Consider the following 280,860-nt stretch of genomic DNA (forward strand, 5'->3'; position numbering starts at 1 on the left):
CTCTTAAACGCCCCGAAGTGTATTGGAAGTCACCGTAAGGTAAACCTCTCCTTCTCGGGGATGTGGCTGTAAAGCAGAGGTAACTGAGATTTGAAATCAAAGTGGGATTCTTTTGAGTTCTGAAGCATTTCTACTGTCATACAGTGAGTGTTTTTGCCTGTGGTGAGTCACTGTCACAGTCTACACAGACCATCACACAACCAGGTGCAGCCAGTTCATCCACTTGTAGCCTCTTCAAAGACCCTCCAACCGGCTGGAGAAAAGCATATGAACCTCTGTCCTCCTGTAGGCCCTGAGGCCGTTCTCATCCCTGATGTATTTCCAGACTAGAGGAGGGCACTCCTTTCCCGCACTGTGAGAGATAGGCTTTGACGGCAACCAGCATGTGCACATCTTTTCTCTGACCGCCAACAACGACAGGTATCTTGTAGGAAGTATCTAAGAGGCTTCTGCTTCCATTTCTATGGTCAGAAGTCTCCTTGCTTCTGCATAGTCAGAGGAAAGTGAAAGGTGACCCAAACTTTCCTTATGAAAAGGCCAACATTGCAGGTAAGCAGATCTCACCTTTATGGGCAGGGTTGTATGTAAGGGCTGGAGGACACTTAGCAGCTAAGGTCTGTTCATTTCTTTGGTAAGAAGATCACTGACTGAGTTTGCCAGAATTTACCTTTGCATGGGCACCAAACACGCAGACGGATGAGCACGGATGAGTTTGTGGACAAGATAATGACAATCTTTTTTTTTTTTTTTCTTTTTTTTTGGCGGTATGCGGGCCTCTCACTGTTGTGGCCTCTCCCGTGGTGGAGCACAGGCTCCGGACGCGCAGGCCCAGAGGCCATGGCTCACGGGCCCAGCCGCTCCGCGGCATGTGGGATCTTCGCGGACCGGGGCACGGACCCGTGTCCCCTGCCTCGGCAGGCGGACTCTCGACCACTGCGCCACCAGGGAAGCCCAACAATCTTTGTTTTATGTATTCTGCAGTCTCATGAAACTCTTCAGAGACATCAAGAAGACGAGTTGAAACTCCTTTCTTCCAATCCAAGCAGCTAAGAGCTGGAAGAACAGTGTTTTGTTGCCGGGATCGCATGGGTCTCGCTGGGGTGAGACCTGAAGGGTCAGCTCTACTCTGTCAGGGCAGGAGACACACCCCCTAGCAAAATCTTAGTTCCAGTCTCAGAATGCGGACATGTCACTTTACTCAGCTCCACAGGGCGTGAAGGGACAATGCGTCCCCAAGCTCTTGCAGCGGCCACTGACCATCTGTGGCTTTGGAGACACGAAAACGCTGTGGCTGCTTTCCAACCACCGTCTTGTCACATCAGGCACTCGGGGTCAGTCCCCACCTGTGCCTTCACCCCCTCCATTTGAAACTCCATATCCAGATCCGTGCAACCCCGCAGCCTGAGGCTTTAGCCACTGTGCAAACTGCCACACTCATAACCACAGGTTAGAAAACGTAAGAAAGTATTGAAAAAAAAATTTAAACCCATAGATGACTTTAATCCCATCACCCAGAGGTAACTTCTGTAAACATTTTCATGTCTGTCCTGTCACTTTCTGTGCACATATGCGTACATTTTTACAGGAGTGCCCCCTGTATATGCCACTTTGCAGTCTGCTTCTCCACCTAGGATGCTCGTGGACATTCTTCTCCGCCCACAGACAGAAGTCAAGCTCTAAGTGCAGAGAAGAACTGAGCACAGGCAGTTTCTCCTCTTCTCACCTAAGGCTTCCTTGAAAGGATTAGTGGAGAAGCACAGAAAGGAGGTGGGTGGGGATGGGAGAGGTAGGTAGATGAGAGCATTCAGCAAATGTGGGCAAGGAGAAAAGCAGTTAGAAGAGAGGCAGAGGGAACAGCATCCCAGAATAGGCGCGGGGGTGGGGGAGGGGCTGGGCGTGGCCTGGGCAGAGGTGGGGCTTGTCTGTCCTGGTCTCAGAGGCTCAGCTTCGGGGTGGGACTGACACCGGGGATTAACCAGAGTTCTGGGTTGAACAGCTGTTCCCTCCCAAATGCAGGCCACAGAGCAACTGGCAGCTGGCCTGGCTCCCTGGTCCAGAAGCCAGATTTCTCTTCTCCAAACAAATCAAGCAGACTGCTTGGTGCTTTTAGAGTGGGGCTGGGCTCCCCAAGGAATTCCTCTGTCGGTCCGGCACCTGGTAACCCTTACCCTTGGACAGGACACTCCCGTCAACCTTTCTATTTAGGAGAGAGGCCTGTCAAGGAAACTGAGTTAGCTGGAATAACCAAGTAAGATCTGACCACATCGAGTGATGGGAAAGATTCAGAGCGAATGGAACTCTCATACATTTCTGGTGGGACCGTCAAATGTTACAACTACTCTGGGAAACAGATCAGCAGTTTATAATATAGTGAAGCCGACACTTTTTATGCCATCCAGCGATTCCACCCCTCGGCATTTGCCCAGGCAAAATGAAGACGTGTGTCCACGCAGAGACTTGTACACGAACGTTTCTAGCAGCATTATTCAAAACTGAGCTGGAAGCACCCAAACGTCCCTCAACTGATGAGCAGATAAAAAACTGTGATACAACGGAACACGACTCAGCGACGAAAATGGAATGAATAACCGATACATGCAAAAGTGTGGATAAGTCTTAAAAACACTGTGTTGAGCATGACAATATAGAAATGACATTGTAATCTGAAAGGTGACCCAAACTTTCCTTATGAAAAGGCCAACATTGCAGGTAAGCAGATCTCACCTTTATGGGCAGGGTTGTATGTAAGGGCAGAGCAGTGGCTGCCCAGGGCCTGGCTGTGGAGCGGGGTTTGACTGGGAAGGGGACCAGAAAGACTTCTGGGGGTAATGGAAATATTCTATATCTTGATTGCGATGGTAATTGCACAACTGTATATATTTCTCAAAACTCATCAAAATATACACTTAAAATGGGACCATTTCACTGTATGTAAATTAAATCTGAATAACATTCATTTAAAGAAAAAGAGACTTGGGACTTCCCTGGGTGGTGCAGTGGATCAGAATCCGCCTGCCAATGCAGGGGACATGGGGTGGATCCCTGGTCCGGGAAGATCCCATGTGCCGCGGAGCAACTAAGCCCGTGCGCCACAACGAAGAGTAGCCCCCGCTCGCTGCAACTAGAGAAAGCCCGCGCGCAGCAACAAAGACCCAACGCAGCCAAAAACAACAACAACAAAACCCACAGACTTAAAAAGTAAATGGTGAAAATAAAAAGGTCAATAGAATACTTAGAAAATAAAGCCAAATAATTATCTTAGGACATAGAAGAAACGACCCAAAAAGAAAAAGAGGAGGAAGAGGAGAAGAAAAATAGGTGAGAAATGATGGAGTTGTGGAGGATGGTCCAGGATGTTCAACTTCATGTACACAGAAGTTCCAGAATTAGAGAATAGAGAAAACAGAGCAAACAGAGAGAAAGTTCTTAAAAACAAAAAAAGAAACAAACAAAAAATTGTAGAAAATGAAAGGGCCCCTCAAGCACAGATCAGGGTGAATGAAAAAAAAAATCCCCATCTAGACTTGTTCTTGTGAAATTTCAGAGTCTTAGGGATAAAGAGACATCTTAAAAGCATCTGGAGATAAAATTCCAGTGACTCCTCCAGAGCTGTGCCTTCAAAATCCTGAGGAAAAATCTGGAATCTAGAAACCGATGCCAAGTTATAAATGCAAATTAAAGGCCTTTTTAGATATGCAAAGACATCCCTCTCTGAGGATGTGCTTATAATATACTTCAGCATACGAAGCCAGAAACCAAGAACAGGAAAAGCACGGGACCAGTGGGCCATGGGTGATGTCCACAGTGACGGCCGGGCAGCGGGCCTGGACAGAAAAGAGGCCAGGGGCTCTGAGTCAGACAGCTGCAGGGAAAAGGCAGGCTTTGGGGGCTTCTACGATCTACAAGCAAAGCATGAAAAAGCATTTTCAATCTGTTCTAACTGTAAAGGGCAGTCTTGACAACGTACAAGTAAAAGTCTGGGTGATGGGAGCTGGGAGGTGGGTGGAAGGCAGAGAGGCAGAGGGAAGGACAGGACTCCTGTCTTCACTGGGGGAAAGAAGAGCGATGCCGTCCAAAGCTGGTGGGACAAGATACAAAGGTTTAAGGATTGTATATTGTTTAACGCCACATAGGTACTCGAGGAAAACCTACAAGAATAATAGAATTATAATAAATGGAGGTGGGAGGACACGTGAAGGGGTGAGTGGGAATACGTTCCCTACCCTCACCTGCTGTGGCCCTGACGTCTGACTCTTGCCGTCTGTCCAATCTTGCCTCCTACCGTCTTCCCCTGGATCATTCGTAAGCTCCCTGACTTGTCTCCTTGCTGTTTCTTCAACTTGCCGAGTTGGTCCCTGTTCAGGACATTGGTACCTGCCAAGCCAGTAGAGACAGGTTGGGCAGCTGAGATTCCACAGAAGCACATTCATCCCAGCATCTCACCAGCTCGCGCCTTTCTGAGCCACAAGGGTCAGCCCTGATGCTGAAGGTCCCTTGCTCACCTGGTCCAAGAGCGTGGTAAATTCACCCTTGGCCACTTGTATTTTGCAAAAATAGTATACAGACTTCCCATGTACTCTTTGTCTCATTTCCCCCAGTGTTAACATTGTTATGTCTTATACCTTAAAGACTTTAAAAAATTATTTATTTTTTTATTAAGGTAACTAAGAATACTTAAAAATTTTTTATCCATTTATTTGGCTGCTCTGGGTCTCAGTTGCAGCACGCAGGATCTTCGTTGCGGTATGTGGGATCTAGTGCCCTGACCAGGGATCAAACCCGGGCCCACTGCATTGGGAGCATGGAGTCTTAACTGCTGGACCACCTGGGAAGTTCCAATACCTTCATTGCTCGGTTAAGGTGTTTTCGTCAAGCCTCTCCACTGTGAAGTTACTATTAATCCCTTTGTAATTAAAAAATATCTTGGGGCTTCCCTGGGGGTGCAGTGGTTAAGAATCCGCCTGCCAGTGCAGGGGACAAGGGTTCGAGCCCTGGTTCAGGAAGATCCCACATGCCGCGGAGCAACTAAGCCCGTGCACAACTACTGAGCCTGTGCTCTAGAACCGGGAGCCACAACTACTGAGCCCACGTGCCACAACTACTGAAGCCCACGTGCCTAGATCCCGTGGTCTGCCACAAGAGAAGCCACCAGAGTGAGAAGCCCACGCACCGCAATGAAGAGTAGCCCCCGCTCACCGCAACTAGAGAAAGCCCACACGCAGTAACGAAGACCCAACGCAGCCAAAAATAAATAAATTAATTTAAAAAATTATCTTGGGGGAGATATTTTAAGCAATAATCTGTCTCAAAAGTTTTGCCCAGCAATCTTAGAATCCATCAGTAGATCTCGCCTGGGACAATTATTACTGTGGTGTGTTTGCCTAATGCTGATTTTCTATCTCTCTCATTCCTACTATATCTATTGGAATACTTTTGTAAGGAAGGGCTGTCCTTCCTCCCCCACTTATTCATTTTTTTTTTTTTTTTTTCTTTTTGGCCGCACTGCGTGGCTTGTGGGATCTTAGTTCCCCGACCAGGGATTGAACCCAGGCCCTAGGCAGTGAGTGCTAACCCTGGAGCGCCAGGGAATTCCCTATTTATTCCTTCTTTATATCACTATGGACTCGTGGATATTTACATTATTCTGTAACTCGTAAGCAAATAGCATTATTATTAATTTTGCCACGCATATAGTTCCAGCTTTGGCCACTAGGAGCTCCCTCAGGTTGGCTCCGGAGTCCCCATCCTTTTCGGAGCACTTCCTTACTCTCTGGCAATGCAGGACACTCCAGGCGCATCTTGGACTTTCCCTGCCCTAGCCCTGCAATCAGCCACTTAAGCCCATGTATACGTGTTGGTTGACTTGGAGCGCTCTCTACCCCAGGTACGAAGAAAGGAAGAGGGTGTGGTGAGAAGGAAGGGCACCCCTGCCCTCTCCTTCTCCCGCCCCTGGACCCAGAGACAGGTTCTCTCCGGCTCCCTGTTCTTCCCTTCAGGAACTGTGTTGCTGACAGCAGGTGGGGTGGGCTCTTGGTGGGCTGCGCCCCGCTGCCCCCCTGCCAGTACTTCCCAGCTGTGTTTGGGGTGTAGAGCTTGTGCTCAGAGCGTCACCGGAAGAGGATGAGCTAACTGCCAACCGCGAAAGCTACGGTCTGTCAGCATCCCGAGCCCCCACTCACAGGCACCTGGTCCCCTTCCAAATCTCTGGGGGCCGGAGGACAGTGGGAGGGGAGGCCCAACTGGAGGAATGGGAGTCCAATCCCTACCGGCTCGAAGACTTTCTTGCTAAGTCACAAGCATAGTACATGAAAAATTCATTTTTTTCCAGGTCGTTCTGATCAGTATTTATCTCTGTGTTTCAACTCTGACGTTTAATCTTGCAAGTAAGAGAACGTGCTGCTCAAACTGGCTTAAGCCAAACAGGTTTCGGGGACTCAACTGAAAAGACGTGGTTGACGAGGTTTCTGGCTCCATTTCTCATCAAAAAAACAACCGCCACAGCGGCGCGCCCTCACTGGACCACTTGCCACTCAGGAGCGGCGACACCTGCGGGCCGCTCCGGGAACCTGCCGCCTTCCGGCAGGGCTGCACGGGGAGGGGAAACTCGGCGGGGGCCACGTGACCCAGACTCAGCCAATCGGGGCCGCCGCCGCCGCCAGAAGACAAGGACGCGGGCACTTCTGCGTACGTCCGGCCCGAGGCCGCGCCGGCGCCCCGGATTGGCCGAGGCCGGATTACACGGCCGCGCCCTCGCCGCAAGGTCGGTTGCAAGGACGGCTGGCTGGGCCCGTGGCGTCCGTGACTCGCGGCTCCGCGGCGATCTTGGGTGCGGCCGGGCCCGGCGGAGACGTGGAGGCCATTAGGACGCGGGGCGGGAGGAGCGGGGCCCCCTGCTGGCGATGGATGCAGGGCTTGTCAGCGGCCGCGGGGATGGTGGTACTTTCTCTTCAGGCGAGGGCGGCGCGCACCTGCCGGAGGCGCGCAAGGAGACAGGCCGCGGAGCTGCAGGAGGGAGGGGTGGCTGCGCGCCTGTGGGGGGCGGGGCGGGGGGCGGCGACGGCGGGACCGGGGCCGTCAGCTCCGTCAGCTGCATCCGAGCGAGCGTCACCAGCGCCGCGTGCCCCGCGGCCCTGGAGGCCAGGCCGCCGGCGTTTCTGGGCCTCGGGCCGGAGTCGGTGGGAGAAATCCCGTCGCTGAGCTGTTAGAAGATATTTTTTTAGCATCTTTATTGGAGTATAACTGCTTTACAATGGTGTGTTAGTTTCTGCTTTATGACAAAGTGAATCAGCTATACGTATACATACATCCCCACATCTCCTCCCTCTTGCGTCTCCCTCCCACCCTCCCTATCCCACCCCTCTAGGTGGTCACAAAGCACCGAGCCGATCTCCCTGTGCTTTGCGGCTGCTTCCCACTAGCCATCTATTTTACATTTGGTAGTGTATATATGTCCATGTCACTCTCCCACTTCGTCCCAGCTTACCCTTCCCCTCCCCGTGTCCTCAAGTCCATTCTCTACCTCTGCGTCTTTATTCCTGTCCTGACCGTAGGTTCTTCAGAGCCATTTTTTGTTCTTAGATTCCATATATATGTGTCAGCATACGGTATTTGATTTTCTCTTTCTGACTTACTTCACTCTGTAGGACAGACTGTAGGTCCATCCACCTCTCTACAAATAACCCAATTTTGTTTCTTTTTATGGCTGAGTAATATTCCACTGTATACATGTGCCACATCTACTTTATCCATTCATCTGTCGATGGAAGAAGGTACGTTTTTATCTTGTAGGGATTTTGTACACCAAACCGAAATTCCTACTTTTAGTTTTGCCATTAAATGTCATTGAGGCTTTCAAGTTGTATGAGAAATGTTAACAGTAGCTTCTGAAACAGTAATTTTATTTTGTTAATAATGGGAAGAGGTACAGGCTAAAGCACTTCCATGAGAGGTGTTAGTTGCTAAAGCTGTCATCCTGCCATGAAAACCAAGGGCACTTCTCAGGGCAAGTGAAGTCTTAACAGGAGGGTCATTTTCAGCAGGTAAAGAGCTGTAGCCAGGCGAGCAGCAAGACTGATGTGTATGCTTATGTGAAAAAAATACCTCCTGCCTGGACATGCAGCCCCAAATAATTGATCCTGAGGCTGAACATCCCACCTCAAATGCCTGTCCTTGGGACGCTGGACATGGGCCAGTGTTCTGCCCCAAACCCAGTCCCCCTACATTAGTTTAAAGGGCCATTGTTGGGACTTCCCTGGCGGTCCAGTGGCTAAGACTGTGCTCCCAATGCCGGGGGCCCAGGTTTGATCCCCTGCCAGGGAACTAGATCCCACATGCCGCAACTAAGAGTTCGCGTGCTGCAATGAGGATCCACGTGCTGCAACCAAGACCTGGCGCAGCCAAATAAATAAATAAACATTTTTTAAAAATTAAAGAAAAGGCCATTGTTGTCCTCACCTGTACATCTGCCATTTTCACCACTTCTCTTCACTCTCAATCTTAGCCAAAACTGCCAACTCACTTTTTGCAGAATGGAAATAGGAAGGAACTAATGTAAAGTCCTAGAGGGTAAAAGGGCCATCGGTTAGGCCAGGAAGAGAGCACCTAGATCTCTAAACGGATTCTTCTGTCTGCAGTTACCATGTGTTGTCAGCTGACAACGGGCACTGCTTTGCCTCTTCAAATTACACTTTTCCAAAACATTCAGAAAACCCTGCACAAGCACCTAAGAACAACGGAGCAAGTGCTTTTGCCTTTGGGACAGGCTCCAGGCCTGTGTCCCAGCCAGCTCCTGAAGCCATCATTTGCTTATGGGAAGAGTCACAGGAAGGAGGCTTAGACCCCTGGGGGTTCAAGGTCAAAGGAGAGGCTGAGGGGTGATGGAGGCTGCTGCCTCCCTGCTCAGATAGCAGCTGGCAGTGGAGAGGCGAGCCTTTGCTTGGAAAGGGGACACCACGCGTCCCGCCGCTGCCTGGGGAAGGCAGCCTCTGAGAGCACTTAGTCTTCGCTTTGGCCTTCCAAACTCAGCCAATGATTGTTTTTAGTTTTGGTATTTTCAGTTATGAAAAAGCTCACACAAAATCCACACATACACAAGTAGAGAAAAGAGTACAACAGGTCCCTAAACGTGTCACTAGTTCAGTGGTTAAAAAGAACCATGGAGGGCTTCCCTGGTGGCGCAGTGGTTGGGAGTCCGCCTGCCGATGCAGGGGACACGGGTTCGTGCCCCGGTCCGGGAAGACCCCACATGCCGCGGAGCGGCTGGGCCCGTGAGCCATGGCCGCTGAGCCTGCGCGTCCGGAGCCTGTGCTCCGCAACGGGAGAGGCCACAACAGTGAGAGGCCCGCGTACCGCAAAAAAAAAAAAAAAAAAAAAAAAAAGAACCATGGAATAGCTTTGCCTGTTCTAGAAGTCCAGTAAAAGATGCACTCCTTCACATCTGGCTTACTTCAGCCTAATGTCTGTGAGAGCCACCCATGTTGCAGTGTTTAGTTTCTTTTGATTGCAGTATAGTATTCTGTTGTATGGATATACTACAGTTTATCCATTCATAATTGTTGATGGACATTTGGGTGATTTCCAGTTTGGGGCTGGAATAAAGCAGCTATGAACACTTGGGTACAAGTCTTTGCATTTTCATTTCTCAACAAGACAACTTTCTGGTAAACCTTTTGCTTCATCCTGAACATCCTTCCCTGGGACAGGGCTCTGGTTACACAGAAGAAACAGATGTGCTGACTTAGGAGCCAAGACCATCACCCAAGTCAGTCGGGTTTCTGATTTCTGAGTTCGTCTCAGCTGAGTTGTGTTTTTGACTACGGAACACATGCACAAGAAAGTAAATTCAAAGGTACCAAGAGGCATAGACCCAACTTCCACTCCAGTCTCTCAGCCCTACACGTCCCCTTCCCAGAGGCCATGACTCTTACCAGTTTCTTTTGTAACCTTCTAGAAATGTCTTACGCACATAAAACCAAATAGGCAGCTCCTCCTCTCCTTTTACATATGCTGCATTCCATACACAGTGTAGTGTTCCTTGTTTTTTACAATTTTAGAGGTCATTCCATACTGGCACATATAGGGCTGTCTTCGGCTCCTAATAGGTGTTTCATCTTCAACCAAGCAACTCACCCTAGAACAAGGGTCCCCAACCAGGGAACCAGGGAACAAGGGTTCCCTGTTAGGAACCGGGCGCACAGCCGGAGGTGAGTGGTGGGTGAGCCCTGCCTCCTGTCGGACTAGCGGCGGCATTACATGCTCATAGGAGCGCGAACCCTACTGTGAGCCGCGCGTGCGAGGGACCCAGGTTGCGTGTTCCTGTGAGCATCTAGTGCCTGATGATCTGAGGAGGAGCTGAGGCGGTGATGCCGGCGCTGGGGAGCGGCTGCAAATGCAGATCATCAGCAGCAGAGAGGTGTGACTGCACAGAGAACATAATCAATCAATCGCTTGCAGACTCATCAAAACCCTATCGGTGAGTGGCAAGTGAAAACAAGCTCAGGGCTCCCGCTGATTCTGCATTATGGTGAGTTTTATAATTATTTCATTATATATTACAATGTAATGATCATAGAAATAAAGTGCACAGTAAATGTAGTGTGCTTGTATCATCCTGAAACTATCCCCTCCCCCCTCCATGGAAAAACTGTCTTCCACAAAACCGGTCCCTGGTGCCAAAAAGGTTGGGGACCACCGCCCTAGAAGGATGTACTTTCATTTACGTCACAGAAAGGAGATTTTAAAAGGAAGTAAAACTTGTTTTTGAACAACAGCATAGGTAGAGGCAAATAGATAAATTATCTTTATGAAAATAACATTTTGAGCTTCTTAAATTCAGGAAATGAAAAATTTCCTGAATACAGCAAAAATTTCTTCCTAGATACAGCATAAAAAGCACAATCCATAAAAGAACAAATCGATAAATTAAACTTCTTTTGGGAATTCCCTGGCGGTCCAGTGGTTAAGACTTGGCACTTTCATTGCCATGGGCCCGGGATCAATCCCTGGTCAGGGAACTAAGATCCCACAAGCCGTGCGGCGCGGCCATAAAAATCACCTTTCACAGGCTGTTCAGATCGTGTCACGTGTCCTGACTCACTGCAGGGCTGCCTCTGAATAGTTCCCCTAACCAGGCACAGAAACGAAAGCGCACCGCTAAGCTCCCATGGCAGCCACGTGGCAGCTGGGCTGGACGGCAGCTGGGGGGGCACCCGACCCCCCTGCCCTGTGGGAGGTGAGGGGTTGAGCACGTGGTGTCCTCTCAGCCGTGACACTGAACGTCTGACCAAAGGTAGAAGATGGAGCTTCTTGCTGGATGTGAAAATGCGTGGTTCTCAGGGCAGGGGTCCCCATACTTCAGGGACATCAGAATCCCCTGGAGGGCCAGCCGCTGGGCCCCAGCCCACTGTCTCTGATTCAGTAGGTCTGGGCCAAGACCTGATAATATGCATCTCTAACAGGCTCCAGATAGTACTGAGGAAGGACACGCAGAGGATACAGAGGGCAGAGGGCAATCAGGAAGCCGGGGGACAGAAATGGGGTTTGGAGAGAAACTGTGGCTTCAGAGACTCTTAAGGGTCACTGCGGTCAGGAGTTGCGTCACCACGGGGCCGGGGGTGCAGTGGCTCAGGTCTGTGCTGCAGGTTCAGTTCTCAGCCCTTCTCCAAGTCCGACCCCCACCCGGAGGGTGAGCCCTTGGAAGCCTTGCTGACATCCTTGTCTTAACTTGTTTGGAGCTCCTGCCACCTGGTGTCCAGAGAGGGCACTACAATGCGCAGTGGGGACCCCCTCAGTCCAAAGGCCCAGGATTCTCAAGGCTGTGATTGCTGTGAGGTTAAATCTAAAGAAAAAAATGAGTCTGAATTTCAATGATCAAAACACACAAAGACAGGCATACAGAATAGTTATAATAAATATTTTAAGTTATATTTTCAAATACCAAAACATAAGTGTTAGTATTTGATTTTTGGAAAAAACACAGCATTTTTTTCCCCTTGTGTTAACATAAATATTTGGCTTATGGAAATAAAACTCACTTAAAATGAAATCTTTTAGGCACTTGGGGATAGAAAGTGCAGGAAAATATAAAACAACTTTACTGCTACTTACAAGAGAGCAACCAAAATTATATCTGATTCAACATCCTATTTTCAACTGTCAGAATTACTGACCTAAGAAAAAATACTGTGACCAAATATATCCACACAACATTTTAAATTCCAGTGTATTTTAAATGGGAAAGATTTCACTGATAATAGTTCTTAAGATTTCAAATTCTTTTCAGTCTTTCACTGAGACATTAAGTTTCAGTAGACAGAACCCAAAGAAAGAACATTTCTTTTAATCACTTTGTCTTTTTTCTTTTTAAATACTGAAGAACTTTCTTGGTGGGCATTTAAGCAAGAAAGACCCAATAACCCATGAACCTAGCAGTGCACGTAGACTAAAAAAAAGAATGTGCTGATTTGGTATGAGAAGTTGACATTTAATTTGAAGGCGGCTGTCGATTTCTGGCAGATCTCTCAGTGAATTGCATGAGTTAGTCATAAAATACAGAAGCCACTCAGTGAAAGTTATTTATTTCAAAAACTGCTGGGTGTGAAGCACTGTCCCAGGAGAGCACTGGGCACGGTGCTTAGAGAATACATCCTTCTCGCTGTTAAAGGCTTGCTTGTGAGGGTCCTCGGCTGTTGACAGAAAGGTGCCCTGTGACGAGATTTAAAGGCCACGAATCCCAGTCCAGGTGAGGACGCGGCTTGGCTGTTCGCTCCCCCCCAGCTGCTGTGCTGAGGCTCTGCTCCCGGGACTCCAGTCACGGGGCGGGCGGCAGGGCCTGCAGGTGCTGTAGCAGCTGCTCGCAGTGGGTGGGTGAGCGATGCTTATGGAGGACGGCCTCCATCTCTCTCACCAGGAGGTCAGGGAAGAGGACACTGCCTGCTTTGAGGGCCTCTGCAAAACAGGAAAACACCTTTATGATGCCAGGAATAAAAATTAAGCCAAGCTTAGCTTCATATTAAAGTTACAACAGCCATAAACAGAGCAGACTGCAGAGCAAGGGAAGTGATTGGGGGTCAGGAGGGCATTGCATAACGATTAAGGGGTCAGTTCTCAAGAAGACATAACGATCCTTATCACATATGAACCCAGTAACAGAGTGTCAAACAACGTGAGGCAAAACTGATAGCTGCGAGGAGAAACAGATTAATCCACTATTGTGGCTGGAGGCTCCCATGCCCCTCTCTCAGAAACGGACGGATCCAGCAGGCAGGAAATCGGTATGCACACCCAGACGGAACCCAAGAGCACCATCAATCAAGCAAATATCTATAGACTATCTCATCCAACAATAGCAGAGGATACATTCTTCTCAAGCTCCCATGGAGCGTTCACTAAAATAGACCACATTCAGGGCCATAAAACACACCTTCACAAATATAAAAGGACAGAAATCATACAATCTCTGCTCTCAGACAACAGTGGGATTGAACTGGACATCAGTAACAAAGAGATAACTGGAAAATCCCCAGATATCTGGAGATTAAACAACACATTTGTAAATACCACAATGGTCAAAGAAGAAATCTCAAGAAAAATTAAAAAATATTTTGAACTAAATGAAAACGAAAACACAACGTATCGAAATTTGTGGGATGCAGTGAAAAGCAGTGCTTACAGGGAAACTTATACCATTGAATGCACACATTTAAAAAAAAGATCTAAAATCAATAATCTAAATCACCACCTTCGGAAACCAGAAAAAAGAGCAAATTAAATCCAAAGTTAGCGGAAGAAAAGAAGAATCAGAGCATAAATCAGTGAAATCTGAAACAGAAAATCAATAGAGATCATGCACAAAACCAAAAACTGGTTCTCTGAACGACTCTTTGCCCACAAATTTGATAACCTAGGTGAAATGGACCAATTCTCTGAAAGGCATAATCTGCCAAAACTCACATGAGAATAGACAATCTCAGTAGACCTATATCTGTTAAAGAAATTGAATCAATAATTAATAACCTTCCCAAACAGAAAGCACCAGCCCCAGCAGGTGAACCAGATGAGTTCAGTGGCGAATACTACCAAACCTTTAAGGAAGAAATGATACCAATTCTCTGCAATCTCTTCCAGAAGATAGAAGCACAGGGAACACGTCCTAACTCATCCTATGAGACCAGCATTACCCCGATACAAACTCAGAAAAAGATGCCACAGGAAAAGAAAACTACAGACCAATATTTCTCACGAACATAGATGCAAAAATCCTCAACAAAATATTAGCAAATCAAATCCAACAATGTATAAAAAGCATCACACACCAAGACCAAGTGAGATTTATCGCAGGTATGCAAGGCTAGTTCAACATTTCAAAAATCAATTAATGTAATCCATCACATCAACAAGCTAAAAGAGGCATCACATGATCATATCAATAGATGCAGAAAAGCATTTTGGCAAAGTCTAACACCTACTCATGAGTAAAAACATTCAGTAAACTAGGAATAGAGGGTAACTCCCTCAATAATGAATATCTAAGAAAAAACCTACAGTTAACACGATACTTAGGGTAAGAAACTTGAAACTTTCCCAATATAATCAGGAACAAAGCAAGGATGTCCCCTCTCACCACTCTTTTTCAACACCGAACTGGGTGTCCTAGCTAATGTGATAAGATAAGAAAATGAAAGATAATATACACATTGGCAAGGAAGAAATAAAACTGTCTTTGTTTACAGATGACATGACCGTTTATGTAGAAATTGGAAAGAACTGACAAACTCCTGGAACTAATAAGTGATTATAGCAAGGTTGAAGGATACAAGGTTAACATACAAAAGTCAATCACTTGGACTTGCCTGGTGGTGCAGTGGTTAAGAATCCACCTGCCAATGCAGGGGACACGGGTTCGAGCCCTGGTCTGGGAAGACCCCACATGCCACGGAGCAACTAAGCACATGTGCCACAACTATGAGCCTGCGCTCTAGAGTCCGCATGCCACAACTACTGAAGCCCGCACACCTAGAGCCTGTGCTCCGCAACAAGAGAAGCCACCACAATGAGAAGCCCGCGCACACAGCAACAAAGAGTAGCCCCCACTTGCCACAACTAGAGAAAGCCCGCGCACAGCAATGAAGACCCCAACACAGCCAAAAATAAATTAAAAAAAAAAAAGTCAATCACTTTCCTATATACCAGACATGAATGAGTGCAATCTGAAATTAAAACAATTCCATTTACAGTAGTACCTTCCAAAATGAAATACCTTGGTATAAATCTAACAAAATGTATAGAAGATCTATATGAGAAAATTTACAAAACTCTGATGAATGAAATTAAAGAACTAAATAAATGGAGAGATATTTCATGTTCATGGATAGGAAGACTCACTATTATCAAGATATCAGTTTTTCCCAACTTGATCTATATACAGATTCAATGCAATCCCAATTAAAATCCAGCAAATTATTGTGTGGGTATTAACAAACCAACACAATATTGAAGGAGAAGAACAAAGTTGGAGCACTGACACTACCCAACTTCAAGACTTTCTATAAAGCCACAGTAATCAAGACAGTGTGGTACTGGCAAATAGATCAATGGAACAGAACAGAGAGACCAGAAATAGGCCCACATAAATACTGTCAACTGATCTTTGACAAAGAAATAAAGGTGATACAATGGAGCAAAGGCAGTCTTTTCACAAATGGTGATAGAACAAATGGACATCCACATCCAAAAAACAAAAAGCAACAAAAAAATCTAGACACAGGGCTTCCCTGGTGGCGCAGTGGTTGAGAGTCCACCTGCCAATGCAGGGGACACGGGTTCGTGCCCCGGTCCGGGAAGATCCCACATGCCGCGGAGCGGCTGGGCCCGTGAGCCATGGCCGCTGAGCCTGCGTGTCTGGAGCCTGTGCTCCACAATGGGAGAAGCCACAGCAGTGAGAGGCCTGCGTACAGCAAAAAAAAAAAAAAAAAATCTAGACACAGACCTTACCTCTTTCATGACAATTAACTCAAAATTGATGATAAACATAAATATAAAACTCCTAGAATATAACATAGGAGAAAACCTAGGTGACCCTCTGGTATGGCAATAATCTTTTAGATAAACACCAAAAGTATAATCCATGAAAGAAATAATTGATAAGCTGGACTTCATTAAAATTAAAAACTTTTGCCACAGATTGAGAGAAGATATTTGCAGAAGATACATCTGATATATATGGAAACACAAAAGACCCTGAATAGCCAAAGCAATCCTGAGAAAGAAAAACGGAGCTGGAGGAATCAGATGCCCTGACTTCAGACTATACTACAAAGCTACAGTAATCAATACAGTATGGTACTGGCACAAAAACAGAAATATAGATCAATGGAACAGGATAGAAAGCCCAGAGATAAACCCATGCACCTATGGTCAACTAATCTACGACAAATGAGGTAAGAATATACAATGGAGAAAAGACAGTCTCTTCAATAAGTGGTGCTGGGAAAACTGGACAGCTGCATGTAAAAAAATGAAATTAGAACACTTCCTAACACCATACACAAAAATAAACTTGAAATGGATAAAAGACCTAAATGTAAGGCAGGACACTATAAAACTCTTAGAGAAAACATAGGCAAAACACTCTTTGACATAAATCACAGCAAGATCCTTCTTGATCCACCTCTTAGAATAATGAAAATAAAAACAAAAATAGACAAATGAGACCTAATTAAACTTAAAAGCTTCTGCACAGCAAAGGAAACCATAAACAAAACGAAGACAACCCACAGAGTGGGAAAAAATATTTGCAAATGAAGCGACCAACAAAGGACTAATCTCTAAAATATACAAACAGCTCATGCAGCTCTATGTCAAAAGAAACACAACCCAATCCAAAAATGGGCAGAAGATCTCAACAGACATTTCTCCAAAGAAGACATACAGATGGCTAACAGGCACATGAAAAGATGCTCTCAACATTGCTAATTATTAGAGAAATGCAATCAAAACTACAGTGAGGTATCACTTCACACCAGTCAGAATGGCCATCATCAAAAAGTCTACAAACAATAAATGTTGGAGAGGGTGTGGAGAAAATGGAACCCTCCTACACTGTTGGTGGGAATGTAAATTGGTACAACCATTATGGAGAACAGTATGGAGGTTCCTCAAAAAACTAAAAGTAGAACTACCATATGATCCAGCAACCCCACTCCTGGGCATATATCTGGAAAAAACTCCAATTTGAAAAGATACATGCACCCCAATATTCATAGCAGCACTATTTACAATACTCAAGACATGGAAACAACCTAAATGTCCATCGACAGATGAGTGGATAAAGAAGATGTGAGAATATTACTCAGCCATAAAAAAAGAATGAAATAATGCCATTTGAAGTGACATGGATGGACCTAGAGATTGTCATACTAAGTGAAGTAAGTCAAAGAAAGACAAATATCATATGATATTGCTTATATGTGGAATCTCAGATTATACAAATGAACTTGTTTACAAAACAGAAATAGAATCAGAGATGTAGAAAACAAATTATGATTACCAGCGGGGAAAAGAGGGGAGGGATAAATTGGGAGACTGGGATTGACACATACACACTACCATATATAAACTAGATAACTATAGCAAAGGGAGCTCCACTTATTACTCTGTAATGACCTATATGGGGAAAGAATCTCAAAAAGAGTAGATACATGTATATGTAGAACTGATTCACTTTGCTGCACAGCAGAAACTAACACAACATCGTAAATCAACTCTACTCCAATAAAAATTAAAAAAATTAAAAATTAAAGGGAGGGCTTCCCTGGTGGCGCAGTGGTTGAGAGTCCGCCTGCCGATGCAGGGGACACGGGTTCGTGCCCCTATCCCGGAAGATCCCACATGCCGCGTAGCGGCTGGGCCCGCGAGCCATGGCCGCGGAGCCTGTGTGTCCGGAGCCTGTGCTCCGCAACGGGAGAGGCCACAGCAGTGAGAGGCCCGCGTACAGCAAAAAAAAAAAAAAAAAAAAATTAAAGGGAAACAAAAAAATTAACAATAAAGTCTTAAGAAAGACATATCTGATAAAGGACTATTATCTATAATATACAAATCTTAAAACTCAACAATATGAAAACAAACAACCCAATTAAAAAATGGGCCACGGGCTCCCCTGGTGGTGCAGTGGTTGAGAGTCCGCCTGCCGATGCAGGGGACACGGGTTCGTGCCCCGGTCTGGGAGGATCCCACATGCCGCGAAGCGACTGGGCCCATGAGCCATGGCTGCTGAGCCTGCACATCCGGAGCCTGTGCTCCGCAACGGGAGAGGCCACAACAGTGAGAGGCCTGCGTACCACACACACACACACACAAATGGGCCAGGGACTTCCCTTGTGGTGCAGTGGTTAAGAATCTGCCTGCCAATGCAGGGAACACGGGTTTGATCCGTGGTCTGGGAAGATCCTACATGCCACAGAGCAACTAAGCCCGCGTGCCTAGAGCCCTGTTCCACAACAAGAGAAGCCACCACAATGAGAAGCCCGTGCACCACAATGAAGAGTAGCCCCCAAACGCTGCCAAAAAAAAGGCGGAGGGGGGCAAAGACCTTAACAGACACCTCATCAAAGAAGATATACAGCTGTAAAATAAGCCTCTGAAAAGATACTTCACATGATATGTCACCAGAGAAATGCAAATTAAAATGAGATATCACTACACACCTATCAGAATGGCCAGAATCAGAACGCCACATGCTGGCCGAATGGGGAACAACAGGGACTCTCATCATTGCTGGTGGGAATGCAAAATAGTGTGGCCACTTTGGAAGACAGTTCGGTGATTTCTTACAAAAATAAATATACTCTTACGGTATGATCCAGCAATCACATTCCTTGGTATTTATCCAAAGGAGCTGAAAACTTACGTTGGCAAAAAACCTGCACACAGATGTTTAGAGAAGCTTTATTCATAATCGCCAAAATTTGGAAGCAACCAAGATGCTCCTCAGTAGGTGAATGTATAAATAAACTGGTTCATTCAGACAATGAAATATTAATGCTAAAAAAAAAAAAAAGAGCTCTCAAGCCATGAGAAAACATGGAGGAATCTCAAATGCTTATTACTAAGTGAAAGAAGCCAATTTGAAAAGGCTACAGACTATATGATTTTAAGTACATGACGTTCTGGAAAAGGCAAAACTATGGAGACAGTAAAAGATCAGTGGTCGCTAAAGTTTGGGAGGGCGGGAGACAGACAAACAGGTGGACTGCAGAGGATTTTTAGGGCAGTGAAACTATTCTGTACGATACTGTGAATATAACGATGGATACATGTCATTATATACTTGTCCAAACCACACAATGTGCGGCACCCAGAGTGACCCCTGACGTAAACCATGGACTTGGGTGACTGGCGTGTCTGTGAGGCTTACTCACTGGACCAGATGCAGCACCCGGGGGGGCTGCTGATCACGGGGAGGCTGTGCGTGGTGGGGCGCAGGTGTGAGGGAGTCTGTGTACCCCCTGCTCACCGTCTGTACGAACCGTGCGGTCTTTACGAATGGGGAGGGCGACAGCTGGCCAGGAACCCCAGTCGAGCACACGTGCCGACCCCTGGTGCAAAGCCAAGGCAGACAACCTGTCTGTTCTCAGCTGTTGCCGCTGTAAGCAGTTTCCATTGGTCTCGAATTCACAGTTTGTTTCCGTTACCCGGAGAGCAGCAACGCGGTGCCCGCACTCAAAGCACAATGGGGCACCTGAACTTGCGGGTGGCCTGGGCAGGGGCTCTCAAAGGGTGCCCCAGGGTTTCTGGGGGCCCTGAGACCTTTCAGAGGGTGTGAGTCAGAACTCCGTCCACAGTGACACGAAGGGCGTGACCCCCGGCTCATGGGGCGCCCGCCGCACTGAGGGCTCAAGGCCAGGGCGGCACGAGCACTGGCCGGGCTCTGGGGAGTGAGTCACTGCAAGAGTCAGTTGATGTCCTCAAAGAAGCATAAAAATCATCTACTTTAGGAAATCTCAACCCTTGAGCACCCAACTTTTAGTAAACTCATTCCGATGAAGTCTGGATTTTCTAGGGACTGACAGCGTCTGCCCTGCACCGAGCGCCTAGTGCGGGCGGTCACAGATCACTGGCTGGACCTGCTCTCTGTCTGCTTCCTGTTTGTCCCTACTCTGCGTCCTTCTCGTTCTCCTTTCTTGACTTCTTTTGGGTTATTTCAACAGTTTTCAGAACTCCACTCTAAACTGAAGTCTGTTTATGGCCATCTTAGCCATGTGGCTTCGCTCACACGTCGGTGGTGGTTCAGGGGATACGACACGTGTCCTTCCTTTTTAGCTTTTCAACACCCTGGGATGAAACGGGAGGCACACATGTGTGCAGTGGGGTCGTGGGCTGGGCAGCTCCCAGACACCACTTTTACTTGAAAGAATGACCAGTGACAACTGACTCTTGTGATTCAGACTTGGGGACTCAACAGGATGCTTTCTTGTAAGCCAATAAGTGACAGTATTTGTGGCTGATGATAAAATTTAAGCTCTCAAGCAGTAATCAAAATTATAGAAACTTGTTTCTGCTACCAAAAGCCTGACAGCCTCCTGAAGCTGTTCTTCCCAAGACTTTTCTGAGCTTGACGCCAACAGTGACTTTTTTTTTTTTTTTTTACAGTACGCAGGTCTCTCACTGTTGTGGCCTCTCCCGTTGTGGAGCACAGGCTCCGGACACGCAGGCAGCGGCCATGGCTCACGGGCCCAGCCGCTCTGCGGCATGTGGGATCCTCTCAGACCGGGGCACAAACCCGTGTCCCCTGCATCGGCAGGCGGACTCTCAACCATTGCGCCACCAGGGAAGCCCAACAGTGACTTTTTGACACTGAGAACAGAGTGCGTCCACGTTAGCGAGCACGCAGGGCGGAGAAATGGACTTGAGTGGAACAGGTGTGGTTCCACAGTGGCTCCAGAGTCTACACTCCAGGGAACCTTGAGGAGACTACCACCTGTCCAGTCAGGGTGCGATAAGGAAGAGGACCGCTATCAAGATACTCCTCTCTTCCAACTACATCTGTGTGGGCTGTTTGTTTTTCACATACTTTAACCAAACGACACGCATCACAACCAACGCAACGCAGAGATGTGCGTCTGGTTGTTTTCTATCAGCTCGACATTAGAGAGAGTCACAAAAATGTAAAATAATGCCACTGTTCTGGTTATTTTGTTTCACAAAACACATCTTTCAAGACCATGTTATTTATGTTAAAATGTAATGGGTTGTTATTTTAAACAAATTAATCAGTACCTTAACATTTTCTCAAGTTTTAACTTCTACCACGGTGAACACCAGGGGCCGTAAGCCACAGGATACAAGCTCGTTGGGACCCGCAGTAACTCAGAGGACACGGGTTGCAAGACTGCGGGCCCAGGGGAGTCCAGGCGCCCGGCCAGCCACTCCCGTGTGGCTGGCCCGGGCGTGGGCATGAAGCTCTTACCGAGAACGGCATCCCGGATGGCGCTCTCAGGGTCGTCGAGGTACACGAGCAGCTCCCTGTACAGGTGCTGAATGTTGCTCTGGTAACAGCACTTCCCGGCCTCGTTCCCGACACGCTCCAACCAGGTGACCAAGGAGGAGGTGGCCGCCAGCCTCACCTCATTGGAAACGTCATCCAGGCGTTTTAAGAGTTCTGCAAGGAGGGGCCAGACAGGAGTGTGAGCAGAGGTTCCAGGGCAGGCGGCGCCCAGCTAAGCTCCCAGCACTTGTGGAGCACTGGCCCCCGTCCTGGGAAACCCGCAGGCGGGTGCTGGGGAGGGGCTGGTGGCAGCAGGTGTCCCGAGACCCTCGGCCACTCTGGCCCAGGGGTGGACTCCGTGGACCCAGAGTGAAGGTGTGCTTCACAGCCGGCCCGGGCGTCTTCGCCCTCTGACCTGCAAGGCGGCTGGGGTCCCCCCGGCTCCGAGGTGCTCAGACCCAGAGTCACACACAGGCCTCACGCCCCGTCCTCAGACAGCACGGGAGGGGCGTCTGCTGACCCCGCCTTGTGCCCACCGTGGCTCTGGGGACGGAGCTGAGGGCCCGGTGACACGACGGCCACCAGCTACGTCAGCTATGTTTCTGCGGAGCCTCTGGGGCCAGATGTCCCACTGCTGAAAGCGGACGAACAGTCCTTCCCGACCCGCAGAAACGCCTCCTGTGAATGGGCGAGGCTTCCATCCGTGCGTGCTCTTCCCACAGATCTACGCGACGCGCCTGCCCCTACGACTGGCGACTGGCGTCTTTTAGAGACTCAGCCCCGCCCCCATCTTTGCTCCCAGGGTTTCTGTGTTCCTGCTTCCATCTCTGTTTCTCAACTTGATTTTTTACTTTTTACAAAAGTTTATTCTTACACATGCGGATAGGTTCCAAGGTAACACTTCATTCTAGCCGTAGGCAGCAACAGATGTTACAGCAGGGAATCCAGATGTTTACACAGGAGGGGCTAAGGGTCACCACTGCCTCAGGCACGAGGAACCCTTTTTGCCAGATTTGTTAATTCCGTCTGTGGACAGGGGGCCCTTCCCCGGCGCGCGGCCTCTGCTCTCAGCTCCTCGTTTCTTCGGCTCCTGTTTCTGCCGGCACGCCTGGTCTTCCTCGTCCGCCTCCTGGGCTGCTTCAGGGGCTGCTTCTTGCCACCCTTGGGGCCAGACGTGGCCCGTGCCGCAGGAAGTGCTCAACTTGTTTGGAACGGCTGTTACCCTTGTAGATTTCCGCGGATCCCAACCACACGTGGAGAAGATGGCACTGAGGGCTTGTACCTTCCACCTTCCCCCAGTGTGGGCACACCCACCAGCCCCTGAGCTTCTCGGCTGCAGGCCCACCTCCAGCGACGCTGCTCCGCTCGGGGCCGGGGCTGGGTTTCACTTCTGTGGCCGGGACTCATCGGTGCTCTCAGGCTCCAAGAGGCAGTGACACGGGGGACGCGAAGCAGGGCTGGAGCCCTCACACCGAAGGCCACAGGGTGGTACCCCGCCCGCCGTGGGCGTCTATGCTCCCACCCACCCCGCAATTCCGGTCCACAAGACGTCTGTCCTGTTTCTCGTGCTATGTTACTTATTCAGTGACATTCAGTGACATCATACCTGTCACATCCACGTTTAGACTCATAGCACCAACCTGACCAGAAGTCAAAGTAGCATTTTCTATATTTCCTACAAAAGAAACAACAGTCAAACAAACAGAGGCATATGATTTGGAAAAGAAGAATGTCCTACCAGGATATATCTTGATGAATTTGTCTGGATCAATCACACCATCAGAGGTCTTTAAAAATACGTTAATGATTCGGCATGAAATTAATCGAGTCATCTGAGAATCTTCTTCCAGGGTGGTTAGAACCTGAGGCATCAACATTTCCTGCACTTCCTGTATCTGCAATAAAAAAAAACCACACAAGCTGTGGGTCACGGCTGGTGCCTCCCTGGTGACAGAGACTGCTACTCATGCACTGTGTACTTTGTTGCCCGTCACTGAAGAGACTTGTTTTTATTTTTATTTTTATTTTTGCGGTACGTGGGCCTCCCACTGTTGTGGCCTCTCCCGTTGCGGAGCACAGGCTCCGGATGTGCAGGCTCAGCGGCCGTGGCTCACGGGCCCAGCTGCTCCGCGGCATGTGGGATCTTCCCGGACTGGGGCACGAACCCGTGTCCCCTGCATTGGCAGGCGGACTCTCAACCACTGCGCCACCAGGGAAGCCCACCAAGACTTGGTTTTGATGCAAGTATGATTGAGTCTGGAAAGCTACTTTGAAATTTCTATGTAAGAAGCAGACCTGAATCTTGATTTTAAAATCCAGATAATTTGAACATCGGTCAGTTGGTTTTTAAAAAATCTGTTATTCAGAAAGTCTTAGGCACCGATCCTACACAGCCCACTACTTACTAGCAGGACTGGGTATCGTGTCCAGTAAAGTTTGGGGGACATTTCAACTTAAATAACAGTTATTCAGGTACCACAATGTTTTCCCTACTTCTACTGTTTCCTCAATTCCTCATCTAACTGGAAATATGAATACAAACAACGCTCTTGAGTCAGACTCCTGTGATGAAATTCTTTTCTTGTAAACAGTAACAATCACTTCAGAAAACCCCCAGGTGACCCAAGGAAACAACAGGCTTTCCCCCCAGACCTCTGCTCGCCCTCCGGCCCCATAGTCCCGTCCCCTCGGTCTGTCTGGGAGCATCTGCTGCCGCTATCAGGACAGGAGCTCAGGTGAGCGCTCTTCACCTGCGGCAGGTGCGCCAGGCAGGCGCCAGAAGCCCAGGGCACAGCCTGTTCCCCTCTTGGGTCCAGGATGCACGAGCCTACCTGCTCATCTGACAGGACCCCGCTGCTGATGAGCGCCCACAGGCAGGACACAGCCGCTGTACGGATGGCTGCAGCCGTCCTCCCCGCGTGCCACTGCAGATTGGGGACGAAGATGTCCTTGATCAGGGTGTCCAGGTAGCCATGGAACTGTCTGGAGCGGAAGCAGGAGAGAGTGGGTGAGGGGGGCACCCAGACTCCCCGAAGGAAGCGCTTCCGTTTGGGAAACGGACTGGGTGGAGGGAAAAGGCCAAACAGACAAAACAAGTGGAAATCGAACACTGGACGTTGAACGAGAGCCCCCGCTCCCCGAGGTAGTGGCCAGGGAGGGGACGTGGGGCTCTCTCCCACGGCTATGACGGGGCAGGGCTGCACTCGGGCTCCTGCCGCCTCTCCTGGGACTGGACCCTGGGGCTGGGGGTGTATTCCAGCCTCCTCCCACTCTGTGGCCGAGGGGCTTCCCCAACACCCCTCCTGGATCTAAGAAAAGGGTGGCCGCGCTACCCTGAGCACCGATGGGGTGGCAAGTCACTCCCACAGGCGGCAACCTTACAGAGAGGGGCCTCGAGGTCCCTGCGACCACGTGATGTCCCTCTGACCACACCCACTACCTTGGCAAGAGGGCACCCTGGGGCTGCACCTACGGTCTCATGTGTTAAGACACCGGGAGACACGGATGTTCCCGCCAACATAGTCGGGGACCTTCCTCTCGACACGCCGTCAGGACAAACACAGAGCAAAACGAAATCCCAGCCCTGAGCTCCACTGGCTGGCCTGGCCACCCAGCAGCGGAGCCACACGTGAGGCCCTGTCCAAAAGCCCGGGGAAAAGCCTCAGCCCTCCGTACGACTCCTGTACCCCACGGGCCTCTGCTGATGGAGCAAGACGTATTCTGACGAACAAAGGACTCATTGACTTGCTTCCCAGGGTCATTCCGGAGCACGCTTCACAGGGGGCTCCCGCCTCCAGCACCAGCTGCTTCCGGACCTGGACCAGCACCTGGACCAGCGTGAGGGCCTGTGAGCCCACGGCTGCGCCGTGCCCCCAGCAGGGGGCACTCCAGAGCCACCGGCGCCTCCGACAGTGGACCTGGTGCAGGACAACTCACACACATTTCAAGGTTTTCTGCGTGCTTTAGTTTTTTAGCAAGGAGCTGCTGTTCCCTGCAAAGGGATTCACCAGGGGACTCTCTGGAAAGCTCAGTCCCGTGTCCTGGCTGAGGCGGCCCAGGTGACGTGGCCACGAGGGCCTGAGGTCCGAGCGCTGGCCGTGAGGAGGGACAGGCAGCGGGACTCCAGTGATATGCTGGGAGCAGAAAAGGCACTGGACTCCCCAAGAATGAGTACCCTGCGTCCAGAGGATGCACACCTGTTCAAACGCAGCTGGGCCCCGAGACCAGGAAGCCCAGCCCAGGCAGGCCCACGGGCTCCTCCAGAGCCATCAGCATCTGGGCCTCCCCCTGCGGGAGAAGCTCGCACAGGGGACAGCACTGGGTTGGGCGCCCAGAGAGGGGAGCAGGCCTCCTTCACTGGGGGATCGCACTCCAGCCAGGGTGCCCCTGCCCCCGCCATCCTCTGGCTGGGAGCCCTGCACCACCTGGGTGTGCCGGTGCCAGAGGCACTTTCGGGGGTGGGGTGAGGTGGGGTGAGGAGGGGCCGCGGTCCTTTGCTATCTCAGACTCTGCACTTTGTAACCCTGAGGTTCAAAACCAAGCAGGTGTTGCTTTCCAAAATCTTTCCTGCCTGTAAAAACAGTTAATACTTGCATTAGATAATTGTAAATTGAACAACTTTCTTCTCCTGATAGCGGTTTCTTTCCACAAGAAGACTTCAAGAGCAGCTTCTTGAGGGAACTCAGTTCAAGAGTGGGGGCTTCTTTCCTTGTCCTCAGGGGGACGCAGCGGAGCAGGGGCCCCGAGGGGTAGTGACTGATCCGCCGGCTCTTTCCTCACGGGGCAGCTGGCAGACCCGACTCAGTAACCTTTTCATAGTCTCTTCTAACCCTTGAAGTCTTTGCAGACAAGCAGGAAATAAAATTTCCTGCAATACAATGGGCTGGCTAGAGGCCCAAGAGCAGAGATCAGAGTAACATCCAGAGAAGTGAAGTCTGAATAATGACCCGTTATTTCCCCAGGAAAGTCCAGGACAGGCCGAGGACAAAGATTTGCTCCCTCTCAGGGGACGGGTCCCCATAGAGCAAACAGCATCTCACTGCCTGACGCCCCACAGCCCATCCTGCCCGGACGCTGTGTCGCTTTGCAAAGGGAGAGGGCGGGGCCTGCAGACGGCTCTGCTCGGGGCCTCACATCCAGCCTGGGCCACCCGCCTCCTTCCCTTCAGAGCCCCGAGCTGGAGGCCCGGGTGTTTACGCTGCCTCATCCCCCTGGAGGACAGGAGTTTCCTAAGTTCTAACCTTTAACGGTCATTCAATCAATTCTCTGTGAGGCCTGAAAGGTACCAGAAGCCTTTTAAAGCTGAGAACAGCTAATGTATAAACTATTAGTAGTTAACATTCCCTAAAACTTTTTCATTCAACGGAATTTTAACAACCACAAGAACGCGACTGATTTAGTGTCTCTCTATGCGGTGCACTTGCTGCCAGGACTACGCCGTTTCCCTGGGGTGCTGGTTGTGTGGGGAGCCGCCCGACGGCAGGACCCAGAGCTCAGGGTCACCCCAGGTCCCACCTGAGACCTCAGTGCGGGGGCACATGGGGACCACTCAGCCGCAGCACAGCGTGGGGGGCAGCATGGCGGGACTGCGTTGGGGGGCAGCATGGGGGACCGCGTGGGGGGCAGCATGGGGGGACCGCGTGGGGGGCAGCATGGGGGATCGCGTGGGGGGCAGCATGGGGGACCGCGTGGGGGGCAGCATGGGGGGACCGCGTGGGGTCAGCATGGGGGGCAGAATGGGACCGCGTGGGGGGTAGCATGGGGGGAAGCATGGGACCACGTGGGGGAAGCATGGGCGACTGCGTGGGGGGCAGCATGGGGGGCAGCATGGGACTGCGTGGGGGGCAGCATGGGACCGCGTGGGGGCAGCATGGGCGACCGCGTGGGGGGCAGCATGGGGGGACCACGTGGGGGGCAGCATGGGACTGCGTGGGGGGCAGCATGGGACCGCGTGGGGGAAGCATGGGCGACTGCGTGGGGGGCAGCATGGGGGGCAGCATGGGACTGCGTGGGGGGCAGCATGGGACCGCGTGGGGGCAGCATGGGCGACCGCGTGGGGGGCAGCATGGGGGACCGCGTGGGGGACAGCATGGGCGACTGCATGGGGGGCAGCATGAGGGACCGCGTGTGGGGCAGCATGGGGGACCGCGTGTGGGTGGAGCCGACCTACCCCTGAGAGTCCACCGTCTCCCTGGCTCCCAGCAGCAGCTCCGTCAGGGTGGAGAACAGCTTCAGGCGCATGGGTGGGTCCCGGGCTGGCTGGAGGCAGCTCCTGAGGATGGGGACCAGCTGGGGCAAGGCTTCTCCGAGGGCAGGGCCTAGAGCACAGACAGGGGCCTCATTCCTACGTGGCAGGAGGAGGGGAGGACGGGAGCCCCGCAGCCGCTCTGGCCGCGAGTGAAGGCGCATGCTGGGCACGGCCAGCGGACATGCACCCTCAGCTCCGGGAAGGATGCTCTCAGCACAGGACGCCAGGTCCCGCCTCTCCCTTTGACCCTCCCACCCCATGGCTCTAATTGTTCGGTATGTAAACTTTTTTTTTTCCCTACATCTTACCAAATTCTTAAAAAAATTTAAAGTCAAGCAAACTTTTTTTTTAATTTATTTTTAAAATTTATTTATTTTTGGCTGTGTTGGGTCTTTGTTGCGGTGCACGTGTTTCTCATTGTGGTGGCTCCTCTTGCTGTGGAGCATGGGCTCTAGGCATGCGGGCTCAGTAGTTGTGGTGCGCGGGCTCAGTAGTTGTGGCTCGTGGGCTCTACAGCACAGGCTCACCAGCTGTGGCGCATGGGCTTAGTTGCTCCGCGGCATGTGGGATCTTCCCGGACCAGGGCTTGAACCTGTGTCCCCTTCATTGGTAGGCAGATTCTTAACCACTGTGCCACCAGGGAAGTCCCCACGCAATCTTTTAAAGGCCAACCAAAACCCATCATTCAGACCACGTCGGCTGCTTGATGTCTGACCCTGAGCCTGGCAGCCAGCATCCTTCCCCATGCCTGTTACTAGATGAACAAATTGTGCCACTGTCCCCAAGCCTGGAAGGATCCCAGACGCAGTGACGGTGCTCAGGACCTGGACCGTCACGTGATGGGGAGAACACAGTCTCCGGGGTCTAGACGTGAGCCGCAGCTCAGAAGAATCGGGTCACCAGTTGCCCTCCCCACCAGGCCCTGTGCCGACCCAAGACATCGTGTGTCAGAAGTGAAGACGTTACCCTCAGGCCCTCTGGTTTACACCCGGTCTTCTACTTCTGTACTCAGTCAGGACTTCAGTCTTTTCGGAGGCATCACCTCAAAGCCCAGGGTCAAAGCAAAACAAGCGTGACTAGAGGGTCCACTGTAGCCCAAAGCTCTGCTTCTGCCAGGGGGCACTGTGGCCAGGAGCATGGCGTGCAAGACCGTGGGCTCGGAGTCCCGCTGCCCTGCCGGTCCTACCCTAATCCCTGGGGCGGGAGGCCAAGTGGGCATAGAGGGTAGGCAGCACCTGGGGGACGAGCACGGGCCACACAGGACGCCATGCAAAGTACGTTTTCAAGGTTTAACATAGGGACTTCCCTGGTTGCCCAGTGGTTAGGAATCTGCCTTCCCGGGCTTCCCTGGTGGCGCAGTGGTTGAGAGTCCGCCTGCCGATGCAGGGGACATGGGTTCGTGCCCCGGTACAGGAAGATCCCACATGCTGTGGAGCGGCTGGGCCTGTGAGCCATGGCCGTTGAGCCTGAGCGTCCAGAGCCTGTGCTCCGCAAGGGGAGAGGCCACAACAGTGAGGCCCACGTACCGCAAAAAAAAAAAAAAAAAAAAAGAATCTGCCTTCCCATTCAGAGGATGCAAGTTCGATCCCTGGTCCAGGAATGAACATGCTGCAGGGCAACTAAGGTCACGTGCCACAACTACTGTGCTGGCGCGCTCTGCAGCCCATATGCCACAACTACTGAGCCCATGGGCCACAACCAGAGAAGCCTGTGTGCTGCAATGAAGAGCCCACGTGCTACAACGAAAGATTCCGCATGCCGCAACTAAGACCCGACGCAGCCAAATAAATAAACAAAATTAAAAACGTACATTGGTCCTATGTCACACTCTTGAACTAATTCTTCCTCCCCCCCAAAAAAAAAGGTTTAACATAAAAATGTGTGCCTGGGAAGACTTTAAAGACCCACGTTACAGCAAGTCTTCACTATAAAGTTCGCAGCATCTTTTTTTTTTTTTTTTTTTGCAGTACGCGGGCTTCTCACTGTTGTGGCCTCTCCCCTTGCGGAGCACAGGTTCCGGACGCCCAGGCCCAGAGGCCATGGCTCACGGGCCCAGCCGCTCCACGGCATGTGGAATCCTCCCGGACCGGGTCACGAACCCGTGTCCCCTGCATCGGCAGGCGGACTCTCAACCACTGCGCCACCAGGGAAGCCCCGCAGCATCTTTTAAATTAAGGTTTTGTTCCTTAAAACAGCTGTTCTCCACAGGTCGAGAGTGACCGTGAGTGACTCTGAAGAACCAGGCCTTGGCGTGCCGCCTCCCGGGGGGTGCTGAGCAGCTCTGCCAGTCTGTGCCAGGGCTGCTGGGGCCACCACGGGACCAGCGCTCCGAACCCCGCCCGGGGCGCCTGTCTGAGGCTCACCTGAGTGAGCGAGCACCACGTCAAACTGCAGGAGCCCTGTGGAGTGGCTGGTCCAGTCCTGGTGCGAGGCAGCCAGCCACTCCAGGAGGGGGCCCACGTGAGCTCGGAAGAGGTCCTGGCTGCCGTCCACGCTCTCCACCGCAGCCAGCTCAGCCAGTGTCTCCTGAACCTGGGGGAGCAAGTCACAGGCTGGGACAAGCTGATCTTGGGACTCACAGACCCCACTGGAGACCCGTCCTCACCACCTGAGGGAGGGAGAGCCACTCGGGCACACGCCACGTGGCCCGGGGCTCCCACGACGCCCCTCTTGTCTGTATGAGAAATAATGAAATGGACAAACGAGCATCTACAGGCAGTTCAGGCACAGTCCCCCCACCCCCCATGATGCGCCACCTGGGGCAGGGCAGTCCCTGCAGGGCGGGAGGCTCACCCTGGAGTCCCAGCCAGGCTCCATCTGTGGAGAAGGAGGAGCAGGCGGTTTCAGCGACTGCACTGAACAGACTTAAACCACGGGTGCCAAAGATGGGCCCACGTCCTCGCTCTCAGAGTTCTTCACCTGACCAGACTGCCGGCGACAGCGTGTCTGCTGCTCCGCGGGCACAGAGGAGAGGGAGGACCGAACCCTCCTCTCCCTAGGGCTTTAGGAACAGGATGCCCCCAGCACTCTGTGCAGCTGTCCCGGGGCCCCAGTCTGGCCTGCAGACTTACCCGTAACGACAGACTCAGCTTTTCTACTATATACAGCCCTACAGTGACGACCTCCCTGCTCAGACATGTGCCCTCCGGAAAGGGGGTTTTTTAAGAGAGAAAGAAAACACAGTTTAGGAAGGCCCAGGGTAAGGGGAGGGCAGGCGGGGAGCCTCCCGGACACAGTGTGGTTGGAGAGGGGGAGAGAGAACCAGGGGGAGAAGCCGAGTTCTCAGTTTGGGGAGAAGTGGTCGGACAGCCGGGTCTCTGGATGGTCCTCGCAGCCGCAGGGAGCTGGATGTCAGAAGATTTTAAGTTAAATACAGAGCCTGGGGTGGGGGGGCACCTCCCCGGCGGTCCAGTGGTTAAGACACCGTGTTTCCAATGCAGGGGATGCAGGTTCGATCCCTGTTTGGTGAACTAAGATTCCACGTGCCATGTGGTACGGCCCAAACAATAAAGAAGCAAGGAAGTTCAATGGAGAAAAGAATTTGAAAGAAAAAAAAAAAACAGAGCCAGGGGAATGGAAACAATTGTGTAAAGCTGGGCTGCAACTAACTAGGAAAATCATGATATTATTTTCTCTCCTGACCTCCGGTGCACGTGTGTATTCTTAACCTCACTCAAACGCAGATGTAAGACAAGGGAGGCCTCGTTTCTTGCCTGTTTCTCCAAGATTAAGCAGGCGGCCTCACTCTGAGATCCTGAAGCCAATGGGCAGTTGGAGGGAATTTAAAATCCCGTGTGCCCCTGAGGCTGCCTAGAGAACGAATCACCCCGCATGTTCTAGACTCTTTCATCTAAGGTAGCCAGTTCGCTGGGCAAGCCCGAGGCTTGGAGTTTGACAGTAGAGACTGACAGATGGCAGCCTCCCATCCAGGGGCTGAGGCAAAGCAGGAGGGCCCCCTCACCTTGGCACCAAGGCCCGCAGGTCCCCACAGCGCCAGGACGGTCACCAGCACCTCCATGAGCGGCACGCTGGCACCTCGGCAGTCCTCCCGGCTCACGGACACCACGGCTTGCACGCACTGCAGCAGGCGCTCCCCGTACAGGCGCTGTGGAGAGGGCAGGGCACCATCAGCCACCCCTGCACCCGCCCAGCGGCCCAGAGGAGGCCCCACTGACCAGGGCCGTGGAGCCACGGCGACCCCACGAGTGGACTGGGCCAGGATTCTGGCACTTCAGCCATAAGGAGGGTGTCCCTCAGTACAACAGGGAAAACGAATCCCTGTTGAATCCCCGAGAATCAAGGAATTCATGGCAACTTTGTTACGTGCTTAATGGTATTTGAGTTACATTTTTAAAAAGTTTGCATGTGTTAGTGACACACACTGTACAAGTGACAAGTGGAAGGACAGGGAATCTTGGATTTGCTTTGAGTACCCCAGCTCTTCCCACCCCACCCCCAAAGTCAGAGAGAAGCTGGACCGAGGGGGACGTGGCTGGAACCGGGCGGCAGGCACGAGGGGTGCACACTGCTCCCCTCCCCTTCTGTGCACTTCTGAGTGTTTCTATGATACTAAGTTAAGAAAAATAAAATTCTATGATTCAAAGATGCTTCCAGACTGTCGGGGGTCAAGGTGACACCTCGGTTGGGTCGAGCCCATCTCTCACCTCCCGGGCTCCAGCCTCATCCACTGTGAAATGGGGGCCAGGAGTGGGCACGGGGTGGGGGACCCAGAGGAAGAACCGCCTAGAACACCCCTCCCACACGCCTGCTCTGCTGTTTCATAAAGGACAGAGGGAACTGGGGCAAAATGCTTACGGTTTTTTTTTTTTTACTAATGGGGGTGTGAGCTCAAAAGTTTGGTGAAGATTTGGCTAGACAATGGATTGGTTCTGAACTCTGAGTCAGCTCTAAAATCCTACGACTCATTCACAAGTGATATAAATCATGGAAGTTTAAACAAAAAATTCACTGTGGCATGTCCTCAGCCACTTGGGGGTCCTAACTTCCCTGAGAAGCTAAAATTGGTGTTTTATTCAAATACTTACTTTTCCCACAGCCCCATTTCTTTCAGACCTGGATTGACTGACTGATTGATTGATTTTTTTGAGGGCATGATTTTGGCTAATTTCTAAATGACCTACAATACATATTTAAGGAACTACCATTCTTTCAATTAAAATAAACAGGGATTGGGACTTCCCTGGTGGTGCAGTGGTTAAGAATCCGCCTGCCAATGCAGGGGACACAGGTTTGAGCCCTGGTCCGGGAAGATCCCACATGCTGAGGAACAACTAACCCTGTGCGCCACAACTACTGAGCCTGTGCTCTAGAGCCCGCGAGCCACAGCTACTGAGCCTGCGTGCCACAACTACTGAAGCCCACGCGCCACAACTACTGAAGCCCACGCACCTAGAACCCATGCTCCGCAACAAGAGAAGCCACCGCAATGAGAAGCCCACGCACTGCAATGAAGAGTAGCCCCTGCTCGCTGCAACTAGAGAAAGCCTGTGCACGGCAATGAAGATATGACGCAGACAACAATAAATAAATTTTAAAAATTAAAAAAAAAAATAAATAGGGAGTTGCTCTCAGCATTGGCTGAGCCATCTCACGACACCTCCAGATGCTGGAACTAACCAAAGGTCTGTGTCTTTCACAAGCATTGCCCTTCTGCTGTGAACACAGCACCACCTCTGAGGAAACGGGGCCTTAACGTTCACGGATTTCGCGATATTTAACCAGAGGATTTTCAACATCTACCTACCTACCTACCTACCTACCTACGCGCACGCGCACACACACACGCACACACACACACACAGAAAAAGAAAACAAGACACAGAGGGAACTGACACAGAGGGAGATGCCACAACTTCACTGGAGAAAGCGCCAGGCACTCCCATCCCAGACCCCACACCCGATTCCTGAGTAAACAGGAGGAAACAACTTACTTCTGTTTTATCAACCGTTTCTGCATCTCAGTCTGCTGTCAATAAACAGCCAGATTTCAAAGCAGAGGCTCAGGTCCTGTCAGCTGAGCACAGGCCCAGGCAGACGAGCCGAATGTCTCTGGGGCCCTGTTGGCTCAACCCGGGGCTTTTACATTTAGTTTGGTCTTGAAGCATTTGAGACCTGTCCTCACAGTCCCTGGACAACGACTGTAGGAAACACTAGGATGACCCCTCCCTGTGCAGAGGCCGTGCATCCTGGCCCCAGGCGTGCGAGCATGGGAGTGGGTCGCACGACTGGGGTTCACACCAGCTGGTCCCTTGGCCGAAGGCTGGAACGTGTCTAGAGACACGTGTGTGGAAGGGGGCCTTTTGTTTGCAGGACCGAGTAAATCTTTCCTGGAAGGGCTGGAGGAAGAGGAACCAAGCATGCGCTCTCAACTAGATGGATCGAGGGACCAAGGTTTCCTGTAACAACAGTCAGGTGTGAAAAGACGTTTCCTTTGCTGTACAGCTTGCAACACGTGTACTGAAACACCTACACAAACTTTTAAGCTGCACCTTCTAGAACAGAAATGCTTCCGGAATGAAAATCCTCGTTGGAACCAGTTGAGCAAAAACGTGGAACTTTTTTTCTGCATTTTTAGATAATCATAGTTTATCTTAAAAATGGGTTTTGGGAAAAGTTGAAATACGGCTGAAAACACCAGGAGCAGGTGAAAAAGCCCACTAACGTCCCCACTCCAAGACCTCTGCTCCAACCCCCCCATCTGTGTTTCAGAAGCTGCCTTATAGGCTTATTAAGATGGTTCCCACACGACTGTGAACGTATGTCAGAGTCAAGGCCAGATGCAGGCGTGGAAGTGCATCTCCCGGCGGCTGAGCAGTAGCTGGGCACCCCTGTGGTCCAGCTCTGTGGCCATGGCAGCCACTGTCAAGTGTCAGCTGTGCGGGGCCAGCTTCCAGTGGCCCAGGGGGCCTGCAGTGCGTGGGTCAGACGCCTGGCGAGGCAAACCCTCGTTGCTCTACAGAGAGGTGGGAGGGTCACAAAGACTCAGGGTTTAAGCCCATCACAGCCACTCAAAAACAAGGTCATTATTTTTCCTTCAACAGCAAACAATTGTAAATTATTCCAAATGACTAAGCCTAACTACCTACATTGTTTCAGCTTCAGATGTAATGGATTTACTGCTCGATTTAAGACAAAACAAATCTGTAACCACCAAGCAGAGCTCCCAATAACGGCTGCCAAATCAGGTTGCCTGTTGGAAGCCCCGTTACAAGCCAAGTGATGGGGGTAAGAATAAGCTCATCATGGAGACACCGCGTCCGACGTGGACCAACAGACGGGGCGTGTGGACTCACAGGTTCTCTGGGGGTGGGGTGGGGTGCGGGTAGGGGGTCTCCATCCAAGACCACCCACAGCAGTGCCATCCTTAAAGCAGAACTGTCCTCGATGATGGACGTGCTCTATCCTACACCGTCCAGTGCTGCAGCCGCTGGCCACACAGGGCTATTGGGCGCTCAAAACGCGGCCAGCGTGACTGAGGAACTGTCTTTGCACTTTGTTTCATTTTACTTTAAACGGCCACCATGGTGGATGGAGAAGAACGGGCCAGGAGGCACGTGGGTCCAAACAGGAGAACATCAGTGCTGCACCCCAGCTACCACGTCGGTCAGATGTCCCCGAGAGGCCTGTGGGACTGACGACTGCTACGTGTGGGTGGTCCCACAGGGGACTGAGTCACCATGGAGATGGGTGGACTCCACGATCCCCCCAGCCCCACCCTCTCCCGCGCACACTTACATTTTCAGACCCTTGGCAGATGTGAGCGTGGGCCAGCTCCACGGCGAGGACCTTCACGTGTGGCCGGAGCGCCTCCCTCGGGCAGCCTCGGATGATGGACGCAAGGACCAGGAGGCTGGAGGGGGAGGGAGACTTCCTCAGGGGCGACAAGATCAACTTCAGAAACACCTCCGGGCTGACGAAGGTCCCGATCAGCTCCGCGGATCTCGTGCACTGAGGGCAGACGGAGGAGGCCTGAGGCTGCCGCCCCTCTCAGCCCCTCGCTGCTCTGCGCCTGCCGTGCCTGCTTTCACCTGCCAGAAGCAGCCCTGCTGGCCCGTCTCTTCCTAACATGTGCTCAAACGCCCACGAAAACTGGTGAGTCCCCTCCTGAGCTCAGAAGTGCCAGGGGAAGGAGTTCATGCCGTTCGGCGGGGGCAGGGCTGTCTGAGCGTCCTCTCTGAGGCCCGGCTGCCTGAGCTGGACTCATGGGGGCGGCTCTGCACGTCTGTCTGAGCAGTGACCACTGCAGTGGCCTGCGGGTGGAGGACGTGTTTACCTTCACACACAGGGCCGCTCACCTGCACACGCTTAAAGAGAACCATTAAACGCCATTTTTTATGGGCACGCAGGCTGGATGCAGAAGGCCGGGGAAAGCCCGGGGGCCACAGAAACATGTACACTTTCACACAGGGGCGACTGCGTGACTGCTGATATGTGTCCAGGTTCACAGACTGCAGAACTAGGAAGGGTGCATGCAGCCCAAGGACAGCGGAATGCCACTCACGCTGCGGACCACGGCCTTCTCCTCGTCGGCGCAGGCACAGAGCAGGGTGCGCAGGACGGGCTCCAAGTGCTGCGTGGTGTGGCCTTCCGCGTGCAGCAGCAGTACCGCCAGCAGCTGCGCCGACTTCACCCTGGTCCCCACCACCCAGTCGGTGATGTCATGACAGATGGCGGGAAGGATCTTGGAGAGGTTTCTGAAGACCAGCTCCCGGCAGCCCAGCCCTGGGCGGCTCCCTGTGGGTCATAAAGATGGATGGGAACCCGTGAAATTCACAAACAAGATCTCAACAATTCGTGTGCAAAGTCACTTACTACACATCCCTCGTTTAAGGCGCACCTACGGGTTTTATTTTGAGGTCTTAAAAAACTCAAACCAACTCTGAAGACAGAAATGAAGCCACAAAGTGTCATAATTTACTTGAAGTTTCTACAGTGATCCTGAGGTGTGACACCCAGTAAACTACATGCTCGAAGGGCACAACCCTGTAAGTTCTGACAAGTGGACACCATTGTGAACCATCACGGCCATCAAGATAACGCGCACCTGTCACCCAGAAGGTCCCTGTGCTCCTGACGATGCCCCCCGCCCTCCCCTCCCCCGGGGCAGCCCCGGTTGGCTTCCTGTCACTACGGGGAGCCGCAATTTCTAGATTTTCTGTGAGTGCAGCTGCGCAGCACACGCTCCTCTCTGCCTGGCTTCCTCCGCTCCGAGGCCCAGCAAGCGGTGGGGGGCGCTGGCCCCTGCTCACTGCTGAGCAGTGTTCCAGCACACGGACAGACCACAGTCTGTCTGTCCACCTGCTGACGGATGTCTGAGCGGTTCCGCCGTGGGCTGTCGCCGACGAGACTTCTCTCGGGTGGGCGCCCTGGAGTGCCACGGCTAAGCACATGGAAGGCGGGCACTGTACTGATTAAGAAATGGCCGAGCGGTTTTCCAACGCTGCTGCACTGCTGTCTGCCCTCCCCAGCCGTGCACGAGGCCTGAAGCTCCTCCACGTCTGCACCACACCTGGCACGGGCAGTCTCAGGTCAAGCCTCCAGGCAGAGGGGGGGATCCCCTGCGGCTTTAATGTGCATTCTCCTCACGAGCAGCGACCTGAAGCACTGTCTCGTGGGCTTGTTTGACATCTGTGTGTCTTCAGTGAAGTGTCTTTTCAAACTTTTTTTGCCACTAAAACAACTGGATTGTGTTCTTGATATTGAGAGTTCTCTCTGTGCTCTGGACACAAATCCTTACGTCAACAATTTGCAAACATCTCAGTCTGTGCCCTGTCGTTTCATTCTCTTAATGTCTTTTAAAGAGCAGAAGTTTTCATTTTGATGAAAAGCAATTTATCAGTCATTCTTTTGTGGAGTGTATTTAGGTTGTACCCTTAGATCCACGTGGCATATGGGGTTAATTTTCGTTTATCAGGAGGGTTGGATCCAAGCCCACTTTTTTTGCACATCCAGTGATTCCAGCAGCATTGCTGAGACGTCTTTTCTCCCCTGAATTGTCTTTGCAACTTGCCAAAATTCAGAGTCCACACGCCTGTGTCTGTTTCTGGACTCTGCTCTGTCCCACTGGTCTGTCGGTCTGATTTTTTATTTTTTTAATTTATTTTTGGCTGTGTTGGGTCCTTGTTGCTGCGTGCAGGCTTTCTCTAGTTGTGGCGAGTGGGGGCTACTCTTCGTTGCGGTGCATGGGCTTCTCATTGCAGTGGCTTCTCTTGTTGCGGAACATGGGGTCTAGGCACGTGGGATTCAGTAGCTGTGGCTCACGGGCTCCAGAGCGCAGGTTCAGTACTTGTGGCGCACGGGCTTAGCTGCTCCGCGGCATGTGGGATCTTCCTGGACCAGGGATCGAACCGGTGTCCCCTGCACTGGCAGGCAGATTCTTAACCACTGCGCCACCAGGGAAGTCCATGTCGGTCTGTTTTTATGTTCATAACCTCACCATCTTGATTACTGTGTTTTTATGTCTTGAAACCAGAAGTACTCATCTTTCAACCTGGGCCTTCGTCTTCAAAGTTTTGGCTGTGCTAGGTCCTTTACGTTTCTTTGTGAATTTCAGGATAAGTTTCTCAATTTCTATAAAAAAGACTTCGAGGATTTTGATTACAAGATTTTGACCTTAAAGACTCAAAACAACTCTAGAGATAGAAATGAGACCGTGACATGTCAAAGTTTAAAGCGTGTTTTAGTAAAAAGAACAGCTTGTACCATGAGGCCTCACTTTGAATTTCTGTTCGTGTTACTTTTCTCTTTTTATGGTATATGAGAGAATTAGTTCTAAATGTTTCGGATGCTCTTGGCTGTTTAAGTGAGCTTGTTATAATTTTGTAAAAAACAAAAAGCAAAATAAATGCCTTTTTCTTCCTGATGACATGTCCCTTGTGGAAAGTTTGTGGGATGAGGGGACAGGTTAGGACCGTCTGGGGAGTGGTCCACTGACAGGCGGGCACACGGCCTGAGAGGCATTTCCAGAGATGCGCGCCTCGCTCTGAAGATGGCTCTGAAGCCTCCTTTCCTGTACTTGACACGGCAGACATGATAATTTAAAAGATGGTGCACTGGGCTTCCCTGGTGGTGCAGTGGTTGAGAGTCCGCCTGCCGATGCAGGGGACGCGGGTTCGTGCCCCGGTCCGGGAGGATCCCACATGCCGCGGAGCGGCTGGGCCTGGGAGCCATGGCCGCTGAGCCTGCGCGTCTGGAGCCTGTGTTCCGCAACGGGAGAGGCCACAACAGTAAAAGGCCCGCGTACCACAAAAAAAAAAAAAAAAAAAAAAAAAAAAGATGGTGCATTCTCAAACTTTACTAAATCAGAAAAAACCCTGGTGGCAACTAATTTTTGTACCTTTTCCAAAACATGCATGATTTCCCCTTATAGCAGTTGTGCGGCGTGGGAGGTGAAGCTGCATGAATAAACATGTGGACCAAAAAAAAAAAAAACCACAGGCCTCCCAGGTACGGGGGAGGAGCCGCCTCCTGGGCCTCACAGTGAAGAGCAGCGGGTGCACCGAGGCCTGAGCAGCTGTCTTCACGCTGCCCTTAGGGCAAGGCGTCCCCTCCAGGGCGGCCGCCGAGCCTGACTTCACCTGACCAGGGCTGGAGGGGCCTGCGGGCCCCAGGCCCGGTCCCTCCCACGGTGCTGCCCGTTTGACCTGGTGCATGTTTACCAGGCTGTGTTCCTGCCAGCGGCACTCCACCATCGCCCCACTGTAAGACACCTGCAGACAGACTGCAGCGATACAGGCGTCCAATCAAGTTCAGCAGAAAGGACTTTGTTCCTAGACAGAAAGTGTTTCCAGAGCAGAAGAAACTAGACACGTGTGGGGTTGAGGGGCAAGGAGGAGGGCCGCAGCCCAGCGGGCAGGGGGCTTCCTTGGAAACGCAGCCCGGATCTGACTCAAGAGCTAAGGGAACACATGGCATGCCCGCGCACACACACGCGCCCGCGGGTGCTCACGGTCTGGAAGAGACCACGACGAGGGGCAGGACGGGAGGTCCAGCAACGGGAGGCTCTGCTCTGAGGGTAGCATCACCCGGAACACGAGGGCTGCGCCTCACCGGCTCCCTGTGTGTTTGCTTCTTCAGGTGAAGCTCACAAAACAGCTTTGTGAGGTGACAAAGCACCACCTACTTCCAACATTTCCCCATCAGGCTCACGCTCCTCGGCTGGCCGCGCCCTCACGTACCCAGGGAGGCCTGCCCAGGACCGAGAGGGAGGCCCTTCCCACCGTACCTCCGGGACATGCCCTGCCACACCGCTGGCCTGGGCTGGCCGCGCTCACCTGGCGAGGGATGGTGTGCGGGGGGCGGGCCAGCGAAGTCCAGCTTGTCCTTGAGGTCCTCCTCGTTCTCCATCTGCCACTGCAGCCCGACCTGCTCCCAGAGGCCGGCCGCCCCGCACCTGCACACAACACAGACCCGGGTCAGGTGGCACTCTCAGGGAGGAGGCCGGGTCTCTGCCCGAGGGAGCTCACCAGCGAGTCTGCCGTGCCTCCATCACTAACCCGAGCAAAGTGCTAAAGATGCAAAACTGTACTGTCAAAGTCCCATGGCCTCCCAGCACGCAGGATGCGGGGACACGGTGGCTCCCGCAAGACTCTGGACCAAAGGAAACAACCATCGCCGTAAACAACAACTTAGGAAAAGCCAGAGCCTGGTGAGGCGAGCAGGAGGGAGGCGCGCGGCACGGCGGCTCTGGGGCGGGACGTGCTTGCCCTGGCACCCAGAACCTCGGCCCGTCCACCACGCTGCCACTTACGCGATCTCGGGGATCTCGTCGTCGAGGCCGCTCAGCAGAAGCGGGATGAGCCTGTGCAAGAACGAGTAGCGGTCCCGCAGGCGCAGCAGCCAGCCCCCGACCACGCGCACCACCGCCTGGCGCACCTGCAGGCAGAGGACGGTGAGCGGCCTTCACGCGCGTGCGGTCACACAGGGGCCCTGGAGCCCGCTCAGGTGCTCTGGCAGCTCTGCATCCCCATCTCGGGCCTTGAACAAGACGCTAACACTCTAGGTCTCGCTGCTTCGACCCCTGTCCTCCGGGCTCAGGCCGGGCCCTCCACTGGCCACAGCAGGTCCCGCAGCCCCGCCTCAGCCCTGTGGCACGTGTGCGGCCTCCTGTGTGGGAACCTCCTGGCTGGGCTGGGCACCAGCCGCCTATGTCCAAGAAGGTGACGAGCGTGCCTCTACCCACCTCACCCACCGCAGGGAAGAGGTGAGCTTCCTGTCGCATGTGACCCAGGGAGCAGCAACAGGCCTCCGTTTTTATCATGTTCTGATTGGACCCAAGGATTCCGATGCCTGTTCCAGTTTAGTCGGGCAGGATCCCACCCATGGGGGCTCGGGTTACATCACACCCCATGGGCTCCTGAAGTAGCCAGCACTGGACGAGGAACAGCCACCTTGCCTCGGCTTCAGGTTCTCCTCTACGTCACTGGAACTCACCTTCCATCTACCCCCCTCCCCGTGGCCCCCTCTGTCATTCCTGAGCGCCAGTGAGGGGCTGCGGGCCAACCAGACCTTCTCACTCTCCCATTCCACCAGGGTTCTGGCCCAGGGCAGGTGCGCACAAGCGCCCAAGGGCCTGAGCTGATCGCCTGTGGGCGCCAGCAGCGGGGCAGGTGGGGCTGTTCCCAGGCAGGCTCCCAGACAAACACCTATATGGTCACATCCTTGGAGCCTCAACAACAGGGTCAGTGCTTTATCCCAACTACACAAAGCACACAGAACTCCGTCTTCTAGATGAAACACCCACAATCAGAGAAGAGCAATGTGCAGAGGGAGTGCCCGATGGTCAGGGCGAGCCTGGGGCAACCGAGGGCATGTGCCTGTTTATGGGCAGTGGCTCAACCTGAGCTGGGTGCTCTCACCTGGATGGCGCACTCAGGGGGCGGGGCCTCTCTGGGCCTGGAGGAAGCTGCCGTGCTGCACCCGGACACCTCCCCTTCCCACCTCCTTGGACACGTCCTGCAGACCTCAAGTGACCAGGCTCCCGAGGGAAAAGCGAGGCCATCCCTCTGGGTCCCCTGCTGAGGAAGTAGGGGGGGACAGGCCTCTTATCACTTCCTGGGTAAGTGATCAGAGCCTCTAATCTTCCTGTGTAATAGAATAGGCACCTGGAGCCATTCTGGCTGTCTGCACACACACTAGCAAAACTGTCCTGACTCGTGCAAGTTCAATGTTTCATGGTATAAAGTAACTGTGACCAGCACAGAGAAAGGTGCTCAACATCACTAATCACTAATCCTCAGGGAAATGCAACTCAAAACCACAGGGAGATACCAACTCATGGATGCAGAGGAACTGGATCCCTTGTACATTGCTGGTAGGAATGCAAAGCAGTGCAGCCACGTGGAAAACACTTTGGTGACTTCAACAAGCTACACACATGTCACTGTAGGACGGACACAGCAATTCCACTCCTGAGTGCTTACCCGAAAGAAGTGAAGCAGGACTCAAACAGATCCCTGCACACCATCGTCCTCAGCACCTCTAGTCACTACAGCTAAAAGGTGGAAACAACCCAAGAGTCCGTGGATGGATGAACGGAGGAACACAATGTGGTCTGTCCACACGGTGGATATTATTCAGCCTTAAAAGGAGCAAAGCACTGACACCTGCCACAGACGGGTGGACCTCACCAATGTGATGCTGAGTGAGAGAGGCCAGTCACAATAGACCCCATCCTGATTCCACTTACATGAAACAGCTAGAATTGTCAAATCCAGAGAGACAGAAAGATTAGAGGTCATCAGGGGGGTGGGGGGGGACGGGGAGTAATTGCTTAATGGTCAGAGTTTCTGTTCGTGATGATAAAAAAAGTTTTGGATGGTGGTGATGGTTGTACAACACTGTGAATGTACTTAATGCCACTGAACTGTGCACTTAAAAATGGCTAAAATGGCAAATTTTGTTATAAACATTTTACGAGAAATTTTAAAATTAATGATGTAATATATCAAAAACATTGAACACTTTAAGTGAGGGAATTGTATGGTATGTAAATTATGGCTTGATAAAGCTGTTTTAAAAAATGAAACGAATCAAAATAAAGAGTTAATTATAAGGGAGCCCCCATAAGACGATCAGCTGATTTCTCTACAGAAATGTTGCAGGCCAGAAAGGAGTGGCAAGATATATTCAAAGTCCTGAAAGGGAAAAATCTGCAACCTAGGATACTCTACTCAGAAAGATTACCATTTAGAATAGAAGGAGAGAAAAAGAATTTCTCAGACAAGCAAAAACTAGAAGAATACAGCAATACTAAACCTATCCTAAAAGAAATATTGAAAAGTCTTCTCTAGATAGAAAAGAAGCGAGAAGCTATAGGAAAGAGAAAAATCACAATTGGAAAGTAAATCACTTAAATAAACCAGTATACAGGTTAAAAACAAAATGAAAACAATTTTTGTGACAGCAACCATAACCACAATGAATGACAAAAGGATAACCATGAAGATGCAGAAGAGGACATCAAAGTCATGAAGTGGGGGGGAGAAGAGGAAGGAAATGTAGATTGTTGTTTCTTTCAGAATGTGTTTGAGCCCATAATGACTATCAGTCTAAAGCAAGTAGATATAATTATGGGTTAACATACTTGAAAAGCAGGGTAACCACAAATCAAAAACATACAACAGATTCACAAAACCCCAAAAGAAGAGAACACAAGCATAATATAAAAGGAAATCATTAAACCTCTGGCTAGGCTCACCAAGAAGAAAAGAGAGAGGTCCCAAATAAATAAAAGAAGAAATGAAAAAGGAAAAATAACAACCGATACTGCAGAAATACAAAAGACCATAAGAGAATACTATGAACAATTATATGTCAACAAATTTGACAACCTAGAAGAAATGGACAAGTATCTAGAAACATACAGCTCACCAAAATTGAAACAAGAAGAAATAGAAAACTTAAACAGACCAATTACGAGAAGTTAAGTAGAATCTGTAATAAGAAAGCTCCCTGGGCTTCCCTGGTGGCGCAGTGGTTGAGAATCTGCCTGCCAATGCGGGGGACACGGGTTTGAGCCCTGGTCTGGGAAGATCCCACATGCTGTGGAGCAACTGGGCCCGTGAGCCACAATTACTGAGCCTGTGCGTCTGGAGCCTGTGCTCCGCAACAAGAGAGGTCGCGATAGTGAGAGGCCTGCGTACCGCAATGAAGACTGGCCCCTGTCTGCCACAACTAGAGAAAGCCCTCACACAGAAACGAAGACCCAACACAGCCATAAATAAATAAATTAATTTAAAAAAAAAAAAAGCTCTTTGCAGGGAATTCCCTGGCGGTCCAGTGGTTAGGACTTGGCGCTTTCACTGCCAGGGCCCAGGTTCAATCCCTTCTTGGGGAACTAAGATCCCACAAGCTGCATGGTGTGGCAAAAAACAAACAAACAAAAACAAAACAAAAACTCTCTGCAAACAAAAATCCAGGACTGAATGGTTTCACTGAGGAATTCTACCAAGCATACAAAGAACGTACACCTATCCTCCTCAAACTCTTCCAAAAGACTGAAAAGGAGGGAACACTCCCAAAGACATTCTATGAAGCCACCATCACCCTGATACCAGAAACAGACAAAGACACCACCAAAAAAGAAAATTACAGGCCAATATCGTCGATGAATATAGATGCAAAAATTCTCAACCAAACATTAGCAAACCCAATCCAAGAACGCATAAAAAAGATCATACACCACGACCAAGATGTACTCATCCCAGGGTCACAAGGATGGTTCAACATATGCAAATCAATCAATGTGAAACACCACATCAACAAAAGACAAAAACTACATGCTCATCTCAATAGATGCAGAAAAAACATTTGATAAAATTCAACATCCATTCATGATAAAAACTCTTACCAAAGTGGGTATAGAAGTAACATATCTCAACATAATAAAAGCTATTTGTGACAAACCCACAGCCAACACAATACTCAATGGTGAAAAGCTGAAAGTCTTCCTCCTAAAATCTGGAACAAGACAGGGATGCCCACTCTCACCACTTCTATTCAACATATATTGGAAGTGCTAGCCACAGCAATCAAATAAGAAAAAAGAATAAAAGGTATCCAAGTTGGAAGAGAAGAGGTAAAATTCTCACTATATGCAGATGACATGATACTATATTTAGAAAACCATAAAGACTCCACACAAAAACTACTAGAACTGATGAACAAATTCAGCAAAGTAGCAGGATACAAGATTAACATACAGAAATTGGTTGCATTTCTTTACAGTAACAATGAAACATCATAAGGAAATTAAAACAAAAAAATCTTTTAAAAATTGCAACCAAAAAATTAAAATACTTAGGCATAAACCTGACCAAGGAGGTAAAAGACTTATGTGCTGAAAGCTATAAAACATAAAGAAATCTACAGATTTAATGTGATACCTATCAAATTACCCATGACATTTTTCATAGAGTGAGAACAAATAATCCTAAAATTTACATGGAATCATAAAAGATCCAGAATTGCCAAGGCAAACCTGAGGAAAAAGAACAAAGCAGAAGGCATAACCCTCCCAGACTTCAGACAATACTATAAAGCCACAGTAATCAAAAGAGCATGGTAGGGGCTTCCCTGGTGGTGCAGTGGTTAAGAATCCGCCTGCCAATGCAGGGGACACAGGTTCGAGCCCTGGTCTGGGAAGATCCCACATGCCGCAGAGCAACTAAGGCCATGCGCCACAAGAAGCCACCGCAATGAGAAGTCTGTGCACCGCCACAAACAGCAACCCTCGCTTGCCGCAACTAGAGAAAGCCCGTGTGCAGCAACGAAGACCCAACGCAGCCAAAAATAAATAAATCTATTTAAAAAAAAAAAAACAGCATGGTATTGGCACAAAAACAAACATATGGATCAATGGACTAGAGAGCCCAGAAATAAACCCACACAACTATGGACAATTAATCTTTGACAAAGGAGGCAAGAATACACAATGGGGAAAAGACGGTCTCTTCAGCAAGTGGTGTTGGGACAGTTGGACGGGTGCATGTAAATCAATGAAGTTAGAACACACCCTCTCACTATACACAAAAATAAACTCAAAACGGCTTAAAAACTTAAACATAAGACATGACACCATAAAACTCCTAGAAAAGAACATAAGCAAAACATTCTCTGACATAAATCATACCAAGGGTCAGTCTCCAAAGCAATAGAAATAAAAGCAAAAATAAACAAATGGGAGCTAATCAAACTCACAATCTTTTGTACAGCCATGGAAACCATAAACAAAATGAAAAGATGACTTACGGACTGGGAGAAAATATTTGCCAATGATGTGACCGAGGGATTAATTCCCAAAATATACAAATAGCTCATACAACTCAACAACAAAAAAACAACCCAATCGAAAAATGGGCAGAAGACCTAAACAGACATTTCTTTAAAGAAGACATACAGATGGTCAACAGGCACGTGAAAAGATGCTCAACATTGGTAATTATTTGAGAAATGCAAATCAAAACTACAATGAGGTATCACCTCTCACAGGTCAGAATGGCCATCATTAAAAAGTCTACAAATAACCAATGCTGGAGAGTGTGGAGAAAAGGGAACCCTCCTACACTGTTGGTGGGAATGTAAGTTGGTGCAGCCACTATGGAGAACAGTATGGAGGTTCCTCAAAAAACTAAAGCTATAGCTAACATATGATCCAGCAATCCCACTCCTGGGCACATATCCAGAGAAAGCCATAATTCGAAAAGATTCATGCACCCCTATGTTCACAGCAGCACTATTTACTATAGCCAAGACATGGAAACAACCTAAATGTCCATGGACAGATGAATGGATAAAGAAGATGTGGTATATATATATATATATACAGTGGAATATTACTCAGCCATAAAAAAGAATGAAATAATGCCACTTGCAGCAATATAGGTGGACCTAGAGATTGTCATACTAAGTGAAGTAAGTCAGAGAAAGACAAATACCATATGATATCACTTATATGTGGAATCTAAAATACGACACGAACCTATCTATGAAACAGAAATAGACTCATAGACATAGAGAACACTTGTGGTTGCCAAGGCGGAGGAGGGTGGGAGAGGGATGGAGTGGGAGTTTGGGATTAGCAGATGCCAACTAGTATATATAGAATGGGTAAACAACAAGGTCCTACTGTAGAGCACAGGGAACTATATTCAACATCCTGTGATAAACCATAATGGAAAAGAGTCTAAAAGGCAATGTACATATATGTCTTAACTGAATCACTTTGCTGCACAACAGAAATTAACACAACGTTGTAAATCAACTATAGGCCAATAAAAACAAAGAAGAAACAAATCAAGAACCTGTGGTTGGAGGCAGGGTGGGTTGCTGCGAGCAGCCTGGGGCCAGACCCAGGCCTGGAGTGGGAGGCCAGCTCCAGCTGGGGGCCCTGCGTACCTTACACCAGCCCCAAGCCTCGGACGTGGAGGACTTCCGTGGGAAGGAATGAGATGATATTTAATGTATGGATGGACAGGACACGAGGAGGCTGGCACTTCTGCTGTCGGGGCCACAGGGGCCACGTGCCGACCACCCTGCAAGTCCCCCACCGGCAACCACTGCTCCTCCCACCCCAAGGGACCGGAGCCCTTCACCCCATCCTCCCTTTGGGAGAGAGCCTGCCCTCACAGCCTTCACTCTGCTCCCCACGGCTTCAAATCCACGACACGCCCTCTGAGCTGGCTTCTGCCAACAAAAGAGCCGGTTCTCTCACCTCCACCTGCCTGCCTGTCTTGTCTGTCTGTCTCTCTTCAGGCCCCAAAGCCAATGGAAGGAATTACCCCAACACACCAACCCTGGCTCCATCCTCCTCCCAGGCTCGTTCGCCAACCTCTGCAGCTTTTCGATTAAATCACCTTGATGGAGGAGGATGTACAGATGCTTCTGCAAACCGTGGAAATACTCAGTTTAGAGTTTCTTCCTAAAAGGAAGCAGTCCTATTCCCCATTCCTTAGAATTTAGAATAACAAATATATTAAGACAACTCAGGTCTCCCCCAGCTTCTCAAAGACGTGAAACAGGAACACCTGTGACCGTGAATGATGGAAGGACCTTTAACGTCACATGTAGTGTCTTTAAAAAAAGACAAAAGTGAGGGAGTGACAAATAGCACACTGGCACACTTCTGGTGGAGAAAAGGGACTGCCTAGAGGAGAAGCTCTGGTTACCTGGGGGACGCCATCGAAGAGCCGCTGAGCAAAGTGAGGAAGGACGTCGTCCACTGACTTCCCGCTGCCAAACTCGATCACTGTGCCCGTGGCCTCGATGACGGCCACCCGCACCTTCCAGTGCTGGTGGGAGATGGACTGCATCAGGGGGCCGATCAAGGATTCCGACTGCATGTGGAAGTGGTCTGTGGGACGGGGAAACCATCAGTCACCAGGGGAGCCTGTGAGCGTCAACCCTGGCCCGGCTCCCTTGGGCTGGCCACACACAGCTTTGTACCCCCAGCACCAGGAGAGGCGCAGAGTTGGGCGTGTGACCCAAACAACACCTCTCCGACCCAGAGGCTTGGGAGGACCAAAGGGAAAAGGCTGGGGCTGGACCCATCTCAGCTGAACACAAGAGCTGGGAGGGGAGAACCCGAAGCCGCAGATGGCTGCGACAGGCACTCCAGAGTACCCTGAGTGGGGAGACACTGCGCGTCCCCACCTCTGGATGAGCCTGCAGCCAGACACCCAGCACGACCGCAGGAAGCTGGATCAGCACCGCCTCAGGCAAAGCCACCCCACTTCCTAAAGGCCTCACAGGAAGTCACGACCAGGGGTTCTTCGTGACAGCCAAGCGAACCCTCTGGTTTAGCAGTTGTGCCGCTGCTTGAGACCCTTCTGTAAGGTCGCTATTTCAGTGATACTTGGGGCGAGTTCTTTCAGCGCTCGGGTCCTCAGATCAAGGCAGGCTCTGGTCCACTACTGCCCAGTGTGCGGGGAGCCAGAGGAGAGACCCCGCGCGCAGAACTGGGGAGTGGGGGACAGAGGGGACGGCGTTGAGGCGGAGAGATGCTTCACTCGGCAACCGGCGAGCATCCACTGCGGGCAGGCACTGCGCTCCAGGATGCGGGTGCAACAGGGCGCGGACCGGGGCGGGCTTGGGGAGGGGGCGACATGGGAGAAGACAAGGGGAGGGCACCTGGCGTGGCGCGCGCCAGGGCCGCGGCGCACTCGCAGCTCTCTCGGCGCACGGCGGCGAAGGGGTCAAGCAGCGTGCAGCGCAGCACGCGCACCGCGTCGTCCAGGTGGGGCGCGAGCGCAGCGCCTGTCAGGCGTACGGCCAGGTGGAGCAGCTGCACTAGCGCCAGGCGCAGCTCCTCGCAGGCCTCGGGCGGTGGGCGGCGCGCGGGCTCGGGGCCGGACAGGCGCGCGGCGAGAGCGGGCAGCAGGCGCGCGAGGGCGTCACGGGGCCGCGCGGCTCGCCGCAGTCCCAAGTCCAGCAGGTGCACGGCCAGCGCGCGGCAGCCCTCGGCCGGGTCGGCCAGGCAGCGCAGCAGGCGCGGCAGCAGCAGGCGCGCCCACGGGCCCTGGAAGGCGGCGGCTGCGGCGGCGGGGTCGCCGTCGGGCGCCTCGGGCCGCGCCGCCTCCAGGGTGCGCTGCAGCGCCTCCAGCGCGCGCCGCCGGCCCAGCTTGCTGTCGGCCTCCAGACCGGGCAGCATGCGGCTCAGTACGCGGCTTAGCTCCGCCGCCTCGGCCGTCTGGGCGGCTTCCGCCGGGTCCGGGGACGCCGCGGCCTCGGTCGCCACCAGCGCCGCCATCTTCCCCGCGTTGCTAGTCACCACGGGAGACCGGTGCTTTTACGACGGTCGCGGCGCGGATTACGGCGCGTTTTCCGGTCGGCTCCGCGAGTAACTTTATTGGCAGCTCGGAACACTGACAGGACAAGGCCGGGGGGCGGGGCCTGGGCGGGGAGTCGGAGGGCGGAGGGGACGCGGGCCAGGCCGGGGGTCCTGGGCAGGTCTGGAGCCCGATATGATGGCCGCTGCGGACTTGTGTTCATTGAGGCGTGGTGGTCGTGTCCTTTCGTGTTCTCAGGTGGCTACTGTGACCCTCACCTCTCCTGCATGCCCGGGTCGGACCAGTTCCGTCGGATACGGTGACGTGGAGAGGGCACCTGGTCTCTCCGGCTCGGGTCTTGGTCTAGTGGGTGACACGTTAATCAGCGTGCAGTTACCGTGGTCCTGAGGGATGAAGGCCAAGGAACTTGGCGTAGAGTGGAAGACTTCCTGGAGGCGGTGACAGCCCTAGCGTAATATAAGGGGTTAGTAAGAGTTAACTAGGTGAAGGGGGGGTGAAAGCGTTGCAGAGGGAGGGGACAGCATGGACAAAGGCCTATGGTGGGAGTGGGGTGCTCAGTTGTGCCCCCCAAAGTTCACGTAGTGGAGTCCTGACCCCCCCAGGACCTCGAAACATGACCGACCTTAGCAATAGGGCCACTCAGTCTCATCAAGTTAAGAAGGGGCCATTAGGATGGGCCCTAATCCATATGACTGTGTCCTTATAGAAAGGGGAAGCTGGAGACAGACAAGCACACAGGGAGAACGATATGAACATGCATGGCCATCTGCAAGCTTAGGAGAGCAGCCTGGAACAGACTCACTCCCTCAACGGCTCTCGCGGGAAGCAGCCTCTGACACCACGATCTTAGACTTCTGGATTCCAGAACAGTGGGGAGATAAATTTGTGTTGTTTAAGCTGCCAGGTTTATGGTACTTGTTTGGGCAGCCCCAGGAACAAATACGGGGAGGGGGCCTGACACTGTTCCGGGAAATGAAGAAAAGTGTCCTGTGGCTAGAGCCCAGGGGCCCAGGGGGAGCAGGATCCTCTGGGTGGCTCCACTGGGTCCCAGTGGGGGATGCAAGGGAGGATTTAAGGTGGAAGTTTCACGTAAGGTTTGTGTTTTTAGAAAACTGCTTTGGCTGTTGCAGGACAGGCTAGAAGGGAGCCAGGCAGTTGCCACATGAGGCCGTTGCGAAGGCTGTGCTCTGGCTGAGATGAGTGAGTGAACACTTAAGTGGGGGTGGTGGACTTCCCGCCCCAGAAGGTGCTGCAGACGCACTCTCCCGGCTGCTCCCCACGAAGTACACCTAAGTACCTTGCAGCTAGTTCAGCAGACAATGGGGAAAGGCTCTGAGCTGGAAAGGAGGCAGGCTGACTGGGGACTCCAGCACTGGAGGAACAGCCATGGGATGGGTCCCTGGGGTTTCCCTTTTTTGCTTACAGTTTCCTGGTATAGGCGCTAGAGGGGGCTGCAAGCCAGACCTGCCGACAGGCCACTCTCGGGGTACACGATCACTGCCTCGGCATCTGTTCTGTGTGGCCCGCTGCCTGCGGGGCCTTGAACTGACAGGAGCCCTCCCTCGACTGCGTGACCTAGATGACAGCCCGCAGAGTCACCGGTAAACCGAAGTTCCTGATGTGACCCCCCCCCCAACACCCTTGTGATAACCTCTCTCCCTGTGGGGCCCACAGATTAAACCCCTGTGAAGCTCACCAAAACCCTGCTCCCTCTGGTTTGAACTGACCTATCCAGCCTTAGCCCAGGAACACCAAAGCACAGCCCTGTAGACCTAATACAGGTGTGCGCCCCGGGTCCTGACTCCTGGGCACTGTGCCTGTACCTCCTCCAGGACCTGTGAGTCGTAAGCTTCTCTGTTCCACTATTTCTTGAGGTCTTTGTTGAACCACCAGGCAGCCTGGCCACATGCCTTCTGACACTGCAGGCAGCACCCACAGGGATGGAGTGACAGCCGGGGCAGCACCGGGAGAATGGAGCAGACAGGAAGGGCATTGCAAGGGCTGGGGAAATAAAACTATCATTGAGGGCTTCCCTGGTGGCGCAGTGGTTGAGAGTCCGCCTGCTGATGCAGGGGACGCGGGTTCATGCCCCGGTCCGGGAAGATCCCACATGCCGCGGAGCGCCTGGGCCCATGAGCCATGGCCGCTGAGCCTGCGCGTCCGGAGCCTGTGCTCCGCAACAGGAGAGGCCACAACAGTGAGAGGCCCACATACCGCAAAAAACAACAACAACAACAACAACTATCATTGGAACCACAGGCCATAAAAGTAGGCTGGAATTTACACACACTAAACCTAAATGGGACGACTTTCTGCTGATATAGAAGATTAATTTTTTTTTATGTGGACCATTTTTTAAAGTTTTTATTGAATTTGTTACAATGTTGCTTTTTTTTAAAAATATATTTTGGTGTTTTGGCCTCGAGGCATGTGGGATCCTAGATCCCTGGCCAGGGATAGAACCTGCACCCATTGCATTGGAAGGCGAAGTCTTAACCACTGGACTACCAGGGAAGTCCCTGAAATAGAAGATTTGAATAAAATCAGGATTCTTCTAACACAATAACCAAAATATCCAGTATACAGTAAAAAACCACTGGTCATACTGAGAACCAAGGAAAACCATTATTTGAACATGAAAAGAAGTGAACTGACCTGAACACCAAGATAAATCTTGGAATTATCTGACAAGGGTTTTAAAGCAGTCATAAAAATGCTTTTAAAAATATTTATGGGGCTTCCTTGGTGGCGCAGTGGTTGAAAGTCTGCCTGCCAATGCAGGGGACACGGGTTCGTGCCCTGGTCCGGGAAGATCCCACATGCCACGGAGCGGCTGGGCCCGTGAGCCATGGCCTCTGAGCCTGCACGTCCAGAGCCTGTGCTCTGCAATGGGAGGGGCCACAACAGTGAGAGGCCCGTGTACTGCAAAAAAAAAGAAAAAAAGAAAAGTGCACAGAGCCTCAGATCTGCAGGACAATCGTTTTTATCACCAGAGTCCCAGAACAGGAGGAGGGAGAATGTGGGCTGAAAAAGTGTTTGAAGAAATAATGGCTGAAAACTTCCCAAATTTGGTGAAAGACATAAACCCATAGATACAAGAAGCTAAGGAACCCCTATGTAGGATAAGCCTTCTAAAAATCCATACTAAGAAACATCATAATTAAATCTCTGAGGACTAAAGACAGAAAAAAAATGTAAAAACAGCCAGAGAGAAATGATGTGTTTCCTAGAGAGGAACACCAGTGTGAATGACAGGTTTCTCATCTGAAATCACAGTGGCTGGAAGGAAGTGGCATCTTTTTTATATCTGATTGTTGAAGCAAAAACTATAATACTGGGACTTCCCTGGTGGTGCAGTGGTTAAGAATCTGCCTGCCAATGCAGGGGACAAGGGTTCAATCTCTGGTCTGGGAAGATCCCACGTGCTGCAGAGCAACTAAGCCTGTGCGCTATAACTACTGAGCCTGCACTCTAGAGCCTGCGAGCCACAACTACTGAAGCCCAGGTGCCTAGAGCCTGTGCTCCGCAACAAGAGAAGCCACCACAATGAGAAGCCCACACACCACAACAAAGAGTAGACCCTGCTCTCCGCACCTAGAGAAAAGCCAGCACGCAGCAACAAAGACCCAATGCAGCCAAAAATAAATAAATTTATATTAAAAAAATTATAATACCGATGAGCTCTGTGCACGTGGGGGAAATATTTACAATAATTATATTTGAAAAGTGAGGGCGGTAAAGGGAGGTTTCTAGACTGCACTAGATGTGGTGAAACATGGGTACCAGTAAACTGATAATTACATACATGCACGGGAGTGTGTAGAACAGTCACTAAGAAAAGTAAACAGTGATATACTCAATACATTATAAAGTGAAATTCTAAAGGGTATTCAAGTATCCCACAATATGGCACGAGGAAACAAACACATAAGAAAATGGCAAACTTAACCTCTAATTATCAATAGTTCAAATGTAAAGGGGCCAAACACACCAGTTAGAAGACAGATTTGCAGAGGGAATAAAAAACCACGACTCAACTATATGTCATTTACCATATGCTAAAACTCACTTCAAACGTAATGATGTGGGTAGGTTGAAAGAAAAAGGAAAAAGATATCATGTAAACAATTTCCCTTCAGAGTGAGGGAAATTTCTACAGAAAAAGAGGTCCATTGTATAAGAATAAAAGGATCAGTCTACCAGGTAGATACATAGCAATCGCAAATGTTTATGACCCAAACAACAGACCTTCAAGATACATGAAGCAAACACTGGCAGAGCTGAAAGGAGAGAGACCAATCCCCAGTTACAGGTGAGGACCTCAGCACCCACTCTCCACAACTGCTTTAACTACTAGACATTCCACAAGGACACAGAACACCATCAACCAAAGGGATCAGTGGACATTTACAGACCCTCCACCCAACAGAGCAGGATGCCTGTTATTCACAGGTGCTCAGGGACATGCCAGGATAGACTGTATCCATAAAACAGACCTCAGCAAATGTAAAAGAAGGGAAGTCACAGAGAGCATGTTCTCTGACAAAAAATGGAATCAAACTAAAAATCAGTAACAGAAAGACAATCTTCAAACATGGAAATTAACTTGGTTCTACTCAGAAATAAAGAGGAAGGAACTATTGATACATGCAAGAACTTGGATGCATCTCTAGGGGATTTTGCTGAGTAAAAGAAGACAACAATACCGATAGTGTGATTCCATGTGTATAACATGCATGAGATAACATAATTACAGAGATGGGGGACACATGAGTGGTCTCCAGGGATTAGGGATGGGGCTGGGTGTGACTACACGGGTGGCAGAAGGAGCCTTGTACAGTGATGGTGCTGGAGTGTCCTGACTGTGGTGGTGGCTACATGAGTACTTAGGGGGGATCCGACCTCTTGTCCCGTCCCCAGACATTCTTCCAGACTGAATAGAATAAACAGGGGCAGTAGAACAGGGGGACCAAGGAGAGAAAAGTCTTTATCTGAGCAACATGAAACAGGAGCAAGAAGCTACATAAACGAAGCTGCGTAAAAGGTGGATGATGGAAGCAGAAATGCTAATTTCTGGTTAGTAGACGTCCTAGGAAAAGGGATAATCAAAATGGGGCAGAGAAGTCAAAAGGATAACCGAGACAAATTTGCCAGAGTTAAAAGTGAAAGACCTTCAGATTGAAGGAACTACACAGCACCAGTGAGGCACACGTATTGACATGTTGTGAAATTTAGGAATACCAAAGAAAAACAGGAGTTTGTAGGAGACTGCCAGAGAGGGAACAGGGTGCCTTCAAAGGGACAAGAGTCAAATTGATGTCAGATGTTTTTCTTTAGTTCCACAAATACTTTTGTAATTGCTTCCAGTGGCCCGTTTAGGGTAAAAAAAAAAAAAAAAAAAAAAAAAAGTTGATTTGTTTTTCCCCAACAGGAAAATATACGGACAAATCTGAACACAGTAAAGGAAAGGGAATGATAAAGGTTAGAACAGAAATTAATGAAACAGTAAAATGAACATACATACAACAGAGATTATTAAAACCAAGAGTTTATTCTTTTTAAGGGCTAATAAAATTGATAACCCGCCTGTCAGGACTGACAAAGAAAAAAAAGTTCAAAAGCACGAATACCGGGCTTCCCTGGTGGCGCAGTGGTTGAGAGTCTGCCTGCTGATGCTAGGGGACGTGAGTTCGTGTCCCGGTCTGGGAGGGTCCCACATGCCGCGGAGCGGCTGGGCCCGTGAGCTATGGCCGCTGAGCCTGTGCGTCCGGAGCACAGGGAGAGGCCACAGCAGTGAAAGGCCCGCGTACCACAAAAAAAAAAAAAAGAAAAAAAAAAAATTCAAAAGCACGAATACCAACATGAGGATAAAAGAGTTTATCATGAAAGGTTCTAAACATTAAAAAGATACTAAAGTAATAATACTTTATGCCAAAAAAATATATGAAATAGAGGAAATCCTAGGAAAACATAATTTACCAAAACCTCCACTAGAAGAAATAGAAACTCAGAATAGCCTACTACCTATTAAAGAAGTTGAATTTATCATTTCAAAGCTTCCCACAATAAAGGCTATAATCACAGATGGCTTTACCAGCAAACACTTCAGAACACTTAATAAGGAAATAACTCCAACCGCCAAATTGTGTTCTAAAGTGCCTGTACCATTTTGCATTCCCAGACAGTAATGAATGAGAGTTGACTGTTGCTTCACATCCTTGCCAGCAATTGGTATTGTCAGGTTTTTTTGAATGTTAGCTATTCTAGTGGGTCTGTAGTGGCATCTCGTTGTTTTATTTGCAATTCCTTATGGCGTATGATGTTGTGAATCTTTTCATATCCTTATTTTCCATTTTCTATCTTATTTAGTGAGATGTATGTTCAGATCTTTTGTCCATTTTTAATTGTATTTATTGTTGAGTTTTAAGATTTATATATTTTGATACGTCTTACCAGATATATGTTTTACAATTTTCTCTCACTTGGTGGCTTTTCATTTTCTTAACAGTAATTGGCAGAGCAGAAGTTTTAAATTTTAATAAAATTCAACTTAGTTTTTTTTTTTTTAAAAAAAGGAAATAACTCCAATCTGAAAATAGGAAGAAAGAACATCTCCCAACTCATTTTGTGGAGCCGGTGTCACAACCTTGATCCCAAAAAGTGAGAGGGAAATTACGGAAAGGAATATTAGAGATCAGCTTTTTTCAACACAGATGCAAAAATCCTAAACAAAATCTTAATAAATTAAGTCTGGAAATAGGCACTTTAGAACGGATAATACATTGAGACCAGATTGAGTTTATTCCAGGAATGCAAGTTAATTTTTTAACATTAAAAATTAATGTGATTTACCACATTTAAAAAAAATAAATTTATTTATTTATCTTTGGCTGAATTGGGTGTTTGTTGTGTGGCGAGCGGGGGCTACTCTTCATTGTGGTGCACGGGCTTCTCACTGCGATGGCTTCTCTTGTTGCAGAGCACGGGCTCTAGGTGCACAGGCTTCAGTAGTTGTGGCTCGTGGGCTTCAGTAGTGGCTCGTGGGCTCTAGAGCACAGGCTCAGTAGTTGTGGCACACAGGCTTAGTTGCTCTCTGGCGTGTGGGATCTTCTAAGACCAGGGATTGAACCCGTGTCCCCTGCATTGGCAGGCGGATTCTTAACCACTGCGCCACCAGGGAAGTCCAACCACATTTTTAAAAAAGGAGAAAAATTGTGTGATCATCTCAGTAGTTGCAGATAAAGCATTTGATGAAATTTGACGCCCATTTGTCATTTAAAATCTTAGCAAGTTACGACTAGAAGGGAGGTTCTCTAAGGCATGTCTGCCAAAATCCCACAGCCAGAAAACATGTTCAGTGTAGTTGTTTCCACAGTAGCCCATTTTCCCCCAGCTCTGCACACATGGCCAGTCCTCTCCCAGTAAAGTGGAGCCCCAGCTGGCCTGTAACTCGCTGTGGCCGTCAGAGTGTGGCGGAGGAGGGCCCAGCTGCTTGTGCCTGTTGTGAAGGTCTGGCCACCACCTCACCTGTTAGGATGGTTCTTATAAAAAACAAGCAGAAACTGACAGACATTTGGGAGGATGTGGAGGAATTAGGACCCTTGAGCCCCGCTGGCGGGAATGTAAAATAGTGCAGCCACCGTGGAAACAGTGTGGTGGTTCCTGAAAAAATTAAACAGGATTAGCAAGTGATCTGGCAATTCCCCATCGGGATGTATGGGTGAAAGAAGGGGAAGCAAGGACTCAGGTTTGACACCCTCGTTCGCAGCAGCATATTCACAGCAGCTGAAAGGCGGAAGCACCCCACCCGCCCGCAATGGGCGGGTGAATACACAGTACACGAGGCATACATCTGACTCTCAGCCTTAAACAGGAATGCGGAGCTGACACCTGCTACCGTGTGGGTGAACCTCGACCACGTCAAGCACAGTGAGAGAAGCCAGCCACGAAAGGCCACGCGTTGTGTGATCCCGTGTCCGTGAGGCACCTGGCTCCGTGGCCTGGGTCGGGAATTCTAGTTGCTAGAGGCTGTTCCGAGGTCAGGTTTGGGGCAGGTGGATGGTGGAGTAAGAGGGAAAAAGCAAAGCTCCTCTGTCCTTTCCCGGCCCGCCTCCCGCCTCAGCCTCACCAGAGGAAGGGAAAGGCTTTAACTTTAAAGTCAGGCTGGAGTTACGATCATTTCATAGCTCTGGACACTTACAATGACTGAGTTGACCCGGGGTTTATATCTTAACGTGACAGTAGAACGTTGAAATTCTCTACGTTTGAGCCAAAACGTATAGGCAGGAGAAGAGAAGGAAACGCCTTCTCCGAATAGATTTTAAAGACCCAGCCAAGGTAGGAAAAAGCAACTTCAGGTCTGTTCCAGGACCCCCTCGTTCAGTGTCCTGGTTACAAACGTTGTGAAGTGTGTCGTTTCACCAGCATAATAAACTGATGTAAGCAGATGCGCTTGGTTGGTCCATTCATTCGCTATCTCCTCCGGCCGGTTCTCATGGGGTGCTCGGGGTCCCCGGCATCCGCAGCAGCTCCTCCTCCTCACGGAGCCCGTGCTCGGTGCTCGGTGCTCGGGGGTGGGGGGACAGTCAGTCGAAGGACGTCCTGAGCAGGTGCCGGGAGGAACAGAGGGCAGGATGCCTGAGGACAACAGGGATGGGGGAAGACACTCGTCAGGCACAGGCAAAAGCACGGTGGGGCCCTAGGGACGGGCGGCCCTTGCTGCCTGAGGTTGTCACCAGCTTTGTTTTCTGCAGAGGTTGGGGGAGTCACCATAAACTCAGGACCTTACGCCCCCTGATTACCTCAGCGTCTGTGGGTCAGGAGCCCAGGCAGGGCTCAGCTGTGTCCCCTGAAGGTGGCCCCGGGCCCACCCAGAGGGCTGGGTCCTCTGCTGGGAGTGCCTTGGACGCGCCTGGGGGCCACCCGCCACACCCCCGAACCATCCCCGGGAGCAGCGTGTGGATTAGATGCCTCGGACGCGCCTGGGGGCCACCCGCCGCACCCCCGAACCATCCCCGGGAGCAGCGTGTGGATTAGATGCCTCGGACGCGCCTGGGGGCCACCCGCCGCACCCCCGAACCATCCCCGGGAGCAGCGTGTGGATTAGATGCCTCGGACGCGCCTCGGGGCCACCCGCCGCACCCCCGAACCATCCCCGGGAGCAGCGTGTGGATTAGATGCCTCGGACGTGCCTGGGGGCCACCCGCCGCACCCCCGAACCATCCCCGGGAGCAGCGTGTGGATTAGATGCCTCGGACGCGCCTGGGGGCCACCCGCCGCACCCCCGAACCATCCCCGGGAGCAGCGTGTGGATTAGATGCCTCGGACGCGCCTCGGGGCCACCCGCCGCACCCCCGAACCATCCCCGGGAGCAGCGTGTGGATTAGATGCCTCGGACGCGCCTCGGGGCCACCCGCCGCACCCCCGAACCATCCCCGGGAGCAGCGTGTGGATTAGAGGCACCGACTGCTTCCTGCCGCCTCTCCGGGGCCTGCGGCCCTGCCCCAGGCCGTGTCCCTCCCCTTCACCCCGCTCTGAGCCCCCTGCTCTCCTGGCTCCGCCATGCGGGACGTGGCTGGAAGAGCTGTAGTTGGCGGCGTTCGTGGCCACAGCCTTGGCTCCGCCATGCGGGACGTGGCTGGAAGAGCTGTGGTTGGCGGTGCTCGTGGTCACGGCCTTGTCTCCGCCATGCGGGACGTGGCTGGAAAAGCTGTGGTTGGCGGCGTTTGTGGTCACGGGCCTTGGCTCCCCCAGCAGGACGTGGCTGGAAGAGCTGTAGTTGGCGGCGTTCGTGGCCACGGCCTTGGCTCCGCCATGCGGGATGTGGCTGGAAGAGCTGTAGTTGGCGGCGTTCGTGGTCACGGGCCTTGGCTCCCCCAGCGGGACGTGGCTGGAAGAGCTGTAGTTGGCGGCGCTCGTGGCCACGGCCTTGGCTCCGCCATGCGGGACGTGGCTGGAGGAGCTGTAGTTGGCGGCGTTCGTGGTCACGGGCCTTGGCTCCCCCAGCGGGACGTGGCTGGAAGAGCTGTAGTTGGCGGCGCTCGTGGCCACGGCCTTGGCTCCGCCATGCGGGACGTGGCTGGAGGAGCTGTAGTTGGCGGCGTTCGTGGTCACGGGCCTTGGCTCCCCCAGTGGGACGTGGCTGGAAGAGCTGTAGTTGGCGGCGTTCATGGCCACGGCCTTGGCTCCGCCATGCGGGATGTGGCTGGAAGAGCTGTAGTTGGCGGCGCTCGTGGCCACGGCTTTGGCTCCGCCATGCGGGACGTGGCTGGAGGAGCTGTAGCTGGCGGCGTTCGTGGCCACGGGCCTTGGCTCCGCCACGCGGGACGTGGCTGGAAGAGCTGTGGTTGGTGGCGTTCGTGGCCACGGGCCTGACCGTGTGCCTCCTGCTCTGCTCCCACCCCTGGTCCCTTCAGTTCCTGTCAGCTGGGGTGAGAGCCACACCCGCCTCGACGGGGTCGGGGAGGTTCGATGGCTCTTCCAGGTAAAGCCCCTGGCCCGGCCCCACGGCCCCACACTGGTCAGGTGGCAGGGCCCACGTCGGCGCCGGGCGGGCGGGTGAGAACCCTCCTTTCCTCACCCCCAGCGGATATCTGTCTCCTTGCCCTGCAGAGTCTAAACGACAGGACACGGCATCCGTGCTCCCTGGGGCTCTCGGCACAGTGGCGGGGGGATGGGGGGGACGGAAGTTCAGCAAATGGCCTCTGGCACACTTAGAATAGAGCTGCAGCTGTAGGGAGCCCTGGGCGGCACCCCAGGGCCCAACCTGGCCCTCAGGTGTGGGAGCCACAGGGAGGGTTCCCCGCAGAAGCAACGTCCCCGTTGAGTCTTGCTGGGTGAACCGGACTTGGCAGAGCCAGGAGTTTGGGGCGGGGGAGAGGGGTGGTTGGAAAATAATGTGGCTTTGAAGTTGGACCTTTGCAAGACTTGGTGATTCGGGTCCCAGGGACGAGGTGAGGACCTCGGGGCTGGGGCATGTGAAGCCCTTCTGCTGGCTGTGCTGGGGTGGGTCCTTCGCTGTGGGTGGAGGGGACACATGGACCAGCACGACCTGCTGGGACTTCTGAATGATATGATCACCACTGAATGTTTTCAGGACACCCAGTAAACCGGGACTTGTCACCAACCAGCGGTGGTAACATCGACCCAGCTGTGTATGGCATCACTGGTCCACACAGTTTCCTGTCCCTGCTCCGTGAGGGGGATGCCTGCCGTCCTCATGTAAGGCCACTGGCCGCCGATGGTCTAGTCAGCTTCCCTGACGGACCCTGTGCTTGCTGCCCCCCATCACGGAGGGAGAGGGCTGGGGGGCTCGTGTCGTTCAGGGTGGAGCCACTTGGATCAGCTGCAAACAACCGCTGTGCCATCAATGCAGACATTTACTTGTTAACACAGCCTGGCCCAGACACAGGGCGAGGCCAGGCTTGCTCGAGGGTCCCTGGCTCCCCTCCTTGAAGCAGTGAGTGAGCTGGATGTGTTGGAAGCATTTCCCTTCCACTCAGGCGACGCAGGGGGCAGGGGCACCGGAGAGATGGGGGGGGGCTTGTCTGCAGGCTGGGCCACGGGTGGGGGACCTGGCCCCGCACTACTCCTTGAGGAAGGTGGGGAGGGAGTTCTTAGGGAGAGCCTGCTTGTAGCCCCCGAATGGCAGGGCCTCTGAAGTAGCTACCCAAGTGGCCTGGAAGGGTCTGCAGGGGACAGGCTGGTGGGAGCTGCCACCGCGGTGGTGTGAGGATGGGGCTCGTCCAGCCACAGCTGAGAGAGGCGGAGGAACCAAGTTTCTGGTGGGCTTGGTGCACCCAGCCGACCGCCAGGCCCTGAACCTGGAGAGGTCCTTGTCTTGCAAGACGTGGTCCAGGGGGCTCCCTGCCAGGACGAGGCTATGTGTGTGGAGGGGGGGCTCGGGGTTAGAAGGCCATCCTCGGAGAGGGTCTCCCGCTCCCACAGAACCGTGCAGGGGGAAGGTCCCTGCAGAGATCCCTGGAGCACCCCAGGAGAGTCCGAGAACAAAAGCCAGCCCTGGAGCATATGCCCCCGCCCAAGTCCGTCAAGTGAAACCTGGCCCTGATTTTTTGTCATCCTCTTCACCAGGCCACCCTGAGGAGCCAGGAGTAACTGGGGAGGGGGAGGAGGGGCGGCAAGCGGGGAGAGGAGGTCTGAGCAATCGGGCAGGCAGAGTGGAGAAACAGCCAACGGCTTAAATTAGTTGTGGAATAACGTTTTGATGCAGTTGAGACTGGACTTCAGTTCCCAAAAATGACTCTTGCAATAAGCGTGATGGGACAGGCGTGACTGTACCTGAGGTGGGGATGGGCCAGGAGGCACGCCGAGGGCAGGGATGAAGCGGCAGGAAGGAGCTCCTAGTCTGACCACCTGAGCACATCCTCTTCCTTTCTCTTCAAGCCGTCAGGAAGAAGCTGGGTCAGCCTCAGCCCTGCTGGGGTGCGTGCGGGGCAGCCGGCCACCCTGCAATGTGTTTTTGTGGACGGGGCAGTATGGGTGGGAGAGCAGAGGTCTTTCCCTTTAAAGGCCTGAGATCCCTACCCCATCTCCTGGTATTCAGACCGCTCCAGGTAAAGCGTTGGGGCCCCCCAACTGCCCGAGATGACGTTTCCACCACCACCCTGGCAGAATGGGAGCAAAACATGACTTTAGGCAACAGGAAAATAAGGGTGATTCCCTTTCCTGCAGGCCTGGGCTGGTGGATTAGGGGCTGTGCTGGCCTCTGACCTCCTGGAAGCCCATGGGTGGTGGGAAGAATTTAGGATGACCCTGTGATTTCCCCCTGGGGCATCTGGGTGAAGCTGGTGCCCTTAACCAAGAAAAGGAGTAGCCTAGACCTGCCTGGCCACCAATGCAGGTCCTGTGACATGTAGATGTGACACCCCAGGTGTGAAGGTGGGGGAAGCCATCACCCCCAAGGCAGCAGGTGGCTGCCACCAGCCAGGGTGGACAATCTGGGCAATCGTGGGGTCTCCAGTGGAGGGGGTGGAGGTGTGAGGAGGGAGCCTGGGGGGCGGTAGTAGTGGTCCTGGCCCAGCTGCACAGTTTCACATGGATCTGTGGGTCTGTCTGTGCAGCGTGAGGCCTGTCAGCCTGAATGCCGTGGGGGCGGGGGAGGGGCGGGGGGGTGGAGGAAGGGAAGAGGAGGAGAAAGAGAGGGAGGAGGGGGAAAGAGGGAGGGGGACGGGGTAGGCTGCCGGTGAGAGGAAATCTAGCGGGGAGGGGAGAGGTGGGTCCTGGGGATGTGGGAGATAGACGGGGTGGGGGGCGGGAGTGAGATGGGGCGGGGAGGGGGCAAGCGGGGAGTCGGGGGAGGCCGGGAGCGCGGTCGGCGGGAAGGGGGCGGCGGGGCTGGGGGTGGACCGGCGCGGCGCGGGGGCGCGCGGAGGGCGGTGCAGCTGCAGTGCGGGACCCGCTCGCCCGCCGTCCCCGCGCCCGCGCGTCCCCGCGCAGCCGCCTCCGGCCTCCGGTGCCGCGCATCCAGGTACGCGGGGCTGGGGAGGGGTCTGTTCCGGAAACCCCCGCCGGCCGGGAGGCCCCAGGAAGTTTCGGGGAGCCACCGCCCCCTTGGCCGGTCCGGGGCCGAAAGCCGTGATCGGGGGGCTGGGGGGGCCGGGGTCGCCGGCCTGCGTGCGCGGCGCTGGCGGGCTGGCCGGGTTCCGGGCCGTCACTGTGACCAGGCCGAGCGCGGGCCGAACGCGCGGCCCTGCCATTGTTCGCCGGGTTCATCTTCCCAGGAGGCCCGTCCGCGGGGCTTCGTTTGTTTTCGTTTCCCTTTCTTTTCCTGTAAGAGCTCCCGCCGTCCCCCCGCCATCTCCTCGGGAGCTCGCGGAGGGCGCTCCAGGCACACACTGTCCTCCAAAGGGGGAGGGATGGACGCAAGTGAGACCCCATAACCGCCTGGGCTGCACACGCAGGGCCCCGCTTCTCCGTCGTCAGGTTTCTCAGCCGCGCCCGCCCGGAACCTGCCGGACCCCCCCCCCCATCCCCGCGAGCATCTGTTTAGAGTTGAGCTTTGCCCCCCAGGGTGAGGGGGCTTTGACAGCAGCAGAATAAAACGCCTGGCGTGTCACCAGGTCACGTTGGTCACCAGATAAACCTTACGGTGCGTGTAAGACGCGTGTTCACAGGCCGCGGGAGTCCTGCCCCTCCGAGGCCGGCAGGACTCGCGTTTTCCTCCGCAGGAAGCGGGCAGCGGGTCGCCATGGCCTCGCCATCGGCTCAGCAGTTTGAGGAGGACGACGGCCTGAGGAGCTGCGAGCTCTACGTGCAGAAGCACAGCGTCCAGCAGGTGCTCAAGGACTGCATCGTGCAGCTCTGCATCTCCAAGCCCGAGCGCCCCATGAGGTTCCTCCGGGAGCACTTCGAGAAGCTGGAGAAGGTCAGTGGCTCCGGCACCTGGTCCTCCCCCCGCCCACCCCCCAGCCGGTGCAGGTGTATGTGTGTGTGGCTCCGAAGCCCCGTCGGGCCTCCCCTCCGCTACCTGCGTGCTCAGGAGGGGGCGGGGCGCCCGCGGGACGGCCTCCTGCGGCTCTTTGCGGGGAGGTGGGCAGGGAGGCCACGGTGGCTTCATTCCCGCAACAGAAATCCTCTCTTCTTCCAGTGGCTCAGGGTCTCAGGAGGCCTCCTGGAAGGCGGTGCGGACGTTTGGGAACTGCTGGCTGTGACTGTAGCTTGTGGGGTCGCTGGCGGTCCCCAGTCGGGGGACTGGTTAGAGATGCCATTGGCACTGGGGTAAAAGGAAACAGTCCTGATAGAGAATGTGGTGGGGCCGTTGGAGGTCAGATTCCCTTGATCTGCGTCTCTGAGCCTCAGCAGACGCTGGCCTGCCCCTCAGACATGTGGGGGGAGCACGTGCCACACCCGCCCCCTCTCTCCTGAGGAGGGAGACGCCCAGCTCACTCCTGTGTGGATGACAGCTCTCACCCCCTTCCTGGTTCATCCTTGGGGCTCGGGGCTAGGAAGCAGCAGGCTGGGGCAGGAGCGGCTTGTGGTCCCGTCCAGCTTTCCCTCCCCTGCCTCACGCTTCCTGCCTTCCTCCTTGGCCTGGCCACCCAGATTTCTCTCTGGGGTGACCTCAGGTTCCTCCTCATGGTCTTTGTATCACGACCTACCTGTCCCTGGGGACTGAACGGGACCCCAGCTGGGGCCCAGGTCTGTTTTAAGCACCTCTGCGTCCCCGAGCTCAGCGGTGTTTTACTTCTGATGGGCACTCCTGTGGACAGAGATAGCCTTAACGCAAAGAAATGGATTTATTTCTTCCCTTTAAAACAGTCTGTTAAAACACATTTTAAAGTAATACATGCCTTTTAAAGAAAAATTGGAAAGTTCAAAAGTGGAAAGAAGAAGTAGAAATCACCTGGAGTCCTTTCCAGCTGTTCCCCCCCAACCGTGCATTGTGGTTTTGAAACATAGTTGGAATCATGTTACGGATGCAATTTTATATTTTATGTTGTTCATTTGTTATACATTCTTCATGGTCCTCAGTGTAAATGATTGTGTAGTGTGTTGAGAAGATCCAGAAAAGTTTTCTCAATGTTTTCCTCATGATTAGACAGTTGAGTTGTTTCCAGTGTTTTAATATTAAAAATAACACCACCCATTTTTTAATTGGGTTGTTGGATTTTTTGATATTGAGCTCCATGAGCTGTTTGTATGTTTTGGAGATTAATCCTTTGTCTATTGTTTCATTTGCAAATACTTTCTCCCATTCTGAGGGTTGTCTTTTTATCTTGTTTACGGTTTCCTTTGCTGCGCAAAAGATTTTAAGTTTAATTAGGTCCCATTTGTTTATTTATTTATTTATTTTATTTTCGTTACTCTAGGAGGTGGGTCAGAAAAGATCTTGCTGTGGTTTTATGTCAAAGAGTGTTTTTCTCTAAGAGTTTGATAGTTTCTGGTCTTACATTTAGGTCTTTAATCCATTTTGAGTTTATTTTTGTGTATGGTGTTAGGGAGTGTTCTAATTTCATTCTTTTACATGTAGCTGTCCAGTTTTCCCAGCACCATTTATTGAAGAGGCTGTCTTTTCTTCATTGTATGTTCTTGCCTCCTTTGTCGTAAATTAGGTGACCATATGTGAGTGGGTTTAACTCTGGGCTTTCTATCCTGTACCACTGATCTATATTTCTGTTTTTGTGCCAGTACCATACTGTCTTGATTACTGTAGCTTTGTAGTATAGTTTGAAGTCAGGGAGCCTGATTACTCCAGCTCCATTTTTCTTTCTCAAGATTGCTTTGGCTATTTGGGATCTTTTGTGTTTCCATACAATTTTTTGTCCTAATTCTGTGAAGAATGCGATTGGTAGCTTAACAGGGATTGCATTGAATCTGTAGATTGCTTTAGGTAGTATAGTGATTTTCACAATATTCTTCCAATCCAAGAACGTGGTATATTTCTCCATCTGTTTAAATAGACATTTCACCAAAGAAGACATACAGATGGCCAAGAGACACATGAAAAGATGCTCAACATCACTAACTAGTAGAGAAATGCAAATCAAAACTGCAATGAGGTATCACCTCACACTGGTCAGAATGGCCGTTATCAAAAAATCTAGAAACAATAAATGCTGGAGAGGGTGTGGTGAAAAGGGAATCCTCCTGCACTGTTGGTGGGAATGTAAATTGGTACAGCCACTATGGAGAACAGTATGGAGGTTCCTTAAATAACTAAAAATAGACGTACCATATGACCCAGCAATCCCACTGCTGGGCATATACCCTGAGAAAACCATCATTTAAAAAGAGACATGTACCACAATGTTCACTGCAGCACTATTTACAATAGCCAGGACATGGAAACAACCTAAGTGTCCATTGACAGATGAATGGGTAAAGAAGATGTGGCACATATATGCAATGGAATATGACTCAGCCATGAAAAGGAACGAAACTGAGTTATCTGTAGTGAGGTGGATGGACCTAGAGTCTGTCCTACAGAGTGAAGTCAGTCGGAAAGAGAAAAGCAAATACCGTATGCTGACACATATACATGGAATCTAAATACAATGGTACTGATGAACCTGGTGGCAGGGCAGGAATACAGATGCAGACGTAGAGAATGGGCTTGAGGACACGGGAGAGGGAAGGGGAAGCTGGGGTGAGGTGAGAGTAGCAGTGACATATGTACACGACCAAAGGGTAAAGCAGCTGGAGGGAAGCAGCCGCACAGCACAGGGAGATCCGCTCGAGCTTTGTGACCATAGAGGGGTGGGATAGAGAGGCTGGGAGGGAGGGAGAGGCAAGAGGGAGGGGACGTGGGCATGTATGTATGCATATGGCTGATTCACTGTGGTGTACAACAGAAACTAACACAGCTTTGTGAAGTAATTATACCCCAATAAAAATGTATTAAAAAATAATGCCACAGGGACATATTTGTACATAGATTTATTTTTTCTCTGTATGTGGTAGTGTTTAGTACAGCTTTTCAGAGATGGAATTACTGAAATTCCAGGTGGAATTACCAGGTCACAGAAGTCTTGTGGGTGTTGTCAAGGAGCTCTCCAAACGCAGCATTGATTCAGCCCCCCCAGACACTGTGCTTGTAGCCACCCACCCTAGTCAGCTTGGCTGTCGTTTTCTTTTTTCTTTTTTTTTTTTTTTGCGGTACGCGGGCTTCTCACTGTTATGGCCTCTCCCGCTGCGGAGCACAGGCCCCGGACGCGCAGGCTCAGCAGCCATGGCTCACGGGCCCAGCCGCTCCACGGCAGGTGGGATCTTCCCAGACCGGGGCACGAACCCGTGTCCCCTGTATCGGCAGGCGGACTCTCAACCACTGTGCCACCAGGGAAGCCCCGGCTGTTTTAATTTAAAAGCCTGTTTTTCAAGGACTCCCCTGGCGGTCCAGTGGTTAAGACTCCACCCTTCCAACGCAGAGGGCGTGGGTTCGATCCCTGGTTGGGGAACTAAGATCTCACATGCTGCGCAGCCAATAAATAAATAAATAAATAAATGAACCTTAAAAAAATAAATAAAAACCTGTTTTTTAGTTGATAGGTGAACATGGCCACGTGACTTTAATCTTTGGTTACTTTCGAGGTCGCCGTGTAGGGGAGGAGTCCAGTCGCTGGCCTGTGTACGGAGGACAGGGGACTGGAGGGGGGGTGCTTGTTTCCTGCACCTTTGAAGAGGGAGGGTCAGGTGGGTGACGGTACATCCTCATGTAACTCTACTTGTTCACAGATGACCCCAGCCAGGTGACATGTCTCACAGGACGGGACTTCTCAGCCGGACCAAGGCAGGGAGCCCATTAGGAGGCCAGAGGCAGGGTCCAGGCCAGACCTGAGCTGAGGCTGCAGGGTGAAACTAGGGCAGAGGGTCTCAGCGGGGGACCTCTTGCCCCCAGGGGACATTTCAGTAGCCAAGATGCTTTTGGTTGTTAGACTTGGCAGGGGTGAGGGTGCTCCTGTCCCCTGGGGGTGGAGTGAGAGGGCCAGGTGGGCCGTTTTCTTTGGGGGGCCTTTCCGGTCTTGCTGGTGGATTGGGGGTGGGGTGAGGAAAGAGACATGGGCCGTGACTCCTCGGGTTTGGTCCGAGGCCTGAAGTCCTGAGCCAAGAAGGGGCCAGTGGGAAGAGACAGAGACACGGTTGAACAGGAAAAATTAAGAGTAAGGCTTCGGATGTGTTTAAATCGTCACAGGGACTATGAGTTTGGAGCTTGGGGGAGAGGCTGGGGCGAGCGCAGAGGCTGAGGAAGATTCATTGATCGTTCTTGCCTGGAGAGGCAATTTATTACCTGCCTTTGACAGGTGAGGACCGAGGTCTGGAAGAGGTAGGTGACTTGGAAGGCCTAGGCTCCAGGCTTCGGGGCTGATTTGGTGGATTCTCTGAAATCGTGTGCAAGCTTTTATAGGCGGGTGCATTTTACTGGGGAGAATGTCTCCAATGTTTGCAGTGGGTGTTCACATGGACCTGGGATCCCCAAATGTAAAGTGCCTTAAGGAGTCCTGAAACCCCACGGGGGGGGGGTCTCATTTCCTGCTGCGTCTGCTGAGCGGGGTGACCAGGGAGCTGCTTTGGCCTGGGAGCAGGAAAGGCTCTGGCTTTGGGGCCGGGGTGTGCTGGGTCCCGGGCCCCTCTCTCTGCAGGAGGCTGGCCAGGCTGGAAGCCTGGGGAGGAGCAGTTTTCTCCACTTGTGTCGAGAGCAGGAAGTGTGTTTGTGAGGCCTTGATAAGCACAGAGGCTGCAGCTGCCGGCACAGGTTGGTGGGGATGGCCCAGCTCTCGGGGTGCTGCCTTGGCTGGGGTGTGGCACCCAGTACCCAGGTCTTGTTGAGTGAGCCGGTGAGGAGGTGGCCTTATTCCAGGGTGGAGGCTTGAGGGGGGAAGATAGTCCATACCCGCTGGCCAAACACAGCCTTGGAGCTTCTCCAAGATTCAGTCTTGTGGCGGATCGTGTGATGATAAAGTCATCAATCCCTTTAATAATGGATTTTAAATTGTACAGGAAAGATTATTTTATAAAAATGCACCCACGACCCTGCACCTGTGTACCCACCCTACATTTTTCCGAGGACTTTTCTTGCTCCGCAGGACATGCTTACGTAAGGATGTGGATAATTGTATATATGTGCATTTTTTGTTTGCTTTTTTCTTCTTAATAGCATTTTTTATTGTGGTAAATAGAATTTACCATTTTGGCCTTTTTTTAGTGTGCATTTCAGTGGCATTAAGTGCACCCACGTTGCCTTGCATCTGTATTAGTAGCATTTCTGTGGCCTCTTGTGGCTGTAAAGTTTTCCATGACATGGATGCATCATCGTTCCATCGTTTTGTGTTTGATGGCTTTCAGTTTTTTTGTTTTTTTCCGCTCCAGAAAACACCTTTATGCCAAGGAAATGATTTAACAGAAACACTGGGTACCTATGCAGGTATTTCAGGAAGGGCCCTGGGGGCCGCGTGTCTGTGTGTTGGCGGCTCTTGAATCTTGTCGCCCATGTGCTCCCCAAGGACCGGGTGAGCTTGTGGCCTTGCGGCCCTGAGCCCCCCACCCTTTCCCGAGCCCTCGCCGATGCCACTCTGCTCTCTTTTGTGGCCGTAGATGCCTCATCCAGCAGGCTTTCCTTCCTGGTGCAGTGATGGCTTCCCTCTGGTCCGTTGCTCAGACAGCCGGTGACCCAGGCTCACTCTGTGCCTTTAATGAAACAAGCAAGTTACGCTGTGTTTCCCTTGGGGAGAACCCGGCCCGTGGCTTCCGTGGAAGTGAATTCTGTCAGGGCCCACGTGGCCCTTCCTGTGGCTGTGGTCTACACTGGGCATCAGATACATCCGGTGACTGTGTGGAGGATCAGCCTGTGTTTCCTGGTGACCAGCACTGCATGTGTCGTTCTGGTGGCAGACAGAAGCGTCCATTGGCGGGACTGGCATTGAAATCCCGAGGGTCTTGGAGGGGTGGTCCATCCCCCCGGCACGTTGATTGCCCAGGTCTTCCGGTGCTGGGGGGCCACCGGGGAAGCCAGGGTGGAGGGGGTGAGTCCGCGTTCAGCCCGGGGGCCGACAGAAGGCCGTGCCCTGCGGGTGGCAAGGGTCATCGTGGGGCCGTTTTCGGGGAGCACGCTCTCTGGACGAAGGCTTGTCCTCGGGGCGATGGGCTTAGTGGCTAACGCGGCGGGGGCAGCTCGGGCCACCCTGGAGCTGTGGAAGGCTGGAGCTGCGGAGACGGTCGCTGGAGCATTGGGTGGGCCGGAGGCTGGGGCGGGAGGCCGTCTGGAGGTGGCAGGGCGCGGGGACGGTGGTCCAGGCTGTAGTCTGGGTGTGTTCTGGTGGCTGCCCGTTCTGCAGCGTGGAGAGGCCCCGGGGAGGCTGTGCGAGCGAGGGGACGAGAGGCGTGTGCGAAGTCTCTGTGCCTCCCTGTGATGTTTGCTGCGAACCTGTAACTACTTAGGGAAACCAGGTCTTTAAAATTAAAAAGGAAAAGAAAGCGGGTGCCCCCAAACCTTTGGCCCCGATGGTTTCTTCCCTGGTCGTTGCCATGTCTGCTTCACTGAGGGGGGGGCGGGTGTCGGGGAGGCCGAGTGGGTGGGGCGCTGGGAAGGTGGAATGAGGAGGGTTTGCAGAGCAGCTGGGGTGCGGGGGCTGGGGTCCCCAGGGTTCTGAGTGCGGGTGGGAGGGTCCTGGGCGCTCTTAGACCGGGTAGCCGGTGCCAAGGTCTGCTGGAGGGCGGTGGAGGCAGCGAGCTTTGCGGGAGGCTGAGGCTGGGGGTGCAGGGGTGGCTGGAGACACTGGTGGCCAGGGTCCTCCCCAGGCCCAGACGGGCCTCAGAGCACCAAGCAGCGCTTCGAGAGAAGGACAGCCAACACTGATATGCTACTATTGACTAAAGTCCACGGCGCCCCTGAGGGTTCGCTCCTGGTGTACAGTCTGTGGGTTTGGACAAACCTATGACATGTTTCCGTCATCATAGCGTCATGCAGAGTAGCCACTGCCCTAAAAATCCCCTTTGCTCCACCTGTCCGCCCCTCCCCCCACAGCCCCCGGCAACCCCTGATCCTTTCACTGTCTCCATAGTTTCTCCTTTTCCAGCTACAGCGTTTAGCCTTTTCAGACTGGCTTCTCATGACTTAATATCAGCTCATTTATTTATTTATTTATTTTTTTATTTTTTTGCGGTACGCGGGCCTCTCGCTCTTGTGGCCTCTCCCGTTGCGGAGCACAGGCTCCGGACGCGCAGGCTCAGCGGCCATGGCTCACGGGCCCAGCCGCTCCGCAGCATGTGGGATCTTCCCGGACCGGGGCACGAACCCGTGTCCCCTGCATCGGCAGGCGGACTCTCAACCACTGCGCCACCAGGGAAGCTCCTAGCTCATTTATTTTTATTGCTGAATAATATTCCACTGTCTGGATGGACCCCAGTTTACTTATCGATCACCTGCTGAGCGACATCTTGGTTGTTTCCAAGCTTTAGCAATTGTGAATAAAGCTGCTGTACAGGTCCGTGTGTAGGTTTTTATGTGATGTAAGTTTTAACTCATTTTGATAAATACCAGGAGTGCAATTGCTGGGTTGCATGAAGACAGACACCAGATTGTCTTCCAGAGTGGCTGCACCAGGAGTTCCCTGGTCGTCCAGAGGTCCGGACTCCACGGTGTCCCTGCCGAGGGCCTGGGTTCAGTCCTTTGTCGGGGAACTCGGATCCCACGAGCCGTGTGGCGTGGCAAAAAAACAAGACAAAATAAGACAAAAGCACACAAACAAAAAAAAACAAAGCGGCGGTGCCATTCTGCATCCCCACCAGCCACGGATGAGGGTTCCTGCCGCTCCACACCCTCGCCAGCCTTTGGTGTCGTCACCCTCTGGATTTTGGCTGTCCCGATAGGTGTGTAGTGGTGTCTCATTGCTGTTTTAATTCATGTTTCCCTGAAGACATATGAGGTGGAGCATCTTTCCTGTGCTTCTTTGCCATCTGGGAATCTTCCTTGGTGAGGTGTCCAGATCTTTTGCCTGTTTTCCAATGGGGTTGTTTTCTTATTGTTGAGTTTTAAGAGCTTTTTGTACAGTTTGCATACAAGTCCTTTTTCAGACATATGTGTTTCGCAAATATTCTCTCCCAGTTCGTGGCTTTTCTTTTCATTCTCTTGACTATATATAATTTTTTTTGTTTGTTTTTTGGCCACGCCGTGCGGCTTGCAGGATCTTAGTCCCCCGACCAGGGATTAACCCAGGTCCCGGCAATGAAAGCCCAGAGTCCCAACCACTGGACCACCAGGGAATTCCCTGACTATATATAATTTTGAATCCTGCTTTTTAGTGTTTTAAACCAAACTTTATATGATTACTAAATATATTAAAAGTATGATTTAGTGGTGCAGCATATCCTGTTACATAGATGTCTCTAACTTGATTTAAGCAATCTCTTATTGTTGCTTGTTGGATTAAAAATTTTTTTTAAGCACTGCAGGGGCCATTCTGGTACAGATATCTTTTTGATGCCTCTCATTGTTTCCTTAGGATGTATTTTAAGAAATAGAATTATGAAGCTCAGAAGCATCCACTGATAGTTGTGCCAGTTCTCCCAAAAGGTTTCATTCATTCATTCATTCATTCTTTCATTCCACCAATATTTATTGAACACTTGCTCTGTGCCGGACGCTGTTCTGGGTGCTGAGGACGTGGTGGTGAGCTCCCTGGGAAGCACAGCGTTTCCCATCCGAGCTTGTGTGACAGTGGGGCTGCGACTGGGGTGGACACGGCATCTGCCTTGTGTTGATCCGGTTACATCGGAGATCCTGGAAAGGTGTGTGTAAATCAGAACTTCAGAATTTGAGAATGAAGTACCCAGTGCAACATGTTATTTCAGGGGATCCCAGGATGAGTTTAAGTCTTTTTCTCACTCAGAAACCGAATCCTTTGACTACAACCCAATAAAGTTACAAATTATTAATAAAAAGATAGCCAGAAAAAAAGAGAAAGAGCCAGAAGCCGCTCCATACATTTGGAAATCGATAATGAGCTTTTGCATGGTTTATCAGTTAAAGATTGTCATGATAAAAAATTAGGAAATATTTAGGTTGAGTGACAATAAAAGCATTGCATGTCAAAACATGTGGAATGCAGCAAAATTGGTACTTGCAGGAAAATTTATAACTTCATTAGAAGATAAGATGATAAATTAATGAGCTGTGTGTCTTAGTTTCCTAGGGTGCCATAGCAAATTGTCAAAAAATGGTCAGCTTAAAACAGATATTTACAGTTTTGGAAGTCAGAAGCCCAAAATCAAGGCTTTGGCAGGGGTGGTTGCTTCTGGGGGCGGGGTCCGCCCCAGCCCTCCCCAGCTTCTGGGGGCTGCCCTTGACTGGCAGATGCGTCACCAGACTGCCCCTGTGTTCGTCCCTGTGTGTCTGTCCAAACTTCCTCTTTTTATAAGGACACCCATTATGGATTAGGGCCGCTCTAATCCAGGATGACCTTGTCTTAACTTGATTGTATCTGTGAAGAGTTATTTCCAAATAAAGCCACTCTCTGAGGTTCTGGGTGGACATGAATTTTTGAGGGACCCTTTTGTAACCCACTGCCCAGGTGCCACCTGAGAAGCCAGGAATAGAGGAAGAAAGCAAGACAGAAACAAGGAAAAACTATAAGGGTAAAAGCAGAAGTTAATGAAGCAGAAATGGAAGAAATAGCAGACAATAAAATCAGAGTCTGACTCTGAAGAGTTGGATGAAACAAACATTGGAGAGGGCTGCCACGTCATGAAGAGACACACAAACGTAATTTGCCACAGGTTGGGGAGGAGGGGGGCGAGGGGTGAGCTCAGAACTGCCCACGTGCCCTGGTTCAGCTCTTCTCATCTGGGTGGACTCAGGAGGCATCTCCTCCAGGAAGCCCTCTTTGACTTCTCCTTGCTGAGGATGGTCTAAGAGCCTGCCACTGCTGGTGCAGCCCCTTGTACCTGGTCCTTCGGTGGTGCTCACCCGTTGTCTTGCTGTGACCGCCATCTCTGTCCTGTTTGAGCTCTAACAGTAACCTCCTTCATGAAAGAACTATGCCTTTTTCCCTGTTGCATTTTCTGTCTGAGGCCTGGTCTACAGAAGATGCTCAATAAATGATTGAAGCTCTCTGTTTCTCTTCTTGCCTTGCCGCTGGGTGGCTGGGTGCCCTGGACAAGTCCTTTACCCTAGGTATCCCCTACGAGGTACCCCTCACCCTGGGAATCCCCTACGAGGGATGGGGCAGCCGGTGTCCTCGCCCAGCCACGCCGGGAGTGGGGAGCGGAGGGGAGGGATGCCACTGTCCCAGGCATGTGTGCTGTTGTGTGTGGGGGGGTCAGCTCAGTTCTGGAAAATCTCCCTAGACCCCCCTGCGTGTTGTCTCTTCTCAGACTGGAAGGCTGCATTTCACCCCTCACGTAGGAAAATCGTGGTCAGAAGGTGATGAAGCACACCATTCATGGCCCAGGGAGCTCTGGGCCCCGAGGGCAGGACGGGGACGGTCCTTGGAGCTGCCTTACGCATTTTGGGGCAGATTCTGGCCGCGGAGCTTTCTGGAAACGCTGTTCCCACACTCTTGTTATGAAGATTCCCTTGGCCTGGATCGCCTGTCCTGACCCCGTGCCCTCTACCATTCGCAGCCAAGACAACTCAGCAGCGTGAAAACAGGAGACAGGAAGGGGGAGCTCTGAGAATTAGAGGTTTTCCTGGAATCTCCCGGGGGGGGGAGAGGGATGCCATCCAGAAATGACGGTCTTCTGGCGTGGTCGAGGCAGAGCCTGGGGGCGGTCATCCTACTGCGCCCTGGGGGGCCCTGGCTCCCGGCCCGCCGTGTCCTCTCAAAAGCCCCTGAAGTGGCTTCGTGTTTTGAACCACCTGTATCCTGCCTCATTTGACCCTTTGCTGCCAAAGACGGAAAATCATCTCTGTGCCAGGACAGTGCTGCTTACTGGTCCAAGAAAACAAGGCCTGGGCCACGGCTTTCTTGAAGACAAATGGCTTCTGGTGGCTGCACAGGGAGCCTGGGGTCCTCACCGTGACTGTGGACCCTGGGTCAGCCACTGTCTGTAGGGTCTGTGGGCCATTCCCAAGGCCAGGTCGCTCCGTTATCTCGAAGTCAGTGTGTCCAGAACCCAACTCAACGTCGGCCAGATGAAAACCAAACCAGTACACAGAAAGTGGCAAGGGTGTTGGGGGATGGCACTGCTGCTGGGAGTGGCTGGTGGAGACCGCCGGGGGGTCCTTCACTGAGCTGAGCACAAGCCCCCGTGGGACCCAGCATCCCTGCCCCAGGGGTATCCCTGCCCCAGGGGTATTAATGCTCCAGGGGTAACCCCAAGAATTGAACACAGTACCGAGACGCAAACCTGCACACTCACGTCCACGGCAGCGCTACGCACAGCAGCCAAAGGATGGAGCCAGCCCGTGGCCACCAGCTCACTAATGGATCATCGAGATGTGACACAGCGGAGTACGATTTAGCCACCAAAAGGAGGGACGTGCTGACACCTGCCACACACGGATGCTCCTTGAAGACTGTGTGCCGAGTGGGAGAAGTCTGACGCGGGAGGGCACACACCGTATGATTCTGTCCATGGCCATGTCCAGGATGGGCGGATCCATGGACGCAGAAGGTGGGTTAGTGGGTGCTAGGCCTGGGTGGAGGGCATGGAGGGACTGCCAGTGGGGTACCCGGTGTTTTGGAGTGATGAAACGTTTGGATCTAGCTGTTAGAGAGGTTTGCATAACATTGTGAATGTACTAAATGCCACAGGGTTGCACACTTTAAAATGGCTGATTGTTAGTTTTTGTGTTGTGCGAATTTTACCTCAACTTAAGAGAAGTCCCCTCATTTGCTGAGACAAGCGCTTCTCGGCTCCCTCGCTTCTACAGGAAGCCTGGGGTCACTTCCTCCCGACCTCACCTACATCACTGCCCACGCCTCTGCCCCGTGTCACCATCACCTCCGAGCCTGGTCACTCCCACATGGCCTGACCTTCCAGACGTCCTTTGGTGGCCTAGGGCCTCTGCTGGTTCTTCTCTCCTGGGCGCTGGCAGAGCCCCGGTGTCACTATAAACAGTTTACACTGCAGTGCAGGGGCCTTTCCCACTCATGTCTCCCAAATCCCGCTTTAAGACCCCACTGACTCATTTTTGTGTATATTATTGTTCTTTTTTTTTTTTTTTCTAGTCACACGGCTCGTGGGATCTTAGTTCCCCCGACCAGGGATTGAACGCGAGCCCTCGGCAGTGAGAGTGTGGAGTCCTCATTGCTGGACCACCAGGGAATTCCCTTACTGTTCTTATTTTTAATAATTTCTAGGAGCAAAGGCCTAGAGTCTCTCACTTGAGATGCAACTGACATTTCTATTGATAGTGAAAACTCGTGGTTCACAAGAACAGTCAGTGACGTTTGTAATGATTTCCATAAAAGTGGGAGTCTTACCGACAGTCTTAACTTTGAGTAGAATTAACGTACAATGTAAATAACACATTTCCGGCGTGTCACCCAGTAATTCACAAAGGGTGGGAAATAACCCAGTGACTCCTGGCTCCAGGGAGATGTTGGTGCTGGTCTCAGCAAGGATGAGATGACTGTTGTCACGGTAACAGAGGAGTGGCGAGCTGAGTACTTGGAAGGTAGTTCTGGAGCAATCGGTGGTTGCTGGTGTGTCCAGAGCTGACCCTCAGGGAAACCCCTCCTTCCCACCCACAAGGCACCTGGGGCTGTTCCTCAGCCTTGGAAGCGTTGGGTGTTGGACGAAGACCCTGTATATGTTGGCGTGAGTCGGAGCTTCTCTCCTGGCTTTGGCTGTTCTGTAGGGTTGTGTGTAGGTGCAACAGCTTGTAGAAAGGAACCAGCTGGTACCTCCCGCGACCATCCGGGGCCGTGTGCTGGGAAGCCTGGTCCCATCCAGGGACCAGCTGGTCGCCAGGTGGCTCTGGGGACATGGAGCTGGAGGGTCGGCCGTGGGAGACCCCGTCACCCCATGTACCTTTGCACTTTTTGGATTTTGCGCCCTCTGTGTGTAAACAGTTTTTAAAAAGCAGTAATGAAAAGCGCGGGAAGATAACGAGAGGTTTGCTTCCCTGTTATGCGCCCACCTCCTGTTTCCTGCATGTTGGTGAGCAGAGCGGGGGCACTTCCTGCCCTCGGGTGAACTGGTGGGGCTGGGGGGCCTCAGAGGCTCGCCGGGGCCTTGGACGCTGTGGGCTGAGCTCTGGAGTCTGGTAGCAACTTTGACACGTTGCTCAAAGTGGGAAGGAACAGAAAGCCTTCTGGAGCCAGGGCTCTGTGGCCGGCAGGGCTGTGGGCTGGGAGGCGGTGGGCTTGGAGGTAACCTTGAAGTCCAGGGAGGCGGGTCGGGCGGCCCCGGCTGGGATGCGCTGGGTCCCCAGCCTTCCTGGGACCCCATGACCTTCCGGGACGGACTCTGGGGTTCTGCCGAGATGGCCTCTCTTCTCACCCACTCTGCGTTGTCCCCCCTCCAGGAAGAAAACCGACAGATCCTGGCGCAGCAGAAGTCAGCCTCCCAGTCGGACTCGCACGACGAGGAAGTGTCCCCGTCGCCGCCCAACCCGGTGGTGCAAGCCCGGCACCGGCGTGGGGGAGTGAGCGCCGAGGTGTACACAGAGGAGGACGCCGTGTCCTACGTGCGGAAGGTGGGCCTCGACCCCCCCCCCCGCCCTGCACCCCAACCCGCATCCCAGGCGTCGGGGCCTTGGCCTCCCTTCTTCTTCCGGAAGGTCGTCGTGGTCCCCGCTGGCCTGAGCCCGGTGCGTACCTGCCTGAGGCTCTCTTAGGACCCCCCCACCCCCATGGTTCTGTGACCCCAGTAGGCTGGGGGCAGGGCGGGACGGCCAGGTCGTGGGGTGTGGGAGGAGGAGCCCCGTGTCTAGGGCCTCGTGGGTCCTATTCTCCTGGCTTCACCCTCGAGGCTGGACCCCAACCTCAGAGCCGCCCAGGGGTGCCCCCCCCCGCCCTGGACATCATCCTCCCTCTCTCTCCAGCCCTCATGCTGAGCAGGGCACACCTTTGTCAGGGGGCTCCCCGGTGTGAGCGCACTGGTGGCTCCGTGTGCCCCTGAGCCCTGCCTTGGACATGGGCCTGCCATTCCATCTTATGCATTTCTACAGCCAACTTTACTCTTTAAAAAATTTTTTAAATTTTTTGACCTATTACAAAAATTTATTTTAGAATATGGCAAAATGTGCATAGTAGAATTTACCGTCTGTGTCGGCTCAAGTTGCTGTAACAAAAGACTGGCGGCTTAAACAACAGACGTTTACCCTCTCACAGTCTCTAGGCTGGGAGTCCGAGGTCCAGGTGCCGGCAGGGTGGGTCCCTGGTGAGAACCCTCTTCCCTTCCTGGCCCCCAGGTGGCCGCCTTCTCGCCTGTTCTTGCGTGGCGGGCGGGCTGGGGAGAGCGAGATCTCTAGGTCTCAACTTACGAGGGTGCTGATCCTGTCTTGGGGGCCCACCTAAACCCAGCCACCTCCCGAGGCCCCATCACTAAACACCTTACCATGGGGGCTAGGGCTTCCACACGTGAATTTGGGGACAGTTGGGCCACAGCACCTCTTTAACCATGTTTAGCATCCAGGTCACATTCTCACCATTGTGCCGTGGTCACCGCCGTCATCTCCGGAACGTTTTCATCTTGCAAATCTGAACCTCAGTCCCCATGAAGCAACCATGCCCAGCCCCTCCCCAGTACTTAGTACTTTTATAATCAGGGAATAAAACCAGTAAAAGTGCAGCTTTAAAGCCCACCAGGGCACTTCACTTCTGTGGCCTTCCTCCCAAAACCCTGGACCCCTGTCTAGCCTGGAGGAGATCCCCAGACAAACCCAGATGAAGGGACATTCTGCAAAATAACTGCCAGTCCTCCTCTGAGAAACTGTCACAGACCAGAGGGGCTGAAGGGCCATGACGACTGCGTGTGGCCTGGGTGGGATCTGGGTAAAACCAAGGAAACGGGACAGACATGTGGGTTTAGTTGCTAGGATGGTACCCAGCTGGTTCCCCAAGTGTGATGTGTCACCACAGTAACCCAGGGTGTTATAGGAGGGGAGAGGGTGCAGCCTGTAGGGCACTTCCCCCCAAGGCCTGCACGTCCGAGCTGGTACACAGTGGTTGGAGCTGGAGTGGCTCTTCAGGGGGCTCCATCCTGCCCCTCAGGGATCTCTTTGTAAAGGGTTCCATGGTTTTAGATGGGGCGTACCCACATGCAGGGTCCCGACGTCACCACCTGCCCCCAGCCTGGAAGAGATTTAGGGGCAGCTGAGCGTGAGGTGGGGGTCACGTCCCGGTCCAGACAGCCTCCCCTCGGTGTCTTTTAAGGGAGGAATCTTGGCGTTGGAAATGCCAGTGCTGGTCGTCAGCTGGGTGTTGATTCACTGGACACACCTCGAGCTTTCCAGGCTGGTCCCAGCGGGCGTGGGGATGACTTTTTACCCACATTTTGGCCAACGAGGTCCAGGCCCCTACCCAGCCCTTCCATCATGACCTGAAAGGGTGGAGCCAGCCTTGGGTCAAGGTATCTTTTTTTTTTTTTTTCCAGTTTTCAGATATTTCAACAAGTATTTATTACCTACAAAAAGGCCAGTGGAGTAAAGAAATAAAAACAAAAGACATAATAATCCAAGGGCCTGGAGGCCTTGTAGCATCTTTTACAGACTCTGAAGCCCACCGGCGTCTGTCCACCAAGGCCCCGAGTTCTGGATGATAGGCCAACTCTCGGGTCCCTCTGGGCCCCTTGTCTCTTCTTTATTTTTCAAATCTCCAAAAATTGTGACATGCAGGTAGCATTTCCAGATTTCTGTCTACCCTCACTGGTAATAACACCTTGAAGGCTGAGCGGCCCGATTTCTCGGGGTCAAGAAGGGGCGCAGAGGGCTAGCTGGGTCCAGGCCCTGGTCCAGGGTGCCCACAGGTGTGACGCTCCTGGGCTTCCCCGCAGGTCATCCCCAAGGACTACAAGACCATGACGGCACTGGCCAAAGCCATCTCCAGGAACGTGCTCTTCGCTCATCTGGACGACAACGAGAGAAGGTAGGTGCGGGAGTGGGGCTGGTGGGATGTCCAGCTCCAGGGCACACGGGTCAGTTTTGGAAGCACGGGCTCATGGGGCAGGGGTGGCCTCTAGAAATTTAGCGCTGTGTGCACTTGGGCTGCCTCCTCAAATCTGGGTTGGGATCCAAAGTGCCCGCAGGCCGACCTTGTCACAGCAAGACATCTCTTCTGCTTGCAGAGGGCCTGCCGTGCCCGAGCTGAACTCCCTGCCTCGTGGGCTTATGGGTGAAATGCACGTCTGTCTGCGGAGCACGGGGTCCTGTGGGAGGGTGACTGAGCTGGGGTCACACTCAGCACGGGCTGGAAGGGCTTCGGGGGTGGATATGGGGTGGGGGCGAAAGTTATTCCAGGGAGGGGGCCTGGGGGTAGTGAAGGGGCTGGGATGCTTTGCTTGGGAATGCTGAGCATGTAAATAATTGGGAAGATCGGAAAATTTTAAGCCACAAAGCAAAAGTAATCACTGGGAATATGTTGGGGGCTGTCCTTCAGGATTTAATTTATGCACATATCATAACCCTGTATTGTCACAAAACGGAATGACATTCTCCGTAGTCTGTCACACTTGAGAGGTGGTGAGCGTCTCTCTTTGTCAGTAGAGGCTTTCGTGGTCTGTGGTCCCTGTTTCTATAGGGTTGTGTGACGTGACTACTCTCCTGCCGTGGCTGTTGGCATTTTTGATGATAAACAGCGTTTTGATGACACGCCCATACTCGTGTGCTGGTCGGCAGTACTTGTCTGTTTCTTTAAGATAAACTCCCCGACGTGGATCAAAGGGTAAATGATGTTGGAAAAAAATTTTTTTTTTCCGTTCTTGGCAGGCAGTGATTCTTCATTAGAATAACTGAGCACATTTTGGGAACAGTCCATACGAGATGTGCAGATGACATACAGATACATGGAGTGAAGGGAGAGGGCCTCTTTGCGTCCTCCTCCCCACAGCGACCACCAGCCGTGGCCTGGACTGGCCCCTCCAGGCCGTTCTCCACATGCGTATCGTGTGGAAACAGGCGGGACACACGCACCTCCTGTGATGCGGGCCTGGGGGCCTCCCGTGTGACCACTGTGCGCTGGCTGTGGGCATGAAGCTCCATCAAGGGATGGGTCGGTTTGTCCACCGCTCCCCTTGCCAAAGTCACTGTGGACGTTTCTAGTTTCCCATGGTGCGGGGTCTCAGTGAAGAGTGAGGAATGGCGCTTTTGCAGGATAGAGGGGCTGGCATGCCAGTGTGGGTTTTTAGGCTTTTGATACTTGTGTTGGCTGGTCCCAGGAGGGCCGCAGGGACGTCCAGAGGACCTGCAATTGGGGGTGGTCCCTCCTCGCCCGCAGCGTGCTTCCCAGGCGGGGTGGCTGTGATCCAGGCTGAGGTGGAGATGCCCTGTCTGCAGAAGCCTGTGGCACGGGGCAGGGGTGGGGCTGGCTGGTCCTCCGTCTTGGGCCCACCGTCCGTGCCCGCTCCCTGGGGGAGTCAGCCTCACCACGCCCTCTGCTCTCCGGCACTTGCCGGCTCCTGGTGGATCCACGGAAGGTGGACACATGTGATACCTCGCGGTCGCCCTCCCCCATCTCCCTCTGCTGAGTTGGCTTCCCCTGCCCCAGACACACCAGGTACCATCGCCTTATTTCACGTTTGAGGAGAGAGGGTGTCGTTTCTCTGATTACTGGTGACACTTTGCTCGGTTCATGGCCTTGGAAGCTGCTGAGTGGTTCAGTGGCCTGGACTCTTGTGCCCAGAACAGAAGGGTTTGGGCTCAGAATCACAATGCTTTTCAGCAGGTCACACCCTTTCATGGCCCCTTCCAGCTTCCAGGTAGCAGCGGGTTCAGAAAGTCTTAGCTTAGGGCCAACCTGGCCGAGGCAGCTGAGCTGGACTCCCTCTCTGGGCCGTTCTGGGTGTGTGTGTCCAGGAAACGTATGCTGGGGTCCTGTGCCCTCGGCCCTAAGTTTCCAGAGCCGCATGGCTCCCTCTGCCTCAGACTTTACTGCATCCGAAAGCCAGGTGGACGAGAAGTGGAGGAAGCAGATGGTTGGATTAAAATTCCTCTTTTCAAGGCTGGATTGGAAAGAAAGCTTTCACATGGGAAGTGTCTGCTTCAGATCTTTTGTTTTGCACAGAGGAAAACTCACTTTCCAGATCGAAGCCTGCACAGGCTCCCGTTTCTGGCCACGGCCTCTAAAGAGACGGGCTGACAGTTCAGGAAGCAGGTTCCAGAGGCCGTGGGCAGGGAGACGCTGTCCCCTGACCTTCCACGTGACATCTCCCGGTGCAGCATCCAGGGCCTTTGCTTTTCTCAGTTTGCTGGGCGCTGGGCTTCGCAGCTTCGTCTCTGCTCGGCTGCGGTCTGGCGCGTGCCGCCCAGTTCTTTCCAAGTTTGCAGGGCGTCTGGCGAGCCTCGCCGTGGACGCTGCCTGCTGCTCCCTCTGCTTCCCGGCGTGAGTAGAGTAACTAGAATATTCATGTGGGTGAATCCATGCGGGAGAAAACGTGTGCTGCTTTATGATGCCTCCTGCTAAATTCAGGATTAGGACAAGAAACATCCCACGGTCTCGGGCTGGGTGCTTTTGCCCTTGTCAGTGTTTTCAGCTTGCATGGAGCTACATCAGCGGGGAGACAAGGCGAAGACTGTGTTCCAGCCCTTTGCTTTAAGAGAAGGTAATGCAACGTGGCTGAGGCACAGAGCCCCTACCCCAAACTGTCGGGCTTCCTTCTGGATGGGGCGGCATTTCTAGTCGGCATTTCTCGAAGGCTTTCTCTGGGTCTGTGTGGATACTTTGGAGCCTCAGTTTCCACCCCTAAATAAAAAGAGTGTCTCTTGGCCAAACCACAGCACCTGTCAGAGCCTCAGTTTTCTCAAGTGTCAAATGAGGGTAATAAAACCTACTTTGAGGCTTGCAGTGAGGATAGAGTGAGATACTGTCCATGGGCGTATCATCACCATCATTATAATCACCTCCATCACCACCATCACCATCATCATCACCTCCATCGTCACCACCATCACCACCATCATCACCACCATCACCATCATCACCACCATCACCATCACCATCATCATCACCACCATCACCATCACCATCATCATCACCACCATCACCACCATCATCATCACCACCACCATCATCATCACCACCATCATCATCATCACCATCACCATCATCATCATCACCATCATCACCACCATCACCACCATCACCATCATCATCACCTCCATCATCACCACCATCATCATCATCACCATCGTCACCACCTTCATCATCATCACCATCACCATTATCACCATTGTCATCACCATCATCACCATCATCATCATCTTTCTGGCCCTTTGACTTGTGGGTAGGGCTAAGTTAGTGGGCATCTCTCTGGATGCAGCTTTGCCCCTCTGAGGTTGGCTTGGCCATCCAGATGGAGCCCATAGCCAGATCCCTCCGCCCTTCAGTGCTTAGTCTGAGGAAGGGGCTGGTTTGGCCCTGAGACCACTCCACAGTCATTTTCTGCTCCATTCTGGGCCTGAGATAAGTAAATGGGCTATTCTGGGCCTCAGGACACAGCAGAAAAGACTCTGGGAGGCTGGCTTGTCACCCTGTCTCAGTGAACAGTGAGGGGAGGGCCCTTGCCCCTTGCTCCAGGCCAAGCAGCACATGTCCGAGTTGGGGCTGGCGCGGGATGTCCTCGTGCCCTGGGCTGGCCCCTTCAGAGCCCTGCTGAAGAGTTGAGTAGTCCTGGGGAAGGTCCAGGTTGGGGGGCTGGCAGGTGCAGCCTCCTCACTTGGCTTCTGCTCTTGTGAGCAGTGGCAGAGACTTTGTCCTTCCTGGGGACGCAGGGGCCCAAGCAGGCTCAGGAGGAAGCCACAGGATGCTCCAGAGCCCTGGCATGTGCTGTGGATCCCAGCCTGTCCCCCGAGGGTGCACCCAGGCCCCAGGGAGGGAGGTGCGGGCCCTTGGGTTCCATCAGGTCCCTTCCCGGCTTGCCTGCCGACTCAGGGTGCCTGGAGACGGAGCGCCCCTGGAAGCCAGGAGCGTGATGATTAGGAGGCCCTGCGTGTGTGCGTCGGGGGCAGGGTCCAGGCAGCGGCACTGTGTTTCGGGCCCACGGCCCGGGCCTCATTACCGGAGCCGCCAGACAGGCGGGCGGGCAGCAGCAAGGGAATCTCACCCTGGGGCGGCCTTGCTGGCAGCAGGTTGTGCTCCCTGCAGCTCTAATTAAGACAGGCCTCTGGCTGCACCCCTGGCCGCACAGCTGTCTGTCTTCCGCCCACCCGCATGTCTCTGCAGTCTGTTATTCCACAAATTGGCTCGGGCCCCCGGGTGATGAGAAAAGCACATCCGTCTGCTGAATTCACAGTCAGTTCAGGGAGCAGACTCTGTTTCTCCGAGCCACTTCAGCCCCTCTTGCAGCCTGGCTGCAGCTTTGGGGTTTGCTGCCGTCCTTTCATGCGATACTAAAAACCAAGATTAGCATTTGGAAAATGCAGGGCCTCATCGAGGAGATGCTTAATGGGTTGAACTTGCAAAAAGTTTGATTTTCGTTTTGCACAAAGCCAGGCTCACTCTGGGCAGAGGAGACCTCTGGCTTCGGATGTTGCGGGCCGTGTGACCCTGTGGGGTCGGAGCCATGTTAAGTGCGAGGCTGAGACCTGGGACCCTGGAGCCTGCGTCACGGCGAGCTCTGAGCCAGAGCCGATCGCAGGCCTTGTCGGCAGTGTCTCGTTAGAATGGTGCTGGCCTCGTTGTGGCGGCTTGGGGCAGATGAAGCATGGAGGCACACAGAGCTCAAGCGAGCTTCCATGGCCACCCAGCTGGGCCCGGGGGAAGCTGGGATGTGAGCCTCGGAGGGACGGGGCTGCCCTGGGCTGCCCTGCCTCCTGCCGTGATTGCATCACCCAGCTCCTAGTCTCCTGTTAACCTCGCCCACGGTTCTCGCTTATTTGGTGCCATGATGTTTGAAAACTTGTGGAGTTTGGTGGTGAGAGGTCTCCAGGACGCTGCAGACACGTTTTCTCACACCAGCCGGTTCACTGTTGATGTCACCTGACAATCACCCCGTAACGTGATTGGAGATGCCCGCAGGCAATGGGTAACTGAGGCCAGAGAGGCGCAAAGTGGGGCCATTTCTCTAGAAAGGAGGGACCCTCGAGATAGCCCTGCTGGTGAACTGACCCCCAGCCCCTCACAGTGTCGATCCAGCCCCAGGATGGAGGGACACCTGGGGCCCTGGCTTGGCTCCACGCTTGAGCCCTGGTCACTACAAGTAGGAAGTTGCCTGCCAGCCGGGTGTGGGGAATTCACCAGCTGGCCGGGGCCCATCCAGCCTCTCAGCAGACGCAGGTACCCCCCCATGTGTCAGGTGGGGAAACTGAGGCTCAGAGAAGGCAGGTAATGGCCCAAGGTCACGCAGGTTCTGAGGGGCAGCGACCGGTTTTCCTGAGGCAGAGTCCCGCGCTGCTCATGGCTCCGGGGGGTGAGAGCGCTAGTCACACAGGGGTCCCTCCCAGCCATGCAGCGGCCCTGAGAGAGGCACGTGGCCACCCCTCGTCCCGCAGAACAGGGGCCCTGGTTGAAGCGTCGTGCCGTCTCGTCGCTTCGGGACCCTCGACTCAGCCCCCCTCCCGTCGAGAGTCCTCCCTGGGGGGGGACCCGCGTTTAAAAAGTGAGTCGTCCTTTCCTGGGACGTGGGTGGTCCCACGGCGTCTGGTGGATGCTGGGGGTCCACAGAGGAGGGAAGGGTCTCGTGTCCCTTGGGGTCAGGGTGCTTGCTTTGCAGAACCAGTGACCTTTGAACCAGGTCTTCAAGGACAGGCGGGAGAGGGGTGGGGCAGGTGTTCGAGCGGCGGGGGCAGCATGGGCAAAGGACAGCGGGGCGAGAGTAGGCACAGAAAACAAGCTGGGCTGTGGCTGGTGGCGCGAGAGAGTGAGGCCGGTGAGCTGAACCTGGGTTGGGCCACGAGCTCAGTGGAGAGCTGCCGCTTCACTAAACAGAAGTCCAAGAAGAAGCCAGGAAGGCGCGTGGTGTCTTCCCTGTGTGGACAGTTCCTGGGGCGTCTTCCCCGATGTGGTCTCACAGCCCGGCCTGTTCCTCCTGGACCTCGGAGGGGCCGGCTTCACGTTCTGGAAGGTGTGGCAGGGGGGTGACCTTGCCTTCTGCTGGAAGGGTGTGTGTGTGTATGTGTGTGCGTTCGTGGTCTGTGTGTGTGTGTGTGTGCGTGGTCTGTGTGTGTGTATGTGGTGTGTGTGTGGTGTGTGTGTGTGCGTGGTCTGTGTGTGTGGTGCGTGTGTGTTTCTTACTACCAAGGACCTTCTTTTGTCTGGTGTCATGAAAAGCATTTCGGTGATTCTCTGTTAGGTTAAAAATAACCATTGTTCAGCGTCTGGCTGCCGGGGGGGTGCGTCCTTGGCTGCCACAGCAGTGGGAACGGTGTGATGAGCCACGGCTTCAGGACATCAGTTGTGGCCAGTGTGGTTTCTCCCTCCCACCCCCGCCCCCGCCCTGGACCACTGGAGACGAAGCCCAGCCGTCAGCCGGTTCCACCTGTAAATGTTTCAGTGCGAGACGCTCCTTTTTGTTATGGTTTCCTGTCCTCACGTTCACCTCACATCCCGCAGGCGCACGGGGGCGGCTTTCTCGCTGGGTCATGTGCGGGCTGCTGTCTGCGGCTCTGTTTCTGAAATGGGTCCTGCCCGGGGGTCCGCGTTCCCGTCTGCTGGGGTGGATCCCCTTCGTGGCACTTGAGGGCACGGGTGGGAACAGCCAGGACCCCCCCGCCCCCTGATAGTCGGTGTTTTCTCATTTCGCTGAGGATCCAGCCTACCCCACGTTGCATCTTGTGAGACAACAGCTGGTTCACGCGTGTCCTTCAGGAAATGCAACAGTTGCTAAGAGTCGGGCAGACAAAGATGCGCTTTGATTCCGGGAACAGCTGTGGGGAGGACACACCGTCTCTGTCAGCTGCTCCATCCTAATTTTCAGGCCGTCGGAAACGGACCTCTTTAACCCTTTGGCTCCCTAGGCTCTTCCCACCCTGTAACTTCCTAGGTTTCTTGCCCCTTGACTGTGGACACAAGTCCTGGGATGTGGCGAGGCTGAGCCTGGCTGTCGGGGCCTGTGCTGGGGAGCAGGTGGGGAGATGCATGCTGCTCTTCCCTCAGAGGGGACACAGCCCTGGGGACGCTGCCCCTGGGGGCAGGTGGACGTGGCCTCCACGGCCCTCGTGTGCTCACAGGGGACCCTCGTCTCTCAGAGGCACGTGGGCCAGTTCCTGCTGCAGATCCTGCTACTCCTGTCCGCGTGGCCTTTGGCCCTGTGAGCAGCCATTCGCCCCATCTCCTGGCATCCAGTGGACCTGTGAGGTAGGGTTGTTCTCACCCCCCATGCGAGGAGGAGGGACCCTTGCCCAGCGTGGCTCTCGTATGTCCAGAGGTGTCTCTGGACTCTGCGTCATAGGTGGCAGTTGGAGACGTGCCCTGTGGCGGAGGCCGCGCTTAGCCGTGCATCTCATAGGTGTGGCGTCTCCTTCACGGCACATCCTGTTCCAGGGGCCAGAGGTGTGCTGTGAACAGAGGCACCCTCCCCACCGTGCAGCTCCATTCTCGGGGGAGAGATGAAGAGCCGACAGGTAAACAGCTGGAGGACACAGTGCGTGAGGTGGAGGAGGTTCTAGGGAGGAGTGGGGAATGGGGTGGCCTGGGAGGCCTTGTTCGGAAGGAGGTTTGAGGAAGAACTCGAGGGAAAGAGGAAGTAGACCAGGCAGGCAATTGGGGAAAGAGCATTCATGCAGCAGGGGTGCAGGTGCAAAGGCCCTGTGGTCAGGGGCATGCCTGGAATGTTCAAGAATCAGCAAAGAGGTCAGTGAGGCTAGAGCAGAGCCAGGAAAGAGGCCAGGAATAGGCAATGCGGACACAGACACAATGAGGCTAAACACATAGGGCCTTCTGGGTCACTGTGAGGGCTTCAGCTTCTACTTTGAGATGGGAGCCTCTGGAAGGCTTGAGTGTATACCTAGCCTGTCAGGACTTCCATTTGAGTAGGGTCAGTCTAACCCTGTGTTAGAAGTAGAAGGTGTAGGGGACCAAGGAGAAGTAGAAAAACCAGTTGAGAGGTTGTTTTGCTAACCCAGGTGAGGTGATGGTGTCTTGAACCAGGGTGGCACCATTGGAGGTGGTCAGTGTTTGTTAGTTCTGAATGTGTAAAGGAAGGGGCTGGGTCTAGCCTGGGATGGCTCAGTCCTGATGTTTGCCTGCAGTGCTGGGTCCCTGTCTTGGTTATGGGATTCCTTTTAGGCAACAGCAGTGACGATGGTGATATTGATGGTGATGATGATGGTGGTGGTGACAATGGTGATGATGATGAAGGTGGTGATGATGGTGATGATGATGATGGTGGTGGTGGTGAGCACGAATTATAACACCATGTTAGGTGTGTGTAGCTCATTTAACCTTTCAACTGGCCTTCCTAGGAACCACCTGTGACGGGTGCTGTGGACTCTCCGGCACTCCTGCCCCTCCCCAGCTGTGTCACACCACATGGTTTGGGAAGGGATTGAGTCCACTATGGGCCTTAGGAGTGGACCTTGTTTTAACCCAGTCTGACTATGTCTGTTTGTTAAGTCGCTGTGGCTGGACCCTGTAACCCAAGTCTAAGCAGGAGGCTGAGGGCAGTCCAGCCCTGCACCACTGACCAAAGAGCCTGGTTTCGACGTGACCCTGGGACCCTCCCCACTTTACAGGTGGGGTCAGGTGGGCTGCTCCGCCTCCTGGCTTAGCTTCGCTTGGGGTGGGGGCGGGCCAGGGCTGGAACCTCTATGTGGCGGGGAGCTGCCTCCCAAGGGGCTCTCGTGGGTTCTCCCACGGGAGCATTTGTGGGACACGTGAGGCTGCACGACGTGTAGCCTGGGGCCCCGGGAGCCAAGGGCAGTTTTCTTCCAAAAGCGTTTGGTGTCTCAGATCCTTCCAAGGAGGACGTGGCTGGTATTGATTCTGCACCTATTGCAGCTTCATCCACACCGCCCCACAAGCACCTGACATACCTGATTCCATCCGTCTCTCACGGTGACCCCGCAGGTGTGTCTTAATCTCTGTCCGTTTTATAGGTGAGGAGGTGGGGACTCGGGGGTGAAGCAACCTGCGTATGGTCCCTGCTCAGCCAGGCCAGGGTCTAGCCGGTCCTCAGGGCTCTCCCCTGCTCCCCATTTGGGAAAGGTGGCTCCCTCTGCGGACCCCTTATTTGGCTGCGTGCACGTCCAGGCGGGGCACTGTGGGGAGGAGCCCAGGGAAGCTTCTGGAAAGCAGCAGGGCCTACATGCCCCGTGGCCCCGGGCTTCTGAGCTTCTGGCCCTGAGAGGTGGTGATGTTAGGGGCTGCTTTGCTATTAGGAGGAGGCTGAGACCTCCGGAAGCCGGGGTTGGGAGCATGGCTGGCGCTAGATGACCTTGGACTTGTCCTGGCCTTGCTGTTTGCTGGCTGCATGACCTTGGCGAGTGATGTAACCTCTGAGAGCTTCAGGAATGTTCCCTCTGCCCAGGAAGGCAGGAAAGCCACAGTCCCCAGGCAGGAGCCACTCCCGCTCACCTGCCTGCCCAGCAGGTGTCTGGCCCTATCCTAAGGCAGTGAGCAGGTGGGCAGGGGAGGGGGCGTGCGGGAGATGCACCTGAGCAGGGATGGGTGAGGTCTCTGCTGGACAGAGCAGCCAGGGAGCTCCTCTTGGAGGAGGCGGTGTTTCAACCTGAAACCTGGCAAGCATGAGGGGCAGGGGAAGCGAGTTTCTGGCAGAGGGCCAGTCTGAGGGCCGGGAAGAGCCTGGGGGTCAGAACTGGCCGGGCCGGGAGGGCCAGCAGCAGATCCTGCCGCTGCTGAGGGCCATGGCCCCGGGCCGGCCATGGAGACCCTGGCGTGAGCCTCCAGGGGCTGCGCAGACAGGGTGCGAGTCCCAGGTCTCAGCCTCTGGCTTCAAGCTCTGGACTGAGCTGCCAGGGACGGTGTCTGCAGCCGAGGCCAGGCTTTCCCCGTCTTTCTCAAGATCAGCCTTCTCCCATTCAAAGGGGACCCCCAGCTCTCACCCTGGGTCTTCCCTGGGTAGACTGCCCCCAGGTGCCTTGGGCCACCAAACACTGGGACAACCATATTGCTTTCAATACGGTGCTACAAATCAGCATCATATACGTACTCTAAATGATGTGTTTCCAAAACAGGTTTACTTTTTCAATTTAATATTTATTTATCAAAATTTAATGTATTTACTTTTAGTCAGCTCTGTGCCAATAATTTTTTTTTAATTTATTTATTTTTGGCTGCGTTGGGTCTTTGCCGCTGCACGAAGGCTTTCTCTAGTTGCGGCGAGTAGGGGCTACTCTTCGTTGTGGTGCACGGGCTTCTCACTCTGCGGTGGCTTCTCCTGTTGAGGAGCACAGGCTCCAGGCGTGTGGGCTTCAGTAGTTGGGGTGCACGGAGCTTAGTTGCTCCACGGCATGTGGGATCTTCCCGAACCAGGGCTTGAACCCGTGTCCCCTGCATTGGCAGGCAGATTCTTAACCACTACGCCACCAGGGAAGTCCCTGCCAATAATTGTAAAAACTCAATCTTGAAGGAAAATTTTAATACGTATAGTCTTCTAGTCATAGGAAAAAATTGCAAAGATTCACACATCTCTTACAGAGCAGCATGGCAGGGTGATTGATAAAATACTTTTAAGCATAAATGTTTTTACATTAGGATAAGTTCTGTGAGAAAGCAGTAGAAATATCTGTTCAAGGAGAGAAGGAACAATGCAAAGATCCCAGCTAGGAGGGTTTTTTACACCCCCTGTTTCTTGGTTAAAGAGCTGGTGGGTGTCCAGTCCCTGTGGTGAATCAGGGCTTTCCAGAGAAACGGAACCCGGAGGATAGAGACGTGTCTGAGGCCGTTTAACGTAGGGCTGGCTCTTGGGGTCGTGGAGGCCGCGAAGCCCCACCAGGTGCCGCCTGTGAGCCGGATGCCCAGGGCCCAGTGGGGCTGTGCAGCCCGAGTCCAGAGGCTCGAGAACCCGGAGATGGATGCTCAAGGTCGGGGAGGGTGGACGTCCAGCTCAGGTGGAGAGCGGATCTCCTGTCATCTGCGTTTCTGTTCTGTTGGGCCCACGAGGGATGGGGTGGTGCCGCCCACCATGGGGAGGGCCGTCTTCACGTGGTCTGGATTCAAAGGCTGATCTCTTCCCGGACACCAACCCAGACGCACCTAGAAATCACGTCTCACCAGTTAAGTGGGCGTCCCTCGGCCCAGGCGAGATGACACGTAAAGTGAACTGCGACGCTATGGATTTTTATTTCATGGTCTATGTTTAAAAGAGTAATACAAACAATTTCAGCAGCTAAAACGTCAGCATTTACAGTAGCCCAGAAATTCCTCCCTTTTGCAACTGTGTAAACGTTCAATGAAACGTTTTAGATGTTTAAGGACAGAGCGTGTGGCCATATTAAAGGACCCTGGTCATTCGAGGACCAAGTTGGGGACTGGGGATCTAGTTCACATGCATTGGGGCTGCTGGGGTCCCTGATCACGGGGGCCACAGGTGGAGGATGGATGGAGGGCAGGCTGTGGGGCAGGGGGAGCAGTGGACAGACTGGTGACGGTGCCAGGTTGGTAGACTGCCCCAAGTTTGGCTTTGGCTGGTGGACTGGATGGAGGGTGGAGCCTGCAAGCTCGGGGTTGATGCGGCCTGGAGGGCAGAGGTGGCAGGTGGAGAGATGGGATCTGTCTACACAAGCTTGAGCAGCCTGGCCTGCTGGGTGTCCACAGGGAGGTGTCAGGTGGCCGGGGGTGGCCCTTTACCCCCAAGCTCGTTTTCTGCCCTCATGCCGTGGCCCCTCACCTCTGGTCCTCGTTGGCCTTGCCTCTTGGGGAAGCCTGGCCTCCTGGCCCTGCCAGGCCTCTCTACTCCTTTCACTGTGGAGCCGTGAGCTCAGCTCATGCACCTTTTGGAATCGAACCTCTTCCTTTTATGATCGGGCTGATGGCCACTTTAAGCATTTAAATCTCGGTTTTAATTTAGTTTGTTTAACGTGGCTTCTTGTTAATTACCTGCGCTGCAGTGTGGAGCTTGGCTCCCCTTCGAGCAATTTCCTCGTCGTGTGATTTTGTGTGGCTTGTCACGAGTTCAGGGGTCTGGACCCAGAACAGGGCCATTTCCAAGTGATGCTTTCACGGAAGACAAGGCTTAATTGGGTGGAAATAACGATGATTCTGAGAGCAGCTCTGTGAGGAACGGCGTTTTTGCTCTTCTTTTCAGTGATTTAGTAGCTGCCGTTCATTAGCCGGGACCCTGGGAGGAAGAGGCTGCGTCCTCTGTGTCCCCGTCTTGCTACTTGTTGCTCAGAATTGCAGGACCAGAAAAGCTCACAAGTCTAAACTTCCCCACGTCTGTCCAGAAGCGCTGAAATTGTTCCTTAAAAATCCCCGAGGGCTTCTCTGGTGGCGCAGTGGTTAAGAATCCGCCTGCCAATGCAGGGGACATGGGTTCGAGCCCTGGTCTGGGAAGCAACGGAAGTGCACGGAGCAACTAAGCCCGTGTGCCACAACTACTGAGCCTGCGCTCTAGAGCCCGTGAGCCACATCTACTGAGCCCACGTGCCACAACTACTGAAGCCTGCGTGCCTAGAGCCCGTGCTCCACAGCAAGAGAAGCCACCGTAGTGAGAAGCCCGCGCACCACAACGAAGAGTAGCCCCTGCTCGCCACAGCTAGAGAAAGCCCGCGCACAGCAACGAAGACCCAACGCAGCCAAAAATAAATAAATAAATTAATTAATTAAAAAGAAAAAAAATCCCCGAGAGGCTGGGCTTGTGGTGCTGAAGCTCCTTAGAGCTGGGCCTCGGGTCCTAGCCTTGTCCACCCAGTAAGAACCTGGACTTCACTGTCCTGCTTCTGTCCTCTGCCAGACGTGCATCTGCACACAGATGACTTACCTGGCCCGGGGCCCCTCCTTGGGGTGGGGGCGTCAGGAGCCTGGAGCGGGCGATGCAGGCACGATTTAGATGGGTCTTCCTTGACGGTTCAGGGCTGCTCTGGGCATGGGAGCTGTCATCTCCGTCGGGTAGAGCATCTCTGCACCCTGGTCCACCCTCCTGCCTGCCCCTGCTCGGCCCCGTGCACACCCGAGGCTCAGTGCGCTGTGTGGGGTGATGACAACCCCGGGCCTGGCAGAGTCAGGCAGGGGCTCGCGGTGCTGTGAACACGCTTGTACAAGTCTGTGCGTGGACCCACGTTTCCGTTTCTCTTGGGTGGGTTCCTAATGGTGGTATTTCTGGGTTGGAGGCTACCTTTACGTCTAACTTTTTAGAAAACCATCTGTTTTTCAAAGTGGCTGCGCATTTCCAGGCCCACCTGCAGTGATGAGGTTCCTACCTCTCTGATCCCTGCTGAGGTTCCGGGCCGTCTGTCTTCCAAGTATAGGCACTCTGATGGCTGTGGCATCTCGTGGTGGGTTTGATTTGCGTTTCCTTGATGGCTAAGGAGACTGGGTGTCTTTTCCTGTACTTTTCCTATACAACTTCTTTGGCAAAATGTCTCTTCAAATCTTTTGCTCATTTTTTGAGTTCTTGGTCTTCTTACTGTTGAGTTGTAAGAGCACCTTATATATTCTGGATACAAGCCCTTAATGAGATACATGGTTTACAGTTATTTTCTCCCAGTCTGTGTTTCGGTCTTTTCATCTTCTTCACAATGTCTTTTAAAGTTCAGTTTTTTCTTTCAAGAATCATGCTTCTGTTGTTTTATCTAAGAACTCTTTGCCTAACCCACATTAATGAAGACTTTATCATGTTTTCTTCTAGAAGTTTTAGCATTTTAGCTCTTCCATTTAGGTCTGTGTTCCACTTTGAGTCACTTTTGTGTGAGGTGGGGGTCTAAGGCCGTGGTGTTCTTATGTGGACGTCTGGGTGTCCTAGCACCATTTGTTGAAGAGACTGTTACTTCCTCACTGACGTGTCTCGGCATCTCATCAATAATCAACTGATGGTAAATGTGAGAGTTTATTTCTGGGCTTGCGGTTCCGTCCCACTGATCTGTGGGCCTTATCATCACACCAACACCACACAGTCTTGATGGCTGTGCCTTTACAGTGAGTTTGGAAATTAGGTCATGTAAACCCTCTCACTTGGTTCTTCTTTTTCAGAATCATCTGGACTGTTTTAGGGCCTTTGCATTTCCATATGAATTTTAGATAACTTTCTATTTAAAAAGCCTGCACTGAATTTATAGATTGATTTGATACAGAGCTGGCGTCTTGTCAGTATTGAGGCTTCTAAGTGATGAACAGGAATGTCTTTGCATTTATCTAGACCTTTAGTTTCTCAGAAATCCTCTGTCGTTTTCAGTGGACAAGTTCTGCACTTTTTTTGGCAAATGAATCCTGCAATGTTGCATTCTTTTTGATGCTCTCGTGAAGAAGAAAAGGTTCTCAGCAGGGTGGGCTGGCTGTGGAAGCTCTGGGGGGCTCTGGTGGACAGGAGTGGAGGTGGGTGGGCAGCAGGGCGGGAGTGGCGGGGACTGGCGAAGAGGGAGCCTCGTCCCTACACCAGGACACCCCCGAGGCAGAGGGTCCGAGCCCAGAGGGCTCTGGGCTTTGGGGCGGGGGCTTCACCCATCCTGAGCCCCCGGGGGACAACCTGTAGGTCACGACTAAGTGTGTTATCTCCACGTGGGGAGTAGGGTGAGATCTCCAAATGGTTTTTTAATTATGTGAGGCATGTTCTCCAACTTCTGCTGATGGCTCTGGGACTAGTTAGGGGGAAAGTTACTCTGCGGCTAAGCATGCGCGGCACTGTTTATCTGGGCATGGGACTGAAATTTAAATGACAGTGTGCCAGATCGAGGAACTCAGGGTTTTCTGGAGATGCTCGTTCCACAGAATTGATCACGTGCCTGCTGGGTGCCTGCTGGGTGCCACGCGCACTCGGGTGCTGCCACGGTTGCAAGGCTGGCGGATACAAGGTGTTTGCAGTGACCTTCTCCTCCAGGGAGGGCAGCGTGAGACACGTGGAACGTGGGATGAAGACAAGCTGAGGACTCACATCTGAACGGGGACTGGTATCTAGAACATATAAAGATCTCTCACGGTTCAACAATACAAAACCAAGTAGTCCGGTTAGAAACTGGGCAAAGACATGGCAGAGACGCTCGACCAGAGAGGACACTTGGATGGAAAACAAACCCATGAGGAGGTGTTCAACTCCTCAGGCAGCGGGAAATGCAAATCTCTCTACACCCGTCAGGATGGTTGAAATGCGAACCACTGGCGAGGATGAGGCGGAGCCGGACCTCTCGTCTGTTGCCGGTGGGAACGGCAGCTGTTACGGCCTGGAAGACATTTTAGTAGGTTCTTAGAAAACTAAACATATAACTGCCATGTGACCCAGAAATTACACTCTTGGGCATTTATCCCAGAGCAGTGGAAAATTATGTTCACGTGAAAACCTGTATGTTAATTTTGCTCATAGCAGCTTTATTTGTAATAGTCCCAGACTGGAAGCAACCCAGGTATCCTTCAGTGCGTGAGTGGATACCATGGAACAGCGCTCAGCCAAAAAAGGGAACGAATTACTGACACACACGACAGCCTGGGTGAGTCTCTAGGGGAGTGTGCCAAGTGAGGCCAATCCGCAAAGGCTACATCCTGCATGACACCATTTAAATACCATTCTCAGGGTGACAAAGTTATAGAAACGGAGGTTGGATGGGTGGCGAGCAGGGGTTAGGGACTGGGGTGGGGTCCTGGTGCATCTGGACGGCATCAGTGCTGGCACCCTGGGTGCTGTGCTGTGGTCTCCCGAGATGTTACCTCTGGGGAGATGGTGATGGCCACACGGGCTGCCCCCGTGTTATTTCTTACAGCTGGTGGCCATTGGCTGGGAGGTGCTGGCCACCTGGGGTCACTGTGCTCCAGCTGTTGGAGAGGGAGGGGCCGTTCTGGTGGGGCAGGAGGGGCCCTGGGATCAGGCCTCCTTGGCCGGGGCTGGCAGCGGACCCCAGGCCCCTGTTGGAGGAGCCCGGCATCGGGTGAGTATAGTGCCGCGTGGGGGCAGGGACACAGTGGTCGTAGCCGTTGGTGCATGTGCCACGTGCTGGGCGTGGCTCTGATGCTTCCACGGCTCTGTCAGTCGCTCCACTTTGCAGGTGACGGGCTGAGGCCCAGCGGTTGGCCTGCCAGGCCCCAGCTGGTCCGGGAGCTGCAATTTGGACCCTCTTCCTGGCTGCCGAGCCCCTCAGCCTCATGCCTCACCTCGCTGCACCCCAGAAGACCGAGGGTCCCGTCTATCTGCTTGTCCCTCTGTCCACCTGTTCACAGGCCCCCCCGCGGCCTGCACAGGGCGGGGGGAGAGGGCGTTTCTCTGAAGCTGTTTGCAGGATAGGGTCCCAGGGGATCTTGGAGGTGGTTGACACGTCCCCAGCCTTCCGGGCTCCAGGCCTGCATCCCAGTGTCCCAGGGAGCAGCTTGACCTTGTGCACCGCTAGTCAGGTCCTCAGACTCTGTGGCCAGCCCCTCTCGGGTCCCCGTTCTCAGAGGGGAGCGAGGCCTGGGCGTCCGTTTGCTTCGGACCCAGAGTCCAGGACACTCGGGGGCCTGCAGGGAAGCTGACAAGGTGGCGGGGCCTACAGCAAGCAGGACCCCAGCATGGCAGCCTCTGCCCTGGGGAGTGGGCCCGGGTGGCCAGGTACCAGATTTTTCCAGAGGAGCTGGAAGTCCAGATTTTTGTGAAATCTATTTTCTTGCCTTTTGATTAAATTTTAAACTTTTATTTTGAAAATATTTCAAAGAGAAAAGTTTCAAGGAGGATGGGCCCGCCCCGCCCCCTGGACGCGCTGGCTGGCACTTCGGGGCGCGTGCGCGTTTGCTTTGCGCCTCCTGCGTCTGAGCGTTGTTATGGTTCTGACGCTGATGGTTGCTCTCACTGTCCTTGCTTCGTATGGAGTATGTGACCCGTCCCTAAACCCCTCAGCACATCTCAGGGGTGTCAGGGGATGGCTGTCACACTGGGATCTTTCAGGGACACGACATTCCTAGCTAACCCACAGCCCGGGTTCGAAGTCTGTCCCGATTGCTGGCGCGCCCAGAGCAGTGGCTAGAGTTCGGCTGTGGGGTTCGCGCCTCATCACGCCCGACTGTTTCAAAGGTGGGCAAGCGGCTTAAGCATTTGAGGACACGGGGAGACCCAGGCGGGTGGCCCTATTTGTGCCCTCACCCTGGGCTGACCTCGGGCGGCAGGAGGTCGAGCTGGGCCCACGATTCGGGCTCCTGCCTGACCCAGTAAGGAAGCTGCAGAGCCTTCTGGGTTGGGTCTGGAGCGCAGCTCCACCGGGGTCTCGCTGGGAACCTTGGCCAGATACACAGTTCCTCTGAGGATCTGCTTCCATATTTCAGCCTGTCAAGAAGCTAAATGAAAAGTGAGAAACTACACGTCAGATTTGCTAGGATGGTGCTGGGCCCGGAGCGGGGGACCCAGACTCTTGAGGGAGTGCCGTTCCCCCCACCCCTGTCCCTCCTCCCTCCTTCATCCGTCCACCCAGCGTCCTCTGTGCCGAGCCTATCCTGGGGGTGGGATGCAGAGGCCGCTTCTGGGTTGGAGGAGTTCAGGGTTACTGGGGTGGGAGGGAGCGTGGGGAAGGCACCCAGGGAGCAGGGCGTCCGGGCGGGGGGCCGTGTGGGGAGATCCCAGTGCCCCTAGGTACTGCAACCCCTGTGGTTGGGCGCGAGGACGTCAGGAGGGGGTATTTGAAATAGAAGGTGGATGCCAGAGGCAGGCCCACCCTGCACACGCCCACGTTTATGACCTTGGAGGGTGGCCAGGGCATGGGTGGAAATGTCCGGGGCTTTGAATTGGGTGACTCTGGTGTGGGCATCCCCGGAGGGGAGGGAGGGAGAGAGCCAGGGGGCCTGGGAGGGGCGGTCCAGGGCTCAGCTTCCGCACTGGCTGCGGTGTCCTGTCCCTGCCCTGGGGTGCCTGCCTCAGGCTCCCCCCTCGCCTGCAGCCAGCGGGAGGCCACGTGGACTTGTGGACAAAGCCCGCTTAGGAGAACTGGCTCCACAGTGCCAGGGCCCAGCCCACCACGCGGTGTCCATTAGATTAGGAAAGACAGTGAATTTGGGTCTCACAGCAGCTTAGGAAGTGCCATGGAACGTGGACCAAGGAATATAGAACATGGAACCCAGAGCATCTGCAGATCCAGAGCCACGACCAAAAGGGCTGATGCAGGGCAGGTGGGCACCGGACGGGGAGGGGAGATGTGCCAGGCTTCAGGGCTGGGTAAACGTCATACCTCCACCACCCCCCTTACGGACCTTCATTAGTTGTGGTTTTCCTGAGTCCGTGTCCTTCCTGGTCACCATCCCTCCCCAGCCCCTTGACTTCAGTCCACTTTGTTGTTTCATCCACTGCGGTTATTATCCAAGTGACGCCCAGACTGTCCCTCTCTGCCTGGTGGAGCCTCTTCGTGAGGCTCCCGCATCCTCTGACCTGAGCCTCACCTTTTTTGTCATTTTCCCTGCTTTCTGGTATTTCAAGAGGCTGCCGGCTCATCTTGTATGTTTTCTGCCCCAGACCTGGAGTCAGTTTTTTCTCTAAAGAATCTAGGTTCCTTTTGGTGGGAAATTGTATTTAGAGACCATGTTCTGGGCACTGGGGGTGCTCACTGCTTCAATTTGTCATTGTTGCTGGGCTTTTTCTGCACACAGAACTAGGACTTTTTTTTTTTTTTTTTTTTTTTGCGGTATGTGGGCCTCGCACTGTTGTGGCCTCTCCCATTGCGGAGCGCAGGCTCCGGACGCGCAGGCTCAACGGCCATGGCTCACGGGCCCAGCTGCTCCGCGGCACGTGGGATCCTCCTGGACCGGGGCACGAACCCGTGTCCCCTGCATCGGCAGGCGGGCTCTCAACCACTGCGCCACCAGGGAAGCCCTAGGACTTTTTTTTAAGATAAACTATTGCATGAGCTCATATTGATTCTTCCAGCTCCAGTTCAGGGCTACAGGTTGGCTGGCTTGGCTTCCTTCCCTCCTTCCTTTTAATGTAACGTGGTTAATTTGATGTCTTTATCTCTTTTCTCCCACGCTGAAAATGCCAGCTCTAAATGACACCAACAAAAGAATTCTTTGCTTTATTGCACCACACTTGCGAGCACACGCACGCACACACCCGACCTTAGAATAACAAGACTGTTACTAGTGCCACCAATTGATCAGCAAAAACTGTTAAAGATTTTATTCCGGCTTATTTTGCCCCGAAGCATCTGCGTTTTGGGAGGCAATGCTGTCCATTGGATACACATTTCAGTTCATTTGCTGCCTTTTACTTTTGATTTGTAAGTGTCATTTTTCAAATCCCAGTCTTGTTTTTATAACTGTGTAAAATATTAACATGGTTCTAAAGCCATGCCCACCAACAAGGTGTGTCCACCGGATCGTTGATTTACCCCATGTCCCTGCCGGTCACTCAGCTTCCTTCCTAAGGCCTGTGGGGACCCTTTTACTCACAGGATTTGCCTGTGTGTTGAAGTAGCAGATTGGTAAGTAAGAGAGTGAGTCAGCGGATGTTCACAGAGATTCACACCCCCTCCCCGCTTTCTTAAACACACGCCTGTTCCATCTGGCATGCATCCTGGACCTCACGCCTTGGCAGTTTATAGAGGGTTTTGACAGCACTGGGTCTTTGGGGCTGTTCCAGAGCTGGAGCCGTAGGTGATAGGAGGAGATAAATCCCCTCACGTCGTCTCCTTGGTCACATCTGTGCCCGTTTCACGGAGGAGGAAGCTGCTCTCCAGGCCCGCTGGCCAGTGAGCCCCAGGGCAGGACTGGAACAAGGTGTCGATCCCCTGGCAGCGCCAGGCCTACTGCCGTGCCTTGGGGTGGTGCATGGGGTTGAGTTTGGGGTCGGCGGCTCCCAGGCCTGAAAGGGTGGCCGTGGGCCCCTCTAGCTGCCTTGGTTCACAAGGCACCGCCAAGCGTGTCGAGCCACGGCGGCTGGGCCCGGAGAGTCAGCAGAAGAATCCAGCCCCGGCGCTTTCACGGGAGAACCAGCGGCGTGAAGCGGCCGTGCCCTTGGTCGTACTGCCTCAAAGGGGAAAAACAAATACAACCACGTATAATGAGATCCTCACCAGTGAAGAAAGCCCCGGCACGTCCTGAAGCCTGAAGCCTCCGTGGACCGAGGCAGCTTCACCTCGTGTGCCCTGTGACCACCGGCCTCCCTTGCCCTCGGAGCCCAGTGCCGCCACCCAATGGGGGCCCAGGGCTGCTGGCTGGGGGCGGACACGGATGGCTGCGTGGGACCTGAGCCTGGGGCACGGAATGGCCTCCCAAGGCGGGACTGGGTGCGGGCGTGGGGCAGCTGTCGGGCTGGGCAACAGCGGGAGGCATTGTCCCTGAGCCAGTGTGTGCTCTCTGTGTGAGCTGTTGCTGTCCACGTGCGTACAGGGGTCTCAAGCAGCCCCTCGAAGGAAAGGAGCGGGGCGGGCTTTCCAGACGTGGTGCTCCGTGCACGTCTAAAATGATGGTTTTTGGGCTTCCCTGGTGGCACAGTGGTTAAGAATCCACCTGCCAGTGCAGGGGACACCGGTTCGAGCCCTGGTCCAGGAAGATCCCATATGCTGCGGAGCAACTAAGCCCGTGCACCACAACTATTGAGCCTGCGCTGTAGAGCACGTGAGCCACAACTACTGAAGCCTGTATGCCTAGAGCCCGTGCTCCGCAACAGGAGAAGCCACTGCAACGAGAAGCCCACGCACTGCAACGAAGAGTAGCCCCCGCTCGCAGCAGCTAGAGAAAGGCCGTGTGCAGCGATGAAGACCCAACGTAGCCAAAACTAAATAAATTTATTAAAAAAAATAAGTACAGTGATGGTTTTTAATGCAGTCACCGGTGGTGGGGTCTGTGCTGGCCTGGTCGGGGCGGAACAAAGGCTGCTGCCACGTGCAGGCCACCCTGGGGCCCCCTCCTGTCCTGGCTCGTGGGCCCCGTCCTGTCTTGGCTCGTGGGCCCCGTCCTGTCCTGGCTCGTGGGCCCTCGTCGTGTCCTGCACGCCCTGTCTCACACGTGGCGCTCACGTTGCACGTGTCCCTGAGACTGTCCACGTTGGCGGCACGGCCTCCCTGGCCTGTTGGTGACTGTGCTGGGCCCAGGGACGTGTGCAGAGGCCCCCAGCGACGGGCAGGCTGCTTTGTGGCTGTCGCAGGTGGTGCTGTCGCGGGCGTCCTCTGGGGCCGTGGCCAACTGCATTTTCTTCCCTCTCAGCCCTCCAGACCCCCAGCCCGGCAGGCTGCTGGGACTTCTCAGCCGCTCACCTGTGATCGCCAGCATCCCCCTCACCTGGCCGGACCCTGTTTGTGCCCTTCCCCCTCCCAGCCTCGGCCAGGTATCTGGCCCTGGTGGGTGCATCTGCTGCCCCCTCTGCAGGCCTGCGTCCAGCCCTTTGAAGCAGCCTCTGATTGGTTTAGCAGTCGTGGAAAGAACACACATCCCCAGCTCCCCAAGCCCTGGGTGTGGGTGTTTCCAGGGACCTGGCAGACACGCTCTGGCATCTCCCGCCCACGTACTCAGCGGGTCTGGCTGCCCTGATCGCACCGCTGCCTGGACCTTGTGATTGATCCTTGGGCCCACTGGGTTTAAAATAAGCAAGAAGGCTTTTATCCTGGAAAACGTTTCCTATCCTGGGAAGTGATGAGAAGGGAGGGGGGAGCCAGGCTGAGAAGGCCTCTAGGACCCCGTGTTTTCTACTCCTGACCTTGGGCGTGGCCTGCACGGGGTGGAGGCATTGGGGAAGGGGGCTCCCACGCTGTCACCTTTCACATGGGGGTCACACCTGCTCTGTGATGATGGCGGCCTGTAGTGCACGGTGGCCTGGGGTTCCCAAGATGTGGCATCCATGTAGGACTAGCGCTGGTCCCTTAGGGGTCAGCCCGGGCCGGGTCGGGGCACCACCTGCTGTGCAGATGAGCCTGGGAACCAAGGACCCTCACTGGAGGTGATGGACGAGCTGAGGATTTCCTGGAGGTTCGCGCAGGCTGTGCAGCGGGAGAGGTGGGTGGGGACGGGGAGCTCTGGGAGCCCCTGTGCTGGTCGGCGAGGATGCCCTGTTTTACAGCCAGTGAGTCTAGGTCCACAGAGTGGACATGCTTGCTCCTCTCCAGCCAGCCGGGGGGCCACGCTGACCCAGACCTTGTGGGTCTCAGGACCCAGTGCCCTCCTGCGCTGTTCCTCTTACCCGAGCCTGGGAGCCGCTGCTGGTCTGGCTGCCCAGACACCTCCCGGGTGGCCCCGCTGGATGACCGACAGCTGCATCTCTTCTGCCAGGAATGAAATCCTTGAAGAAGGATCCAGAACCCGAGTGTCGTGATGCCCGACATGGCAGGGTAGGCTTTGTGGCCGGTGGTGTTGCATGCGGGGGCTTTTCCCCTCAGCTCCCGGGCCCTGTTTCTGAGCCATCAGTGCAGAGGTGGTGATGAGGTTTCCAGCCCCAAGCTCGGTTACAGCGTGGGATGCGGGGCCCACCTGGGAGCCTTTGGAGCCCATCCTCCGTCAGAACCATTTGCTGCCTCTCTGGTGCTCTGACTGCCGGCCTGGGGCCCTCAGAAGCCATGTCACTGCTGATGGCTGTCCACCAAGTGGCATCGGCCCCTTCTGCAGGGTCTTTGCAAGGTGTCGAGGGAGGGCAGTGGTTTTCTCACTCTTCCTCTGACCACGGCTGTTACCCTGTGACAGGGTGAGGTGGGGAGAGTGGGCTGGCCCAGCATTTATTTAGTTTTGAAATTTTGTTAATCAGTTTGGTAGTTTTCCTCATACAGATCTTGTGCATATTTTGTTAGGTTTACACCTAAGTATTTTATTTTGGGGGGTGCTAACGTAAATGGTATTGTATTTTAAATTTTAAATTCCACTTGTTCATTGCTAACATAGGAAAGTGATTGACTTTTGCATGTTAACCTTGTATCCTGCAGCCTTGCTGTAATCACTTATTAGTTCCAATGGGTTTTGCTTTTGTTGTTGATTCTTCAGGATTTTTTACATAAACAGTCATGTCATCTGCAAACAGTTTTATTTCTTCCTTTGTAGTCTGTATACTTTTTTTTTTGGCCACACCACACGGCTTGCAGGATCTTAGTTCCCCAACCAGGGATCAAACCTGGGCCCCTGGCAGTGGAAGCGTGGAGTCCTAACCACTGGCCCACCAGGGAATTCCCTCCAGTCTGTATACCTTTCATTTCCTTTTCTTGTCTTATTGCAGTAGCTAGGGCTTTTCCAGTATAATTTTGAAAAAGAGTGGTGAGGGGGATATATTTGGCTTGAATCCCCATGTTAGGGGGAAAGCATCTAGTTTTTCACCACTAGGTATGATGTTCACTGTAGGGTTTCCAGAGCTCTTCTTTATCAACTTGAGGAAATTCTCCATATTCTTATTTTTCTGAGAGTTTTTATCATGAATGGGTATTCAGTTTTGTCAAATGCTTCTTACACATCTGTTGATATGATTTTTCTTCTTTAGCCCTTCGATGTGATGCATTATCATTGATTTTTGAATGTTGAACCAGCCTTGCATACCTGGAATGAATTCCACTTATTTGTGGTGTATAAATCTTTTAATACAGAGTCGGATTTGATTTGCCTATATTTTGTTGAGGATTTTTACATCCATGTTCATGAGATAGTGGTCTGTAATTTTCCTTTCTTGTAATATCTTGGTCTGGTTTTGGTGTTAGAGTAATTCTGGCCTCATAGAATGAGTTAGAAAGAGTTCCCTCTGCTTCTAAATACTTCTGGAAGAGATTGTAGAGAATTGGTATGATTTCTAACTTCAGTGTTTGATAGAATTCACTAGTGAACCCATCTGGGCCTCTGCTTTGTTTTGGTAGTTGAATATTTATTGATTCAATTTCTTTAATAGGTTGTATTATCTATTTCTTCTTGTGTGTTTTGGCAGATTGTGTCTTTCAAAGAACTGGTCCCTTTCATCTGAGTTAGCAAGTCTGTGGCACAGAGTTGTTCATGGTCTCCCTTTATTATCCTTTCCATGTCCTTGGGATCTGTAGTGATGTCTTTTCTCTCATTTGTGGCATTCATTATTTGTGTATTCTTTCTCTCTCTCTCAATCTCTCCTCCCCACCCCACCCCTCCCCTTTTTTTGTTACCATGGCTAGGGGTTTATAGGTTTTTATTGATCTTTTCAAAGAACCAGCTTTGGTTTCATTGATTTTTCTCTGTTAATTTCCTATTTTATTTATTTATTTATTTAAATTTCCTATTTTAAATTCTGCTCTAATTTTTATTACTTCTTTTCTTTTTCCTGCTTTAGGTTTAATTTGCTTTTCTTTTTGTAGTTTCCTTAGGTTACTGATTTTAGATCTTTCTCCTTTTCAAATGTATGCTTTCAACGCTGTAAGTTTTCCTCTAAGCATTGCTTTTGCTGCATCCCACAAATTTTGGTAAGTTGATTCTCATTTTCATTTAGTTAAACATATTTTCAATTTCTCTGGAGCCTTCTTCTTCCACCCATGTGTTATTTAGAAGTGTGTTGCTTAATCTCCAAATCCTTTGGGATTTTAAGTTATGTTTCTGTTATTGATTTCTAGTTTAGGGCTTCGCTGGTGGCGCAGCGGTTGAGAGTCCGCCTGCCGATGCAGGGGACACGGGTTCATGCCCCGGTCTGGGAAGATCCCACATGCCGCGGAGCGGCTAGGCCTGTGAGCCATGGCCGCTGAGCCTGCGCATCCGGAGCCTGTGCTCCGCAACGGAAGAGGCCACAACAGTGAAAGGCCTGCGTACCGCAAAAAAAAAAAAAAAAAAAAAAAAGAGATTTCTAGTTTAACTCCATTGTGGTCTGAGGGCCAATGCTGTGTGAATCACATGTATTAATTTGTTCAGGTGTAACACTCAGCTGGCACACCTGGGACCATGGATGTTCTCCCTATGGAACCCCAGGCATTTGTGTGCTTTTTCCCAGTGCCAGGCATCAGGGTTGAGGAACCAGCCACAGACGAGGTGGCTCCGGGTGCCTGAGGCAGAGGCTCCTGGGATTTATAAACATTGCACTCTCGATGCCCCAACAGGGAGTGGGCCGCCCCATGTCCACTGCAGTGAACAGCTATGCTTGAGTTATTGCTGTTTAGAGAGAACTATTTGGAAACTTGAAGTCAGTTTCACCCAAACAGTGGAAAAGCCTAAACATAAGCCAGGCACCCTGTCGGGGCGCTGGCTCCCAGCAGACGAAAGCCCCTCTGTTACCCGGGCTGTGACGTGCAGCAGAAAACAGGGTGTCCCCGTGGTGCTCGGGCACCAGAGCTTTGCCTGCGGGTCCAGGCTGGTTCCTGGAACGTGAGTAACATTGACCATGAGCCCAGGCCAGCAAAGGAAAGAAGTTCTCCCAAGGCAAAGGCAGCGGGCGTAGGACTTTGAGAACTGTTTCCAATGTCAGGTGCACTTTTCCCCTTGGTGGCATCATTTTGAAGTCAGAAAACACACTTGTACGCACTCGAACACGTTTTCTGCATTCAGTGGGGCCTTTTTATTAATGTTGTCCACATCGCTCATTATTCCCTCCTGGACCTTGTCACCACACGCATGCACTCTGTGCAGACCCGCTGCTGGAGCGTCTGCACTATGTTATGAGCTGGTCTTGCGACATCACCAGCCGGGGGTATAAACACGCATCCTGGCTCTGACATCCCCCACTCCCATGCTTCTGAAAGTTTGACGTTTTTCAAAATAAAATGTTTAAAGAAATAAAGACACAGAAATTTTGGAAATGCTAATGCAGTTTTTTCCTTATGACTGGAGGTGTTCCTGTGGTCATTGTCTCAGTGCTTTTGCTTAAAATCACAAGAATTCTGCCCCCATTCCCATATTTACAGAATGCAGAGGGGCAGATTGTTGGAGTCGGGAAGGGGGGGGGGAGTGGCAGGTTTTATGTGCGGCTGGGGTGCGGGGATCCTCACTCCCACCTCGGAAGGGGGGCAGGTGCTTGGGGCAGGCGCAGCTCTGATTGGCTGTGGGCACCTCTCTCCCCGCCCTCTGTCCTCTGCTGCACTTGGGTGGCCTCACTCTGAGAACTGGTCCAACCTGTTTGCTTCTGCAGCTTTCTTTGCAGGGGTTGGGGCAAGGGGTGTTTACCTGTCAGGCCACCTGCAGCAGCAGTGCGGCTATATATTAGAAATGTCAGCCAATAAAAGGGAATAAAAGAGCCATAACTGGATCATGAGACTGGCTGAGCTCAGGGGCGTGGAGTGCTCCTTTGGCATCATTCCCAGGGTTGGGAGAAGGCTCGGAGCTGCTGTGTGCACAGGGTTTGGAGCCAGCAGAAATAATCGCGGTGGCTCCTGATCGGGCGGCTTCCAGGAGCATGGTCCTCTTGGTTAATCTCCCATCGTGCTGTGAACTGTGCCCATTCTACAAGTGGGTTATCTCCTGGGCGACTCAGCCCCTGGGCCCCTCCAGGCAACTTTTGGGGTGGCACCAGGTCTCTGGGTTGCCATCAAGGGAGCGTTTGTCACAGGGATGACCACACCCCTTGTGATGAAGGCCCACATGTACATCTGTCCCCCCCACTGGACAGTGAGCCCCTTAGGCAGGGGCTGTAAAAGGAGGCTGGGGGTCAGGAGTCAGGTGATGTAGGGATCGTGGCAGACAGAGCATGTGCTCCCACCAGGGTGGGAAGGGGGCTGAGTTCTTGCTTCAGGAGAACAAAGGCCCCACGTTACTAGATCTTCCTTTTTTTTCCCAAAGAAAAGCCAAAAATTTGGATATTTATTACTCTCTCAATTTTTAAATGTTGGGGCTAACTTTGAAAATGGGGCCAAAATTGGCCCATGAAGAATCAATAAAGCACTAAAGAAAATTCAGCGGTGACCGAAGACCTTCCCTTCCAAGGAGACCCAGGTCCCAAAGGTTTTATGGGTGAATTCTGTCAAACGTCAACAAACTGTCCATCCTTTTCCGAGTTGCTCCAGAAAATAGAAAACAAGAGAAAGCTGCTCAACATATTGTATGAATTTCATATGAATTTGGAGGGACACACAAATCAGCCCATAACAGACACATAGAGTATGTGCTGTGTGAGTGTAATACCAGGATGGAGCCATTAGTGGGTGTTGTTGGGAAAACTGGCTAACCATCTGGGGAAAAACAAACCAGATCCCCTTCCTCACGGACAAAATGCCAAAATATGAACCCAAAAACTATTTGGCAGAAGGTAATTGCTGTGGACTGAACCGTGTCTCCCAGATTCACTTATTGAAACCCTAAGCCCCAATGTGATGGCATTTGGAGGCAGGCCTTTTAGGGTGGGCCCCCAATGGTGGGATTAGTGCCCTTATAAGAAGACACCAGAGAGCCTTGCATGCTCGCTTTTTGCCACATGAGGGCACAGCGAGAAGGCAATCTGAGTAAAGCCGAGATGTGCTCCTGAAAAAAGGGAAGAAACAGGGTGGGATCTGTAGCACGATGCCGTTTGGGGGTAAATTTAAAGTACGTGCATATAGCTCAAGATTCCATGTTGTGAGAGAAAGCATACAATGAAAAGGAAATCCCTCAAATTTCAGAACAAGCACCATTGCAAGGGGGACGGGGGAAGCAGGTAGAAGGGGGAGAAATTGTCAACAAGAGCAGATCACCAGTGTCATGAACTCAGGGGCACAAATCTGCATCTGAGGTTTAAGATGCTAGTAGGTCCCACTAAATGCTGGTGTGGCCAGATGCAGTTTGTGGTTCCATCGGGAACATTGGGGTCTGCTGCTGAGTGGGTGGCCGAGCGGGAGGCTGATGGGGGATGAGGGAGAGGTCCAGGTCCGTCCCCCTGACATGTGCCCGCTGTTAGAGAAGGGGGCGGAGGTAGGGTGTCCCAGGAGGAGGACGGGGAGAGTGGGAAGGGCTCTGCTTCCCTAGAACCTGGAGCACAGCGGGCCGCCTGGTCTCTCCCACCAGCTCCATCGTCCAGAAGGAGGCTGGTGCTCTCTGGCCGGCTGAGCACTGGGCTGGTCCCAGAACTGGGGTCTACGTCTGTGCGGCCCTGCCACGTGACCGTGGACAGGCCTGCCCATGCTACGTGCTGGAAGGGTCTGCGGCAGCCTCTTGAGCTGCAGAGTCGGTATCTGAGGCTCAGCGTGGAGGGTGGGCCGCCAGGGCTTCACAGCACTTTGGTGAGTGAGTCCTTCCCGGGCGATCTTCTTGGTTGCTTGAGGGCACAGTGGCATTTTGTAAGACACGCCCCCATGGGCAAGCTTCCAGGGCCTTTACCTCAGGACCCTGGGACCCCTGGGGCACCTGCCTCCTGCAGGGGAGAGGGGTAAGGCTGGTGAGTGCAGTGGGACATCGGCACAGCCTGGGTTGGTCTGAGCCACTGCAAGGCCAGTCTGCTGGGCCGTGGGCTTTGGGGCCACACAAGGCTGCCCATCCCACACCGTCCACTGGTACCCAGCCCCTCGCAGTCTAATCTGGGAGGCCACCCGCCCTGAGAGCAGGTTTAAGGTCAGATCACGGAAGCCGGAAGGAGTTGGCTAGTATTTCACCCCAGGAGTGGGTGTTCTCCGACCATCAGAGAACATTCTTCACCCTCATTCTGAAGAGATGGCCTGTGGGAGAAGGCCCGGTTTCCATGGCAATGTGTTCACACCCCCAAGGCCTCAGGGCCAGGATCTGGCTTCTGCCAGGGTGGGGACAGCAGGTGACACCCAGAACCGATCACACCCCCGAAGGTGTTGGGGGGGCCACGTGGCCCTCCCGGGGGGGTGGATGCCACCAGGAGCTGGGAACCAGGCACGCCCAGCGCCCACCCCCAGGGCTCGGGTGCATCTCAGGGTCGAGGGAGGCCCCCCCGGCTGGTGCCTTCCCTTCTTGCCTTAGAACTGTTTTCAGAGGCACTTTGCTGCTTAGCTAAGGTCAGGGTGAAGTGAAGGCTTAGGTGGCCTTGGCTGCTGACTTGACTGTAGCTTCGAAGGTCTTGTTTCCAAGGTCAAAATAAGTAACTTACCAGCAGGATGTGTTCCAAACATTTACTTGCAAGTCAAGAATTAGCTTTATTTTATTTTATATTTTTAAACATCTTTATTGGAGTATAATTGCTTTACAATGGTGTGTTAGTTTCTGCTTTATGACAAAGTGAATCAGCTATACGTATACATACATCCCCACGTCTCCTCCCTCTTGCGTCTCCCTCCCTCCCACCCTCCCTATCCCACTCCTCTAGGTGGTCACAAAGCACCTGGCCGATATCCCTGTGCTATGCTGCTGCTTCCCACTAGCTATCCATTTTACATTTGGTAGTGTATATATGTCCATGCCACTCTCCCACTTCGTCCCAGCTTACCCTTCCCCTCCCCGTGTCCTCAAGTCCATTCTCTACGTCTGCGTCTTTATTCCTGTCCTGCCCCTAGGTTCATTAGAACCTTTTTTTTTTTTTTTTTTTTAGATTCCACATATGTGGGTTAGCATACGGTATCTGTATGACAGACTAGGTCCATCCACCTCACTGCAAATAACTCAATTTCGTTTCTTTTTATTAGCCGTATTTTAAAATGGCACTTGGGCAGTGGGGTTTGGATTTAAAATAAACAAAAACCAAAATGTCTTGTGTTGTTGGAATTAGCTGTGATGAACATTTAAACTACTTTTGGGCTGAAAATAGCAAGCCCAAAATGGAACAGCTCTGTTTGCATGATTTTTTCAGAAATATATCGAGTTGGGATTCATCAGTGGGTTTTTCTTTTTTTTTACTGAGGTGTTGTTGATTAACAGTATTACATGTTTCAGGTGTATGACATAGTGATTCATAATCTTTAACGGTTGTACTCCATTTATAGTTACTACAAAACCCTGGCTATATTCCCTGTATAGTTCAATACGTCCCTGTAACTTATTTATTTTATACACAGTAGTTAGTACCTCTTACTCCCCTACCCTGTCTTGCCCCTCCCCTCTCCCTCTCCCCACTGTAACCACTAGTTTGTTCTCTACATCTGTGAGTCTGCTGCTTTTTTGTTATATTCACTAGTTTGTTGTATTTTTAAGATTTCATATATAAGTGAGATCATATAGTATTTGTCTGTCTGACTCTTTTCACTTAGCATAATATCCTCCAACTACATCCATGTTGCTTCAAATGGCATTCTTTCATTCTTTTTTATGGCTCAGTAATATTCCATTGTATATATGTACCACATCTTCTTTATCCATTCATCTGTTGGTGGGCACTTAGGTTGCTTCCATGTCTTGCCTGTTGTAAACAGTGCTGCTATGAACATTGGGGTGCACATATCTTTTTGAATTAGTGTTTTCATTTTTTTCAGGTATATACTCAGGAGTTGAATTTCTGGATCATATGGCAACTCTATTTTTAGTTTTTTTCAGGAACTTCCATACTGTCCTCCACAGTGGCTGCACCAACAGTGCAGGAGGGTTCCCTTTTCTCCACATCCTTCCCAACATTTGTTATTTGTGTTCTTTTTGCTGATGGCCATTCTGACAGGTGTGAGGTGTCATCTCATCGTGATTTTGATGTGCATTTCCCTTCGTCTGTGGTGTTTTGACCTCAAGGGTCAGACCTCATCTTGAATGTGAATTTGAAAACGTCAGTTCCACGTGGACGATCGGAGGCCAAACCCTGGTGTGAAGGGGAAAGTTCTAGGCTTGGAAGTGGACCCCCACCTTCGGGAGGCCAGGCAGCGGAGGGGCTGCCTGATGGCGGCTGAGGTTCCCCTGTCTGAGGACCCTGGCCCTCGTAGCAAGACCCGGGAGGGTGCTGCTCAGACAGAGGCCTTGGGGCCCAGGCCACGCATCTCAGGACAGACAGACAGCGGCTCGTTTTCCCTCCTGATCAGGAGACCAAGGGATCGGGGCAGCAGGCGGGGCTCAGGTGGGGCTCAGGTGTGCCTGGAGGTGGAAGCGTGACTTAGCCAAGCACAGAAGGACGGCGTCCACATGGATCAGGCCTGAGAGCCGAGCTCTGACCTGACGTGCACCTGCACCCTCTCCCCCCGCCTCCCCACAGCCTCTGGTCACCTGCCAGACCCCTGGCGTGCTGCCCTCCTCCTCCTCCTCCAGAGAGAGAGATGTTTAAATAGAGGGCAAGTAACTGCCTTAAGACTTACTCATGTTTTCTGGGCCCTGGGGGTGGGCGAGCACAGGGCTGTTTGGATCTCTGGTCCTGCTTTTGCTTCCCCAGGGCCCAGCACCTGGGGCTCCTCTGAGGCTCCTCCGCTGACCAGTTTTCAAGAATCCCCTTTTTAAACAGGCAGGTGGGAAGCAAGCAGGCGTCCTGACTGCCAGGGTTCATTTCCTGCCTGAGGGGCCCCAGATTCATGCTTCTCTTTTGGGGAAACGTGTGCCTGGGGGTGGGTCACATCCCCGAGCGTGGTCATTGTATTTTGGGATCCAGACCCTGACCTCTGACCCTGCATCTGGTTGCCATCCCGAGGAGATAAAGGGTCCTGGACCAACGTGCACACCTGCCCTGGGCAATGGGCGTCCCCACCTGCCCGGCAGCCCGCTCCTCCCCATGCCCCCTCGGGTCCTGCCTGTGGGTCTGTCTCACAGTAAACTCGGGCTATGGAACGGCCGGGCTGCCTGGTGGGCACAGCCTGAGCCAGCCTCGTCGGCCTCTGTGCCCCTCGAGTGAGCAGTTACAGAGTCTGGTTTCTTCCCATTTCTGCATCTGGTGTCTCAACACCCTCAGATGCAAAGTGTTCACCTGGGAAGAAGCAGAAAACAGGTCAAGACTGGTTGCCGTGTCCTAGTGGAAACAGTCACCATCTGATTTACGTTTTGTAAGTGGAGTCTGTTGAGTGTGATCCCATTTTTGTGAAACCCCAATACGTGCAGATCAGGAGGTTGTGACCAAGGGACAGCGGGTCCCAGGGGTCGTTGTCTCCCTTGAGAAGGAGCCGTGTGAAGCCCCGTGAGGGGCATGTCGGCTGGTGCCCCTGCAGCACCCCCATGCTGTGCTTTCTTTTCCAGCGACATATTCGATGCCATGTTCCCCGTCATGCACATCGCTGGGGAGACCGTCATACAGCAAGGTACGCGCCCTTCTGCTCCTCCTCGGGGCCAGAGCCCTCTGGGAAAAATGGGTTATTCACTTAAAAAGTGTATTTCGGGCTTCCCTGGTGGCGCAGTGGCTAAGAATCCGCCTGCCAGTGCAGGGGACACGGGTTCGAGCCCTGGTCTGGGAAGATCCCACATGCCGCAGAGCAACTAAGCCCATGTGCCACAACTACTGAGCCTGCGCTCTAGAGCCTGTGCTCTGCAACAAGTGAAGCCATGACAATGAGAAGCCTGCGCACCAAAACGAAGAGTAGCCCCTGCTTGCCTCAACTAGAGAAAGCCCATGCACGGCAATGAAGACCCAACACAGCCAAAACTAAAAACAAACAAATAAACAAATTCATTAAAAAAATGTACATTATACAAAACTCTCATTGTCTGTCTTGAGAAAAGCCACTAATGACACTTCAGAACAGTCCACTTAACAAGGTAATGTGTTAATATGTTTTGGTAACCTCCTTGCTATTAAAAACGTGGCGGGGCTGTGCTGAGTCCTGGCAACGTGCTGGGAATGGATTTCAGACGGCGTTGTCGGGGAGAGGACGCGCCTGGCTGCCGTCACCGTTTCCCTCCGCGTGTGAAATGGGCCATCGTGGTCTGCACCTTCCAGACGTACAGCTTTTTTTTTTTTTTTAGCGGTACGCGGGCCTCTCACTGCTGTGGCCTCTCCCGTTGTGGAGCACAGGCTCCGGACGCGCAGGCTCAGCGGCCATGGCTCATGGGCCCAGCGGCTCCGCGGCATGTGGGATCTTCCCGGACCGGGGCACGAACCCGTGTCCCCTGCATCGGCAGGCGGACTCTCAACCACTGCGCCACCAGGGAAGCCCCATACAGCTTTTATTTAAAGATTTTTTAAAATTGATGAGACCTGGTACTGCTTAGCAGAGGTCCATGAAGCAACGCCGAAAGGTGGATTTTTACAAGAAAAACAAAACTCCGCATTCTTGCATCACGTGTCCTGTTTCCCTTTTCTTGTAGGGGACGAAGGGGATAACTTCTACGTAATCGACCAAGGGGAAGTGGACGTAAGTATCTTGAACTGTTTTTGGAAAATAACTCCTGTCTCTGCGCACAAGCTCAGGGCTAGAACACGTCTTTCTGAGTGATGCGTTTCCAGTTTTTCAATCCAGAAGTGTTAGAGTTCACTTAAAAGATAACGTAAGCATATCTGAGCACAGAGTGAAATAAGGGCGCCTGCCGTCTGCTTCCTGCACAAGCCGACTGCGGTCGCGGGGCCCCGGCTGACCAGCCCTGCCCCAGCCAGGAGCCCACGACCCAGCAGGCTCACTCAGCCACACTGGGTGCTCACGCTTTGTAAATGTCTACAGGCCCCGTGGCTCTGGCTTTACGATGGAATCAGGCTCCGTCCGTCCCAGGGATGTGGTGCTCCCTGATCTCGTTCAGCTTCCTCCCCTTACTTCCTGCCTTCAGGAGTGAGGGACCCAGGCTCCGACTTGGAGGGGGGAGCACCTCCTTCAGTCGCCGGCCCCTGCAGACTGAGCCCACCCTGCTTGGATGGCGGTGTCCTTGCCTGGGGGCCCCGCGTGGGCTTCTCCAAATGCGGGGCTCGGCCTGTGCTGCCCTCCCTGCAACCTCCCCCCCAGCCCCTCCCCCTCCTCCTTCGGCCTCCGTGAGTGTTGTCCTCGCGGCTGGGCGTCAGCAGTGCATCTGCCCCCAAGGTTTCCTCTGTGGCCCTGATTCGGTCCAGCTTGTGCACCTGTTCCCAGGAGCGTCTGGTTAAGGCCGGCCCCCGCGGCAGACTGGCCCCCGCGCCCCGGGCTCAGGACTGAGCCCATCCTGGGGTTCTGGAGTCCACGGTCCCGGCACCGTCAGGGCACATCCGAGGGGCCCCCGAGTCAGCTCCAGGCCCAGGATGCCAGTGTCGGGGACGGGGCAGGGATGGGGCACTGGCGGTCTCCACACGCCACCCCCACAATCCGAGCCCCCGTGAGGTGGGGTTCCCGCTGCTGTCTGGCAGTGCCGCCCCGGTGCACTGACCCAGCCCAGTTCTCAGGGCTCGGCTTCTGGCACTGCCAGGCCATTGTGGAGGGGCTGGGGGGGCATTTGCTCACTTGTGCCGCCAGCAGCATGTCTGCGTCCATGTGGTCGCGTGTTCTGGGAACCGGCGGGCGGCCCTCGGCTTCCGGAGCTGGTGGCACAGGAAGTGACTCACCACAGGGACGTCAGGGCGAGCGGCACACGGAGTCGGGGTTTCTGTCCGTCCTGAGCGCGGGGCCTGGACCAGGCCTCTGGGGGCGGGGGCTGTTCTGTCTCACACCACAGGCGGAAACTGAGGCAGGAGCCGCGGGCCCGGGGCAGCCACGGCCGCAGAGCGGGTGGCAGATGGAGGATGAGTGTGGGCTGCGGCTCCGACCCGGACCCAGGCTGCCAGCAGAGCCACCTCCTGTGGGCTTCGCTTTGGGTTAAAACAACACCAGCCCAGGAAGCAGAGGAGACCGACGAGGCTGCCTCGTCCCGGTGTCTCCAGAGCTGCCCCCTTCAGAAGGGCTGAGGGGTCGGCTGGCTCCAGGCTCAGGTCCAGGTCCTTCCTCGGGCCCTGACCCCTGTGTGGGCTTCTTCTGCACCTCAGTCCCTCTGCTGTCACCATTGTCCATCCTGTCCCCCGTCCTCCGTCCCTTTCTTGTTTTCTTTCTTTCTTTTTTTTTTTTTAATAAATTTATTTATTTAGTTAGTTAGTTAGTTTTGACTGCGTTGCGTCTTCATTGCCGTGTGCAGGCTTTCTTTAGTTGTGGCCAGCGGGGGCTGCTCTTTGTTGCGGTGCGTGGGTTTCTCATTGCGGTGGCTTCTCTTGTTGCGGAGCACGGGCTCTAGGCGCATGGACCTCAGTAGTTGTGGCACGTGGGCTCAGTAGTTATGGCTTGCGGGCTCTAGAGCGCAGGCTCAGTAGTTGTGGTGCACGGGCTTAGTTGCTCCGCGGCATGTGGGATCTTCCCGGACCAGGGCTTGAACCCGTGTGCCCTGCATTGGCAGGTGGATTCTCAACCACTGCGCCACCAGGGAAGTACCCCCTTCCTTGTTTTCTTGCTCAAGTGTCGATTGAGCACTCATGTGCTGGACACTTACAAAGCCCTGAGGATACACCTTTGGGGACGTGGCCCCTGCCTTTGGGGTTCATAGTCGTCGGGGAGGCACCCTGGAAGGACATTCCCGGTGCGCATCTTGCCTCTGAGCCTCTACCTGTCCTCTCCCTCTGTTCTTACTCCTGCTCTGACTTGCAAACTTCTATGCATCCTTCGAGACCCCACCCAGGCAGAGCCACTGGGCTGACGGCCGAGATCGGGGCTCTCCCTCATGCACAGGGTCCCACAAAGATTGGGTCCTGCTTTCTAGCCCCCGGAATGTCCTCCCTCTTCTGCTTTCCTTGGAGTCACAAGACTTCTCTAGTTCAACCCCGAAGATGTTGCCAAAGTGCCGACTCGTGTCATCAGAGCGTGTGGCTGAGAGTTGAAATGACCCTGGGGTTGGCACGTCGGAGCCCGGGTTCTCCCCAGTGAGCAGATGCAGGGACGGCTGACCTTTGGCCCAGAGCCCTGTCCTTGTCTTTCGAGGAGCCTCAAGGGCCCACTGTCGGGGTCCCGTGAGATGTGCCTCCCCAGCTGGTGTGGTCCACGCAGATGTGAGAGCCCAAGGCCTGTGGTTTCCTGGCTGCTGCCTGGACCTGGGCCCTCATGCCCGGAGTGGCAGCATGTCTGTGTTACTCCACGTGTGGGGTAGGGTGGAGGCCCTGTGGGTGCCCCCAGTACGTCTGCCCCGCCCTCTGTCCCCATTAATCTACCTGCCACCACCCTCCTCGGCAGACCCCGTGCGCAGTGGAGGTGCCCTCTCCCTTGCAGGGAGGAATGGCCCCAGGTGCTGGCGGCCACCTCCCCTCTGAAGGTGTGAGCACACAGGAGGGTGTGAGAGGCGGGCACCCCCTGGACCCACCACTGCCTGAGCGGAGATGCTGGAACCGGCCACAGGGCTGAGCGCTGGCAGGAACCCTACCTGATGGGTGGTGGGTCCGGGGTGGGGGGGCTGTCCCTCGAGACAGGCCCCTTGGCCCCAACCACTGAGCCCTGGGCGTCCTTGCCCACTCGCCCCATCCGGACTCAGGACCCCCGTCCCAGCAAACTGTAGAGTGCCAGGTGCTCTCACCTGCTGGCCCGCACCTCCATCTGTGAGTGAGGGGAGGGGCTGGCTTGGCCCACTTGTCTGGGCAGGACCTCTCCCGGCCCCCAGGGATGTCAGTCACCGAGCCAGGTCTCTCCAGGCGGGGGACATGGGGAGGTGACTGTGTGACGGGGAAGTGGGGTCACTTGCTGTAACTGGGGTTACAGGCAGGTCCAGCCCTCCCCGCAGCGGCTCAGGTACGAAGGCAGCTGTGAGATGCCTGAGCCCGGATGTCTGGGCACTGTGGGCGGATGCCACTTTCTGGCTGACTCTCCAATTCGGGACCGTCAGCCCGGATGGGACAAGGCGGTGACTTGGGGGCCGCCCCTCCGTCAGTCTCATCAGAGTTTCCAGCTGCTGGTGGGCGTGGGAGGGCCGGGCGGGGCGAGGGAGCCTGCAGAGGGAGCTCCTGTGATGTGGGCGTGAGCGCAGGATAAACATGCAGGGCCCGAGCCTTGTGGGTGAGGCCACGTTTAAAGGAATCAAAAGATGCTCAGTCAGGAACCTGGGGTGAAAAAGTGGGCTGCTGGCTACCAGCACACATTCTAATAATGACTGTTATCACCGCTCTGGGTACGAAGCTGCAGCTTCTGCCAGGCCTGGTGCCATGTTTTGTTTGCTCCTTTCTGGCTCTGCCTTCAGAGGAGCAGGGGAGTGACCCCTGACCAGGGACTGGCCGCTTGTGAGGGTTCCGAGGGTGGCTTTTAAGGCTTGAGTGAGGCCCGTCTTGTGAGGGCGGGGGGAGTGGAGACTGTGTCCATCACGTCGTTGCCCTGAAGCCCCCAGGACGTGGGCTCCCATCGGAGGCCCCATCCTGGCCTTTAAAACGGGCATGGTTTGGGGGTGGTCATCCAGAGCCCCCCTTCTGCAGGCTGGACACTGCCCTCTGACCAGCGGCGCCCTGGGGTGGTGGGGACGGCCAGGTGACCGGATGCCAAAAACACCAGCTTGGTTTAAATTACGGTTTTCCAGAGAGATGCGGAGAGTGCTGGCTGCAGTGTGTGTGTCACCAAGAGCTATAATCCATTTTCCTAAGTATAAAAATATCTCCCAATTTGTTTTATTCGTGGAACGTAGCATTTCCACTTGAAAGGACACTCCTCGGCTGACCTTACAGGCTCAGGAGCACGGTTCCTCCCCGATCCTTCCAGGCCTTTGGTGCTTTAGGGCCTCCTTGGGGGGATCTACCCCACCCCAGGCTCCAGCCCCCCGCCCAGGGCTCCCCCTGTTTCGCAAGACGTCTGGGAGGAGAGCCATTTCCAGCCTCCAGAGGTGGGAGGGGCCTCCCGGGGACAGGGCACCCCAGGCCGTCAGGCTCCATGGGTCACGGCCCGCCAGTCTGCTTGCCTGGTGTTCTGTTTTTTATTTTTTAATTGGTAAAGTACACATAACATAAAAGTTGTCGTCTTAACCATTTTAAGTGTCCGGTTCAGGGGCATCAAGCACATTCACACTGCTGTGCAGCCATCCCCACCATTGTCTCCAGAACTTTCTCATCTTCCCAAACTGAGGCTCTGCCCCCATTAAACACTAACCCCCAGCCCCCTCCCCCAGCCCCGGGCCCCCACCCTCTCCTTGCCGTCTCTGTGACCCTGACGCCTCCAGGGACCTCAGAAGTGGAACCACACAGTGTCTGTCCTCCTGGATCTGGCTCACCTCCCCGAGCATCACGTCCTCAGGGTCCATCCACATTGCAGCAGTCATCAGAGTTTCCTCCCTTTTTAAGGCTGAGTCACATTCCACTGCATGGATGGCCCATGTCTTGTTTATCCGTTTAAATGTCGTGCCCGCATTCGTGGCTGCCACCCTGAGCCGTGCTGCTGTGGATGACGGGCTGTGCAGGGACCTGGGCGTCCTGCTCTCAGGCGCTGTCTGCTGACCGGCCACTTCCTGGGCGCTGGGTGGCCCTGGCCCCGAGCCGGCTGTGAAGCTTTCCTTCAGCTTCTCACCCACAGGGTGTGTCTGGGGGCCCAGCACCCCTCTTGGTTCCCTGCTGAGGTCCTGGTGGCCCTACTGTGGCCAGAGGCTGCTCTGGAATCACGGACAGGTGACCCAGAGCCCCCTGTGTGGTGGTGGTAATGTGACGACAGCTCGGGGAGGGGACCGGTCCTCGTGCACACCCCACACCGGGCCCTTGACGGGGCGCGTGGTCACCCCGGAAGTAAGTGGCACTTCAGACATGGATTGAGATCCTGATGGGACCCTGCCTTGTGGGACCTCGGAGAGTGTGATGTCTGTGGGGGGAGGGCGGGAGGAGGCCCAGGAGTGTGGCGGGTTCCGAGGAGGGAACCTGGCTGGCGGCTGGCCACCCCTGGGGAGCGACTGCTGACCCCATGGGGCTGGTCCACGTGACCCGGGCACCACAGACAGGGAGCTGGGAGGGAGTCTCTGGGAGGAGTTGCCTCTCAAGCAAAACCAGACAGTTGACTTTGCCCAGGTGTTTTGGGCTAAAGAGGGTTGAGGCTCGGAACCGAGTTTACCTGAGAAGAGCAGCCGACATACCTGGACTCACTTGCACAGACTCACCTGCTTGGATGCCCCGTCTCTTTGTGGCCGGAGCCTGGGAGCTGGGCCATTAGCTTTTTCTCACCATCTGTGAAACCAAAAACAACAGCGGCTGGCACGCCCAACTCGCTTCCTTGCCTGGGCGGCTCCGGGTTGTGTGGGAAGTGGCTGTGGGGTGCAGGGGGGCTGAGGCCGCAGGATCCCCCATCCAGTGTAGGGGATAACTCAGTGACTGATTCTGTCTCCGCTCACCCAACAGTTATTTCAGTTGAATTGCTGTTTTCTGTGGAGTCGAGTGTGGAACCGAATTGTCCCGGGTTTGGGGGCAGGCGGGGAGGCAGCCCCCCCCGGCGTTCCCAGCTGCTGGTCTGTTTTGGCGGGGCCGAGGTCCGCATCTCAAGTCCCCCTTGATGGAAATGCAGTGCTACCTGTGATGCTGCTTCTGGGGTCTCACTAAGCAGATTCTTGTGCCTTCAGCCCAGTCACCGTCTCCACCTCCGTCCAAAGTCGAATCAGAGCTGGTCCATCGTGGGCAGGCATCAGCATCTCCTGCTGAGATCCTGGCCTCTGGGTTGCACCCCTGGGGTTCTGATTCAGTCGGTCATTGTCGGGGGTTGGGCGGGGGGCGTGCACCTGGGTTTCCACAGGTTCCCAGGTGATGCTGTGCACCTGGTCCGCACACCACCTGTTGAGTAACGTGGTCGAAGGCTGTGTTTCTGGGACGCCCCTCACTCCTCCCTGCCCGCCTCCCGCCGCCCCGAGCTGGGCTCCAGCTGCAGCCCGGGGAGCATCCCAGATGTGAACCTGGCCTCAGCCGTGCTGGAACCTTCTGGTCCTGAGACGAACATCTCCCTGTGTGGTCTTGCTGCATCCAGTGCCTTCCGAGTTTAGTCCTGCCTCAGGGCCTTGGCCCGTCCTGTCCCCCCGCCTCAAATCTCTTCCCCCTGGTCTTTCCGGGGGCCCCTCAGGCTGGGCTCGACGTCCCCTCCTCAGACGTCCTCTCTGAACCGTCTGGACTGTGGCCCCGCCTTCCCTTTTCTGCAGGGCCTGCGCTCGTTTTCATGACAGTAACGCTTGTGTGATGGTCACCGACCGGTCGGCCGGTAAGTCCCGGTGGACAGGAATCCGCACTTCACCACTGAAGCCAGCAGCTAGAACGTGCAGGGCACCCAGGGTGCTGGGGGTGACACGGGGGTGACAACGAGTGAACGAATGAACGAAGAACAGCCGGGCGGGAGCTCTGGGTTCAGCCGGAGAAACCGAGGCAGCGGCGGGAGCATAGCCCAGTAGGGCCTCCCAGCACTTTTCTTTTAAAAGAAGGAAAAACAAAAATGAAACAAAGCACGAAGTAGCCCCTTTGCGTGCCAGCTGGGGTGGTGACAGAGGCCAGTGTCCCGAGAAGGAAGGCCCTTTGTGCTCCGCAGGGCGGCCCTGGCCCGTCCTCAGCTCTGCACAATGCTCTTCTCTGACGCCTCTGGGGACGCTGTCGGGACCTCGGTGAGGAAGGGGTCCTCACGGCCCCCTGGTGACGCGCTCCGGCCCAGGTGCCCTTGGTCCTGTGTGCCCTGCGGCGGCAGCTGCCTACGCGTTCTTTGGGGACGCACCCTGGGGAAGTGGAGGTGCAGCTGCTGCTGGTGCCTCTCCTAAGCCACCTGCCCTGTTCCCTGGGGGACCCTGTGCTATTTGGCGGGTGATGGGGGTGGCCTGCCCCCCACAGCCATCCGAGGCGGTGGTTCCTTCTCCCCCTGAGGTGGGAGCAGGGAGGCCGCACACCCTCCCCAGGCTCCGTGTGTCTGGCGAGGCTCCCCACCCGAGATCCGTGGTCCTCTGAGCCCACGTCGCTGTGGTGACCCTGCACCGAGGGAGCAGGCGCGGGCGCCAGGGGAGGGCCGGCTGGTGCAGCCTGGGGAGGCGGCGTTCAGCAGATCGCGCGAGTACCACGTGACGCCGCCAGCGCCACCCCCACCCCCTGCATCACCCACGAGAGTGAGGGCGCTTAGTCACACGCGAGAAGGTTCGAGGCCCCCTTTGGAATCAGAGCTGAAACTAGACGGCACCCATCACCGACAGCCTGGGGAGTGGCGGTGCAGCCGTGAGCACGGACGGACCGGACCCAGCGCTCAGACTCGCCTGGCACAGAAGGACGTGCTGGGGTTCCTTTCAGCCGCACCACGGTTATCTGAAGGCACCTGAGCCCTCGAGGGGCTCCGGGAGTTCCTGGCACCTGGAAACGCCCCGTGCCCTGACCTGAGCGGTGGGGAGACTCACTGCGCTGCGTGCTTAGGGTCGTACAGGTTAAGGTTTGAGAGTTGTATCCACGCTGAGAGGATTTTACAAGCATACAAGCCCCGTGAAGGGAGGACCAGCCGCAAGGGGAGCTGGTGCCAGCCCGGCCGTGCCTGGGCCACCGTGACTGCCCCTCCACAGACTCTGGTCCCCTTTGAGAAAACCACAGGTGGCGGCTCTGGGGATGCTGTCTGTGGGGGAGCATCTCGGGGCAAAGCCGGGCGGGCACACTCCCTGCCTCGTGGGAAGGATGGTCGTCGCCCTGACTCCTCGAGGGCCTTGCTGAGTGGAAGCTGGTGTCTCTTCTCCGCGACACCCGGCAGGGGCGTCGTGCAGGCTCGCTGGGCGGGCAGGGGCTCGCGGGGACAGACGCGCGGGCCCCGGGTCTCTCTCTAACCTGTCAGCTCCACTCCCCTGACACCTTGTGGGCAGGCCGGCCGCTGCTCCCCAGCCTTGCTCGCACTGGACTCCGTTATCACCTGCGTGGTGCCCCGCAGGCTGGCAATTCTGTGCCTCAGTTATTATGAGGATAATGAGTCATTGATTCCATAAGAATTGCTTCCATGATTCATCGCAATCCATTCTTTCCCGACATGCATGCTTTTTGCCAATGGGAACCATTCTTTAAGCTCATTGACATCGAGGGAATGAACAGTGGTTGTGTTAATTTATAGTAAGCAAATCTGCATAATAAACAATCCGGGCCATTCTTGCAGGATGCGGACGTGCGGGTCCCTGGATAGTAGGGTCACTGTGTCGCGGGCACCGCCCTCCCAGGCTGAAAGGGAATCTTGTCCGCCTTCTGGGCTCGGCCCTCGGCGCCAGCCTCTGCTCCCATTGACCGCAGGCCTGGGCGCTTGGGTGCTGCCCGCGGGGAGCGGAGGCCCCGGGGAGGCTCGGGAAGCCTGGCTCCTTCCCGGCCACGGGGCCTGCCGGTGGAGGTGGGCCAGGGGCCGGGCTGCTCCCCGGAGCCTCGGGCAGCAGGAACAGCAGGGAGGGCTGTCTGTGAACGAAGTGGAGGGGCCCGCACGGGTGGGGCGAGAGCGCCACGGCAGGCTTGACTCCCTGGTGTGCAGTCAGGGAGCCCAAGGCCCAGGTGGACAGCCCCGTCTCAGGTCGGTGAGGAGCTGAGTCGCAGGCCGACCTGGGAGGTGGCGGGACTTGCTCTCCTGTGGACTAGGAGCCGGAGCGGTGCATCCGCCTGGGGCCTGGCCAGTCTCGTCGGCACTGACTGCTGAGGGCCTCCGCCTTTGTGCCCGTCCAGCCTTGGCTCTGGGTAGGGCTGGGCGTGAGGCGGGCGCCTTGGCCGATCCTGGGCCTGGGCAGGGCAGTGCCGAGTTCTGCCCGCCTGCAAGGGATCTGGGGGCTGCAGCGGCCTTGTGCCCTCCTGGGGGATGGAACGGAGGGCTCCCCACGCAGGAAGCAGCAGTGTAATCCCAGGTCCCCGTGACGCGGTCCCTCTGTCCCCCGGAGGTGTATGTGGACAGAGGATGGGTGGCCCCAGCCCCCGTGACACTGTCCCCCTGTTCCCCAAAGGTGTATGTGAACGGAGAGTGGGTGACCAGCATCAGTGAAGGCGGCAGCTTCGGGGAGCTGGCCCTCATCTACGGCACCCCCAGGGCGGCGACTGTGAAGGCCAAGACGGACCTCAAGCTCTGGGGCATCGACCGGGACAGCTACCGGCGCATCCTCATGGTGAGTGAGTGGTGCCTGCGTGGAGGCTTCGCCAGGGCTGGGAGGGCAGCCAGCCGAGTCTGATGCCCACCAAGCATCTCGCGGGAACCCTGGTTGTGTCCAGGTGGGGGCCATAAGTAGGGATGCGATGGGTGGCGAGTGTCGGGAGGGGGTTCAGGAAAGTTACCCAAGAGGCAGGCAGACAGCTGGGGAAGCCCCTTTTGCTTTCCTCCCCCATTCTCCTTACAACTGTCTGGAATGTGGTTGTGATGGCTGGAGTTCCAGCTGCCATTCTTGACCATGAGGTGACGTTCCCCAAGGTGGTGGAGCGAATCACTGAAGGACCCTGGCTTCTGGGGGCGCAGTGGGGCCGCAGCACCGGGCAGGCCGCTGGCCTCTAGGATTCCTTACTTGGGGACTGTCATGTTAGGTTTTCTCACATGCAGCCAGCTCCCCTCTTAGTTGGCACAGTGTGGGTGTAGGTGTGCACACCTCTGGAGGCTCACCGTGGGGCTCTCGGGAGCACCGGGGCAGGTGTTCACGGAAGGCTCCGGAGATGAGCCTGTGCGCTGAGAAGGCCCCTCCCAGGCAGAAGAGGCGGGACCTTCCCATGCCCGCTGAGTGTCCGTCCTGCACACGCACTGCCGGGTTCCCAGTGCTGGGACCCGTCAGGGAACTGGGAGGCTGACGTGCTGGTGGAGATGATGGAGTAAACATACACCTCCTGTCGACAGTTTCCACGGAGAATGATAGAGCAGAGAGGGGCAGAGGTGGGGGCGGGGGGCTGATGTTTTAAAGAAAGCCTTGAGGCCCCCCTCCCTGAGACCCCTTTTGTGATGAGGTGGTGTCGAGCAGAGGCCCAGAGCAGGGAGCCCTTGGCTGTCCAGGGGGAGAGTGTTCAGGCAGTAGAAACAGCCAGTGCAAGGGCCCTGGGGTGCAGGCCTGGCTGGCCTGTTCGTGGACCAGTGGGGAGATAGTGAGGCTGCTGGGATCCTGTGGTGGGTGGGGCCGGAGCCTGGACTCAGACTCTGAGTGCACCGGGAGCCCCAGCAGGAGTGTGGGCAGAGAAGTGGCAGGAGCCGCTCTGGACCCGGTGATGCCCGGGCACTTGGGGGCCTTCTGGGTGAGAGTGGAGAGAGTCCCGATTCGGGAGGGGTGGAGGGAGGTCCTGGCTGGCCACTCTGGTCTGGGGGTGGTTCCCTTGTGGCCGCAGGTCTCCGGGCAGAGGCCCCTGGGAGCTGAGTGCCCCGTCCTTGCGGAAGTCACGCTCCTTGGCCATCCGTGCTCACCAGTGGTGACCGCTGGGCCGAGTGTTTTTCTGCTGGTCAGGGGTGGTGCTGGAGGACCTGGGCGGGGGTGGGCTCATTCCTGAGGGCAGCCCCCAGGGGCTGGCGATGGTGTTTGCTCAAAGGCGGCCCCTGTGGGCCTGGAGGGAGGTGACCCAGGTGAGCACATTGCTGGGAGACCCCGGGGCTGGACGTGCCGCTGCCAGGTGCCCTTTGGGCCTTGGTTGTCTCCTGAAGGCCAGCCTGGGCGGTGCAGTTTCTGGGGCGCGGGCTGTGGTTTGGGATGCTCTGGGGGAGGCCTGGGGAAGGTCTGCGATGTTTAGAACAGGCTCTGTGAGCTCAGTCCCAGCTGAGCCTGGAGAGCCGGTCCTGCCCCAGGGGCCCCTCCAAAGGCGAACGAGGGAGAAGGGATTGCCGGCTGCCGTCCTGGCTCCGCTGTAGCTCCTGGTCCTTCGTGGCGCAGGGAGGGGTCAGTTCAGTCCTGGGGGCATCTGTTTCGTGTGGCTCGTCGTCTGTGCACTCGGGGGTCATCCACTGGGGGAGGCCCTGCCCTGCCCTGTGAGGTGGGTCCTCGTGGAATGCGGCTCCCGCTCTTTGGTCCTGAACCTGCCCGTTCCTGTTTTCTCCGGGAGAGCTCACTGTCTGGGGGGAGGCGCCCCGGGCACCCTCCCCCTCCCTGTCTCCTCTGGACGCACCTGGCCCGTCGCATAAGCCGTTGTTTCTCCGCCATCGTCCACGCCGAGTCAGAGCCGTCCTTGGCTGTGGGATTTTTGTGGCTGGAACAGTACATTCAGGGAAGTTCCCAAACCACCGAGGCAGCTGGCGCTTCCTCTGTTTTAATTCTGGATCCCCGGGCACTAAGAATAGCCGCGGCCGCGCTGGGAGCCTGCAGAGCCCCTGTGTCTTGGGGAGAAAATGACAATGTGGCCCACTCGGAAGGGAGTGTCCGGGGACGGCGTCCACTGCTGCATCAGCCCGTGGCTTGGGCGGACTCGGATGTGCCCATCGTGCGACGAGTGGACCCTGAGCTGGACACGCGTGGGGGACGCGGGATGGAGGCTGGTAGTGTCTCTAGGGAGAGGGCCACCCACCTCTGAATCCCAGAACATCGGACCCAAGAGGCTCCACTGCTCCACGTGCTACAGCCAGATGGACGGACGGATGGAGCTTGGCGAGGCCAGCCACGTGCGCCGCCTCTGAGCAGGACAGGGGCTCGACCCCCTCCGGGCCCCTAGGCAGGGGCCAGCGACCCCGGACTTCATTCTTTCAAGCTTCAGTACCTTTCGTTCACCCTGAATCTTACGTGAGACCCCAAGTGGGGATTGATGAGTGCAAAATCCTGTTGTGGAGTCTGGGCTGGGGTCTCCAGAGCCCCACTTGCCTGGGGGGGCCCGAGACCCCCAGAACCAGGTCCTGAGCCGCAGCGCTGAGCTCCCACCCCACCTGCTTGGGCCCCTGGCTCCCATCCATGAAGTGGGGCAGCAGGGGCCTGGGACCCCCTTCTCGTGGGAGCTGGGGCGGTGTGTGTGTGTGTGCACGTGTGCGCTTCATTTCATGGCTGCAGGGCCGGTCAGGATTGAACATGTAAGGGGAAAGGGCGTTCAGAGTGGTCGGTCCAGGTCGAAGGGTCATCATCTCACCCGACGTAGATTCCTCCTCAGCCTGGCGGGTTCGCACCCTCCCCCGAGCTGCAGCCCGGGGGGCAGGCCTGCTGTGAATGCTCTATACCCAGGGGTGTATGTGCTATGGCCAGAGCACTGCTGTCCGCCGGGACCCAGGTCCCCAGCCCATCCTCAGGGCTGGCTCAGTCCACGCAGGTGGGGCCTGGGGGGCGGTGGGCCTGGATTTCACAGACATTTTAGCTTCCAGTCTTAGGACAGAACGCTTCCCCGGGGACAGCGGGGTGCAGTGGAAGGTGCAGCAGAAGGAGCCTCACGTTGGGCATTGGGGTTCCGGGCTGGCTTCACGCCTGCGCCAGTGGGTCGGGGCTGGGGGCGGGGCCGTGTCTCCAGCTACAAGCGGCCCCGAAGTGAGGTTCCGGGCCCCGCTGCTGGCGGTGAGGTGGGAGGTCAGGAAGTGCTGCCTTCCCCTCCCTGCCCTGCCCATGCGTCCCCATCCATCTGTCCCGGGTCAGGTGAGGGCACCGGCTCTACTGCCCTGCCGGGGGGGGGAGGGGCGCGTGAGGAGTGGGCGGCTGGAGGGGCAGGAGGACACGCGAGGCGTGGCTGGTGCTGTGGTGGACGTAGATGGTTTTCCCCTGCGGTCTCTGTTCCTCAAAGTCGGCCCGACGGGACCCCAGCACAGAGATGTGGAGACCGAGGCTGCAGGGACCAGGGAGATGGGCGGAGCTGAGCCGGGCCAGGCCCCGCCCCCCGCAGCCAGCGTGGGTCCTCTGCAAGCATCCACGAGGACGAGGGTTCCAGGCCCCGCTGGCGCCTTCCCTCAGTGTGGCCTTGGGCAGGCCCCGTACCTGTGACGGGAGTTGTACGCAGGGCCAGCCTCACCAGGCACAAAGCCCACCTTGGGGTTGCCGGCAGATGCGCCGCAAAGCCCCCCAAGTGGGGGTCCTGGCAGCCCCCAAGGTGACGGGCCGGCGCCCCGACACCTGCGTGATGCATGAACCGACAGTGGGGGCTCCGGGCCCTGCCTCCCCGTCCATCTCATCCCAGGAGGAAAGCTTCCAACGGGGGGCGCCTTGGTCAGCCTTGGAGGCGGGTCTCCTTGCCCGAGGGTCCCGGGTGGCCACCTCCAGCTGTCATCCTGCGGCGGGAGATGGATGGGCCAGTTGTGCCGAGCTTTAATGTCTAGGGTTCCTGGGCAAACATGCCTGCATTCCAGCGGGTGGGCGTAGCTGCTGGGAGGTCAGCGGGAATATAAATTATCTTTCAAAAGAGACGCCTTTCTCGAGGCCGACGGGGTCTGAGACGGCTCGGCTCGGGCTGGGGGCTGAGCTGAGCTGATCATGCTGCCACCGCAGGCGTCCAGACCCACCGCAAGTGGACACACGGGGCCCCAAGACTCCTAGGTTCTGCCACTGACCACCAGGATGCTGTGTCCCCTCCGTGGCCACCAGCCGGCGGTGCAGGGGCCCCATCTATGCCCTCTTGGTCCAGTTATGATGTGGTCTTGGGTCCCAGCCCTGTGGGGCTCTTTGCCGGATGGAGGGGCCCTGGGGTGTCTCTGTGCTTCTGCGAGGGAGGCAGGGAGAACCTCCAGGATTCCAGATTCGAGACTCGCAGCCTCTTTTAACTCTGGTCTGGCCCTGAGCCACAGAGAGCCAATGGGGAGTCTGAGGCCAGGTCGGGGGGCGGTGCCGAGGTCCTCTTGCCATGTCAGCTGATCCACGTCTGCTCACGTAACTTTCACAGAATCCTGTGGGACAGGAATTAAGATACCCCATCGTCCAGATGAGGAAACTGAGGCTCAGAGAGGGGTAGCTGGCTCGGGGCGTGCGGATACGGAGGGAGGGGTGGGATTTGAACCCGGGGCTTCTGAACCCGCTCGAGGTTCCGGCCTCCTGGCTCCCCCAATCCCGTGGGTCTGGATGAGGCCCAACCTCACATGTGCAGTTAGGACGGAGACCCCGGAGGGGGATGTGCGGGGAGGTCTGGGCTGTGAACGGCGGCCACCACTCAGGCCCTTGCTTGTTCGAGGGGCTTCCGGGGTCTCCTTTTAGGAGTTCAGAGTCACTTGGGGAATTTGGGAATGTGGAAGGGGTCAGGGCGCGAAGTCCTTCTGAACACCTGCTTCTCTGTGTCTCCCCCTCCCACAGGGCAGCACGCTGAGGAAGCGCAGGATGTACGAGGAGTTTCTCAGCAAGGTCTCCATCCTGGGTGCGTGCCCCCGACCTGGCCGCCCGGGGCTGCGGCCCAGCCGTTTCCACATGCTGTGCAAGTTTGGGACACACATGTGTGCTCACACCTGTGCAGTGCACCCACACACACACATGCACACACATACAGATGCATCTTGTATGCAGGCATGTACGTGCCCACGAACAGACACACACACACACACACTGTGCCTGCCCTCCATCCATCCGTGCTTTGCATGTCCGTCTCTCTACCATCAACGCCATCCTCTCTACGTTGGTCCATTTGGAGCTGTGTCGAGCGTCTTTCCTGACCTGTTTGGGTTTTCCTCCATGGGGGTTCTCGTGTGCCCCACGCTTTTCTCGTCCTGGGATCTGAGAGACACGTCGGCTGCATTTCCATTGACTGTCGGGAGTGTCAGCAAGATTCTCTCCAGCAGAAGATTTTCAGCGTTTTGAAGTTGCTTCGACATACACGACAGTGACATATCATTCTGGACCAGCTGCCCAGTAGAACTTTTGGCAGTGATGCAGGTGTTGTGTATCTGTGTGGAACACTTGAGAATTTTAATTTTATGTCATTTTAATCAGTTGGAATATGAATCAGTGTGTGTCTAGCAGCTCCCCTTAAGGACAGGGAGTGGGACCCGCTTGGGAAAGTGAGTGACGTCTAAGTGCTAAGGCCCTGGGAACCGCGGGAAATAACCTTCCAGCAGGAGTTCCTGCGGGAACATCACAGCCTTAAAAACCCCAGGCTGGACTTGTGGGTGCAGGTGGTGAGTGAGGCTTAGCCTCCTTTTCTAAGAAACTTTGGAGTGAGAAGGAGAAGAAGCAGGTGCACTTTCGTGGGTGCAAAGGCGTCAAGGAGACAAGAATATACAATGGAGAAAAGATAGCCTCTTCAATAAGTGATGCTGGGAAAGCTGGAGGGCTGCATGGAAAAGAATGAAGTTAGAACACTCCGTAACGTCACACACAAAAAAACGCTCAAAATGGATTAACGACCTAAATGTAAGACCGGACAGACAGTATAAAACTCCTAGAGGACAACATAGGCAGGACACTCTTTGACAGAAATCACAGCAAGATCTGTTTGGCTCTGTCTCCTAGAGAAATGGAAATAAAAAACAAGAATAAACAAATGGGACCTAATGAAACTTAAAAGCTTTTGCACAGCAAAGGAAACCATCAACAAAACGGAAAGACGACCTACGGACTGGCAGAAAATATTTGGAAGTGATACTACTGACAAGGGATTAATTTCCAAAACATACAAACTGCTTATACAGCTCAATATCAAAAAAACAACCCATTCAAAAAACGGACAGAAGACCTAACTAGACATTTCTCCAACGAAGACATACAGATGGCCAACAGGCACATGGAAAGATGCTCAACATTGCTAATTATTAGAGAAATGCAAATCAAAACTACAATGAGGTACCACCTCACACTGGTCAGGATGGCCATCATCAAAAAGTCTACAAATAACAAATGCTGGACAGGGTGTGGAGAAAAGGGAATCCTACACTGTTGTTGGGAATGTAAGTTGGTGCAGCTACTAGGGAAAACGGTATGGAGGTTCCTCGAAAAACTAAAAATAGAGCTACCATATGATCCAGCAGTCCCACTCCTGGGCACATATCCAGAGAAAGCCATAATTCGAAAAGATTCATGCACCCCTATGTTCACAGCAGCACTATTTACTATAGCCAAGACATGGAAACAACCTAAATGTCCATGGACAGATGAATGGATAAAGAAGATGTGGTGTATATATACAAAGGAATACTACTCAGCCATAAAAAAGAGTGAAATAATGCCATTTGCAGCAACATGGATGGACCTAGAGATTATCCTACTGAGCAAGTAAGTCAGAAAGAAAAATACCATATGTTATCACTTATGTGTGGAATCTAAGAAAAATGATGCAAATGAACTTACTTATGAAACAGAAAGAGACTCACAGACATAGAAAACAAACGTATGGTTACCAAAGGGGGAAGGGGGGTGGATAAATTAGGAGTTTGGGATTAGCAGATACACACCACTGTGTATAAAATAGATAAGCAGCAAGGTCCTACTGTAGAGCACAGGGAACTATATTCAGTATCTCATAATAACCTATAAGGGAAAAGAATCTGAAAAAAGATATATATATATATATATATATATATATATAACTGAATCAATTTGCTATACACCTGAAACTATCATAACTGTACTTCAATTAAAAACATGGGGCTTCCCTGGTGGCACAGTGGTTGAGAGTCCGTCTGCCGATGCAGGGGACGCGGGTTCGTGCCCCTGTCCGGGAAGATCCCACGTTCCACGGAGCGGCTGGGCCCGTGAGCCATGGCCGCTGAGCCTGCGCGTCCGGAGCCTGTGCTCCGCAACGGAAGAGGCCACAACAGTGAGAGGCCCACGTACCGCAAAAAAACAAACAAGCAAAAAAACATGGTTAATAAAAAAAGAGACATGGACATGGATGGTCATTTCAGCAATTCCTACGATGACAAGAAAGTAGAAACAGCCTAAAATCTGTCATCGCAGGAAGGTCCTTGCGCCCGGGTGTTTGTGTTATGCAGGTTTATACTCCAGTAAAGTGTATGGACTAGGTCTCCGCGTGTCAACACGTTTCAACATGGATCTTGGACACAGAAGATGGCGCAGATGAGGGTGCATCCCTGCATAATTTTGGCAACGCTGGGTCATGTTGATGAAGCTGTGTTACAGTAAAGGTGTAAGACCACCTATGGGGTGGAAACTCACCAAACCCTTTAAGATTAAAAAAAAAATCCACCAAATCTGAATAGTCACAGCCTCTGCGGAAGGAGAGAGAACTCAAATTGAGACAGAGGGACTCAGTTTTATCATCAACATGATGTGTCTGTAAGGAATAGCTCTGAAGCAAACATGACCAAGTAGTCCTGTAATTTCATTCAGGACAGATGCTGGTTGTGTTGTTCATTCTACTTTTCTGATTATTTTTTTTCCAAATTGCGAAAAGAAGGACACGACTGCTTGTAGTTGCTGACATGGGGGTGGTGTGGGTGGGGGGAGGTGGGGGGCAGCCGGCAGAAGCGGGCTCAGGTCCCCCGGCAGAGGACACGGCACAGGCCTGGGTGACGGATGTGGAGATGCATTTGCTGCGGGATGGCTGCCCACCCGGCGCGTCCCTCCCGGCCCCCCTGCTCCAGGGAGGTAGTAGAGGCAGCTCAGGGGGCCTGCCCTGACCCTATTTCAAGGGGAAAGGCAGGCTTCAGGCCTCCAGGCAGGAAAAGGGGATCTCCTGGGAGGGGAGCCGGGGTCAGGCCCAGGGCTGGGCGGCAGCGGCCGTGAGGCAGGGCCCGAGGGTCCGCATTCTCCCGAAGCGTCGGCCCCGAGGCCAGTCCCTTCCGGGAGGGTGTGCCTGCCCCTTGGCTGCCGCTGACTGAGGGCTACCTTCTGTGTCTCTTCTGGGGTGTCTGCCACTTTCCCTGGCAGCATTGAGACCCCCCTCCAGAAGGGCAGCGTTGGGAGTGGCCCCACCCGGCCAGTCACCGTTTTCCCACCTGAGCTGACCATCCACACCTGGGACCCAGGGATCTGAATGCAGTGAAAATGCCCCCAAAGCTTCTGCTTCGGAAATCGGGACCAAGGAATCGCCCCGATCTCCGTCTCTTCCAGCAGTTCTCTCCTGGGATTTACGCTGCTGAGGGTGGAAGCTCTGACCCTCCGACCTCGGGACTGGGGTTCCAGGTCTCAAATGCAATAGAAAAACCCACGGCTCAAACAGGAGGAAGAGAACTTCCTAAGCCCAAGGCTGTAAAATCAAACGCCTCTCATCGCCCTGGAGGGAAACCAAGCAGCAGTCACACGTTTACCGGCACCGGCTTCCACCTCGGCACCAACCGTGACCCTTCAAAGTCACCTGCGTCTTCGTCCCGAGGTGGCTGTGCCAGCCTCCTGAGGGTGCCCGGGGTCTGGGTCGCGGGGCAGCTCCCGTCCGGTATGGAGGCTGCTGGACAGCGTGCTGGCAGCGGCTCCAGAATCTGCTCCAGCCCCGGGGTTGGTCAAAAGCGTGTCCTTTTCAGCGTGTGGCCCTGGCAGGAGTTTTCAAGCAGAGAAATCCCCCTCCTAATCGAGATCTAAAATAAATGCTTTGCTTTGTATTTCTAGCGGCTGACCTACATAAGTGCAGCTGATAAGTGTAGGCCAGAAAAGTTTCTTTGGCCAAAAAAGAAACAGTTAATCAGGCAATCATAAATTTCTTATAAAAGGAGCATGCTATTATTTTTTTCTTTCCTGAGGGCTAGGAGTGGATAGTGACGGGGAAGGGAAGGCGTGAGAGAGGGTGGGAAGGTGGACGGAATGTGCAAGAATCGAAGTACACTTGCCGTTGGAATGAAGTGTTTTGACCCAAAATAATGGAAGGTACACTACACCTCTTTCAACATAAATACAGTTGTATGCTCTTTGAATGGCACTGAATGGTGTCTTATGAACAGAGAATTGCTTCGGCCTCTGAATTATTTAAACCCCTCGTGCTGAGCTGTGATTATATTTTTGCAAAAATATAGGCAGCTCTGTTCTTTTGAGGATAACAAAGGCATTTCATCCTGAGTTAACTTGGACTCAACGTCCAGTGCCTGTCATTTATGTTAAACCTGTGATGTAGGTTAGAATCGCTCCCAGTTCTGAAGCCCTGTCCACCTGCTGAGCCGTGTACACCCTGGGCCCAACTCACTTGTGAAAATACCCGGGCCTCCTGCACAGAAATTTGCTTTCTGTTTTGTTCATCCTGTGATGTAGCAAAGCCTCATCACACTGGGGCTGGCCATGTGGGTGTTTTCTTAGATTGTCTGGGGTGGGGAGCTGACCCCCTGACCCTCCCTGGCCCCCGTGACCCCCACCCCCCCGTGTCCCCTGCTGCAGAGTCTCTGGAGAAGTGGGAACGTCTGACTGTGGCTGACGCCCTGGAGCCCGTCCAGTTTGAGGACGGAGAGAAGATCGTGGTCCAGGGGGAGCCTGGGGACGACTTCTTCATCATCACAGAGGTGCGTCCGGCTTGGGCATGGGGAGGGCTCTGCGCGGTCCCCAGCCGAGGTGGGCCGCCCGGGAGTGGGGCACGCCCACTCTGCACCTGCCCCTCCCCTGGGGACCTGCCACCCCTGATCCCAGCGCTCCGTTCCCCCACCGCCTTCATCCTGCGTGCAGACAGGCCCCCCACTGGGTATCCTCGCCCTGGAGAATCGCGGGGTCTCCTCAGGAAGTGGGTCGGGTCCCCGAGCCCACACGTGTGCAGACATTGCACGGACTGAGCACGCCAGGTGTGCAGGTAAACGTGGGGATCCGGACACGGCCGGGGTGTGGGGGGTGCCCTGAGCGGAACCCGGCGTGACAAGTGCATGCTCCTGGGGGACATGCGTGAGTTGAGGGCACGTGGGATCTCTCTGTCCTCCTTCTTACAACTGCGTGCGAATGTCAGTGGTCTCCAGTTAAAAGTTTAATTTGGAAGATTGGCGCCAGATTTCTCCACCTGGACCCGTGTGAGTCACTGTTCCCTCCTCCATCCCCCACCACCGCGACAGCTGGCTCTGGGCCGTAATCCGAGGCCGCCACGCTCAGCCTGTCACTGATGGGGGCGAGCAGCTGCGTGACCGGTGTGTCCCCCCCCGCCTGGGGCTGCGCCTAGGCTATGGTCCCCGGGGCCGCCTCGCCATGGGACCCTCCCCATGACACAGACCCAAAACTATGTGAGTTTGGCTCACTTCCTACTTCCCTGGCCCTCCTGGCCGGAAGAATTTATGTCGCCTGCCCGGGAAAGCACATGCTCCAGCTGCACGTTTTGCCGTCGGAGAACAGGAGACTTCAGCGCGGCAGAGGCTGGGGCGGCTCGAGTCTGAAAGCCCGCTCTGGTCGTGGCTGCGGCCGCAGAGGGGGTCGCTGTGCCATCCAGAGAGAGTGGTGCCAGCCTTGGGGTTGGTGCAGAGAAAGGAAGTGACAAAGGCTCAACCCCTGGTGACATTTGGCCGACATCGCCAGACTTGGAGCCACTTTCTTGGTTTAAAACAACAGAAGCGACTTCCCAGGCTGCTGCTGTTGGCGAGGATGCTCCGGGTCCCGCTGGCTGGCACCTGCCCACCTCTGTGTCTCAGTCCACAAACGAAGTCCCGCCCTGTGACCCGCAAGTCCGTGGGGACTTTATCTGGGCTCCCGCAGCAGCCCCTCCTAGGAGGGCGTGCCTGCGGTTCTTCCCGCCACCTGCCTGCTGATCACGCAGGAAAGATCTGGAAGGCTGTGGGGTCAGCAGGAGAACCACCTCGGGAGGGTCTTGATGGCGCCAGCACGGAGCTTTACAGTGTGCATTTGGGAACCGGGACCTTGGTCACCTCCCGGTCCACACCTCGGACCTGAGCCAGGGGCGGGAGGGCCCTTGGGGTTGCAGCCGAATGATGGGCGTGGTTCCCACCTGAGCCCCAGGGCTGGGGGTGCTTCTGCAGGAGCCCCGCGGGGGGACCCACCCACGGGCAACATTCCTGTCCTGGGGTGGGTGACTCACTCAACAACGTTTCTTGAAAGAAAGGGGAAAAACCACAGACAGAACAAATTATGATTCCTGCCAGCCAGTTCTCCCCTCCGTAGACCTGAGAGGCCACAAACCCTGCGTTTCAGCTCCCGCCCCGGCTGTGACCTCAGAGAGGTCATCCCAGAGGCTCATGCCTGCTCCCCCGAGAAGTGAGCCCTTGGGGTGAAAGTTACGGCTTGACTCAGAACATTTCCGGGGCTTTACTCTCAGGGCTTTGAGGGAACTGTGGTCCCTCGAAGTCTGTGTTTTTAATCTCAGATCCTCCTGCAAAGATAGCCAGTGTCTGGCTCATGGTTTCTGGAAGACGTTCCAGCAGAAAGTTGCTCATGCTCTCCAAATGCAGCTAAGCCTGCCGTCGGACGCAAGGGGTGTTGGGGTTTGCACTGGCTTGCACCGTGTTTATTTTTTTTTTTTAATTTGAATTAATTGTCACTATTTAAAAATCAGGGGACTTCCCTGGTGGCACAGTGGTTAAGAATACGCCTGCCAGGACGCAGACCTACTAGAGAATGGACTTGAGGACGCCGGGAGGGGGAAGGGTAAGCTGGGACGAAGTGAGAGAGTGGCATGGACATATACACACTACCAAACGTAAAACAGATAGCTAGTGGGAAGCAGCTGCAGAGCACAGGGAGATCAGCTCGGTGCTTTGTGAACACCTAGAAGGGTGGGATAGGGAGGGAGGGGATATGGGGATATATGTATACGTATAGCTGATTCACTTTGTCATAAAGCAGAAACTAACACACCATTGTAAAGCAGTTATACTCCAATAAAGATGATAAAAAAAAAAAAAAAAGAATCCACCTGCCAATGCAGGGGACATGGGTTTGAGCTCTAGTCCGGGAAGATCCCACATGCTGCGGAGCAACAAAGCCTGTGCGCCACAACTACTGAGCCTGCGCTTTAGAGCTGGCGAGCCACAACTACTGAAACCCGCGCACCTAAAGCCCGTGCTCCGCAACAAGAGAAGTCACTGCAATGAGAAGCCTGTGCACCGCAACGATGAGTAGCCCCTGCTCACTGCAACTAGAGAAAGCCCGTGCCCAGCAACAAAGACCCAACGCAGCCAAAAAATAAATAAAATAAAATAAAATAAAAATCAGGTATTTTACATGAAAACCTGGATCTCTTCTTCTTGAACATCTGGATCTGGCCACTTTGGATCTGCATCCCTGCCTGGCTGCACCCAAGAGGCAGCTGCCCCGGGTGTGACATGCTCCCACTTTGCCCCAGTCCTCACCCTGCCCCCTTGCCTCACCGGCGGGCTCTGCACACACTTGCAGGCCGTTGAGTTTGCAGCCTCGGTTTTGATGGATTTGAGGCCGAGGGAATGAGCAGCTCTGGCCGACACAGACAGTCGTCCGTTATTCTCTGGGGCCAAGGCCACGGGTAGAAAAACTGTGAAGCCGTGTGAAAGACGGGGGTCAGCAGGGGTTCCTCACAGAGCTCATAGGGACTGTGACAATGGGAGCTTCGAATGTGAGCCCCACAGCTGTGCAGTCTGACCTCACCTGTGAGGTCCTTCCTCAAGGACATGCAGATAGCAGGTAGTGGATCCCAGACGCGCCCGTGTCTTGCCCCTGCATCCCTGCTCTGGACCCGCCCTTTTGCTCTGGGAGTGCTGGGCCCTCGCTGTGGGCGTGAGCGTGCGTGTGCATGTGTGTGAATGTGCACATGTGCACGTGTGTGTCTGAGCACCCCGCACTTCTCTAGAGCAGCGTGAGTGGTGTGCGCACTGCTTCCTCTGTTTCCTGCGTGTCCCTACTTCCTCGCCCTTCCACTGATGCCCTTTGAGCCGGGGGTGTCTGTCTGCGTCGCCTCTGCTGCTCTGGGGCTGGATGTTGCTCTGGCTCATCCATTAAAGGCCGTCAGAGCTGAGTTCCGTGATTGTCTTCGAGGGCGAACCTGGCGCCACGACTGTGTGGTCTGTGTTACGGTCAGCGTGTTCCTTGTAGAATCACCAGGAGATGGTGATGGGTGGGGTGGGGACCCTCTCCAGGGGCTCCTGACGCCTCCTGCCCCAAAAGCTGTCCGAGGAGGGCCTTGGGAGAGCGATTCGGGGACAGGGACACTGCTGGTTCTGTTGAGGGAGTACAGCTTTGTGGCCGAGTGTCCCCCCCACCGCTGACCGAGGGGGTGGCTGTGGGGGCAGAGTCACAGTAACAGCGATGGTACGGCCCGGAGTGTAACCCAGCCCCCTTGGAAGGTACGGTTTTCACAACATCGTAAAATGTATTCAAAGTGGTTTCCTTGGCAACTTGGATTTTTTTTTCCCTTTTCCTCTGTGGTCCACCAAATTGGGTAAGTCATGGTGGTGCCTCAGGGTTCACAGGCATCACACGCTCAGAACTGAAATGCAGCTGCACAGACTTCTGCAGCCTCAAGCCATTGTTTCCCATGGGGCCAGAAGTGGTCACCAGCCGCATCTGAAAGGGGTGTGGTGTCCGCCCCGCAGCCCTGTTCTCTCCCAAGACTACCACGGGATGAGCCGACGTGGCCTTTAGAGGACTTGGCGGGAAGAGCTGAGTAGGTTCCCTCGAACAGGCTGCTCGCACATGTATGTGTTTCAGCACATCGTCCGCCCCGTGTTCTCGTGACACCCACGAAGCCGACAGCTGGACAGGAAAGGACGTCTCCACTGCGGATGTGCCGGGAAGGGGCCCAGGCCCCAGGACCCACTGTGAGGGCTGATTCCATGGGTCAACTTGGCCAGGCCTCAGGACCCAGATGTTTGGTCCAACGTGGGTCTCCAGGTGTTTCTGTGAAGGTGCTTCTCAAATGCGGTTGACACCGATGTCAGTTGACCTTGGGTGGAGCCCCTGACCTCTGTGGTGAGCGTGGGCCTCGTCCAATCAGTTGAAGGCCTCCTTAAGAGGAAGAGGACCGAGGTCCCTCAGGAAGAGGGATTCCCCGCAGCCGGCCTTGGCATTTGGACTGAGTCCCGGCACCCACTCTTCCCTGCCGGCCTGCCTGCAGAGTTTGCACGTCAGCCCCACAGTTGTGTGAGCAGATTCCCTAACATAAGTCTTTCTCCAAGTGCACAGGCCATTGGTCTTCTTTCTCCAGAGAGCCCTGACCAGTACCACTGCCTTCCGACTCCTCTGGAACAGTCAGGCCTCTGCTCGGGTGTAGGGGCCCGGCTGCTCCGAGGCCCCAGAGCTGCAGGGGGCGGGCCCGGGGCTCCTGCCGTGCGTGCTGGCCCTGCGAGTGGAGCGGGGCTGTGGGGCCCTGGCCGGCGTCTTCCTGTGGCCGGCAGGCCTGGTGCTGCCCTTTCTCTTCGTGGAAGCAACACCTGCGGAGGCCATCCTGGCCTTGGGGCCAGGCCCCTGGCTCCCTGCGTGTGGACTGGCCGAGTCCCACTCCTCCCCTGTGGACCTCAGGCTGTGCCAAGGCCTCATCTAGGGGGGTGGGAGTGCGGGCTCCCCCGGGCCCCCACCCTTGGCTGGGCCTCAGCCCACCCCTCTGCTCTCCTGGGTGGACGTGGGTGAGCACAGCCTGGGGCCAGTGACAGACTGCCCTGGGAGCTGTTTCCCCGGGTGTGGAGGCGCTGGCAGAGACCCGCACCTGCACAGACGTGAGAAACGGCTGCTGCAGACGCCCGATGAGTCCTTAACAGCACATGCTGGCCTCTGGGAGCCAGGCGGGGCTGGCAGAGCTGGGCTCACATGACCCCAGGGTCTCCGTGCCAAGCCTCCTGGCAGGGCCTCCTTGTCTCTGAGCTCTGTGTGCTCACACCAGCTGTCTCTGAAGCTGTGGGTGCCACCAGCCCCTCGGACACCTGACCCCCAAAGCCCTTGGAGCATGTTCTCAGCCGACCAGGGCAGACCTGCGGTTGTCAACCTGGGGCCTCACAGATGTGAGAACAGAAAGCACCAGTGTGTCTTCCCAGGGACCCAAGCATCCCTGGCCCCTCAGGACCCGACCCGCAACAGCCCGGGGGGGCCGTAGGTGGCCTGGCTGTTCTCGGGACCTCTTCTAGTTACCGAGGCCTGAAACGCCCAGTAGCCCGAGGAGCTCTCTGTCGCCAGCAGTGGGACCTGCGGGCGTTCCCGGCTGCGTCTGGCAGGACAGACCCTGGTGGGCCTCCCCCAGGAAGAGAGGGCATGTGGGGCTGGCAGGGAGGGGCCAGACGCGTCGAGAACGTGCCAAGTCCTGTGAGGCTTGCAGACTCAGGTTACTCCCTGGACCTCCTCTCCCTCCAGGAAGACCCTGGGAAGAGGACGTGGGCGGGGCCAGGCCAGGGTCTCGGGTCCTCTCTGCTGCAACCCTCCCCGTGGCCAGATTCCATGCCTGGCAGAACCTCTGGGGACTGGGGGCAGCTGGACAAGAGCGGGTTCCCTCCCCGCCGGCTCCCAGGCAGGCTACACAGCTGGAGGCATTGCCATGGAAACGTGAGATTGGATATATCATCTCTCTTTGCACATCACTTCTATGAATGTCCACAATGTTGAAGCAACTGCAAAACAACCCCTTCGACGCTGCTGTTGGCCGGGGACTTTCCTAGCTGATGCTGTTCCCCTCACGTCTCAAGGGTGTTCCGAGTTCGCCGTCGTCTCGGGAACTTTTACAGAGACCGCTGCAGGCCACAGTGCACGGATCCAAGGTCACAGCCATCTGTGACTCAGCCTGTCTGTGCCTCCACTGTGCGCCAGGCCGAGGCTCAGTGTACTGGGGGAGGGGGGTGGGGGACGGTGGCCGCCGCTGGGCAGTTTGCTGTGACTGCAGGGGAGGGAGAGCCTCCAAACCCCTTGCCACAGACTGGCCCTGGGTTCCACATGGAGAAGGGAAGGCCAGGGAGGTGGAGCAGTGACCCCGGGTGGCAGTGGGTTGGGTATTGACGTATGAGTAGGAGTCCTCCAGATGGAGAAGGTCGGGGAAGGGCATCCAGAGGAACACTGGGCACGAGGCCAGGGGCACCAGGTGTGGTGGGAGGCGGGGTGCTGGGGGCTGAGTGGGGGCGGGAGGCGGTGCCAACTTCGGGGCAGCAGGACCACACACACCCTGCGCTCCGGACAAGGAGTTTGGACGTCCACCCTGCGTCCCCCGCAGGTCAGGGACATCTCGTCCAGCTGCCCAAGCTTCCCTGTGAGCCAGACGCCCACAGCCATCCCGCCCTGAGGCTCCGGCTCCCGAGGGGCCTCCCACGGGCCTGGTGGGTTTGCTCCCGTCCTGGGACCCTCCCTCGCTCGAGAACCTGTCTGAGGGGCTCACCATGGCCCTCTGCCCGACGGGCGGCGTCCCTCACGGCTCAGCCTCGGGGGCCCCGCCAGGAGGTGCCAAGTCCGGTCGGCACCCGTGCAGGGTGAGTGCCGTCTCCGTCTCCGTTAGTTGCCGTTGGGTTTCCGTGGTCAGCGCCAGACCCTCCCCGTCCAGGGAGTGAGAGCAGTGCCCCTGGCCACGGTCAGTATCGAAGCACAGCAGTCTTGGTCCAGAAAGTAGCGGGAAGATAACCTTCCCTTCTGGACTGAGCCAGAAGGAACGCTCGTCCGGAAGCCAGGCCGGGCTGGGGGCCACACTGCACCCATGTCCACTGGTCCCGGCCGACTCGGACCCCTGTCCTCCATGCCAGCTGGGTCACCAGTAACGAGGGGTATCCGGACCTCAGAGGAGTTCTTTTTATTTAGAGACTGTATTTTTTAAGGGCAGTTTTGGGTTCATAACAAAGTGGATGGGAAGGTGCCGAGATTTCCCACCAGCCCCTCCCCCGCTCATGGGCACAGCCTCCGCTACTGCCAACACCCCCGCCAGGTGGTGCATCTCGCACGATTGATGAACCTGCACGGACATTTCACAGCCACCCAAGGTCCAGCGTGGCAGGGTTCACTCTGGGTGCTGTACGTTCTGTGGGTTTGGACAAATGCATACGGACAAGTCGGTTGTTACTGTATCACACAGAGTAGTTTCCCTGCTGTAAGAGTCATTTCTGCTCACCTGGTCACCCCCTCCACGCCCCAACGCTCAGTCTTTTCACTGTCTCCCTAGTTTTGCCTTTTCCGGAATGCCATGTAGTTGGAAGCACACAGCCTGAAGCCTTTCCTCGCTGGCGCCTTTCACTCAGTGGCACGCATGTAAGTTTCCTCCGTGGCTTTTCAGGGCTTGACGGCTGATTTCTTTCTAGTGCTGAATAATATTCTACTGTCTGGATGAACCAGTTTATTTATCTATCACCTGCTGAAGGACACCTTGGTTGCTTCCAGGTTTTGACAGCTATGAATAAAGCTGCTGTAAACATCCTCGTGCAGGTTTTCGTGTGGACATGAGCTTTCAACCTGACCCTGTGGGTAAATACCAAGGAGCACAATTGCTGGATCTCAGAGGAGTTGGAGATGCCCCCTGACCTGGTGTCTGCTTGGTGCTCGTCAGCACCTCGTCAGTCCCACCGGGGGGGCTCTCACACCCGGGATCGCCCAGGCCCTGTCTTGGGCGGCTCTGATGTCCACCGAGAGGGTCAGAGGAGTCCAAGGGGCTCCCCGGTCCTGACGCGTCTCCTTCCTCGTCACCTTGTCATCTGGGGGCCGGGGCTGGGGGCCCATCCTCTTGGAGCCCCCCCTTTTGTAGGCCCCAGCCCGTGCACCTCAGTCACCCTTCCCCTGGTGAGGACGGCTCCCAGTGCTGGCCAGGCGGGCACTCCTGGGCTTTGCAATGACCTGACCACATCCCCTGTGGGCGGACACACTGAGCCCACACGCGGTGCCCCCAGGTTGACATGCTGTTGTGTGCCTCGGGCCTCCTCGGTCGTGCGTCCCCAGGAGCACCCTGTATGTGAAGATTCCGGTGAGGCTGCCGAGGTCCGCTTCTGGGTGCCGAGGCCTGGAGCTCAGAGCTTCTGAATTCACGGATGAGAGCCTTTCCTAAAATGAATTTTAAAAGATTATGCACGTAAAATGTCACTTGCTAGAATAAGACCAGTGACACAGAAGCATCTTCAGAAAAGGGTGGCACCGCCTTCTCTGCCCCCATGACCTTTTGTGTGGCTCCCTCTGGCAGTCCTTCTCATTGACTTGGCTTCTTTCTGATTTTTTTTTTTTATTAACATAAGAAACAGTTTTAAAAGTTGGGGATGCGCCCCCAAAAAGTCTAAAAGCACCATCTTCCTCCCTCCCCTCAGCCCCCCTCAGGAGGCTGGAGGAACCCTGAGGGCCTGTGTTTCCCATCCTCAGCCGTTCCCAGCTCTGGTTTCCCTGGTATCCGCACACAGCATGAGGCGTTCCCAGACAGACAGATGTGGAACTCATTTGCTGGATTCCGAGGTCCTGCTTTACCCCGGACGGGATTCCTGGCACTAGGGGAGGAGAGATAAGCAGCGTGCAAAGACCATTGCCATAAAGACGCCTGATTTGTCCATGGAAAGTCCAACAGATGCGCTGTCCTGGACAAATCCCCGTGCGGGGGTGTTGACTCCCTTACCCACCGCCGCCCGCTGGCCCTGGCCGGGAGCTGGGTGGCCCGAGGGCGGCTTCTGGCCCCACCGTGGCCGAGCTGCCGCAGGCCTGAGCACGCTGGTTTCCCAAGTCTGCGGTGGCTGGCGGCGTATCTGTTCTGCAGACAAGGGAACTGAGGCTCGGGCGGTGCCTTGCCTTCCCCTGACTGCGGCCAGCACGTCGTGGAGCCGGGCTTGGACCGCGGGGAGCCGCCCAGAGCGCGGGGCTCAGGCCGCGTCGAGGGCACCTCGGGCGGAGGCTGCTCTCTCCACGCCTCCCTGTACCTGCCTCCTTGTGTGCTTTTTTCCGTTACCCTTCAGCTTACGGGAAGTGATACTGGTTCCTGCTTATGGCTGTGATACTGTTTCTTTTAAGATAGATATTTATTCAAATAAAATAAATAGTGTTTCCTCTCCCTGAACTTGGTATCAGTGGGATCTGAGAGTGACTGCTCACTGCATGGCTGGCCTTCACACTGACACGCACGTGTGTCCCCTGCCCTGCTGGGCCGGACGTGCACGAGCTCCAGTCTCAGCCTGGCGCGGCTGCGGGTCCCTGGCGGGGGGCTCCTCTCTCACCAGGTGCTGTCCCTACTGAGCCCTGACCCTGACGTCCCCCAACCCCACCCCGGGCCGCACCGTGGGCGCGGGGCCAGCGGCCCACAGCCCTGACCTATCTGCTCTGACCCCACCGGGGTGTGGATTCTGGGGGGCGCCTGTGCCTGCCGTCCTCCATTGCACAGGCTTCCCTGCCCTCGAGCGGAGTCTGGCTCACAGGCAGGAAGGGTGGGTGATGGCCTGAAGGCTGGGGGAGAGGGGGGCGGGGCCGTGTCCCTGGGGAGGGCAAGGCCTCCACAGGTGGGGCCGCGGCTCCCAGCTGTGTCATTGCCCGACCCAGTCGGGGGGCTCTAGGCCGGGCTGGAGGGGCTGCTTCAGGGAGTGGGAAGCCCGAGGCCCTGCTTCAGCGAGTGGTTCTCCTCGACCTCGGCTGGTTTCTGTCTCATAAAGGTCACACGTGCCCGTTGTCGAAACCAAAGAGTTGATGTGGGTTTCGACTTTGTAGAAAAATTTTAAAAATGAAAAGCGTTGAAAGGAAAACGGGTCTTTCGTAACCCCTTCTCCCCCAGACTCCAGCAGTGACATTTTTCTCGTGCATCCTCCCTGGCCGATTCCTATGTGACCTGATTTATTTTTAGAGTTGGGTTAGAATCAATGAGAAATTTGGGGAATATGATCTAGAGTTTTGGCAAGTGTGTTTTTCCAGCCCCCAGAATTCCGGCTCTCAACTCCCTGAGGATGTCTATGCTGGCTTCACGGCCGTCTGGGAAACGAGCTTGGACAGGACGGCTATTCCAGGGCTGCGGTGGTTTCGCTGGGATGGGAAGACCCGGGCGTGTGCTGATCACGCCCGTGGCCCGTGTCGTGGGAACGCCGGGCCCTGCTGGTCGGAGGTCCCAGCATCGAGTCTATCTGCCCGTTTCCCTCTCTCCCCGCCCTCGGGCTTGGCGTCTGTGCCTTCCCAGGACAGGAACGTCCTGCCGTTGCGTCAGAACTTGGGGGTGGCGGCCTGTCAGCCTCAGCTGCTGCAGCAGAGAGCCCCCGAACCACTGCGGTAGAGAATAAGGAAGTGTCTTGTGAAGTGGTGACCCCACGGTCATCACGGGCACCCCTGGGGGGCATGGCTCTGTCCCTAGTGGCCCTTGCTCTTGTGGCCCCACTGCCCCTTGGCAGACGTCCCCCCGTGGAGGCTGGGCTGTCAGCAGCAGGAAGAGAGTGTGGTGCAGTGCACATCCCATTGGGGACAACATGGTCCCGTGGCCACGTGCTCCTGCAGCCCTGGGACGTGCGAGGACCGGGCGGAGCGGCCAGCCTGTTCCCTGGCGGTTCTGCTTATTCGGGGCTCCCCCTGAGGACCTTTCATCTTCATGCCGTCCAGCCTGGAGGGTCTGTTATTACATCAGTCTTAACGGGTGCGCGTACATCCTCTGTGTCAAGGTCCCGAGTGGGGAAGCTCCGTGCATCCCAGGGGACACAGATTTCATCTTGTCAACCTGCCGTCGATCGTAAGATGGGCTGGTCCACAAGTGACCAGGAGAGAAATGCTTCAAGTGACCATGGGGGATGCGGTTGGTTCCAGAGGAGGCAGAGGGCAGGGAGGTGTCTGCATGGGGCAGGGGACAAGTGAGAAACAGAACGGTGGCCCACCGAGCCCACCCCTGCTCTTCTGTGCCCACTGAGCCCTAATCCTCACCCCTGTCCCAAGCGGGCAGGGCAGAGCCTGAGGAGTGGCAGCCAATCGCATTGGTTGCATGTGACCTGCTCTGGCCAGTGAGGTGTGAGGGGAGGTTACCGGGAGCTTCCAGAAGGTTTCCCTGCTGATGGCATGGGGGAGGCATTGGGTGACTCCTGGAACTGTGGCAGCCACAGTGCCAGCACAAGGACTCGACTGAGGCCACCAGAGCAGGAGGCAAGGACGAGCCTGGGTCCAGACACGTCTGTGGGCCGCTGAATTAGCCAGCACTGAAAGCCCTGTCTCAGTCTTCTGGTCCTGCGGGAGCACAGTTACCCTTAGGAGCCTTTAGACACCTTGAATTGGGTTTTCTGTTTGGAGCTTGAAGCATCTCATCAGATGCTTTAAGCCTGGAGTTTCACTGAGTAATTCTATCAACTGGAACTTCAGTTCCGTCCCTGGGGTCCCGAAGAGGAAAATGATCCAATTGTAAAATGGAAAATTGTCTAAAATGGGAATGAAAGGCATGTAAGTTATATAAGTGCAAAGGCATGCATGTAAACGACAGTTAGGTCAGTGCAACGTCGTCTCAAGAAAAGTGCCGCAGTGCCGCCCTCCCTGGGCCTGACTGCCCTCCACTCAGGGCAGGTGGGAGCAGGACCCCACTTCTCTCTGTGGGGTCAGCACGGCACCATGTGTCCTGCAGGCCCTGTCCCTTGGCCGGGGTCTGTGGGCGCACGGCCCAGGGAGCACTCCTGGAATGCCCGGGTCGGGTGGAGATGGTCTGCTGCTTCCAGGTCCTGCTCCATCTGTCAGCCAGCTTCATAAGCACCCCAGGCACCTGCAAGCCGAGAGGCCCTGTGGCTGGAGTGGGGGCCGGCGTGGGTCCGCCCAGGGGGTCCGGAGGTCCCAGTCGCGGCGGGCACTGTGGTGGGGTCTTCTGACCGAGTCTCTTGCGGCCCGGGTGGAGGGGGTACCAGTTAACCCGAGCGCGGCCAGGCTAGCGCTTGCGAGGCCGGGTCTGGGTGAGCCAGGGTGAGCTGAGCCCACCTCGAGACAGACCACGCTCCTCTGTGCGTCCAGGGCATTGGCAGCGGCCGGTGAGGCCAGTGGGGCTGGCGGGGTGATTCATAAGGCCTTGCTGCTACTCCTCAGGCGTGTGGGGATGATGCCGGGTTCCGACGAGGCTCCGGCCCCTGGGTGCCCCCAGACGGCAGGCCAGGGGGCTCTGTGCGTGGAAGCCACCGGTGCTGGCTCGTTGCTGCCGAGGCTGTGGCCCCCGAAGGCTGAGTCTCTGGTGTGGAATGCGGCCTCGCCAAGCTGCCTAGGCTGGCGTTAATCATTGAGCCCCAGTGTCACGGACACCCCGCCTGGAGGCCAGGGGGCCACATCGCTTAGCGGGGCGGTGTGACCACAAGGCCATGCGCCTCCCGTCCTTGGAACTTAAGCCAAGGTCAGCTCGGAGCAGCGCTGCCCGTGGAGGCACCTCCAGATTCTGCCCGTGCCCCACCCGCGGCAGACAGCTTGGGGCAGGAGCCGGGCCGGCAAAGGATGGTGGTGCCCGGGAGGTGCCCTCGGCCAGAGCACGGCCGCAGCTCCCAGACCCCATGCCTCACTTTTAGATGGGGGGAGTGGAGCCAGTGGGAGGGGGATGCGGGCGGTGCCCCTCGGGGGTGGCCTTGGGCACCCCCGCCTTTGCCCACCCCGACCCCAGCCGGCCGACCCTCACACGTCCCCTTGGCATTTGCAGGGCACAGCCTCCGTCCTCCAGCGCCGGTCCCCCGGTGAGGAGTATGTGGAGGTGGGGCGCCTCGGGCCCTCCGACTACTTCGGTGAGTTGTGGGGTACACTCCCTCCCGGGGTGGCGGCCGTTTCACGGGGCCCCAGGAGGGCCTGAGATGAGGTCCGCGGGGGCCGTGGGAGGACCTGGCCGAGGCCTGGGCACCCTGACGGCTCGTCCTGGGTACCGGCAGTCCCGGGAGGGCAGGACACGGGTCAGGACCAGGCACGGCACGGTCTGAGTTCCAAGCGTTGGTGTAAGTGTATTCCAGCGCTTTGTGGGCTGCGCTCGCTGCAGACGTTCGCTCAGATGCGGCCTCGTGTCCTGAGGTTTCGCTTTTCCCCTGAATCCGCAGCCCTGACGCTCTCTCTCGCCCCCAGGGGAGATCGCGCTGCTGCTGAACCGGCCCCGGGCGGCCACCGTGGTGGCCCGGGGGCCCCTCAAGTGCGTGAAGCTGGACCGGCCCCGCTTCGAGCGCGTGCTGGGCCCCTGCTCCGAGATCCTCAAGAGGAACATCCAGCGCTACAACAGCTTCATCTCCCTCACCGTCTGAGCCGCCGCTCCTGCTGCTGTGCGCGTGCACGTCCAGTTGAGGCTGGCAGCTGGGCACCGCCCCTCCCTCGGGCTCACCTGGGAGTAAAGGGGTCACCTCCAGAGGTGGCGGCCCCCTCCCCGTCTCCCTTCCCCGTCCCCCACTGGCTCCTCTTAAGGGACCCGCCTTCCTCCCCACGTCTTCTGGGGTGAGGGGCCGGCTCTGGGAGGCTCTCCTCTCCGATCAGGCTGGGTAGCTCCCGGCAGCCGACCCCTGTGATGCGAGGCCACCCGGTCGGTGGCCAGGGTGTGGGGCGATGACATCCCAGGGGGTCCCCACAGGCACTCTTGGGGTTGGAGTGAGAAGCTGAGGCTGAAGAGAGAGAGGGTCCAACCTGTCCCTCAAATGCTCGCCCCTGCTGCCCCACAGAGGGTCCTCCCAAGATGCCAGGGGTGGGGAGGCTCTGGCGGCTTAAGCTAGCTCCGGCCTCAGAGGGGGGTGGCCCCCAGGAGCCCACCGCATGTTTAGGGGAGTGGGCGTGACCCTCCCCTCTCCTGGAAAGCTGGGCACACCGACCAGTTTGCCTGACCGTCAGGGGCAGGGGTCACCCTCACTGGGCTGAGACGCCCAGGAGAGGAAGACACCATGTGAGCCTGGGGCTTTCCGAGGTGCGGCGAGCGCTGCTCTCAGGGCCAGGGGAGGCCCCACTGCCTTCCACGTCTTCGCAAAGCAGCTTCTTGGAGACTTGGGAGGAAGTGGAGGGATTTTCTAAAACACATTCTGGATGAAGTTGTCAGGAACAGAGTCCCCTGTGAGTCGTTCTCCAGCAGACAAGCCTCCCGTTAACCAGGAGTCTCGCCCTGGTGGGAAAGCCTGTTATCCGAGCCTCCCTCTCCCCATGTAGGAAAAACGTGAGTCAAACCAGCCCTGGGCCCACACACCTAAGTCATCCATCAGTCAATTCCCCCTCGGAAGTGTCGTCAGGCCAACTCTCACGTGAGCTGGAGGGGCCTGGGGCCCGTGCCTCATGGAACTCCTGGTGACCTGAAGGACACACAAAATAGTGCATTTACCCCGATTTGCTTCTGCCCGTGCAGCCCGGGGAGGCTGCCTAGTCTGGGGTGACCCCTGCCTTTGCCTGTGGGAGTTTCTGTGGTGTGTAAGCCCTACCCTATTTATCGCGATGTTCTGAATGCTGCATGTGCTATTAAATGTGCAATGAAGTACATCTTCCTGACTCCATGTTTTGGTCTGAAATCTTTAATAGAAGATTTTATTCCTTTTGTTTTGTTTCTGTTGTGATAAAATAGTCATAACATAAAGCTTACCATCTTCACCATTTTTCAGTGTCCGGTTCAGGGGCATCAGGTACATTCACACTGTTGTGTAACCATCCCCACCGTCCGTCTCCAGAACTTTCTCGTCTTCCCAAACTGAGCCTCTGCCCCCGTTACACACTAAGCCCCCTCCCCCTCCCCCAGGCCCTGGCCCCCACCCCCGACTTTCTGTCTCTGTGACCCTGATTCCCCCAGGGACCTCACAAAAGTGGAACCACACAGTGTCTGTCCTTCTGCGTCTGGCTCACTTCACTGTTCTGCCCCCAAGTTTCATGAGCCTGTGTCAGCGTTTCCTTCCGCATTAAGGCTGAATCATATCCCGTTGTGTGGATGGACCACGTCTTCTCTCTCCGTTCACCCATCGATGGTGATGGACCCTTGGGCTTTAAGCCCTCTCTCGTGGTCCTGATGTGACGAGCTGGCCACGGTTCCCAGGGGCCCGGGGGCGGCAGCAGGGCTGAGCTCTGTGTGGCAGGAAGCAGGCCCCGGGCCCACCCCAGGTGACCACGGTCTGATGGCCTCGGGGGGCTGAGTTTCTAAGCAGTGACTCGGGAAGGGGGTGATGCTGGGGAGTGTGTGCCGTCCGACCCTCGTGTCCAGACTTCGGGAGCAGCAGGGCTCGGGGCTGAGCCTCTCCCAGCCTCTCCTAAGAAGGCCGCCTCGAGGCTGCCATCCACCCCAGAGCCAAGCAGGGGCGTGCGTCAGCCGCCCTGTTGCCCAGAGAGCTTTTGGGCCAGTGTCCAGGCTCTGGCCTTTCCGTGGAGGCTGGGAAGGGCCCATGGGAGTTGGGGGGGCAGCCTACCACGCGGCTCCCCCCAGTGGCTGGACAGAGCAGGCTCCTTGGGAAAGCCGACGGGTTCCAGAATAAAGACCGACCTGGAGAGGGGCTTGACCCACAGAAAGTCGCTGCCGCTGGGCTGGGCAGCAGCAGCTCCGGGGTCCACGATGGGTGCGAGCCCTGTGGGCACCTGCCCTGGGCCTTGTCTCATGAGCTGTGAGGGGTGGTCTATGGAGCTGGGGTGGGAGCTGCAGCTCCGCGAGCCCTGGGGGGGCTGTCGTGAGCAGTGTCTGTCCATCACTCTCGGGGCAGGTGGCCCACTGCATGGTGCAGAGATGGCCCTGCATGTCAAGAGCTGGGACTGGGTCCTGCTCCACACTCTCCCAGAAGCGCTCCCAGCGCCCCCGGGCTGGGCAGGCTGTTCTGCTCTGGGGTCCCGCTGTCCCCACGTGCTTCCCGAAAACAGAGAGCAGCCACCTTAAGACCCCCGCTCCTCCCGAGGGCTTGGGCCGTGTGGCCCAGGATGCAGGGCGGGCTGAAGCCACAGGTTTCTTTGCAGCAGGAGAGTCAGGAGGTCAATGCACACGTCCTTCAGTTTTCTTTATAAACTATCTATTTGAATAATCAAAGCGAATCTGCACACTGCACGATATAAATATAAATATAATACAACAGGAGCCACGTGTACAAAATAAAAGTAAAACAAGTGAGATTCATTTTTTTGTGTCCACCAGTTCTAAGCTGCCCATGCCAGGGTGAGGGGCGGCCCAGTGTCATCACGAGGGCCCTAATAGGAAGGAGGTGGGAGGGCCAGGGCCAGAGAGAGGGCGTGGGGAGGAGGGAGAGAAGCTACCGGCTCGGAGCCGGAGGAGGAGACGGACCCTCCCGAACCCCAGCAGGAAGCAGCTCACGGGAGCCTTTGGACTTGTGGCCTCCAGGCTGGAGGGCTAAGTAGCAGTTCGGGCTGTTCTGAGCCGCTGAGTTTGAGGCGTTTTATACAGCAGCCACAGGACACTCATACAGTGGTCCCACTGGGATTGGACCGGAGCTCTGCCAACCTCGAGTGTGGGTTCAACCCCCCCCACCCTGTGCTGCTTGGAACTTGGGGTCCCTCCCAGAAGCCCAGGATCTTCCTGGGCTGGGATGCGGTGGGGCGTGGCAGGCACCCCTCCTTGGAGGGCAGGTCTGGCCCCGGCTGCCTGCTCGGCTGGGGCACAGGGGCCCAGGCTGGAGACTGCAGGAAGCCTCTGCCCGCTGCCCGCTGGGGGCGTGGCCAGAGCAGCATCTTCCCCAGCTGGGCACTGGGCCTGCTCCCTTTGGCGCCAGGCGGCACAGACCCGGTCTTGTGGGCTCGTGAAAGCGTGCTTGTGTCCGCCTGAGACTACAAGCTGGGCAATTGTTCCTGCCCCATTGCGGCCCCCAGGGCGGTGCCAGGGGCGCTGTGTGGAAGGGGATGGCAGGACGGGGGTCCATGCAGACAGTCCCCGGGTGGCTCGCTCCCCTCGGCTGCCCTGGGGGGCCTGACGTGGACACCCCCATCTGATTCCGAGGCAGCTTCTGGGAGGGTCATGACGTGGCCAGTCGAGGCCTGACTGTGAGCCCCAGAGGGCAGGCATGGGTCTTAAACACTCGACCTGTGGGCCCCAGGACCTTGTGGGGCCAGACGCTCAGCTGGCACCAAGAAATATTTGAATAATAAAGAAAAGTGAATAAACTAGGGGTTACTGGAGGGAAATTTGGGGAAATTCAGGCTCTGGCTTCCACAGGCCAAAAAATAAGAAACTTTGATGAAAGTCCCATACCTTCAACAAAAATGAATTCAAAATGGCTCACAGACTTACACATAAAGATAAAATCATGAAACATTTAGAAGAACACACAGGAGAAAAATCCTTGGGCTCTGGGGCCACAGGCACATTGTTCTGAGACTTGACACCCAAAGCACAAGCCATGAGAGGAGAACTGGACGGATTGGAATTCCTGAAAATTAAAAACGTTGCCGGCGAAGGATCCCGTGAGGAAGATGAAAGGGGAGAAAATTATCGTCGATCTGCACTTCTGCCAGAGGCGTCCCGCCTGGGATGTGTGACCAGCTCTGGGAACCCGGCAGTGGACACTCACGTACTTGCGCAGACGGCAGATACGCACAGGAAAGATGGTCGCTCGGCAGCACTGGGGACAAGACGCTCCACGCCCACAGGAAAGGCTGAGGTGAGAAACAGCGACCACACCCGGTGCTGGCGAGGAAGCAGGGGAAGGGGGTCGCTCACACGTGGCTGGTGGGGACACAGAACCGTGCAGCCACTCTGACAAACAGAGGCTTCTGTCAAAAACCGAAAACCAAAGCCCAACATACAGCTACCATAGGACGCAGCCAGGGCAGCTTGGACACTTATCCCAGAGAATCGCAGACCTACTCACACAGAGACCTGCACAGGGAGCCTCATGAGGCCTTGTCCGTGGAAGTGGAAACACCCAGACGTCCTCTGTGAGGCCATCCTGAGGATGAGGTCCTCACACCACGGATGTGACTCAGTGTACAAAGGAACCAACTGTTGGTACAGCAGCCGCCTGGGCAGGTCTCCGGGGAATTATGCTGAGAGGAAATGCCGACCCCCAGGGGTTACCCGCTGTATGATGGCATGTACATGACAGCCTTGAAGTGACAAAATCACAGGAACGGAGCTCAGGTTGAGGTGGGAGGGACACAAGGGTCCTCGCCTTGATGGGACATCCTGCATCTCCACTGGACCTACATCCAGATCCTGGTCGAGGTTTGCCCTGGAGTTCTGCAAGATGTCACCACTGGAGGAGACTGGGCACAGGGCACCCCGATCCCTCTGTGTGTTTCTATTAGAAGGGAAAGAGCCTGCGTGTCTGAGGGAGCGGGAGCATGGGGAAGGTGGGCAGGTGGGATGTGGGGAGGGGTCTGCATTCCGCTAGAAGGGCAGGGAGGAGCCTCTGGAGAGCTTGGGACTCTGGGGCGAGTCTGATTTATGCTGTGGAAGGTCCTGGGTAGTGAGTGGCCAGGGTGATCCTGCAGCTTCCCTAACCTGGTGGCGTTCCCAGGACAGGACAGGCGGGGGCAGAGGGGACACCCAGGCATCAGCAAACCCTTAACACCTGAGGGGCACCCTTCCCTCCCCTACCCCAGCCCCTGTCCCTGCACAGAGCTCTGCCACTTGCTGTGTGGCCTCAGGCAAGTCCCTCGACATCTCTGGGCCCCACCCATCCCTCTCTAAAGCAGCCTAGGAATGCAGCCCACAGTATATCTGGAAGAACGTAGTGGCCCCCAAGTCCCTCCCTGAGCTGAGTGGACTTGGGTGGGGCTCAGGCAGGGCCGGGGCTGGAGCGGGTGCAGCGGCGGGCACTGGGTGGCTCCAGAGCCACAGCCAGTCTGGGTGACTTGGGGATCCTGCGGGCCACAGGGGCTCAGACCAGATGGGTCCCTGGGGTCTGCCTTTTCCCATCCGCGTGTGGCTTGTCCCACATCCTGCCAGGAAGACTGTCCTGATGCCACCAACCGCGCTGACCTCCCTCTCCCCTCTGGACCTCTCTCGCCTCCTGGGTTGTGACCAAGTTAGGGAGCCAGTGACTCACTACTCTGCTCCAGCCCCGTCTCCCGGCGGTTGGACGTCCCCCCTCTCCCAGGGGTCACCTAGTCTGGCTCTAACTTGGGCTCCACGAGCAGGAGGGCCTTCTTCATCTCTTAACCTGGGCCTGGAGACCCAAGACCCATGGTGTGCTTGGGGGCCACCAAGGCCCTCAGAACCTTTTCATGGGTATTGCTTAACAAAGGTAGACCTAACACGTTTACAGTGGATTTTGAAGCCCACATGTGGGACTTTTATTCAGCCATGTAGAAGGTCACTGGGTTCGTCTCTGCTGCTCCCAGCAGGGGACAGAGCCCTGCGGCATTCCACTGGAGAGCTCCCTTCCAGTTTAGACTGGAACCTCACTGGTCAAACATTCCTTTTACTGGTGGTTGGAAAAATAAATCAAGCTGGTGTATTTCAGGAACGCACTGGACACCAGACAGGCAATCCCTGACTCCCTGTGCCGTGACGCATCAGGGCCAGCATACGGTGTGCTGGTCCTATTTTGTATGAGCTCTGTGGTATCAGGGAAGTTCTCTCACTTCCCTGGGCCTCAGCCATCTCGTCTATAAAGTGGGACTAGTAATACTTGTTTCTCGGGATTAGCTGTGCCCGAGAGATGGGATTGTATGTGTAAAGCACTTAGCATGGGGTCTGGTGCCAAGAAAACACGCACAGATTTGGAGCTGCTGTTATGTAGACTATCTAACCATGTCACACACATTCACGGTGATAACCAGGCCCCTGGCTTTACCCAGAAGCGTGGGTCCTCACGCCCTGCATTGGTATCCTCTGGCTCCAGCTGGCTTCCCCTCTCAGGCTGCCTGTGGCCTGGCAGGCTCCTCCGCCCCCACCCTGGCCGTCCTTCAAGACAGCTGCAGTGCCCCCTCCCCGATATGCCAGCCGGTGGTGTGTCCCCCCGATCCTTCCTCCTGCTCCTGGGGCCGGGCTTCGAGGATGAGGGGACCCCAGTTTTGTGGAGGTGACAAACATGTCCCCAGCACATGCTGCTTGCCCTTGGCCCTGTTTGCAATCTCTGTGCTATGTCACCCTGAAGCCTGGAGCATAAGACCCACTCAGGCCTCTGCAGGTGGAGATTTGGGGCCGGGACGGTGAGTCGGGCTCTGCCCAGCTCCCTGGGGCCAGGACCCCGGCTGCGAAGACCCCAATGATGGGGGCGACTCGGTGGCTGACACTCTCCATTCCCTGGATGCATGCTGGGCCCTCGAGCGGAACCCGAGGCACTTGCAGGTGGCTGGGCTTCCGCGTGGTGTGGTGGCCTCAGTGGTCAGACGCCCACACAGCCCTGAAGCCTCCGGGAGCAGCTCCTCCAGCCAAGCAGGAGCCGGCCACCGCCTCCCGGGACATGGTGTCCTGAGTTACGCAGCGTCCCCTCCACCGGCCCCCCTGGACTCAGGGAGGGGACATGGACCCCACCTCTGGATGGGAGAAGCGTCAGAGGATTTGCAGTCTTGTTTTGGACTCTCTGCTTTCTCCTGCCTTCCACAACTCGGTCCTGACCTGAACGGGCTTGGTCAGGGTCAGCCGAGCACTTGGTGCTGTACCTTGTTGTGTCTCTACGTCCTTGGGATGGAGACCCCCTCCTACTGTTCCAGGGTCCCGCCGTGGGGGCAGGCCAGCTCCTCCAGGAGGTGTGTCTCCCACCGTGGTCCTGGTCCGTGCTGTCCCCAGCCCCACGCACACATCAGGCACGCAAACGTCTGTTGAATGAATGTGTGATTACCTCTAAACCCAAACAAAAGCCCTTGCAAGGATCAGAATGAACTGAATTGCTCACTCGGGAGTTCCAGGAACCTTAGACAGGCGGGAATACTGAGGGCCAGAGCCCAGGTTGGAGCACACGTCCTCACCCCCCGCGCCCCCCAGACCCCCATGCAACCCTCCAAGCTGCCCGAGTCAGAAGAAAACTCGTTATTTTGCTTTTGGTAGGATTATCATTGCTTCCAAACACACTTCAGCTGATTTTTCATGCTTCAGAAGGAAAAGCCCCGAGCGAGCGGGCATACATGGGAACTCCTAGGAACTCCTGCTTCGTTTTTTCTGTAGACTAAATAAACCATGACAGGAAAACGTCACTAATTTAGATAATCCCAGTGTAAATGCTCCAAATGAGCCAGTGTCCGTGGAGTTCCCACACCAGCGCTGTCCTTCTTCCTGGAGGGGTGAGGGGGTCCGGATGTTGCCCAAGGCCATGGCCACACCCTGGGGCCTGGGTTTTGGATGCTCCGGAGCCATGAGGCTTTGGCCTGAGGGCTGGTCGGGAGGCGGGCAGTGGCCAGAGCCTGGCCAGCCCCCTCTGAGCTGGAGAGGTCACGCCCTCTGGGCCCACCGCCTCCCACTCGTCCCGGCCCCGGTGGGCCGGCTGCCGCTGCCCCACTTGTCTCCAGCTCCGTGGCCACCCAGGCAAAGGCCAGGCCCTGTGGTCAGCTTGCCGCCGGCCTCCTGCTGGCTCCTGGCTCCCCCTCTCCCTCCACAGAACCCACCCCAGATGCGCCCCAGGGCGCCGGTAGACCCACCCTGCCCCACCCATCCCATTGCATCCACCCTCATCCTGGACCCCCAGCTCCTCCTCAGAGCTCGCTTGTTTCTTCTGCTTGTGCCCCCACCCCTCGCTGCCCCCCACCTGCCCAGGGCCTGGCACACAGCAACCCGGCCAGAGGATGCTGTGCGTGAAAAGAACCAAAGGGGGAGTCTCAGGCCTTCGAGGTGAGTGAGTCCAGGACCACCAGCCTGAGTAGGGGGCAGGTTTCGAGCTTCTGTGGCCCTGATGCCCTAGCCGCCTGGTGGGCAGGAGGGAGCTTCAGGGCTTCAGACTCCAGGACAGAGCTCTGGGAGGCCCAGAACCTTCCGGAATGGAATGCCCCGCCTGTGGGCGTTGACACCTTCCTGTGCGGGACCCTCAGTGCTCAGGACAGAGGCTGTGAACTCCGGGAGCCCCGAAGCATCCTCGGTGCCAGGAGGGGGATGGGGTCACCAGCTCTGGTCCTGGCCAAGGGTGGCCTGGACCACACACTGTCCCCGCGACCTGGGGGGCAGGTGCGAGGGCGGGGGACCCTGTGTCTGGGCCCCCTCCTTTCAGCGAGGAGCAGGAGGGTCTGATCGCCGCCCATGGGGAGCGGGTGCCCTAGCACTGGGGCCCCAGGCCCTTCTGGGACCCCTGGGTGTCTGTGTCTGTTTCTGCGTCCTGGCAGGGGCGCCTTCGGACCCGGGCTGAGGGGCCCAGTGGACCCATCAGGACCCGCCTCACAGGAGGCCACCAGGAGGGGAGGCTGGTGCCTTCACCGCTCGCTTCACTCTCTGATTCACTCACTCAGCCCTCAGTGAGCGCCCCCAGGGCCTGGCCAGGGCTGAGAGGGTTTCCGGGGTGGGCCCTCCCCATTCCCACTGTCCTGCTCTCGCCCCACTGGCGCTGGGGCCCAGTGACAACCCAGAAGTGCCCTTGCTTTCAGGGGGATCCGGCCTCGAGCAGGCAACACCTCGACACAGAGCGGTCACCCGAGCAGAGCAGCTGGGCTGTGCGGAGGACGGGGCTGTGCCTGGCCCCGCTGAGCCGCTCAGGCCCGCCGCCCTGGACCTCCCTAGCAGCCCCGCGGGGCCGCTCCCGGGCGGGGAAATGAGCCCAGAGGAGCGAAGTACGGATGGCCGCCCAGCGGCGAGAGTCAACCTGCTGGGGACCGGCTAGGGGGCCGGGCAAGGCCTGGAGGGGTCAGGCTGGGCTGGGGGCCAGGCTCACGGCCCCTCCGTCTCCGCTGCCGCTGGTCACCAACCCTCCTGTTCTGGTCTGGCCCCCACCCAGGAGAGCCGGCCGGGTCCCTCCTCAGGCGTCCCCTCACCACCATGCGGGGTACGTGCCCAGCCGCGCAGGTGACCTCCTGGGCCCCTGGGCCCTCCTCCCTGCCGTCCTGGTGCTGCGCTGGGAGGCCTGGGTGAACCAGGCCCGTCCTTGTCTGGGCCTCCAGGGCACAGCATGGGCCACGGACCCATCCACTCCCACGTCCAGCCTGAGAATCTGGGAGCGTGTGGGGCCGAGGGGGGCCTGGCACGTTCCGCTGAAAAGACACACAGGTCATTCCCACAACTCCACAAATGCTCGCTGTCGGGGCCAGGGTCCCAGCGGCCAACGGGCAGAGGGGCCCTGCCCTCCGGGGGCCCCGCCCAGAGTTCTGACGGGCACGACGTCCTCTGGCTGGGCTCTGGCCACCCCAGGACAGCTCCTTGGAAGCAGAAACCCAGAACCCACTCTGGGAGCAGCGGGGGAGGGGCGTGGGGAAGGAGGGGGTCCTGGGGAAGCAGGCGGAAGGGCAGGGCTGCATGCAGGGCTGCACGGGGTGGGGCGGGGGGGAGGAAGGAGGCTGGCGCGTGTGGACTCTGTCCTGCTCCCAACGCCTGGGGGCCACACCCCGTCCAGCCCCCTGTTGGGGCCACGGCCAGGGGAGGGAGACCATGGAAGCGGCTGGAGCTGGAGGCCGGAGGGGCCGCCCAGGTGAGGGGTGAGGAGAACCACAGAATGCGGCCCCAGGGAATCCCCACCACAGGCAGTGTCGCCCCTCCTCCAGGGAGGCCACCAGGAAAGCCCTTGCTCAGTCGCTTCCTGACGCTGGAACACCTGCGAAGAGAGAGGACAGGAGGTGCAGGGGAGGTGGGGTCCTCTGCCGGGTTGATGCTGACCCCGTCACTGTCGGACCTGAGCGAGGCGGCCCTGTGCTGGGCCCTGGCTGAGAGGGGTTGCTGGAAGGTCCATGGGGAAACCCCTCCCCTGGCTGAGAAGGTGCCCCCTACCTCCCCGCCCCAGACTCCTGGGTGGCTGGGGGTCTGCAGATTCCCAGACCCAGTCTCTGGGGCCAGGTGTCTACTCCAGCACGGCTGAGGCGGGAGGTGATGGGGGGCGGTGTTGTTGTGGGGAGGGAAAGGGGGGACCGGAGAAGGCAGCGAGGGGGCACGGGGAGTGGAGGGGGAGGCAGGGTGAGGAGAGGAAGCCAGAGGAGAGGCGGGAGGCGGCAGAGGGGGAGGGGGAGGCAGAGGAATTGAAAGTACATTCCAGACGGGTGACACACAGCTCTGCAGTGCAGGGCAGGGAGGAGGGCTTCACAGGAAGGTCCCTGCGATCCAGCTCCCCTGAGAGGGAGATAAGAGGGGTGGGGCCAGGCTGGAAGGAAAATTCCTGGCCTGGGGAGCCCTGCTACTGGCTGCCATCCTTCAAGGCTCTGCTCGAATGCCACCTCCTCCTTGAAGCCTACTTGGATTCATCCCTGGCTCCCAGGATCAAGAGGAGCCACTGGGGAGCCTGGCTTCTTCTCCTCCCGACAGACCTTGGCTGGCCGGGAGCTCCAGGCCGTGTCCAGGCTGGTCCTCACACCGGCTGAGCGTCTAAGGGAGGGCCTGCCTGGGGTGTCCACTCTCGCCCACTGGCCTCTGTGGTTTCCTCGGGGCTGGGCGTTGCTGTCCGGAGCTTGATGAGCACTGGCTATTTTAGTGCCTCCCGTGACCCAGCTCATTTCTGCCACACCCTCTGGTGTCGGTGCTGACACCCCGTCTCCTCCTGCAGGTGGGTTAGCCCTCTACCCACGGGCCGGGCGGCAGGTAGGACAGGTGTGTGGGCTGCTCCTGCTTCAAACCCAGAGGTGGCAACGGGTGACCAGGGGATCAGAGCTGAGTGGGTGGGGGTCTTGGGGGGAACCTTCTGAAGAGCGATCCTGGCTGCCTCGGCCAGGCCCCTGGTCACTGCTTCCCTTGGGTCTGGAAGACGCAGGGCGCCCACTTCTCAGGCCGTGTGGTTTGTAGGCCCCTGAACTGCTCCTGAGAGGCCAAGGGGGTGCCCAGTGCTGCGGTCCCTCCACGTGCCGGTGCCAGTGGGCACCTCTGAGTCAAGGGGGGCCCTGGTGAGCCCCGATTCCAGGTGGAGTAGGGCTGGTCGGAGTCACCAGTGGAGCTTGTGGAAACGACGGCAGGGACTTCCCAGGACAGGCCGTCGGGACGCTGCAGCTCCACCGGCCCTGGCCGCTCGCCCTGGAGGAGGAAGAACTAAGGCCTCCAGCCCGCAGCCACGGAGGAGCCCCCACTTCCCGTCAGGCTGACAGACAGAACCACCAGCCGAGCCGCTCTGAGACCCAGACCTACGGGAGGGCAAGCTCCCCTCCCTGGGCCGTGCTTTCACTCTCTCAGTCTTGGGGTCACTTGCTCCGTGGGAATAGGGAGCTACAGCAGATGTTATCCTCCCGGGAAACTGAGGCCCGGGGGTGACCTGACTTACACACCGAACAGGCTCAGAAGGATCGGGGCCCAGATTCGGGCTGGGTCCCTGGTTGCTGAGTTGCCCTCACACAGGACCCTGCAGCCGCGCTGGAGTTCAAGTGTCCTTGTCAGACACTCGGTGACATCTGGAGGCCTCTCCTTGGCCACATCGGGCCCAGCGGCCTGGTCTCGTGTCCAAAGGCCATGCGGCTCCCCGAGGTGTGTGGAAGAGCTGTGCGGGGTCAGGAGGCCAGGCCACCTTTGGAAAGCAGGTTGTCCTGAGTCCCGGGATCTCTCAGGAGACAGAGTGGGGCTGGGCAGGGACAGACCCCGAGGTCTGCGGATGGAAAGCGTTTCTCGACTCCAAAGGCTGCCTCTCTCCATGGCGTGCATCTGCCTCTGCCCACATCAGCTTTGCCAGAGGGAACCTGGTGGGGAGGACAGACTTATTTATAACCTGTTATCTGTGGCAGAGCCGTGTCCCCATCACCAAGGGCTGGACTCACCCCGGAGCCTGACCCAGCACTTAATTCTGCATGGGGTTGGGCACTGTTTAAGCATCTCCTGGTGGGCTTCTCCGTCCCGGAGCTTATTAGGGTAACTTCGGAGCAGAAATGACCTGGGCGGATTCACGTCTGAAAGGATCACTAATTAGCTATGCAGACTGGGGGCGCTGGAGGAGGTGGGAGGGTGCATAGGATAAAGGGCAGGGGTGGGGCTGGGGCCAGCTCAGTGGCACGGACTTGGGGACTAGTCAGGTTTCAGAGACGTTTTGAGGGCTGAGTCGACAAGGTTTCCTACCAACTCAGACGATCTGTGCGAGAGAGAGCTCCCGATCGGCTCTGAGACTCCTGGTCCCAGCAGCGGGGGGCATGGTACCCCGGGGAACCCAGAGGTGGGTCTGGGGGTTTTTCTTGGTTGGGTCAAGGTTGACTCGTCTGTGGGGCTCCCAAGGGGAGGAGGTGCTGGACTGAAGGGCCCTGGGGTTCAGGAGGGGGCCTCTGGGCTGGAGATCCCGCTGTGGAAGGGTCAGCGTGGAGGCAGCGTGGCAGACCGTGAGGCTGGGGGTGCTGCCCAAGGCGGGGACGCCAGGAAAGGCCTTGGAACTGCCCGTGTGCAAAGGTCAAGACTGGGCCTCTAGGAAGGACACTGCCCCCAGGACCGGCCTGGGGAAGGGGTCTCCCGTCCAGGGTAAGTGGGAGCTGGTGTCCCGGGCACAGAGGGATCCTGCGGGGCTGCCGCTGTCCCCAAACCCAACAGGTGTGGCCCTGCTGCCCGTGGCTGCCCCGCCCAGAGCTCCTGTTGCAGGGCTGTTGGGGCACAGGGGTGGGGGTGCTCTGTGCTGCTCACTGAGCGCCTGCTGTATACCAAGCGTGGCCTGGGTGGATTCACCGCCCAGCATCTATGCAAACAGCACCCTGTGCAACCCTCTCTATCACCGGCGGTGGGACACCGGCTGTGTTCGGCTACACGCCCGGCTCTGTGCTCGACACGTCTCGGGCATCACCTTTAACATCTCGAATCTACTTCTGCTGTATTACCCACTCTGTCTTTGAGGCCAACAAGGCTCAGAGGGTGGAAGCACTTGCCAAATGTCACACAGCCGACAGGGGTGGAGCTGTCCTCGAGCCCAGGACTGGCTCCCCGGACCCTGGGCCTGGGCTCTGTCCTGCCTACGATGTAACTGCCTCCGAGGCCCCACGGCGGGAGGCGCATGGAGGTGTCCAGAGGCTACAGGGCCTCCTCCACACCCCAGGGGTGCCCGCAGGTCACAGCAGGACAAGGATAAGACTATCTGGCGTACTTTGCTCCCTCCTGTTGAGAAAAACAGCCACAGACAGAGAGGCCTCCTCCAGCCGTCACAGGCTGGGCCTCAGCCACCTCCCCTCAAAAGGGCAGCCACGTGTCCAAAGGGAGAAGGAGGCAGTCAGCATCACTCTGAGCAGAGGTGTGAGCCCCAAATTCCAACACCTCCTCCCAGGGTGCCCCAGGGGGCTGGGTTCAGAGGTTGCCCAGCCAGGGCAGGGCAACGCCTCTCAGGGAGGCTGGGGGCAGGGGTGTGTGATCTCATCTACCTGGGGGCTAAGGGCGACCCAAGGAGTCCTGGGTACTTGGTCCAGCCTGGCCAGTGGGAGCATGTGTCCACACCCCTGGCTACAGTCAGCGTCCCAGACGGGGCCAGTGAGATGAAGCCCTGAGAAGTGTGGGGCTGGGAGGGTATCGGTGGGTGCCACCTTCCACTGCGGAGAAAGTGGGAGATGAGCCTCTTGATCCAGCCACACCTGAAACTGCTCGCTCCTGGCCCAGCAGTCACCTTCTCTTTCCTTGGGCATTTTGCGTTGGGTTCTTGTCATAAGAGTTCTGATCTAAAGAATTGGACGGTGGGGGGGGGGGGCGGGGGCGGGGCCGGGCTGTGACTTCTCTTCCTGTCTGGAAACTGTCACATTCCGGGAAATGACAGGGAGTTGGGGGGGCCTCCTGTTGGGCCCCTGACCCAGGACTTCCCTGACAAGGACAAAGGAGGTCTCCCCGCCCACCCCCTCCCTTCTGAGTCGCCAAGCCAGGGTCTGATCGTCCTGTTTGCATGAGTCCGTTTACGGGTCTTGTCTGCGATCCGGAGCCCTACGTGTGCAGGGGAAGCTGTGTGCGGCTGGGTCCCGGTGTGGCAGATGAGAGGGGTGGTATCTTCACGTCCCACACACCACGCACGTGTCCCCTGAGTGGAGGGGTCACAGTCGTGACATCGACTGGCCATCTCTGTCCTGTTCAGGCTGACGCAGGAGCGCCTTGTCGCAGCCACAAATTGTGCACAGGACTTGAGGGGGCTTCCTCCGTTCTCACTGCCCCCTTCCTTGCTACCCTATTTCCCCCTCCCCCTCTCCTTCCTTCTCTCCTGCTGCCCTCCCTGTCCCTCTCTCCCCGTCCCCTCCTCCCCTCCCCCCATGTCTTGGCCTCCCCTCTCCTCCCCAGGCCTCCTGGCCTCAGGGAAGCCGCCTTCCACTCCCCCAGTTGCTTCCCCTGGGGCGTGCCCAGTGGGCCAGGCCTGCGTGTGGAAGCCTCTTTTACAGGAAAGTCCTTTGCCCCAGACCTCATTTGGTCCTGGAGGGCAGGGGTGGGGACATCCCAGCTGCCCCAGCCAGAGGACACCAGCCCCCAGGAAGACTCGTTGAGTCACCCCGGCCCAGACCAGCCCCGTCCCTCCCCCAGAGGCCAGCCCACCAGGCTAAGGGCACTGCCGCCAGGCAGCCCTTCCCTCCCATGCCAGGCTGGTGGGAACACGGCCAGGCTGACGACACGGCCGCAAGAGAAGAGGTCACTATGTTCTCGGGGGTCTTTACGTCACTTCTGCATTTTCTTTCCACAACAGCCCTGGAACCGAAGTATCATCGTCCTGTTTTCCCCGATGGGGAAACTGAGGCTTGGAGCTGTGATATGATTTGCCCCGTCACAGGGTCGGCAAGAGGCTGGAGCCAGGCTCAGCTGGCCCTTGGATGGCTGTCCGGGCTGGCAGTTTGGATGAGGGGAGGGCTTCCTGGAGGAGGAGGGCCACCTGACAATGTTGTCAGTTCAGAGGGAACTCGAGGCCCAGGTAGGGTGGGGACCTGCCAGCTCCCAGCCCAGAGCCATGGCTTCGGACTCCCACACGTCTCTTTTCTAATAGAAGCGACTGAGTTTCTTAGACAGAATATTAATCATCGCAGGCATGGACGTTGGATTAAAAAGATGCCAGACAAGCAGCCCCGCCCCCCACCAGCCTCATGGACCATATGCTGCATCTCTGCTAACGCTTACAAAATCAGGGCGCCAGGAATCCCACTACTGGGCATATACCCTGAGAAGACCATAATTCAAAAGGAGTCATGTACCACAACGTTCATTGCAGCTCTATTTACAATAGCCAGGACATGGAAACAACCTAAGTGTCCATCGATAGATGAGTGGATAAAGAAGATGTGGCACATACATACAATGGAATATTACTCACCCATAAAAAGAAATGAAATTGAGTTATTTTTAGTGAGGCGAATGGACCTAGAGACTGTCGTACAGAGTGAAGTAAGTCAGAAAGAGAACAACAAATACGGTATGCTAACACATATATATGGAATCTAAAAAAACAAAAAAAGTTCTGAAGGACCTAGGGACAGGACAGGAATAAAGACACAGACCTACTAGAGAATGGACTTGAGGATATGGGGAGGGGGAAGGGTAAGCTGGGACGAAGTGGGAGAGTGACATGGACATATATACACTACCAAACGTAAAATAGATGGCTAGTGGGAAGCAGCCGCACAGCACAGGGAGATCAGCTCGGTGCTTTGTGACCACCTAGAGGGGTGGGATAGGGAGGGTGGGAGGGAGACGCCAGAGGGAGGAGATATGGGGATATATATATATATGTATATATATAGCTGATTCACTTTGTTATAAAGCAGAAACTAACACACCATTGTGAAGCAATTATACTCCAATAAAGGTGCTAAAAAGAAGAAAGAAAGAAAGAAAATCAGGGCGCCCAAAACCTGGCAGGAGAAAACAGGGGTGAGAGTGCAGGACACATCACCAGAGCTTCCACGTGGCAGGAAACCGTCCTCACAGCCGCCACCTGAAGGAAGGATGCCGTTTCTAAGCAGAGGGGAAGGGTTAAGAAAACACAGTCTGTTCACACCTGGGGTTTTAGGTTGTTTCCAACTTTTGCTTTTTCAAGTTGCGCTGCCCTGAGCCCTTTAGTCTGTGGCCGTTCTGTATGTGGGTCATTTTCTTAGGCTAGGTGCCCAGACGTGGGATTATGGGGTCAGGGACCATGGCCACTTTCATGGCTCCTGATCCAAGTGGCCGCCAGCTCTGACCGCGGCCAGCACCCACTGGGAAAGCAGCTCCCACGGCTCCTCCCCTCCCTCTCGGTGTCCTCCCCGCCATGGGAAACAGCGGACCCTGGGCTGCGTTTTCATTGTTGGCCGGCAGTAGAGTGTCTCCATGAGTTTGTCCCCATGTGTCACTTTTGTGCATCTTCCCTAGTCTTCTGACGAGGGAACATGAGCAAAGACCCCGGCAGATGATGTGTTTTAAAGATTTGGCTGATACACTTATTCTGTGCAGATGAAAATACACAGGGACAGTGGAAAGATGATTATAACACACAACTGAGGATTCCCTTTGTTCAGGTTTTTATTAATTAATTTATTTATTTATTAATTTATTTATTTATTTTGTGGTATGCGGGCCTCTCACTGTTGTGGCCCCTCCCGTTGCGGAGCACAGGCTCCGGACGCGCAGGCTCAGCGGCCATGGCTCACGGGCCCAGCCGCTCCGCGGCATGTGGGATCTTCCCGGACCGGGGCACGAACCCGCGTCCCCTGCATCGGCAGGCGGACTCTCAACCACTGCGCCACCAGGCAAGCCCTGATCAGGTTTTTAAATTTTTTACCTGTTTTCAACGTCTACACTGTCAAATCCAACAGTCCTTTTTGAACTCTAAAAATGTGACACATAGCAAATGTGATTTGTTCTATGTCTTCTAGAGCTCTGAAAGTTCCCTACCTTCTAGAAGTCTGATCGACTATGGGAAAACTAGAAAATATGAATTAGCATTTTTTTCATAACTTTCATTTTGAAAAATTTCAATCTTACAGAAAAGTGGTAACAATAGTACAGTGAGTGGCTGGGTACCCTTCACCTGCTTTAAGCACCCACTTGCTCTCCCCATCTGGGCTCTGCCATCCATCCACCTGTCATCTCTCTGTCATCTACCACCCGTCTCCCCACTAGGTATCTATGTATCTTCCATGTATGTATGTATATACATATGCATGTATCTCTCCATCCATCCATCCATCCATCCATCCATCCATCATCTGTCCCTTCCACTCCCCACTCCTTGAACCATGTGAAAACAAGCTTCAACATCCTGACGCTTTGCCCCAGGTACCACGGGTCTCCCAAGGACAAGGAGGTCCTCCTGCATTACTGTGACACCATCACCACACCTAGTAGTTTGACTTGGATACAGTAACGTAATATTTCTCTGCTGGACCCAGTTATGTCCTGAGAGCTGCTTGCTGGTCTGGACGGAGGAGCCAGTCCAGGACCGGGCGCCGAGCTGACCGTCCTGCCTTTTCAACCCCCGTCAGCCCCAACAACTCGCTCCCCGTGTTCTCTTCATGACAATGATATTTCTGAAGCATCAGGAGCAGGTGTCTGCTGGACCCTCTCTGAACCTGGGTGTGTCTCCCCCTCCTCAAGGCGACGGTGCTGGTGAGTACTCTGCAGGGGAGGGCGTGGACCTCCACCAAGACACACGTGGTTGAGTTTGTTCCAAAGCGTTTGTTTAACCACTTAATTTCTCAATCCATTGAGATGTATTTAGTGGCGAGGGGAAGTGAGGGTTTAGTCAGGTAGTTTCTCTAAACTGCCCCAGTGGCATTTGATAAATAACCCTTTCAATTCCTCTAGAACTGCCTTTTCTGGGCTCTGTATGTTCCGGCCCTTTGGTCCTGAGAGCCACGCTGTTCTGATTATTCCAGCTCTGTAGTATTGAACCTTCCTTCTCACACTCACAGCCCCTGCTCTTCTTCATTCTAGAAGTTTCTGTGCTCACCCCTCAGCCCCGCCTCTACAGGCCACTTTGATTCCTTGCTCCCTGTGAGCCGAGGTCACCTCTGTGTGGATTCCACCAGCCCTGGTCTGACTTGTGCCTTCTGCTCCAGGGACGTGCTGGCTTCCCCGACGTAGGAAGCCTTTACCATCCAGGGAGCCCGTCTCTCTGGAGGACACCATCTCACCACCTTTCCTCCAGGAGGCCTGGAAAGCCAGTGAGGTGTGTCCCCCACCTTGCCGTGAGCCCCAGGCTCCGATCTCTGCCTGCGGCGGGTGGGGGGGCGAGCCCTGTCAAATCTGAAGGCCAAAGGGGACTGTAGCCCCCTCCACCCCATCCACAGTGAGGACAGAGGGACAGGGCCTGCAGGCAGCCCCCAGGGAAGGAGATGTGGGTTAGCTATGGGTTCAAGCCAGGTGATCAGCCAGACGTGAACCCTTGGAATTGGCCATGAGTCCTGAAGACCCTGGGAGTTGGTGGTGGTGGGGGGGAGCAGTTAGCTGCCTTGGCCTGGCAGGCTGGCAGGTGGCCGGTGGTCAGTAGAGTTTCTGTTTATGTCCCTACATGTTGTGTCCCCGCCCACAGCCTTCCAGTGGCCTCTGTCCCCCTAGAACAAATCCACATCCCTAACTAAGGCCTGTGTGACCTGCCCACTGCCCACCTGTCTGTCCCAGCTCATGCCCTCCTACCGCCCCCTCTTATTGGCCCTCAACAAAGCAAGCTGGTTCCTGCCTCAGGGCCTTTGCACGGATGCTGTGACCTCTGCCTAGAATGCTCCATCCCGATCTTCTCATCACTGGCTCCTTTTCTTTTCTTTTTTTAAAAATGAAATAGCTCTTTTTATTTATTTATTTTTTTAATTAAATAAAGCCCATTGTAGTGTGCGGGCTTCTCATTGCAGTGGCTTCTCTTGTTGCAGAGCATGGGCTCTAGGTGCGTGGGCTTCAGTAGTTGCGGTGTGTGGCCTCAGTAGTTGTGGCATGCAAGCTCTAGGGTGCGTGGGCTTCAGTAGTTGTGGCGCATGGGCTTAGTAGTTGTGGCGCATGGGATTAGTAGTTGTGGCTCGTGGGCTTAGCTGCTCTGGGGCATGTGGGATCTTCCTGGACCAGGGCTTGAACCCATGTCCCCTGCATTGGCAGGCGGATTCTTAACCACTGCGCCACCAGGGAAGCCCCGCACTGGCTCCTTTTCAAACAGGCCTTCCTGACAACCCCAGATTCCTGACTTGGAAGAGCGTACACTTACTTGTCACTTGTTTATTGCTCCCTGAAGAGACTGTGTGTTCCATGAGGGCATCGTGTTAGCGCTGCATCCCCGTGCCGCGCCCAGTGCCTGGCACAGAATATCTGTTGCGTGAACAAGTGAATATTTCCTCAAGTGGCCCTGTGAGTTGGCTGTTACCCAGAGGAGGCAGCTGAGGCTCCGAGATGCTAAAGAGTTTGCTCAAGGTCATATGGCAGATGAGGCAACGGGGTGTGGGTAGAGCAGACCCCCAGCTCTGCTGGTCTCCAGGTCCTTCAGGGTTTTCAGGGCAGGACATGCCCGCCCCCCCCCGCCCCCTACACTCACACTCACATGCTTAGCTCTACCAAATAGATATGAGCTCCGGGTGTCTAGACCAGCCTTGTCCAGTAGAAACGTCATTAAAGCCACATAAGGAATTTAAAATTTTCTAGTAAACTCATTAAACAAAGGAAAAACAAACGGGTGAAATTAATTGCAATCATACAGTTTACTGAACTCAATATGTCAAAATCTTATCATTTCAACAGGTAATTAATGTAAAAATTATTAACGAGAAATTTTACACTCTTCACTTTCATACCAAGTCCTGGAGGCTGTGTGTGTTTTACACGAACAACAGCACATCACAGCTCAGACCGGCCATGTTTCAAATGCCCAATGGCCTTGTGTGGCTAGTGGCTCCTGTCCTGGACAGTCCAGATCTGGCCTCGGTTCCTGAAGCCCCCCCAGTGCCCCTTCCCGTAGGTCTTTATTCACAAAATAGCCACAAAACGATTGCGGGCTCATATGCTATTTAAAACTTCATTGCTGTTTGTGTATTTAAAAAGGAAAATAAAAATATTTAATAGAGGGTTAAAATCAACATTGAGAATGCCCTCCTGGGCTGCTGGCTGGCTCGTCTCCCTTTCTGGGGAGGCTGGACTGGAAAGGCCTGATCCCGAGCCAGGGCCTGGGGCGGCCTGAGACGACGACTTAATCAACACCCGCCGGACACTTTTGATTTTCAAGGAGAGGTGCCCACTCAGCTGAGGCTGCTCCTGGATTAATTGCCCTGAACCAAGAAATCCTTGCCCAGAGATAAAGGGAAATGTGCTGTTTCGTCATTACAAATTGTTCTGAAATCTGCTCTGGCACCGGGCAGAGGCCTGGGTCTGAACGCCCAGCTGGCCCCCACCTGCACCACCCAGATGAAGGCAGCTGGGCGGCTGTGCCCTTGTCTCAGGGCACCAGGCCCTGCACGAGGGCGCAAGGCTTCTGCCTTCCTGGGCAGGAGGCTCAATGGCAGGGGGCAGCCGTGCATGGTAAGGTTATCGGCCCCCACTTTTGAGATGAGAGAACAGACTCAAGGCAGTGCAGGGACAAACCACCCCAAGGCCAAGGTCAAAGGGCAGAGGGCAGCTAGAGCACCTTGGGACTGGGGATCAGGTGGACGTGGACTCCATTCCTGATGCCTTTACTGCCAGGTGGCCACATCATCCTTCACGCCTGTCTGAGAAGTGCAGGACAAGCCGGCCTGAGGGTCCCCTCTGGAGCACTGGGAGAGCTCGTCCAGAGCAGCCAGCTCGCCCAGGGGCGACCGCCTCAGACAGCGTTCTGCGGCTGTGGGCAAATGCTTGACTTCCTGGTATCTGTCACATGGGAGGTGGGGGAGCTCTCCACCCCCAGGGGTCACTCAGGGACCGAGGTGCCCAGTAGATATTAGTCATGACTCCCACTGTGAAAAAAATGATGAGAGCAATAATGGAGCACCGACTGGTGCCAGGTCCCAGGCAGGCAGTGCACAGGGCAGAGCGGGAGTGGGGTGAGGGGGACTGTAGGGTGAAATGCTGGCTGCGCACCACCAAGTGCTGGGCTGGCTGACAGGTCCTTAATGAAGCCCCCCGCCCACTACCTCTGAGGAACGGCCAAGGCCCTTCCCTCTCCTCCCAGGGTGCGGGGGCCATGGGCGGTGCCCGAGGGAACCCAGCGAGGGGCAGACGGCCAGACACTCACCCCAGCTGCGCCGGGAGCCCCGCTCTGCGCCTATTCGAGCACCTGACTCACCTTAATTATAGGTCCGCGGTACTTCGGGGCGCGCCGGGGGACGCCCGAGATAGTCCGGAAGCACCGGCTCCGGGGGCGACCGGACATCCCGGGCAGCCAGGTGCGCCTTCACCGCCCACCATCACCTTCCCCCCCCCGACCCGCGGAGCTCCCCGCAGCGCCCCCTTCTTCCGCCAGGGGCCCTCTGGCTGGCCTGGGGGCGTCCTCAGCCTGCCCGGGTCACGTGTCCCGGGTCTGGGGTCCGAATTGTGTGTGTGTGGCGGGGGTGGGGTGCACGCGGGGCGGGGGACTGGTCGGGGGTCCGAGCCGGCCTCCCGCCCTGGGCAGGGATGCCCCGCGGAGCCTGGAGCGCCGCGCCCACGCGCTCAGCACAGCCGCCCACGCCTCCTCCGACTCCAATGTATATTTAGCCTCTTTATCAAATGTTTGCAGTGAACCGTGTGAACCGCCTAATAGCGGCTGGAAGTGAAACTCGATTCCCGGACAGAAAGGAGCATGTGACCGCGCCTGAGCTGCACGGATCGCCGACGGAGCAGGTGCTGGAGCCCCCACGCGCCCGGCCTCCGGAGTGAGGTCCCCTCTCCCGCCGAGCATCCGAAACCGCCTTCCCACTTAGCCTCCTTCTCCAGAGATGAGGACGCCAGAGTCTGAAACGGGGAGGGGTGTCGGGGAGAGGTGCCAGGGCCGGGGAGTCCACGCGTGCGTGGGTTCTCATCCAAGTTGGTGACCTCTTGGTCAAGACAGTCCAAGGTCTAGGAAACAGCTTCTAGGGATCTATTTCTGCCAGTTTCTTCCGAGGATCCGGGGGGAGGGTGGGGCGGGCTGGGTTGGGGGTCCCTGTCCCACCCCAGGGCAGGCCTTGGTGCGCCAACGCGCGTCGTGCCCCGAGTCTCCCCCCAAAGCGGCTGTCGCGCGGCTGCACAAGTTTGTGCCACCCTCGCGCAGCCGCTGTTGTCGTGGTCGCTATGACGACGCGCCGCGGTTTTATTTTTAATAGCGGCCAGCGATTAGAAGGATGCCTGCGCCGCCCCCCCGCAGATCTCCAGTCCCGGTGGTGGATGCACCCAGGCCTGCCCCTCTCCCCGCCTAGCTTTGGCTGGAGCTCCCGTAGAAGGCGCCCCCGCTTTCCGCGTTCCCAGATCTCCTCTCCTCCGCCCCAAACTCGAACTGAGAGGCCCTGAATTGCCAGGCCGGGATGGGACACAGAGGGAATCAGCCATCGAGGTTTGCTCAAAGGTGGCGGGACACCCAGGAACCAGCGAGCCTCTGTACAGAGGTTAGAGCCGGAAGGACCCCTGCCCCCACCTCCCCTGCAATACAAGGTGACCTTTCCTCTTTCATTCCCACACCCACTATCAAACCGAGTCCTTTCACCCCAAAGAAGTGTCCTCGGGTCCCCTCTGCCTGCGAGGAATCCAAGGCTCAACCAGACGTGATACAGTCAGCAGTCAGGATGAGTGAGCCACGGAGGGCTCTGCTCGGGGTGCAGCCTGAGTCCCGGCAGTGTGCTTTTGGCGGCCTTCCAGAAACCGTCCAGTGGTCTCCCTCCGAAGCAATGGAGGTCCACCTGGGTGGACAAGGGCTGGGTCTAACGTGCTTTTAAACGGTTCCAAGGTTTCCCTAGTGCTGCCTCGGTCATCCTTCATCCTGACCCCTGAAAGCGCGCTTGAGGGGGGAGGTCGCAGGTGGGGCTACGGTAGACGAGGTAGGTGCGTTGGGGGGCTGCAGGTGTGTGGAGGCCAGTGGAAGAGCGCTGGTAGCCCCGGCCCACTGGGAATCGAAGGAGGGGCCCACCCCTCCCCCCAGGAATTTGGGGGAAGGCGAGCGCCCCCCAAGCGCCCACTGGACTCCGTCTTTGAAATGCCAGAGCCGGCCGAGCCGAGGATGAAAGGCCGCCTGCGGGGCTGCGCCCTTACTACCTTTGGCGGGAGGGCGGCCGCCGCGGGCAAGGGCCTAATCCACAGGATGGGGGCGTGGGGCTGGAGAGCTAGGGCAGGCGGAATTCTCCTTCGGCCGCCCACCGCTCGGCAGTCTCCTCGCCTCTAACGGCCTCGCCGTCTAGGTTCGGGGTCGCTTGGCCCGTCACCCCTCTCGCCCTGATACCGGGGCTCGCCCGCCCCCTCGAGGTACCCGCCGCCGGGGTGCGATCCCGCCAGGTCTAGGCAGGCGGAATGTACCCAGCCCGGCGCATCGCCCTTTGGTGGCGGGGGAGCCGTCCGGCCCAGTTCAGGCCTCGGCCTCCCTCGCGTCTCTCCCCCGCATCGCTCTGTGCGGCGCCGCGGCCGGAGGTGGCGCTCTGTGCGCCCAGCGGATTCCGGCGCGGGAGGCTCAGACTCCCGGGTGCCTCATGAGCGGCTCTTTTCTTTTCCTTGCCTTCCAACCCCTCGAGTTCCCGGCTCAGGCCGCCGTCCGGCTTTCCACGAGGCATCGGGGACTTGGAGGATGAGGGGTCCTAGGGTGGGGACGAGGCACGCTGCAGCCCCCTCCTCCGACCTGGGCGCTCTCCCCTCGTGGACTGTGGGTGGAGGTTCCTCAGTCAGACGCCCCAGTCATCGGATTCTGGGCGGGGGCGCGTGGCAGCCGCCAGGTGAGTGCCCCAGACGCGCCCCTAAACCCGCCCCACCTCTCACCAGAGACTCACTCCCCCTCCTTTTATGGAGAGGGGGAGGCAGGGGCCCATGATCCAAACCGTGGAAAGAGGCCGGAGCGCCGGGGCGGGGGCCGGCTCGCTTTTGCCCTTTTTGGCGTAGCAGTTCTGGGCGCTGCCCTCTGCCGCCGCTGGGGCCCGAGAGAGGCGAGCCGGCGACGGCGGCACTTCTGCGGCGGCCTCCTCCCCTCCCCGTCCGGTGCTGCAGGATTGCAGCTGGCACTGGAGGGTGGGCAAGCTCGAGGGAGGGGCGCGCGGGGAGCCCCGGCGGCTGTGCTCGGGGCCGGGAGCGGGGCCTTGATGGATTTTACTGCCTGCGTGAGCGCGTGTGTGTGCTCACTGCGGCGGCGGCGGCGGCGGCAGCGGCGGCCGGGCCCTGCCCGGCCCGTGCGGCCCCCGCACGCTTCCGAGGTGCGGGTCCTGGGCCCGGAATCCGGGGGAGGCGAGGGGGAGGGGGCGGGGGAGGGGCGCGGCGGCGGCGGCGCTATAACCCCCTCCCCGCCGCCGGCCGGCTCCACACGCGCGCCCTGCGGAGCCCGCACAACTCCGGCGAGCCGGGCCTGCCCGCGCCTCCTCCTCCTCTCCTGCCGGCGGCGGCGGCGGCGCCGGCGCCGGCTCGGCCCTGCGCCCGCCCTCAGGCCCGCGCGGCGAGGCCCCGGGCGGGCGGCGGCTGCCAGGCGGAGCGGCCGCGGGCTCTGCCCGGCTCGGGCCGGCGGAGGGCGGAGCGCGGCGCCGGAGCCGAGGGCGCGCCGCGGAGGGGCGCACGCAGGCCGCCGGGCCGCGCCGTGCTGGGCCGCGCCGTGCCCGGCCGGGCGGCGGCGACCAGAGGAGGCCGGAGGCGAGCGCGGGGCCGGCGGCGGGCGCGCAGGGCCGCCCGCAGCCCGCAGGGAGAGCGCGAGCCCGCGCCGGGCCTGGCCGGGTGTCCAGACAGGTGATGGGTGGTGCGGCGGCAGCGGCTCCAGCCTCGCTCCGGGGTCCCTTTCGGGGCTGACGCCCGCAAATATGCAGAATTACCGGCCTGGTCGCTCCTAGAGCCAGCGCTGGGGAGCGAGCGCGGCGGCGGCCAGCACCGGGAACGCACCAAGGAAGAGGCCCAGCCCCCGCCCTCCGCCCCTTCCGTCCCCACCCCCTACCCGGCGGCCCAGGAGGCTCCCGGCGCGGCGGGCGCGGCGAGCGCGCACTCCCTGCTCCTCCTCCTCGGTGGCGCTGCCTGCCTCTCCGCACTCGCTGCTCGCGCCTGGCGCGCTCCGTCGGCTCCCTGCTCTCCGCGCCACCCTCCTCCGGGCCGCGCTCCCTGAGGGATGGTACTGAATCTCGCCGCCACAGGAGCCCGGCTGGAGCGCCCGCCCCGCGGCCTCGCCACCCCGCCGAGCCGCCAGCGCCTCGGGACGCGATGAGGACCTGGGCTTGTTTGCTGCTCCTCGGCTGCGGATACCTCGCCAGTGCCCTGGCCGAGGTGGGTGCCACCCCCGCGCCCCGTCCTCTCTCCGACTCCCCCTGCGCACGCCCCCTGCGGCCGCTCGCGGGCCGAGGATCCCGGGCTCTGGGGCTCTGCAGAGCGCATTTTGATTTCTGCTAGCGTGGTCGATTTTTAAATTTTCCCAACTGGGTTCTATTTTCTGCCATGCCTAAGTGTGTCTGGTGAGTTTCCAGCGTGTGCGTCGCTGTGCCGTGGAGGGACGGAGTGGCGGCTGGGTGGACGAGTGGGGAGAAACTTCGGGGGGCGCGGGCTCCTTTCCGAGGAGGGAAACCCGGGGCGCGGCGGACAATGCAGCATCGGGGTGCGGGGAGCGCGGAAGGGGGTGTGTGTGTGAGCCAGCGGAGTCAGGGAAGGTAGAAGGGCCGCCGACAAACAGGTAGGGGCGGTTGCGGCGGGAGCCCCCGGCAGGCAGGGTGGGCAGCGCGGAGCTGCAGACCCAGGTTCCCGGTCCCCATGCCCGGAGGGGCGGCTGGGCCAGCGCAGTCCCGCCCGCCCGGGGCCTGCTTACAGGTGGCTGAGCGAGGCGAGCCGGGGCCGGGCCAGGCGCCCTCACCCTCCCACCGCCCGCGTCCCCACCCCCAGCCCCCAATCTCGAATTCCGAATCCCCGGGAGCTCTGCTGTGATGAATGACTTTCTACACCCCGTCGTGGGAACTTAGTGCTTGAGACCCCCCAGCTACCCCCGACTCCCTTTAAAAATCAGGAAGGAGCGGGGTTGGCGGGGGGGTGGGGTGGGGGTGGAGGCCGAGCGGTGGGGGTGGTCTGGGCTGGGACCCGGAGCTGTGAGAGGTAGATATTTAACCCTTAAGTTCCCTGGCAGCCCCTCCCAGCCGCGGCTGGATTTGGGGCGTCTTAGTCGGCGCTAGGGCCGCGGCTGGGCCGGAGCCCGGGGTGGGGCGAGTGTGTGAGTGTGTGTGCGTGCGCGTGTTTGCAGACGACAGACCCTCTCCCCCGCAGGTTCGGCCCGGGATTCTGGGTGTGAAATTTAAGCCCCAGGGTAGATTAAAGTGTTAGGGCTGCCGTGACTTTCGTTGCCCATCCGTGACGCATTTCAACTTGATCTTCCTAGATGTTGATTTCACTGTTAGATCAGCAACTCCCTGGGCCCCTCTCTGCCCCAGACCTCTTGTAACAGACACCCCGGGGCGGAGGGGCCGAGTGGTGTTTTTTTTTTTTTTTTAAATGGTGGGGAGCGCTTTCTTTTTGCAAAGGGCAGACGTGGCTGGGGACGGAGAAATGGGGGTCTCACCCAGCCCCACCCCGGCCTCAGGCTCCAGGGCCCGGGCTGGGGGTCGGGCGGCCTGCGTGCGAGGCGCCCGCGCGCGCTGGGGCGGGGCAACCTCGGGCCGGGGACCAGGCGCTCTGGGCGGCCCGGGGCGCTGACCGTGTTCCTCTGCTTGCAGGAAGCCGAGATCCCCCGCGAGGTCATTGAGAGGCTGGCGCACAGTCAGATACACAGCATCCGGGACCTCCAGCGACTCCTGGAGATAGACTCCGTAGGTAAATCGCGCCCCTTCCCTCGGCGCGCTGGGAGGGCGCGGGCGGCGGGCAGGCGGGCAGGCGGTATGTGCGCCCCGCGCCGCCTCCCGCATTCGGGCCGGGCCGGGCGCCGAGCAGGAGCGCACCGAAAGGTCAGAATCCAATCCCGGGCCATAAAAGCCCAGGCGGATGAGTCAGGAGTTTCTCTTCCAATCACCACTTTCTCTCCCGGCGGCGGCCGAGGGCTGCTCGCTCGCCCAGGGATTGTTTTTGCACTTAAGGAAAATGCCCAGTGTGTCACAGAAAGTTCAGCCGCATAGAGGGCGCCGGCGCCCCGGCCAGGTGTGCGGCCCGGGGCCTGCCCGAGGGCCGGGAGGAGCACCGGGACCGGCCCAGGCCCTGGGCGCCGGTCGGGCAGGCGTGCACCGGTGTCCCCCGGCTGGGCCCCTTTGTCATCGCTGCGAACTTGCCCCGCTCCCGACGTGGGGCTGGGCCTTTGTGGTTGTAGGAGGCCCGTGTCTTTCTGTTTTCATGAGCCAATAAAAAGGCGCGCCTTGGACACATCTGCTGTTTGGGGACTATTTTGGGGCTCCCCCTCAGGCTCTGGAGCTGAGCCACTCTAGGAAAACAGTTTCTTCGACAAGAGGACCCTGAAGCTCTTTGGAGTGTCAGTGGCAGGGTTGGAATGGCCCCAGGTGGGCAAAGGTGGTGAGGGACCCGGGTTGGCTGGGCTTGGAGCCTGATGATATTGGGTGACTGCGCTTGGGTGTGGACCAGAGGAAGGGCCTTCCTAGAGGATGAGGATTCTGGCCCACATTTTTGTGGCAGGGACTCCAGTGTGAGTTAGCTAGGGAGATACTCAAATCGGAAAACTTACTGTTGACTGGATAAAAAGAGTTCCCAAATGAACTTGTCAGATGGAGCAACTGAAGTCAGTAGGAGTTGGTTGGAAGAATTTTACGTGAAATGAAGATTTTTCTCTCACTGCAAACTACTCTGAAAAAGGGGGGCGGCGGGGGAATTAAGTAAAATCACATGGTCTAGTCATTTGGAAATTTGTACCTAATTATGGTGGTGGAGAGGCCTGAACTATTTTCATTTCATGCCAAAATCATTTTCTAGCAAGGGCGATGGTTTCTGTAGTTTCTTGACCCAGGAAATCCTTTGGCTGATCCTTATCAGGAAGAGGGTAGAATTTCACTTGGAGATCAGAGTTGGGCCAGGGGGGGATTTTGATCTGGTTCCTTGATGTGTAACCCTGGGGGGAAGGATTTGGCTTTGGTTAGCCGAGGAAAACACTTGCCTGCATTCTGCTGCTCCCTGATGGATTTGGGAAAGTGGGGAGACTGGCTCCCAGAGGTTTTTTTCTGGCTGGCAGAAGAGAGGCCTGGGAAAGGCTGGGCCTCCTTGCAGGACCAGCTTTGGGTTGCCATTGGGAAATGGGCCATTCACTTTCTGCTGGGACCATTCTTATTCCGGTCTCCGCAGCCCCGCCTCTCCCCCACCCCCCACCCATGAATGCTTTTAGCATTGCAGCTGTGGGGTCATGCTGATAGCATTCCTGACCTGGGGGCTTCTGGGTCCACCGCCTCCTTGGAGGGTCCAAACATAAAAAGTAAGGGTGCACCAGCCGGTTCTCCGGGCTGGTTTCAAATTGCCCCTTTTATAAAAGCCCCCGGGAGCCCGGCTCCCTCCTGCCCCGGGGGGGTGGAGAGAATGGATCGCCTCCCCCCCCACGCCCCATCAGAAGATCTGGGGTCTGAGAGTGGCACTCCGAGTGCCTGGGAAACTTTGGGGTGAGAACATTGGAGGGGCCCCAGGGTCTCCCTTGCTCAGCAGCCATGCCCCTCTGGGACCCTTTGTGATACAAACCCCAAAGTGGGTCTCCTTCATCCTGGTCAGTCCCCCTTTCACAGCCCCCCTTTCACCTGAGCTGTTTGCTTCTATAGCTTGTTTTGCGGGGTTGGGGGGGGGTGTCTTTTCCCCGACTTCTGTTTCCGTCCAACGTGAAGAGTAGAAACGGAGCTAGCTGCTAGGAAAGGCTGCAAACAGCTGTGGGGTCATTTCTTGGAGGATTAAGCTGCCTTCCAGGCCCAGGACTCCCCAGCAGGTCCAGTCAGAGGCTGGTCTGGGGTCAGTGAGGAGGGGGCTGGGTGCGGAGGAGACCCGTTGTTCTGGGTGTCCTTACTCTTCTTTGTAACTCTAAAGGGGGCTCTTCCAGGCTGATGCCCAGGAAGCAGGAAAGAGGCTCCTTTAACAGTGGCTCCTCCCAAGTGGGCAGGGCTGTGTGATTGGCAGGTGGGGCGTGGCCTCCTCCCAGTAGCCGGACCTTGTTCCCATTTTACAGGTGAGGACCTCCGCTGGAGGCCCCGAGGCGGTGGATTCCTGTGCCAGCGCCTGGCCTGCGAGTTGCAAGCGTGCACGAGGACCGGGCAGTTGGTTTTTCACGTGTGGCCTTTGGGTGGAGAGACCAGCATGTGGTCTTCTAATGGCCAGTAGCGTGAAGTTTGTGGCCTGTGTGTCGGGCGTGCTGAGAGCAGACCATTCAGCAGAGCTGTGGCGGGAGCCGGGAGCTTTGTTCCCTGAGCAGCCTGGCCCGGCGCCCGTGGTCACTGAGTAACCGATACATAAATATCCCATCTCGGCCATTAACGCTCCTCCAGGGCTGATGGCTGGAGGATGGCTCCCCATCCTTTGGACGTGTGTGCATAACAGACAAAAGGGAAAACCGTTGACTAACTGTCCTGAGAGCAGTTTTAGGGCATGATTCACGCGTGGCCTTCTATTGGGAGTCCCCACTTGTTGCATCTCGACCTGCGTAAATCAGAGGGCTGCCTCCGCGTCGGCGGGTCCGAGCTGGGCTTTCAGACCACCCATCTCGATGGGGCAGTGGCTGAGCTTGTCTGACCGGGAGCTCTTTCTACTCCTGACTGAGATCGAGTCCCTGGTTCAGGTTTCAGGACAGTTGATGGACTGGGAGGAGGCTGTGTCCTGGGAGGAGGCTATGTCTTCTCTGCTCATTCGGGGGCGAGTGGCCTGGGCGGAAGGCAGTCTGGGTGTGGCCACGGGCCCCCGAGGTCTCCTGCCGGCCGCTGGCCTCGCTTGTCTTCCACGTCTCAGGCCTCAGTTTCCTCCGAGGTGAAGGAGTGGCAGCACCTACTGCACACAGGGTGCCGAGCCGTCCCAGGAGGTGGCTGTTGCCTGGCTAGAGTGAGGCGCGGGGGTGCAGCCCGGGTTGCTGCCGTTCCGTTTTCTCTTAGAAGCTCAGGATGGACCAGCTGCTTCTGGGTTTGGCGAAGGCAAGATGGCCACCACCAGGACGTGACTCATAAAGTCACTTTTTCATGAAAAAATGTCTCTTGTAACAGTTGGTTGATGGGAAATTCTTACTGCATGAGTAGTTCTGTTCTGATCTTATTTTGGGTCTCAAAAAAAATTAGTGGCAGTGGAACATTGAGTCATTTTGAGGGAAGAGCTGGGTTCTCCTGGACGCCGGCATTCAAGGCAGGCACGTCTTCTGCATTCCCACCGCGTTTGCCCCGTTTGTGCTCCGTTTCCGACGAGTGCAGGTTCCAGACTTGTGGGTGTGTGGACAGTCACCAAGGCCTAGGTGGACCGGGCACCGAGGAGGGGGCCTCTGGTCTGAGCTGGTGGCCAGGATACCACTGGAGCTTCTTGGGGTGGGGGGGTGGCAAGAGGGGGCATCTTTGTGCAGCTGCTGACTATTGGGGCGTGCCTTCTCGGGACCTGTTGCCCCTGGGTATCTATGGGGGAGGCAGTGACAGAGAGGAGAAGTGGGAAGATCCCCCAGTGGGTCTGGAGGCCAGGGTGGGGAGGCCAAGTGTGACCCACTTCATCCAGGTGCAGGCGCTGTCCTTGGGCTGGGTCAGGCCAGATGGCAGGTGGCAGAACTGTGTCCCTTGCACCCCCTTTCTGGGGGCCCTGGGGACAGAGAGGGTGGTGGTATGCGTTCCGAGGGGACTGTAGCCAGTCCGGGGGACTAGGCCCAGCTGTGACCTTGGCTCTGAGGCCGCTGCTCTGCAGGTCTTAGATACTTGGATGGCAAAGCACTTTCCTTCCTAAAAGCTGTGTCCCCCCGACAGGCACCCAGACCCCTGACTCCCTGCTCCCGGTTCTCGTGTCCTCTTCCTCGCAGTGGGCTAAGTTCAGGGACCAGTGGGGTCTGGCTGAGGCCCAGTCTGGCCTTGCTTCCGACGCCCCTCAAAGGCCAGGATGCTCATCGAGTGTTGGTTTAAGTGATGCGTGCAGCGCACAGGTCGCAGCAGCAGCCTTTGCTGCTCCTCGGTCCAGTCCGCTGTCCAGCCCGCTGTCCAAGGTCCCCTGTCCAGCTGGGAGCAGCAGGCCTGTTAGCTCTGGTCTCCTGGGCAGGGAGGGCTGGCCTCGGGTGCCCCCTCAGCTGGTTCAGCCCTCACCCGCGCTTCCTTGAGGAGGAGCCATGGGCAGGCTGGCTGCAGCCCCTTCCCCATGGGCCTGCGGCTTCGGCTTTGGCTTCGTGGTGACGTGCAGCGGGGCAGCGTGTGTCGGGGACTCGTGTCAGCTGTGCAGGGCTGGGTGGGACGTTGCTGGCAGCTGGGAGTCTCCTGTGCACGTCTCGAAGCCCCCCCTTGTGGGTGTGGAGGGACCCCGTCCGGTCTGGGGAGGGACGTGCTGCTGGACAGACCCTGGGTGCCCAGGTGTGGGCGGCCGGTCGCTATCTCCTGTGTCTACCTGCAGGGGCCGAGGAGCCTTTGGAGACCAGCCTGAGAGCCCACGGGGGCCATGGCGCCAAGCATGCGCCGGAGAAGCGGCCTGTGCCCATTCGGAGGAAAAGAAGCATCGGTGAGCCCCAGGACTGCTGGGCCGGTGGGGGGCTGTGGGAGGGGCTCTGGGGCCTGCCCTCTCCCCCATTCCCCCAACCGTGGCCTCGGGGGATCCATCCCTTCTCTTCTCTGTAAAACAAAGGCACAGCCTGCTCAGGGTCCCGTGTGCGCGTCCCTCCTCCCTGCCCCAGCCGCCTGCTCATTGCTGCAGGCCTGGCCTGGGCCGAGAGTTTCCAGGAGGGGGGAGCCGTCATAAATTCCTGAAGTGCCCGGTCTTGTTGGGGCCTGCGCTGGAGACAGCCTCGCTGGAAGACGGGTCGTGTTTCATTTCCAGTTCGTAACGTGGAGCACACTGTGCTCCCAGCTGCGCTGCAGAGCAGTGGGTACAGCCGTGCTGGACCTGGTGGGCCCTTCCCAGGGCCCCCAGCCCACTCAGGCCCGGCCCCCCGGCCCCCATGCAGGGTTTGTTCCCTCTCGCAGAGCATCCCCGGGTCTGCCTGGTCCCTTTAGGAGTGACTAGCTGGTGGGGATCTCCTGGGGCCCCAGGCTCAGCCTTGAGGGAAGATCTTGCCCCAGGGGCGCAGCTGGGGGGGGGTGTGACCGCCCACTCCCTTGCCACCTGGGGGTCCCGACTGCTGCCTATCCCCCGTGTGACCTTGGGCATGTCACTCCCTCTGTCCGAGCTTTATTTCCTCCAAGAATATGGATTTTATAGCTTCTGCCTTTGGGCGTGGTGTGTGGGTAAATGATCCCTGGCTGAGGCCAGCGGGCCTTCCCCAGATGACGTTTGCCGCTGTGAACGTATATTCCCGTCTCCAAGGCCAGGTTCCCTGGTAGGGCTGCAGGATCCTCGGTGGAGGCCTGTTCTGCGCCAGATGAAAGGGGTGCCTGTGAGCAGAGCTAGGGCTGGAGTGAAGGTCCCTGTCCCTGGCTCCACCTCTGGCCCTGCCTGGCTGGACTCCCCAGGCCCCTCTAGCTGGTGGGCGCTGTGAGTGGAGCCCCTTCCCCCACTGGGTCGGCCAGACCCCCAGCACCCAGCCCTCTTGATTTGGTGGCTTGTCCCTAGAGGCCACTGAGGATTCACATGCAGGAGGAGGGGGCCCTCAGGAGGCGGGGGCATCTGAGAGACCACCCCCCTGCCCCCTGGCACTGGGGTGAAGGCCGTCATCCCTGCTCCGTGCTGGCTGCAGGGGTTGTGTGAGCCCCCGGGGTGTTGGGGGATTTTCAGCCTTCTGCCCCCAGGGTGGGCTCCCCGCAGCCCCCTTCCCCGGGGTCTCCCCTCCTGGCCCTCAAGCCCCTGCTCATCTTTGGGCCAGTCAGGTGCACCCGTTGGGGGCTAGGGTCTTTCTGCCTCTGCTGGACCGGGGGCTGTGTGACACGTCCTGTTGGAGGAAGCTGTGGCCCATGGGGATGCTCCTGCCTGGGCCCCTGGGAGCTGCTGCAGCCCTGGGGCTTCCAGAACATTCACTGGGCTCTTATCTCTTCAGAGGAAGCCATCCCCGCAGTCTGCAAGACCAGGACGGTCATTTATGAGATACCTCGGAGCCAGGTGGACCCCACGTCTGCCAACTTTCTGATCTGGCCCCCGTGCGTGGAGGTGAAGCGCTGTACCGGCTGCTGCAACACCAGCAGTGTCAAGTGCCAGCCGTCCCGCGTCCACCACCGGAGTGTCAAGGTGAGCCCGGCGTGTCCTCCGGCCCCTGGGGCAGCCCCACCCAGCTGGGCAGCCAGGCCTGCTGGTGAGCTGGAGGATGCTCCCGTTTCTCTGACAGGCACACCGAGGCCGGGGGGTGGAGCCGGGGCCTGGGTCCTGGTCGGTCATGCGAAACAAGTTTGGATCTTGTGACGCAGTTGTTTGCCTCACTAACGGGTCTTGCGAGGTGTCCAGCCACTTAGCTGGGAGCTGCCTGACGTCTCCTCCAGGCCCTGGAGAGGTCTCACGGGCACTTTAGTGGGGACTGTGGTGCATGGCAAGGGGCTGGTGGTCCCCTCAGGGCCTCACCCTGCTGGAGACAGGAAGGGAGCGCTGGGGTGGGACCTGGTGTCGGGGGAGGCTGACTTCCTCCGCGGCTCAGGCCGAGGGGCCAGGCGCTCTGCCTGCCATGCTGGACCTCCGTCCCCATCTGAAATCTGGGAGGGTGCCCCCGTTCCACTGGACATGCGTGTCAATGGAGTGCTAGCCAGAAGGGTCCTTCTGGGGGTGCTGAGGTCCTGGGGGCCAGGCCCCACCCCTGTTGCGGGTAGGTATGTTCTTGCTCGGAGACCCACAGGCTGCATGGCTCGGGTTGGATGTCTTTGCCGCCCTCCTGGGGCCCCTGGGAGCCAGCACATGGCCAGTGCTTGCCATGAAGCCCTCTCTCAGGCAGGGGGGCTGGCCGTGATGACCTCTAAGGGCAGCACCGGGGGCATGCACAAAGGTCAGGCTCACGTGACACGTCCAGGAGCTCCTCCGCTGAGTCCTGGGGGGAAATTCTGCTTCCTCGGGTCACTGGGCAGCCAGATTGGGGTCTGGCTTTTGGCCCGATGGCTGGAAGCCTTTCTCGGCCTTGCCTTGCTCCCCTCTGGCTGCACTTGCCTCTTCTGTGGAATGGGTCTGAGGTACTGGGACTGTGGAACTCCCACAGGGGCAGCTGGCCTTGCTATTTGGAGGCAAGTTTCCCTGCTTCTGGGTGTCAGTCTTTCTGTTTTCAAAAGGGCAGGGTTGGAGGGAGGCTTCTAGGCTGTCTCCTGGCTTCTCCGAAGTGTGGCTGAGGCTGGAGAATTCTGGGGGGGGGTCCCTGTCTAGAGGAGGGGCTGCCCCCCCACCCCCGGAAGCTGGCTCTGGGTGGGTCATGATCCCATGTGACCCTGGGGGCGTGGACTTGGCACCTTCCACGTGGAGCAGCCCCGCCCCCTCTCAGCTGGGCCTACAGTGCCAGGGGGGTCCATTTTTCCCGGAATGAGGCCTTCGGTTGTGGGGTGCTATAGAATTCATCTCTCCGCTAGGAATTATCTCAGATGCCCTGTGAGTCAGTGAGTCTAGGCCTGTCAAGTCGGCCGCTGGCCCCCGAGTGAGGTGCGGGGTTAAGGACCCTGTATCTGGCGCGTGAGAAGCACTTTAGACTTGTAACTGGGACTTCCCTTGACCTTGGGGACTTGGTCCTCGGCGTGCTTTGGGTGTTGAGTAAGCACATTCCACGGCCTGCCGCCCTGTGGTCTCCGGCAGACGCTCCCCTTGGGGCCGAGTTGCCCCTGGAGTGCTTGCCTGGGGCGCTGGCTTCCGCCTCAGGGCTCCAGACTCAGGCGGTGGGGCCCCCAGCCCAGCACTGCATCCCCGCTTCCCCCGCCGCTGCCTCTTCCTCAGTTAAAGGAGGAAACTGAGGTCTAACCGCCCTGCCTGTGGGCTCAGCTACCAGCCCGGCCAGCCTGCCTCTGCTTCCTTGGGTCTGGGGGTCCTCGCTTGTTGCGTGTTGGAGGGGTCTTAGGAGCCCCAAGAAGCTGGGTAACTGAGGTCTTTCTCTGTTGGGCATGGGGGTGGGGTGCCCAAGATTAGATTGTCCTGCAGGTGGGCTCTGGGGCCTGTCCTTAAGGCATGAGACGGGCTTGGAGGCACAGGGGAGCGGGAACGGAGTGGGGGTCTCTGCTCGTGGGCTTCAGCCTTTGGAGATCCTCCACTGCTCCCACTCTGGCTTCCTGCGGTGTGAGGACCGGGGCGTGTCCGGTCCTGGGATGGACATTAACCCCGCCTCTCTGCCCTGGTCCACCCTGAGGGCGGGGTGGGTGTGCAGAGCTCCTCGGGGATCCTAGCGGCACAGTGGGTGAGGATGGGTGGTCCATCTCTGCTTGGGCACAGGCCCGACTGGCTCGGGGTGGGTGGGGCAGCCAGCCCGGGGCTTCCCCGTGGGCCTCCGTCTGCCCAGAGAGCTCAGTCCTGCAGCCAGGGGCCAGGCAGCCTGGCTCCACGTCGGGGGCCCTGCCCCCCTCAGACCCGGTCCCCTTCCTCTGTCTCCCTCTTCAGGGAAGGCATCCCCTCCCTGCCCACCCATCCAAAGGTTGGCAGGAAAACATCTGACCCCAGACACGGGGGGTTCTGGCAGAGAGGAGACAGAGGTCAGTGGGAACAGGAGGCCCATTGTGGAAGCTGGCCTGGCCCCCCAGCCTGTCCAGGAGCCGTTTCTGTTCCATTCGGGGTTGAGGCCGAGCAGGGAGGGGGCCCCTGGGAACCCCAGGCTGGGTGCGGTGTGATGGCTGCTGGGGGTCGGTAGGGACGGCGCACTCCTGGTCGTGCACGGTCAGAGGCGCCCCTTATTGAAGGGAGATAACCGTGAGGCCGGGAGGGGTTGCCCTCCTGAGGCCCAGGTGGCCGAACCGTGCAAGGTGTCCTCGGCTGAAGGCAGCCCCCGGGCCCTGGGTCAGGACATGCTGGGGTCGATGGCCCGCCACCCAGCTCCCCACCGTGACCTCCATGAGGCTTTTTGTGCCCACAGCTCACTGGCGGCCTTGGACCTCCAGGGCCTGCCCTCGGGGTGGCATCTGGAGCGGGCCCTGGCACCCCTGCAGACCCTCCAGCGTTGCCAGGTGGGCAGGGGTCCCGGGGGCCGCCTTCCCTGCCCTCTGCTCGACATGGTGAGCGCTTGGTGTCTTCCCCACAGTGCGGACCCCGGGATGGGCTGGCAGCTGGTCAGGGTGAAGGAGCAGCTCTGAATAGCCATGTCCCCACCTACGGGCGAGCCTCCAGACTCTCACACATTGGAAGTTTGGGGCTGCATTTGGTTTCAGGGCAGCCCATGGGCCAGACCTCCAGAAGCTTGGACCCAGCTCTGTGGTCATGTCCAGGGTGGTTGTCTGCAGCTCTGCTTTGCTAGACTTCAGGCTTCTGGAAGGTGGGTCTGGCATGTCCACCTGGGATGTTCAGTAATGGGCCTCTGCACCCAATATTGGACTGGGGGGTTGCTTTGGGTGGGAGGTCCCAGCTGGGGCCCCATTAGCCATTGCTGTTTGGGGAGCTGGTTTGGGGCTTTGGGGGGAAAACAGTGGCAGTGGCAGTGAGTCTCAGGTAAAGGGCCCCTGAGTCCCTCCCCTCTGGTGGGTAGGGATGCCCTACCCTTGCCCGGGGGGGAGCCCTAGCAGGTCAGGGAGGCCAGTACCTCGGAAGGTGGACATGCCTCTGGGGCCCTGCCCATCGGCCTCAGGCCCTGGAGCTGGGTCGCTTTCTCTGTGCCACTGTGGCCCCTAAGCCAGGCCTTGAGAAGGACCACCTGCCTGTGAGCCAGGTCGAGGTCTGTCGGCCATGACCCCAGGAGTCGGCCGTGGAGTCCCGGAGCCCTCACCCGATAGACTCAGGGTGTCCCCCGGCTAAGCGGTGAGCTCAGGACCTCTGCCGGTTCCAAGTCCAGGCCACCTTCCAGCGAAACAAGCCCTGTTCGTGCTGCCTCAGTTTCCCCGTCTGTAAAACGAGCCGCTGCTGTGCCCTCTCAGGGTAGCTGTGAGTGTTGTAGGCCTGGCATGTGGGGTTCAGCAGATGCTGGTGTTTATTCTGGATGGCACTCTGATAATCTGGGGGGTCCCCTGCAGGGCGTGGCTCTCCCTGGCCCTCCTGGGGGCGTCCCGCGTCATAGCAGCCCAGCCGGGGGGGCGGGCAGTGAGTGGCAGGAACTCAAGGCCCTGCTTGGAAGGGTGACGGCATTGTTGGATGGCGTCTCCGGTGGGTCTGCTCTGGGAACACGCGGGTGGGGTGTTCATGACCCAGCAGCTCCGTGGCGGGGAATCTGAATGTCAGGTTTTTCAGGTGCAGCCCAGGCTCCCAAGACAAACAGTGGGAAGGAGGGGAGAGATGTGGGGCCCCAATAGGCTCCAGTATGGGTCTGGGGGCCGAGGCAATGGGATGGGGTCCCAAGGGTGTCAGCGTCTTGATCTGTGGCCTTGGCTATTGTGCAGGACGCTTTTGAGAATTTAATACTCACAGTGTGTTCTTGGGGAAAAAAATGTAGCCATTTCCTGGCCAGACAGAGGTGCCAGACCGGCCTGGAATCCTTGCATACCCAGAAGCAGGTGCCACCATAAATTCCTGTTTGTTTTTCTTTGATAAGAAAAATAAGATTTTTCTCTAAAGACTTGAGCAGCTGGTGTCGTGTGCCCTTCACCAAGGGGCCCACGGGGGGCAGCGCTGCCGGACTGTGCACTGGTCCCATGGCCGGTCTGTCTGGTGGGTGGCAAGCCCGCCCCCGTGCCTGGGGGCCTGGGTCCTCGTACCTGCCCCGCAGAGGAAACCAGGGGAGGTGCCCGGAAGGTGCAGCCACGTGGCCATGCCGGGCCTGGACGGGGGTCCCCCATCTTCTGGCCTCCAGGCCCTTTGTGAAGGACTGTCCCTGGGCTGGGGGCTTCTGCTCGTGGCCTGGGGTCCCGTTCACGTTGGCCAGCTCTGGACCACGAGCCAGGCCTCCCCGGGGCCTCCACGCGCCCAGGGTGAACGCTGGGTGGGCTCTGCTCCCTTTCTGCCTGTCTCCCCGGGAGAACAGCTAGGGGTGGGTGGAGTGGGTGTCCCTGAGGGCCATCCCGGGACCTGGGGCCCGGGCGAGGCTGCGGGGCTGGGCCCGGCCCCGTGTCAGGTGGCCGAGGGGCTTTCGTCTGGAGTCTATGACAGGCCAGAATCTGCCTCCAGACCGACAGCCTCCCTGTGAGCCCTCAGGGCTGCGTGCTCCTCCTCGGGCCTCAGGGGGTGGACAGGAGGGAGGGTGACACCTGAGCCGCAGACCGTGAGCAGTAGCCCTGTTCCTCAGCTGCTGATAGTCAAGTACACGTTGTCCCAGATGCCCCTAAAACGTGGGTGCAAACTCCTTCCTTCACCCAGAGCTCCCACCTTGAGTGCATCCCTTCGGGCCTTCTCCCGGCGTGTGTAAGCCCTTTAGGTTTATTTTAAGTTAAAATAGGACCAGGGACTTCCCTGGTGGTCTAGTAGCTAAGACTCTATGCTCCCAATGCAGGGGGCCTGGGTTCGATCCCTGGTCAGGGAACTAGATCCCACCTGCCACAACTACGAGTTCACATGCTGCAACTAAAAGATCCTGCATGCCGCGGCTGAGACGCGGGCGCAGCCAAATAAATAAATAAATATTAAACAAAAAATAGGACCAGGGGCTTCCCTGGTGGCGCAGTGGTTGAGAGTCCGCCTGCCGATGCAGGGGACACGGGTTCGTGCCCCGGTCCGGGAAGATCCCACATGCCGCTGAGCGGCTGGGCCCGTGAGCCATGGCCGCTGAGCCTCCGCGTCCGGAGCCTGTGCTCCGCAACGGGAGAGGCCACAACAGTGAGAGGCCCGTGTACCGCAAAAAAAAAAAAAAAAAAAAATAGGACCAAACCGCAGATGCTGCGCCGAAGCTTATTGTTTTCTCCCCGATAGCCCTGCTTTTCCCACCGGGAGGAGGTCAGAGGTCAGAGGTCAGAGGTCGGGCTGCTCGCACCCCGGGTGGGGCCCAGCACATCCCCACTCCCAGGGCCGCGTGCCGCTTGTCCATAGCGGGCCGCTGTCTCGGCAGGTGGCCAAGGTGGAGTACGTCAGAAAGAAGCCAAAGTTAAAAGAGGTGCAGGTGCGGCTGGAGGAGCACCTGGAATGCACGTGCGCAAGCGCCAGCCCGAGCCCCGACCACCGGGAAGAGGAGGCGGGTAAGGGGCGCCGTCCTGGTGGTGCGGTGGAGGGTCCGGAGCCTGGCTTCTGCAGCCACGTGCGGTGGGCTCGGTGGGTGGGTAGGGCGGGGGAGGTGGGATCGGGGGCTGTAGCCAAGGCCTGTTTGCTAAGCTGCCCTCGTGGCCTGGGACCTGCTGGGGAGGGAGAGAGGTCTGGCCGCTGTGCGGGTCCAGTCACCTGCCCAGCTGGTGGGGGGAGCGGGTGAGATGTGGCCGAGGAAGGGCCCTGTCCCCGGGGGGTGGTGGGCGCTGGCCGCGGCGTTGCCAGTCAGGGTCCTGGCCTCCCCTGGGGCAGAGTTTGCCCAGAGCAGCCCGGCGTCGTGACCGCCGTGTTGGGCCAGCTTGAGGGGACCAGGAAGTGTCTCCGTGCCAGCGCCATCGAGTTGTTTTACAGAAAGACAAACACCCCAGGTATTTACGGCTTCAGTTTCCACCCCACAGCCCTCCCTTAGGCCCTCTCACCCTCCCTGCCCTTCTGTCAACAGGAAGGCGTAGGGAGTCAGGTAAAAAACGGAAAAGAAAAAGGTTAAAACCCATCTAACGCGGTCCACCAGGTAGGAGCCGGCCGCCGGCCATGCCGCAGTCCTGGGGTGGGAGGCGCAGCGACTGATCACTCAGCGAATCACCCCGAAGGCGAGGACGCGCCCTGATTGGCCTTGATCCGTCTGCGAGCTTCTGCTGTCTGGCTGGGCTGCGGGTCTCCGCATTCCCTTCCCCAACCCCTCCCCTCCCGCTGCTCGGGACACCTGGCCCATGGCTCCCTCCTGCTCCGGGGCCCCTGCTCTGGCTTTGGTCCTTGTTGATTGGGGAGGCAAAGGCATCACACAAGCGGAGTGATCTGGGTTCCCTGAGCAGCAGTGGGGTAGCTCTGACGTTTACTCACTGGGATCACCTCGGACAGGTTACCCACCTCCTTTACAGATGAAAAAACTGAGGCTTAGAGGGATCACAGGTGAAGATTGTTGAAGGCTGAGTAGATCCTGTCTGAAAATGCTTTGTAAACGTACAGGGCTATTGGCTACTGTGTTGGCAGTTGTGTTTGGCTGCTAATAACATGCCAGAAACAAGGGTTGAGATAAGGTAGGGAGATCAGAGCATGTATGGCAGTCTCAGGGTATCGTCAGGGACCCACTTCTTTCCAGGACTAGTGGTGTCCATCCTCAGAGTTGCCTCATGGCCCGAGATGGCTGCCAAAGCTCCAGAAATCACGTTACACTCCAGGTCTGGAAGAAAGATTATGGTGGGGACTGGGGACAATGGTGAAAGGACCCAGTGACTTTTGCTTTGATCTCATTGGCCACCCCTCTGCTGTAAGGGGGCCTGGGAATGGTGGTCTTTCAGAGGGGCTTCCCAGGAGAAAGTGGTTGTGGGCAACCATGGAGGAGGCAGTTTTAAGCCTTCCTGGTCCTTCGTGTTGGCCTGTCGGGCTCTGCAGAGCCTGGTCCTTGCTTCTGGGCATGTGGGAGCCCATGGCATCCAAAACAAATAGTTGTGAGAGGAATTCTTGGAGACAGGTGCCCGGGAGCCCAGGCTCCAGCTGAGCGATGTGTGACTGTGGAACGCTGCCAGGTCAGGAGCTTCTGAGGCCCGCAGGTCACGTCCGTTCAGGAGGATCCTCTGGGGAGGAAAGGTCCACGCGGACAGATCTTGAAGCAGCCCCAAAACGACTGCTCAGCCTTGGCTTTTGGGTCCCCGGGGTGTGGTGCAGGGGCTGGTTTTATAGCTGCCTGTGCTGCCAAGTTTATGACCACTGGGCTTAGCCTCCGTGGGCTAGCTGATGACTGATACCCCAAAGGGAGGGACAGGCGTCCCTGCCTCCCTGCTAGCATTCAGGCTGTGGGCATGTGGTGGTACAAGTATTGGGATGAGCAACAGACAGGCGACGTAGGGTGGGAAAGAGCTGCTCTTAGCTCAGTTCAGTGTAGCTCTGCCTGGTCACAGAGACCTCTCTGTCTTGCTGGTGGCATCCATCCTCAGGGTTGCCTCATGGCCCAAGATGGCTGCAGGATCTCCAGAAATCACATCAAGCTGTAGGCTGGAAGAAAGAAGAAGGTGAGGAGACAGGCATAAGAACCTTTCTGGGCCTCAGTTTTCCCTATCTGTACAGCGGGAGAATGGGGTTTGCTATGAAGCTGTGTTCTGTGAGATCCCAAGAGCCTAGTCCCAATTCTGGTCAGGATGTTACAGAAAGGGTAATGAGGCATATTTGATTTGAAAAATTTAATAGAAGCTCTGAATCCTACGACTTGCCACGAGGCGTGTGTGTGTGTGCGCACACGCACGCGCACGCACACGTGTGCCTGCGTGCACACCCCTGATGGGCTTAAATGTTTCACACAGTCGACGTCACTCAGCGTTGTGTGTGCTCGTGGCCTCTCAGCATCTGTCTCTCCCCTCTGCCTGCAGATGTGAGGTGAGGAGCAGCCATCAGCCCTTTTCCGGGACACGGATGTACATGGCGTGTTACATTCCTGAACCTACTATGTACGGTGCTTATTGCCAGCGTGGTCTTTGTTCTCCTCTGTGAAAACTGTCTCCATGCACACTCTGGAGAACAAAGAGACAGTATACGTTGTTTATGTGACATCAAAGCAAGTATTGTAGCACTCGGTGAAACAATAAGAAGCTTCCTTGTCAAAAAAAGAGAGCAAACAAAACCACGAAACATGACAAACAAAACTCACTCACAAAAATATCTAAACATTTGCCGGAATGGAGGGACGCCCCGAGGGATGGAAGTGACAAACGTCTCGGCAGACTGGATCTCTTTCCAGGGTGGTCACAGGTGCTTTGGCCAAGGACACAGAGCCTGCTTTCTGAAGGCTGCGATCGGATGCCGCCGGGCTCTGCAGGGGCACGCAGGAGCCAGGAATGTCTCGGAAACCACATCTCCTTGCTGTAGTGTTTAAGTCTATACAGAAACCTTCCTGAGAGCCTTAAGTGGATTTTTTTTTACACCATAAAGTGATTATTAAGCTTTCCTTTCTACTCTTTGCCTAGCTTTTTTTTTTCCTTTTTTTTTTTTTTTTTTTAATTATCTCTTGAATGACATTTACACCGATAACACCAGGCTGCAGTAACAGTCAGGACGGTGGGACGGTACCTTTCCTAGCAGGATGCAAACAAATGAGATGTATTAAAATAAACATGGTATACCCACCTATGCATCATTTCCTAAATGTTTCTGGCTTTACGTGTTTCTTCCTTGCCCCATTTTACTCACTTTTTAATTTAAGCCATTTCGAGAGAACTGCGTGAACCAATCACATGCCGTCCCCCAGCCTCTTGCCCTGAGTCCCTCCCACCTGCTGCGGCCAGGCCTGGGGATGTGGCTTTCCGGAGTGGCTGCCCAGGGTTGCTCCCTGCTGCTGCCGCTGGTGTTTGGACAGAACCTAAACTCTGTATTTTTGGTAAGATGTTACGCTTTACGTGTGTTCAACAGAAATTATGTGTGTGTGTTGTTTTTTTGATTTTGTTTTTCTGTAAAGGTGAAGTTTGTATTTTTGTCTAATATGACCAGTTTCATATACCTGAGAGCCTGCCATGTTTTTTTTTTGAACCAAAAGGAAAAAAACAAACGCACCAACCAAATGCATACATGTGAAAAGCATTTGTGGCCACGTTTTTCTAGTTGCGTAGCCGAGTCCATGCCCTGTGTGGCCCGTGGCCCGTGGCCCGTGGCCCGTGGCCCGGGTGCTGGAGCTCCCGGGTGATGGCTGGGAGATGACAGTGTCCTGGGCTGGCCGGTGACCCCAGGCCTGCCCTCGGGATTCCAGAACCTACGGGAACCGGCCGAAGGAGCTGTCCTGCTGGCGCATGTGGCCTCGCGGAGACGGAGCGGTGCATCCCCTCAGACGCCAAGTGGACCAGGAAGAATTGACCCCACAGAGCGCGTCCAGTGGACACGGTCAGCCTTACGTCGGCCACGGCCTGCTGCTGTCCTCATCGCCTCAGGGCTCCTGAGACCGTCAGGATCCCTTTGTTGCCATGGGATCATCTCTGGTGATAGTGAGTGTCTCCGGGGTTCACCTGTTCAAGGAGATTCTGTAAAGGAGCATCTTCAGTGCGTCTGCAGGGTGTGGTCTTCGCTGCAGCGTGATGCCTTTCAGCCAGAGTGCGTGGGGCTGGGGGTGGGCGCAGGTGGCATGGCCCCTGGCCCCCCATAGGGGAGCGCCCCCTGTGCAGGTGCCGTGAGGGGTGCCCGCTGCCTCCGGCCCCGTGGCTGGCGTCCTCGGGCTGCGCCGTGCTCGACGCTGTGCTGCGGATACGTGTCTGATGCTAGATGTATAAACATGTGATCTGTGTATTTACGTCCCGTGAGATGCTGAGAACACTGTGCAGTTCTTCTTTGTGCAAAGCCATCTGATGAACGGTCTGTCCATTAAAGCGATGGCGCAGAAAGGCCTGGTGTGCTTTTGGGGAGGAGGAATGTCCCAGAAGGGGAGGAGGGCCTTGGCGGTGGTGCCGGAGGATGTCGGTGGGGGCTGTCACCGGGTCACACAGAACGGGGGGTCTCGGGCCACCTCCCCGTTCCCAGGTGATGGCAGAAGGCCCTGCGGCCTCGGCTCTGGTGTCTACCCGGCGCCTGTCCAGTCCGAGGACTCCTGAGGGCCCCAGGCGAGCCTACCTGCCCCCCGTCAACCACTGAGGGGTTCAGGGGGCCCCCTTGGCTGGTTCGGCTCCCTAGTCCCATGTCTGTGTGGGTGGAATTCCACTGGGAGCACTAGAGAGTGGGGAGGAGAGGCTCCTCTAAGGAATCGGGGCACCGCTCAAAGATGTGGCTCTACAGTGGGGTGCTGGGTGGAGCGTTAACCTGGGCCCCCAAAGCAGAACCCAAGAAGGGCTGGGGGGCAGAAAGCTTATTGGAGGGGGAATCCAGGGGTGAAATTGTGCAGCAGGGAGATGGGCTTCATCTGGGGGGTCTGTCAGAGCCGTCTGCCCAGGTTGTGCACACGATGCATGGAGCCTCCTGCAAGGTCCCTCCTGTGGCCTCGCCGGAGGTGGGCAGGAAGTCAGGGGATGCCTGCGTGGGGCTGAGTTGGAGAGCTGGGAGGATGCTGTGGACACAGGGCTGTCTGTGGCAGCCCCAACAAAACCACAAGTGCAGGGCTGTGCCCGCAACTCGGGGACGTGTCCCAGACCCTCCAAGGCCACCTGTCAACCCGCACTTTCTAGCGCGCCCACCTCTGTGCCACCCCAGCCCCCTGCCCTCCAAAGAAGTGACATCCCGTCCTTCCCCACCCCCGTCCTCTCTGAGAATGAAGTATGAAACCTGGGGTGGGCCTTGGGCCCTGCCTGGCTGGGAAGTACCCCCAGCCTCTCCATCGTGCTCTCTGCAGGCCTCATGACCCCCCACCCAGGCCTCGCCAACTCTGTTCATACCATGGGGTACAAATTGCAGCTGAGTCTTGGGGCCCAGACTGGGCGGGGCGGCCCCGGTGAAGGAGCCAGCGTTTCTGGGGCTCGGTGGACAGCCATCGTCCCATGGGGCCCCTGGCCTGGGAAGCAGAGTGAATGCCCTGAGCACCCCCAGGCTGGGGAGGGCTATTTATCAAGAGGTCTGTCTTCAGACCCTTCCCGGGCACTGGTGGGGGGCAGCTGGAGGTGGAGTGTGGGAACAGGCTCTGCTGGGCTCTTCCCTGCCTGGGACCACCTGGCAGTGTGACCCTCGGTGTCTCACCATGTGATCTCGGGCAACCTTGCCGTGTGACCTTGGATGCTTCACCATGTGACCTTGGGCTTCTCACCATGGGACCTTGGGCAACCTTGCCATGTGACCTTGGCAGGTCACTTCCCCACTTTTGGCTGGACGGCTGTGCTGGTCTCTGTGGTGAAGGGAAGGGCTTGGCCCGGAGCAGACCCTCCAGAAGGAGCTGTGGAGCCCTCTACACAGAGGAGGAGCTGGTCCTCAGGCCAGGGGAGCAGCCCACCGTGCCCCCTCCTGGTCCTTCCCTAACGGGAGGGGCTGAGAGCCTCCTTCCTCGCCCACCTGCTGCGAGGCCGTGAGACCGAGCTGCTCCTGAGCGGAGCCTGCAGCGCAGATGACAGGCCAGGATGCTTCCCTACGGCCCTGCAAGGCTGAGCCCCCCTCCAGGCCTCGGGCCACCTGCTCTGCTCACGGCTCCTTCCTGGGTCTTTCTCCTCACCAGCCTGGGACCCTGGGAGGCAGGGCTGGGGTCTGAGTCTTTTCTGGGCCCCTGAGCGCCCCTAAAGTGGGCAGCAGGCTATTTGCTCAGAGCCCTTCCCTATGTCCCTGGGGCCCTGGACCTCAGGTCGGTCATGGCTACACTGAGCGGGGAGCCCTGGGTCACCCCTGGGGTGGAGGCCAGGGTCCAGCCTGGCCTTGGGGGTGTCAGCAGTGGGCAGGAGCTGGCCGTCACCCCGCAGACCCCACACTCCCATGGCCGGCTGGAATCCACCCCCAGCCCCTTTGGGGCCCGGGGATGCAAAGCCTGTGGAATAAAGCAGCGACTGTTCCGACCGGGCCCTTCAGCTGCCAAAAATGTGGAGTGTTCACTGTCTGGCCTCCGGCCTCCCGATCGGGGGGCAGCCGTCCTGGGAGGACTGTGCACCAGACACCGTCCCTGTGTGCGCCGGCCGAGGGCCCTGCCTGACACACTCTGGTGGTGAAGCACCCCCAGCCCGCCCCTCTGGCCCCGCGGCCCTCGCTGGCACCTGTCTCTGCCGGGCCAGCCACCTTGGGGCTCCACCAGGCGCTGCCCTGCCTGGAAGTCCCCTTGTGGCTCTGGTGTGTAGGGCGTAAGGACAGATGGAAACTCTTCTCCAGGCGGGGGACACACTGCAGGGCCCAGGCTTGGCGGGGGAGCCGCTGCCAGATAGCTCTCCCAAGGGGCCTGGCCCCCATCACCCTCACCTGGGGACCCTGGGCCCTCATCCTGCCCGTCTGGGGACGAGGAACCCAGAGCGTGCAGCGGGCAGGCCCCCGCCGAGCCCCCGCCTGGCGGTCAGCCCTCCTCCTCAGCACTTCCAGGCTCCAGGTGGCCATGCCCTCCGCAGGCTGTGGAGGCCCAGCAGGGGGCCTGGCGGACAGGCTGCCTCAGAGCACCCTCCCGGCTCTTCTTGCTGCGCCTCTGGGATTGCTGGGCTCACGAGCCGTGCGCGGTCCTGGTGGGTGTCATCCTGGGGCAGCTCGGGGTGCCTGGCGCCTTCCCTGGGTGTCTTGAGTGGGGGGCCTCTCTCGGGGCTGGCTGGGCACAGGTGCTGGGACCCTTGCCCTTTCTGTCTTGCTGCCCCCAGGTCCTGCCCAGTCCGTGTTCCGGCCTGCAGGCCCTCAGGGAGGGTGGGTGGGTATCCCCGTCACAGCCCCTGGACCCCGCCAGACCCCAGGTGTCCTTGGATGCTCATGGAGCGGTTGTGGGCCTTCCCTACAGCTGCGTTTCCGGAGGGAGAGGCCGCTGCGGGCTTGCCAGGACCTGTGTCCCCAGAGGGGCGCCGCCACCTGGAGCGGGAGGCCTGCCGCTTCAACACGGAGGCTCAGCTCAGCACCACAGCCCGCCTGCGAACTCTCCCTGACCCCAGAGCCACTGTCCCTTCCTCTGCCAGTCCGTGGCCCCGGGCCCTGTCGCCCCGCCCCCCGGCACAGCTGGAATCAGGAGCCCGGGTCACCCACCCAGACTTCCTCCGGGGTGGATGGGTGGAAAAACCAAACCCCGAGTTTTAGATGCCAAGGGCAGTGGCTGTGGCTGCTGGGTCTCTAGAGGTTCCTTTGTTCGTTCGTTTGTTCATTCTCTCATTCATTCATGTCTGTCCCAGCAGAGTGTTCACCAGGGCAGCCCCCTGAGGTGTCAGAGAGGGAGGTCAGTGACCTCACACAGGCCCCCTCTTTTTTTGGCACTGTTGTCAGTGGAGTTGTTTTCTTAACTTAATTTTTGGATTGTTCATTGCTGGTGAGTATTGATCAATATGCAGTTGGTTTTTTTTTTGTGTGTGGTACGCGGGCCTCTCACTGTTGTGGCCTCTCCCGTCGCGGAGCACAGGGTCCGGACGCGCAGGCTCAGCGGCCATGGCTCACGGGTCCAGCCGCTCCGCGACATGTGGGATCTTCCCGGACCGGGGCACGAACCCGTGTCCCCTCCATCGGCAGGCGGACTCCCAACCACTGCGCCACCAGGGAAGCCCATGCAGTTGGTTTTTATGTGTCAATCCTGCAGCCTTGCTGCTCTGTTTTTAGCCCTAATGTTTGTGTGGGTCTTGGCATTTTCTATGTACAAGATCGTGTCACCTTCAAATAGGGGTAGCTGACTGCTTTCTTCTTAATCTGGCTGTGGTTTATTTCTTTTTCTTGTTGGATTACCCTGGTGAGAACCTCCAGTACAGTGGGGAGAAGTGGGGGGAGCAGACACTGTTCTCTTGCTCCTGGTCTTAGGGGGAAAGTTTTAAGTTTTTCTCCATTAAATATGGTGCCAGCCGTGGGTTCCGTCCAGGGTGAGTAAGTTCCCTTCTGTTTCTAGTTTGCTGAGTGTTTATCATGAAAGGGTGTTGGATTTTTTCTGGGTGATGCTTTTTCCACATCAGTTGAGATGATCATATGTCTTTCTTTATCCTATTAATATAGTGTGTGTGTATATATATATATATATATATATATATATATATAAAACGTTGACTGATTTTGGTATGTTGAACCAGACTTGCATTCCTGGGATAAATCCACCTGGTCATGGGGTATAATCATCATTTTTATATGTTGTTGGATTTGGTTTGCTAATATTTTGTTGAAGATTTTTACGTCTCTACATAAAGATGGTGGTCTGTGTTTTCTTGTAATGTCTTTGATTTTAGTGTCAACACATAAAAATAATGATTCTATGAGAGTGGGTTCCTTCCTCTTATATTTTTTGGAAGAGTTTGTGAAGCACTGGTGTTAATTCTTTTAAAAAATATTTGGTAGAATTCACTAGTGAATCCATCTGGGCCTGGCCTTCTCTTGTAGAAAGATTTTGATCATGAATTCAATCTCTTTCCTTGTTATAGACCTTCATTTTTCTTGGAGTCATTTCTTTTTGAGTCAGTTTTGGTAATTTTCCCATTTCATCTAGGTTATCTAATTCTTAGCACACAATTGTCTAGAGTGTTCCCTTATCATTCTTTTTATTTCTGTAAGGTTAGTAGTAATGTTCCCTTTTTTCATTTCTGATTTTAGTAAGTAAGTCCTTTTTTCTTGGTCCGTGTAGCTGAAGTTTCATCAATTTTGTTGATCTTTTCAAAGAAACAATTTTTGCCTCTGTTAATAATCTCAATATTTATTTCCCCTCTAATCTTGATTATTTCACTCCTCTGCTTGTTTTGGGTTGATTTTGCTGTTGTTCCAGTTTCTTAAAATGGAAGATCAAGTTACTGATTTGAGATCTCTCTTTTTTTCTGTAACACAGGGCTCTGCAGTTGTCAATTTCCCTTTAAGCACCGCATTAGCTGCGTCTCCAAAGTTTTGGTGTGTGTGTGTTTTCATTTCCATTCACCTCAAAGTATCTTCTAGTCTTCCTTGAATACTCCTTGTATGTACTGCTATTATGTTTTCCCTCTGCTCATGAGAAGAGCACCTCCCCAGGTTACTAAATAGTCTTCAAAACCATGATTTCTGGGCTTCCCTGGTGGCTCAGTGGTTGAGAGTCTGCCTGCCGATGCAGGGGACACGGGTTTGTGCCCCGGTCTGGGAAGATCCCACATGCCACGGAGCGGCTGGACCCATGAGCCATGGCCACTGAGCCTGCGCGTCCGGAGCCTGTGCTCCGCAACAGGAGAGGCCACAGCAGTGAGAGGCCTGCGTACCGCAAAAACAACAACAACAACAACAACAAAAACCCCCATGATTTCTGCTGGCTTCCCAGGAGTTCACCTGGCTGAGACTGCCATCTCACGGGTCCTTCTGTGGCCTGCTCCCTGCAGGCTCTGGCTCCTGGGTGCAAAATCTTTCTAGACGTGGAAGCACACATTTAAAGGTCCGTCACATCTTGCAATCCCCCCAGCAGCATGTAGGCACTCCAGCACCCTTCTCACGGAGGCCATGGGGGCTGCACAAGCACATAGAGACAGACCCTCCTGCAGAGAAAGGAGGTGCCAGGCTGTGCGTCCAGCATCGGTGAGACATTCCATGACCGGTCATTGCCCCAGGACGACCCCCACTCGGCCTCAGCGGGGAAGCACCCCAGCCGACCTAGACGGTGTTGTGCATCCCAGCAGCTCTGCCTTCTAGGTTGAAACTTTTGCCTTCGTCAAGGGGCTTGAATAAATAGTGTCACAGTTCATCACGAGGTAGGGAGCCCCGGGCTGAGAGCAGGTCTGGGGAGGCTGTACGGGGGACAGGTGCAGGCCTGGCCGCTTGACCCTGAGCAAGGCGTTCTCTCTCTGGGCCTGAGCCCCAGCCCTGGAGGGCCCCCTGGGGGATTGTCCCGTGCTGATGGGGCTGTGTTTGCAGAATATTTGTAGGTTAAGGAGGGCTTTCTCAGGGCGACCCCCTGGGCATCTTAAGGGCCTCCCGGGCCAGGTTTTCTTACGTGAAGTAGACCCTCCTAGATGGGGAAATGGGGACAGGGACCACATGCTGGGAAACAAACTGCAAAGACATCACCTGCCAGAGCAGGCCCTCCCCCTCCCCCCTCCTTCCTCCCTCCCCCTCTTCTCTCCCCCCTCCTCCCCCCTTCATTTTTTTGGCGCCCATCAGTGCCTGGGGCTGCACTGGGATTGCAGCTACCTTGGGAAGGCCCTGGGGGCAGAAGGCTCTGTTTACCTAGTACTGGTGGCTGGGCGGTTTGGCAAACAGCCCTCGGCTCCAGGCCTGCCTGTCGGCCTGGGTGGTGTCCAGGGGCCCCTCGGCCTGCATACCTTCCTCCCCCCTGACCTGCGGTGACCCTGAACAAAGGAAATCCCTAAAGCTAACTTCCACGGGCTGCATGTGGGGACCGGTCAGGGGCTCCTCGGAAGTCGCACCCTCTCCCGCTCTGGCTCCTTAGAGGGGGCGTGAGGAATGTGCTGAGACCCCAGGGTGATCCAGGTGGGTCCAGGGCCAGAGAGGGAAAGTGACCTGTCTGAGGAAACACAGCAACACCACAGGTTCCCCCTGTGGCTGCAGGACCCCTGGGAACCAACCACCTCCAGAGCCCCAGAACTTCCCTGGGAACACCTGGTGGCTGGGGGCCCCAGCACTGCCAGGGGGAGGAGGGGACAGTGGGGGGACAGACCCGCTTTCCGAGGTGGCTGGGCTCCTGTCCAAATTCACAACAGCCTGAGAAACACCCTCCGGAAAAAAGCAGCCCAATCAGCATCTCGCGTGTTTGAAAATTCTGGCATTTTCCCCCTCAAAATCTGTCCTAGTTATGCTTGAGATCTCCTGACCCCAGAATACTTTTATTTATGACAGAAAATTCATCTCCATGGCAACGCCTTAGGAAGCTGCAGGCTCGAGATTATACTTCCCAAGCAATGAAGACAGTAAATGGATTTCTCACAAAACAGCAAACAGCGACTCCATCCCGCACCAGCCGCTGGGCCGTCTAGGGGGGACTAGGGGGAGGGTCCGGGAGGGACCTGAGGGGTGAGGGAGGCAGCCTTGCCCGGAGCAGCCAGCACTCACCCTCCATCCTGAGCAAACACAGCCCGGGGCTGCCTGAGGCCTGATGGCCGGCCTCCCCCACCCCAGGCGACAGACTCTCCCAGCCACCTGCGAGGTGACACCTGTGCCTCATCTTCCTCACCTGATCAGTGGGCACAGGATGGGAAGACCGCTCTCAGACGCTCGCTCTGCCGCCCTTCTATGCACCTGTGCTCCCAGGTCAGCCCGAATTCCACAGAGAGGGAGAAAGCATGGGTCCGTTCCAGTGGGGAGACGGTTCCTCTTGTCAGGTGTGGGCTGGGTGTCCCTTGAGGGACCCTCCGTGGGACATGAGGGTGGAGCTGCCTGTCGGGCTCCGCAGGTCCCTCATCCGTCGGTTAATCCTTCCGTCCTCATCTGCCCATTTATTCTTCCAAACGCCACCCACCCACCCACCCACCCAACAGATAGTTCTTGAGCTCCTACCAGGGCCTGTCGCCGTGCTGGGCACCAGGGCTCTTTGTCTTCGTGGAACTGACCGTTAGGGGCAGAGTCAGGCTTGGCGTTACTCACACACACACACACACACACACACACACAAAATTATAGGCTGCAGTGGGGGCTTGGAGGAGAAGGCAGTGCTGGCTAGTGCGGTTGGGTCCTGAAGCTTGTGAGGTGCTTTATATTTTAATGCTCGCAGCCACCCCCTGGGACTGGGGCCACAACAACCTCTGTTTTGCAGAAGGGTTCTGTATGGAACTGGCCTCAGATCCTGTAAGTGGGGGCATCAGCATCTGAGCCTGAGCCAGGTTGTGTTTGAACCCTCAGGGTCTCCTTTCTCTCCGGAACTTGGGGAGGGCTGCTGAGGGCGAGCAGGGGCCGTGGGTGAGGCAGGGGGAGGAGGGTCCCGGGCAGAAGGGCCTGCTGTGGGCAGCCCTCTTTCAGTCTGGGGACTGACCAGGGCGAGTGGGAGGGGGTGAGGAGGGTGGGGAGGGCTGCCCACCGTCCCTCGGCCCCTCCTCTGTCCCCCATCCCCCAGAGCACCTGTTATCAAGCTCTGCTAATATGGAGAGATTAGGGGAGGTGAGCCTTCGGTTTCCAAACATTAGAACAAAAGTTAGGCAAAGCCATTCTTCAGAGACGCTGCCGTGGTGAGGCTGGACACTCCTGGGCCTTCCTGCTTCTCCTGGAGGCCGGGCCTCTTTCGGGCGCCGCCTCCCTCCTGGTCCAGGGTGTGAGAGGCTTGGCCTGGACGTGGCCCAGCTCCACGCAGGCTCTCGGGACACTGTGGCAGGGGTGGGTCTCTGGGAAGCCACCCGTGTCTGAGGACAGAAGGAAGGTGGCTTCGGAGAGGAGATACTTTCTTCTCAGGCTCCTCCCAGCGTCAGCCAGCCCGACGTTCCTGCTCCTGGGCTCTGTCCTGGGCCCATCCTTCTTGTCCTCGGCTGGGCCTGCGGCAGTGACCTCGGGGTAGGGGCTGAGTGCCTGGCACCCCCTGCCGCCCGCCTCCCTCCGCAGTACCTGGGACTGGCCTGCAGCCAGGGGTCAGAGCAGAGAACGGTCCGGCCTGGGGTGTGGGTGGGTCCAGGGCTCCGAGGGGACGGGCGCCGGCCGCTCACAGCCTGGGGCTTCGCTGGATGCCGGCCGACGCGGGAGGATGGGACGACCTGGAGGGTCAGGAACCCCACCGGCCCCAGTCTTGCCAGGGCCATGGGGCAGGCTCTGGATGCCCACCACTGCCCCACCCCACCTCTGGGCCAGTGTTCCTGGTGGTCCCACCTCCCAGGTCGGTCTTCAGTCGGCCACCCGAGGTCCTCGGTCGTATATTGTTTTCTATCCACTACCATTCATTAGTTGAAGACCAGTCTCAAAATGTTGTAGTGCGCCTAGGACACATGGCAGGCGTGGTAGAAAATGAATGTGAAGATCCCTTCACATTCTGCTATAAATTCATTAAAGGAGGCTCTCCTAAAAGCAATGGCTTTAATGCAGCAAGGCTTGCTAATCTTCCAGAAGAGGTTATTCCAAAGGGACATAACAAAGCAAGAGAATTCGAGAAGATGACTTGGGTCCTTGGTTCCTGCCTCCCCCGCCGGCAGTCTGGGGCCTCCCCAGGCTCTTCTTCGGATCATCTGGCTGACAGTGCCCCCAGATCGGTGCTTCCCAGGTCTAGAGGGAGGGAACCGCGGCCGGATTATCTGCCCCGCGCCCCTCTGTGTCCAGGGCTGGGCGTGTTGGAAGCCTAGAGGCCACAGCCCGGGGCCTCCCTACTTTGAACCAAACTAGGAGCCGCAGCAGGCCTCCCACTGACCCCAGCCCTTGGCAGCCCTTTCGTGTGGGCATCCGAAGGTGCTCCACAAACAGCAGAAGCTGAAGGCCCAGGAGAAGTCGGGGGCAGAGTCTTCTGGGGGAGCCCTCCCCAGTGGGGCTTACAAGGTCTCTGGGCTGGGCCCCAAGGCCATTCCCAACTCACTCATATCAAGGCCTCTACTTTCTAGGAGGGGGAGGGGCGTCCAGCCAGCCTTCCTGCCCCTGTTGGCTGGGGTGGCCAGTCCTGCTCCCAGCGCCTGTCTTGGCCCCCAGATACCCTGCCCTCTCCCTTGGCGGCGGGTTGGCCGCAGGGCTGGCTTTCTGGAAACAAAGAAAACATGGCATCCTTGGAAAATGGCACCTGGTGTTGGCTTCTCTGCTGGGACTGCTTGGGTGGGGGCACCCCGCACACAGAAAGGGCACAGGCCTGCTCCCAGAGCCTCCAGACCCTCCAGCTCACAGGGTTGGAGGTGACGCTGGTGGTGGTAGGGTCAGCTCTGGTCACACCCTGCGCTGCGAGCTGAGTGTCGGACACACGGCCGTGCGGTTATCACCCTTATAACGAAGTGAGGAATTGCGGGCTTCCCTGGAGGTGCAGTGGTTAAGAATCTGCCTGCCAATGCAGGGGACACGGGTTCGAGCCCTGGTCCGGGAAGATTCCCACATGCCGCGGAGCAACTAAGCCCGTGCGAGCCACAGGTACTGAAGCCCACGTGCCTAGAGCCCGTGCTCCGCGACAAGAGAAGCCACCGCAATGAGAAGCCTGCGCACCGCAATAAAGAGTAGCCCCTGCTCGCCGCAACTAGAGAAAGCCTGCAGCAACGAAGACCCAACGCAGCCAGAAATTAAATAAATAAATAAATTTAAAAAAGAAGTGAGGAATCGGGCTTGGGGGCCTTCAGGTCAGGACCAGGCGGAGGCCCGGGACAGAGCTCCTGGCCATGGTGAGAGAGAAAGCCGCCCACCCAGACTGGGCCCGGCAGCTTCACATGCCCCTGTGTGGTCGCCCGGCCCCTGGTCAGTGAACCCCTCTGGAAAGGCTTTCAGAGCCCGGTCCAGACACACGGGAGCTGTCCAGACACCCCTGGTCGCCTCACCAAGGAAGACGTATGGGTGGCAAATAAGCCTGGAGAAAGGTGTTCGACCCAATTAGCCATCAGAAGAGCTAAATAAGAGACAGCGACAGGACCAGACACTCCCCCCGCCAACGCTGTAAAAACTCTTGGACACCCTGGCCCTTCCCACAGCCCCAAGGGTGACATCCACCTGGGAGGACCTGTGTGACTCAGAAGGCCAGCAAAGGCTTCCCGCCTTGGGTGGGGGATCCAGACACTGAGCCAGATGAATTGAAGAAAACCCACCAGGCAGGTCTGGGTCAGAGTCACAGAATGCTCGTGCCAAGCAGACTCATTTACAGACGAGAAAAGTGGGGAGTGGCGGGGGTGGTGAGGCCACAGAGCAGGTCAACGCCTCGTGGCCTGGATCCTCATCCTCTGCCTGGATGTGTCGCCTTGTCCCCGCCTCTCTCTGCCCAGAACAAGACACCCTGGGGCATCACTGCCCGTGTCCTCTGTGGCCGCTGCCGGGCCGTCCACGTGGCCGCCCTTCCCTGATGTCCCGACCACGGTGGGAGTCTGTGGTCTCTGCCTGTAAAGTCTCATTTCTCAAACTCACAGGCCCTCAGGTGAAACAGCCCCATCTTAGGAGGAAAACCCGATTTATTTTTGCACAGGTTTGGGAGGACGGATTCCAAAGACATGAATAATTCATCTCTCAGAACTCGCTCTGTCCCTCCGACAGTTCGAGGTCAGGAGAAACAGCTGAATTAATTAATTTTGTGTTTTAGTAAAAACAACAACGGTGCTTCAGTCTTCTCCCCCCATGATGCAAAATGCTTTACCAAAGGGGAGGGTTTGCTCAGCGCTCAGGCCAGTTGGGGGAAGGCAGGCACCCCCGCCGAGACCAGCCCCTCGGAGGGCAGCAGTGACCCCCGTGAGCTGGCCAGAGCAGACAAGACTCCGCGGACACAGGTCACCGGTGTCCTTTTTCTTACAAACCCCAGCGAGTTGGTGTTATTCTCCTGGAAGAGCCAGGGTGAAGCTTAAAATGCTTCCTGCTGCTGTCAGAGGCCTTGGGGTCTGAGCCCTGAAAACTCCTGCTTCTGTGGGAAACAACCACTGTGCGTGGTGGTCTGTTGCCGAGTGGTATGGGGTCACGGGTGTGTTAGGAGGACCTGAGACCCAGTGTCTGTGGTGGGCTGGGCTGTGGCAGCTTGAGAAGGAAAACGGATGCTGTGTGGGCTTGCCCTTCCACCCCCATTCGCCCTCCTGTCCCTGTCTGCCACTGAGTGGAGGGACATCTGAGGGACCGAGGGAGGCACAGCCCTGGTCACTTGGAGCCTGGGTCCCTGAATGAGCACGCAGGCTGCTGCCCACTGACCAGAACATCCCAGTAGGGCTTAGGAGAGTGAGAAGCAGGCTCTTCCCGTGTCAGGCCCTGGAGAAAACCCACCTTGTCCCAGATTTTCCCTGCACACCCTGGGGTTGCCCTGGAAGAGCGGAACCCACAGTTTGGGTTCCAGAGCCTGTGCTCTACTGAAAAGAGAGTTTCTTTAGAAAAATGAGTTAATTTTTTTTCTTATTACAGAAGGAATAAATGTTCACTTTACATAAAGAAAAAAGACAAACTTCCTGTAATAATTTTGGCAATGGGACTTTAGAGAATACGGCTGAGGTTTCCTGGGAACATCTTCTTGGCTCTTAAAAAACGGGCACAAGGGACTTCCCTGGTGGCGCAGTGGTTGGGAGTCCGCCTGACAATGCAGGGGACATGGGTTTGTGCCCCGGTCCGGGAAGATCCCATGTGCCGCGTAGCAGCTGGGCCTGTGAGCCACGGCCGCTGAGTGTGCACGTCCGGAGCCTGTGCTCCGCAACGGGTGAGGCCACAGTGGTGAGAGGCCCGCGTACCGCAAAAACAAACAAACAAACAAACAAACAAAAACAAAAAAAAACGGGCACAAGGCAGGTGTGTCTTTAGAGGTTGGTGGATAAGGATGTGATGTACGGAGCTATGGCAGTCATCTTGCAACCATGAGAGCCAATTATGAGGGGTAGGGCCAAGTGAGGATGGCAGAGCGGAGAAGAAGAGGGACCCCAAATCCTGTGATGTCACATAAGCTTTGTGCACCAACTCAAACTTCCTGTCACGTGACATAATATATTTTAAGGCCATTTCAAGTTGCTTCTTTTGTACTTGCAGCCAGAACATCCTAAGTGGTTTATGACATGTGTCTACTTGTGTATTAAGATTTCCCTTCTTAACATTAAAAGCGGGTCAAAGGATTGCTCCTTGGGCAGATGAGAGGCTGGGAAAAGGCAGTTTTAGGAGAGGAAGTGACAGAATGAGGGGCCAGAGAAGCTGTGGCCAGATCTGAGCCCCCAGGCCAGCCTGTGTCCTTGGAGTGGTGACCCCTCCTCGTCACCACTGCAAGGGACAGTGCAGGGGGTGGGCCTCCCAGCCGCTCTCCAGCTGCATGGCGCCCAGCTCCTGGAGTTCCTCCCACGCTTTCTCCATGAGCTGTGCAAGCCCTGGGTGAGCACAAGGCCCTGGGGTCAGCCCTCCGGCTGCCGGACTCTTTCCCACAGAACCCCGAGAAGGGACTGAGTAAGCAGAGCTATTTTTATGTCTTCAGTCATCAGAGTTGCTATCTTAGTTTATAAGACAGTTTACGCTCCTTAGAAACTCGAGCTGCCCAGGAGCCCCTGGGGAGCTGCCAGGACAGAGTTTGCCCCTGGCCCTCTGCCTCCTTCCCCCTCGCCATGCGAGGAGGGCCGCCACCTGCTCCCGGCAGCCGCCTTCCGGGAGCGTCCTGGGCAGCTAGCATCTCCTCCATCAGCTCCCTTCCAAACCCAGCCCCTAGTGACTCTGCGATGATGGTGGTGGAGGTCGGGGCTGCTCTACATGACAAGGGGCGTCACAGGTGCCGGCACCACCAGAAGCTGGAGAGGGGCCTGGACGAGACCTCCCCAGAGCCTCCAGGAGGAAACAACCGACGCAGTGTCCGGACCCTCAGCTCTGGACCCACGTGGTCCTGCCTTCTCACCGCGAGCCTATTTCTGCCCACAAGAACTTTCCACCGTGATGGACATGCTCACCCATGTGGACAGGGCCCAGTATGGCAGCCACTGAACATGTGTGTCCATGGCCACCTGAAACGTGGCCTGTGTGACCAAGGGACTAAGTGTCTAAAGTGTCACTTACTTTTATTTGTTTACATGTAAGTGGCAACATGTGACCAGTGCTGCCATGTTGGAAGCAGCCCTGTGAGGCTGCCCAGTCCCAGGGAGAGTCCTGCCCAGTGGGACAGGCCCACGGAGGGCCTGCCTGTGCCCTGAGCTTGGCCAAGGGGATCCGTGGGTTGGGGACATCTGGGGGACTGTTTTGTGGCACTTGTACTGTATGGGGCTCATATTCCTGTCTTCTCTCTGACAGTCAGAGCTGTCCCGGGCCGGCCTTCCCGACTTCGTCTGGCTCCAGGGCCGGGAAGCATCCAGAGCAGGGGCGTCCTCGAGAGCTCTGCCCAAGTGCCCTGGCTTTCTTTTTTTTTTTTTTTTTTTTGCGGTATGCGGGCCTCTCACTGTTGTGGCCTCTCCCGTTGCGGAGCACAGGCTCCGGATGCGCAGGCCCAGCGGCCATGGCTCACGGGCCCAGCCGCTCTGCGGCATATGGGATCCTCCCAGACCGGGGCACGAACCCGTATCCCCTGCATCGGCAGGCGGACTCTCAACCACTGCGCCACCAGGGAGGCCCCTGCCCTGGCTTTCTTGACGTCCAGTTTTTCCTTCTTGAATTTACAAGACTCCAGGGGTTTTCCAAAACCACTGTCTTTGCTTTGCAAGCTGCCCCAGAGCCAAGTGAGCATTCACTTCCCAGGGTTAACAGAATTGCTTTAAATATAGACTCTATCAGCAGTCCTGACTGGGCAATAAAATGTTTTATTGGTGGTAGTCATTCTTCGGCAGGGCAGTCCGTCAGCTCAGACTTCCAGCAAGCGTTATGTAATTGCGGGTCCGGGGTCCTGGGAGCAGGAATGCCGTGGTGCGGGCTCCGAGGGACCCAGGGTGCTTCGCATGAGTCACGTGATTACCTTAAAGGTGACACCTTTGGGTTCATCAGGAAGAATAAGAAGCATCCAGATATGTGAGGATTACGTAAGGCTTTGAAAACATGATCTCAGAATGATTTTTAGTTGGGCTTTCGGTGGACACACATCATCTGGGGACGGGTCTTGGCTGTGGGGCCAAGAGCAGAGGGGCAAGGGCTCTGCAGTCAGAGTCTGAAGACCCACGTTGGAGTGTAGGGTCGCCACTTGCCTGGGGACTCAGATACTAGAACATTCACCTATCTTAGTAATAAAGCAGACGGGCTCAGAGGGGGTATTAATGGTGGTGATGGTGTGGAAGTGGTGATGATGGAGGTGATGGAGGTGATGATGGAGGTTTTGGTGGTGGTGGAGGAGTTGGTGATGGAGTGATGGTGGCGATGATGGTAGTGGTACAGGCAGTGATGATGGATGTGGTGGCGGTAGGGTTGGTGATGGTTGGTGATGTTGGAGGTGATGATGAAGGTGATGAACGTAATGGAGGTGATGGTGGCAGCAGTGAGTGGCGGTGGTCCTGGCGGAAGGGCAGTGGTGATGCTCCAGACTTGCCTTTTTTTCAGTGTCAGTGAGATCCCGGGAACCTGCCTGGTCTGCTGGGCCTCCTACCTTTTTTCTCTCGCATCACAAGGCTGGAAAGCCTGGGGTCAGATCTTGGTGTGTCTCCGTGTTTAGATCCACCATGAGGCCCCCACTCCCACTTGGTCTGCAGAGACAGCCGCTCAGCCCCACAGGACGGAGAGAAGACACATCCTCTCCCAGACTTGCGTCTGTCTCCTGCCTTTTACAGCAGCGGTCCCTGAACTTTTTGGCACCAGGGACTGGTCTCGTGGAAGACAATTTTCCCACGGACGGGGGTGGGGAGGGGGGGAATGGTTTAGGCGGTAACGTGAGCAATGGTTCAGGTGCTAATGGGAGTGACGGGGAGCGATGCGGAGTGCCGACGAAGCCTCGCTCGCTTGCCCGCCACTCACCTCCTGCTGTGCGGCCCGTTTCCTAACAGGCCGCGGGCTGCTATTGGTCCGTGGCCCGGGGGCCGGGGACCCCTGTTTTACAGGATTCAAGCTCAGTTGAAGGGACCGGGGTGCAGGAGGGACATCCCTCAAGTGTTTACCTGTCTTTCACAGAAGTTGATTGAGATGTGATCTACACACGGCAAATCCGTGAATTGTGTGTACAGCTCTGACTTACACAAGCACCCCTGGGTGACTACCTCCCAGATCTGCTACACAGCGTTTCCCAACACCCAGCACATTTTCTCAGCCCCTAGGACCAATCCCCGCCTGAGGGGAGCCCTGCTCTGACTCCCGTCCCTGTAGATCAGCGCTCCTCTCCCGAATGTCACGGAGGCAGAACCCCCCAGAGCCCTCCTGGTTTGGGATCTCATCACCACATGCTCGTGACACCCGCCCACCCCTGTGCCAGGTCATGTGCGGTTCCATTGTGCCCAAGTCTGTTTATGCATCACCTTGACACACATTTGAGTTTGTCCTGGTTTTGGACCATCATACTCAGAGCCGACGTGAGCATCCTTGCCTAAGTCATTTGTTCACAGGCCTTGTCCCTCTGGCCTCCTCTGCATCTGTGGCTCTGAGGGCCGCTCTGGGTCAGATCGTGTGAGGACCATGGTCCCCCAGCGGGGGTCTCCCGGTCCGATTTCTTGTGCACATGTTCCACGGCCTCCGAAACTCCCTTCTCGACAGCCCACAGCATTCTGCTGTCAAAAAATGGCCAAGAGTCCAGAATTCTGGAAGCAGAGCGGGCGAGCCTAGAGATGGGCGTGGAAACACGTGTTCACAGCCAGCAGCGCACAGCTGTTTCCTCTTGTGGCTTCCCAGCCTCAGATGATTTGTTTTATTAGAGGCGAGTAGTGTTTGCTACCGACCCACAGCCCTGGCGGCCCTGGGGAGGCCGGCGCCCAGCACTGACCCTGGCCCCCCAGCCTTTCCCTGGCTTGTTCCTGCTGTGCACGCACTGGGGAGGGGGGCGCCGGGCCTGGGGCCCAGCGTGGTCGGTGGGCTCAGGGCTCTGGAAAGAGCAGGCCTGCCCGGCCTCGCCGCTTGGAGGCCCGCCGGCAGGTGTGCACTGGCCAGTCCCTGGAGGAGCTCCATCTGCTGGCCTCCCCCTCACAGCTGGGCTTCAGGGTGGACCAGCCCAGGGCCAGTGACCCCCACCAGCTCCGCAGGAGTAGCAGAGCAGGCAGGGCCCAGACAGCGGCCCACAGGGGAGTTCTGTTCCAAGCGCTCACCGCTCACCTTCTGCCTGCGGGGCCTCGGCCAATCCCGTAATGACCCCGGGCTGCCACGCCCTCACCTGTCACAGGGCCAGCCGCTGCTGCCCTCAGGGTGCGTGTAAAGGGCCCGGGGTGTGACCAGCCTGCCACCTTGTATGCATTCCATACACACTTGTGTCCTTTCCGCCTCGAGTTAAACCAGCTGCTGGTCACAGCAGCCAGTTGGGGGGCGGGGGAGGCCCATCACAGAGACGGAGGCAAAAGGCAAGGCCAGTCCCGCCTGCCGAGGTCTGGGCAGCCACGGGGGACGCCCCTCCCCGAGGGCCTGACCTTGGATGGTCTAGGCGCTGTGGGGTTTGGTGGCTGGTGTGGCTGCCCACGTGCCTAGCGTTTTCTGACGAGGATGTTTCCTGGTCCCCCCACCACTGGCCCACCAACAACCCCACACTGAGGTTTCCCAGGGCAGATGGGCTGCAAGGTGGGCTGTCTCGGTTGGGAGGGGCTCCATCAAATTAGCATAGTTTGCTCTGACCCCAAGAACCTTGTTTGAGTATTTAACTCAGAAGTGGGCTTTTAAAAGTTTGCCTGAAGCATCTGCCTTAATGTCTACATCTCACGTGAATGGATGGTGCTCAGCAAGCTGGATTTGGTTTGGGTTTGGCCTCTGCCTGGGGGGTGGGGGGGATGCCCTCTCCTGGAGCTGGGGTCCTTGGGGGAGCGGGAGCCACCTGCCCGCCCGCTGGCGCTGCACCCACAAGGGCCTCTATCCCTGGTCACCCCGCCCCCTCCCCGCCCCCCCCCCCGCCCGTTCCCGGCTGCTCTGCACCTGCTTTATGGGAAACCGTGGAAGGAGATTTTCTCAGGATTCTGGGTTGAGGGCTTTGGGGTGGGGGTGGGGAGGAGCCTCCCATGACACATTAAAACCTCCAAATGGAAAGACTTATTGAAAAGTATTGCAGGATCCTCCGCCGTTACATCACGAACTTAGAACGTGTTGCAGGGCCGTCCAGTCTCCAGGCCGTCCTGGCTGAGCCTGTGACTTTTTATTAACGGCAGGCTGGCCGGCCCCTGGGCCCCAGCATGGAAAATCTTCCCGCTTGTCTGGGTTTGCAGCTTGTGCTGGAGGGCGCCCAGCCCTGTGGCCAGATGCACACGCCCTTGCTGTGCACTGGGCCCCACGTTGTCCCCAGTGTTCTCCCAGGTCCCTGCAGTGGGGCTGCCCCTGGGGCGGGGTCTATCCCTAAGGGCCGGGTCCACCCCCAGGGGCCGGGGCCGCAGGGTGCTCTCTGCCCTTCCTGAAGCCCCCATGGGCCTGGCTCGGGCCTGGCTCAGGCACTGCTGGGCCAGAACAGCTGGGTGATCTGGGCTCTCCCGTCCGCTCTGGGCATCTTGGCGAATCTTCCTCACACCACGAGGACAAGCTCAGGCAAGGTCAAACCACTGGACAAGGTTGCTGTTTGGTGGTCAGGGGTTTCAAATCCCATAGACACCCCGGGAAGTGCAGTAGCATCTCTGTGTTAAAGATGCAGCCGTGCCTTTTCTGGGCCCATCATTCAAACTCCAGCGTGAGGCCGACCCCAGGAGACGCGTGGGTCCCCCTGTGCTGGCCCAGATGGGGTGGTCCCCAGACAGGGGCATGGCTGGGCTTTCCCCAGGGTCCTGGGAGAGCACACTTTGGAAACTGCTGTTGGCTGGCAGAGTTCCAGCCCAGGACTTGGGCCTTAATCGGGGGAGGAGGCCTCTGCTGGGGTTTCTCATGGGTGCTGAGCTCCCCAGCCTCCGGGCAGCTCCCAGGCCTTGTCGTGCTGAGAGTGGGAAGTGGGGGTCTTTCATCCCCACCCCAGGGGTACAGCTGGGTGCCTGCTTCTGGGGACAAAGAGATATCAACCTATTAGGGAATGTTCCTTCTGGGCAGGCCCAGCCCGGGGGCTGGGAGCTGGGAGCTGGCGGGAGGGGGTCTCTAGGTTGGGTGGGCAGCACGTTCAGCTGCCACCATCGATGGAGTGGCCGTGAGCTCCAGAGCTGTGGAGCCTCTTCCCCAGGGGCCTAGCTTCCCGTCCAGTGCCGGCCTGGATTCTAGCCAGTTTAGGCCGAAGAGACATTCGGCAAGGATCGCTTATTGAGGGAGGCCCCCAGACTCCTGAACAAGCCCTAGATACCCTAGGGTGCTGTGGGCCGCAGGCTGGGGCTCGTACAGTCACCTTGGAGGGGTACATTCTGGCCCCTTCACCAGAACCTGCCTTCTTGCGCCTGCTTCCCCGGGGAAGCATGGGGGGGCTGGGAAGCCCCTGCCTCGTGTCAGGGACCCTACTCTCATAGGGCGACATTCTCTGGACTTGGGGAAGGTGTCTACGAACAAACAACTTTCTGTCCGCTCTGCTGACTTTCTGGAAGAAGCCCTGCCAGCCTCTCCTGGGATCCGCTCAGGTCTGTCTGCTGAGGTGAGGGGTGCTGGGCATCCAAGCACTGGACGCTGGACCATCTGCACCCTGGGGGCCCCTCTCTGCTGAGCCCACCCTCCTTGGGTGGAGGGGCTGTGCGCTCAGGGTTCACAGGTAGACGCTCACCCTTGGCACGTGTAGCGGCGCCCACGTCCTGCCTCTGGCCGCTGCCTCCTGCCTCACAGGGTCTCCAGCGCCAGCCCTCTTCGGGCATGCAGTAGGCGCCACGTGTGTGCCACTGAGGTTTGGCACATGGCTGGGGGCTGCACAGCCAGGATTGGACCCCAGTCTCCCCACCACTCTGGGTCGGCTCCCCTCCAAGCATCCAGGGGCCTATTGGCAGGATGCTTGATTGAGGGCAAGGTTGGTTCCAAAGTTGGAGCTGGCAGGACAAGGACCATCCTGTCCCCTGCCAGGGTCAGCGCAGGGCCAGGCAGCGGCAGAGGCCGGAGGTGGCCCAAGAAGGAAATGGTTGAAATTTGCAGCCAGGGCAGGAAATGGACTAATTGTGGAGGAGGAGTTGGAATGCCAGCTGGAATGCCGCCCCCTCGGTGCCTTCCCCCCCCACCGCCCCTCCCGCCGGAGATCTGGGCCCAGAGTCAGGAAGTGACTGGTGTCTTGGCCAGAGGAGCTCTTGCCCCCTCGGGGTGGGTGCCCTCCCCGTGCCCCCTCCGGTTCCCAGCCAGAGGCCGTCTAGGAGGAGGGTTGGGAGTAGACGGAGGGGCCGCAGGATAGCAGAGGGGCCGGGAGCTGAATCAGGTCCTGCCTCTGCCGCTCGCCGGGGCTCCCTCTCAGCTCCTCCACCTGGTGCGTCGGCCCTACCAACCTCTTTGGCCCCAGTGCGCTTGGCACTTAGTACGCTCTGGCACGAGTCACACTTTCACACACACTCCTCTCCACCTGGAATGCTTCTCCCCGGTGGAAAACTTCTATTCAGTCTTCAGGACCCAGCTTTGGCGGCAGCTCCTGGATCAAGCTGTCCCGAAAGCCCCCAGCCCGCAGATGCTACGCCCCCCTGCTCTCCTACAGTCTCACAGCCCAGACCCCCTGTACCGGGGGCTGCCCCACGCACTTCTCTGTCTCCCACACGGGACTGTGGCTCCACCACGCTGCAGCACTAGGTGGAACACACAGTTGGCACCCAGTGTTTGCTGGGCTTGGAAACGTAGCCCTTGTGGTTTCAGTTGCCTGAGAGACGGCCTTGGGATCCAGAGCGGGTTTTCCCTTTCTTGGGCCACGGGGGCTGCGTGGACTCAGCCTTCAACCAGCGTGGCCGCTGTTCTCGCCCTCAGTCACCGTCCTCTCTGCGGCCCGGCATGGTCAGACATGGCCTCCGAAGTCAGCAGGCCCAGGTCTGCTCCACCACCCACGGGCTCTACTTCAGCTCCCGGAGCCTCAGTTTTCTCCTCCGTCAAGTGGGCAGAATGGCACACCCACCTGGGAGGGACTTGGGGGTCCCAGTGATGGAAGGCTGTCAGCAGGGGCCCAGCACCAGGCGGGCGCTCACACCTCCCAGAAGGAGGACAGGGGAGAAGGGCCCAGCGACTGTGATCCAGGCTGGGAGGTCCCCCCTCTCCGAATGCCTTCACCCAGCATTCCTGCCCTGAGACAGGCACCCCACAAAGGAGGACAGGCCCAGCCCAGCAGCCTCCTCCCGCCAGACCCTCATCTCCTGGGGGAGCTGCTGCCCCTGCTCAGGGCGTTGTGGGCATAGGGGCCGCATGTGGCTGGGGGCTTGGTTTGCCCTCAGAGCCTGGTGAGGCCAGTGGATATAAGGCAGCTGTGGAAGCAGCTCGGGTCTCGTGGGTCAGGCGTGTGGGAAGCAAGGGTGGGGTGCAGGTAGGTCCCCTCCTCTCTCCCGCAAGCCCTGACGTTCCTGGGGTGGACTCGCCCTGGCCCCTCCGGGGTCATCAGCTTGGACTCCTCGTCCCCGGGAGGCCCCCCGTCTCTCACGCTCGGGCTCTTCTCTTCATGCCCACTCCGGCCCTGCCCTGTGTACCAGGTCCCCGCCCCTTCCTCCCAAGGCAGCCCAGGGGCTCTCAATTGGCTTCAAAGAAGAATTTCTCATGGGGGTGGGGGGTGACCGAGAGAAGCAACCTTCTTGGGAGGCTTTTATCATTGGGGGCTGTGGGCTTCTGGGGGCTTTGCTGGGAGTCTAGGCCAGGTCTGAGTCTTCCTGGCCCATCTCCAGGATCTTTGCCCAAAGGAGCAGTTCCGAGTGGCCCGGGGAGGGAGCTGCACATCTCAGCTTCCCCCGACCTCCCCCGTCCCCTCTCTCATCCACCCTCCAGGGCAATGTGGTGGCACCTGGAGGGAGAGGCCTGGGTCCCAGAGGGACAGGAGTGCAGGCTGTGGCCACCATGGACAAGGGGGCTGCACTTCGTGTTCCCCAGATTCTGAAAATTCCTTCCCATTCAGAGCCCCTGCCTCAGAGCAAGGAGGTGGGGGGCGTCTTTGGAAAGAGCTGTGACTTGTGATGTTAAGTGTAACCCCCTTGACCCCTGAACACAAGCCCCGTGTGTACACGTGTGTCCCTTCTGTAGCCTGTCTCGAGGACCCTCCAGAGCCGTTGCAGGGCAGGCAGAGCGCCCTGAAGACCCCCACTTGAGGGGCAGGTGGGGAGCTGAGGCTCGCAGACCTGCAGGACGCCAAGTGGCCGCGCAGCATCAGGTGGCCTCTCTTGGTGGCCGAGGCGCCACCCTCTGGGGACGGCCCTGGCCAGGTCCCTGTCCCTGGTGCCTGGCAGGGAGGCCTTGCTCAGAGTTTGGACCTGTCTCACCGCTTCCCGAAATTCGCCACTGGAGATCGGATACGAGCTAAGGAAACATTTATTTTAAACGTAAGCTGATCGTGGTGGAAGCCCTGGCCGGGCCTGCTGACTGCAGCCTGTGGATGGCGGGGCCGACGATATAAATAGAGCACAGTTGCTGTCACTCTTAACCCGGGGGGGGGCTGCCGAGGGCTGCGTGCGGGGAGACTGGTGGGGCCAGGCCCGCGGCCCGAATAGCCTGCTGCAGGGTCCGACCCCACGCTGGTGAGTGCCTCTCCCACCTCATTTCGCCAGTGGGAGGGAGCCTCCTGCAGCCCCTCGGGCAGGCGGAGGCCCCTGGACCCCCCATGTGCCCCCGAGGGCTGGCACCGTCCTGTTCTCCCCTCACCCCGGTCCTTGACCCCGGCCTCTGCTCCACACGTGAGCCTGAGCCTGTGACGAACGTCCCGCCGTCTTGTGCATCTCCAGTGGGACCCCGCCGCACGGCCTCACCTTCCTGGAAGCGGGGTGTCAGCATGCCCCGCCCCCGGATGCCTGACATCCTGTGCAGGATTCTGAGCGACTCCGCACCACCCCCCTGCACTACCCCGTCGTAGTCGGAAACAAAGGCGGAGAATGCCGAGGGGCCCCTGGGACGTGTGACAGTATCTGGCCGGGCTCCAGGAGTCACCCACAGGCATGCTGGGGAGCTGGCGGGCGGCCAGGGGTGTCCCGCCAGCAGCCCTGTGGGTGTGTGGGGGGAAACCCATGGAACAGGCCCCTTTCTGGGAGCCCGGCCCAGCCCCTGGAGCAGGAAGCCAGCCCCGTCCGTCCATCTGTACGTCCACTGTGCCGGCCTGGGGGTGGAGGCTGGGGCCAGGAACGCCAGAAGGAGTCTTGGCACTTTCTCATGCAAACCCCCCTAGAGATAGGAAAACTGAGGCTCAGAGAGGGGCTGCCCTCACCTCTGACCCCTGGAGCCCAGCACAGTGCGTCCAAGAGGGAGCGGCTGACCTCAGGAAAGGCACGTCCGGGACACTTCGTGCCAGCTTTGCTCTGTTAACATGCATAGTATTCCTACTTTATTGGTATGGAAACCAGCGTCAGAGGCAGCTGATCATGGGCAGTGGTGGACCAGGGCTCAGGACCCGCTCAGGGCAGGAGGATGCATGCCCAGGAGCTCAAGGCAGGGCCAACCCCCCCCCCCCAGAGAGCTCCACCTCTGAATTCCCATTTCAGGGGGTGCTGAGGGCCCCAGAGCTGAATCTGAGACCGACAGAGCCTCTGGCCAGGGGCCCCAGGTGGAGGGGATGGCGCATGGCCTCCTCCTGCAGCCCCAGCTGGCGGGATGCCAGGCACCTCGATGCCCCAGGAGCCCCTCCAGTGAGGCTCTGAGGCACGGCCCAGGGCAGCGGCTTCTCCCGGGCCCTGCGGCCTGGAAGCGGCAAGGAGACGCTGGCCGTGGCTTGGGTGGAAGGAAGCCGCAGCGGCTCCTTGTCTGACCCCCTGGGGTCCAAGGGGTCCTTCTGCATCACTAGGCGTCCGTGTGGCCCAGTGATTAGTTCAGATCTGGGGGTCTGGGGGTGAGTTGCAGCTAGGCTCCCGACCTGCCTCAGAATCCCGCTCGCCAGCTGGTGGAGGGGCCACTGGGAACCCAAGATCTGCCACCAGGGGCTCAGGAGATAGGGCGGAGGGCGAAGTCAGGGCCACTGTCCGAGGTGGGCAGGGGTGGACGCCCGGGTGCCGGGGTTTGGGGGTGGATACTGGGAGGGGGCACATTGACCCTCCACCTTTCTTCTTCACCCAAGAGCCTGAGGACGGCTCGCCTCTGGGGCTAAAGGTGCAGGACAAGCATTGTCTTACTCTAGGGAACAGTTGTGTCTGTCAGGCCTCCCAGAAGCGCCTGCTGTGATTGTGGAAACCAAGACACCATGCGGAGACCCCATGTGGGCTTGGGTCACGGCCTCCAAAACCAACTCACAAGAGAAGCAACCCTGACACTAAAATAAAAGTGTAACTTAAATAAATGGGGCCTGACATGGGGATTAAGAGTCAAGATCCTGGCCTTTCCTCACCAGTCACGTGACCTGGGAACAACGCTGACCTCTCCGTTTTCTGTCTCTTTATCTGGAGAATGGGTGACTGTAGACTCCACCTCCAGGGTCTGACATGAGCATTGACGGCTTAAGAGATGTAACAGTATACAGTAAGCACTCAATAAATAGACGTTATCTTTGGACACGACACACACATATATGTTTGCTGGAATTAAAGCAGATCCTTCCTTGGCCCTCGGCGTTTTCCACGTGTCTATGGCCTTTCTCCACGGCTTTGGTTGGACACCGATGAAGGGACGTGGGACACAAGCTAGGTGGCGGCTGTGGTCTCCGTGCAGCCCAGAGGACAGGGATGTCCCCACCCCTGCCTGTCCTCCAGGAGGACACGGTGCCCATCGACAGCACACGGCCCTTCACCGAGGGCGTGAAGCTGTCCAGTGTTTGTCCATCCTGTGCATCTTGATGGACGTGGTGGGACCAGCCTCCTGGCACCTCCTCTGAAGCACAGGCCACCCCTGGGCCTTTGGGCATTTCCTCCAGCCCCTGCATACCCACCGGGTGCTCGTTCCAGAGGCCTTGAGCGTCACGGGGAGGAGCTACACTGTGATCCCCCAGGCTGGCCGGGACCATCTCCCCGAAGACCCCGGGGCCCAAACACAGCCTCCCCACAGGCAGTGGGCAGGGCCCTGCCCTGTCGGGCCTGCTCCCCTCTCTCTGGAATGTTCCACAACCACAGCAAAAGTCCACTTGGAAAGGAAATGGGCAGCAGCTTCAGGCCCACAGAGAGAGGATGGTGCCCGGGGCACCGTCCAAGCATTTCCGAGGCCCCTCCCTGTTCCCTGAGTCCACAGGGACCTGGCAGCGCCTGGGCCTCCCTGCTGAGGGTCAGAGAGCAGCTGGGTCTTTGCTTCCTTTGCGTGGTCCCTCTGGGGTCAGCAAGGGGCTCCAGCCAGGTCCGTGGGAGGAACAGGGAGAGGATGGGGTGGTGGGCAGAGTCCGGCAGCTGTGACTGTGACCCCAGGAGATGATCCAGGCCTCACAGCCCTTCGGGCGGAGTTTCAGAATCAGCCCCGTTTCACAGGCTGCAGACTGCAGCCACGTGCCCATGGCCAGAGCTGGGTCTTCCTGCCCCTCCCCACCAGGCCCTGTGACCTTGGTCAAGTCCTTGAGGTCTGCACTTGGTTCCGTCTCCCATGGGGCAGCAAGCCCTGCCCTCCCCGTGGGGGTCTTGTGTTCAGCTTGGGCCTCACCCAGTGGTGCCATGGTGACGACTGGCGAGTGTCCTGGGGCTGCCCCCAGACGGCTGGGATTTGCCCCCTCATGTTCCAGAGGCCACAGGGCCGCATCAGTGTCGGCGGGGCGGGCGGGGCCCTCAGGCCCGGTGGTGCTGGTGGGGCAGGAGCCCCCTAAGGCCCCAGGGAGAGTCACTTCCTGTCCCTTCCTGCCTCGTTGGTTCCTCCTTCCTTCACCCCCTGAGCAGATGTTTCTCCCGTGGCTCCTGGGGACCAGGCATTGGAGGAGCCACGACCCTGCCGGTCTTCTGGAAGCTTCTTCAAGTCCCTTCGAGCTTCAAAGGCCTGGGAGCTGGGTGACCTCTGTCCTCAGCCGGGCGTGGTTTCCGGGCATTCCTGGGGTGGCAGGCAGCTCTTTGGGGCTATTTTGGGATCGCCACAAACTTCACTCTCCTCCTGTGAACGGGGACTTTTCATCGGACTTGGCTAAGATGGGGGTGACGTCACTCCCAAATTACAGGGGCTCTGCTGGGTGGGGCGGGGTGAGGGCAAAGGGTGTGACCCGCTAGTACCCTGCCAGGTGACCCCAGGCCTGTCACCTGTGGGCAGGCTTGGAGCTCCCCTCCCAAGAGGCCACACGGCCACGTGGGGCACAGTGTGCATCTGGAAAAATCACCACGCTGGGCAAAACGTCTGTTTGTTTCTTAAGGACGGGGTAGCTGGATGTGAGCCTTCCAGGGAAGTGAGTAAATGCCTTTGTCTTTCCCAGGGAGGCTGGCCTCTGCTGCAGCCCAGAAAGGAGGGGGTTAAGCGGTCCTCCTTTCCCACCCACCCATGGTTAGCAGGTCCCATCCCGGCTCCGGAGCCTGAGTAACCCAAGCTCTCATTCGGCCTCTGGCAAGCTTCGAGGAGCCCCTGCCCAGCAGCCCCTGAGACCCCGGCCACCTCCCCCCAGGGCAGAACAAAGCACCAGCTCCAGGGGCCCCATTCACCCCGTAGGAGCAGCAGAGCGCAGCTGGGAGTTGAAGAGAGGTGGAGTGTCCCCAGCTTCCTTCCCATGTCGGGTGGCGGGGGCGGCGTGGACAGAGACAAGAGGAAAAGAAGCAGAGACCCGCTCAGGGAAGCTGAGCCCCCAGCCTCTGGGCCCATGCTCAGCACCCCCGTGAACTGGGCAGGGGGTACCCCCGGCACTGGGAGGTCCCCAGGCTCAGAGCACCCCACGAGGCCAGGTGCACACACTCCCTCCCTCATTCACTTATTCACTCATTCACTCATTCATTTGCTCCCTCATTCATTCAACAAGCGCCTGGAGCGGCCTCTCTGGGATGGGCGCTGGGAGAGATCCCTCTCCCCACCTCACTTTGAAATTCTGTTCAGTCCCTTTGGGGTCATGGCACAGAAAATTCCTATTAACATGCAGCTCGCTTGCAGCCCGGGGCTAGGCTGGCAGCTGGCACTCGGCGAGCGTTGGCGGCAAGTTGGGGGGGGGAGAGGCGATCGTGGTCCCTGTTGACTCCTGGCGGGAAGTCACGTGGCCTGGGCTCCGGCTCCCTGGCGGGCCTTGCGGGAGGGCACCCGGCAGGTGCACCCTCACCCTGCCGGGGTGGCAGAGGATTCTTTGGCTGCAGATACCGAAAGCCGGCTGTCTGACACAAAACAAGGAAGAGTGCGATGCAGGGAAGAGGAGGTCTGAGTGGTCAGCAGCTTGACGTCTCATCCCAGACCCAGGCTGTCCCTCTGCCCAGCCATCCTCACAGGGGTAGACCTTGTCCTCAGGACGATCCTCTGTGGTCACACAAAGGGGCAGGGGCAGTTGGGGTCCAACCCCACATTTAAATGCAGCAGAAGAGTCTGGGAGAAGGGGGCCTACTCCCCAAGCTTGGGAGACAAGTCTCCTCAGGCTGGTTGCACCTGGACCACAGACGAGTGACTGGTCTGGATCAACAAAATCCTGTCATTTCAACATGTAACCCATAAGCAGTTTATTGATGAGCTATTTTCCTTTTGTACAGCGTCTGTGGAATCCGGTGCATATTTTTCAGCGACAGCACATCTTGATGCGCTCGCTGCATTTCCACGGGAATACTTTACCTGTACTTAGATTCCAGAAAATTTACAGCTGAAAAGTAGATTCGCGTAGCTGAGTTGCCTGAGCCACACTTGAAAGCTTTCTAATTGATTCGAATACCCCCCAAATTCATTTTTCGCTAATATTCACACTTCCAATGACAAATCTACTTCAGTTTAAAATTTTCCTGCCTGCTATCTCTTGAGCATATTTTCATAGGATTACCTTTTCTGTTATCTATTCATTTCTTTAGCCCATTTTTCTGTAGTGTTTGCCTTTTTCTTTATTTGTAAAAGCTGTTTAAATATCAGAGCTAGTAACCTTTGGCCTATGATATAGCTTGAAGATGTTTTCTCAGTTTGTCATTTATCTATTTAATTTCTAATTTTTCTGCAAAACAAAAGTTTTTTAAACAAAGAAATTATAGAAAAACCCATGCATGTTTTCTTTCAGGGCTTTATGGGTTGTTTGTTCATTTACTTCAAAGACTTTTAATTTTGAAACAGTGATGGACTCACAGGAAGTGGCAAAGACAGCACAGAGGGTCCCATCGACCATTTCCTCTGATGGATGAACTTTATCTGACTGGTCAAAACGAGAACATTGGCTCTGGATCAGAGTGGCATGCAGATCTGTGGAATTTTGTCATGTGTGCGGATTTGTGGAAAAGCGGCACATCAAGACCCAGAACTGAGCTGCCACCATGAAGATTTCCCTCATTATGGTTTCATTTTGTTTTATTTTACATTTATATCTCTGACCCATTTTTAGTTTACTTCTGGTATAAAGTACAAGGGAAGAATCTAATTTAATCTTTTTCTTATGAATATCCTACTATCCCGATACCACATTTTCCTTTCTTTTTTAAAACAGCTTTATTGAGGTAAAATCGACATTACTCAATCTACACATATTTGGAATGTATAATTTGATAAATCCTGAAATAAGTGTACACCATCACTAAGGGATGCCCATCACTAAAATCAAGACAATGAACGTGCCCGTCACACCAAAGTTTCCTCGTGCCCTTGGTAACCCTCCCCCAGCACCTCCCTGGTACCCCCACTCCACTCCCTGTCACTTCAGGTTGTCCGGCATTTCTTATGGTTTTATGTAAATGAAGTCACAACGCATGTAACCTTTGTTTGTTTGGCTTCCTTAGCTCAGCCCATCAGCAGGCCAAACTTTTTTATTGTTGTTGGCTGCCAGGCTGTTCACCTCCACCCACCCACCCATCCATCCACCCACCCATGTGTCCATCAACTCCTTCATCCACCCACCCATCCATCCAAGAGCTACCATAACTTCTCAGGGTCAGGCAGGGCCCTAGGTGAGGCCATGAAGCCGTGACAAGACGCAGCACTGCCCTCATAGAGCTGACATTCCAGGGCTTTAAATCATGGGGAAAATAGAAGTCAGAAATGCCATGGGCTCTGCAAACTCCTTTGCTCCCGGGGCTCCCTCTGGGATGTGACTGAGTGGCTGTGGGAGGTCCCTACAGGAGGGCATCCCCAGGGATCACGGCAAGGAACCAATGGCTGTCACTGGCTCCCCTCTTGGTCTCACGCTCACTAGGAGTTTTCTAGGGGCACGAGGGCAGTAAAGGGTCCCCACGCCCACAAGCCTCCTTTCCGGGGGCTCAGTACAGCTGGAGGCTGGGGGTTGGGGACTGGTGAGGGTCTCAGAGTTCCTGACAGTAGCTTCTGAGCACCGGCACTCACCGAGAGGCCTCTGGAGGCACCAAGCCGGGAGCCACGTTTATTGAGCACCTGCTGTGTGCGCCTCACCCAGTGATGAGCTCATCCAAACTCCTGAAAGAGAGACTCCATTTTGCAGCCAGGAACAGGTGCTGGGGGGCGGGAAAGGGCACAGCTGTGGGTCTGAACCCAAGTGGTCTGTCCCCCTCTGTGCGTTTCTCAGTAAGGACCTGCCCTAGGGGCCGGTGGTGGCCGAGTGCCCGGCCGAGACGCCCGGAGTCTCTCCAACTCTGATCTCATTCAGAAGCTGGCTCAGGACGCCGGACGGCTGGGCGGCCATCCTAGTGTGACCTCTCATCTCCCGGCCGCCTGGCCCCGGCCCGAGGCAAGTCTCGGCTTCTTTCTGGCCTCCACTGGGATTACTTAGTGGATAAAGGATAACTGAGTCTGCGGCTCAAGTGTCAGGCCAGGAATGGCTAACGTGGGCGGCCAGGGGCCTCCCGCCTGTTGGCTGGATCTGAAGAGCCCGTCCGCCACACTGTGGCGGGCAGCTGGGCCGGGGGCCGTGAGGCTGGGAGGGAGCATTCTGGAACTGGGGTCAGAAAGTCCCAGGTGCACATCAGAAACCCCCTCACGATGCGTCAGTGAACTTGGGCAAACCAGGGGCCTGTTCTGTGCCTCACACCCTCTTGAGGACGGGCAGATTCGGCCTCACTGCAGACGCTGAGAGGGTTAGATGAGGGGGTGGGGCGGGCACAGCGGCCTGAGTGCCAACCTGCTCCTCGTCTGCTGCGGACGTAACAGCCCCATCCTGGGGACGGCGCACAGCCATATTCTGGTGCTCGGGTGCCGTCAGCAAAGCCGACCAGCACCTCCCGAGGGCGAGCCAGGCCTCTGGCCCTGCCCCCAACCCTGCCACGTGCTGCGGGCTGGGCGTCTGGAGTGTTTCATGGACGAGTTCCACCACAGCATCTGACTCTGCTATGGACTGAATGTCCCCCTGAGGGCCACAGGTTGAAGCCCGAACCCCCAATGTGACTGCATTCGGAGAGGCGGCCTCTAGGGAGTAATTAGGTTGCATGAGGTCAGGTGTGGGCCCTGACCCAGTAGGCCTGGTGCCCCTATGGGAAGGGGCGCAGGCACCAGAGCTCTGTCCTCCGTGTGGGCGCACAGGAGAAGGTGGCTGCTGGCGAGGGAGAACTCTCACCGGAAACCAACCAGGTGGCACCTCCGTCTTGGACGTCGGGCCTCCAGACCTGTGAGAAAGTGCATTTCTGCTGTTTGTGCTGCCCAGTCTGGGGTGTTGTGTTATGACAGTCCTAGCAGACTGATACCCTCTCCAAATGCCATGGTGACCCGGCCCCCATCTCACTTCACTGCCTGGGAATAGGAAATAAAAAGGGGAGCAAGGAGAGTCCTGGACCAGCATCCTGAGCCTGCCTGGACCCCTGGCTGCTGTGTGACTTCAAAACAAGTCCTTTTTCTTTCCGGGCCTCAGTTTCCCCCCACAAGATGAGGACATGGTACTGAGTGACCTCTGCAGGCTCCTCCACACCTGGCGTGCGGCCCTGAGGACAGGCAGGCTCAGCGCGGCCCTTACCCTGATGGCTGAGTGCATGCTGGGCCCTAGGAAGGCAGCAGCGGTCCCTAGACTCCCTGGCGGGGCCATGCAATGCCCGCCAGCCTGGGGCAGCACCTACCCCATGGCCCCTGGTCAGTCCGGCCTTTGTGGGAGCTCAGGAGATGGGCTGCCAGCCGGACCCTTTCACAGGAGCCCATGGCCGTGCCCCAGACGCCTGTCCCTTCAGGGCTCCCGTCCAGCTGGAGCTGTGCAGAGAGAAGAGCCCCCTTTCTCAGCAAGCCGGGAGGGTGGGCCGCAGGGCCCCCAGCAGGAGGCTGGGCTCCCCTTGCCAGCGCAGGCCCACCTGGCCCCTCTGTCCTCACCGTCTGCGTGGCGGAAGCGGCCGCGTCCTTTAGAGCAGAGCCCGTCTTGGAGCCTGACACTGATGGATGGGCCGGAGGCCCGGGCTACTGCCGGGAGGGGGTGAGTCCACTCCCTCAGGCCACGGGAGAAGCTGGGCACGGCCCCTGGGCCTGGGGAGGGGAGTTCCAGGGGCAGCATCTGGGCAGGTGGGCTGTCTGCTGAATCCCGCATTTCTGTGGTTATTTCTGAAAGTGGCTATGTGCCTCTGACTTCACCGCGGGTCCTCCTGAAGGAAAAGCCTCTCTGGGCACCACAGGGCGTGCTGGTGGCCCAGGCTGCCCCCTGGAGTCTCCAGCCCGAGAGGGGAGCTGGCTCTCCGGGAAACGGTCTTGGTTGGTTCAGTGCAGCCTCTCTGCCCATCTTGCAGTTTAAGTCAAAAATCCCAAGTAAGAAGAGATCACCCCTGCGCTTGGGCACTTGTGACCTGCCCTGTAGGGCACTTGCTTCCTGAGCGTGGTTCTCCCCAGGGGCCTCACTCATTCATTCACTTGTTCATTCACCCATTCATTCCTTCAACACTGGGTGGCTTTCTTTTTCAGTCTTCATGTCCTGACCTTAAGATGGGGTGGTTTTTCTAGGTCAGAGCTGTCCGGTAGCCACAGAATGAGAGCCATGTGTGTATCGATAATTCCAAATTTGCTAGTGTCTGCTCCCCAGGCAGCAGGGCCTCTGTGAGCCTCCCGGCCCTGCAGCCGCCCCACCGGGGTCCCCCCTCCCCGCTTCCCGCTTTGGGGCGGCCCAGCTGGGCCTCTGTCTGGAGCTTGTTTTCCTGACTCGGCTGGTGACATGCTCCCCCTCCGCTGAGCACGTCCCGGCCCCAGGCTTTCTTCCGGAAAATGCATCCAGGCCCCAGTCCTGGCCATGGAGACCCAGGACCCACCGCGTGGCCCGAAGCTGCCCCCTCTCCGTCCAGGGGCAGCACGGGGTGTCCGGCCCAGGCACGAGTCGGATGATAATCACAGCACAGCAGTGACAGTTGACTTTTATTGAGTCAGACCCCTGGCCCAACGGGACTTACTGCTTTTAATTCTCACAGTCCCCACAGGAGAGCAGATGACCGGGTGGCATCTCTGGCCAGTGGCCGGGGAGGCCTGACAGAGTTTTCTTGGGCCCCAAAGCCGGGCCCGTTCACTTCTCCACCAGGTGCCTCCCAGCAAAACCTGACATCCGATTTTCCATTCAGAAAGCTGACCCCTCATCCACAGAGTGAGAGAGTGTGTTTGGGAGAAGAGGGGGTCAGGGCAGAGATCTACTTAAATGAAGAGACAGTGGGAACTGGGGCTTCTGGGGTGCGGGGCCTCCCGCGCCAGCAACAGGACCCTGAGTGGGGGCTCCCTGAGGGACTCGGGTTCCTGCACCGGGGAGGGTCCCGGCTGCCAAGGTGCAGCCATGTGCCCGGGGCTGAGCTGTGGGGTCACAGAGGTGCTAAGTGCAGGCGGGACGGCTGTCCCGTTCTATAGTTGGAGTGGACAGAGCCTGTCTGCATGACTGCATCCATCTGTCTGTCCGTCCGTCCGTCTGTCAGTTGTCCCTTCCTTCCTTCGCCACACTCCTGGCCTGGCGCAGAGGCTCCGGGAAGATCTGGGGGGTGAGCATGCTGCAACTCTGTCCCCTTCCCCTGGGTGGGGGGAGGGCAAGCCTGGGTGGTCCCAGCGTCTGGGGCCTCCCCAGGCCCCGCCGCTCAGAGCCCGGCTGCCCGCCCTGTCTGGCCTGTGCTGGCCTGTGCTGCCCGCAGCGGCTATTGTTTGGAAAGTATGTGGCCCGACAACCTGAGCCCTGTGGGAGTGCCCCCCCTCCCCCGCCCCCGCGCGGTCATCCGCCGGGCAACTCCCAGGAAGGGGGCTGTTGCCTCTGGCCTGGTGAGGGGCTGCTTCTGCGAGCCAGGTCCCGCCTGTGCCTTGGCCGCAGGCAAGATCTGTCCCCGGCAGGTGCCGCTCACCCCCACGGAGGCCGCCAAGCCATCCCTGGGATGTGTCCCAGGCCCCTCCCACAGCCAGCCTTCCCCCACTCCTGGGCCAAGCAGTCAGGGAGGGGCGTGGGGGTCAGGGGGCGCTGTCCTGACTTTTCTTAGCGGGTTTCATGCAGTCATCTAGAATGACAGGGGCTGCCAGGTGTTTGCTCCCACGACCACGAGAACTCCAGGCTGCATCTCAGGACAGGCCAACCTGACCCACCGCCCTCCGAGCCCGGGCCCTGCAGAGAGTGGGCAAGGAAGGGGCCCCGCTGGGCTGGCCTGGGCGGGGCGGCTACACACTTTCCCACACACCCTCCACTTCCTTATGAGGCTCAGAGAGGTGAAATGACTTGCCTGAGTTCACACAGCAGCGTGGGGATTAGAGCTCAGGTCTGCTCAGCTGGAGGCGGCTCGTTTGACTTTGCAGCCCCGATGGCCTAGGCTGAGCACCCGCCCTGCACACACTGCCCGAGGAGGGCCGTGCTCTCCAGAGCTGGCCCCACTGTCTCCCAGGCCCTTGGACTGCGGCTCTCCAGGCCTTGTAGCCCTAGCCCCGGCTTCCTGGCCACCAGCAACCCGCTTGCCGTGCCCGCTGGCCCTTGGTTCTAAAGTGGGCGCTCCCCCAGCTCCCCAGCGTGTGGTCCCCTGGCTGCCCCGTCCTCAGTCCCCTCCCTGGCTCTCACGCCCACTGACTGCTGGCCGCCAGCCCCGAGGCCCCCGGGTCCCAGGCCCCCCCCCCAGCCACGGCCGGCTCCAGCTGCCCTTCCCCGTCTCCGCCCACAGCGTCTCGGGGAGCCTGTGTCCCCGTCCAGTTCTGCAGCTCTATGCTGTCTCCGGCCCAAGCCTTTCTTCCCGAGGACCACGGGACCGAGCCAGGCTGCCCAGTCTGAGGGTGTGGGCGCCAGCTTCCCTTGGAGGCCACACGGTACTCAGACGCGGGGCCAGAGACGTGTGTGGGAGCCATCGGGAGAGGGCCGATGCCGTCCTGCCTGCTGGTCCGTTTGTTTGAGGCCTCCCCACCCCCCGACTCTGTGGCTCTCTTGGCTCACCCGTCGGACGCAAGAAGCTTCCGTGTGACCACACGGCCTCTCCCACCCGAGGCCCTGGCCAGCCCAGCACCCTCCCTCTGGCCAGGAGTCTGCTGACCTCTCTGTCAGAGGTGAGGGACTCAGGAAACAGAGGATGGGGCACCCGGAGGGCCAGAGCTTGAGGATGAGCCCAGCCCTTTCCTAGATGTTGAGATGTTGGACGTTTCCACAAAGCTCTCCCTACCCGACTCCCCATGAGTGGAGCCAGCCTGGAGAGGCTGTTCCTGCATCGGGGCAGCCAGACCCAGTGATCATGGGAATGGCCCGAGTCCAGTGCTTGGGCCGAGTCACGGAGCCCAGCCCTTCCCTCGGGCCTCAGGGACAAGCCTGACACCCATGTCTGACACCCATGGGCTGCTCTGGCCCATGTCCCGGGCCCAAGACCCTGGCATTCCCTGCCCAAATGGCCGAGTGACTTTCCTCCTCGCCGGTCCCCTCCTGAGCGGCCAGGCCGCTGGGACTAAGGGGTGGCCAGGGATGGCTCTTTATTGGGGTGCAGCTGGGTGTGGTCACTGGGAGTGTGGTGTCCAGCCCTGGTTCACACGTCCACGCCTGATGAGGGACCAAGCTGGAGGGGGTGTCTTGGGAAGGGAAAGCTTCAGGCCACGTTGTGTCAGGGACTCCAGAACTGGAATATGACATCCAGGCCACGTAGGGATTTGTCCGGCGGGAGGATGGACCAGTATTATTTATTTCACAGTCGTTCATCCTGGTGTGTAACTTCCAGTGTTTGAACGTAGAGCATGGGGTCCTCTCGGCATTCTTGGTCCAAAGGGGGTTCCAGTGGAGGTCACACCTGCGTCACCCCCCGGGAGCCCCAGCATGGGGGTCTGCCTGGAGTCCAGGCTGGGGAAGTGGCGCACGGGGGGCAACGTTGAGGGTTTAGACTTCACCCCCAAGGGCCGTGGGAGCCTCTCCCCGATCCGGGAGGACACCGAGACTCAGAGAATTCAGGCAACTCGGCAGAGGCCACACAGCACATCTGCACGCAAGGGAGTGGAGGGCAGGGTCCTTCCTCTCCTTCCCGGCACAGCCTCATATCTGCACGAGTGCAGCTCTGGAGCCCAGTCTTCTAACCGTTAGTGGTGTCCTCGAAGTGTGCCCTATGATTTATTAATACTGGGTTGGAATACTTCAAAGTCCCGTGGCTGCTGTGTCAGGATTGGGCCCTGATGGAAGACTGATGCTCAGAGAACAATTTGCCTCCCATGAAAAATGCATAATGGTGCTGGGAATGGCCGCGAGACCTGCATTACGTCCAACACGTGCCCCCGTCACTGTCAGGGATGAGCACCCAGCCTGGCGCCCATGTGGCCCGTGGAGACGCAGGCCCTGGCTGGCCTGTAGTGTCTGGGAGGGGACAGTCTCCGAGCCCCTGGTCAGGGCAGGACACTGGGCTCCAGTCCTGCTCTGGCCCCACAGAGGCAGGAGGGCAGCTGGCACAGTACTCAGGGTTCCCCACTGGGAGCCTTTAAAAAGGCTTTAGGGGCTTCCCTGGTGGCGCAGTGGTTGGGAGTCCGCCTGCCGATGCAGGGGACGCGGGTTCTTGCCCCGCTCCGGGAGGATCCCACATGCTGCGGAGCAGCTGGGCCCGTGATCTATGGCCACTGAGCCTGCGCGTCCGGATCCTGTGTTCCACAACGGGAGAGGCCACAACAGTGAGAGGCCCGCGTACCGCAAAAAGAAAAAAAAAAAAAAGGCTTTAGGCAAAATGGATGAAGGAATTTTCTAGGGCAAGGGTGCACTGAGGCAGCCCCTGGCCACATCTGGCTATTGAGCTCTTGGAATGTGGCCAGTGCGACTGAGGGACTGACTTTTAAATTTAATTGAATTTAATTTAAAAAAATGTTTCTGGCTGCTTTGGGTCTTTGTTGCTGTGTGCAGGCTTTCTTTAGTTGTGGTGAGCTGGGGCTACTCTTAATTGCGGTGTGTGGTTTTCTCATTGCAGTGGCATCTCTTGTTGTGGAGCATGGGCTCTAGGTGCGTGGGCTTCAGGAGTTGTGGTGCACAGGCTCAGTAGTCATGGCGCACGGGCTTTGTTGCTCTGCGGCATGTGGGATCTTCCCCAACGAGGGCTCGAACCTGTGTCCCCTGCATTGGAAAGCGGATTCTTAACCACTGTGCCACCAGGGAAGCCCCTCATTTAATTTTAAGTAACTTAAATTTAAACATTGACAGTGCAAGTCCAGGGTGAGGACAAAGTTCCTGGTGGGGTCTGGACTACACAGGTGTGGGCATTTGTCAGAACTTACGTACTGGTACCTTTAGGACTTGTGAATTCCACTGTGAGTAAATTTGACCTAAAACAGATGGATCTTCAACTCTAGTTGGAGATATGCATGTGGAAGTGTTTGGATTGAAGTCTAATAATATCTGCAACCTAAATGCATCCAGGAAAAAATGATGGACCAATGGACGGGTAGCTGGTAGATAGGTGGACAGGTTTGTGGTGAGAAAAATGCAGCCAGTGTTAGCTGAAATCCGGGCAGTGAATAAAGGGCTTCACAATAAAATGCTGAAAAGCCCCGAGTGTGATGGAGATCCAGTGGTCTCCTGTGACTCCTCTGCGATACCTGGCCCAGCACAGAGTAAGTGTCCAGCCTGTGCATGTGAGCTTGATGTGGGGACAGGACAGTCTGGGCAGGACGTGCTTCGGTCGGGGTGGGTGGGGTCAGGCGACTGGGCACCAGGGGAGCCGTTGGAGGCTCTGGCAGTACCTGGGGGGTAGGGCACATTCCAGACACTTGGTCATTTCCAGGCCCAGAATAGGGCGGCCTTCCTCTTCCTGTGGCCTCTGCCCCCTGTGGAAGCCTGCACTCCTGGGTCTGTGCTGCGTGTAAGTCCGGTCAGTTGAGGCGTGGCCGCTGAAGGGCCAGTCACTCACCCAAGGGCTCAGGGGCATCTGAGTGGCCGTGGTCTGCTGTCGCTCACCCTGCTTTGTAGCAACGGCCATTTGCAAGGCAGGTCGCCGCCCTCTACAGTTTGCCTCCTCCTTAGCAGACCCAGCGAGGACCTTTCCTCAGCAACCCAGGTGTGGAGGCAGGTGGCCAAACTCCAGACTGTTAGAAGCCGGCTGCAACTGGTGGGACCATCCAGTTTCTTCCTGTGTTTTCCAGGGCCAAGGGGCAGGATGGCCCTGCCTTCAGGGGCCACCCTCCAGCCAGTCTGCTCCCCCAAGCATGTAGGACAAACCCCAGACAGGAACCGGCCCCCTGGGATCAAGTTCCCTGAGAGTCCTTGGAGGGCGTGTCCAGTCCAGTCCTGACTGCCGGACCCCCTTGAGCCTCCTGGGGCCTCCTGTCTCCACTGCCGCCCACGTCTGGGGGCTGCAGCGCATGGGGCCCCCTCAGGTGCCGTCCTCGTCCCACCTGGCAGGCGGGTGGCTGCGGGGCTGGGACCCCCTCTCCTCTGCCCATTCTCTGCTGGCAGGTGGGAGCATAGGCAGGTGGACACTGAGACTTGGAGCCTCGAGACCCCCGCAGGCTGCTCTGCTCACCCCCTGGAGATGGCCGCCCACCCCTTGCGCAGCCAGGGCCACAGTGCTGGGTTCGGGAGGCCTGTCCATCCCGCAGGCCTGTGCACTTGCCTGGAAGCCCCACTGGCCCTCAAGGGAGAAAGCTCAGCCTGGGGGTGCAGGTGTCCGGGACACATGTCCCTCAGGCGTCCCCCCACCAGAGCTCAGGCCCATGGCCAGCCTGGTCTGACATCACCGCACCCCCCTTTGACTGTCCCCGAGTGGCTGCAGGCACCACCCCACCTGAACCTGGAAGAGGCGTGAGGGCCACGGGGGACCCAGAAGCCCTGTGCCTGTTTGGGGAGGCCACAGACACCCGCTTCTAAGTCCCAGGACCCCACGGGAGCTACACGAGGAGCTGGGTTTTCGATAAAGCTGAGCCGGTGTGCTCCCCACCCAACCCCGTCCCACCCACCCGGCCCTGCTGCCGACCAGTGGACACTTGCTCTGGTGTCCCTGTGGCACCCGAGCTTATCCCTGGGGACGCTCCATGGGGGAGGAGGTGCTCCATGGGGAGTGCCTCTCTGGGCTGTTGCTGAAGGAAGGTTCCTGTCCTCCCCTCAGCTGACTGACCAGAGGGCAATGCTGGGGCCTCTTCCCCAGCTCCCACGTTGACCCCAGGCTGGGACTCCGTCTTTCTGAAAGGGCGGCCTTCTTCCTGGTGACCTGCCCTGAGACCCTGTGCACAGTGCTTGTGGTGTGTGCAGGACGGGCTGGGGAGCAGCTGGCCCTGCCTCGTGTGGACAGAAAAGGACCGCGGCTTGGCTGGGGCTGGAAACATCTGGACATGAAGGCTAGCGGCCCAGCCGCCCAGGTTGGACCCCATGGCCCCATGCCCTGGACCAGGAGCCCACCCTCCAGTCCCTGGTGGTGAGGACCAAGCAAGGGAGGGCTGCAGCTCCCAGTTCACAAATGAGGAAACTGAGGCCCACGTGGGCACCAGCACCGCGCTCTGCCAACAACTCTGCAGCCAGGCCTCCGACCACACACCCCGCGGGGCTTCCCCTGGAGATGGTCGGGAAGCCCATCCCTGCGAAAGCCCAGGGGACTCAGAAGGGCATGAAGTTCAGCCCCTCCGGCCACTTTCCAGGGGCCCACCCGTGTCCGTGGTGGGGTTGGAGCCCAGGGAAGTAAGTGTGCGCACACGCTCACCCACGCTCACACACACACTTTTTTCCATAAACTGGTGTGGGGTGCCGTGTATGTCTGCAACCTGCGCACTCCACTGCCTTCTGCCCGTGTTCGGCTGTCCACACTGCGCCCCCGCCAGCCCTCTGCCCGCCAGCTCCTGGGCCGCCACCTGAGGGGCTGCACGAGCTCCCACTCCGCAGGAACCGAGGCCGGGGCATTCAGGGAGCCTCAGTGCCCGGCCCGGCCCCAGGTTGGATTTGAACACGCGGTGGGAGTGCGGTTGGCCGTCTCTTCACACGTGCTGCGCCCGCTTCCTTTCCTGGGCTCGGCCTCTTCTTGCCCTTCGAGGGCAGCAAGACTTACACCGTAGGCCCCGCCCCTCACCTGCCTTCCCAGTGCAGGGACCCTGATGGGGCTGGGCGGTGCTGAATGAGCCCTCGCTGGCCAAGAGCTGGGCACACCTTGAAAGGGGTCTGTGGACTGAGCCAGGCCTGGAAGAAAGCAGGCGACCACCTCCCCAGGGAGGGTCAAGCCAGGAGGGGACACTGAGTCACGGGCAGCGGAGCGAGGGGGCAGGGGGTCGGCTGCTGCCCCAGAGCCCAGCCCTCCCGGCGGCCCCCCGGGGCGGGTAGCTGCTCAGTGTGGCCTCAGTTTCTCCATCCTCTGGGCAGATTCCCATCCACCACACGGGGGTCCAGGCAGGCTCACGTGTGCACCTGCGGGACTTTAGGGCCTCCGTGAGGTTCTCAGGGCCCGTCCTCACCAGAGCTCTCCTGACACCCGGGCAGCCTCCCCTGGGGACACTTCTGGGCTCCCATCTGGGTGCAACCTCTCCCCACCCTCAGTCGGGTCCCCGGCCAGAAGGGCCTGCTCTCCCCCTGCCCCCCTTCCTCTGAGTCAAGGAGCCCCTCTTCTGGATGCTGCCCAGTCTCAGTCTCCTGTCAGGGTGGATGGGCTCTGCGGACCGAGTGCTGAGCGCTCAGAGCAGAATTGCATTCTGTTGACAAACGTGCTGACAAGGCTCTCAGGTTCCCCGGTGCTGTCTGTCAGGTGCCCGAGGGAGGGGCAGCTCTGGCCGTCCTCACCAACCCTCCGCCGCATCCTAGCCCAGCCAAGAGCCCACTGGGAGCAGAGAGGAGGCCACGTGGGCCTCTGTGTCGCCCCCCATGTGCCCCTGGCCTGGTGCTCTGCCCAGATGTCTGCTTTCTGCTGCCCGCTGCCCACTGCCCGGGTGCCTGAGGGTCCCGCTACTGTCCTGGAGGCGGCCAGGGGATGAGACCCCCTCAGGCCTGCGCCCCACGGCCCTCCCTGCTTGGAGCTGAGCACACAGGGCTCCTCACCCAGGGCCCACAGCTGAACATGGTCGGGGCCCTGACCCCGTCCAGGTGAGGTGGGCAGGGAGATGACCTCAAGGGGGATGTGCTGAGCGGAGTTTACATCAGGCTCGCTGGCAGTTGGTGATGCTATTCAGGAATAATTGTGAGTATCGCCCCCTCCCAAATCTCTCTGTGGTCGTGGACTCTCCAAGCCTCAGTTTCCCCAGAGAGCGTTCCTCTTCCCCATGTGCCTGGGTCCCGGATCTCCCATACTTGCTCCTCTGCAGGTGGGCACCTTCGGGGCCCCAGGAGCCGTGCTCCAAGGTGGCTGGGGGTGGAGTGTCGCAATCAGAAGGGAGCCGTCCCCTGGGGGTCAGTGTCACGCAGGAGTCCTAGGCCTGTGGCCCGAGTCACACCTGCCGGCCTGCCCCTGTGGCAGCTCCCGCAGGCGCATTCCCGCCCAGCACCTCACCTGCATGACCTCTCGGATGGGCCACAGCGGCCCTTCCCAGAGTGGCAGCCGTGAGCCATGACTACTCCAGCCTGAGTCAATTAAACCGAGTACCGTGAACACTTGGTCCCCAGGGGCACCAGCCATGTTTCCAGGGCTCAGCGGCAGTGCATGGCTGGCGGCCTGGGGATGGGACCGTGCAGATACAGAACCCGCCCGTCCGCTCTGGGCGGCAGTGCCCTCTGGGGAGGTGGCGCCGTCCCGCTCTGCGGCTGGGAAGCGGGGCTCAGAGGCTCCCCTGCAGCCCGCCAGCTCTGCTTCCCTGCCCATTTGGCGGCTCTGCCGCCTCTGTGTCCCCAGAGCCCCTTCCCCGGCCGGGACAGGTGCTGCGAGCAGGGGCAGCTCTGGGCTGAGAGGTGGCCCGGGTCCTGCAGGCCTCACCGTTAGAAACTCAGCTGTGGGACCCGAAGAGCACCCTGCTCTCCCCAGGAGGGGCTGGAAAGCTGAGCCCCCAGGCCCTGCCGACCCTCCCTGGCTCGGAGGGTGGGGCCTCAGGCGGGGCCCCCGTTGTCCCATCAGAACTCAGCCCGAGCACACCAGGGCCCGGGAGCCAGGGCTCCAGCTCAAAAAGGAGGGCTGGCCACATGGATTCTCTCTTCCCTTTAGGAATTTGGAAAAGGAAATATGGAAGGAATGTGCCGTCAGCAGAAGGAATGGGAGCAGAACAATTGTGAAATATGAGGCTCCAGGGAGAGGTTGAGGACAGACAGGACGAACAAGGCAGAGCTGAGGCTGGGAGGAGGCCGAGGAAGACACAGTTCTCAAAGTGGGCACCGGGGACCCCTGCGGGCGCCCCGGGACTTTTCTAGGCCTCTCGGCGCTGAGACGCTGTTTGCCTTCCCTCTCCTGGCCCCTCAGGAGTGTGGGCTCTCCAGGGCCACTTGCCAAGTGATGGCAGGACAGCAGTGTAGGGAGGATGGTGCCGTTTCCCATCTAGCCAGACGGCAGAGACCCCACGTGGCCCTCCCAGCCGTGTGTTTTTTCTTTTTTGGGAAATCAGTGATTGTTCAAAAGTTATGTTGCCAGGTAATGGGCTTATTACTGTTATTTACAAATAAATGAACGTGAAAGCAGTTCTCAATTTAAATTTCCATCGCAGAAGAGAACGAAACAAGAGCTGTTAGGGGTTCTCAAAAGTTTTTAAGAGTTAAAGGGGTTTTGAGGCCATGAAGTTGGGGAACTGTTGGTGAAAAGAAAAGCAAAGACCCACCAGGAGGGAGGGCTGCCCCTCCCCCTGGCCACGGTCCCACCAGCCACATGTGTCTTCTTGTGGCTGGAGTTTGTGTCTTTTCCTGTGGACCCCCCCATCTCACCCCCTCCTTTGCAGGTGGTGCTGGCTGGTGCACAGGGGAAGTAGCAGGTGGACACACCGGGTCCTGGGGAAGAGTTGGGGAGGGCGGTCCTGCCTGTTGGGCTAGGAGGACATTTCCCGGTTGGAGGGAAAGGATGAGAGAAAGTTCCAGCCAAACAAACCCCGGTGGGCAGTGGAGCCGACTGCAGGCCCAGCTGGCTGACCCAGGGGAAGACAGGGAAACGCGTGTGGACCTCACCCTACACTACCCCCACCCTGACCCTTTCCAGGACACCTGCAAGTTTTGTTTTCAGGGTTTCTCTGTCTTGGGGTTACAGTGATGGCAGGGAGCCCTTTGAGGCAGAGACTTGGGGACAAACACCAGGGAAATATTAGTTTTTGAGGTGTGGGAGCCCAGCCTGCCCTCAGAAATGCTGCTGAGATGATGGTCCCCCACCACTGGCCCCCGGCGGGACACAGAGACATCTGCGGCGAGGGATGGACAGTGGTCCCCAGGGCCCGGAGGACATCTATTTGTGCCCACCAGGCTGGGTCACGGGGCCGTCAAGTACTTGGGCATTTGCCAAGGCTGGTGTTGCCGGACTCATCGAAGAGGACTCCCTGGCCCTCCAGAGGGAGGCTCCTGGGATGCTCTATGGGGTTGTCCCTCCAGCCAAGGCCTCTGGCCTCTGACGGAGCAGTCAGACGGGAAGGGCCAGGAGCTGCCCTGGATGGCGGGGAGAAACAGCACTGGGAGGGCTGCGCCCACTCTGGGTGGGGACGTGCTTAGGTCGCAGGACCCGGACGCCCCAGGCTTGTCAGGGAGCAGCGACGGCAGGGACTCCCCAGCCACCCGCAGAAAGGAAACGAGCAGCTGGAGGGAGCCCCTGGGCCCCGGGCTGCAGAGCTGCTGCCGTGGAGTTCAGCTTCCTGGCCCCTCCCGGGCCACGTGCCTGGCGGGCAGCCCTCCCGCTCATTCTTGGTCTCCCCCCGGGCCTGGATGCTAGCTGCAGAGGGGCAGGATTCCAGGCGGATGGAGCCAAGGGCTCCCTGGACAAACCAGCGTCGCCCCGGGCCAACTGGGACAGGATTCCAGCAAAACCTCCTGCGTCTCCTGTGTCGCTGCTACCCGCGGCCTCCTGGGCTGGGCTGGGCAGAGGAGCCAGCGAGGACCTCCCCTGCCAAGACAAGAGTGGCCGGGGGCAGAGAGGACACCAAGGTCACGTGAAGACTGGGGAGAGGGGCTGCTTGCTATTTCCTCATCTCTGAGATCCACCCCCATCTCCCACGTCAGATAAAACCCAAGTGCCCAACGCTCAGTAAAATAATGATGGACCACAGTAGATCCATTACGTGTTAACATAAACGACATTTTTAAGAAAAAATAGCTATATTCTTAAAAAGAGTCGGGAGATAAATAGCATTATTTTACATTTTTGCAAATCTCCTTAATGTTTGGGCTTAAAAGAAAGCTGCTAGTTTCTGCTACCCGCTCTTGCGTTCAATTCTATGCCCCCGTAGCCTCTGGAAAATTGCACTGGGGATTCAGAGCAGAGAGTCCAAACTGAAACAGCACCTCCGTGTCACTCTGTGCGTGGGACTTTGACCCCACGGACCTGTGAAAGGGTCTCACTTGCTCCTGGGGTCCCCAGTTCTAATCTGGAGAACTGCTGCTCTAAGATATTTAATTTACACAAAAGAAGCAGGAAAGAGGAAGTAAAAACCAGAATAGAAAAAAAACACATGAAACAAATAGAAAACAGGCAGAAAAATGTACACTGGGTCCGAAGACGTGGACGTTGACCACGACACGAGCAGCCCAAGCTCCCTGCCCCGCTGGCCTCTGGCTGCATGCCAGGGTCTGTGCTCGGAGCTCTCAGACTCACCGTGTCCTTTCTTCGTCTCTCCCCCGCCTCAGAGCGCACAGGTGTGCCTGTGCTGGGCCCAGCTCGGGCGATTCAACGAGCTTTCGACGAGCCCCTCAGCAGTAGGGGTGGATCACAGGGTCCATCAGAACAGTCTACAGGCTTGACTTACTGATGGAAGAACTGAGGCCCGGGGGTGGGGGTGAGAAGGCCCCAGAAGGGAAGCTGAACAGGCGCACTTATCCCAGACCTTCACTGGCTAAGGACGCACGTGCAAGCCCTTGGGACGCTGTTTTCGGAGGTGCCTTGCCAGTCAGAGCCCTGGGATGTAGAAACCATGTCACGGGTTGGGTGTGATGCTCCAGGTGTGGCTCAAAGGCCTGGCTGAGCCCCAGCGTGCCCGCCTCCTGGTCCACGAGCCTGTGTTTCCTGTCTGTACAGGGTTTGTGCCCCCGTCAGATGGCTCTGGGAGGCTCCTGGGGGCAGGAGGGGCCCAGGGGCTACAGCAGCAGCACCCCAAGCTTCATGCGGTGTCCCCCTGTGTCCAAATCCCCCCTTTTTATAAACACTCCAGTCGCACTGGATTAGGACCCACCCCCGTGACCTCAGCTTAACCTGATGACCTCTGTAAAAGCCCTGTCTCCAGGTAAGGTCGCCTTCTGAGGAACTGGGGGTTAGGACTCCAAGAGATCTTTTTTGGGGACACAGTTCAACTCCAGCAGCTGTCTGGTGACCTTATGTGACCCCCAACCACACTTCCTGGGGGTCTTTACTCCCCGCTCCAATCACACAGAGAATCAGGCCAGGAGCCCCTCCTGATCCCGGGGCTTGGTGGGGGGGTGGCCCCCCTCCCCTCAGGTTCCCCCCCATCTTTCTAGTTCCCCCCGCACCTGACCAGCTCACAGTCGGTGCTCAATAATTGCTGGCTGCTGTGAAGCGAAGGGAGCAGAGAGCCTCTGGGGACATGGCTTGTACGCCCGGGCGGAGAAGGAGGGGTGCGGCCGATCAGTCTGGGGCTCGCGGGCAGCTCCTCGGTGACTGGGGTTTGCCTCCAGGACAGCCTCCGCTGAGCCGAGGCTGCAGCCGCCCCTGGGCAGGTGCCCGCCCCCATGTGTCGGGAAGGGAGCCTGGCCAGGTGGCTGCGGGTTCCCGGACCCACACCCAGGTTCAGTAGGTTGGGGTGGCTTCCCGGGGGGCTCCGCTGCAGGCAGCCAGGAGGAGCCCCCTTGAGAACCGGACACAAGGGGGCTGCCTGGTGAGAGCTTGGGATCCAGCCCTCCTGCCTTCCCCGTCTGCCCTCAGGTCCCCACCAGCATCAGGCTCTGAGCCCCTGGCCCCGCTCCTCCCCGCAACCTTCACTGGCTTCTCCCGAAGACCCCCTACACCCCGATTCCTCCTGCTGCGGCCCCTCAGAGCCCACCGCCCACTCTCCCAGGCGACGCCTCTAGTGCTGTCTCGGGGGGAAAGTGGTGGGGAAGGGGCCTCGAAGCCTGGGAGCCCCCTGGTGTCTCAGGCCCCATCCCTCCAGGGCAGCCAGGCTCAGGGGTCCAGGGCACTGGGAAGATGGGATGTCCCCTGGTCCCCCTCTGGGATCCCCAATCTGAACGGACAGGCCCAGCAGGCAGCCCGTGGCCTCACCCCCGCCCCAGCCTGTGCTCCCCAAGCCTGGGCCTCTACCAGTTCCCGGGCACTGAGGAGGGCTGGGGGCTCGGGCGGGGGCCTGTCGGGAGCTGGACGACATGTGCCTGTGGCCCCTTCCGCCCTGGGGTGAGCCTGGGCTGGGGGGCTCCCACAGTGGGGGGCACTCTGGTCGCTCACTGTCCCCTGGGGCCTGGCTCCTCCTGCCCTGTGGGATTTGGACGGAGCGCAGAGCCCACCGCAGAGGCCGTCCCTTAGCCCAGCGGGCAGGTGGGGGTGGCACCCGGCACTCAGCCATTTGTCCTGAACACAGGCCCCAGGGGTTCCCGAGATCCGGTGGCTGCGAGCAGATCCGCGGGTCCTTCCCACCGGGATTTCACCCGTGTGCGCGCGCGCGTGTGGTCCCTGGGGCGAGGGGAGGGGCCTGGGGGGGCACGTGGGGACCCGGGAGGTGGGCAGGGCCAAGGAGGCGCCCTCAGTGGTTTCTGTCGGTCTGCTCGGGGCTGTAACAGAACATCAGAGGGGGCAGCTTAAACCACAGACATTTGTGTCTTGGCCCGGAGGCGGGACGTCCAGACCAAGGCACAGGCAGTGTCTGGTGAGGACCCGCTGGGCTCTGCACACCTTCGACAGCCCTGTGAGGTCCACCCTGTGGGCTCTGTTTCACAAGTGAGGAAACAAACGGAAGCCCTGAGAAGTAGGTCACATGCCGGCGTGGAGTAAGTTAGAAGCGGTCGGAGCAGGGACGCTGGCCCAGGCTGGCGACTGCTGGGCAAACGGATGGCACAGCAGCCATCTGGTGCCCATGCTCTCCTGAGCTGCAGGTCTTTGGAACCTAGAGTGTCTTTCAGACACGACCCCGCCCAACCACAAGGCCTGGGGTCTCCGGCGTGAGCGTGGCCTCCCTGTGAAGGTCAGCTGCAGCTCTGCTGTTGTTCAGTCACAGAAACCGGGATGTAAGGAAACCGTTGTGGAATTAGTTCCGTTTTTTCTGTAGATGAGATCTTTCAAAACAAGGACTCTGGGCGGCTGCAGCCTGGTGAGGGTCTGGATAATGTTTAAGTGCTTCCCTGCGATGCTTGGTGGACCCAGGAAAGGCCGGGTCAGTGACCGATCGCTGCCCGAGGGGGTGGGGAGGACAGAGGAAGGCAGGAAAAGTGCCTTAAAAACCCTGGGTCTTCCCAGTATTTCCCCAAATCCCAGCTAAATTCTGGGGCGTGGCGAGAGCTGTCTGTAACACTCAGAGCCGTCAAGGGGCACTTGCGTGGAGTTCTAGGCCGTGGCCAGCTGGTGTCTTCTTACTGAGCTCCGTTAGGTGGCGGTGCGGGAGCCTTCGGGATATCTGCATGCCCCCGTGGCCAGGCCTGCCTACAGGGCCGTGTCCTGGCGTGGCATGGTGTGCTGCGGTGTGGCTGGCGTGGCGTGGCGTGGCGAACGTGCAGAGCCTGCCGGACATGCGCTGAGCCTGCCACGGGCAGCGGGGCACAGGCCGTCCTGGCTGAGCCACCACCTCGCTGAGCTCCGTTTTGTCCAGACCTCTGAGGGGTTCTCTGCACCCACTTCACAGCAGGATCTGACTGTTTTAACTGACCGCCCCCACCAGGGACCCCCTCCTCCAGGAAGGGGAGATGTGGTCTTCAAGCCCCGTGTAGCGCTGCTGTCTGGGGCTCACGATCTCGGAGATGCAGCCCCAGGGGCCGGCAACAGGGATGCCACTGACCTGCACGTGGTCCACGGCCTTGGGGAAGCTGGTGGGGACCAGGGGGCAAGGACACTGACAGCTGCACTGGAAACAGCCCTGTGGTGTGTGGCCAGTGAGGGGAGTCGACCCAGGCACAAGGCCGGGTCCTAGCAGCCCCTCAGCACGCAGACACCCCTGTTCTGGGGACTAGATGACTCGTCGTCACCACCGTCAGCCCTAGAAGGCTCCCCAACCCTGGCTCCGTGCCAATGCCCAGCTAGCAGGGCCCCCGGCAGGGCCACAACCCAGCCCGTGTGCTGGGTCTGCTCAGGCTCCTGGTTCAGCTTCACTGGGGGACCACAGCTTACAACCTGGGCGGGGCCTTGGCCAGGAGGACACACAGTTAACCAAGTATTTGCAGTCCCCCACCCCCACGTGGTGGAGGTTCTGGGAAGGGAGGCTGAGGCTGCCCTGGGCCGGGGGGCCGCCCTTCCCGCGGGCAGATGCTGGGCAAAGTCCACTCCCGTAGTCAGGTCAGATGGCCTTCTGCTGCCCAGGCTGTGTGAGCAAGCACAGGTGCCCCTGCTAGTCACACACACACACACACACACACACACACAGGGCACGCGAACACACACATACAGGACAATAGACACATACACACTTGGGCACACACACACCCAGCTCAGGGTTATAACATGACCTGCCCCACCTGGCTGGTCCGGACTTCTGTAAGCTGGGCACCAGGCTGTGTGTGTCCATCCTGACCTGCCAACCTCCTGGGGGCTGTCACTACGAATTCTAGGTGCATACCAATCATCACAGCTGGAAATTCTGAATCTGGAAGAGAACAAACTCCAGGAGACGCTGGTGGGAGGGTGGGTGCTGAGCTGGGCGTCCACCCTTGGTATCCCTTCCAGCCCCCAACCCCGGAACGCCACCTCTCACCCTCCAGACAAGCACCTTGAAAATCCCAAACCAGAGTCACTCAAGTATTAAACCAGGCCCTCGAGATGAGAAAGAGGGGGCCCCCTCCTGTTTTATCTGATGCCAAAGAGGAGACCCCGACAGCCTGTGGCTTACACGCCAGCTCTAGGGAAGGAACAGTCTCCTCTCGCTGGGCCGGGGAGGTGGGAGGGTCCAGGGGATGCCGCCCCCAGCCGGAGGGCCCAGCAGACCCCTCCCTGCACCCGCTGCCCCGTGAGGTGGGCAGGGCAGTGTCAGGGCAGCAGGAGGGGCTGGGGGGGCTGCTCGGCTGCTGACTGGGGCTAATCCCAGATAATTGCCATGGGACGGGGGCGGGGGGGGCCTCTTGGGGATGGAGCCATTTCCTTTTCTTTGCACTTAGCTGTTGGATGATCCTGAAAGCACCTTGGTGAGGTCTTCAAAGGTCCCGAGAGAGCATTCGGACCCTGGGAAAGCTGGGCCTGAGCGGTCAGGAAACCCGATCAGGCCCCTAATTGCCTGGTGGGGATTAGCGGGGCCCCGGCAGCCCCTCCTCTAGGTGAGCACTCCTACCACCCTGCCAGGACCACCCTCCCAAGAGCGGGGTCTCCTTTGAGCCTGGATTAGTCCAGGCAAACAGATTAGTCTCTGGGGGCCTTGAGAGGCCTGAGAGGCCTGAGGCCCCCCTGCCATCCAGTGCCCGGGTGGACAGATTGCAGGCGGGGCAAGGAGGGAGCTGCATGTCGTTTAGATAAGGGGGCGGCTCCCTGCTCTCATCCCCACGTGGGCCCTGAACAGAGCCTGGGGGCTTCCTCTGGTCCTGGCTCACCTGCAGATCGCCCCCTAGCCCCGCCAGGCCCAGCTGATCCGCTCAGCCTGGCCCTGATCCAGTCCCTCCTCCTGGCTTCCCTCTTGCCCCCTCCTCCCTGCTCCTCTGACTGGGGCGATGGCTTCCCAGCTTGAAGCCTCCCCTCAACCCCCCTTGACCACCGCCCTTCCACCCTCACCCTGTTCTGCTTTCCAAAGACGAAAGGCCTCTATCTCCTGTGATGTTAATGGCCTGTTTGTTAATGTTTGTGCTACAAAGCATCTCTCTTTTTCAGCTGTGTATCTATTCTATCATCTGTCTATCGATATCTATCTTCTAGCCTTATTTTGTGACAGCTGGGGCCCTTTGCAGGGGATTCAGTTTTCAGGATGTGGCAGAAAGAGAAACTCTCTCTTTTAAAAAAATTTTTTTAATCGTGGTTACAAAACACAATTAAAATTTACCATCTGAACCATTTTTAAGTGTACAATTCAAGGTCATTAAGTACATTCACATTGTTGTATAACCATCACCACCATCCGTCTCCAGAACTTCCACCTTCCCAAACTGAGACTCTGTCCCCATTCAACATTGACCCCCGCTTCCCCTCCCCCAGTCCCGGGCCTCCACCCTCTACTTTCTGTCTCTGTGACCCTGACTCCCCCAGGGTCCTCAGAGAAGTGGGATCACATAGTGTCTGTCCTTCTGCGTCTGGCTTATTTAACCGGACGTCATATCCTCCAGGTTTCCCCATGGTGTAGCAGGCGTCAGAGTTTGCTTCCTGAGGCCGAGCGATATTCCATTGTGTGGATGGGGCACACTGCGCTCCTCCATCGTCCGCTGATGGGCACTTGGGTGGCTTCTACCTTTTGCTCATTGTCAGTAATGCTGCTGTGAACATGGGTGTGCAAATATCACTTTGAGATCCTGTTTTCAGTTCTCTTGGATACACACCCAGGAGTGTGATTACTGGATCATGGGGTGATTCTATTTTTAATTTTTGAGGAAACTTATACCATTTTCCAAAGCAGCTGCACTATTTTACATTCCCACCCACAGTGCACAAGGGTTCCAATTTCTCCACATTCTTGCCAACACTGGTTATTTTCCTTTTTTTTTTTTTTTTTTTTTTTGATCACAGGCATCCTAATCTCATTGTTGTTTTCATTTGAATTTCTGTAATGATTTTTTATTTATTTATTTTTTTGTGGTACGCAGGCCTCTCACTGTTGTGGCCTCTCCCGTTGCGGAGCACAGGCTCCGGATGCGCAGGCTCAGCGGCCATGGCTCATGGGCCCAGCCGCTCCGCGGCATGTGGGATCTTTCCGGACTGGGGCACGAACCCGCGTCCCCTGTATCGGCAGGCGGACTCTCAACCACTGTGCCACCAGGGAAGCCCTGAATTTCTGTAATGATTAGTGATGTTGACCATCTTTTCACATACTCATTGGCGATTTGTATATCATCTCTTTGCAGAAATGTCTATTCAAATCCTTCGCCTATTTTTTTAAATCAGGTTGTTTGATTTTTGCTGTTGTTGAGTTGTAGGTGTTCTCTATATATTCTGGTTGTTACCCCCTTATCAGATATATGACTGCAAATGTTTTCTCCCATTCCGTGCAGTTTTCACTATGTTGACAGTTTCCTTTGCTGTGCAGAAAAGTTTGATGTAGTCCTATTTGTTGATTTTTGTTTCTCTCACCTGTGCTTTTTGGTGTGAGAAGCTCTCTGCATCGGATGTTTGCGGAGCGTGGCTCAGGATCCTCGTTCTTTCCCCCCTTCCTCCATGAGGGAGCCTGTTAGTAACCAGACGCTTCATTAGCTGGCACATTAGATGTTTCCAAAATACCGTTCCTTCCTGTTTTTTTTTTTTTTTTCTTTTTCTGATCTCTGGAATACCTTGATATTCAGAGCAGCCCTTTGCTGCCTGCTCTTTCTGAAGACCCTCTGGGGAGAACATTTTGGCCCTACCAGGGGGCTTTGGGTGCCAGCTCTTCCTGGGGAGAGGGGTCAGGCCCAGGGCCAGCCATATGAAAGTCCAGCTGTTGGAGGCGGGCAGGTTGGGTGAGTACCAGGGTGGTCTGGAGGTGGGCGGGACAGTGGGGGAGAGCAGCTTGAAGCCCAAGGGGTTTGGGGGGCCTGGCTGTGGGCCCAGCTGCCCCAGCACCCCCCCACCCAGGAGCTGCAAGCCTGACTCTTTCAAAACGCCAGCTGGTCAAGCAGCCTCATCCCCCCTCCTGCTGGGACCCAGAAACTCAGACAGCTGGCCTTGGCCCCACCTCGGGCCCTGGCACTCCCCAGACCCCAAGCAAAGGGGTGCTGGGACTTCAAAGAGGTCTGGGGACAGGCACAGACAGGGAGACGGATGCTCTGGGTGGGGCAGGCACAGCCCTAGGGGGTGTGGCCTTCTCTGCGGTGCCTGAGCGTGGTTCAGGCTAAATGCCAAAGGGTGAAAAGTGGAGGGGGAGGCGGGAGCCGACCTGCGCATCACACAGATGCACCTTGTCCCCCTGGTGGCTGGTGCTTACCCCACACACCACTGGGGGCTCCAGGTAGGTGGCTGGCTGGATCAGAGGTCCTGGGTTGGTGACCACAACAGTGGGGAGGTCATGGACGTAAGTGGTCCCCATTCCCGAGGCGAGACCTGATTTTTAATTTTCATAAATTCTTTACCAGGTATCATTTGTGCATGAGCAGAAGAGTGCGCACATCCTAAGTGCACGGCTCCATCTTTTTAAACAAAATAAACTCATCTGAGGAACCAGCACCAGGTCAGGAAACTTGGCCAGCAACCAGAAGCCCCTCCTGATGATTTCCTTCAGAAATGTGTGCATTAATCTGTAAGACTTCCCACACCACCACACGGGGAGAGAACTTGACGAAGCAGAGACATGGGGGAGACCATGGTGACTAGAGTTCTCGGGACGTAGAATTGCATGGAGAGAAAACTCCAGAAGTTTTCAGAGTCCTCCTCGAGTACTCAGGAGATTGGTACAAGTGAGAAAACTACCCAAGACAAGGAAAAGAATAACTTAGTCAAGAATGGAGCCTGTTTTTACCAGCCAGGCTGGAACATCTCAGAATTCATAGCACTGGGGAGAGTACTAGAGGTCTAGCCTCAAGAGGGGAAAATATTACCAACAAGGTAAATTTTACAATGTCTGGCATCCAACAAGAAACTAGCAGTCACGCAAAGAAGAAGGAAAATATGACTCATAATGAGGAGGAAAAAAGCACTGAATTGAAAATGACACAGAACTAATATGGGTGTTAGAATTAGCAGACAGACATTAAAATAGTTATTTGCACTTTATTCCATCTGCACAAAACGTTAATAGAGACATAGAAGATAAAGACCTAAATTGAACTTTTAGAAATGAAAAACTACGATATTTGAGATGAGAAGTTATACGGAGAAAGTTTTTAAAAGGCAGATTAGACATTATAGAAGAAGAGCTTAGTGCATTTGAAGACATATCAATAGGACCTATCAAAAATTAAATACATAGAGGAAAATATTTAAATGAACAAAACAACTGAGCTTTGGGACAACGTACGTGAGACCCAACATGTGTGTCATTGGAATCCCTAAAGGAGAGGAGAGAGCAGAAAGAGGACAGAAAAAATATTTGAAGAAATAATGGCTGAAAAACTCCAAGCTTGATGAAAAATATAAATCCATAGATCCAAGATGCTCAGTGAGTCATAAGCACAAGAAACATGAGGAAAACCACACGAAAGCATGCTACAAATTGCTCAAAACTAGTGCTATATGGAAAATCTTAAAAGCAGCCAGAGGAAAAAAGTTTCATTGTGCACAGAGAAACAAATGTGACAGAAGATACTGATTTGAACCAGTGAAGCTGGAAGACAGGAGAAGCAGCTTTAAATTATTGATATAAAATACCTGAAAGCCTTGAATTCTATACCCAGTGAAAAAAAACATTTAAAAGGCAAAATAGGGCTTCCCTGGTGGCACAGTGGTTAAGAATCCACCTGCCAATGCAGGGTACATGGGTTCTATCCCTGGTCTGGGAAGATCCCACATGTTGCGGAGCAGCTAAGCCCGTGCACCACAACTACTGAGCATGCACTCTAGAGCCCGTGAGCAACAACTACTGAGCCCACGTGCCTAGAGCCCTTGCTCTGCAACAAGAGAAGCCACCACAATGAGAAGCCCGTGCACCGCAACGAAGGGTAGCCCCCGCTCTCAACAGCTAGAGAAAGCCCACGCGCAGCAACGAAGACCCAACGCAGCAAAAAAAAAAAAAAAAAAAGCAAAAATAAAGACGATTCAGACATACAAAAGCTGAAAGAACTGATCTCACTAGACTTGTACTTTAAGAAATGCAAAGGAAAGACTTTCAGGCAGAAGGAAACTGGCCTCAGATATAAATATGGATCTACACAAAAGAAAAGGATCAGAAATGGTAAACACAGGGGTAAATCCATAAGATTGATTGTTATTCAAATCTCCTTAGAAGTGACTGAGTTTGGAGTGTGGCAGTGTGAAGAGTTTAGCAAAATCTTTTTCCCAGACAAACATCTATTAAACTGGTCGAGATTAGCAAAGGCAATCATTCAAAGTTTCTGGAGATGGACCAAAGGGCTGACAGACAATTGGGAGACATTTACTCAGGAAAATCTACAGAACTTGGCAGGGAGAGTGCAGCTGTGAGAGCCGAGCTGTGGGGTGCCGTGCCTTGTGTGGCAGGAGAGCTACGCCAGGGCCCTGGCAGCTAACTGGGAGCACAGGCCTCTAGCTCTGCAAGACAGAGGGGTCACTCTGTGTGGGCTCAGCATATCCCACTCCCAGCAAGCTCCACAGAAGAGCCCTACCAAGCAGGTGGTGGTGCCTGGCCTCCCACTCCAGCTGTTGCTCTGCAGGGAAGATCCAGGCAGAGAGGCTGGTGGAGAGTGCAGTACTTCCCCTCCCATGAACTCTGTTCGCCAGGAGGACTGTCCCGGTGGGCTCAGCTGTCAAGTGTCAGTTCCCAGCATTCTGGTGTGGAAGGGTTGTTCTGGATGCATTAAGATACAAGCGAACACTGGCACATCCCATCTTGCTGGGCTCTGAGTGGTCAGCAATCTGGGCTGGGTGCTGGAGGCACCTGTTACTACCCCTGCCCTCCCCGTAGCTCCGATTCCATGGTGAGGGTCTGGGTGGGGCAGCTGGTGAAGAGCGAGTTCCTCCATCCCCACCTCCTGCTCCGAAGCACAGAACTTCTGCCCAGGGGAAGGTCAGAGCAAGCTTCAAACACTGCCAACAACTTTCCCTTGCCAAAGGGCCTGACCTTATTTGGATTGGGCTACAGAGCAATTTATGCTCCAGGGCATCACTGAAAACAATAGAGCAATCAGCTAGCCACAGATTGGTGTGATACTAACAGAGGCAGGCAAGCCAGAAATTTAATGGGGAGATTATGGAAAAATACAGACAGAGACAGCCTGGCTAAAACTTGGGTCATCCGTGGTGGTCTGTTAGGCTGTGTGCAAGCCGAAACTGCACCCTCTGAGGAGTGACAGAGAGGGGACTGCCTTGCAGGGGGCCCAGATATTGTACTTAGCAGACGAAGACATTAAAGAAACTACCACAAATATGTTCAAAGAAGTAAAGGAAACCATGCTGAAAGACTTAAAGGAAGGCATGATGATAATGACTCACAAAATAGAGACTATAAGAAAAGACAGAAATTATACAAAGAATCAAATGGAAATCTCAGGTTGAAAGTATAATAACCAAAACGAATGATTCACTAGAGAGGCTCAACGGTAGATCTGAGCTGGAGGAAGAAAGACTCAATTAACTTGAAGATAGATCAATACAGATTATGTAACCTGAATAAAAGAAAGAAAAAACAATGAAGAAAATGAACAGAGCCAAGGAGAAATGTGGGACACCATTCAGCAAACAACATATGCATAATGGGAATACTAGAAGGAGAGAAGAAAAATACTTGAAGAAATAATGGCTGAAAACTTCCCAAATTTGATGAATAACAATAAGGACCCAAGAAGGATAAATACAAAGACATCCACAGCCAGACATATTGTAGTCAAAATGTTGAATTCCTGAAAGCAGCCAGAGAAAAGTAATTCATTATGTACAAGACAACCCCAATAAAATCAGAAACAATGGAAGTCAGAAGGCAGTGGGATGATATATTCAAAGTGCTGAAAGGAAAACACCGTTAACCAAGAATCCTATATCCAGCAAAACGATTTTTGTAAAATGGAGGTAAAATAAAGATATTCCTAGGTAAACAAACAGACAAACAAAAATAACAAGCAAATTTATGGTAGCAAACCTGTCTTACAAGAAATGGTCACGTTTGTGTTTCAGGCTGCAGGGCAGCAACATCTTATAGTAAATCCAAATCCGCCCAGAACACAGAGAGCGCCGGTGAACGCAGTCATAAAACACAGTGTGATTACATGTGGGTTCTCCTTCCTTCTCTTAAGTGATCTAAAAAAGCAACTGCACAAAGCAATATGTATAAAATTTTACTGTAGGACCTATAGCTTACAGAAATGTCATGTATTTGACAATGAAAACACAAAGGAGGAGGGTGAAATGAACCTATATGATGCTGGAGGGTGACTTGAATCCTCAGGATGAAATGAAGGGGAGGGACGTGGTAAATAAAGGCAGACACTTAAATGATTATTACAAGCATTGCTGGGTAGAGGTGCACCAATAATGAATAACAAGGGGGAGGAGGGGAGGAAATTTCTGTATCTTACTGGAAACGAGTTGTGTAAATCTGAAGTAGATTCTGAAAAATCAAGTTGTATACGGTTAGCCCTCAAGTAACCACTAAAAAAGCTTTAAAAATGTAGATAGAGACATAGTTAAAAATAATCAAAGGAATTGAAATGATACACTAGAAACTGTCCACTAAATACAAATAGAGAACCAGAGGCACAAAATAGTAGTGAGACCCATGGAAAGCACAATGTGAAATGTCAGGGGTGAATCCAATGGTATCCATAATAACATTAAATGTGGATGGATTAAGCAATCCAATCAAATTCAGAGATTGTCAGACTGGACTTAAAAAATAAGACTGAACTATGCATTGTCTACAGGAAGACGCACTTCAGATTCAAAGACACAAACAAGTTGCAAGTGAAAGGATGGACAAAGACGTGCAGAGCAAACAGCTGCCTCGAGAAAGCTGGGGCTGTTGTGAATATCACACAACATAGACAAGCAAAGCCTGAAATAGTTACTATCTGGCCTTTATAGAAAAAGTTGGCCGACCCCTGCCTCACATGCCTGCATTACGAAAGAAGAAAGGACTTAAGACAGTGACCTCAGTTTCCATATTAAAAACTAGAAAAGGGGACTTCCCTGGTGGTCCAGTGGTTGAGACTTCGCCTTCCAATGCAGAGGGTGTGGATTTGACCTCTGGTTGGGGAGCTAAGATCCCACATGCCTTGTGACCAAAAAACCAAAACATAAAAAAACAGAAGCAATGCTGTAACAAATTCATTAAAGACTTTAAAAATGGTCCACATCAAAAAAAAAAAATCTTCAAAACTAGAAAAGACCAAATTGAACATAAAAACGCAAAAAGAAAGAGCATAATAAAGTTACAGTGAAATGAATGAAATGGAAAACAGAACAAGCAACAGAGAAAATAAAAGACACCACAGAATGGTTCTTTGAGAAGATTAATAACATTGATGAGCATCTAGACGGATCAGAAGAAAAAAAAAGAAGATACAGATGAACAATATCTGGAACAAGAGAGGTGATGTCACCACAGAGTCTACAGACGTTAGAAGGATAATAGGGAGTCATGTGAACAGCTTTCCTGTTTTCTGGCCACGTGGCTTTTGCTGCATCTTCCCCAGCCAGGGACTGAACCTGGACCATGACAGTGAAAGCCTGGGACCCTAACCACTAGGCCGCCAGGGAAGTTCTAATGTGAACAGCTTTATCCCAATGAACTCAACAACTTAGGTGAAAAGGACAAGTTCTTTGAATGACACAAACTACCAAATCTCACTCAGGAAGAAACAGACCTAAATAGCTCTGTATCTATTAAAGACCTTAAACCATCAGTTAAAAAGCTTCGTAAATTCATGTGAAATTGGAAAGGACCTACAACAGCTCAAACAACTTCAAAAAGGAAGAACAAAGCTGGAGATCTGACATCTTATGATTTCAATACTTATTATAAAGCTATAGTAATCAAGACAGTGGGATTTGGTGCCCAGGCAGGCACACAGATGAATGGAACAGAGCGGGGTCCAGAAACAGACCCACACCCGTGGACAACGGATCATCAACGTGGGTGCAGAGGCAGTACCACTGGGAAGGGACAGTGTGTTTAAACAATGGATCTGGAGCAACTGGACATTTATCAGTCTTTATTGATATCTATGTCCATCTATCTCTCTATCTACCTATCTATCTTCCATCTATCAATCGTCTATCATTTATCTATCTATAGAACTTTGATCTATACATTACAGCACATACAAAAATTAACTCAAAATAGGATGTAGACCTAAATGCAAAGCTAAAAACTTCTGGAAGAACACATAGAAGAAGAAGTTTTGTGGCCTTGAGTTAGGCAAAGATTTTTTAGATATGACCCCAAAATCACAATCCATAAAAAGAAAAAGTTGATACATTGACTTTATTTAAGTAAAAACCTCTGCTCTTCAAAAGACACTGTTAAGAGAATGAAAAGACAAGTCATAGACTGGAGCAAAATCTTTGACCTCTTGTACCTGATAAAGGACTTGTATTCAGGATATGTAAATTCTCTCAAAACTCAATAATAAAAATACAAACCACCCAAATAAAAAGAAAAGAAGATATATAAAAATAAGATCCACAGATGGCAAAGAAATACATAAAAAGATGCTCCACATCATTGGTTCTTGGGAAAGAAAAGTGAAGTCTACGTGAGATTTACTGCACATTTATTAGGACGGTTAAGATTAAAAAGACTGACCACACCAAGTACTGGTGAGGATGAGGAGAAACTGGGTCTCGCAGACATCGTGGGTGGGAATACTTTATTTTTTTATTTTAATTTTTTTTTAGAGACTTTATTTTCCGTCAACCTATTTCCCTTTTAAGAGTTTGTGGAAGAACAGCTTAAGACTGCTCGGTGGCGGTTCCTACCCGCTCAGTGGCCTGAGCAGCGGGGAACCGCTGAACAGGCACGGGGGGGCACCTGCACGCCTTTGGACCAGTCTGCCGCCTCTGGCTGAGCAGCAGGGAACTCTGGAGCTGGAACAGTCCATTCTCCCTGAAATTCCTCCTTGGTCACGGCCTTCTCAGCTGCTGCCTGCTCTTTCTTTTCAATCTCTTCAGGATTTCTGTAGATGTAGAGGTCAGGCATGACCTCCTATGGGTGTTCACGGGAGATGGTGCCACGCATGCGCAGAACTTCCCGGGCAAGCATCCACCACATCAGGCCCACTGAGTGAGCTCCCTTTCTAGGATCTTACATCAGGATACGTCAAGGTAGTCTGAAAACAGAATGGCCAGGTAATGCCTGAGAGGTCCAAGAGTAAGAAATAATGGAGAAAAGCAGAAGAAAACACAAGCCATTTAAAAAATGTTTTCCTCTCTCCTTAAAGCTTTCATACATTAAAATCATACATTTGTAGCAAGTATTATTATCAGACTCCACTCACTGGGCCAGAGACCCTTGTGGTGTTAGCGAAAAACTTGCCCCTCACATAGCACGCTACCTACACTTGTGAGTTCATCGGCCAGTTGCCTCAACTCCAAGCTCTAACAATGTGCAGGGGAATACTTAAAAAAAACACTTTGTAGGGACTTCCCTGGTGGTGCAGTGGTTAAGAATCCACCTGCCAGTGCAGGGGACACGGGTTTGAGCCCGGGTCCGGGAAGATCCCACATGCTGCGGAGCAACTAAGCCTGTGCGCCACAGCTACTGAGCCTGTGCGCCTAGAGCCCGTGCTCTGCAACAAGAGAAGCCACCGCAATGAGAAACCTGGGAACCGCAACGAAGAGTAGCCCCCGCTCGCCGCAACTAGAGAAAAGCCCGTGCACAGCAACAAAGACCCAAGGCAGCCAAAAATAAAAATAAATTAATAAATTAATAAATAATTAAACAAACAAACAAACAAACAAAACACTTTGCAAAACGGTCTGGAAGTTTTAGAAACTTGAACATATACCTGCCATGTGGGCCAGCTGTTCCATGACTAGGGACTCACCAAGAAAAGTGACCATAAGCTCCTGCAAAGACTTGTACCCAAGCGCTCACAGTGCCTTGGTTGTGACGGTCCAGAATTGGACGGAGCCTGAATATCCATCAATGGGCGAACAGATCAACATGTTACAGTATGTTCAGTGATGGAAGAGTGCTCATCAACAAAAAAGAATGGGGATGCACTGCACGATGAATCTCAGAATGATCAGAGTGGAAGGAGACAGATGGAAGAGTGTTCACATCACATGATTCTGCTTGTACAAACTCTAGGAAACACAGACTAACATTAACACGGGGTGATGGGCATATCCACTAGTTTATTGTGGGGATAGTTTCACAGGTATGTTTATGTACAAATAATATACATACACAACATGTCACTTATCAGTTTTACACTTTAAATATGTGTAGTTTATTGTATGAAAATGATAAGTCAATAAAGTTGTTTTTTAAAAAGCGAATTAATACTTAAAGCTCATTGCTTCCTAATTATTTTACATTTTGCTATCACGTATGCCATGGGTATGCTATGGGCAGGTAGTAAATATTTAGGCTTTCGGGCTGTATGATTGACATGGCTGTGTTGCTGTCAAACTTTATTTGATAAAATTGGTGTAAGTCTGTGGCCTCGGGCTGAAGTTTGCAAGCCCCTGTCCTGAGCTGGAGGACACGTAACCCCAGCATCCTGGGTGGGGTGGGAGCCACTGGCGTCTCCTCCCAGCCCTGATCTAGGGGTCACTCAGAGCTGGACCTCAGCCCTGCCGGGGCCAGGAGCGTTCATACCTTGGAGACCAGACATCACAGGTCTCGGCACCTCTGTGCACGCAGATTGTGGGTGTTGATCAGCAGGGAGTCGGGGAAGAGGTTGTGTGATGGGTGGATGGGCCTGGCCGAGCAGAATGGCCACAGGGTCAAGCACTGGTGAGGAACATGGGACCAGGGCCTAGCTGGGCTATGGAGGATCTTGTCCCCAAGGCCCCTGGCCACACCAGGCCTTGGGGCACCCGTGGCTTTGGCCTTACTTTCTCTTTCCCTCGGGTGTGTGTCCCGAGCCACCACGTGGCATCCTGGGCTCGTGCCCTGCCCCCGTCCACAGAAGCCGCCTTAGAGGCCAGGGGACTTGGGAGCGGGGCCTGGGTTTGAGTCCTTCCCCCTCCTCTTGCCAGTGTGGCCCCGAGCAGCGACCAACAGTCTGAGCCTCGATTTCCTCCCCGTCACCTGGAAGGTGAGTTCTGTGACCTGGAATGACTCAGGCAGACGGAGGGGCTTGGTTGGCCCACCAGCCCCTGTGGAGGTTGACACGGAGCTCAGGATGTCGTATTTGGGGCGCCAGCCTTCCGGGCTCATTAGGGGCATCTGCTTACAAACGCCCACGTGGGCTAACACCCCTCCTGCCCCCGCCCCTGGAATGAAGGTGGGGCGTTGGGGGCTCCCAGACACCAAGCCAAGGGGTCCAGGCTGCAGAAGTGCTGGGAAGGGAAGGCGCCCCGAGGCAAACAGGTGGGGAGGCGAGGGCCGGCCCCTCCCTGTCATTACCCAGCTCTCCCTCTGGGGGCTTGGGGCCCCTCCAGGTGCAAGGCCACCTCCCGCCTGGCACTGGAGAGCGCTCAGCTTTGCAGGAAGAAGTGGCCCTGAGAGGTGAGTCAGAGCCCTGGCAGGGCTGCCAGCTCTGCGGGGAGGCCTGGGCTCTGCCAGGTGCAGCCCTGAGGTGGCCCTAGGACCCAGGGCCACGGGCCGAGAGGGCACTGGGTGGGGGCGGGCTGCACGGCCCCCAGGTGCCTTGCCCTCTATCCGGGCCCCCGGCGGGGATGTGCCCTCAAACACACACACATTCCACCGCAGTGAGCACACACCCGGGCTTCCTGTGAGGAGAATCTGTCCTTACTTGCGGTGGCAGCTGGAAGCCGCCCGTGGTCTCTGGCTGAGCCCCGAGCCACCCCTTGGCCTGTCCCTCTCAGGAGCGCCGTGTGTGGGGCCGGGCGCGACCCCACCCTAGGGACAGGCCACCCCTCGATGGACCGGACCTGGCCGTCAGGAGCTCCACATGCTCCCTTCGGAGTTGGGGGGCATGGGGAGCCCCGCTCTGGCCCGCTGTTCCCCAGTGCCCCCAACTCTGCGTGCCCCTGCTGGGCCCCCCTCAGCAGGGCCGTCGCCTCGGCAGGCTCTCCCCATTGCTGGATGCTCATTGGCACCAGCCCCTGACCTCTTTGCTGCACGACTGGCAGTGGTTCCTCACTGTCCACAAATAAAATGCACCCTCAGAGCTGACATCCGGGCCCTGCTGGTCCCAAGCTGGCTGTCCGGCACTGCCGTCGGACCTCCCGAACTCCAGGCCCTGAGCTGCCAGCAGGTTCCTGCTTACCGGCGTACTTTGTGGTCTCCATGTGGTCCCCTCCTCCAGGAAGCCCTCCAGAGACCCTCCGTGGAAGCTGACCTGGCTCTCACACTGAGGCCCCTCAAGGCCCCCTGCCCTTACTGCCTCGCAGGACAGATGTCTCCCGCTGCGTCCCGATTCAGGGCTGGCCCCAGCCCACGGTAGAGGGTGAGGAGTGTGGGTGCAGCCATGTGACTCAGCGCCAGCCGCAGCCCCCGGGAGCAGTGGCGGCCGGGCCTCCACAGCACTTTCTCTCTGCCAGCTGGGACAGGCGCTCAGACCTTGGCCTTGCCACAGGATTCTATCTTTAACTCCTGGACAGCCAATTCCTCTCTATTTTGAGAGAAAAAAAATTCCACTCTGAAGTCTGGTTCAAAAAGTCCTTGCCCAGTTAGGCCAGTTCCCTAGAGAAATCGCTGGCCTTTGCCATGGTCCTGAAGAGGGGGGGATGGGGAGGAGGGAGGGAGGATGGGGAGGGGGAGGGGGGAAGATGGGGGATGAGGAGCGGGGAGGGGAGGGGGAAGGCCGGAGGGGGACCTCAGACAGAACAGGAGCAGCTGTGAGGGCCGGCTGCTGGGCCAACAGCAGGAGGTGAGGACCCCTACCTGGGCTGGCCCTCCCCCTGCCCCCTGCTCCAGCCACACGAAACTTCCACGGTCACACCTTGGTTCCGACTGTTTCCACCGCACGCTGGGCGTGCTCGTGCCTGGCTCCATTACTCACTGCAAAGTTTATGAGCCACTGTTAGGTCTCTGTGGCTCTGCCATACAAAACGGCCACGAGGCACTCACCCGTCCTGGACGTTTCTGGTGTGATGGGTACATGTCTGGACACGTACGTGGTGCACACCTGCGCACGTGTCTGTGGGAACCAATCTCCCTTCTGGAGACCCCACCAGCGTCCCTCCCACCGACAGGGCGGGAGAGTACCCGCTGCTCCACGTCTGCGCCAACGTTTGTCACTGTCTGTTTTCATTTTAGCCCTTCTGGTGGGTGCAAAATTGTCTCATTGTGGTTTCCGAGAGATTTTTAAAAATTAAGAGACAATTATTTTTAGAGCGGCTTCAAGTTTACAGAAAATTGAGCAGGAAGTACAGAGGGTCCCCATACACACCCCCACCACACACATGCCTTCAGTCCCCTTGTCACAGCTGACGAACCAATATTGCAGCCTTATCATTAACTAAAGTTCGTGGTTTACAATAGGTTCACTCTTGGTGTCTTATATTCTTAGCGTTTTGACAAGTGCAGTTATGGTTTTGTGCAGAGTAATTTCGCTGCCCTGAGGAACCCCCTGTGCCCACCCATCTGCCCCTCCCTCCTCCTGAGCCCTCGGCAGCCTGCGGCCCCTCTACCATCTCTGTGGCCTTCCTTTCTCCAAGAGTCCTTTCAGGAACGCAGATCAGACCACTCACTCCCTGCTGCCCACCACCCACTCACCTGTGTGCCCGGCAATGTTTCCTGGGGGCCTGTTATTTATCACCAAGGTTACATGACAGCCAAGAAGATATGGTCCCTGCTCTCAGGAAACTCAGGAGCCAGGGGGAGAAGCAGCCACGAAACCCGCAGACAGGCAGGTGAACAACGCAGCCCCAGACTGTGTTGGTGCCAAGGACACGAGGGGAAACTGGGGACTCCTGCAGGGTGGGAGGAGCAGCACGGGGCGGGGGGGACATGGCCTTCTGGGCAGAGAGGGCTGCACCTGCAAAGGCCCCGAGGTGAACAGGACCTCGGCAGGTCCAAGGAGACAGCAAAGGTTGGCAGAGTGGCCCGTGTAGGGGTTCGAGAGGTGGGGCTCCAGGTGGGGCTGAGCAGAAGGCCTGGGCTGGAGCGTGGGTCTTCCCGGCCTGAAGCCAGGCACGTGCTTTCCTTCGGGGACCTTCTCCCTCCGCCTTCGCACGTCTGTCCTCCAGGACGGCTGGGCCCTGTCCGTCTGGGCTCTCACGGTGCACTGTGGTCAGGATGGCCCCTCCTGTGCAGGTGTTCAAGGGGTATCTGCCAGAGCACGAAGGAGGGACAGACCCAGGTGTGGGCAGTGACCACGGGCAGGGTCTCGGGGGATCTGCCGGCAAAGAACCGCCGCGACTCCCCGACTCGGAAGCCAGCAGTCGAGTGAAGCGAACGCAGGCCTCAGCCCCAAGCCCAAGGGACAGACATGTCACCCTGGCACCGCTGCTGTGCGACAAACACCCCAAACCAGCGGCTCTGGCGCCCTTTCTGCAGCACAAAATCCTGCCAGGCTCCAGCCCTGCGGCGTGGCTCTTAGATGACTGTCTAGAGACGAGGGCCACGGGGGGCAGAGCTGCCCATCCGAGCCCTGGGACCCTCCGTTCCCTCCCAGCCGTGTGACCCGACAGCTGGGTGCGGACAGGCTGTCACCTGCTGGGTGACACGCATTCAAAGGGCCCATCCTGCAGCCAAGGGTCTTGAGAGAGGGAGGCCCTGGCGATGACAGTCTGTCTGCTTCTGACGTGTCTGCTGCTCGCCAAGATGGGGGCAGTGGGCGGGGCGGGGTGCACCTCGGAGGGAGGCTGGGGTCTCCTTGCGAGGTTGAGGGAGAGGATGGTCTCTGGAAAGCCTGGGCTGCAGCGATGCCCTCTGCCTCCAGGCCTGAGGCTTTCTGAGCACCTGCTCCGGGCTCTGAGCCAGATACACGGCCCTATGCTTTCTGGGTCCTCGTGCTCCAGGCTTGGGATGGGCCCCATTCAGGGCTGCAGGGCCCGACGGCCAGCTTCCCGCAGGACTCACGTGTGTCCCTGGAAGTCAGCGATGTGTCCCCCCGCCCCCTCCTCCCAGGCCTCTCCTCTGCCTCGGCTCTGGGCTCTGTGTCACGCGGACCCGCTGGCCTCCCCCCTGAGTCCTCCCCTCCCCATCTTGGGCGTTTGGCTCTTTGTAAGAGGGTGGGAGTGGGCAGGTGAGAGGGGATAAGCCCCAAGGCTCCTCTTTCGCCCTGAACTGACCCATACCCACGAGGTACTCAGAGCTGAGGCTGAGGGACATTTTCTCCCCACCCCGAAGCCCAGCAGTCCTGAGGCCTCAGGCCCCAGACGCCCACGGGAAAGGAAGTCAGTGGCTAAAAAGGCCATTTCAGGCCAGTGTGGCCTGGGCTGGAACTAGGAGGCCTTAATTACCGTCGGTATGAGATTTCCAGCACACCTGGAAGAAGTACTGTAAATGCTCTCTACCTAGCACCCGCTAGTGGGGTGTGTTGTGACACTGCTTCACATCTTATTCATCGTTAAGAAATGGGGCAGCCTATGAGGTGATTTCACTGCGCTTCCCCTGCTCAGAAGGGAACAGCCAGGCCGGGCCAGGGCCAGCCGGGCCGGAGGAAGACCACGGCCCTCTGACGTGGCTTCCCCGTCCTCGGCCTTCCCCCGAACGGCCAGACGCCCTGCACACCAGGAGCCCAGCCTGTCTGCCCCTCTGCTCCCTGGCTGGGGCCTCCCCCAAGACCTCAGGCCTGCTGGCCTCCGTCCCCATCACACGGCCTCTGTGCTCCCGGGAGGAGCTCCAGGTCAGGCTTGGCCACTGGGCTCCAGCATCAGGAGCGGAAACCAAATTAAGTTAAGAGAAGTGGGCGGGCTTCCCTGGTGGCGCAGTGGTTGAGAGTCCGCCTGCCGATGCAGGGGACACGGGGTTCGTGCCCCGGTCCGGGAAGATCCCACATGCCGTGGAGCGGCTGGGCCCGTGAGCCATGGCCGCTGAGCCTGCGCGTCCGGAGCCTGTGCTCCGCAACGGGAGAGGCCACAGCAGTGAGAGGCCCGCGTACCGCAAAAAAAAAAAAAAAAAAAAGAGAGAGAAGTGGGAGAAACAGCCCAGCTCTGCCCAGGGTCCAGGACAGTGGGAAGCAGAGGCAACACGGAGCCGGGACTCCTCCCCAGGAGGTGTGGACCCAGACTGTGGGACCCCAGGCTGTGGGGCCCATGCTGTGGGACCCATGCCTCTCAGAGCCTCAGCTTCCTCTCCTGCAAATCAGGAGTGTTTTCTCTCCTGGGACATGGTTATGTTAAATGCTCCGGACGACACCTGAGCATAGTACATGCTCAAAAATGATGAATGCTTGTTTGTTTGTTTACTAATTATAAGTAAGTAATATTTCTGGCTGTGCAGGATCATCTCCAACCTTGAGAACAATCCCGTCTCGTATCAAGCTGAAGAAATTCACCCTACTCCCAGTTCACCTTGGGTTTTTCTTATGGATGGGTATTGCATTTTGTCAAAGGCATTTTCTGCATCAATTGATATGCTGTTTCTTTTTTAGCTTGTTGATATGGTAAATTACATTTTCTGGTTTTTTAACATTGACTAGACTTGCAAACTTGGAATAGATCCCACTTGGTCTTGGTGTCTAATTCTTTTTATACATTGTTGGATTCAACTTGCTTTTGTTTTATGGAGGATTTTTGCACCCAAGTTCATGAGAGACATTGGTCTGTAGTGGTTTTTTGTGTTTGTGTTTATATTGTCTTTGTCTAGTTTTGGTATTAGGATAATGCCATCTTCATGGAATAGGCTGGGAAGTATTCCCTCTTCTTCTACGTTCTGGAAGAAATTGTGTAAAATCACTCCTTTAAATTTTTGGTAGAATTCTCTAGTGAAACCATTGGATCTGGGAGATTTCTTTTTGGGGGAAATTCTAAATTATCAATTCAATTTCTTCCATGATTATGGGACCATTCAAATGCTCTGTTTCATCTTGGTTGAGTTTTGACAGTTTGTGTTTTTTAAATAATTTTTTCCTTTTTTTCCTCACCTGCAGAACTTATTAGCATGGAGTTACTCATGGTGTCCCTTTACTGTCCTTTTAATGGTGCTGAATCTGGGGACAGAGCCGTTTGACCCTGACATGGATGGCTCCGGGTCTGGAATCCAGTCAGGCTGTGCCTGACCCAGAAAAGAGCCAATGCAAGGACACCCTGTCCAGGGGCCGCCTGTGGACCCATGACCAATACAACCAGGCCTCCACTGATGGCTGGACAATGGGAACAGGTCTTTGTCATGGGCTTGGACTCAGAAACTTGAAGAATTGCCAGTCCGTGGAGCTGATGTAAGGTAAGGGCCTCATTTTAGCCCGAGACACAAGGGAGCAGAAGTCACGGGGAAGCAGAGGCTGGGACCAAAGGAGAGACCAGAAGTGGAGAGAGAGGCAGGGGTCCTCAGGGAGGCCTGGAGAGTCCTAAGACCAGGGCGGCCTTCTAAGTGCTCCCAGAGGCCGACCTCCAGCCTCCCCTTTCACTGTTTTCACATGTCCATGGGAGAGGGTCCCGGACAGCCAGTGAGTGCCAAGAGATCTTCACAAAGCTCCATGTGGGAGCATCCATGGGGAGCTGACCAGAGCCCGGCATGAGGGGGACACAAAAAGGAACAACGGTCAGGGGCCGGGGGGTAGGGCCAGACACTCAGGGGCCGGCCACTCACAGGGCATCCTTGGCCAGGCTGGAGGACACTGTCCTGACTCTGCCCACCCTCCCCACCGTGGACCCTCTCCTGCAGCCAGGCCTGTCTGACCACTGCCTCATTTCTCCAGGGTGCCTGTGCTGGCCCTGGTATTGAGGGGGTAAGGGCTGTCTCTGTCGGGGCTGCCTCCGGTTTCACTGCGTACTAGTGTTACCATTATCTGCAACAGAATATGCTGTGCTCAACCCCAGAGCTCCCTCTGCAAAGTCGGGTTCTGTTTGTCATGTAGCACCTCCTCTGGTGCCATGCACACAGATGGACGCATAGCAGGCACACAGGAAACACTACTGAACTAATGACACTCTCCAGGTGTACCTGACTCTACATTTTCTGAAGTTCTGCTGCACCAACAAGTCATCCACCCATCCGTCCACCCACCCATCCAACCATCTATCCATCTGTCCATCACCCATTCTTCCACCCATTCACATGTATCCATCAATCTATCCATCCACCCATCTATCCATCCACACAGCCCTCAGGGAGCACCTGTGTCCAGCATCTCTGATAAGGTGAGCCTTGTAACAAGCTATTGGCCCATGGCTCAGACAAGGACGCTGAAGCTCAGATTCAGGAAGGGACTCTGATCTCCAGCTGGATGAGCCTCCCACCCTTGCTGGGAGAGTTGGTGCCTCATGTCCTTTCATTGTCTGGTTGTTCCCTCGGGCCCAACCTCATGTCCCAGGCCCTCCAACTGCAGACATATCCCTCCGTCCCCACAGGCTGAGCACCAGGCTGGTCACAGGCAGATGTGAGGATGAAACCTAAGTCCCAGCTCCTGGACCCCTTCTCCCAGGTGCGCCCCACCCGACCTGCAGCGGAGACGGTGGAGACTGTCAAGGAGCCAGGACGTCGAGGGGGATGCTGAGAGGGGAGGCTGGCCGAGCTGCGGCGTGTCCCGGCCCGTGTGGTGCACGCCTGGCCGGGCAGCCGCCCTCCAACTGCAACAAGCTGCCGCCTGCCTGCAGCTTCCTTCCTTCCTCCTGGATTCCGCCTGAGCCGGCCGGTGTGGGGGGCACCCCCCCAGCTCCCTCCCACCCACGCCCTCTCCTCCACTCATCTCCAGCCGGAGAAGAAGGAAAACCTCTTCCTGTGAAGCCGCCAGGCAGCAGCCAGGGCAGCCTCTGGCTGGGCTCCCGCGAGCAGCCCCTCAGCCCCCCACCCCGGGGCTTTCCAGAGCCACTGCACTCCCGCCCGGCCCTGCACTCCTCACATGTCTGCACACGGTCCCTCCCTGAGGCTGAGCGCCCTCGGTTCCCACGCCCGCTGTCCTCCCTCCTCTCTGCCTGGCGAGCTCCTCTTCATCCTCTGGGACCCTTTGAAATGCCACTGCCCCGGGGAAGACAACTGGACTCGAGTGAGCAGGCAGGCTCTAGAGAAGGGGGGCTGTCAGAGGCGAACCCCGGAAAGGAGGGCGACAGGAGTCAGAATGATGACTGGGCAGCTGCCCCCCGCTCCCTGTGGGGTCTCCAGGCCCCTCCAGGCCGGGCCCACCCAGAGTCCCAGGCCAGGAAGCCGCTTCTCACGCATCCGTCTGCGTTTTCCCCACAGCCCCAGGAAGGATGTTTGTGGCACGGGCAAAAAGGCACCTGTGAACTTAGAGCGAACTTTCAGCTCTGGACTCGAGACAGCCCGTGTCTTCACAGGGTGCCTTTTTCCAGCTATAAATACTCCTCAGGAGTTGCCCGCCTGGTGCTTTCCTGAGCCTCCCTGCCTCCCCATGTCCTGCTCCTCTGTATGTAAGATGGACCATCCTGCTGTCCCCTGCTGGTCATAGGCCAGGCAGCCGAGGTTCCTGTGGGCTTTGGGAGGTCCTGTCCCTCGAGAGCTGGGGACACTCCCACAGGCCCGGGTGTTCTGACTCCCTGAGCTCTGACCTTACTGCCCAAAGTGTTGGAACCACCACCTTGAAGGGAAATGGACCTTGGGTCTGGAAGCCGAGGGTCAGAGTGGGGTCTGAGGGCCCCCTGGGGTCACCCTGCTGGTCGGTGGCAGCAGGACGCACCAGACCAGCTGCTGGGCCATTCTGGTGTCCCCAGGGCCATTGGGTACCTTCTGTGGGCCAGCAGCCTGGCTGGTGTCAGTGCAGACACAGGTGGGCCCCTTCATGGGATTTCTGCATCAGGGGCCTCCTTGCAAATTCCATACATCCGAACTTTCTCCTCCATCTGGAGGGACCCAGGACCAGGCTGCTGTGGCCACGTGACAGCCCTGCAGAGGGTGGCTGGGCAAGTCAGGTGGCAGGGTCCACACACCTTTCCGCGTACTCACTCACCAGTGTGCGTCCCAGCTGGAGTGAGGCAGACACCAGCCGTCTCCCTAAACTTAGCAGCTCTGGTCATCATGACAAATCCAGAGACCCAGGCAGTAGCGTCACTGTACTTGGAAGAGGTGTGCCCACCTTCCTGTCCAGCCCACCCCCTGCGTCTGCTCCCATGGTCTCACGTCCAGGTGTCCTCGGCTGCAACGCTGAAAAACCCTCCCCTCCCCTTTCACGGGGTACCTGCTGGTGCCGTGCTGGTGGCCATCTGTCCTTTGGCCGACCTTCACATGGTGGGATCAGGGCTGAAGGAGTTGCCTGAACCCTAAATCCGGGTGATGTTTCCACATTTTTCTCTTCCACCAGATCCTGAGGCCCCCGAGGGTGGGAACTGTGCCCCATTTCCACCTGTGGGTCCCAGCACCTGGCCTGGGCACCCCTGGAGGGATGCACCAAGGGTGGAAGGATGGAGGGGGCCATGGGGCTCTGCAAAGAGCATCCTCAGACACCCCATCGGGACTGCGGGGGGATGGGTGAAAATTCAGCAGAAATGGTGGTGGAGCCAGACTCGGAACAGGGGCCTTACTTTTCTCAGAGGAGAAGGGCTTATGGGGCAGCCCCCGGGCTGCTCCAGCCCTTAGGCAGCGTCCACCCTGCCCTGGGGCCCCGGAACCAGGCCCTTAAAGGAAAAAGAAGGAGCTTGTGGCCCTCAGACCCCAAGTGGGGGCGCTCTTGGGCCGTCCCCCTCGTTCCTGGAAGAGGCTTGTGCCGTTCACTCACTGATTCGTTCATGCCTCTGTTCCTGCATCCAGCATCTTTTCAAATAAGAGGCCTGGCCTTTAAAACTTCAAAAAATACCAGTTGGAACTATTTTTCTGGAATTTTTTTTTTTTTGGTAAAGGATATTCACAATTCCTAGACTTGCAAACATGACCAGAGGTTGTGCTTTCTTAAGAACTGGTGGTAAAATACACCCCAGCCCTTAAGACTCAGAGAGCTCGGCACAGAGCAGGCGCCCCCAGGCGAAAGTGCCCCACGGCCCAGCTCCCGCAAGTCCTGACATGCCTGCCTTCTCCCGGTTTCCCTGGGCTGCCAGCAGCAGGTGGACCCCGGGGTTCTGCAGCCCCACCTCCGGGCTTGGTTGTCTTCAGCGTCGGAGAGCCATGTGGGGAAGCTGCGTCGCGGGGACCGAGGCCCTGAGGGTCTGGGGCTGGGATGCGGGCTGGAGTGTTTGTGGTGCCAAGTGCAGATCAAAGTTGAAGGGACGCAGGCAGGCCCGGCGGAGTCTCTGGTCCCCCCAGGAACGCCTGGCCGGCTGGTTGCAAAGCACAAAGGCCTCAGGCGAGGCATGTGCTCTCTTGGGGGAAGGAGGCCAGGCCTCAGATGAAGGGACAGCGTTCTCGGGCCCCTGTCCTGCCACAAAACCGCTTGTCACACATGAAACAGCAGATTAGGAATTTCCTATTCTATTTTTACTGCAAAATTCGCACTGGCAAAGGGCGGTTGGCTTGGAAAGGCTTTTTCCCTTTTCAGCCGCTTGGCTGCACATGAAAGGGTGGTCGGGCTGGGTCCCCAAGTGGCACATTCACTGCCTTCACAGGCTCCTGGGATGCTGATAAGGGATCAAAAACTGCATTATCGTCTGTTTTTATTACTCTGGTTAACCATTAAAGAGCTGGTGGATGTGGGGGCCAGGGGGATTCGCTGGGTTGAGAAAGTAGTTCTCTGGGGTCCCTGTCTGAGCCCAAGCTGGGCAGCTGCCTGAGGAGGGAGCCGGGCCAGCTTGAGGCAGGGCTGCTGAGGACTCTCCCCCCGCCCCGAGGAGGGAGAGCCTGGGCCCCCCACCCAGGATCCCCCGAGGCCGGCCCTCAGCCCAGAGATGCCCACGAGGCTCTACAGGAGGCTGGATGGGGTCCACCTGTCCCCAGACCGACCGCCAGCTTCCTTCACGTATTGGGTTTGCTCCCCTCAGCGGGGGCAACACCCATCTGGGGATCCACGTGGCCAGATGCCCTTCTGGAAACAACCTCTGGGCTCACGGGAGCAGCCCCGGGGAAGAGGGACAGTTCAATGGCCTGGGAGAATGACGAGGGGTGGAGAGGCCGTTTCCTGGGGGTGCAGGCTGGCATTGAAAGGGGAGGCCCCGTGTGCGCCCACGAGGGTGGCAGTGGCTAGCAGAGCAAAGGGCCCCCTGCGGGAGCTGTGGACCCCGAGGCTGTGCTGGGAGGGTCCCAGCTGCAGTGGCGGGTGGAGGTGCGTTTGTTCTGCGGGGACCCTCTCGAGTCAGGTCCTTGACCAGAAAATCTTTGTGACAGGCCTGCTCCTGAAGGGAAGTCTCGCTACGGTTTGAAATAGAAGCTGCTTCCCCCGCCGCCACCCCCTTTCTCTCTTGGATTTGCAGCTCTGGCTACCGTGAGGCTTTTCACGAGCAGAACGTTGTGCAGTGGACGTGTCTGGACAAACAAGGAGAAAAAGGAGAACTTCTGCCTTCTTGGAGCTGAGTTAGTGTGTCCACAACACATGTATGTGCACGCACATGTAGATGGAGGACACCTGCACACACCTGCAAACGAGCACACAAATGCTTGTGCACACGTACATGCCTGCTCACGGGCGCGTACATGCATGCACAAGTATACACACGCAGGCACCCAGGCTCTCAGGACAACTGCCCCCAAATCCACATGCTGGAGCAATTTTGGAAGCGCCCAGACTCCTGGGAGCTGACTTGTTCCTGAGATGCCCCCCAGGGAACCACAGGGGAGGGAGCAGTCTCGGGAGGGGACGTGGCAGTGCAAGGCCAGAGAGGCAGTGACAGAGTGACAATGAACCCAAGGCTCAGGGCTCCCTGCTCAGCCCCTTCTCTCCCAGGACGGACACAGATTCCGGGTTCTTCCCTCCCGGCATAGGTGGTGTGGACGCACAGACCCCAGGGGGATCTGAGGAGTGGGGAGGGTGTGGGGAGGCTGGCCTATTGCCCTCGGGGCATCTCCTGGGAGAACTGGGCACCTGCCAGGGTGCTTCCCTAAATTCAAATCTAGGCCCAGTGTTTACTCCTGGTCACCCATCCACTTGGTTCCTCAGAGGTCTTTTCTGGGAAGCGGAATGGCGGCGACTCCGCCCAAGGGGTCGACGGGGCTGGAAGGGGCCTGCAGCGCATCCTGGGCGCAGCGTCACCTGCGCTGGCTCGTGGAGCAGGGCCACAGGGCTTGTTCCTGCAGAGCCACCTGAGGGGTGACTGTGCTCATCGCCTGGGCAGCGAGGGTGGGCCGTCCCCTCAACGTCCTGATGGCCTCTGAGCTTCTGTGGCTTGACCAGGGTCTTCCAGGAAGGAAGAGAGTGGGGGTGGGGGCGGTCACCCAATATCTCCCCAGGTCTGCATTCCTCCTGTAATCAGACCAGCAGTTTGCACCCCAGACCAGGAAGCTCTCTGTGCATGTGGAGGTAGCCCCCCTAAGGGGTTGGGGCTTCAGGGGACGGCACTGGGAGAGGAGAGTGGTGCTCCCCTACCCCCGCCTGGGGCGCGGAAAAGCGGGGCCAGCTGCCGCTGACCGGCTCCTACACCTGGTTGAGAAAGGCCCTTAGGACCCGAAGCTCCTCGGGACTTGGCATGTTTTTTTTTTTTTTTTTAAGGCAACAAAAGCATTTATTTGAAGTTAAATTGCAGTTCAGGAGATGCAGTTTCAGGCAGAAACCTAAACGTGCTCTGAGGAGGGTTGAAAGCTGAAGGGTTTTTTAAAGGAAAAGGGGGGAGCTTACATAAATTGTTTTGCAAGAGTCATGATTGGTAGGACTTGGCACGTTTTATAAGACACATACAAACCCAGCAACCATAGAGGAAACGGTCCACAGGTCTGATCACCTAAAAGTTTAAAACTTATGTATGGAACTTAAAACGTGGGTGATAGGATGGGAGCGCGTATACTCAGCAGAGTTCGTCCTCCAGTTATAGGAAGAGCGTCTACATGTCAAAGACCGGACGAAGAGAAGGGACAGCGGAAGGAGCACGGGACCCCGGGGGGAAAGGGTGCACCTCACGGGTGATCGGGGAGACTCACACCTGCCCCGTTCCTGGGGGCCTGGCTACCAGACTGACCAGCTGAGGAGACCACGGCTCTTTCGGGCTGGCAAGGCTGCCCGGAGCGCCCTCTCGCGCCAGCATGGGGGTGGTGAACTGGGCCCACCCTCCTGGAGGGCAGTACGTGCCAACACTGAGAGCAGGCACGCGGGGAATTCCGCTTCTGGGCTTCTGTCTTACTAAGAGGCTCACACACGGGCCCCGGGACCTGCTCGTGGACAATCCCTGCACAATCACTGGGAAGAGCAGAAACACCGAAGCAGCTTACAGGCCCATCACAGTGGTGGCTGAGCTGGTCACAGTGTGGGTAGAAAGGAGCATGCGTGGCCGGCAGGAAGAGAGCAGTGCCGTGTACGTTGTGACAGAGAACACCGTCCTTGACGGCATCCGCACCACAGGACTCGCTTGAGAAACTGTGTGGCCGTGTGTGTGTCTGAATGAAGTTGTCTGGGAGGATCACACCAGACGTGGCTGGCGCTGTCCTGGCTGGCGGTGTGGCTGCCAGTGGAGTCCCAGCTGCAATGACTTCCCTCCAAAACTGCGGAGACACCGTTAGCTCCGAGGACTCACAGCTTCCACACCATCGTGGAGACTTCGGAACCGTTGAATGACGCCTCCTTCCTGTGGCTCCAACTTGTCCCTTTGCCCGCAAGGCTCTGTGGCCGGTTCTCTGCCTTGTCTCTGTCTGTAAACGTGTCCTTGGTGCTGGACATTTTCTTGAATTGTTTCGTTAGTGATTTCCTTCCGTCCATTTTCTCTAGTCTCTTTTTCTAAACTCCTCTTTGGACATTGGGCCCCCTGGCCTGGTTGTCCATGGTTCTAAGGCTCTTTTCTCCAATTTTGTACCACTTTGTCCTTCAGCTCTACTTTCTGAGAGACTTCTTCAACCGTATCACCCAGATCTTCTGTTTTACTATCGGATTTTTATTTCCATTTTTATTTTTATTTCCTATTCTGGGTGCCCCTTCTCAACAGAGCCTGGGGCCATCTCATGGTCGCCGGGCCTGTCCTCACACCGAGGACATCTGAGAACTTTCCTCACCTGGGCTCTGTCCTGAACCAGCATCTCTGGGTCTGCTTTGGTCCCTGTTTTTCCTACTGCAGCCTGGGGACCATGGCGTGTGCCTCGTGAGGGGATCCGGCTGGGCCATTTCGCCAGAAATCTCCAGGGCTACGTGCTCCCGGGCGGTGCTGTTTTCTGGGAAGACCTCCCGGGCTCGTGCTGGAAATGAAGACGCTGTCTGTCCTGAGCCGCTCTCACACCCACCCTCTGGATTCCCGTTTGTCCTATGGTTTCCGGGTCTCAGCTAGTCTGGCATCGCAGAGACCAGGTCACCTGAACAAATCTCCCAATCCTGCTGGGGTCAGGGAAGGGAGTCATGGGGGCTCAGATCAGGACTCACACGGGCTCACCCCGTCTTCCCCCTCAGAGCTCGAGGCACCTGGGGCCACCACCCCCTGGACCTACGCGGGTTCTGCATGCAGACCAGGCTGCGTCACAGCCCTCGCGCCGCTGCCCTCTCTCCCCACCGCCCCTGGGCTTCTGCCTCTGCAGGTGGCGTCTCCTGGCCAGGTCTGTGGGATGCTAGGAGGGGTGGAGGCCGTGCATGGGTCCCACCCCTGCTCTTCCCCCAGAACCAGCATTGCTTTTCAAAATGTTTTCTTTAAAACAAAGAGTCTATTTATTACTCTATTAAAGGGAGGTGGGCTTCTGTCCAGGTGGGCCTGGGTGGAATCCAGGCACAGCCACTTTATAACCTGCGTGACCTTGGCCACCTCCTTGCCTCTCTGAACCCTGTCTCCTTATCTGTTTAATGGGAGTGAAAATCCCACCTGGCAGGGCTGTTGTGGGGTGCAGAGCAGATAACGTGCCATAAAGTGCCCGCTGAAGGCTTGGCATGCAGCTGGTGTGGCCATGAGAACAGAGCCTTTGTGCCTTTGTTTGTGTAGGTGCCTTATCTCCCCGGCCCAGGGCCAGGGCCAGCTCATCTCGACATGGCCCGCGGCCCTGCGGATGCTCGCAGACTGGCCTCCGGATCTGGGGCTGCGTCCACACGGCGTGCAGGGCGGGTCCCTAGGAATGCCATCAATCTCCCTGGCCCTAGGGATGATCTCCCGTCTTCGACAGGCCACCTGCAGCCCAGAGAGGCTGCCCCGTGGGCCGGGCTGTCAGCACCGGGAGGGGCGGCCCGTCCCCGCAAGACGGGGCTTGTGCTGGGAGCTGCATCCGGAATTCGGCGGAGCGGCCCTGCCTCCTCTTGTGGAGGAACGCCCCCCTCCTCCTGCAGCGTCTGCCCTCCTGGCCCCTCTCCCACTGTGACCCCGGCTCTGCTCTCTGGGAGGACACATCCCGGCCGCAGACCCAAGTATCTGGAGGGACCGCTGTCACCCACAAACGTGGGGGAGGCTTTCAGGGTCCTCGGATGGGGTCCTCCTTGGGGAGCGAATCTAGGCTCGCAGTTCACAGGCGGAGGGGCCTTTGGATCCTGAAACCGCGTCCCCACCGAATGAAACGACCAAGTCACTGAGCAGCTGTATGAAAATGAGGACCAGCTGGCCCAGGACCAAAGCGGTGCTGGGAGAATCTGGACCCCAAGTCACAGGCTCGCACGGATACCCCAGAGCCCAGATCGAGTGGCTAGGGAGACGCTGCCAGTCATGATGACCTCAGGGTCATCAGTGCCCTAGGCCGTGGCAGGAGTCTGTGCTGAGGGCAGATGGGTTCTCCTGCCCTTTCCGCCCTCTTGTGATGTCCAGGGCGCCAGCCGCTGGAGGGACAGCCCATCCCTGTGGCCAGCTGGTGGACCAGACAAAGCTCTGTTGGACACATGGAGAAGGGGCCAAGTGGGGAGCCCACAGATGGCCCCAGGGCCCGGAAAAGGCAGCTCCAGGCCCGCCTCTGGGCCCAGAGGCTCCCACTTAGCAGGCCCAGGTGCCTGGGTCCCCGCTGTAACCGTGACCAAGGAGGTCTTGCCTGAGAGGCTCTGGTCTGACCGTGGACCGAGGGACACGCGTTCCCTCCCCTCCCTGACATCCAGCCCAACTCAGATCTGTGGCACATACTCCTGCCTTGGGCGGCCCTTCCCTCTCTGGGTGTCAGTTTCCCTGCTTGTCCAATGAGATGATGTCCAAAGTGCCTCCTTCCCAGGCCCACGGGCAGCCCAGGAGCCACCCAAGGGGACCCTTCCGGTCCATTCGCTCGCCAGGGAATGAGGCAATGCACACCAATGTGAAGTCACACGTGGTTGAATTTCTATGGGACATTCATGCTTCCAGACCCCCCAGAGCTGCCTGGAGCATCTCCCCAGAAGCACCGCCTCTGAGTGACCGCAATTCGACTTCCAGGCTGGCACTCTGGGGAGGAACACTGGCCCCGGGGAAGGGGGTTGGGGAACCGAGGGCAGTGACCTAACGCCGGCCCCAGTCCCGGCCCCGGGGGTGTCGTCTCCATGACTCGGCGTCGCTCCTTCTCGAGCCCACGTGGGTGAGATCACAGCATCTGCTCCTGTCACCCAGTTCCGTGCCTGTGACACCCACTCACGTCATGTGAATCTGCCTCGTGTTCTGCCTTGCTGGTGTGCACTATTCCATCGTGGGGATAAACGGCAGCCCCGTGGATGGACAAGTGGGCAGTTTCCAGCTCTGGGCTCTCAGAGTAAAGCAGGTGTGACTCACACTTGTCTGGGTAGATGTGTGTGCTCAGGTCCTGCTCACACTGGGGATGTGAAATTGCTGAGTTGTCATCCAGGGTGATGGTATCAACTTGCACCCTTACCAGCAACGTATGGGAATCTTCATATATCACTTTTATATGAAGTAATATATAAATATAAGATATTTATAAAATATAAAATATAAAAAATATATAAATATACTTTTATATATTTTTAACTTTTAAAATTAAATATCCTCTTATTAAGAAATTCCAGCTTCAAATGCCTTCGCTGGTCATTTTTAGCAATATATTCAAGAAACAAATAATCCACTCAACTCTTCCAGGCACAGCAAAGAAGGAAATACTCTCAACTCATTTTAAGAAGCTAATAGACCCTTGAAAACAAAACTTGTGAAGAGCAGTCCAAGAAAGGAAAATTATAGCCCCTAAAAAATCAACGAATCTTTACAACGTAGAAAAGGGATACTACGTTATGACCAAGTTGTATTTATCCCAGAAATAAAATAGTGGTTTAATTTCTACAAAATCAATTAATATAATCATCCATCTCAACAGATTTAAGGGGAAGATCACATCAACAGATGAAAAATGTTTGATAAAATTCAATATCCATTCATGAAAAAATGCTTCCATTAAGAATAGAGGAAAAAAAAAAACGAATAGAGGAAACTTCCTTAATCTTAATTGTATGCATAAGAAACCCCATAGCTTTCACTCTGAACTGGGAAAAAGGAGGAATTTCCCTGCCACCAGTTTCACTCAGCATCATTCCGGAGGCCTCACCAAAGATCCACAAGCAGAGTAGAAAACTTTCACTGTCCACAGAGGACATGATCATGTGTGGAGAAAGGGCTGAAAACACGGAGATAAACTGTCAAAATTAACAGGAGACCCAGGAAGTTTGCTACATTCAAAATCCACATGTAAAACTTAGCTGCTTCTCTATAGGCCAGTGACAAACTGAGATTTAGAAAATTTATCATTTACAAAGGCATAAAAGTATGAAATGCATAAGAAAAACAAAAGATGTGTAAGATTCTTATAGAAGAAATTGATCTAGAAAAATTGAGAGACACACAAGACCCAAGTAATTAGAGCAATGAAATGCTGTCGTCTTGAACTTGAGAGTCAGTTCTCCCCAAAAGGAATCTGTGGATTTGTATAATCCCAGCCTAAATTTCTTTTTTTATTTTTGGTGGCTCATTGCAAATTGATTCAAAAATTTATGTTGAGGTGCAGAGAGCTGAGAATAGTTAAGCTGCTCTGAAGGACAAGGGACAGACTGGCTTTGATATCGAGGCGATTATAGCTTTCATCTTCACGACCTGGTGCACTGATGAGGGAACAGACCAGACCAGTGGAACAGACCAGCGAGCTCAGAAACAAGCCATGCACATGGTATTGACACCCAACAGAGGAGGTCGACTTCCGGTTCTGGTTTTGCATTCGCGGAGCTGGGAAATCACCACCCCGTCCTCACAGCAAGGAAGAAGCTGAACAGACTGAAAATCAACAACGCTTCTCGGATCTATGGTAGGGGGGTTCACTGCGCAAACCCTGCCCCCAAGTTTGCAGAGACCAATGGGCGTTGAACACAGAGATAAACAGTGAGTTAAGTGGGAGATGAGGATCTACTTCACACTAAAAAAATGACCCAAGTAGACAAATCCTTAAATGTAACACAAAACTAGAGCATTTTAGAGAATATAGAGGGACATCTTTGTAACTTTGGGCTGTGGATGGACCTCTTATACAATTTACAAGATAATAGCCATAAAGGCAAAGACTGATCAATTCCAATACATCAAAATTAAGAAATTCTGACTCATTAAAAGGCCCCATAAAAGGAGTGAAGAGACAAACCACAGAGTGGGAGGAGATTTGCGTACGTTCAACCAAAAAAGGAGGGCCGGGAATATGGAAAACCAAACTCTAATAGGAGTCAGTAGGACAAAGCGCCTGACTTAACACCGGGCAAGTGGCTCAGCAAAGAGGAACCCAGATACGATCAGGCCTCATTAGTAATCAGGAAAAGCGGGTTACGATCACAATACAAGATCGTTACTCACCCGGCAGCTTGGCAAAAGTTTTAAAAAGACCAGACAAGCGGCTGGTGAGGGCGCGGGAACCCTCACGCCCCGCTGGGTTGGTGGTCACTTGGCACCAGCATTTTGGAAAAGCCCAGTGAGCACACCCCAGACGGGCGCCTCCACCCTGTCATCAGCCCTGGAGAAATTCCCGTGTGGAGGACTTGGGGATTTTGTGGGAATGTCCATGGCAGTATTATTTATAAAGCAAAAAACCTGGAAACAACCCAGATGTAACACTCAGAGCAGCGTGAACAACGCGTGGGGTGTTTGCTCAGTGGAGCCCGTCGCTGCCCCAGACTCCGGCAGGAAGGACTCCTTCCAGGGAGAAGCGGGTCCCAGGACATAGAAACAAGAGTTTGCTGACTAGAAATTAAGAAACGGGCAAAGCTAACTAAGTCATGATAAAACTACATAGAAAAGCAAGCCAGTCACCATCACGAAATCCAGGGCAGGACGTGAAAGGGGAGAGAGGCTTGTCCTGTGTCTTCACCTGGGGGGGCAAATGTGGGTTTCCCACCAATATGCTTGTGCAAACAACACACTTGGGGTCTGATTCATTCATTCAGTCTGCCGTGGGCACGATTCATTTCACGAGCTTTGGAAAACTAAACTTTGACGGAAAGGAACTGATTCTGCTTCAGGCTGGGCTCAGGCTGCCACCCCCTCTCCCCCAAGCCCACCCGGGCCCCGCACACCTGCTTCCTCCCACCAGGAGGTCAGGTGTCCAGCATCTTCCCTCCTCCCTGAGGTTTTCCTAGTGATCTCAGCTGCCACCCGACCCAGATCCCATTAGCAAGTGGTTAGGGTCCAAGTAAACAGGCAGGCAGAGGGGCCGGGGAGCCCGCTGGGCCCTGCAGGGTAGGCAGACTCTCCAGGAAGTGGCCTGGCCCGTGTGCCTTCCCAGGGGGTGAAGGTGATGGCGATGGGATGATGAAGGTCACGGTGCTGATGAAGGTGATGGTGGTGATGGCGGTGGTGGCCTGAGCCATCTCCTTGGACCCTCCTACAAGTCACTGAGGTGAGCACTATGTGGCCTCCACTGTCCAGAGGAGGTGATGTGGGCCTTGCCCAAGGCCATCCTGCTCGAGTGACGGGACAGGGACCTGGTCCCAGGCCTCCGTCTCCATCACCCAGGCTGTCCGTTCTTCGGGGCTCTGGTGAGCCTGGGGGACAGTGCAGGATTCGGCCATGGAGATGCATACCCTTGGAGACTGACTGTGGCCTTGCCCTCCCTCTTGGAGTCCACTCCCTGGCAACCCGCATCGGAAAGAATGTTCGGGAGCTTGTCAGCATCTGGTGCTTGTCCCGAGGGCTTTCCCTGTGGGCACTGTGCCCGCCCCCCCCCCCGGGTGAGTCTCCAATCATGAGCAGCTGGACCATCACCAGATGCCCCGGATCCCTCCCTGTCCCCGTTTGCCCTTGTGCAATTTGGAATCGCCCAGACTCCTCGGAAACTAGGGCCAGTGGCCAGCTGCAGCACAGAGAACAGAGCAGGGGGCAGAGGCAGAGAGTGACCCTACCTGAGCTCCTCCTTTGCCGGGCCGGGAGCTGGGAACACCGGCCTGGAGGCCGTCTCTGTTGGGTGGGGTAACAGAGCCCTGGTCCTGGGACCCACTTCTCCTTCCTCTTTCCACCTTTCAGAGTCTCCTGTGTGGCCTGGAATGGATGTCCCCCCCAACCTGGGCCCTGCTGTCCTGGGGCCTCCCACTAAGTGTCCCAGGCCCTAGTTGCGCTTCATCTCAGGGACTGTTGCTAAGCCCAGGTCTGCAGAGGTGTGGCCAGGCACCTCAGGACCACGTCCACGTGCCCCGGGGGGTGAGAAGATGCTTTTGCCCCCAAGCAGCAGGGCCTCAGCCACACAGGAGGCAGATGAGGGGTGTCCCTTGGGCCTGGTTCCTTGATTCTTTGCTGATGGATTTAGAATCTTAGTCTCTGCACTTGGGAAGGGCTGAGGGGTTGAGGTAGCAGAGCTAAAGCAGCAGAAATCCTCCCTCCAGGCCGGGAGGGCATCCAGGAGCCCCTCGGAGCGGCTGCGTGGACCCGGATCACCGAGCATGCGCAAGCTGACTCCAGGAGGCCTCAGCCTTGGTCCACGGGTCCTAGACCCACGGAGGGGTCCCACCGAGGCCGCTGAGCCATCTGCAAGCAAATAAGGGGGAGACAGAGGGAGGGAGGCACCTGCCCACAATTAATCACTGTGGTGGTTAATTCAGGTTAAGTTGAATGGGGAGCCCAGAATTTCTCCCGATGTGGCCACAGCAGGGAGAGGAAAGTGGTTTTCTCAAGCCCAGCAAGAGAGCTGTGGACGCAGGAGCCTCCCTTGCTGGAGCCCCGGCGTTGGGGGGCGGTCTCCACGGGGCTCCACATCCTGCCCTCCTGCAGGGGGCTGGCTCGGACCCCGACCCGAGCTCCTGGAGATGAGGCACTCTGGCCTCCGTCTGGGGAAACGACTCCTGGGCCCCAGGCCATCGTGCGGGGCCGAGAGTCCAGGAGGAATCAGGACCCCCGGCCTGGTCGGGCGCAGGGGAGGAGACGAGGCGCACGGGCCTGGCCCAGCCTGACCGGGCAGGGGCTGCTGCGCTGTCTTGGTCACCGAAGCGCCCGTCGGAGGCCTTTGGTTAAACCCTTTTTCGTTCAATTCCAGAGTGAGTTTGCCACCGGGAGGGATACAGCTGCCCTTGAAGTTTCTACAGTTTTCAAAGCTGCTGCATGTGACGAGGTCCAGAGGCCCTGACCGCCCAGCGGCGGGGGAGCCTGGGCTCCAGCAGGGAAATGGCCTCCCGGCTGTATGTGGGGTCAAGGGCAAGGGGCCACCTGAACCCAACAGCACCCGGGGTGAGGTCTCCTGCGGTCGTCGTCCGCCACCAGAGCCCTCCCTGATCCTTGCAGCCCCCCTCCCTCAGGGGTGAGAAGCGTCAGCGTCCGGGTCCTGAGCCCCTCCAGCGCCCCGAAACCCTGACGGCACAATGTCAGAGTCGTCTGCAGGCAATGCAGCCGTCACCTTGCCTGTGGCATTTGACACGGAAAATGAGCTGACCTGTCACGGGAGGCTGGGGCCTCCGGGACCTCTCTCGGCCACCACTTCCCGCCCCACCACTGCCCCCTCTGCCCCCAGCCCCCCACTGCCCCCAGCCCCCCCTCTGCCCCCAGCCCCCCTCTGCCCCCTGCCCCCCTCTGCCCCCTGCCCCCCCTCTGCCCCCAGCCCCCCCTCTGCCCCCAGCCCCCCCTGCCCCCAGCCCCCCTCTGCCCCCAGCCCCCCTCTGCTCCCAGCCCCCCTCTGTCCCCAGCGCCCCCTCTGCCCCCAGCGCCCCCTCTGCCCCCTGACCCCTCTGCCCCCAGCGCCCCCTCTGCCCCCTGACCCCTCTGCCCCCAGCCCCCCTCTGCCCCCTGCCCACCTCTGCCCCCAGCCCCCCCTGCCCCCAGCCCCCCTCTGTCCCCTGCCCCCCTCTGCCCCCAGCCCCCCCTCTGCCCCCAGCCCCCCCTGCCCCAGCCCCCCTCTGCCCCCTGCCCCCCTCTGCCCCCAGCCCACCCTCTGCCCCCAGCCCCCCCTGCCCCCAGCCCCCCTCTGCCTCCTGCACACACACCTCCACCATCCTCCCTCTTTCTCAGTAACACACTATTTGCAATTTTCTCAGGGATAAGGTGAAAAAAGAAAACGAGACAAAATGACAAGCAAAACCCCCAGAGACTATCACTTATATACTTAAGTCAGAGTGGTAGAAATTGTCCACACAAAATGAAATCCATACAAACTAAACTGCCCATGGTAAATTTTGCTTTGGACTCTAAGTTGAGAGTGCACTGTGCAAAATTTGACCCAGAAAAAGTGGACATTGTCTGAGAAGCTGGGAAGTGGGCACGTGAGGGTCTCCTCATCCCCAGTGACCCCAGATGAGAAGCTCTAGTCATGAAAACTGATACGAGGGCTTCCCTGGTGGCGCAGTGGTTGAGAGTCCGCCTGCCGATGCAGGGGACACAGGTTCGTGCCCCGGTCCGGGAAGATCCCACATGCCGCGGAGTGGCTGGGCCCGTGAGCCATGGCTGCTGAGCCTGCGCATCCAGAGCCTGTGCTCTGCAATGGGAGAGGCCACAACAGTGAGAGGCCCGTGTACCACAAAACAAACAAACGAACAAAACAAAAAACAAAAAAACGATACGAACAATTAACAATGAATAAATCATATTTTTTGGTTAAATTGAAATGGAAGAGAAATGAGTTCTATGTTTAGAATTTCAGTGAAATGAAAAAAAGTTGATTGGAAACTGCTTGATTTCAAGGTTAGACGATTGACAAGGATTAATTATAGTGGTTTAATAGGGTTTGCCCTGGAAAAGTGGTTTTTCGTTGAACATTAATCCAGGAAGGCAAGATTACAGAAACATATTTTGTATTCAAATGTCATTGGGGTCTGCACGGCTTCAGTCTCTGCATGCACACACCACACACACGCACACGGTACACGCTCACGGTGCAGACACACGCACACAGCTGTGCACAGGCCCTGTCCAGGGCGGGCGCAGCCCTCCCTCTCTCACTGGACGTGTTCTCTCCTTCACGGGAAGAGCCAAGCCTTGGGGTCGGGACCTGCTGAGCCCGGGCTGCCCTCCCTGCTCTGACCTCTGGCCTTATGTGGGTTGGATGAGCCCCGAGTCCTGGTCACTGTTCCGACCTCCCCTCTGTGCGAGCCTGGTGAGCCACTGTTTCCTATGAATCTGTCCCTCCCATCAAGAATTACCATTTCATTGGCATAAAATATAACCATATCATTATTATATAATATAAAGATGTAAGTAATTAGCATAAGGTGTGAAATGATACCTGTGAGGTACCTGGTACCTGGCATGAGGCACTTGCCTGGTGGCCCGGTGGGGAGATTCTGACCCAGGCCCCCTGTTGGATGCCCACCCCCTGGCCACTCAGAGGCCCTCTCCTCAGGGCCTCTGGGCCGCCCGCTCCCATCTGCCCGAGGAGGTCACCCTCTGCGGGGGCCTATCTTGCTCCTGGGCAACTTTGGCTGTTTCCCTGCTTTCCCAGGGAAGGACCCAGGCCAGCCCCTCTCTGACAGCTTGGCTTCTTCTGGCCCAGACTGGACAGTCTGGACCCCAAGGTCAGACCCCAAGGTCAGCCCATGGCAGCTGGCGGGCTCCACTCAGTTCTGCCTTCCACCTGCTTTGTGCCCTTTGCTGGGGGCTGGTGGTGACCTGGGGTCCCGTGGGGTGCGTGTCTCCTGCTCTCAGCCAGTCCAGTGCCGTCAGTGGAGGAGCTGGGGAAGCTTCACCCAGGGGTGGGGTCAACGTCTTCCTCCCCCTCCACACGTACCCCGTGATAATGATGAGGCTCAGCTGGGGCATGGGGGCCCTCTTCCCAGAGCTCTGCCACCATCCGGCGAGGGCCCACGGACCTGTGTCACTGCCTACCAGCTGTGTGGTCCTTGTGAGCAACTGTGTCTGTCCGAGACCGGAGCCTCCAGAGGGCAGGGAGGGGTCTGTCCAGGCCTCTGGCCCGGGCCTGGCGCCGGTGTTACCCTGAGAGGTGACACCGTGAAGCCTTGGCCTGGTCTGGGAGTGGGTCCACCTGCTCTGAGTCCACCAGGAATGATTAACTCCCCGCCCCCAAGCTCTTTGCTTCCCCGGGTCCGGGGGTGCTGGGGGGTGCGGCCCCGGCGAACCCTTTCTTGTCTCTCCCAGGCTGCTCTGGTTTCAGCCTCTATTTGTTCTGACATTACGTGGGGTTTATCTCTCCTCTTAGAGTGTCAGTAAAACCCTGGACGCTGCTGGGCAGTCTCCCTGAGGTTCTGGCTTCTGGGGCCGGTTGGGGAGGCACAGCACCCTGCACGGAGAGGACGGCCCTCCTCAGAAGCTCCAGAGAGCCTGAGGGTCTCCCCCAGGGCATCGGGGACAGCTCTGCTGTTTTGTTTGAGGGCGCAGGTGCCTGATGAGAGCACAGGAGCCTCCACCTCGGGGTTTCCGAAGCTGCAGCGGGCGACCTCCCCAAATTCGTGTCCACCTGGCCCAAAACTTGTCCTCACGACACAGCCCGGCTCTGGTGGTCCAGGGCCCTCTCTAGCAGAGCTGGAACTTGCCAGTGGACCTGATTTATACGGTAGTTGCTACCTGGGCGTTGGACTGCAAAGTTGCTTTTTTCCAAAAAGAACGTTCTGGAAAGAGCTTCTGCACCCTTCTTCCTGGGGTGAGCCTCTGAGTGTGAGCGATGAGGTTTGGGGGGAGCAGATAAATGCAAAGCCCCAGACCGAGGGGACACACTCTCTCTTCCCACCTGGTCTGGGCCCTGGACAGACCCCACCATTCCCACTCCTGGGCCTCGTCTCTGAACCCAGCTCTGCCCCATGTCTGGGGACCCAGAGGCCCCGCCTGTCAGCTGACCAGGCCCCAAGGAGGGTAAACTCCCAAACCAACGAGACTGGGGCCACCACCCAGGGCCCCTAGCCGGGAGTAGAGAGGGCCCGAAACGGGCAGGTGTCATCGGAAGTCTGATTAGATTCTCTGCGGAGATGGAAACGTAAATATTGATAGAAGTCAGAAGACTTAAGTGCTCTCTGCCATGAGATGTGATGTCACCTCCAGCACCTGTTTCTGGAGGAGCTGCGTGAACGCGGGTGTGTCCACACTGGCACTGCCAAGGGGAGCGAGAGGTGTAATCGCCTGGTGGCAGGGGGGCAGGGATAAGGACAAAGCCAGGGCCTGGGGTGTGTGCAGAGCTGGGTCCTGGCCTGCAGGACTCACCAAGCCCAGCTGGCCTGGCCGGCCAACGCAGGCCCAAACAGGGCTGCTCTGGGCCTCCTGGAACTTATCTTGAGTCAATAGAAGGCCGGGTGGTTCTGGAGGCTATTGACGAGGCCGGAGACAAGGGCGGCATTCAGGCCCCAGCCTGCTTCCAATGAGCTCAGCTGCTTCACAGCTGGGGCCAGGGATGGGCTCGCCCCCTGCCTGCCAGGGCTGTTTTCCCCGCTGGTCAAGGCGGGCCGGGGCCAGGGACAGGGTGCCGGGCACCGGGGGAGCTCTCAGCCGAGAAATGACCAGAGCAGGTGCTGAGAGGGGAGCAGTCGGGGGCGGGGGAGCTGCCCGCCACAGCTGCAGGTGACCCGTGCTCCCTGCAGGACACTGGTTCTGTTGGCAGCAACAGGCTTCTAGAAAGACACGCTTGCTGGTCAAGGGAAGGCATCAGAGTCATTGCGAACAGTAGGGAACCAGACACCAACCCTCGATGTTTCTGGAGCCAGAGGGCCCTGTGCTGTGGGCTCACGCCTGCGTGGGTCTGTGGGAGGGCTGTTTGGGACCGGGGAAACGGCCAGGACAAGTTGTCCATTTGTCTGGCCATCGGGGCCAGTGCCTCTCAGACTTCGACATGCCTGGGGTTGCCGGAGGGTCTTGATAAACACCGCTTCTGATGAGGGAGGCCTGGGCGGAGCTGGGGATCCTGCCCTCCCCACAGCCTCCTGGGATGCTGAGCAGCCCGGCTGATGAAGATCATGGTGGGGATCATTTCTGGAGACACAATCTCTATGTTAAGGGGTGTTCGGTTCCCTCCGAGGTGTCCAGGATGTCAGGAGTCACTGCTGTGAGGGGCTGGAGCAGGAGGAATGGCCAGGAAGGGGGTGGGCAGGCAACGACTGGCAGCCTCGCGGGCTGGAGAGTGTGGCGCCCTGGGCTGCACACAGGTGAGCAGGTGTGTCCTCAGACCTCAGGGCCTGTGGCTCCTCTTCGCTGTGGCCTCTGATGCACTTTAGTGTGTGAGTGTAGAGACACACCCAAACTCTGTCACTGGAAACCCCAAACTGGATTGAACAGTATCTCCCCAAATTCGTGACCACCTGGCACTTCAGCATGTGACCGTCTCAGTCTGCCTGGGCTGCTATGACAGGACACCGCAGGCTGTGTGGTTATAAATAGCGCACATTTCTCTCAGCCTGGAGGCTGGATGTCCTGCAAGGAGCTGGAAGATTCCATGTCTGGTGAAGACCCGCTTCCCGGCTTATGGACGGCGTCTCCTGGCTGTGCCTTCACATGGAGGAGGCGGGAGGGGCTCTCTGGGATCTCTTCTTATGAGGGCGCTGATACCATCCTGAGGGTCCCACCCTCATGACCCCTCATCACCCCAAAGCCCCGCCTCCCAACAGCATCACACTGGGGGTTGGGATTTAACATGTGAAATTGAGGGACACAAATATTCAGTCTATAGCCATGACCTTATTCAGAAACAGGGTCTTTGCACATGGATGTGGTTATGGACCCCAGGGTGAAGACATCTTGGATGTAGAGTCAGCCCTGTGTCACGTGACTGTGTCCTTATCAGAAGAGGGACTCGGGCAGGAGCCACGTGACCAAGGAGGCAGAGATTCCAGTGATGCACGTGCCAGGGAGCCCTGAGGTGCCGGCAGCCACCGAGAGCTGGGAGAGGCCTGAACCAGATGCCACCTCCAGCCTCAGAAGGAGCCAGCCCTGCCCACACCGTGACTTCCAGCTTCTGAATAAATGTCCGTTGTTTAAGCTGCCCAGTGTGTGGTCACTCCAGCAGCCCTGGGACTTTCATAAGACCCCTAACCTGGAGCCTGTCAGGGCACTCCTGGCCCTCCAACATGGGGCGCACTGCTCTAACGCTTTCAGTTAGCGCACACTTGCTAAGCCCCACCTGCGTGCCAGGTACAGGGGTATAGGCAGGCAGGGGGTGCAGACAGGTACAGGGAGCAGACAGGTGCAGGGGTCAGACGACAGGTACAGGGAGCAAGGCAGAAGGTGCCGTTTTGCCACGGGTGGAACTTGTTGCTTTAACAGAGGCTGCTGAGGTCCCACCCCCCAGCCCGCTGGCTCACCTCTGAGGTCACCTGCAGCCTCATCCACCAGCCCCTCCAGGCACCTGCGCCTCTGAGGGCTCTCTTCATTACCAAGGAAACGTGCCTGTTCCTGAGAGCAGCCTGAAGGTGCCAGGGCTTCGGCCCTGCAGGGCAGCCTCCGACCAGTGACAGGCAGTGTCCAGGATGAGCGGCCCGAGGTTCTGTGCCCCGGTGGACGTGGACGGTGCTGAGGGCCCGACACCAGCTCCTCGTGGCCACCCGCGCTGAGAGGCCCTGTTCCCGCTGTCAGAGTCTGTGCAGCAGCAGGTGGTCTGACACCCCTGCTGCGTCCTACTCTCGACACCACTGTGCTTCCCGAGATGCTTCCTAAAGCCCCTTGTGGGCCCTGACTGAGGAAAAGCAGCGCAAGAACAGTGCGTCCGGCAATGCCTCTGTGTTCAGAGAGGGCTTCCCGCGTCACCCGGGATGGCATTGGGGCCTCCTTGAGTCTCCTGGGAAAATGGGGGCCTGGTGGGGGCAGAGATCTGGGGGGAAGAAGCATCCCTTGGTCACCCTAGCTGCCACACACACTCTTTGAGCGCCTGCGGTTTGCTCGGCTCTGAGCTGGGATGCCGCAGTGAGCAAGGCAGAGAGACCTTTGCCCTCGAGGGGCACTGGGGGTCACGGGCAGTAGGTCAGAGGGCTCAGAGGGTTCTGAGGACAGGCTCTGTGAGAGCTAAGCTTCTCTTAAGGCCGAGCTGAAGCGAGAGGAAGAAACCCTGGACTGCAGGGTGGACTGCAGGGTGTCACAGAGACAGAGCGGGAGCCTGGGGGCACGTAGGCTCAGGACAGCGGCCGAGGTGACAGTCATTACTGGGCACATCGTCCATGCCTGCTGCGCTGCCAGGTGCCTTATAGCAGGTCTCCCTTTTAAACCCTCCCATCCCCCCTGCGAGCCCTTTCTGCCGAGTGGAGAACAGGCTGCGGAGGGGCCTGCCCTGCATCATGAGGCAGCATGGAACCAGGGGGGCCCAGTGCCCAGCCAGGAGCGCCCAGAGGACTCCCAGGGACGCCACCCCAAGGCCAGCATGCGCTCTGGACACTGCCACCCTCGCCGCCAGGATGGCAGGTCCTGCTGAGGCCTGTCCTGCCGAGACCTGGGGAGGTATGCAGGTGAGTGAGACGGACCCCCAGCTCTGCGGCTCAGGGAGTCAGCTTCCCCCTCTGGGCCTCAGTTTCCTCATCTGTGAAAGGGGCCAGCAGTTCTGTAGGAGCCGGGCTGCCCAGCCAGTCACCTCTGGAGGGCGTGGGGCCCATCTCCTGCCAGGCAGTTTGGCCCCCTGGGACACCCTGGAGAGAGCAGGCTCTGGGGGTTTGGGCCCCAGGCATCTCCTGGCCCCGCAGATCTGCCCAGGGTCTGGCCAGGCTCACGAGGCCTACTCTGGTGCGGCTCTGTCCCTCTGACCTGCTCAGAGCATGGGTGTCCCCGGGATGCCCCATCCAGGCGGGGCCAGCGCCCCCAGCCGTCCAGCCGGTTGGGACGCCCAGGAGCACTGCATCCCGCGTCTGTCGGTGCCTGTGAGCACAGCTGCCAGCCTGAGCCTAATTACTTAATTTGCACTAATTCTCATGCCATTAATACACGCTGCCTAAAATAACTTTGCCTAGAAAACGAACTTGTCTGTGACACTATTTTTATCATTTTTTGAGGAAAAAAAGGGGAGTCACATTGTCAGCATTTCCAGCTGTTTCCCATTTCTTTCCCTTTATTTGCTGTTTGATGCTAAACTTGGAGATGGGATTCTGGGTGAACATTAAAGGGACACCAGCCCCGGTTCATGTGTTGGACTGGATGCTGTGTCCCCACCACCAAACATTCGTTGGTGGACGAGGTTCTGCCCCCTGGGGTGCCCACGCCTGGTCCTGTGACAAGCTCCTGACACAGGCTGCGCCCACACACGAGACCCCTGAATGAGTGCCCTAGCATCAAGCCCTGTCCCTGAGGGCCACTGGGCATCGAGGCAGGGACCCCAGAAGTGCTGAGGCATCAATGCATCAGGAGTGACCCTCGGCCGACACGGAAAGGGAGTTGTCCACAAATACAATCAATGCTCCAGCTGCCTCCCCTGCCCCCTGGTGGCCCACTCGGCCTCCAGCAGGTCCGGGGTTGGAGCAGTAATCTCTGTGAATACCCCCCTCTCTCCGCCCCCTCCCACGGGTTTGGGTGTGGAGCAGAGGTCACAGGGCCATTTGCCCCCGGCTGTGGGACAAATTTCAGGCCAGCCCAGCCCTGGCTCCCTGGGGACAGCACAGAGCCTCCGGACTCTCCCTGGGGGTTGCTCTGAGCACGTGTGTGCATCTGTCAGAGGGCCCCTGTGTGCACACGTGTGTGGACATGGTCCTCGTGCGTCCCCGGGTGCAGATGCCC

The 280,860-nt window shown here is 56.5% G+C and overlaps 3 protein-coding genes across 16 annotated transcripts; 2 read left to right on the forward strand and 1 right to left on the reverse strand.

Annotated features, from left to right (window-relative positions):
* Positions 1–12,559: 12,559 nt before the first annotated feature.
* On the reverse strand, positions 12,560–49,528 carry DNAAF5 (dynein axonemal assembly factor 5). Of its 2 annotated transcripts, XM_081256692.1 has the most exons (13): positions 48,876–49,525; positions 47,915–48,099; positions 40,498–40,622; positions 40,022–40,140; positions 36,250–36,482; positions 35,484–35,696; positions 31,690–31,833; positions 30,092–30,260; positions 27,651–27,798; positions 24,313–24,463; positions 23,220–23,376; positions 21,464–21,655; positions 12,560–12,945 (listed from the first exon to the last, which is right to left on the reverse strand). In XM_081256692.1, the coding sequence occupies exons 1-13, from the start codon at positions 49,492–49,494 to the stop codon at positions 12,809–12,811; spliced, it is 2,592 nt and encodes an 863-aa protein (XP_081112818.1). In that variant the 5' UTR covers positions 49,495–49,525; the 3' UTR covers positions 12,560–12,808. The 2 variants fall into 2 exon arrangements, with proteins under 2 accessions (XP_081112818.1, XP_081112817.1); XM_081256691.1 differs by lacking the exon at positions 31,690–31,833 and having other exon boundaries at positions 48,876–49,528.
* A 135-nt stretch (positions 49,529–49,663) lies between these two features.
* Positions 49,664–147,522, forward strand: PRKAR1B (protein kinase cAMP-dependent type I regulatory subunit beta). Of its 5 annotated transcripts, XM_081255453.1 has the most exons (11): positions 62,874–63,020; positions 63,721–63,917; positions 77,457–77,627; positions 79,928–80,019; positions 111,988–112,049; positions 113,053–113,099; positions 122,572–122,730; positions 127,768–127,828; positions 132,724–132,845; positions 145,781–145,862; positions 146,191–147,522. In XM_081255453.1, exons 2-11 carry the CDS (start codon positions 63,741–63,743, stop codon positions 146,361–146,363), a joined length of 1,146 nt encoding a protein of 381 aa, XP_081111579.1. In that variant the 5' UTR covers positions 62,874–63,020; positions 63,721–63,740; the 3' UTR covers positions 146,364–147,522. The 5 variants fall into 5 exon arrangements, with proteins under 5 accessions (XP_081111578.1, XP_081111577.1, XP_081111579.1 ...); XM_081255454.1 differs by lacking the exons at positions 127,768–127,828; positions 132,724–132,845; XM_081255452.1 differs by lacking the exons at positions 62,874–63,020; positions 132,724–132,845; positions 145,781–145,862; positions 146,191–147,522 and adding an exon at positions 49,664–49,997 and having other exon boundaries at positions 127,768–129,931.
* A 23,433-nt stretch (positions 147,523–170,955) lies between these two features.
* Positions 170,956–189,455, forward strand: PDGFA (platelet derived growth factor subunit A). Of its 9 annotated transcripts, none has more exons than XM_081256410.1 (8): positions 170,956–171,064; positions 172,162–172,291; positions 173,719–173,815; positions 178,529–178,633; positions 180,102–180,289; positions 186,110–186,255; positions 188,254–188,328; positions 188,683–189,455. In XM_081256410.1, exons 2-8 carry the CDS (start codon positions 172,229–172,231, stop codon positions 188,801–188,803), a joined length of 795 nt encoding a protein of 264 aa, XP_081112536.1. In that variant the 5' UTR covers positions 170,956–171,064; positions 172,162–172,228; the 3' UTR covers positions 188,804–189,455. The 9 variants fall into 9 exon arrangements, with proteins under 9 accessions (XP_081112536.1, XP_081112538.1, XP_081112537.1 ...); XM_081256412.1 differs by lacking the exon at positions 170,956–171,064 and adding an exon at positions 171,112–171,246; XM_081256411.1 differs by lacking the exon at positions 170,956–171,064 and adding an exon at positions 171,737–171,766.
* Positions 189,456–280,860: the final 91,405 nt, after the last annotated feature.

The sequence above is a fragment of the Mesoplodon bidens genome (genome assembly GCF_964165515.1).
Source record: "Mesoplodon bidens genome assembly, chromosome: 15".
Lineage (NCBI taxonomy): Eukaryota > Metazoa > Chordata > Mammalia > Artiodactyla > Ziphiidae > Mesoplodon > Mesoplodon bidens.

Coding starts and splice junctions, on each gene's coding strand:
- DNAAF5 (XM_081256692.1), bottom strand. CDS start 49,494: ATGGCGGCGCTGGTGGCGACCGAGGCCGCGGCGTCCCCGGACCCGGCG. Junction 40,623..47,914: donor TCTTCGATGGCGTCCCCCAG/GTAACCAGAGCT, acceptor CTCTGCCTGCAG/GTGCGCCAGGCGGTGGTGCG. Junction 12,946..21,463: donor CATCCGGGATGCCGTTCTCG/GTAAGAGCTTCA, acceptor CCTGTTTTGCAG/AGGCCCTCAAAGCAGGCAGT.
- PRKAR1B (XM_081255452.1), top strand. CDS start 63,741: ATGGCCTCGCCATCGGCTCAGCAGTTTGAGGAGGACGACGGCCTGAGG. Junction 63,918..77,456: donor ACTTCGAGAAGCTGGAGAAG/GTCAGTGGCTCC, acceptor TCCCCCCTCCAG/GAAGAAAACCGACAGATCCT. Junction 77,628..79,927: donor CCGTGTCCTACGTGCGGAAG/GTGGGCCTCGAC, acceptor GCTTCCCCGCAG/GTCATCCCCAAGGACTACAA.
- PDGFA (XM_081256410.1), top strand. CDS start 172,229: ATGAGGACCTGGGCTTGTTTGCTGCTCCTCGGCTGCGGATACCTCGCC. Junction 173,816..178,528: donor CCTGGAGATAGACTCCGTAG/GTAAATCGCGCC, acceptor GTCTACCTGCAG/GGGCCGAGGAGCCTTTGGAG. Junction 188,329..188,682: donor AGGCTGGAAGAAAGAAGAAG/GTGAGGAGACAG, acceptor CTCTGCCTGCAG/ATGTGAGGTGAGGAGCAGCC.